Here is a 288,358-nt window from a genome sequence, read left to right as displayed (position 1 = left end):
GGCTTTGAACTTGCCACCCTCCTGCCTCAGCCTCCCAAGCCACTGGGATTACAGGTGTGCGCCACTGTGCCTGGCTCCTTCCCTCCTTTCTTATTCCTTGTTTTATTTTACAAAGCATTTGGGGAGCATCTTCATATGTTTGTTTCACTAGAACAGAATCTCCCTGAAGCTGGCAGCTGGGTCTTGTGTTTGGTATGTCATGTGGCCTAGTACCTGTCCCACGTGTTGTAGTATTCAACTGATGTTGTTAAATGATTGTCAGTCAAGTCAGAATCATGACCTCACTCAACAGCATGTAGACTCTAAGGTTTGTACATGGCTTTTGATGTCTTGTTATTTCACTTGATTCTCTCAAGATTTCTGTGTGGTAGGGGCTGGTTTATTATTTTCATTTTCCATGTGGGAAATGTGTGAAGAATCATTTCATCTATCCCACACCTGGGTGACTCTCCCAGGCTTGCTGATTATTGTGAGAGTTAAAAAGTTGGCATTTGTCCTTCATTTAGTCTGTCATTAAGAATTTCTTTTGGGGGGCTGGGGATGTGGCTCAAGCGGTAGCGCGCTCGCCTGGCATGCGTGCGGCCCGGGTTCGATCCTCAGCACCACATACCAACAAAGATGTTGTGTCCGCCGAGAACTAAAAAATAAATATTAAAAAAAAATTCTCTCTCTCTCTCTCTTAAAAAAAAAAAGAATTTCTTTTGGGGGCTGGGGATGTGGCTCAAGCGGTAGCGCGCTCGACTTGGCATGCTTGCGGCCCGGTTCGATCCCCAGCACCACATACAAAACAAAGATGTTGTGTCCGCCGATAACTAAAAAATAAATATTAAAATTCTCTCTCTCTTTAAAAAAAAAAAAAAAAGAATTTCTTTTGTTTTCTGAACTTCTACTTGGAAGCAGCAGAGGGCGCCTGACCACATAAAAGATAGGCTAAAAACATATTATACTGGAGAATCCATTGTCAAAAATGTGACTATCACTAAATTAGGGGCCTGTATTTAATCCTTTTATTATTTCAGGATTCTGATCTCACTTTAGATGTTTCATTCTATTCCTTTCTCAGTAATGAGAATTTCAATCTCACATAAGTCACCATGACGTGTAATCCAAGAGTCTTCCAATTTAGCTTCAAGATTCTTTCAATTAATAAAAGTACTAAACCCTGCATCATCCAGACCCTTATAAATCTTCAATACAGACTACACTCTTCTTTTTGCAGCTATTAAGAGGGGACCACTGTAATGCATTGCCAACAGACATGCTGTAACTGAAGGGCTAATTTGCTTCAAGTGCATTGCCTTGAGGTGACCCAGGATTAGGTGTGTTCTCCAAGTCACAGCACCCTAGAGGGCATGTACTGTTATTCCCCCAGGCAATGGTCAGGACTTAGGTCTTCGGTAGTTCATTTTAGGGATTATATCTGCGGCTGAGGTCAGGTTTTGTGAGTTCTCTGCAGCGCCCCACATCACTCGTGGAGTCTGGAAGCCTTAATCCAGCTCCCCCTTTCTTCCTATCGTTTTCCCAAATCTCACATTCCTCTTGAAGAACCGGGTTTCACCGCCCTTTCTTGGCTCTTCAGTGTTAAGTGGCCGACCGGATCCAGGGCTTGCTGAGTCCTTTGGCAGCTCACGCACAAAGGAAGAAACCAGGTAATTCCCTGATTCGCGCTTTCCCTTTGCCAACTGTCTTGCGTGTCCTTGTCCTTAAGTCGCCCCATTTCCTTGATTACAGCCCAAAGACGACACCTAGGTGGAACTCGACTCTTCCCACCGCCATTCCCGACCTCCTCGGGCTCACACCCTAGAAGGTTCCCAGCGCTGGGGGCTGATCAGCTTCTCGGCCTCGACCACCGTCCGGCCTCAGGGCGACAGCGCCAGCCCCGCGCGGCCAGCGAGACGGCCCGGTCCCCGAGGAGCGCGGCAGCCCAAGGCCCGGCCCGCGGGGCGAGGAGGGTCGCCCACTCCGGCGGCGCCAGTCTGCGGGGCCCGAGGAACCCTCGCGCAGGGTCTCGGACCCTGGCGGACGACGGCGCCCCGCCCCGAGCTCACGGTGCAGCCCCGCGCCGGAAGCGGGCGACCCACCGGAAGTGACGCCAACCGTGCGCGCGGAGCCCCGCTTCCGGCCGGCCGCGCTCCTTCCTGGTGTGCTGGTTTCCGTGGCCGCCGCGCCATGGGCAAGAAGGAGAAGAAGGGGCGCGGCGCGGAGAAGACGGCCGCCAAGATGGAGAAGAAGGCGTCCAAGCGCTCGCGGAAGGAGGAGGTGAGCGGACCGAGCCTGGGGAGCGGAGGGCCTGGGCCTCTCCTTCTCCTGAGGGGCAGGTAGTCCTGCACCAGCGCCCAAGAGCGAGCGTGTGGGGCCAAGTAACCGGAGCAGCCTCCGGAAATGTCGGGCCTCCCGCCGAGTGGACGGCCGCTCACTGCCCTGTTTCCCTGTCCTCCCTCCCCTCACCCGGGGACCGCAGTGCTGTCCGTGGGGTAGACTTGGTGCTTTCTGTTGACCTATGCTCTAGGCCTCCCTCACTGAGGTGGTGGTCACGGCCGCGGTGTGGCGCGCGTTTGTGGCATGGCAGGACTGGGTTCTCTGGGCTTTCGCCCTCACAGCTGCCTGAGTTAGGTAGCACCGCCGGCTCTTCCCCTGGACAGTTGGGAAGCCGGAGACAACAGGTCACACGCCCATGAAGTGGTGGAGAGCTGGGATTTGACCAGATACTCCCAATCCAGTCCGGAGCTCTTGGCCACTCCCTCACACCTTTCTCCTTAAGATGCTCATCTCTCCATTTGCTCATTTGTCACATAATGGGTTGGTCTTTTCCTTTCAAATGGCTTTAAGCTCTAATAACCTAAGGTTCCTGACCAATTAGGTGCACAGGCTATGCAGGTCTGGGTTGGGTCTCTCCACTGCTACTAGCTGGACAGCCTCAGAGGAGCAGGACTTTCCTGCCTAGGGTTGTGGTATAGTCAGTTCATCTGTGTGACCTCTGAAAGCAGTGCTTGGTACTCAGAACCTCATCTTTATACATTTTGCATCTCCCAGTTGTGCTGGGACTTAGATGTTGATACCAGTGTCTTCCACAGAGAGCGCTTCCCTCGGACCTTCCACGCAGTCTAGATTCATTCTCAAAACAAACCCTTGGGGTCACTGGTCAGATGATCAGGCCAACCCCACAGAGGATGATCTCCCTGTCTTCAAGTTAGTTGTGCCATATAACACCTCGTTATGGGAGTGATGTCCCATCATTTCACAGTCCTGTAGATCTTCGAGAAGGCAGGGAAGTCTTGGAGGAAGCTGGGAATTCTGCCACGGAGCCCACATGCCTGACCACCTGGCTGATAGCTTCTCTCTGTCCTGGCCTCTGACACTTCTCCAACTCCCTCCCCAGGCTAACTCCTTCAGCCATACCACCTTTATTTTGATGTCTCAATTGCACCATGTTCTTCCTGATTATGTTTTTTTTTTTTTTCCCTCACCTCTACCTGAGTCACATTCCTCGTGATTGGCTCTTTTCGTCTTACAGCTTATCATCATCACCTGGAGAGACTCACTGACTACACTATCTGTACCACCCAGCCCCTGGTGGTAACCACCCTGGTGGCTAAGAGGTGCTGCCAAAGTAGTAGGAACAAGTGCTGCTGGTGAGGGTTCAGCATGCAGGCATGTGGTGGGGCTGCTGGAGAACTGGGGATGGTGGGAGATGCCCCACCCTGTCCTTATGATTGGTGACACTGCCCCTCCCAGCTGTACACATTTTCCTATGTCTGGGAAATCCGGACAAAGCCTGACTCCCAACAAGAGGCACAGTGGGACTCCTTTGTCCCACTGTGATTGGGTTACTAACATGGGTGGCCTTGGTCTGTGGGGCACAGTGCCAGCTGCACACCAGGGCTACTCCCTATCCCACCCATTGCCCTCTTTGCAGCCCATTCCTTCTTCATCTTCCAATAGTCCCTTCTTCCTCCAGGTCTTCTATAAACTTCCATTTGTTCAGTAAAATGTCTTGAGTATAGAATACAGTATATTTTGTCAGGGACGTGGTGGTCCTTGGATGGCTGCAGATAACTGCCACATAGGAGCAGAACCATGGGTGCTTCCATGGCCTGCTGGTGGGCATAGATTGGGGTGGAGCCACCTTTGGATTCTAATTTGTATCCAGGAAAGTGAATGCTTAGCTCTCAGTCATATCTGAGAACTTCTTGTGGAAAAACTTCCTTCTCCCCAGGAAGACGGGCTTGAGAATGGTCATGGTAGTAGTACTTGTCAAAGAAAGGGTGGGGAGGATGTTATCTGAGTTGTTCTTTGCCACAAAGGTGGGCAAATAAGCTGTGACTGAATCATAATGATAGTTTTAGTGTCTCAAATGGAGACAGGGACCACCAGAGAGAGGGCAAAGGTGCAGCCGGCCTTCGATCCTGCCCTGACAGCAGGCCCAGGAGGCTTGGTGTGAGCCACCCTCCGCCAGTATCAGCTTTGCATTGTTGATGTCAGGGTGCCCTGTGTGTGTTCTCATGTCTTTAGCACAGGGCAAAAACACCTGAGTTGAGTGCGATTACCATTCCCACCCTTGCAAATCACCAGTGAAACCTCTCTTGTTCAGAGAGCCAACCTGACGTCATCTTGTTGGAGCTCAGTCTCCTCTCCTAAATGGTAGCCCCAAAATTGCCTGCAGCCCCCAGTCACCTGTGTGCTTTCCCACCTGACTCAGATTGACTTCTGGTCGTCACATCAACAGATCCCAGTTCCAGCCAGGTGTGGTGGTGCACACCTATAATCCCAGCTGCTTAGGAGGCTAAGACATGAGGATCCTGAGTTTGAGGCCAGCCTGGGCAACTTAGTAAGACTGACTTAGGAACAAATAGAAAAGCTAGGGATGTCGCTCAATGGCAGAGCTACCCTGAGTACCACGTACCTTAAAAAAAAAAAAAAAAAAAAAGGATTCCAAAAGATCCCAGTGTCTACCTCTGGGCATCATTTTGGTATCTGGTAGGACACTGTGAGAGGAACATGGAACTCCCTAATGCAATATTACTGTGACAGTGTGGCCGCCCAGGTCTTTTTTCCAGAGTAGTTGCTTTGACAGGAGATCTGCCCTCAGTTTTCCCTAGTCACTTTGTTTCTTCTTGCAGGCAGGGCTTCCCCTCCCCTCCTGATCTTGCAGGCATAGCTCTCCATCTGTTTTCTTCACTTCCCTACTCTCCCGCTTTCTCTCTTTTCTCTCTTTGTGTCTTATTCTATTTTTCAGTCCCTGTTCACATCAGGGCACAGGTGTGCAGAGGCCTCTGTGGTACTGGGAGTCAGCATCCCTGACACAGGAGGCTCTTATCAGGTCTAAACACCCTGGCAGCTGCTAACTAGAACACAGGTCTGGTCCCCCAAAGTAGTTGGCAGGCCCACGTGAAAAGGGGGGTTTGAGTCCCCTGGCATTTAGGAAGCAGGGGAGTTTGAGAGCCCTCACCTTTTCTTTCTCTAGGGAGAGGAATTCTATTTATTTTTCAAAACTGGGTGGCACCACCAGGACTAGGACCTCTTGGTCATAAACAAACTCTCAACAACCTGCTCTCACAGGTCCTTTCCCATCAAGGCTGAATTCAGGGTCCTCTGCCCTTTCTGCCCCTCTGATGCCTTCCTTCCATTGCCATCTCCTTAGTGGCACCAGTCCCCTCCTGCCCCTCCACTCCACCCTGAGAAACCAGCCCTGACCTTTCCTGGGAGACTTTATTCTTGGACAAAATTAGGACCAGCTAATGGGGTTTATACTCTGAGAGAAGTACCTAATGGAGAAGGAAGTCTCAGTGGCGAGTCTGTCCTTTTCCTAACAGATTTGGATTATGTGAGGAAAGATTCTGGGATGAATTCATAAAGCTAATTCATCTCGGCTTACCTGGCGAGATGTGATGGTAGACCTGGCTCATTGTTGCCCTGCAGGTGGGAGGCTAGAATTAGATGCTAAGGAATAGGCATGGCTGATGGGTATGTATCATCCCCCAGGTGGCAGCGTATGCAAGGCAGGCAGCGATGCCATCCTAGGTGTTACAGCTTTGCTGTCCATAGGGAGTAGACAGAGCACTCTGTCACCCGCTTTGCAGAGGGCAGGAAGCGATACACGGTTAAACCTGTGAATTGTGACGGAGTCCAGTTGCATTCTTTTTTTTTTTTTTTTTCCTTTTTAGTTGTAGATGGACACAATACTTTATTTACTTGTGTGGTGCTGAGGATTGAACCCAGTGCCTCACACATGTGAGGCAAGCACTCTGCCACTGAGCCACAACCCTCATCCTAGCTGCATTCTTAAACAGGCTGACAGAAGGTTTCAGAAAATACACTCTCCCTCTGACTCAGCAGAGAGAGAGACCCTGATAGTCATGGCTTCAATCTCTCAATCAGCCCCAGATATTAGGAGAAAATTGCAAAAATTAGAACAGGGACATCAAACTCCTGTCGCTACTCTGGTTAATGAGGCCTTGAAGGTATTTAATAATAGAGACAGGGCAGAAGCAAACTGGGGTAAGTTATTGGCTGAAAAAGAAACAAAACCCCCAGCTTTTACATGCCTTATTACAGTCCCCTCCAGGTGACCTTAAGAAACAGCCCTCTCAGAAGTTTGGAAGTCATTGATAGCCCCTGGGGCCCACTCAGTGTGCTTACTGACACCAGAAAGGCCATAGGCAGTGGGAGTTCCCTGGTCGTCCAGATGGGGCGCACCTGGGTGGCACCCCAGCTCAAGGCCTCTGTGGGCACTGCTGGAAGATGAATCTGGGGGAGTGGTGGGCCTGAGCGCTGCTGCAGCTCCGCATCGATCATGCTCACTGTGGCGGGTAGGAAAAGTAAGTCACTTGTCCACCTAGAGCTGTCTCTTCTGTCCTGCCTCAGCTTGCTGGTCGTCTTCAAGCCTGGATATTCCATGGTAGGAATAGATGGTGGACCTCAGTGGAGACACTTCACTTTTCTTCTTACTTGCAAAATGGCTCTCCAGCTGCCTCCCATTCCTATCTTTATGTTCCAGAATGTCCTGTCCTTTTGTTAGGAAAAAACCTACTAAAAAGATTAGGAGCAAGCATCTCATTAACTAGAAGCCAGATTCAGGTAGAAGAGCCCCAGTGCCAGGCATTCCTCTGGGGTGGACTCTAGTGACGGCTCACTCAGTAGAGAGACCTGTACATGAAGCATGGGAGGGAGACAGACGGAGCTTCCCACTGGGCTCCAGGTGCCAGAGGGTGTCTGACCAGGTAAAGACAGCTGGTTACACCCCTGCCTGGCCTTCCCAACTTAGAAGTCCTTTCATATGTGACATTTGTGAAAGGCTGGGTTTAGCTTTAAGGGCTCTAACCCCCAAATTGGGCCTGTAGCCTATTCTCCAAGCAGATCCAGTGATATCATCAGTACTGCAGTCAACCAGACCTAGAAGATGGCCTCTTGACAATGCTGAGGTTGAGTGGTTTGTAGATGGGAGTAGTTTTTAAAAGGGCATCAAAATGACCACCCTGCAAGTATTTGGGCTCTCTGCCAAAAATTCCCTACACTCCCTGTGTGTACTTCCCTGTGTGCTCTTCTAGTTACCACCCTCCCTGTCTCCACCATAGCCAGGCTCCCAAATAGTAGTGCACAGCGTCTTCCTGTCTTACCATCATTAGTCAGCCAGCTCTTAATTGAACTCTTAATTGGTCTCACTTTGACCTGCCTGCATCTCTCTAATAATTAGTCCTGGCAAAAAAAGTTTACCTCATCTCAAACCCAGAAGGGTGGCTTTGGTCCTCCTGTTACTTGATTCCTCTTAAATGGTGTGATCAGCTACCCACTTCTTGAAACTTTGGATTTCCTTGGTTTCTGTGACATCTGTTTCCTTTGTTTTACCTTATTCAGTAAACTTCCCTGCTTGGTATTGTGCTAGGTGTCTGGGTTGCAAAGATGTTATAGCCATAGATCGTTCAGGACTAAGAGGTTTAGGCAGATTTCTGAAATTTTCCTACCCTTTTCAGGTTGTTTTGCTGCCTTTTTGATTCTCAGCACTGTGTGGAAATGCTTTAAAGACACTGCTCAGAAAGGTGGAGGTTCAGTAAGACTAGCCTTGGAGGGGCTGGGGATGTGGCTCAAGCGGTAGCGCGCTCGCCTGGCATGCGTGCCGCCCGGGTTTGATCCTCAGCACCACATACCAACAAAGATGTTGTGTCTGCCGAGAACTAAAAAATAAATATTAAAAATTCTCTCTCTCTCTCTCCCTCCCTCCCTCTCTCTCTCACTCTCTCTTAAAAAAAAAAAAAAAAAAAAAAAAAAGACTAGCCTTGGAGACAACAGGGACTGCGCAGAAAGGAGCTCCCAGGGAGAACAGAGCTGAGAGACTGAGTGGACAGTTGACAGATGGAGGTGGCAGGAAAGACAGACCCTTGCATCAGAGCAGCCTCAGGGCCATAACTTGGAAAAATCTCTGTGCATTCCTTGACCTCAAGAACTGTCTCTAGTTTGCGCTCTGGGCAGGGCATACCTCTGAGCTACACTCCTGGTCTGAGACTGTTTCTGCTTTCAAAGATTGTGTTTTCCCTGAACAGAGAAAGCCTGCAGGTTAAGAAGGTTGAGTGAGATTGGCTTGGATTTTAAGGGATCTGTGTGACCTTCTTGGGTGCTGGAGATTGAAGACGCTCCCTAAAGTGTGCTGGGCAGGGTGGGCCTCGGCAGTGCTCACTTTCCTGGGCTGTCCCTTAGAAAGAATCTGAGCTGACGTGATCCAGAGAACAAGGCACACTTCGTTAACTAGGTCATTGATCGCTGTCCTGTGTCAGCTTCCTGTGTCCTCCTTGTGCTTAGTGGACTTTTTAAAAGTTGCTGTTTATCTGACCTGTGCTGAGGAAAGGGGTTTGGGTAACTTTTGAGGCCCATGGAGCTGTGTGCAGAGGCCAGCGTTGGGTTGGTAAGAGGGAGGTTGCTCTGAAAGTGTCTTAAGTGCTAGAAGGACATCTGAACTTCCAGCTCTGCAGAATGTGGGAACAAGGTGTGCGCGTGGGAGGAATGAAAGGGTCAGATCCCAGGTCTCAGTGCGAACAAGGTGAGGGAGTGCGTTTGAGAGGAGACTGCAGGCCGCTTTCCAGATGACTGGCCTTGCACCAGCTGTGGGGGTGGGGTGTACTTGGTGCCTACAGGGAGTGAAGGCTGGGCAGGGCGGAAGACTGGCCTCCAGAGCTGCCCAGCTATGCCAGTGCATCAGCACCTCAGCTTTAGGTCTGCGGCCACAGCTGTCAGTAGGGGTCTCTGAGCCTCTATGCAGGCCCTGTCCCAACCTGACTCTAATGCTTCTCTGTTGGAGCTCATATTTTATCATGGGGGTAGGTGGGGGTGTGAACAGGACAGACAAGATCAAGACAAAGACCAGGTACTGTTGTCAAACAGGGGGCAGGCGGGAGCACCCTGGGCCTGGGTGCTGAAGTTAAGGTGGGCAAGTGCTCCACCACTGGGCTGTGTCCCCAGCCCTGTGTTTTCTGAATGTGTTCGGCCCTGTGCATTTCAAACCCAGGGAGAGCAGGTTGTGATTCATAGATGTGACTGGACCAGTCTGATCCAGTGACCTTGGAGGAAAGCTGGCCAGGCTTTTGGCTCCATGGCAGGTTCTAGAAAGAGTCTCATGTTGGCTGCTTGTGTGCCCTAGGAAGACCTGGAAGCCCTGATAGCCCATTTCCAGACACTGGATGCCAGGAAGACCCAGGTCACCGAGACACCGTGTTCCCCGCCCTCTCCACGGTAAGCGGGCAGGCTTCCCTGCCTTCTAGTTCTGTTTCCCTCTCTTCCCTAAGTTGAAAAGTGACTTGACATGGATACATGTTCTCAGGAATGATTGAACACTCTGAACATTTCCCATGAGCACTTGCTGTGGGTCACTTGCCTCTGCAAAGCTGGGGACAGGCTGTGAGCTCTGCTGTCCTGTAGGGGCCTGGGGGTATGGCTCAACACGGCTGCTCCTCTTAGAGTGGGTTTGAAGGCACTATAGTTGGTGGCACCCATGGGTGAGTATCACCCCCCCAAGCTATTGTTTGGCTCTGAAGGTTTTTAAAAGTGTTTTAAAACATCACAGGTGTTTGTTCTGCTGCCGTTAAGTTCTCACATGAAGCTTATTAGATATACATTGCCATTTTAAGTGAGCGTATTAATGGTGAAGGAAATCTCAGGTCTCTTGCAGGACTTCAGACACCCATGGATAGAGTTGGTGTGGGCTGAAATGAGCAGGCATTGGTTTCCCTCTGGCTGCTTCCTCCTAATTTCTGAGTGCTGATTATTTTCGGCTTCTGTCTAGGACCCTCTGCTTCTCTGTTGGTTACTCACAGAGCAGAGACAGGACATTGAGTGCATCAAGCTCTTTAGTTCCTAACCTAGGGAGGCCCAGCATCCTCATGAGAAGATGATGCAGCCTTCAGAGTAGGGAAACGTGTAATTGCCAAACATGTAACCTAGGCTTGTTTTGTTCACTTGAGAAATGTTTGCTTCAGTCCTCAGAATGAGATGCAGCTTGTAGGTCCTGCCTGGTGGCGTGTCAGCCTGGGCCAGCCTTCAGGAAGTTGGCTCTGCTGTGCGGTCTTTGCCTCAGCAAAGTCAGGACTGGCTCTGTGCCTGCATCCCTGGGCCCTTGGGCTGGTGGCAGGGTGCAGTGAGCCCCTGAGCAGAGTGCTGGTGGTGGAGCAGCCCCAGGCACACGTCCTGTTATTGTTTAGTTCATTCTGCTGGGGACTGGGTTTTATTTTTCCTTTAGTTGGTATGTTTTCTTTGGTAGATGGACATTTTCATTTGAGTGGTTGAAGCAGATTGGATATTTTTAAGGCTTCTTTGTGGGTACTGGTGCTCCTGAGGAAAGCTACTTGGAACATGGGTTGTTATTATTATTAGTTTTGATGATGTATTAGAACTTTTTCTAAAGAAAAAGCTTGTCCCAAAAGTCAGATTAAATGCCAAGTATATAAAGTGCTGGCTGTCCCTGTGCCAGCTGGGCTTGCCTGCCAGGCAGAGGGAGCTGGTGTTGGATCATATGGTGAGATGAAGACCTTGTTTGGTAGCCTTCATAACTTCTGACCTCCCTCCTCTCAGCTGTGTATCATTAGGAACCCTTGACAGTTACAGGTTCCTAAGAAGCATGGCCCTGAGTGTGGCCCAGGTGTGGCCTAGGGCCAAGGACGCTGCACTCACTGGTGTCTGTGCCTCTTGCTGCCTGTGCCTAGGTGGTGCCTGGGTACAGTGGGGCCTTGTTGCTACTTTCTGCTTTAGGCCTCATACAGATTCTTGTGTTAGATACTTTGCCACAGAAAACTAAGACATGTTAAAAGAGAAAACTAAACAAAACAAAACTGGGGGTGGGTGGGAAGCATTGTTCTTTTCTAAAAACGTGTCATTGTGGTTGTGTGTGTGACAGTTTGCCGTTTTAACCTTTTCTTCAGTTCTGTGGCGTAACTCGCATTCACAGTGCTGTGCAGCCATCTGCATGGCCAAGTATCACATCCTGCCCTGTACAATATGGCTCCCTGTCCTGCTGCCCTGCTCGCGTCGTCTCCTGGGATGTGGAGGCTGTTCAGATGCTGGCACCACACCATGTTGGCATTGGGGCTTGGCCTTATCTACCTTGTGCTGGTGGATGCTTGTGAGCAGTGCTGTGGTGGACATGGCTGCAGCTGTCCCCTGGAGTTTCCACCTGGGGGGCTGCCGATTCATGACGTAGCTCTGGATTTAGCTTCTGAGGGATGCCAGACTGTTCCCTTGCAGCTGCACTGTTTTAATGCTGGTCTCTTTACTGGGAAATTTCCCAGACTGTGAAATCTTTCTGTGCATAATAAATCTCCAAGAGAAAAATAGAGGTTTCAGATTTCCCCAGTTGCTTGACTTTGAAATGGCTTTCCCTTTGAGAAGCAGCTTCTGGAATGAGTAGTGTGGACCCACCTGGGGACTCCACTGTCAAGGATGCTGAGAGCAGGGCATTCTGCCACAGCCATGGCCTCTTGTCCTGCTTTCTACTGAAGTAGTCAGAATGTGTGTGCAGCTTCCCCAATGGCTATTATTTTGTCCTGTGTATGCAGGAAATAGAGAGTTATTGACATTTTCTTGGCAGAAGGCCCCTGGGACATACTGGGCTTTAGGAGCAGCTTCGATTATGATTTAAGGGGCTAGACCCCCAACAGGGCAGGTCTGGCAGAGGCAGCGTGGTCAGAGGTCTGAGCTTCTGCCTGCCTGCTCATGTTTTCAGCCAGTTCTGAGTGAGGTGGCCCAGACCAGGGCTCTTCAGGTGCATGAACTTGGTATCTGGCTGATGGCCTCAGGATGGCCCCAGGGCCTGCTGTCTCTGGTAAAGCATGCTCATGGAAAGGAGCCTGGCCTAGCATGGCGTTGTGTGCTCATCTCTGCTTCATGTCTATTGCAGGTTAAATGCCTCCCTGTCCGCTCACCCTGAGAAAGATGAGTTAATCCTTTTTGGAGGTGAATATTTCAATGGCCAAAAAGTAAAGTATACCTTTTTTCTTTTCCTCTCAACTTTTCTTGGGTGTCATTTGAAGCATAGTTAACTGAAAGCAGTGATATGAGCGTCACCTTCACGATCCTCTCTTACATCCTACTTCCTGGGTGTCAGGCCTGGTGCATCCTTGACAGTCACCAGGGCCAGTCGGGGACTGAGTGACTGCAGGCAGAGTTCTGCAGGGTGTTTGTCCCCAGCACTGCCTGCAGAGGTGGGCCTGCTTGGTTCTCTGGTGGTTGCCGGGACTGCTCTTCCTTGTGGTGGCTTTTCACGTTCCTACCCTTCAACTTTGGTTTCCGGTGTTGGGAATGGATCCCACGGGGCTGCGCACGCCAGGCAAGCTCTCTTCCGCTGAGCTGTACATTTCCAGCCTTCAAGGTGGTTCCGAATGAAAAATAATGCTAATAAATTGTGGGGCTTTTATTTTTGAGTAGTCTAGAAAGCCCTGTGCATGAAGCAGAAAGCTGTGTTCACTTACCTCTGGCCTGCGAGGAGTTCTGTCAGTTCTTAGCCTTCTCTGCCTTTTCATGCATTCAAAAACTAGATCTGAGCTGGATGCAGTGGCATATGCCTGTAATCCCAGTGACTGGGGAGCTGAGGCAGGAGGATTGTAAGTTCAAGGCCAGCGTCAGCAACTTAGACCCTGTCTCAAAATAAAAAATAAAAAGGATTGGGAATGAAGCTTAGTGGTAGAGCCCTGGATTCAATCCCCAGTGCGCCAAATCAGTCAATCTGTCCCCAAAAAGTTAGAGTGAGGGTCTGGCTGATCAGCCAAGGCGACTGGTGCCTCAGAGCAGTAAACTGTGAGCGTTTGGCTTCTGTCTGCAGGACCTCTGACTTTGTGGGAAAGAGCACCTAAAACAGCCCTTCTGTTTTCTACTTTCAGAGCAGTGTTTAACAGTGGCATGAGATGTCGGTACTCTATTATGAGATGGGCTGTGCTTTAGATGGTTTGCTCAGCTGCGGGCAGATGTCAATATTCTGGGCACGCTTACGGCAGGCTGGCTCAGCTGTGATATGTGGTCGGTTGGGTGTGTCAAATGCCTTTTCACTCAGAGTGGCAAGCAAATTAACCTACAGAAAGTTGTGGGGTGGCTGTCCTGTTGTCCCTGTAGATCTCAGGACCAGCGCCCTACCTGCCTGTGTTGGTTTATAGTCCGTTGTTGGAAGGGACAAGCTTTCTGGGGATTTGTCATAGTGTCCTCCCCACATGCTGTCACTTTCTTGGAGCATGTCATTCATGATACTGAGGTTCCTCTTCCTTCCCACAGACTCTTCTGTATAATGAGCTCTATGTCTACAACATCAAGAAGGACACTTGGACCAAAGTTGACATCCCTGGTCCACCTCCAAGGCGCTGTGCTCACCAGGTAACCAGTACTGACCATCCTCCTTCCTCCCTCTTCCCAGGCTAGAGCCAAGGGTAGACACTTGCAGAGTCTGTGGAGGGCAGGTAACCTTGTGCTGATCTTCTTGGGCTCCGCTGTTTTCTAACCTGAACTCTTTACTAAGGTTCTTTGTGCTTGTAGTTCTTTACATGTGAGAAGGGGAGGTGGGGTGAAGATCATGTGAAATACCCACGTGTGAACAACTCATGTCTGGCCTGGCACATGATAGGCTAGTAAAAGGCTTGCTTCTCTTGTAAGTAAGAGAACCCCATAGGCCCAAGATCTGAACTAGGTGTTGCACAGGAGGAGATGGGATATCCAGGAAAAGGGCACTGGAGGAAGGAAAATAATTATTTTAGAATGAAGTGAGTCATGACAAAGAAGTAGTGTGGAGTTAGCATGTAGTTAGCCTGTTTCTGCTCTTTGCCTCTCTAGGAATGAGTTCCTGGGCTCCATGGGTATGTGGGTCTGTCCATGGTCCTCGCTGCAGCTTTGCCCTGAGAGCAGTGGGGCTCGCTCGCTATCTAGGAGGAAGGCAGGGAGTGGGTGTGAGGCACAGCTCTTCTGCCTGGACTGTGTCGGCAGATAACTGGCTGTAGTGGAGTCCTAGGAGTGAGAGAGAGTTGGTCTCCTGAGTCACTTGATGGTTGGTTCCCCCAAAGAAAACTGACCAAAACACACTGAAATGAAATTTATTTTCCATAAAGAAAGAATTTAAAAATTCCAGATGGGCCTGGCATACGAACGAACATGGTAACTTATGGGGAAGAGTCAACGTGTACACACTTTTATGAAATAAGTACAATTTCACTGTGTCCATTGAGCCACAGAAACTGTTGGCCTCCTGCTAAGCGACAGCTCCTGCCACTCATCTGTGCAGGCCTTGTAGGAGTCCACTGTGTCCTTGCTAAAGAGAGTTACTGAATGGCTTTTATCTGCCAGGCCCTACTGTGGGTGCTGGGTTGTGGCCACAAGCCTTAGCTGTGTTCCTGTTTCTTGCCTCATCTGGTCCTGAGGGTGTGGGGCATGGATGGACTTGGCTGTCCCTCAGCAGAATCCCAGGCTGGTGGTAGAACCCATTCACAGCATGCTATTTTATGTTGGAGTCTATTGGTTGCTGCTTCTGGCCTTTGGGAAGAGGGTTGTGAACTTCAGGTTTTCCATTTATTCCAGTTAAAACCACAAGGAGGTCCAAATGCCTGGGACACAGACTCATGGGATGAGGAGGAAGTGGGTGCTGAAGGGAAGGCCTTGCTCTGTGCTCTGAGTTGTTGAGGCATGTCCCAGGCGCTTGGTTCCGAGGCTGTGTTTGGCCTCCACTGGACCTGGAGAGTGGTGGTGGTTAGTCAGCTTGAGCAGAGCTTCAGGAGAGCTTCAGGACACCTATGTGCTGCGTATACATCCGGAAGGTGGTGTTTAAAAAAGCTGTTTGTTTACTTCTGACCAAGTACATAAATGGTCACACAGATGATAGCTGGGGGAGTAGACTCTTATCAGTAAGCTGGACAATGCCGAGAACAGATAGTGGTCAGGGAGCCAACTGTGGTCAGTTCCAGCCCAGGACACCTGGGTCTCTCCAGAAGGGCCAGGTTTGTCCTGAGGACTGCGTGATAGTTCCAACCAGACCTTCAAGTTATGTCCTCTAAAAGAAAAACACTGATCCTTATTTGGGAGGGATATCAGAGGAAGCAGTTTTAGTGTGCTTTTAAGTCTTTTAATCCTCAGACTTCCTTCTTCACCCTGAACCTCTTATATTTTAAGATAAATTTCTTCCTCTGGGTATCTCTTAGCAAATGATTGGTTTTTCTCCTACCTCAGCATGATTCAGAGTACTGTGTGCTGGTGGTTAGGTCAGTTTTAACTGGCAGTGAGCTTATTAAGAGGGTCCTTCTGCCAGACAGTGGTCCATTCTGTTTGTTAATAATTTCAAAATGGAAAGAACATTGAACTTGTCCTCAGTTGAAATTTTGAGGCTGCTTTGTTGTGCTGGTGATCCCAGGGCCTCACACATACTAGGCATGCGTTCTACCATGGAGCCACGTCCCCAGCCTTGAAACCTTTGGGTTTGAATTATAAGCTCCTATTGTTAGTGCCCTAGTTAGCCATTTCGTTCTTCTGTTTTTTTCTTAATCAAAAAGTTTTCCTCCATGTTTTTCCTGTTTAATGACTGACAGGTCTATATAATGGTCTTTACCCTGAGAGAGTTGGTTCAAGATATTTGAACGGGCCAGATTATTTGAAATAACTAGAATTTCAGTGTGTGTCTTGCTGAACTAGAATTAACCGTGTCCACCATGTGGCCTGTGTAATGGTTTTATTAATGAGGTTTTAGGCATAAAGTTAGCTAGATGACATCGAAATAAAACACATAGACTTAGTTACCTTATTTATATTGTCAGGTCTGAGACGGCTCCCCTCTCTGGTTTTTTCTTCTAACCGCCCAGCAGGGCAGCAAGGATTACTCAGGGCTAGCAGGAGAGAGAGAGATTGAACACGCCTGGGAGTAGCCTTTTATTGGGGAACAAGAGATTTAGGGGAGAATTTCATCCAATGAAGGTTGAGGGGGGACCGCACTCCAAGGTCAGGGTCAGTGATTGGGCCCCCGGGGTCAGTGGTCAGGCACACCCCCACACGGATGGGCTCTCTCATCAGGAAAGGGCCAGGAAAGCTCCGACACAGCCAGAGCGCCTCAGACCCTTAACGGGAGCCACCCAATCACGTGTCAGAAATGGCTTCCCACAACCGTGTGTTTTGAAAGCAGCATGGGTTCTCTGGTGTCTTTGACACGCACGCAGACTGATTTCTGTGGGAAATCTGGGCAGGTGCTTGGCTCAGGCGTCCTTGGTGCTTTTGGAAGACTCCCCTGGGTGTATGTTTCTTTTGTGAGGGGGGGGGGAGCTCTGTATTCCTCAATTCTTTTGGGATGACAAGTAGAGATTTTGTTTTATCATGCATTTCCTTAATAAGTAAAAAAGTAGTTTGGCAGAAGTACAGATTTAGTTTGTCATGGTTTATTTTTACTGTGCTCGTGGTAAGGGTCTTTCTGCAGGTGTGAGTGGAGAGTGGTCCCTGGGCTTTGCTCTTTAGTGGCCACTTGACAGCAAGCTTGGCTTCTTCAGCTCGACCGTTCTGCTTGTGTGGGTGGCCGTAGGTGACCACAGTCCTTTCTGAACCTTTAGGAGATGGTGCTGAAGTTGTGAAGTTTTGGGGACATAATGACTCTATTGCCTTTTATCTAGCAACTCTGAAAGCATTCTTTTTTTATTTTTTTTATTAGTTGTTGATGGACTTTTTATTTATTTATTTATTTATTTATTTATTTATATGTGGTGCTGAGAATAGAACCCAGTGCCTCACACATGTGAAGCAAGCGCTCTACCACTGAGCCACAACCCCAGCCCTGAAAGCATTCTTGAAAGAAAGTAGAAAGGTTCCAGGATACTTAAAAATCTCAGCATTACATCCAAACAGAAACAGTGTTTTCTTTAAGAATTTCTTCTTCTTTTTTTTAAATTCTGATTTGTTTTATATGACAAAGGAATGCATTATAATTCATATTACACATATAGAGCATACTTTTTCATATCTGGTTGTATACAAAGTATATTCAAAGTATATTCACACCATTTGTGTCTTCATACATGTACTTTGGATAATAATGTCCATCTCATTCCACCGTCTTTCCTATCCCCGTGCCCTCTCTCTTCCCCTCCCACCCCTTTGCCCTATCTAGAGTTTTATTTATTTTTATGTGGTGCTGAGGCTCAAACCCAGGGCCTCGCACGTGCTAGACAATTGCTCTACCACTGAACACAACCCCAGCCCCTGATGTTGGTTGTTTTAATCAATCATAGTAATAACCATTATTTATCAGGTGGCTAGTATGTGCCCAATACTGTTAAAACACTTCATGAACTAGATTTCTTTTTATAGTCATGTTTGTTGAGATATAATTTATATTTGGTACAATTTGTCCTATTTAGTTTTATAGTTATATGAATTTTGACAACACAAATATTAAAAGATGACAACATATATAATGGATATATAGTACTACAGTCAAGATACAGAATATGTTACCTTGTTCTCCTTTCTTTCTTTCTTTTAAATAAATAAATAATAATAAATTATTTAATATTTATTTAAATATATTTAAATAAATAAATAATAAATAAATTAACCCAATGGATTATCAATATAATTTGCAAAGAAAATAATTGTTAGATATGTCATGTTCATTTTGTTTGTCCTAATAATTCTTTGGAATGTAATGTCTATTTAACACATAGCACACCTCAATTCAGATGAGACATTTCAAATACTCAGTGGCCTCATGTAACCAGTGGCTGCCATATTCCCTCTTTTCTCCATCTTTCACTTTTGGTGAGACATATGCTATAGGCTGCATGATAAGTCCCCTGTTATGTGGTGTCTTGTTGAGTTCCTTCAGAAAGGGACACCAAAGAGATGAACTTAGAATATTCAAAAGTGGAATGAGGTGATTTATTCTTCCCTATAAGACTATTAGACTGTTAAGTTGGTTTCTTCATGCTTCAGTTAGGTCACCTCTACAAGGTTTTCATAATGGCTCTCTCTTCTTTCACCTCCTACCTCTCCAAGTCTACAGAAGGAAAGGTGCTTCACAAAATTTGTTGGTTTCCCTCAACCTTGCCCTTATCTTTATAAATACCTTATTAAACAATTTTTACCCTGATTGATCTCTTTCATCCTTGACTCTTGAATAATGGTTTTTTAATTATAAGAAAGTAAGATATACCTCATCTCATATCACAGGCAATATATATACACATACCAGATTAATTATATGTTAAAATATCATGCATAGAATGCTAAAACTTTTAAAAGAAAATATTTGGTAACTTTTGAAAGAGAAGTGGAAAATTAAAAAATACAAAATAAACAAAAACCTGAAAAATCAGATGACATTGTAGTTAAAATTTTTATGTGTAAAAATTTATCAAAAAGAGTTGAGAGACACGAATTGTGTTACCGGTCATTTTTGTTTGTTATTCAGCTTGACTTGGTTTCTGCTTTGGTGGCTTTTCCTTTACTGTAGTTCTTCCCTTTGCGCATTTTCATTGTTCTCTTCATCTCCTCCTTGTGGAATATTTTGCCAAAAATGTTCTGTACTGCAGGCTTTCTTGCTGTAAATTCTTTTAGCCTTTGTTTATCATGGAAGGTTTTTATTTCATCAAATTTGAAGCTTAATTTTGCTGGATGTAAGATTCTTGGTTGGCATTCATTATCTTTTAGAGCTTGGTGTATGTTGTTCCCGGATCTCCTGGATTTCAGGGTCTGCGTTGAAAATTCTCCTGAGATCCGAACTGGTCTTCCCTTATAAATAATCTGATTTTTCTCTCTTGTGGCCTTTAAAATTCTATCCTTAATCTGTATACTGGGCATTTTCATGTGTCTTGGTGTACATCTGTTGTAATTTTGTACACTTGGTGTCCCATAGGCCTCTTGTATTTGATTTTCTAGTTCATTCCTCATGCTTGGGCAATTTTCTGATATATTTCATTGAAGAGATTGTGCATTTCTTTGGTTTGAATCTCTGAGCCTTCCTCCATCCCAATGAATTTAAATCTGGTCTTTTGATGGTATCCCATAATTCTTGGATGTTCTGTTTGTGGTTTCTTACCATCTTCACTGTGAGGTCAACTTTATTTTCAAGATTGTATATTTTATCCTCATTGTCTGAGGTCCTGTCTTCCAGGTGGTCTAGTCTGTTGGTAATACTATCTGTTGAGTTTTTAATTGGCTTATTGTTTCTTTCATTTCAAGGATTTCTGTTTGTTTGTTTTTCCCCCCAGTAATCTTTCTTTCTTCAAGTAATCTCTTGCAGCCTGTGTTTGCTCTCTTATCTCTTTGTTCTCTTATCTCTTTGTTTTTGCCTGTATCTGCTCCCTTAGGTCATTCTTTAACTCCCAGGTCGCTTTAGTTATGTGTGTTCTGAACTCCTTCTCTGACATTTCACCTACTGCTCTATCTATGGTGTCTACTGTTGTGGTATCTCGGTTTGTTGGGGACACTTTCCTCCCTTGTTTTTTCATGATGTCTATGTGTCTTCCTCTCCTGCAGTGTAGATCCGAGGTATCACAGCTTCTGCCCTATTGTCTTATAGTGTCCCCATAGGTTACCAATACCTCACTTTTAAAGGAGAGATCAATATTACAGCACTCAGTGTGCCCAACGTGCAGCCATATATCAGTTAGCTTCTGTTTTTACATTTAGAGTTTTGTCACTATAATCAGAAATGATGAGTTTGGTTATCTTCTACCTTATAGTCAATAGGTTTGTGACATGGTTTACAGTTTCTGGTGGTGGAAGGCGGGGGGGCTAGAGGGTTGGCTGAGATGTTCATGAGGTAGGATGTGGAATATGGAGGTATTAGATTATATGACTAGTGAGAGGGTGATCATAAGAAGGTGGCTGTTAGTAGGAGAAACAAGAGAGAGGCCACCCCAAGCAAGACTCCCTGTCACCTCAGCAACAGGATAACTGTTAGCACCCCTAGTAGAGAAACCTCTGGTGCAGCCAGGCCCACAGGGACCTTGGTGACATCTTACCAGGTCCTGATTGTTGTCCCTTGACAGAAGCGGCGCTATCCCAGTTACATGGCAGTGGCAGCCTGAAGCCTATATAGGCACTTGATATTGGGCTGTGGAGCCATGCTTTGGTGAAAAAGGGACCCCAGCCCTGGTGGCTGGCTCTCCGAATCTCCAGGCTGCAAGGGTGATGGTGGTGGTTGTGGTGGGGGGCAGGCCTTTCCTCTGGATCTTCAGACTGCCATGTCGGATTTGTTGATTTCTGTTTACAATTTTTCTTTTCAATAATTCCTACACTTTGTTGTTTCCTTCCTTTCACTTTGAGTCTGATTTGTTTTTTCTAGGCTTCTAAGGTGGAGGCCTGACTTCTTTCAGATGGTTCCTAACAGCACTTAAAAGCTGTGCATGTCCCTCTGGACATTGCCTCACTGCTCCTTGTACACTGGACCTGCTGCTGTGTTTTGTGTCACTCTGATTGAAGTAAGGTGCTTTAGATGTCTTCTTTGACCCATGGTTACAGAGGTTAGAAGGGTGTTGTTTAATTTATGAATATTTGGGGATTTTTCAAGAGGCCTGTTGTTATTCGTGTCTAATTCTGTTGTGGAGAGCACCTTGTATGATTCAGTCCTTTCATGTTTGAGATTTACTTTTTGGCCTAAATCGTCCTGTCTGGGTGCCTGTCCTGTGCGGGTTGCTGAAGCACTTGTTTTCTCTAGCTGTTGTATACAGCGCCTTGTTAGGTGGGGTGGCTGGTGGTGGTTAGTTCTTCCCTGGTCTTGCTGACTCTGCCTGATGACCTTAGCTGTCCTCAGGTTCCTTTGTCTGCGGTTACAGAGCTGCCTCCTTATCGCTGGGCTGCCTCCTTATCTCAGGCTCAGGATTGCCTGCTACAACTTTTTCCTTCCTCTGACTCTTGACCTTTTTGACCCCTGACTATTTAAAGTGCACTTCTTGTGAACAGTGCTATGATTGTGTTGTGTTTCACATCAGCTCCCAACTCTGTGGTCTTTGCTTTTTAATTGGTGTGTATTCTTCTCATCTTCAGTGTAATTACTGATTCTGTCATCAGGTTCCTGCTGTTTCGTCCCAGCTGTTCTGTATTTCTATACTTTGTGTTTCTTCCTGCCTTCTTTTGCCTTTTAATATCTCATTTTAATTTTCCTCTTGGCTTATCAGCAGTTCCCCATTTGTTTTGTTTTAGTGATTGCTCTGTGGTTTCCAGTGTACTTGCTCATCTTATGGTGGTCTGTTTCAAATACTGTGCCACGTCTCATAAACTGGAAGAACTATGGTGGAGGCCCACATGTTTCCTTCTGTTCTTTGTGCTATTATTGACAAATATCTTCTGTGTATTTTATAAACCTTACAATGCAGTGTTACTCTTTTTGATTTAGACTTGTTTTTTAAAGAAATTTTAAAAGGAGAAAGAATCTTATGTTGACTTATTTACCTTTTCCAGCATCCTTCATTCCTTTGTATAAATCCAGGTTTTCTGTTGGTAATGTCCCCAGTCTGAAGAACGTCTCTAGTCATTTCTTGAACAGGTCTGCTGCAAACAAGTTTTTTTCAGCTTTGCTAGAGAAAAATGTCTTCATTTTGAAGGTTATTTTTGCTGGATATGGAATTCTGTTAACAGTATTCTTTGAGCATTTGAGAGAGGTCCTGTTTTATGATATTTTTTTCTTTTGAGAGGCTCATGGTTGTTTGTGTGTGTGTGTGTGTGTGTGTGTGTGTGTATGCGTGCGTGCTGGGTGGGCCCAAGCCTTGAGCCTGCTGTGCAGACCTCTACCTTTGACCCCCCACCCCCACCCCCACCCCAGGGCTCCAGCCTTAGCTCTCCTGTACCAGGCTGCCCATTTGGCCGTTCATTCTTAACTTGCCTGTGTGTTTCATACCTGTCTTTCCTTCCCAAGGATGCTTAAAAGATTTCTCTTCATTATTGCTTTTCCTTCAGTTCAGTTTTGCTCTATCTTTGATTTTCTTTGAGTTGCATATATGTTAGACTGTTTAATGTTATCCAGCCTGATAATCTTTCCCTCTCCCACTCTGGTTTTTTAAAAATTTCTGTTTAATTTGGTGTAGTTTCTGTTTGTCGTCTCCAGGATCAGTCTGTGCTCTGTGAACTAATGAAACGTATTTCATTCTGTAGTCTGTATTGAAAAGCCCTAGCACTTGTGTGGTTCTTGATCACAGCTTCTATTTCTCTTATGTTGTTTTCTTTTAAATCTTTGAACATAGTTTGTGTTTTAAAGTCCTTGTCTGCCAGTTCTCCCATCTTTGCCACTTTGACCACTGTGCCAACTAGCCACTTCTAGGGCAGTTCCGTGGACTGAGCTTTCTCCTTCCTGGGTTCACATTTTCCTACCACTATTCTGTGGTTAGGTGCTGGGCTTTGTAAAAGCTGCCTGTTTCCATCTTTCAGCAGAGGGTGAGTATTGTCTTGAGTGGACTGTGAGAGTGGTGGCCTGATCAGTCCATCCTGGTTTGAGTGGACTGACTGGACTGGGTGGTAACTGTAGGCAAGTAGGCGTGGCTGAGGAGGTGAGTTCTCTGCCCCGTGACCCTTCCCCCTTCTGCTTCCTGATGACCATCATGAACTTGGAGCTGTCCTCTGCTGGGCCCTTCCCCGTGATGTGCTGCCTCACCTTGGGCCCAGAGCAGTGGAATTGGCTTTCTCTGGAGACTCTACTGCCAGAGTCCCCAGAGAAGCAAGTCCTGTGGGCCTCACGCCTAGAGCCTGTGTCCTCCTTTTTGTTAGCAGTGTCTAATGACTGTTGAGGAGTGCCCCTGCTGCAGCTGTTGGAGACCTTGTGGGTTTGCCCCCTGCTATCCTCAGGTCCTTTGCACTGTTCAGCCCAGGGAACGCTTCCCATGGTAGTGGTCCAGAGACCCCAGCTTTCACTCGTCATGATCCATTTTGTGTACTGTAACACAGTATCATAGTCTGGGTAGTTGTATTAAGAACAGAGGTTTATTTCTCACAGTTCTGGGGCTGGGAAGTTCAATGCTGAGTGCCAGTCTCCGGTGAGGACTTAGGTGCTATGTTATAACATGGCAGAGGGCATTGAGCATCAAGAGAGCCCACTGTTTTGACAAAGCCCCACTGCCATCACTGATCACTGGTGAGGGTGGAGCCCTAGGACCACAGCACCAGAGAGAGCCTGTTTTCAGTCTGTCGTGTGGATGGGAGGGCCTTTCAAAGCATAGCCACTCCTACCTTTCAGTCTTCAGAAGTGAACGTCAGTGACACTCCACAGATGTTTCTGTATTACACGTGCATTTTTTAATTTCTGGGGGTAGTTTTAGGTGTGTAGTGCTAGGAAAGGGTAATGAGGATTGAAACAGCTTTATTGTAGATATTTAATAAAGAGAAAGTAGGGTTGGCTTGTGTTATAACTATTATTATGCTCCATTTTAACAGGCTATGGCATTGTGTGCCTTTAAGTGGAAGCTCATTTTGCAATCTGGGAGGGCATGAAAGTGTAGTGGAGTTCTGACTGAGGACAGTGTGCCTCGCAGAGGATTTCAGGATTCTTTCCCCAGAGGCAGGAGATGTTGGCTGGTTCCCAAGCTCTCTGGCCCTCTGGGACTGGCTAGCTTCTCTTGCCTGGCCTGACTTGTTGCCTTTCTTTTGACAGACCGTGGTGGTACCTCAGGGCGGCGGACAGCTGTGGGTCTTCGGTGGGGAGTTTGCGTCTCCCGATGGAGAGCAGTTCTACTATTACAAGGACCTCTGGGTCCTGCACTTGGCCACCAAGACCTGGGAGCAAGTCAGGTAAGGTCCTGGACAGGAGCCGAGCCCTGGACTTGCCCTTCTGTGCCAAGTTCTGCACAAGGGAGCAGGGCTGGTGGGGCCCTGGTTGTAGGCCCCAGTGGTGACTGAGCTGTGGAGGAAAGGCTCATGCTCTCTGGACCTGCACAGGGAGGCCTGGATGGGGAAGGCTGCTGGCTGCCCAGTGGTGCCCGGGCTGCACTGGCAGTGTGTTCAAGCCTGTTTCTGTGCTCCTCCCACGTCACCTCTGGTGCTCCTTGCGGTGGGCCCTCTGTCTTTTCCCAGGTGTGGGGTGGTAAGGCAATTCTGGGGCTCAAGCATGCCAGAAACAAAGCCGATCCCTTGGGTGTGCTTTCCTCAAAGGAAGTGCTCCTTCTGAGTGGGGTGCGGGTGGGAATGTGGCCCAGGGACCAGGGACCAGCCTGTACGTTCCTCCTCAGGAAGCTAGGCTGGTTCTGTGGTTTGCACAGCCCTGGCAGCTGGGCCTGGCAGCAGCCACTGAGAATGGAGGCTCTACCAGGCTCTTTTGGTAATATATCCTCTGCCTCCCCAGACAGAGAAAGGTGTGCCGCTTCTGCCTGCTTGGTACAGCCCACAGCCGTGTTGGCCAGGCTTCCAACAGGCCGACATTAGCACAGGGCTGAGGAGCCCAGTTGCACTTCCCTTTCTTGGGCGGCACTGGGAAAGGTTACTCGGGAGGCACCACAATCAGGAAATTATTTCATACTAAAAATTGTTTTTGCCACTTATATATTGAACCTTAACTCAAATTTGTGTAGACCCAGACCATGTTTATTCTCTTTTGTTTTGCTTTAATTATTCCTTTCAAAACCCAGTTGTGCTTATTTGCTTGTTGGGTCCTTTTTGAAAAACGTATTCTTGATGTTTAGTAAATTTTATCAGCCTCAGCAGTTTCCATCCATAACTGAGGCGGGCACAGGTAGCAGGTCCTCGAGAGCTTTCGCTTCACCTGGTAGCTCCCCTCAGGCCTACCGTTGACTGGCACCGCTGTGGGACGTGGCTGCGGTGACACTCTGAGCCGTTTGTGGCATGAACATTTTCTCCTGTCTGCAGGCTTTGCTGTTTCGTTTCTCTTCCAAGGACACAGGAGCACTCTTGAGGTGTGGTCACTTGGGGTGGCCCTGCCACTGTCCTTCTCACCTCAGTGTGTTCCAGCAGTTGGGCTGGATTGCATCTGCAGGATGTGGAGGCAGCTGGCTTAAGCAGGAGGTGGTACTAGCAAGTAGCTCATTACTTAGATGCTTCCTGTTGTGAAAACAGGAGAGGTTTAAAGTGTATTGCACAAAGTGGGGAAGGCTTTTTTTTTTTTTTTAAACTCAGGTGAGAGTGCAAACCTTAAATGTAGCTGCCATTTTTTGCTCCTTGGTGGCAGCCTGCAGGACGGTGGCTACTTTATGCGCTTTATTTTTTCTGTATAGATCTCTGTGTGGAGCTAGCTGGTGATGGTTTCTTGTTGAGAGCCACAGCCGAGTCGGAATGGCCCCTGGCATTTTGCCAGTAGTATTGGTTGAGAGGCGAGCCATTAAGATGATGCTGGATTGATTCAATTATATATTAGGCCTTTACTGTCCAGTAATAGGATGGCTCTTGCTGCGTCGGACGCCTGCTACGTTGGAGTTCCCGTTGAGTTCTCCCGGGGTTCCAAGAGTGAGTGTGCGCGCAGCCCGGGAGAGGGAGTTCCGGTTGGTGTGTGGTGTGTTCCTGAAGGAGCGGCGTGGGTGGCGTTCGGGAGAGTTCCCGGGGAACGTGTGTGGAGTGTGCTGGTGGAGTTCAGAAATAAAGTTTGTTCCTGCTTGAGTGGCTCGTGATTTGTGCCCAGCCAGACTGCGGCAGTTTCTGACTCTGAGTGGCTTGAGTGTTTGCTGATGAGGGAGACAGGGAAGGTGGACAGATCCAGAGATACTGGCCTTGGTAGCCAGGGTGCGATCCCTGGTCCAGGAGGGGCACATGTGAGCATCTTGGATTGGAGAGAGAGCTCATTTTGAGTATTAATTTGGAAGTCAGGAAAATGAGGCTCTCCCGTCTACTTTACTTTTGACTGTGGCCTGCCATGCTGGGTTTGTCTTGCTGGGCTCATGCATCCTCTACATGGGCTCATCAGAATACATTCTCTCACAAATGTGAATCTTGAGAGACTCTCTCTTGCATGTGGCCGGGGTCCATTCACTTGTTACAGAATAGTCCTGCATTTGACCTGTATGTTCTGAAAGCTACTGCTGCAGTACTTATAGGTGGTCCTGTCCTTTCCTTGTCTGGTGATAGACAACGGTGTACATTGCCGTGAGTCTGCTGCGGCACAGGGTGAGGCTTTGTGCTGTGGCACCCTTGTGTGATGGGCAAGCATCTTCCAGACTCCGTGCTGACTGATGTGACCAGCACCCGTTCCTGTGGCATCTCCAGCCTCTTGCTCTTTCTGTTCCAGTGGGTGTTTATTCATTACCTTGACAGTGAGTGGTCACTTGTGCTTGGGACCGTGATGGGCACTGGTGTCATACCCCCATCAGAGAACCCTAGTGCTAGTGCAGTGTCAGCTCCCGCTTCCTCTGAGGATGTCAGACACATATGACTGCTTTAGCAGCTGTTGGGAGATTTCCTTCAGGCTGTCTGGAGTTAGAAGGGCCCATGGTTGAGTCGGCAGCATAGCTTCTGTGTGCCAGCCATGTTTGTCGTCTCCAGTGAGGGGAGGGAACAGTCATCAGGGTGGGGCTTGGGCTCCTGTTTGGTGGTGGGCTGCAGAGAGAGGGCCGGGAACAAGCATGAGGCTGCGTAGAAGGTCTGTCTGTTCACCAGCAGAGCAGCTGGACCCGCAGCAACAGAAAGCCTGGCCACTGGCCTCTGCAGATGTCTCTCCACAAGATAGGTGGGCCATGGGGCCAGGGCCTGGCCCCTGGGGAGGAGGCAGGGACAGCAGGAGGCGCCTTCCCCTGCTGGCAAGTTGCTGAACAGAGGCTATCACGCAACAGCACCTGTTCAGTGGGTTTTGTGGCTGCTTTGCTGTGTGACATGCCATAAGTGACTCCTTAAAAAATGCACAGTTCAGTTGTTTTATCATGTTCGGAGTATGCAGCCAGCACTGTCATTTAGAACATTCCCATCCACCTGAAGAGAAACTCCATGCCTTTCCTCGCAGCCTCCCTCGGTCTTCCAATTCCCCACTGTCTGTCTCCGTGGGTTTGCCTGTTCTGGGAATTGTACATGAATGAGGTCCGGCAGTACACGTCTATTCTCTTGTGCTTGCTGTCACTGGGTGTCACACATCAAGGTCGCTCATATTGTAGCAGGTGTGAGATCTTTGTTCCTCCTTAGGGATGAATGACAGTCCCCTACCTGGGTGTCCATCCGTCTGTTATTGGACCCTTGGGTGGTTTCCACATGTTTATATGCATCAAATTGCTTAGTAGAGGAGCAAGAAAATTTTGTTAATATGTGTGTGTGTGTGCGCACGCGCGTGCTGTTTCTTCCTGATTTGAGGAAGGAGCCAGCATTTGGTCTGCAGCTAAATCCTCTGAGTGTCAACGTGGTAAAGCAGCTTGTTAGTGCCTAGAAAAGACTTGTTAGCAAAACGAATCGGAGGTGTTTTTCAGCCCTGTGCGGAGGGCAGCAAGGCGTCGGCTGGAGTCAGTGGTGCCACATTCCAGTGTGGAGCTGCCAGTGGCACCCAGATGCTTCCTCTGCCCAGGTGAGCTGGGTCAGCTCATGGCCTGCACGTCTCTTGGGTGTGGACTGCCTGCTACATGTCTGCAGCTGTTCTGCTGTGTAAGGAGGCTCATTGTGGCTAGAGTGTGACCAGTTTGTAGCAACACTAAGGGGGTAAAGCATGGGATATGTGAAGTTTAAAATGTGTTAGGACCGGTAGCCAGTTTTTGACACATCTGCAGGTGCTGAGGCCTGAGCTTGGTGGTGGTTGACACCACACTGTTATGGTCTAAGTTCTGGCTCTGCCATATACTGCCTGCTGGGCTTCTTAGCTTATAGGTGGGCCTCGATTTTCTCATCTGTGAAACAGGAATAAAGGTAATACGTGCACCATGAGGTATAAATGCACACAGGAGAACCGTGCCCATCCTGAATGAGCACTGTACCAGTGGTGCTTTCACTGTTAATAGTCTTGGTTTGAGCAACACAGGGACATTGTATGTCCAGGCTGCCTGAATCTGAGAGATGGCTACTGATCCTGCCTGCTGGGATTGAATACCCTCGCTTGTTTGGTGGGTGTGGTGCAGGAAAAGTAGGGCCGAGCTGCAGAGGAGTGCTTTGGGGAACAGAAGGGCCTGCTCTTGCACTGTGTCCTGCTTGGGCTGTCCTGGGCCTGTGCTTGCAGGGTGCACTACTGGACCTCGTTCCCTGTTGGATGAGCTGTGTGACCTCGAATCTCAGGGTCATGATAGGAGCTGTTCCTTTGCCCATCAAAGGCCTCGGGGCTGTACTGTGTGTTTATAGCTGTGAGTTTTATCACATGTGCTGAGTGCTCGGCTGTTTGCTTGCTGAGCCTGTGTAGCTATCTGATGCTCAGACATCTCCTGTGAATGTCATCACAGTGGCCCAGTAGGTGGCCTGGTGACAATGGCTGGCAGTATGCCCCATGGGAATGCCATTCTGTGCACATCCCCCAATGAGCTGAGTGCTCTGGCACCCACAGCATTATATTTGTACTGTATATAGACATCTGCCTGAGTGGGTCACGCTGATTCGTGAGGACTCTACATTTAGGACTGACAGCAATTGAAAAGCCTGGCCTTCTTTTCTTCTCTTGTCTTTTTTGGGAAGGGGTGGCTTTATTTTCCAAAGGGAAATAGATTATTCTTTTAGCTACACAGTGGCACTTGACTGCTGCCCTGAAACATTGGGCTGAGTCCTTCATTCCTGACAAAGCTGGAGGCTGAGACACCCAGGGGCTTTCTGTACAGGAAGCTGGCAGAAATCAGTCCCCAGTCTCATGGGCTCTTGTGGGTCAGAGGTAACCAGCTGGCCAATGGGCCTTGGCTCCCATTACTGGACGGACACTGGAAGCATCCAGGGTCTCCTCTGTGTCTGTTGTGGAGTAGACGTACCTGTGAGCACAGTGGCTTAGAGTTGAATGAAAGTCTCTTCCCTGGATCCTTCTTATAAAGTGACATATCAAAACACTTCTCAGAAAGGAATGTGGCCCTGTGCCCAGTGTGTGGAGGGCATGTGTCTGCACTGTCCTTTGCCTTGGGACAGGGGCAGCTCACTGGGAGCTGGGCCTGTGCTGTGGTGAGAGCCAGATAGTTCCCAGAAAGCCTCCTGTGGTGTTGTCATAGTATGCCCCAGACCCTCTCTTCTGAGCCCTGTCACATTTTGTATTTGTGATTGTGAATTGTGGCAAAAAACCTGGTTACTAAATTCGTGGGTGATAGAAAGCCAGGACAGAAAGCAGGTAAATTGGTTAACAACTTCAGCATCCAAATCCATCTTCAAAGAACCAAATCTTTCAACATGGAATTTACATGTAAGACTTATGTAAGTGTAAGATATAGGAGCTGGGCCTGAAAAGCCCCCTTAGAAGAGAAAGAAGGCTCTGCTACACTGTGGTCCCCCCAGGCGTCAGTAGGTGATGAGGCCCCCTGAGGGGCTGAGGCCTGTAGGATGCAGTGTTAGGAGGAGTGCTTGCCTCCGCTGACATTCTGTGGACAGCGAGGCTGTGAGATTCTGTAGGGCACATGCCATTTGTGGAATTTTACATGTCCATTTTGGGGACAGCTGTATAGCGTGCACAAAAATAAATGAGAAATAATGCATTGTAGAAATAGGTGTCAACATGTGTGATTCAGGTTGTGACTACCGCTCTGCAGCCTAGAGTTGAGCCATCTCGGGGTCAGTGGGAGGGCCAGGTGGTTGAAGCTCATCCTTTGCCACGGTCTTGGGATTGTCCCTTGGTGGCCTTGCTGGCTCTTGACAAGACCCTGCCCTGGTGTTAGCTGTTCTAGCTCTCCAGGCAAGACTCCCTGTGCTGTGCTGCAGCCTGCAGCCACGCCCTCTCTTGGTGTGAGCCAGGCTTGTGCTCACTGGAGAAGGCTCAGGAAATGCAAGAAGCTGGAGAGAAACGAAGCCCCTGGAAGCCCATTCAGAGATGTGTTGAGTCACCTGCTTTTCCATTACTGTTTTACAAGCACTTCCTGTGAGGAGAAATATCTTAATCTGAATTTTAAAACTCTTGCTCAGATGGAGGTGCATGGTCTGTCTACTTTGATCTGTAGTTCTTTAATTACAGGTTGATTATGTTTTTGGTTTCTATTATTTGTATATTCTTAAGAATTACTTATTTTTTCTGTTGCTTTTTTATTGCTGTGTATTTTCACGTTTGTTTTATTGAGGTATAGTTACCAAAAAATGCACACCTTCTGGGTATACAGGTAGGTGAGTGTCAGCTGCTGCAGCTGAGATGCAGAACATATCCACCACCCCACCAAGTCCCTTCCCAGCCCCGTCCCCTGCAGCTGCCATCAGCCCCAGGTTAATCTTGTGAAGCTCTCGTGTAAGTGGGGTCATGCATGGTCTGGAGCTCTGTCAGCACTGGCTGTGTCTGGAGATGTGTGTGTGTTGCCCAGAGTGTCCACCTTCCACTGCACCCTGTGATTGGGAGAAAGCCTCTGTGAGTGTGTGTTAGCCTTCGTGTGACCCAGTTCTTCCTGGTGTGCAGGAAGCCCTCAGAGTGACTGTAGGGCTCAGGCTCCTCCAGTGCTGATGGACACATGGCGTTTCTTCTCACGTGCTCTCATGGTGGTGGCAGGAAGCTGCGTGGCTTTAGTTTGCATTCCCTGACCACTAATGATATGTTGAGCGTTTTTGTATTTTTATTGACCATTTTTACGTCTTTCTTTTTTTTTCCACTGATACCTTATGAACTTTCTATTCATATTTTTGCCGTTTTTGTTTTATGGATTTTTTTCTCTGCCAGGGATTACACTTGCTGGGCAAGCACTCTGCCACTGAGCCACACTCCCAGCCCTTTAATTTGAGAGAAGGCCTCACTAAGTTGCTCTGGCCCCAGGCTTGGGATCCTTCTGCCTCGACCTGAGAGTTGCTGGGATCACGGGTGCATGCCCTCTGTCCAGTTGTGCCAGTGTTTTATGGGGTTATTCATTATAGCATTAAGATGGAATTGTGTGTGCGCCTGTTAGTGGTGTCAAAATGCATGCACCTGGCTCAGTGGTGCATGCATTTTGACATTCTTTATTAGATGGAACCTACTTTACTATGTTCTGCCCAATAAATCTTTATCTACTTCAAGGCCACAGAGATTTTCTTCTGTTTTATACTAGAAGTTTTATAATAGCTAGCTAGACTGTCAGGATGGTTTTAGTAGCTTGTGATCAAATTAAATGGTACTCATCAAGTACTTAGAACAAAAAAATGTAAAATGTCATTTTTTAAAAAGCAACTGGAATAACTCCCCCTCCCCTTTATTTTAGATCAGCTGGGGGTCCTTCTGGCCGGAGTGGACATCGATGGATTGGTGGATTCCATGAGAGCACAAGGTTGGTACCAACAGCAGAAGTCTTTCCTGGAGCATTTAGGGGCAGACCTTTTACCATTCTGAGTAAACATGGAAAATACTGCCCTCTGAAAGCAGGGCCAGCTCTCTGGGCACATATAGCTTGGCAACCATGCAGGGCAGCTGGGGAATGAGTTGGCAGTGCACTGATTACCTGCTGTGTGCAGGGCAAGATTAGCCAGCCCTTCCTTTTTGTTTCTAGGTTCTAAATCAAGTTTTGCAGAGGTTTTAACTTGTATCCATTTTAAAATCAGAACATTTTTAAAAACTATATGTTATCTTGTTTGAAATGATCTAAGATGTATTTCAGACCTACAGAAAGGCAGTGATGCTCTAGGAGATGTGGTTTGACTTCCAAATGCCAACCCTCTGCGTTTGCTTGGGAGCATTGCTCTTAGCTGACCTGCAGCATAGAATTCCATTACTGACAGCGCCCAGCATGAGTAGGGTAGTCTGTCCTCTGTGGGGGGCGTAAGTCTGAGTGGCAGCCAGCAGGCCGAGGCCCATCCTCACAGCTGCGGTGTGCATGGGGAGTGACCCGCCTGGCACCTGCATTCTCATGCAGGATTTGTCACTTTGCACGTGTTGTCGAGCCACCTTGCTCTTTCCATTCCAAGGAACAATGGTTACTTCTGACCAGGGTAGATCCTCTCCTTTGCCTCTTGTTGAATGCTGTGTCACGCAGAGCTGGAGAGCAATGTCCTGTTCTGTGACAGTTACCTGGTGACAGCAAGTCTCCTCATTCCCCTTCCAAGTTCTGTCTATGGGCTGTCTTTGTGCAATGTCCCTGGGCATTGAGCCAGGTGGGGCCCCAGGCTGCTCCTCGTGCCGTGCCTAGGTTGTGGACACGGACTCTGCTTCTGTCCTTCAGTTCTGGGGATGCTGTGCCCCCTCTTCACACCCCTCCCTTTCAGTCCAGGGTCTCGCCCCAGTTCTTGCCAAGCTGTGGATAGCTCCATCCTCGTGATTCAGTCAGACACCACAACTCAGTGTTGGTGTTATAGTCGCACAGAATAACCTAGTGTAATTATCTGGGAGATTGCCATTTTGTCAGTGGGTAGAGGAAATGTGGTATGACTTTCAGGTTAAGTTAATCTGCTTCTGTGGGCTGGCATCATTTCTAGTTTCCAAATGCAAACTCACAAGTTTGCAGTCCTTCATATGAGTTCACGTGTGGAGCAGACAGATAACTTAGTTCAGCTTTAATTTAAATCAAGTGCACTTCTCAGTGACCTGTGTCCTCCGTGGTCCCAATGTGATGGCCTGTGTTCCTCTGTTCCACCCAGGGATTACATCTACTACAATGACGTGCATTCCTTCAACCTGGATACCTTTGTGTGGAGCAAGCTGTCCCCGTCAGGAACCGGGCCCACGCCCAGGTCAGGCTGCCAGATGTCCATCACTCCCCAGGGCAGCATAGTCATCTATGGGGGCTACTCGAAGCAGGTGAGACCTGGTGTGCAGGAAGTAGAGGAATTTCGGTCTGCTGTGTGTCAATGTCATCAGTAATGGAAGCTTCCAAATGAGAGGACGATATTTGTTTAGTATAAACAACTCTGTTGAATTTGAAATGGATAGACATAACGTCAGTCTCTTTGTCTTACCTACATTGAGATTTGTAAGTCCTTTTGATGGTCTAGTCTGAATCGTCCTAGAACACTGCAGTGTGACTAATTCTGTTTTGAGGTCTTTCTCCCTAAGGCCTGGAGACTGACAACCATGTGGTATTCTGTCGTAGAACAGGTGGGGCTCGTTGATCTTCCTGGGGATCCCTGCTGACAGACTTTTATTCTTATATCTGTAAGCGGCACCAGCAACATGTTCCTAGGCATGTGCACTGGAGTCCTGGTCTGGGGCTGTGGGCTGCCCTCTGCCGGCCGCAGTTTCTCCTGCCCTGCTGCTTGTCTGCATGTGGCCAGCCTCAACAGGTTGTGAATCACATGGCGGTTTTGAGTCCTTTGCTTTTGGAGATTCTGAAATGCACAGTGAACTTGCAGACTGCACAGCAACTACGTGCATGCCCACACAGGCCCTGGGCTGTCTGTTCTACTCAGCTGGTTTGGCCAAGGGTCTGTTCACACTCTGTACCTACCTATCAGTCATCTTCTACATCGTTCACAGAAAAGTGCAAACTCTGATGAGTGCACACCATCAAGTAGAGATCGTTGGTGCTTTGTGACTACAAGGCCACCTGCGTGTGTGATAGATGTGTATGTGGTATGGCCCACCCTCATCCTGCCAGGCTCTCCTGTACCTCTTGCCTCCCCCAGAGGCACGTGCTGAGCTTCTTCTCATCGCTAGATGTGCCTGTTGTGCAGTGTTCAGGTCATTGCCTCCACGCCTCTGTTTCCATTGTGTCGATGGACTCCTGTGCTGTTCTCAGTCAACTGTGTGTGACATTGCATGAGCACTTTGATGCAATCTTTGTTTTTGTTTTTGTTTGTACCAGGGATTGAACCCAGGCGCGTATAAATACTGAGCCACATCACATTCCCTAGCCCTTTTTAAAAATATTTTGTGACAGGGTCTTGCTAAGTTGCTCAGTGCTGAGGCTGGCCTGAACTGGCGATCCTCCTGCTTCAGCCTCCCAAGCTGCTGGATTATAAGTGTGCGCCACCACGCCTGGCAATGTTTTAGTTTCTCTTAAGAAGTACCAGGGAGGGAACCTTCTGGGTCCCTGAGTGGAGCTGGGCTTGCAGGTTATACCCAAACCGCCTGACGGTTCTGTTGCTCTGCCTTCCTGGTGAAGCCAGATTTAAAGTTAGGTAGTCAGTGTAGTTAGGTAAATCGGGTCTAATACCGAGTGAAATCTAAAATGGAGGCCATGCTGGGAATGACTCAGGGAAAACACAGGACAATTCATGGAATGTTGATGAAGTCCTGAAAAGGCCCTAGGCCAAAGTCCACCTCAAAGAAGTGTTAATGAACAGCCCCCAGCAAACTTAAAGATAGCCCATCACAAAGAAGTGTCCCACCCCTCAGGCTCTCCAACCTACATTTCATCACCAAAACTGTAAAAAGGGGAAACATCCGCACTTCCACGGATTCCACCTCTTGGGTCCCCTTCTTCCTCCGGGAGAAGTCTTTTCTGCTGTCCTCTAATAAACTTCTAATTTCTACTCTGACCTTGCCTCGGTGTGCTTCTTTGGTGTTATTCTTCAACATCGGGGAAGCAAGGACTCGTCACCGGTCAACAGCGGTATCACTGGCACCACTTGCCTATGGGTCCTGCAGCGTCCTCTGCACTTATGGCTCTCTGTTTTGGCCGCATTCCTCTGACCCTGCTGCTGTGTGCCTCTCGCGAGCTTGTTGGTGTCCCTAAGTCTTCCCTGCAACCGGCTCCCCACCAGGGCTTCCTCTGCCCATGAAGCTTCACTGTGGTTTAAGAGGCAGGCCCTGTTCTGCCAAGGAGCAGAAGCTCTGCCTTGATAAAGTCTGGTTTGTTGTGCTTTAAGGTCTTTGCTCTCCATACCTCAGAAGACCTGTCTACCTTCAGTGAGGGAGAGCCTCTCGTGTTTCGTGAACTTGGTAGTTCAGCTGTTGTGTTTTGTTCTGCCATCGACTTGCCCCATCTATGGAGTGTGAAGGTGCTGAGTCCGCATGTGTCCTGTGGGGGTCAGCTCTTCCAGCACCAACTGTCCAGAGGGCTTTCCCTTGGGGTGCCTGGGGACCCCTGCCGTGGGCTCACCCCCTTCTCCTCCTCCATTGTTTGGTCAGCCCTGTGGGACCACCCATGCCTCCTGACTGTTCCTGCCTAGCACATCTTAGGGTGGGCAGCTGAGGTGTCTAGCCCTTGTCCTTTCAAACACGTTTTGGCTGTTCTAGGTTCTTTGTGTGTCCGCATGAATTTTAGCATCAGCTTGTCAGTTTCTACTTAAAAAGCAAGAAGGCACCCTCCTGCCCGCCTGTTAGGAATGGTGACAAGGGTCGCTCAAGTCCGGAGGCTAACATCCGGGATGCTGACATCTCGGAGTCTGCAGCTGTTGCATGTGGATGGTCTCCACGCTTATTTTGGTTTTCTTTAATTTCAGCAGCGTTTGTGGTTCTCAGTCACACATGTCTTTTGTTACTTTATCGATGCTGTTGTGATGGGGGATCTTGAAATCAGACTTCCCAATTGTTCTCTGTTAGTGCCTGAAAACATCTTATCCTCTGTGTGCTTGTTCCGTGATGTGAGAACTCACCAGACTCGCGATTTTCAGTAGTTCCAGATGCACTGAGATCATGTGAACAGTCACATAATGTGCAGGGGACAGCTGTCCTGCTCTTCCTGACTGCTAACCCGTTCTCTTGTGTCTGAAGCAGGGCCTCCGGTGGCATTAGGTGAGGTGTGTGTGGTGGCCCTCCTAGCACTGTCCTCATCTGGCAGGGACAGCACCAGAGGTCTTCACAGATGTCCTTCAGGGTCCAGCTTCTGGCCTCCTGTCTGCTGGGGCCCTTCATCGTGGTGGGTGTCTGGTTTTGTTAAGTGCACTTCCTGTGTTTTAATGGTCATGTACCTGTTCTTCTTCGTTCATTTGTCCACGGGCCACCTTGATTGACTTCCTGTTGTTAAGCTAGCCTCATATTTCTGTCATAGCCCAGTCTGGTACAAGCGTGTCTGTCCTCCCCATGTGCCTGAATTTGCTACTATCTTGTGAAGGATCTTTGTGTCTGTGTTCATGAGGGTGCGTCTCTGTCACTCTGTCTTTGTGGTGCTTTTGACAGGTGTTGGAGTCCTCTTCTTGCTGTGCAGTGAGTTAGTCAGTTGGGGTCCAGCTAATGCCTTCCTAACACGGCGGGGTCTGTCTTGACGAGAGATAAAACTTCTAAGATGATAAAGACCCAGCAGGCAGACACGTGTGCAAGCAGCAGCCATCCCACAGTGTGCCTTTGGGGTCGAGGGTCCAGAGGAGGTCTTCCTGTTAGAGACTGGGAGGGCTTCCTAAGGCTCTGCAGCCTTTGAGCCAGCCTGAAAGAGAAGGTGCCAGGGGACCCTGGACAGGGAGAGTAGCGGTGGTACCCGGAAACAGCTTTGGTACTTCGTGATCTGCCTCCATGGACACATGGACAGCCAAGGACAGGCCTGCTGAAGGCAGTGCCCTTCTTCTTGTCTAATATGGACCTCAGGTGTGTCTGCCTGGGGTTTGGGAGAAAAGGTCTCCCTCGAGAGAGCAGCAGGATACCAAAATGTCACTGGTATTGGAGCTTCTGGATGGCCGGGGGCATAAGCAGGCATTGGGGTCGTGTGACCCTAGAGGATGCCTGTGACCTCAGCCAAGAAAAGTCCTGACCTCCTGAGGCCTGTGACCCCCAGCTCTGGGTGACGGGGCTCTGCCACTCTCCCAGGAGATGCTGGCTCCCGTGCTACAGGGGACACAGGCGATCCCAATCACCTCCTGGCACACCCAGCTGCAGGGCCCTGACCTATCTGCCCTGTTCTTAGCAGCAAAGCAGGGAGTGCTTGCTGGGAAAGAGGTGGGAAGAGCATCTCTGCCTTCTGGCTCCATTGCTCATGTGGTCTCAGGTGCACTAAGGACGCCGTCCTGTGGGAAGGAAAGAGGACAAGGCCTTGTCTAGTGTGGACAGCGGGGCAGTGGGGTTCCTCAGCTGCAAGGGTTGGGACTGAGTTGCCAGGCAGGAGGCGTGGGTGCATGCTGGCTCCAGGAGTCACCCTAATGTGGTGTCCCCTGAGAGCCTGTTTGCTGGATGGGAGGACAGGTCTTTGCTCAAGCAGTATTTAAAATGGAACTGGGAGACGTAGTTCTTGGATGTTCTTTCAGTCCTGCTGACTAGACATGGAACTGTGCTTTCCAGGTTTGGGAAGAAGAAGCTGTTTTAGCAGCAGCCTTTTCAAACAGTGCACCTGCGTGGCAGTTGTCCACATGGCAGGCCACTGCTTATCATCACCCTCATCATGTGCTCCTCAGTCCCAGTCCTGTAGAGTGACCGCTCACCCACCAGCTGGGTGTCTTCCCTTGGCCCCGCTCACCCACCTCTCATTGATAAGGGGCCTCAGCCGCCTGCACATGTGTGGCACTATGAGAGAGACGTGGGGACTGGCCTGAACTGCCTAGCCTGGTGAAGGTGATTGAGCAGCCACCTTGGGTGCCCTGACAAGCAGGCCACAGTTGCAAGGGTAGCTGGGGCCCTTAGAAGGAATGGCCTCCTGTGGTTCTGTATCCATAGACATCTGTGCAGGCCGCCCAGGTTGAGGTCAAACTCGTGTCCCAGGAAACTCTGCTGTCATTGTGCCTGGTTTTTAAAAATTTCCACGGATTTTGAAAGTCCAGGGGTCAGGATAAGGTTCTGATGAGTGTCGTAGAATGGCAGTGGTGTGCAGGCCGGGGTCTGGAAGGCAGCTGCATCTCTGCCTTCAGAAAGAGCTGGGTGTTTGTGGAGTAGCTGCCCATGATGGTTGGGGTGGTTGGATGGTGGGCAAGTCGTCAGCAGTGCCACACAGCAGCCTCTGGTCCAGGCACTGGTGCCCGCTGTACTTCCCAGCTCCGCCTGTAGGTCCCGTGCTCGGCTCTTCTCCCATTGGGCCCTGAACCCTAGTGCTTTCTCAGTCTTGGACCTTGTCCTTTTCTGCTGTGGCCCGCTGGTTCTGATGTGCCTGTTGGGACTGGCTGAAGTGGCCTGTGGAAAGCAGGTTCCTCCAGGGAGCATGTCCCTTTGCCCTCCTCACATTGCTTTGCACCTCACATTTGGTGGTGGCTGCCTCTGTGGAGCCCAGGAAGCCTGCGTCACTCTGGTCCCCGGGAACGGTGTTCTGCCTGCTGTGTTGTGGCTCTTCTCCCCCTAGCAACACCCATGGTGTGATGCTCTTGATGGCTCTCCAGGGACCTGGTCCAAGGGCCCTGGGGTAGCCAGCTGAGTGAGCTGAGGCTGCAGATAAAGGTGGACAGTGGGCAGTGGAACCCTGTTAGGGAAGTGTCATGTGTAGCTACTCCTTTCCCCGACTTCCTGGTTCGGCTGATCTGAACTCTGCTGTCTTGGCCAGACTAGATGATGACAGAGATAGTGGAACTGTGTAAACTAGTATTATGGCCTCTCCCTCAGGTGCCACTGCGTCCCCTGATGCTGAGTGCACAGGGTAGGTGGCCTGTGAAACTCACTCAGGTTCCTGTTCCCTGGCTTTAGCGCCATTTCTTCCCCAGCTGCTGTGAAGGGCTGGTCTTCAAGAAAAGCAGGCCCTGCCAGAGGCTCTGTGTTTCCTGGATAGCGGTCTAGTACTTCACATGTTCCTGCAGAGCTTGGTTACTTGCTAGTACTGTGAGACTACCCTCATGGAACTAGCCACACAACTGACAGCTGCTGTGGCCAGCGTGATGGGACTGTGTGAGGTGTGCCCAGCTTGAGGGCTGTGGTGGCTGCACTCGATGCCGTAGGTGGCCTCACCCAATTCCTTTTCCTTTTACAGAGAGTCAAGAAAGATGTGGACAGAGGCACCCAGCACTCGGACATGTTCCTGCTGAAGCCCGAGGATGGGGGAGAAGGTACTGCTCTGCTTGCAGGAGCTGGCTTGGCTTCACTGTGGTTTGAGAGTCAGGCCCTGTTGGGCTACGGGCAGAGGCAAAGGCCACCTCCCTCTTGTGGATGTAGGGATGGCAGTGAGCTCCTCGCACACAGCTCAGAGCTGGGCTGGGCCACCCTGCCCCAGGAATGCTGTGGTGCCTGGTCTGACGGGGTGGGAGAGCACCTGTCAAGGGCCCAGTGCCGTTTAGTCACCCATGTCCCTTCCACGCCTGACACGTGAGGTGCTTTGAGGTAACTATGGATGGACCTTCCGGGCAGTTTTGTGTGCATACATTCTTGGGATCCCGAAGGTGCAGAGCCAGGTGTGTAGGAGGTGTGGGGTGAGAGGCCAGGGCAAAGGTGTTGTTGCTTTGCAACCGTTTCTTGGCATTTTAAGGAACTTTTGTTCTTGTTCAAGATCAAGTGAATGACAACAGGAGGTGGAGTTCTGGAATGCTCCTGAAGTATTCCCCTTCTGAGAGGCGGGGAATCCCATATCTTCCAGAAGAGATGGAGTGACCACCTTCCAGGCCGTAGCCCTGCGTCTTGGGAGAGAGCTAGGTAGGGTCTGAGGCCTGGGTTCTGGTGCCAGGGCTGCCTCCATGTGACAGTGTCCTCTGACCTCCTTGGAGGAAAAAAATGAGGGGATTGCCATGCACAGTAGCTTTACTTGTTCCTGCCCTAGAATTCTTCAGTCTCAGGACTGTCCTGCACCACATACTTCTCAGGTGGCCACAGTGTCCTGCACTTGCAGGTGAGGGTGTTTGCTCCTCCTGTGAGCTCCTTATATACCAGGGCACTTGGACCTGAAGGCTGGACTCTGTTCACTGCTCAACCCCAGCGAGAGAGACTAGAGAGTCCTGCCTGCCTGTGCGTGTGCACTGGTGGTGTAGCTCTGTACCTTCTGGTTTCTGATGAGTTGGTCGTGGCCCACGAGTAGTGGGCCCAGAATCCCACTTGCGGGGTGTGTCCACAGCCATGTCCAACACTACCCAGTGGAATGTCTGCTGTTACTTTTTAGTTCATTAGGGGAAAGTGTCTACCCTTTTTTCTGGAAGTGGTGGACTTTGCCTCACACTTTACACAGACCAGGTTTTGAGAGCTCACACCCATGAGGCACCTGCCAAGGCAATGCAAGGCAGAGGTCGCCAACAGGAAGAGCCACCAACCTGCGGTCTAGTGTGCGCCAGGCAGAGGTTCAGTGTTGTCTGGCCCCTTGTGGGACTGTGCCCCCCCCAGCCGCCCATGGGGACCTGCTGGATGTGGACTTTCTGGAGACCCTCCTAGGACCCGGGCAGCCCTCCTGAGGTCCGCTTCTGTGCCCCTACGCTTCCCGCACTGGCCACTAGGTGGCAATGTGAGGAGGGCACGTGAAGAGTCACACAGCTGGGCCTGAGGAAGGACAGAGCCCCAGGGTGGAACCGCGTCCTCTTCTGCTTCTGCAAAGGGAGCCTCACAGTGAGGCACGGCCATTTGCCTGCACCGACCATCACTGGGCGCCAGGGCTCCCCAGCCTCCTGTGTCTCTTGCCTTTCTTACCTTCTTTGTTCTCTATTGACAGGCAAATGGACATGGACCTGGATCAGCCCTTCAGGGGTCAAGCCCACTCCAAGGTCTGGCTTTTCGGTGGCCATGACCCCGAATCATCAGGTGCTACTCTTTGGGGGCGTCTGTGACAAGGAAGAGGAAGAGAGCCTGGAAGGCATGTTCTTCAACGACCTGTACTTCTAGGATGCTGCCAGGAACCGCTGGTTCCTGGGACAGCTGAAGGTGTGAGCTCTGGCATGGAGCGCCCAGGCAGGCAGGCAGGCAGGCAGGCTGCAGCTGTGGTGGCCAGAGCCCACCCTCACACCTCAGTGCCTCTTCCAACCCACAGAGCATCTGTGTACCCTCCCAATGGGAGTGTCCTGCTTCCACACGCATCCCAGCTGACCAGGCTTGGGGCTCTGGCCTGGTGCCCACTGGCACAACCTTGCTGTCCTTTAGAGCCAGAAGCTGTCCAGGCCACCGTCTGATGATGGCACTTGTGGTCCTCTGCAACAGCCTGTGTGTCAGCTGCCCAGGCTTGTCCCTGGTTTCCCATCACCCTCTCTGCTGTCCTTATCAGAGCACCTGCTTCCCAGGGCTGCCCGAGACTGGCAGAACAGTGGTGGCAGTCCCAGAAGGGGACTTGCAGGCAGCCCCACGGTCTGCGTAAGCACATCAGCATTTCACCCCACATGCCCACTGCAGTGCACCCGCCTGCCACAGAGGCACACTGCTGTCACAGGTCTGATGGAGTGAGTGGCACACGCTGTTCTGCACGTGGGGCCTCTGCTGGGTGGAGAGCTTCCTCCCCAGACCCCAGGGCTGGTTAGTCTTGTCCTCACTGTTTGGTCTTAGGCCCCCTGGTGCTCCTCGAGGTGAGACTCTCAGCAGTGTCCCTATGGTGAGCTGAGTACCTGGAGCGTGGCTTTGCCCTGGGTTGGCCTGTGGAGAGTGGTGCTGGAACTTCTGAACACGACATGGCAGCAGACATCATCTCAGGAGGATGCGTTCTCTGAGAAAATGACCACCACCCCTTAGCAAAAGGGTCCAGGCAGGCTGCAGTGAGGTCTAAGGGGCCAGCGGCAGGGCAGATGGTCGTCCTGCAGAAGGGGGCCCAAAGCAAAGCTGCATGGGAGTGTTGGGACTGCAGGTTCTGCTTCCCACATGGCACCTGTTGGTCAGCAGGTTTTGTTGACCCACTCATCACTCTGCTGGCCCTGGTGGGCTTTCCCAAGGCTACCTTCAGGGCTCTAGGAGCTAGGGCACTGCTGGGGTTCTGCCTGGCGGCCTTCTGTGAAGATACCACTCTTGCCTGCCCACTGTCTCTGCTGCCTGAGAATACAGGGATGTCTGTGGGACTTTGTCCCTACAAGTCCTTTGTGGTGTGTTGGGGGCCAGGGCCGCCCCTGCTCTGCTGCTCAGGTCAGGCACTCTGCTCTCATTCCCTTGTCAGGGCCCCAAGTCGGAGAAGAGGAAGCGGAGGCGGGCCAGAGCAGAGGACCACGAAGGTGCCAGGGAATTGGAGCGTGGGGCAGCCAGTGCCCCCGAGCCCCTGGAGGTGGTCAAAGAGGTGGTGGCCAAGGATGGGACCGTGGTCACCATTAAACAAGTGCTCACAGCCCCAGGCTCAGCAGGCTGCCAGCCCCCAGAGGAGGAGGATGGGGCTGTGGAGGCTGGCCCCAGGGTGGAGCCCTGTCCACGCTCTAGTGCCATGCTGGCCATTAAGCATGGGCTGCTGTATGTCTACGGGGGTATGTTTGAAGCCGGTGACCGCCAGGTGACTCTAAATGACCTGTATTGCCTCGACTTCCATAAGATGGAAGAGTGGAAAGTCTTGGTGGAGATGGATGCAGGTAAGCCAGAGTGGGGGGGCAGCGATCTTTACCTGGAGTGCACACGCCAGCTGTTGGGCCGGCTGTCTCCAGTGCGCCTGCCCCTGTCACCATATCTGCCCTGAGCCAGGAGCCTCATGGGGACTTGGGCTCTCGCCCCTGGCCAAGGTACCCTGAGAGCCTGCCTGGGTGTGGGCCGCAGAGGGCACTGGACACCAGCCCTGGACAAAACTTCTGTGGGTGCACCTAGTGGTTCTGCTGGAACTCAGCCGAACAGACCCTCCTGTGTCCCGGAGCTCCCAAGCATTCAGTCTGTGGCCCTGTCTCTGTTACCCAAACTGCCTTGGCCCCTTGAGTCCTCAGGTCCCCGTTTTCCCTCAGACTGCCATGGGACCCAAGTCAGTTTTATGAAGACTCGAGACAGGATGTGGGACTCCGTGTCTGGGGAGCACCAGATCACAAAGTTCAGGCCCTGCTGCTGTCTCCTGAGGACCATCTGTCACTCAGCAGGCCACGTCCGTGGAGGCAGTGGTGTCTGCTCGTCCTCTGTGTTCCCTGATCTCTCTGCTCTTGAAGTCCAGGGAGATGCTGTCTCTTCTCTGCTGGCCCTGGGTGTCCAGGACAGGGGAGTTGGGTTTCACGTCACAGTTGTGGATAAGAAAATGGAGTCCTGTGAGTTGGCCAGCTCCTGCGTGCAGTTTTTCCTGACACCCCAGGCTTCAGTGAGTCTCTGTTCTTTTTGTTTTTGAAGAAACTCAGGAATGGCTGGAAGATACGGACTCAGAGGAGGATAGCAGCTCGGCTGAGGGTGCTGAAGGGGGAGAAGAGGACCAGGACGAGGACAGCGGGGAGGAGACCGGCGAGGAGGAGGAAGGTGAGGTTCTCCCTGGGATCGGCCTTTGTTCTGTGCTCTTGAGGCAGCCTCAGGTAAACCAGCGCCCGTTGAGGGCGGTACTGCTGCAGCCTCTGCAGCCGCACGTGACGGCTGTCTTCTGCATTGCTTGCCCAGGCTCCCACAGCTGAGTGTTTCCCACCCCTTCTCCTGGATGGAGCAGTGGCATGGACCATCTACCTGGGACTGAGCAGTACTGGCTGGAACTCACCTGGGACAACCTGGGGCGTGACACTCTGGAGAAGAAAGTGCTGGAGGTTAACTGAGGGTAGCTGAGGCCCTTTAGCATCACCAGGCGTCATTTAAAATAAATTGAGTATGAACTAGGCCTACAGTCCTGTTCTTCAGCCTGGAGCGTCCCCGCAGTCTGGCCAGGCCTCTGCCTTCCTGTGGGTTCTACCAGGTGGGTGGAGTGGCTGCCTGCGTTCGGGGTGAGGCCACACAGAAAGGACCCCAGCCAGCCTGTTTCTGTTCCAATAAACCCGGACTAGGTGTTCTTTGAGGGGGTTTTCCTTCTGCACAAGGGGACACCAATGTTCTATGACCCCATGTCGTCACACTGGAGTCTTCAGTACCTGGCAGTGGATGAAGCAGCCGTGGTGTTCATGTGGTCGTAGTGCCTTCAGCATGGAGGGCCTGCTGCCAGGCCAGTCCTTCCTGCTGCGCAGCCTCTTCGTGGGTCTTGGGAGGGAGCTCCAGGTGCCGGCGGGCCCACCATCAGCCTTCTCGGGGAGCAGGCGGCAAAGGCGCCCCCCCCCCCCCCGTGCCTTTCCTCCCTGGGCGCAGGCTATTTGCAGAGTGACAGCAAGGAAGGGAAGCCAAGAGCAAGGACTCCACGCCTCTGCGGCCTGCCTGCCCAGCACCACTGCCCTGGAGCAGGTGGGGCCTCCTGGCCCGGAAGCCTGTGGGCCAGCATGGTGGCCAGTGCCTGCTCCGGGGCTGGAGACCAGGCTTCCTGTGTCTGGTTGAGTTGTGAGTTGGGCTTTGACTTCACGCTGGTGCAGTTTTTCCCTTTCATCCAAATGTCTTCACAGTGACGTGCTGGCCTGGTAGTTTCTGTGGTGCAGCGTAACCCTGTCACCCGTTTGTCACCCTAGAGTTAACCAAGAGGTAGGCTCAAGCACAGAGTTCTGATGGGAAAGGGTGGGGCCCCACTTGGCTAGAAACAGCCCCCTTTTCCATCGTCTTCTCGTGCTGAGTGTGCACCACGGAGATCAGGGTGGTCTTGGCGGGGGGCACCTCCACCCGTGAGGGGGAGCTCCAGCCAGCACGTCCACAGCAGGGTCACTGCAGCGGGTCTGTGGGGCTCCTTGTTCTCTTCTGAGGGCAGCTGAGCTGGCCACATAGGTCACGCTGTTAAGATGAGCTTGAGGGGTTGGTTGGGCTGAGTTGAATAAAACGGAAGGGAACCACCAACTAAGCTTGGAAATCTGATCATTGAAAGTTTGGTTTGGTTTTGGCTTTTTAGATGTGACAGTAGTGTTTATTCAGTTTGACATGTTTTTTCTCTCTGAATCAGTACAAGCAAGAACTTTGGGTAGTTGATCCTTAGAAATACTTCAAGGGAGCTGAGTGTGGTGGCCACATCTGTAATCCCAACCACTTGGGAGACCGAGGCAGGAGGTTTGCAAGTTTGAGGTCAGCCTCAATAATAGAAGGCCCTGTTTCAAAATAAAAGGGGATGAGGGTGCAGCTCATTGGTGGAGTGCCCAGTTCAATCCTAGTACTACAAACATTGATGAGAAAACCTTTAAGGGACCAAAGGCTGGAAGCCCCCCCTGAGGTTAATAGCTAGCTCCTGTCAGTTTCAGGTGACTAAATGAGAGCCACACGGAAAGCCTTCTCAAGTCTGCTGTCATGGGGTGTTGGGACCAGGTGATGGCTTGATGAGAGGAATTTGCCTGAGGAGGGGATGTCTCTTCTCTCCCACGGAAGGAGAGGTCAGGCGCCGGCCCCCACTGCGGTCTGCACCTGTCTGTGCCGCAGGACCTTTCCAGTCACCGCTGCTTTCCCAGGCAGCGGGAGTTGGAGGCAGAGCTGTGGGGCCCTAGCACAGCTCCACCCTGGCTCCACCCTAACTCGGCTTCACCCTAGCTCGGCTCCCGGTGCCATAGGCACTTCTGCCTCAGGTCCTCGTCCAGCTGCACCTGGTCACTGAGGTCTGACTATGTCATCCTCAAAGACACAGCAGTCACTGGGGAAAGTGGAAGCACCAGCAGTACAACAGGTGGCATGGTTGGTGCAGGGACCAGGGTGGTGGCCTCCCAAGTCCAGCTGAGCCCATCGGTCCTCTTGTCTTCACCTGAGGGCCCCTCTAAGCCCCCAAGGCTGCGGACCCCCCAGGGGCTGGCAGAGCCACAGGGGCAGGAAGCAGAAAGACCAGCTCCTGAGCTGGGAGCGCCAGGCCTCTAACTGAAGAGACACGCATGGAGGTTTGGTAATGTTAAAATAGGGTTTCAAGATACTGCCTGCCCTGGTTGGCTTTGTCCTCTGCTTACAGAGGTGGCCCATGCTGTGGCCATGTCACCTATTGGTGCTTCAGAGACCAGGGCATCCTGCATCTTGTCAGCCCACGGAGAGGTGAGCCGGGCTCGCTGCCTGGAGGACCCAGAAAATGTTAGGGTGGGCCGGTTGGTGTTCACAGCCCCAGCCCCTCCCCAGGCTTTTCCTCTCATCAAGGGCTCCTCCAAGCCACAAGGAGCACGGCTGTTGGGTAACAGAAGCACAGTCCTTGAACGGGCATTGGTGTTTGTCCAGCCTTTGGCAATAGAAGGACCTTCAGTAAAGACACCAGTTTATAAAGAAGTGAAACAAGTTTTCCACAGTTTCAAATGACATTTATTTCTAAAAGGAGCAAACTTTTCCTTTAATTTTGATAGTGCTCCTTGATTTCAGTGGTAAAATACATAGCAGTGGTATGATTTAAACAGTACATTCATTAGAGAAGGTTTGTTTCCATTTTGTAATTAACCAGGCAGTTTCCAGCTAAAAAACAAGAGGCCACTCTAACTAGCTGCTCCATGGAGAACCCAGTGCCCAGCAGACGTTACCTTTGGCTATGTGTGTGTGGGGGTGCAGTAAGCAAGGGGTTTACCTGCACCAGGGAAAGAACTGAATAAAAGAAAATGCAGATTAAGACGGTTCTAGGTCAGAGTTCACAAAGAGGCATCTACACTGCGGCCAGCAGTTTCACGTCTGCAGCAAGGGTCACTGGCCGTGCAAGGCTCACCACGCCATGTGGGTCAGGGGCAGCTCAGTAGAAAGGTGGGATAGCCTTTCAGGGTCAGGCACTCCCAGCCCCCAGGGAGCTTCTGTCTGCAGGCTGGGTGGACAGCACCTGGCCCCGATGGCTGCCCACAGCCTGTGGCATGCAGGCTGCATCTGCTGGGGTGTGGCATGCTCCAGAGGGTGGGTCTTACACAGGGACCTGCGTGCAAATAACTGGGGACTCCTGGGCACTTGGCCTCAGATGGAGGGACTGACAGAGGGTGCCCTGCACACCACCCCACCCTACTGTGCCTTCACACCTGTCTCCTCCCTCCAGCCTAAGTCCACATCTGAGGAGCTACCCTGGGCAGTGGAGATCAGCCCTCCTTGCTGACCAGCAGCCGCTAAATGGACTCAGTTGTGGAAGGGTCATTTGTGAATGAGGGGTGGATGGCATTCTAGAGAGGGAGACAACCCGTTGGTGTGAGTGACATTGGCGGGTGAGGTTGAGCACAGTGCTCTGTGGAAAGCCTCGCCTGTTACATCCCGCCACACGGAGGGCTGCAGGGCGTGCCTCCGGCCTCCGTGTGATCTGACCTTCGTCCCAGGTGAGGCAAGGTCACCAAAGCAGGCAGAACGTGGTGTGCTTCCTGCAGGGAAGATGAGCAGCATCCAGCGGAGACCCTGCCTTAGCCACCATGGGTCTAGGAGGCTTTCCTGGTTTGGGCTGCAACTGTCACCAAGCAGTGGTGGCAGCTGGAGGCGCATGTCCCCATGTGGCGGTGGGTGCAGACCTGAGGGAGCCCACTGGAGCCCGCAGCCAAGGTGGGATGTTGGTTCCTGAGCCAGGGCAGGGCAAGGGCGTGCGGGCCGGGCATGGCCAGAGTGAGGTAGTGTGACGGTACCGCCTGCCCTGCCCTCCCAGAACCCAGCACCCAGGCTCCACACGCAGCTTACCGCCCCAGTGGGCTGCTTACTCTCTGCATCTTAGGGCTCCTCTGGGCTTTCACAGAGCAGCACAGCAAGCCTTTGTACCTGGCCGGGCTGAGGTTCCCGTGTTCCAGCCTTCCTCCAGGGGCCGTACCCGTCCTGCCACACACTGCCCCCTCCTACCTGCATCTCTTCAGGTGCCATTGTCCTGCAGCTCCCCAGGAAGGGCCAGCACAGGGGCTTGGGGCTGCAGGCTGTTTTCCTGCCTTTCAGACATCTCTGTCCCCGAGTTGTACCTCAGGCATGCTGCTACGCTGGGAAAATGCAGATCAGCTTTTTTCTCCGAAACAAAGGCAACTTTACTGTTTCTTGCTTCTTTTAAGGCTGAGTTGGCGACACGTCTTGGCACTTGGGGACAGATTGTTTTCTCAGTCTGCACGACCTGCCTGGCAGGCCTGGGCAAGGGGACAGAGCTGGGTGCACACCTGAGTTCCTGGGCAGCAGAGCTCAGACTCACTCCCTCCTCTGCCTGGAGTCCAGGAGGCGGTCCTCGTCCTGCGCAAGGTGGAGGGGGACCTCCTGAGAACAGTCTGTTCACTCTGCTTTGTGAGGCGCAGGTGCGTCAACTGTGCCTTCCGGTCGGCAGGGAAGCCAGGAGCCACATAGCACGACAAGCTGTAGAGATGTAGGAGGGTCTCGTAGGTACCTTTATGCTGATTTTCTGAGACCAAAGGCAAGAAGGGTGGAAGACGAGACCTGTGAAGAGTTAAAGAAACTGAGCTTTATCTAGAAGAGAGAGGTGCACCTGGCGCTGTTGTCGTGAAGTGTTTTATTGCACAGGTGAAGTGACATGAGTAACCATCCCGTGATGTTTTGGAGCAGATCAGAGGTCCTGGCCTGTGGTGCTGTTAGCCCTGGAGGGCAGCCCTGGCTGCGCAGCCCGCAGGTCCACATGGGTACAGGCCTGCCAGAGAAGTAATACTGGTGCTGACTCAAAAGTGTTGGACAGCCCCAAACCCAAACTAAACAAGCACCCAAAGCCGAAATGTTTCTTGTGTCTCCCAGATGCTCTTCTCGGCACCCAGGTACCTCAGGCTTGGCACCTGCAGGCTCGGGACCACGTCCTTCCGTCTTCATGTGGGGTGCCCTGTAGTCTGTCTAAACTGGAGCCATTTTGCAGGTGAAGAGGAGCAGGGAGGTTGGGGCCAGGGTGTGTGGCCACCCTGTCCAAGTGCCACAGCCTGAGGGAGGTGTGGTGGGGGGAGCCAGCGCAGCCTGGCCTGAGACTTCACTGAGGAATCCTGGGCTTAGTGCATCCAGGGAGGAGTGTCTGCTCACACCTCGTGCAGCAGGGTTTCAAAAAAGAGCAGTTTATTGGCTGGGCGATGGACTGGGCTGTGCAGAAGGAGCATCAGGCTGTATCCCTGTGGGCCCCACCCCCGAAGAGTCTGGGCAGCGAGCACTGCCCTGGGGCACCATGCAGAACTTCCTGTGCCACTGTCTTCCCCTTCAGTTACATCGGGCTCTGTGCTGCAGGCTTCATCTTTATCTTTGGGGAACCTGTGTGCTAGCAGTTACAAAACCTAGAATCCAAAAGAATGGATGAGCGTTTTTCTGGAATGACCCATGCGTGTTACATGACTGACAGAAGTCCAGTGTGCAGGGAGTCCTCAAAGTCTCCATGAAGGATACTGCTCAGCTGTGGGAACACAGCGTCATTCTCACTCCTGGCAGCCCAGTAGCAGGGTCTCAGGAAAGACACGAGGTTCCTCTCTGCATCTGGTTTCCCCTCCTGGAGCAGGCAAGAAGCTGACAGGAAGAAAATGGTTCTTAGGATGTGGCTCTGTGCACTGGGAGTCAGAGTGGGACCTGGTGCTTGGCCCTGCCTGCTGCCGTGCTCAACTGGCCCCACAGTGGCCCACCAGGACCCTGTGGGGGAAGTGGGGGTTCTGGACAGGTGCAGCCACCGGTGCATGCACCAGCTGGAAACCAGCTGTCTAGACACCAGACCCAGTGGATCTTGGCCTTGCTCAGATCCTCGGACTGCACCAGGAACAGGGGAGATGGCTTCCCCTCTGCAGTTGCTGCAGACTGCAGACAAAGCTCTGGGCAGGGTCTGGTCTTGTCGGTGGTGTCATTGGCAGCAGAGAGTGCTGTGCTGGCCAAGCATCTGCGAGCATGGGTGTGGAGGCACATGTGCCCCTGCCCAGCCTCAGGTTTGTGCTCTGCTTCTCACATACCTGTGGCATGGCCTGAAGGAACCACCTACGTTTGTAGGTCCCCTTTGTGTCATGCAGTTACTGGAATGTACAAAAGAAGTCTCATTGTTTTTACAAAGAGTTGCAAACAATTACAAAACACATCCCCACATGGATGATTCTTAGAGCTGCAAAGAGCAGGAATCTTTATTTGGTTCACTTCAGGTCTGCAGCAACCACTTGATATTAAAAAAAGAGGAACGGAAAGATGTACAAAAGATGTAATATCCCTTTAGAAAGGAACATTGTCAGAAATGGATCATCTGCTGAGCATCCCTCCCTCTCCTGTGCCCCCCCAAACCAAACTGTGAGAAGGAACGGGGAGTGAATGGATAACGGAAAACAATAGAAACTGAATGTGACTGCAACATGCTCTAATCTTTAGTTTATTTCTGGTTAAAAATATAGCAATCCAGTGCAGTGTAGTAAAGAAGCTCTGCTCGAAAGGCAGCAGAGACGGCTAACGTAAGCAAAGCAAGGCAGGGTCCATGAGACGGACGAGCGCCGGCCTCCCAGGCATGCGCGCAGGCTCCTGCCTACGGACACGCCTGGGCTGCCCTTGGCCACCAGGCGGTCTGGCATCCCTCGTTTGTTTGGATAATAGAACGACCCTGATAGAGAAGGCAGAAACGTAAGGAACCTGTTTTTGTTTGACCGAAACGAGTTGAACATTGCACACTGGGGAGGTGTCAGGTATGCAACAACATCTAGGAAAGTCAAGCCACTGGGTTTCAATGACATTCCTGTCCCGGGGCCAGAACTGCGCTGGAGTAGCACTGAGGCATCTGGAAGGAATATGCATATCTGTTGGGGAAGTGGAGGCAGGCACAGTACAGAGATGTGAGAACCGTGGAGGTAACAGCAAGAGGTGACAGCTTCTGGGGCGTCACTGCCAGGGACGGAAGCCTGAATATACATCCTGCATACTAAGAGCAAAAGTGCCACATGCTCAGAGCCCAGGCATGATGTCAGACTGTCCATGGCACAGTGGGCCCCAGCCCTCACGCCTGGGGCACAGCCCCGCAGCACTTGGCCGTGCCAGCCAGATCTGGGTCACCCCGGACGCCTGCAGCACAGCCTCCCTGTGTGTGCTGAGCGGACAGCCGGCGGTGACGGTGAGTGAGTGGGGTGGGGCAGGGAGGACTCTGTGTTAATACTCGGTGTGGGGAGGTGGCCTCACAAGGAGGCCATGGGGCAGTGCCAAGAGGAGGGAGGCCGTGGTCTGGTGTGTGGGAGAAGAGAAGCGTGGTTCTCCTTCCCCTTGAGGATGCAGCACAGATTTGAAGTAGAAAAAGGCCTGGGCTGCTCCCAGCAGGACAGGACACCCTACTCCCCATGCTTGGCGCCCATGCTCAAGGCCAGCTGTTCAGACAGAGGAAAGCAAAGTCACTCGGCCTTCCGTGTTAGCCTGGCTAGCTGGGTACCCTGTGAGCGCTTCCTCGACCGCCACCTCTGTCCACACCCAGCGGGAAGGGCGAGGACCACGACTTCTCTGCCGCTGGTGTGCCGGATCCCTTCTCTTTCCACATCAAGCGGGAGGGTCGGCGTGCTGGCCTCCTTCTGCCATGCCACACAGCATAGTGTTACACAAGCAAAAAATCTGGCTAAAATCCAAAAAACATTACCCAGAAAAAAAGGCAAACTGTGAGTAATACCCAACCGTGGTGTTCTTCTGTGAAAAGACTGGAAGTCCTGGGGCTGTCCGAGCGGGCTTTCCCTTTCCAGTTCCCCTTTGCATACCGTTGCTTCTGCGAGCGGGACAGTCTCTCAGATGAAGAAGTTGATGAACAGGATGGCGACTCCAATGTTGAGCAGGATCACCATGGCCACCAGGATGGGAGCTGAGCCCTGGAAGAGAGCACAGGTGGGTCACCATGTGTGCTGGCATGGAGGGCCAGGACACTGAGAGCCCTTTTCAAAAGCCCGGGCTCCCCAAACACCCTGTGTCACAGTGGTTAGTCAACAGATGCCTCCAGCTGCTAGGACATCGAAGCATGGTTTCACAGCACCCGTCCGTCCGCGGTGGCCAGCCAGCACCAGCTGTGTTCCCACGCCGAGGGGCCCTCAAGTTCAGAGCCCTTCAGCAGTCCTCCGCGAAGTCACCTTCCCATTAATTCACTCACAATCACAAGCCACCGCCCCTGAGCAACTGCAGCAGCTGACTTCAAAGCCACCGGACTCTTCTAGGAGCCCAGCTTCCAGGCTCCATTCAGGGTGCTTGTCTCAGGTGCAGCCCAGCCCCTCCCCAGGCCCTGCGTCAGTGCCTGGCCCTGGCCCTGGCCCTTAAATTGCAGGCTGCCCCTGTTGGGCAGGGACAGGTGGAGGCAAGGCCTCTGAGGTAGACCTCAGGAGAGGATGCTGGCAGCTCTGTCCTGTGAGGCTGCTCCTCAAGACCAAGTGTCACCGCAGTGCTGAAGGCACAGTGACCTGCTGCACTGGGGAGGGGCGGGCCACCTCCTGGAGGGGGGCACAGCAGCCCAGCCCCGGGTGTGCCCATAGTGGTGGCCTGATCCCAGAAGACCTCTGCCCCCCGCCACACACACACACACACACACTGGCTACACCCAAGTAAAGAAGTGGCTGGGAGCCTCCACATCTCCTGGAGTGGAGATGACCTGCGCTAGGGTCCCAAGCTGCTTCCCTGCCCCTCTCCTCCCCTTGTGTCCAAATGTCAGAGCCAAGATGAGGTTGGCTTTCCCAGACTGAGCAGGCCCTGGTGGCATCAGGCTTGCAATACAGGCGAGGGAGGGAGCTGGAATGCCTCTCCCCAGAAAGGAAACGCCTGCTCCTCTCAGATGAGGCTGGAGGAGTCTGGCAGTTCCCCCAAGGGTTCCCTCCTAGGTGAGGACCCAAGAGAAATGAAAACAAAACGCATCCATGCAGAAGCCTCACGGCTGCTCGTGGCAACAGCACACTGGCCAGAAAGTGGCAGCACACCATGCGTCCCAGACGTGAGCAGCCATGGCAGATGTGGCTGCTGGTGCAGAGGGTATCCACAGGAAGGAGTGCAGCTGGCATGTGCCCCAACAGTGGGCCGGGTCTTGATGCTGGGTGAGGCGAGCCCAGCAAAAAGCTGCTCACCATATGATCCCATCAGTGTGAAACATCCAGCAGAGGCAAGTCCCAGAGTGGGGACAGAGGGACGGCCCAGTGGTCCTCTGCAGTGTCTTTACAGAGGATGGCAGTAGTCTAGAGTCAGACAGTTGTGATGGGTACACAACCTAAATACACCAAAACCACCAAACTGCCTGCCCTGGACAGGTGAGCCGTGTGGCGCGAGAACTCTCAACATAGCTGTCAGCTAAAACGATGGGTACCCCTTCATGGAGGAGGTGGCTCCTTCAGAGTCCTCTAGATGCAGCCTCACAGGGCCACCTGAACCCTGGGGTATCCTGGAGGCACAGCTGCAGCCCCTCCCCATGCACATGTGGGCTCCCCACACCCAGCTGCAGAGGAGCAGCCTGATCTTGCCCTCGCCTTCCTCCTATCTGGCTGCCAGCCAGCCTGTAGCTCTTTCTGTCCCCAAGTCAGGCAGTTCTCCCAGCTGCATGGCCAGCTGAGTGACATGGTTGTCCTTGTGGTCAGGGAAGGTCCATCCCTGCCCCGGCTCCCAGTGCTCACCTTTCCAAGGCCTGGTGGCCAGGCCCTCGCCCTCCCTCTCCTGGCTCACAGGGCTGGGTGTGCACTGTTATCCTGTCGAAAGGCTGCCTAATGCTGCTGGCTGTCACCCTGTGGTGACACAGCTCTTGCAGGGCCTGGGACGCTCTGTGAGGCAGGGTGCTGATGGAGAGCATGCCACCACGCCGCTCCTCACGAAGGGTCTTAGAGCTGGACAGCGGGCAGCCATCTCACCCACGATGGCAAAAGATGCCCTCAGAGCCCAGCCTCAGGTCTCCGGCCCACTTAGCTCTGGAGCTGGGCCTGCGTGGCCTCCAGATCCACTGGCCCACTGGGCTCCATCTGCATTGTAGGCAGGGGCACCCTGGTCTGGCCGCCTACCCTGCCCTGCAGCTCACAGCCTGGCATTGAGTTTGCTCATTGGACTCCGGGCAGCAGAGATTTGCTTGGGGGGGGGGGGTGTTGGGATTCAACCAGGTTGCTGAACCTTAGCTGTCCCCTGCCATGGGGGAGTCCAGAGCTGGCACCTGTGCCACAGCCTTTCTTCTACAGGGAATCAGGCCCAGAAACACTCAAGGGTCTGGTGGAGGCTGTGGAGTTCACTTGCTGGCAGAGCCGGAGGGAAAGCCTGGACATTCCTGCCCACGATAACTTCACCCTGAATTGCCAGGACCTGGGGCCTTGCATGGCCAGGTTCCTTTCCACCCCTGCTGCCCTCACAGCAAGGAACCCTGGACAGCCCCAGAGAAGCCGGTAGATCAGATGCTTTCATCAGGGCGGGGACTGCCGTTCTGCCCACTTACCCTGACTGTGGTAAGGGGTAGAGTCCCTGGATGAGGGGAATGCTGCTGGACAGGGCATCCCACCTCTGGCCCTGCTGCCAGCCCAGAGCAGCCTGAACTGTGGAGAGCTGTGCCCCAGGGAGGGGATGCAGCAGGCCTCAAGGACCTCAGCACCCACATCACCCCAACAGCCACTCACTTCCCCACCATGAATGTTGGTGGAGCAGGCCACCTCCCCTCAGACCCAGGTTGTGGGAGCAAGTGAACAAGACCCTGCCTGCTTTGGGCAGGAAGCTGGGGCCCCAGGGTGGGCCCTGGAGTCTCCATCTTGGCTCCTGGGGCTGAGGGGGAATACCAACCATGGCTGGGCTGCAGCCCCTGCCTCTGCCGGCAGCCACCCCACTCCAGAGCTGGCCGAGGCTGGCCCCACGTTGGCACGCCAACCAGAGGGGGCTTAATGTCGAAAGCACCCAAAAGAGCCAGTGGGGCTCAGTGGGCTAAATATAGCGTGGATCCGCACCTCCCACCCCTGCTCATCACTCCTCCATCCCAAAATAGCCCCGCGCAGGCACCCTGGCTGCTGCGACAGGGAGGATGAGCGTGAGTGCCAGCAGGAGCCACGGGGGCTGCTGTGGGTGTCTCAGGAGGGGAGGCGCTTTAGGGACCTGCGGAAGTGGCCTCACAGGCCACAGTACCTTTGGAGGTACCAGAGACTATCGCTCAGGAGCCCTGCTGTAGCCACAGCAACACACCTGCAGGGGGCCCCCTCCTGAGCCCACACTGTGGGTCCCACCCCCTCCTGGGTGAGCCCATCTCCTGTCTGCCCTGTGGAGCAGCAGCCTTTAGAATTTTTTTTTTTACCATTGAAGAAAGAAACCAAGAGGTCTGGGCATTGCCTGTGCCTATGGGCAGGCAAGCTGAGGTCCTGCCGAAGACCTCTGGCCTTCTCCATTTTACCTACCCTGCATCCACATGGCCCTCAGCCAAGGAAGCAGGTCCTGGCTCCCCTCTGGGTATAACCTGTGCAAGACCCTGAGACCCCCAGCCCCGTCTGGCTCTGAGGCAGGGGCTATTTCCCCCAAAATACCCACCCTCCCAGGGAACTCAGGTGGGGAAGATCTGCCCGGATGAAGCATGAGTCTCATGTGAGGTCCTCAAATGGGAGCACGCCCCGGCCTCCCACAGGGTGTGAGCAACCAAGGGTCAGGATGGGGCCCGAGAACCTATGGGGGACAACGGGCACTGCACTCTGGGACCATGCTGGGAGAATGGGGAGAGCTGTGGCTGCAGGATGAAGGAGGTCAGGAGCGAGGGGGACACCCAGGGGCTGTCCTTGGACTCTGGCTTCCTGGGAGCAGCACAGACATCTGCTTCCTCCCATGGCCCAGTGAGTGCCTGGCCCTGCATCCAGCACAGATGAAAGGTCTTCAGGGCCAGCCCACTGAGGCACTCTGTCCTGCTCCTCTGCCTTCCTCTCGCCACTGACCCAGAGCAATAGGAGACCCACCCCTGGAGAGGCGCTGGAGAGAGACCTTCAGGGGGCCACAGGTCAGAAGCTGGGGGACAACCCTGGATTCCCACCCCTGGGGCCCGGGAGGCCGCCACTTACTGTGCTGGACTTGAGGTCATCCCCGTTCTCCTCATCGGACTCCAGTGCGACAGGCAAAGACTTCTGGGGTGGGGAGAAGGTCAAGTCCCAGCGCAGCAGCCGGGGCTCAGGCCGGTCCCCCAGCCGCAGGCTCTCCAGCTTCTGCACGGTAGGCTCCATGCAGGAGGCCGGCCGCAGGTTCTCCTTGTTCTGGGACTTGGACCTCAGTCTCTGCAGCCCAAAGCCCCGGTCCTCGGAGCGCCGGTCGCCCCCCGCGTCCCGGCCGTGGCGTCTCCTCTGGGGGTGCGGCTCTGGTGTGCAGGAGTCCATCCTCAGCAGGGGCTTCATCTCCAGCTTGTAGTTGCTCAGCTGCTCCTCGTCGGGCTCCTGCAGCTTGGCACCCCCGGAGCCAGGGTTGCCCACCCGGTGGTGGGAAGTCCACGAGAATGTTGGGGGGGACTCCGTCCGCCGCTCCCGGGGCTTGGGGTTCCCGGGCTGCTTGTGGCCCGCACCCCGGGTGCGGAAGTCCTCGGTGCCTTGGCTGCTGCGCAGGGCGCTGCTGCGAACGCCCCTGCAGCCCCCTGCCTTCTCCTCACCCCAGCTGTTCCGGGTGTAGTCCCCTCCCCGGCCCTCCAGGAGCATCTGGATGTCCCCGCCTCTCTCCTCGTCCACTGAGACCTGTCGTGAGAAGTGGGCCGCCCTGCTTCTGGAGGGGGCCGGCGGAGGCGTAGCTGCAGGGCTGGCGGGGAAGCTCTGCAGCGGGCTGTCATCCGGGGTCAGGTCTGAAGGGGTGGTGCCCTTGCGGTACAGCTCGGGGCTCTCCTGTTGCAGCGGTGTGCCGGTGGACAGCACCTCGATGTCATCGCAGGAGCCCTTGTGCTTCGGCCTCTGGTACTCCAGCCCTTGGTGAGGAGAAAGAGACACAGTGGGGGTCACCCTGAGCCTGCTCCTCCAAGGCCCCGGCTCAGGAAGGTCCCGGGGCAGGGTGCTCCCTGCTCAGGGGAGGCGCAGGGGCAGAGGGAGAGACTGGTCACAGTGGCTCCCAGGGCCCTTTGGTGGGGCACGCTACCCAGTGTGCACTCTAAGGATGCTTGGGCGGCCCCAGGTCACAGCAATGGCAGTGGACAGCCCTCAGCCTGGTCCCTCATCACACACTGGCTGGCCTCCTACAGGTCCTGAGGCTTGGTGAGGCCAGGCGTGTCATGGCGTGACTACCAACCCCACCTGCCTCAGGCCTGTGCCTTCCCCTGGGATCAGGACCAGCATGGGGCCAGCATGAGGCCAGGTCCGGCCCCTCCCTGCATTGCTCAGGCCTCCATCGTGAACAGACATCTGCCTCAGTCGAGTCCCAGCCCGAGCCTGGAGGCTCAGACAACCAGGCACCCACACTTCTTTGGCCAGCAGACCTCCGCAGGGCTGGCACCCCCGCCTCTGATCGCTGTCCTCAGCCCCGCACAGGCCAGGCCCCAGTGACCGTGGCACAGTCACTTCACATATCAACACAAGACTGTCCCTGATCTCATCTCAGGTGCCCAAGCAGCAGTGAGCAGGGCAGGGTGGTGACCCTGGCATGTGGCCCTGGGCCAGGGACAGCCTCCTAAATTGGTGTCCTCGTGAGTCATGGGGATGTGGGCCAGGCAGTCTCAGAGCCCCTTCCAGTGACTGGTCCTCTGTGGTCACAGGGCTGGGGCTACCATGGTATCCACACAGAGAGCCAGGGTGGGGATGGGTCCATGCAGAACCACACTAGACCCGTGTGTCCACCTCCCAGCCTGGGTTCCCACCTCGCCTGCTTCCCTTCAGGGCCCCACGCTCAGAGCCCCCATAATCGTGCCTCACCACGCCACCCCCTTGGTTGGGGTTGGGCTTCTGAGGGCCACGATCCTTTGCCCAAACACCAGGGGTCAGGCAAGCTGGGACACTGAGCCTGCAAGTGGCCCTGTGGCCTTTCCTGTGAGCCCTGGAGGAAGGCTGGCACCCCAACTGCCAGTACTGCCGTGTGGGGAGGCGGCGCTCAGCTCAAGCTAATGGCCCAGAGCTGTGGCTCCTGGAGACGTCATGAAAGGATCGAGGCCAAACCTGGAGCATGTGCAGCTCAAGGCCAGAGCCTTCATCTTGTGTCCTGCTCTTGGGCTCTGGAGCATGGGCAGCATCACAGGAGTGTTGTGGGCACTGGACACTGCCCGGCAGAAAAGCAGGCTCCTGGTTTGGATGTCCCCACTTCCCCGGTGAAGGCTGCAGGTCCCCCAGGTGCAGGCGGCTTATACGGGGTGGCCCTCTCCCCGGCTGAAACTCTGGGATTTGCTGTCAGAGCAGGTGCAGCTCAGGGTGGGGAGTCAGGCCCTGCTCTGCCTCCTGGCTTCCGGGACCTCGGGCAAGCTACTGCTCCCAACATTGGCTTCATCTGCCAAGAGGAGATGCAGCTTCTGGTTGTGAGGAGTAGCTGCAAGATGCCCAGTGGCCTCAGTGGCCCCCAGTCCCTGGTCTGGGCTCATTTGCCTGTAGTACTCTCTACACAGAAGGCTCAGCACTAATCAGAGACGCAGGATCCAACTCCTGGCAGGAGGCACAGCCAAGAACCCCAGAGGCTCCTGGAAGCAGGACCCGGTGGACAGGTCCCTGGGCCAAGGCTGGGCAGTGTCCAGTGCCCACAGTGCTCCTGTGATGCTGCCCATGCTCCAGAGCCCAAGAGCAGGACACAAGATGAAGGCTCTGGCCTTGAGCTGCACATGCTCCAAGTCTGGCCTCGATCCTTTCATGCTGTCTGCGTGGAGCCAGGCTCAAGCTGCCTCAGCAGCCCGAGCTTCAGTTCTGTCCTGAGGAAGAGGGATGCTCTAGGAGCCAGCTTCTGGACCGAAACAGCAGCCAAGGCCTGGCCAGCCGGACCCATGGTCCTGGGCCCAGCATCCGCCTCCCAGGGCTCCACGGGGCCACACACTAGGCATAAAACAGCAGACTTCTCTCTTGGGGGTCCGAGGGGTGGGGTTCTGAAGCCAAGCTGTGGTGGGGCTCTGCCAGGACTCTAGGGGAATCTGCTCCTGGCCTCTCTGCGGCTTCTGGTGAGCACTCCTGGGCTGTGGCCACACCCTCCTGGCTTGGGTGTCTCTGGGCGGTATTTTAAGAAAACTCCAGGCTGGATTTAGAGCTTTACTGATCCAGGATGATCCCACCTCCCCATCTTGGCCTTAACTGCATCTAGGTAGCCCTTCCTCCCAACAAGCCGCAGGTGGACGATGCTCCTGGGCCATTCAGCGCACCCAGGAGCCTCAGACACTGTGGCCCTCCCTTTCCCTCACAGACGGAGAAACCGAGGCTCTGAGAGGCCAAGAACAGGCCCCAGCAGTGGAGTCAGCTCGCGACCTGTGCATGGGACCTGGGCAACCCATGGGTGGGGACTGTGCACTAAGTCCTCCAGGCTTCTTCGTGTGGCTGGTGTCACCAGGCGCCTAATGGTCTGAGCACAGGGCTGGTGGCCTGTGTCCACCTGGCTCACACACCTGGGCCCAGTGTGTCCAGAGAAGAGGCTGGGGTTGGAGGACGAGGGGTGGGCAACTCACAAGAATGCAGACCTGTCAGGACGCCACTTCCTAGCCCAAGGTCACAGCTGAGGTCCCATCAAGGACAAAGCAGAGTCCACCGACTCAGCCACAGGCAATGGGGACCAGGGGTGCTCTGTGTTCCTGACTGTACCTCTAGCTAGGAGCAGCAGGCTCAGCCAGGACCCTGGACCCACCAGGGAAGAGTGCAGAAGGATGACGGCCACATTCCAGGTCTGGGCCGGGAACACCTGGGGGAGGCGCCCTGGGGCCAGTACAGGCAGGACACCAGAGAAAACAGATAGTGAGGACCAATTTGTCTGCTGGCCCAGCACTGACCCCTGGCTCCATCCCTGCCCCAAGGCCAGGAGGCAGCTCAGGGCTACAGGGTTGGATCCATCCCCAGACGCCAGCAGCTTTCCACTCAGCCCTCCCGTGTGCTGGTCAGAGGTGCAGACAGGAGGGAGCCCTGTCCCCTGGGCTTCCCAGAGAGGCCAGGTTGGGAGCCAGTGGGCCATGACTCGGACCTCTGCCAGCACAGCCCCTCCACTACACTCCACAGCAGGCCTTCATGACCCTGGGGCCTGTCGTATGGAGTGCAGAAGAGAACACACGGTCCCCATGGGCCCCTGCAGGGAAGGCTGAGGTTCCTGAACCTGATGGGACATGGAAGGAGTTGCTGTCCAGTACTCAGAGCCTCACCTGCCAATGCAGCAGCCAGTGGCCACACAAGGCCATTTGCATCTAAAAGCAGACAAGTTAAGACTGAATAAAACTAGGGCCAGCTCCTTAGTCTCTCACCACGCAAGGCTAGTGGCTGCCACGTTACAGCAAACAGATGGAAATATCCATTATCACAGAATGTTCTAGAAAGACGGCAGCAGACAGGGAGAGGCAGCACACCTGGAAACAGACACATGGACCCTGGGGCCACCTGAAATTTTGAGGAGGCCCTGCCGGGACATGCAGCTCCAGTAAGAGCGGTGACCACCAGTAGGATGTCAGCTTCTGGGGCAGAACCCATGTGAGGCCAGCTGGCTTGTGGCACGGGGACACACCTGATGCCCTGACCACCCGGCAGGCACCCAGCCTTTGAAGCCTGGGGGGCAGCAGACTCACCGTTCTCCCTGTGCTGGAAGGAAGGAGAGAACTCTTTGGCAGTGATCCTGGCGATCCGGGCTTCCTCCTGCACTTTCTGAGCCGCGGTGAGGGCGGCCTCGGCCTTGGCCCGCGAGTGGGAGGTCCTGGGGGAATACGGGAGGAATGAGAAGGGGGACGGGAAGCAGAGGTGGTGGGGTTGAGGCCTCGTGCCCACGATCCTGCACACCCAGTAAGACCAAGAGCGGAGGCTGGTGCACTGTGGCTGCCTTCGGCCCTCCGGACCTTTCTCATTCATTCAACAAACATCACTGGTACCCATCCCCCAGCCCCGGCGTGTCAGATGTGCTGCAGAACGTGTGTGTTCTCGTTATCGACCAGCGTCCTGCATGTGTGCACAGGGAGCCCAGGCCAGGGTGGTGCCACACCCCAGGGGTGCCATGACAGGGGACACCAATGAGTCCTGCGGCAGGAGTGCCCTGATGCCCTCCTGTCAGCACCCCCCATCAACTCTGGCCCAGGACGACCCTAGGTGTGGGTGGGCGGGCTCCCCGCTGACAGAAGGAGACGCCAGTGCCCATGTGACGGCAAGCAAGCTGGGCGGCTGTGGGCTGCCCCCAGCTCTGCTCTGGTGGCCTCGTCCCACTCATTCCTGCAGGCTGGCCAAGGCACCCCGGCCCCAGTCTGGGGACTGCAGGTCTAAGATCCAGGTGCCAGCAGGGAGAACCCGCTTTCTAGCGCACGGATGACACTTTCCCACTGTGTCCTTGCATGGAGAAAGGGGCAGGGACCTCTCTGGGGCCTCCTCTTAGAAGGCGCTGATCCCATTGTGGGGTCTGCACCCTCGTGACCTGGTCACCTGCCAAAGGCCCTGCCCCTGACACCAGCATGCTCAGGACTGGGTTGGACGCCTGTTGGGGACACACTGAGTCCTCTGTAGCCCTAAGCTGCCTGATCCCTCTCCCTGCAGCACCTGTCACTAGGGGTCCACGGGCTAAGCCTGGAAACCCTCGAATCTTGGGAGGGACCGGGTTTGGTCTCTTCAAAATCCCTCGGTGCTAACAGGAACAACTTTCCCGGAGAAGGTGACTCTGTCATGGATGCAGACACAGAAATATAAACCGCCACCAGACATGCTTCCAGGAAGTGAAGCAAGGCAGAGGAGCCCGTGGCTCCCAGGCTCCTGCCCTGGCTCTGCCATACTGCTGGGAGGAAGCCCCAGAGACCCGGGAGGAAGCCCTGGGCCGGAATTTAGCGTTGGCAAGATTCTGTCCTCGCATAGTTTTATTTCTTGGAAATGGGAGAATCTGTAATTTCTCAACATAGTTATGGCTGCATGTCCCATGGAATATGAGGACCACCTTCTAGAAGATTCCTTGAGAATCTGGTGTTTGTAATCACACAAAATGGGGGCAGGGAGTCAGAGATAAACCTGTTAATAAAGCACTCATCAATACCTGACTTACTCTCTCTGACGAGCCGGTGGCAGCCGTTGCTGCAGGCCGCTGGGCGCAGATGCTCAGCTTGTGTGCTGATCCTGGGGCTCTCTGCTGCAGTCCCCACCTGGGGACTTTGTGGGACATCTACACTCACCCTAGTCTGGCAGCCTCAGGGTGGCCACCCCTGCCTGCCGCTGCTCAGTGCCTCCTCTGATGCCCAGATGGACAGCCCCACTAACCAGCAAGAGCAGCGGGGTGCCCTGAGGTCTGCAAGGTTGCAAAGTTGACAACGCATTGGTCCAACATGGCCTGCCCTTGTGGAGACACCAGGCCTGGCTGAAGCCTCAGGGAGCCTGGGTGGCCAAGGACCCAAGGCAAGCGACGCACCCCCCAGTTCACTGACCGCCCAGCCGGGCAGCCTCTCCCTGCCATGGTCCCTGGGTCTCCTTAGCCACAGTGGTTTCACTGAGAAAGAACCCACAGGCCTGCACCCGCCTCAGGGTGGCTCCCAGGCACGCAGAGCTGTGCCACCGTCCAAGGTGCTCCTGCCCCAAGGGGACCTGTGGCCTCTATCGGTCACCCCCTCCCAGCCAACAGTCCATTTTGTCTCCACTCATTCTGGAAACCTCATGCCAAACAGACTTTTTAAGGTTTTCTTTCTTTTTACTTTTCCCTCACCAAGTGGAAGTCACATGACATGGAGGGACACCACCCACTGGCCTTCAGCGCGGGTGCAGCCATCACCTCCAACATTGCATCACCCCCAAGGGAGACCCTGTGCCCTTACCTTTCCCTCCAGTCCCACCAGTGACCTGTGAGGTTCTAAGCCACCATTCAATGCGGACAAAACACCTGCCACTGTCTCAGGACCCAGCCCCTTTGCTTCGGGTGAAATGCTGGCACTGGGCCAGGGCTGACCTCAGGCTGCACCACACGGCTGCTGGGCAGCTGGGCCCAGTCCCCTCCAATCCCGGGTTCTTGCTGGGAACTCCTGCCTCACAGGGTTGTCAGTTGGTAAGGGAGACTTGAATCTGCCCAGGCGAGTGTTCCTGAGGCCTCCACCCAGAGACTGAGCGTCTCAACTTCCCCCAGGAAGCTCCCGGTCACCTTTGTCCCCGGGTCTGGGGTAGGCCCCGAGCAGGAGGCACACAGTGATCAAGAGATTGAGTCCTGGGGAGGTGAGGCTGGGGACTCCGAGCCCAGGCTGGAGAGCAGAGGAGGCCCTTCTGGAAGAGCCAGGGCTCACTGTCCTCGGGCTGCTCACCCTGCACTTGGCTCAGAAGAGGGGGCAGCCCAGGCTCTGACCTGGAGGAAGCTTCCCCCCCCCAGGACTCCGGGGCTTCCTCACTGTTACTAATGCACACTCACTGTACAAACGACGGGCTCTGGGGGTTTCTGCGAAGACCCTGATGGGGGCTGCTGCGGCCACAGAAAGTGAGTGCAGCAGAGTCCACGCAGCAGGGCCCAGTGTGGCTCACGGTGGCCCTTTCCCAGGTGGACCTGGATGGTGTGGGGCAGGTGGCGTCCAGCGTCTTCTCTGACAAGAGGCAGGGCGAGCCACTCCATGTGGCTGTGTTGACAACTCTTCCTGCTCTTCGCGCCCTGCACACAGGCTGATCATCTGCGCCCAGCAGGCCCTATGGGTGTGGCCCCCAGGACCAGCTCTGCAACCTGGAGCAGAGGTGGCCGCCAAAAACTTGGATGAGCTCCGTGACCCTGCTCTCTCTGAGCCACACTCTGGGAGGAGATGTGCCTGGGACAGGTCTCCCTGCCCAGCTGGGATGGTGTGGGCTGACGTCCACAGCCAGGAGGAGGCACTTTACTGGCAGAGGCCAGCTGGGGCCAGGCACCCAGTGGGCAAAGGCAGCTGGGTCCTCCTGCAGGGCACTGCACACACAGGCCAGAACAGGGAGTTCCCAGGCACAGGCCGGCCAGCCGGGAGGCCATGCAACCGAAGGAAGCCGAGGATGGACGATCGGAATGGTGCCCAGCTCGGACCAGAGCCAGGGGACCTGCACCCCAGGAGGAAGGCGTGTGTCCGCACAGCGGGTGTCAGTGAGTGCCAGCACGTCCTGCGCCTGCACTGGGTGCCCTGTGCACACAGGCACGAGGCGTGTGACCACGGACGCGGGCACCATGAGGAGAACCTCTCTAGGACAGTGACAGAAACAGCCATGCAGCCCCAGAAAGGTGCCAGGGCACCAACGTCCGTCAGACACAGACTCGATAAAACTGCTGCTGGAGACGCGGGTGCCCCGGCAGGTGAGGGACGGTCGACCCCAGAGCTGGGCTGCGTGCACCCGGGGTCGCCTGCCGTCTGCAGATCTTGCTTGTTCCTGAGGGGTGCCTGTTGGGAGGCTGGAAGGAAAGGAGCCCCCAAGAGGGAGCAACCCTGCCTCCACCCTGCTGATAGTCCAGAGAGACAGTTTTGACTCTTGTGCATATGGTGCTGGGGACGGAACCCAAGGCCTTGCGCCCGTGAGGCAGGCACCCTACCGTAGCTACACCCAGCCCTTTTTATTGTGGGAGTTTGCTAAGTTGCCTAGGCTCAGAGAACCCAGGATTCCCCTCCTCGGCCTCCCAAGTAGCTGGATGACAGGCTGTGCCGCTGTGCCCTACAGAACACGGGAGAACAAGTGTGAGCCCAGCCCTTGGTAAGTGGCTGTCTGTCAGCACCCAGGAAACTTGGGCGCCCGGCACCTTGGCTCTGCCTGGCTCTCCTCCTGGGGCCAGGCTCGCTGTGGAGGCTCAGGCTGGACTCCAGGACACCCGCCCAGGCCTTTAGGATGGGCAGAGGGGCTTCTGCCTCCAGTGCCTGCCAGGACGGGGAGCAGGTACTACTCGGGGGCCAGGGCAGGACCTGGGGGTCTCTGGCAGAGGAAGCCCCGGAGCCACAGCGAGGCTCCAGAGGCAGGAAGTCTGCTCCAGGTGCCTTCAGAATGCCCTTTTCACCTCCGGCCCGTCTCCTGAGCCTGCAGGGAAGGGGCTTCCTGGTGGGAGAGGAAGGCATTCTGCCATGTCTGTTTGCACCTCTGACTCTGCTGCCACGGGCAGCACCGGCAGCTGAGCCTGGGTTCAGGACACGGGCCCACTGGCTCTTTTCCACAACAGCTTTACCCCCGGGACTTTAGAGGAGGGCACACCGTGGCAGGTGTGTGGCCACGTCCTGCCTTCCTCTGACCACGGCAGGCATTGCTAGTCAACCGCAGCACTTGGGAGCCCACAGACCCCCGAGTCACGCTCCAGGGACAGATGCCTTCGTCCTCATAGATTTGGCCCAGGCCTCCCGCCGAGGGCTGGCTTTGTCACACAGCACGTGTACCCTGCAGGCCGGTGGCTCTTCCTGGACCCACTGCTCTCTCCCCCTCTCTGTCCCCCTCACCTGACCTGACTCAGCTCTCCCTAAGACCCCAGGTGCCACGGCCCCACCCCAAAGCCTTCCTGCGTGCACCTGCAGTTGAGGTGAGATCCCTGCCCAGAGCTTCGAGAAGCCTCAGATCTGCCTTGAGACAGAACCGTCCTCTCCGTCAACTGCTGGCGTGCCGAGCCGTCTCCTGCTAACCCTGAGTCCCAGGAAAGCAGGGCCACCCTGTCTGCGTCCCCATCATCTAGACAGTGGAGGGACAAAGCATCTCTGGGCAGCATAGATACGCTGGCGGGCGAGAGCCAGATCCAGGTGAGACAAGGCAGGGGCCAGTCCCTGAGCAGGGTCCTCTGCACGGCACTGGCGGAGCCACCCACCCTCTCGCGGGCTTTAGTCAACACCGAGGAGCTGCTTCCAGCTAAAGAGACTCGCGTGGCCATCGAGGGCGCTAAGTGGAGGGGGAGCAGCGCGAGGCCAGCGCCACTGCCTCCCAGACCCGCTCCACCCAGGCTCCACCCAGGCTCCCGCCGAGGCCCAAGGAAACCAGTTAACAAACACCAGCATCCCTCACTCTCCTCATGTCACTGTCCTGCTTCAACCTCCTGGCCAAGGACTGCAGGGGACACTCGGGGAACCCCCTCCCTGAGGCTGCGGGGGGGCCACCTGCCCGGCTCAGCCCCTCCCACGCAGCCCCCCATGGGCTCAGGAAGGCCCGCATTTTGCAGATGAGGTTAAGATGCTTGCTGGGGGCCCAGGAAGAGTCCAGGACACAGGGCAGGTGAGGGGCCAGAGCTGGACAGTAACGGGGCCACCTGGAGGCCAGGCAGGGAGCCTCTGACAGACCTCTGGATCCGGGTTCTCCTTCCCTCCCCATCCCCCGCATCTGTCCCCCTCATCCGCACCCATCTGGGTGAACACTTGCCGTGACATCAGAGACAGGGCTGGTGGGGGACGGCCGTGGACAGAGCATCATGGGCTGACTGGGAGCCCAGCTACGAGGGCACACCAGGAACAGGGCCACAGGGCACAGGCAGGGAGTGGAGTCCCCACAGCTCCCCGGGTGAGGAAACCGAGGCCCGTGGAAGTGAAGAGACGCAGCGGGTAGGCAGGAGGTCAGGCTGCAAGCAGAGGGACTCGTGCCCGTCACTGCAGGCCCCGCTCACCCCGGGAGGACGGGCTCCCTCGGGCTGCCTGTGGCTGCTCTCAGGTGGTACGAAGGCGGGCGAGAATCCCAGGGGTTGAACTGTGCCCTGCAACAGACACCCTGGGGCCCAAGCCCACGTCCCCACATGGGGACCTGGCTCGGGGGTCGCACGGCTATCAGGGCAGATGCTGACCCTGCGTGACTGGCGTCCTCATGGAAAGGGGGGTTTGGACCCAGGGTCAGACCTGATCGGGCAGGCAGAGGACACGGAGCCAGCCGCCACCTGGGAGGAAGGTCAGAGGTGGGGACAGGCTCTCCCCGGCCACTTATTTCCTGTTTGGTTCTGGCCGGGGATGGGCTGTGTGAGCCTGCAGGGGCTCACCAGCCGTGGCAGCAAGACTGAGGTGCTAGACACTGGCCCAAAGCAGAAATCCTGGGCAGCCCATACGAGTGGCCCCAGGCCCTTAGCACAGCAGCCAGGTCCCAGCCCTCCACAGCCAACGCCTCTCACGGGCAACCCACAGCACATGTGCCCTCACCCTGGATGGCACCTCATGGCCCACCACAGTGGGCCCTTCCCACCCCTGCCCAGCTGGTCCACAAGGACAGGCGGTGGGGGGGGGATTGTGGTGGAGGGACTGAGGATGAGGCCAGGTGCGCCTTGCACCAGACCTTTTCATGTCTATTTCGACACAGGACCAAACCAACTTGTCCTGGCTGGCCTGGAACTGCCCCTGATGCCTCAGCTCCCAGCTGGTAGGGGTCACAGGCGTGGCCACCTCATACAGTGACGGGCAGGATTTTCAGAATATTAGGAAAGTAGAACCTGTCTCAGAGAAAAAGGGGCAGAACAGAAACACAGGTCCCTGTGCCATTACTGTGACAGCATTTCCCCATGCGCATCCCGCGGCTCCTGTGTCCATCGCTGAGGGTCTCCTGTGTCCATCCCCGAGGGGCTCCTGTGTCCATCCCGAGGGGCTCCTGTGTCCATCCCTAGGGGCTCCTGTGTCCATCGCTGAGGGTCTCCTGTGTCCATCCCGAGGGGCTCCTGTGTCCATCCCCGAGGGGCTCCTGTGTCCATCCCTAGGGGCTCCTGTGTGCATCCCCGAGGGGCTCCTGTGTCCATCCCTGAGGGGCTCCTGTGTCCATCCCTAGGGGCTCCTGTGTCCATTGCTGAGGGGCTCCTGTGTCCATCGCTGAGGGGCTCTTGTGTCCATCGCTGAGGGGTCCCACTTGACACCAGCCCGAATGCTCCTGGTGCTCTGTGCCTGCCCTGGGCGAGCTGAGCTCCCAGTCTAACAACCTGGAGCCCAGAACCTGCTGTCTGAGTGCTGGCCGGCTGGTGGATCAGCACAGGGGGAATATCCACACTACACTCACGTGTCGCGTGGCTGTGACGACATGGGCTCCTAAGACTCTAGGAGACTCCCTTCAGGCCACGTGAAGGTGCGCGGGTCACAGAGGAGCTGCGTATTTCAATTGCCTTATCTCCAGAGCATCTCATTGTGCCGTGTGAATATTTAAAAATCTGACAGAATCTGAATGAGTGCGGTCAAGGACCTCGGGATGAGGAAGCTCAGCCTCCCCCACCCCAGGTCTCCCGCCCCCAAATAGCTGAGGAACTTGGGGCACGAACGCCACCCACCGTCATGTGCTCTGTCTCGGGTTTGTTTCCAGGACCTCGTGCTGTACCTTGGAGACGGTTCCATGCCAGCCATCGCAGGCCACCTCTGGGGTGCCTCAGGTCCTGGATTCTGCCCGAGCTGAGAGGGAGCAGCTCTGCCATTTCCTGCCACCTGCAGTCATGGCCTGGTAACCTCGAGGTTTGACCTTTGGCACAAATCTGTCTTCAGGATGAGTTCCCAGAAGGGCGACTGTGAGTCTGAGATGGACCGAGATGTCCCTCGGCCTGCCCTTTGCTGGAGATGCCAGTGTTCTGCTGGAGACTGTGCCCATTTCCATCCCCGGAGGGCTGTCCCCCACACTGTATCCAGTTCGGTGGACTGCGACCTTGTCTCCATCTTCCAGCGCTCCCAGGGGGACAGGAGAGTCCACCGTGGCTGCGGCTGGCCGTCCTGCGGTCCGGGTGGCTGCGGCTGGCCGTCCTGCGGTCCGGACGCGGTGGATTCCCTCCTGCTGACTTGCAGGTTTTCACAGTAAGGAGCCAGTCTGTGCCCTGCTTCCTGTTTAGGCACATGGTCTCTGGCGTCTGTTCCAGTGTGAGGCATGAGGTAGGGATCCGACGTCCTTTCCCCTCAGTGGGTCCCAGTCGGCCTGACACCACCTCCTGAATGTCACCCTCCTAGAGGGGCCTCTCCTGCTCCTCTCAGCCCCTCCTCCTGCAGTGCCCTCTCGCGCCCACACAGAGCCTTCCCTGCTCCACAGCCCCTGGTCAGGGACACCCAGGGCAGACTCGGGAGGCCACGGCAACTCTAAGAAAGCCACTTCTGCCACAGACAGATGTCACTGAGGGTCAGGCTCCCTCTGCCTGCCGGCTCTGCTCAGCATCCTGTCCCCGGACATGAGGCTCACGGCCATCCTCCCCCATGCCACAGGTGGGACGCCAGGCCTCAGGAGACAGAGCCCTTGCCGACTGCTGATCACCTCTGGCTGGGAGCCCAGCAGCCCAGAGAGGAGGCCCTATTAGGGCCAGCTGCACTCTAGGGGTTGGGAGTGGGGGAGAGGGATGCATCCCAGTCGCCATGACAACCCCAGGGCTCCTGGTGCCAACACTAGTTGGTTTTCAAACAGCCTCCACCCTCCTCCCCGGGCCTCCCCTCCCTCAGCCTGCCTGAACCTAGCACCCCACTTCTCCCTCACCCCACAGCACCCCATGCACCAGGGATTGCAGGCATACTGCAGCTGCAAGGAGCCCAGGGACCCACTCAGCAAGGGGCTGTGTCCCCACTCGCCAGGCTGGACCCAGGCCACAGGAGGGCAGGGTCAGCTGAGGTCTTGGGCTCGAAAGGGGAGGCTTCCCACTCACGGTAGAGCACAGGTTCACCTAAGACAGCCCTGTCGGCCTGCCTCTCTAACGCCCGCCTGAAGCCTGAGATTGTATGCAGGAAGAAGGGACGAGTCCCCACGGGGCCTGCAGAGGGTTCAGGGCCGTCCGGGAGGGACAGCTGTCCCACTGCCAGAACCTCTCACCAATGGCGCCCCTCAGGCACAGTCAGATCCGGGCTTCTATCCACGTCTGTGTTCCTGGGTGAGCACGTCACACCTGACAGATTGCACACATGCGCTGTGGGGAGCCATTCTGACACGTGATTGGGTGACTCCCGTTAAGGGCCTGAGGCACTCTGGCTGTGTCGGAGTTATCCCGACCCTTTCCTGATGAGAGAGCCCATCCGTGTGGGGGTGTGCGTGACCACTGACCCCGGAGACCCAATCACTGACCCTGACCTTGGAGTGCAGCCCCCCCTCAACCTTCATTGGATGGAATTCTCCCCTGAATCTCTTGTTCCCCCAAATAAAAGGCTGCTCCCTGGCGTGTTCGCTCTCTCTCTCTCCTGCTAGCCCAGAGTAATCCTCGCTGCCCTGCTGGGCGGCTGGAGGCGGGGAAACAGGGAGGCGAGCCCTCTCGGACCTAGCAATATAAAATAAGGTACTGTCTGTGTGTTTTATTTTGATCTCTTCTAACTAACTTAATGCCAGAACCTCATTAATGAAACCACTGCGCAGGCCGCGTGGTAGAACGCGCCAAGCGCGGGCCTGGCCGGGACGGCCCCACGGAGGTTTCCACCTAGGCTGCCTCCTCTGATGGCTTGAGACCAAGCCCTGAGGGGCTCAGCGTCCTGTCAGCAGTGCCGGACGCACAGTGGGACCCCAGCGGCCCTGTCTGGCCAGCCTGCGAACCAGACAAGGCTCAGAAGGAGGACCAACAAGGCTGACCTGGGAAGGGCCCCAGGTCAAGAGCCAGCTACTCCCTGGAAGGCCAGGCTGGCTGCAGGGGCCTGGGACAGCAGGGACCTGGGACAGCAGGGACAGCAGTGAGAACCTCCCTGCCAGCCTAGAACTCTGACCTGCAGTTTGCTTCTTGGAGGGTCTCAAGCCCAGGGCAAATGGAGGTCTCCAGGTGGGCATCATCCTTCATGCCAGAATGATGCTCCACCATGCTGGTGGCCTTGAGGAGTACCCCCGGCCACTTCTTGTTGCCCCACCCTGTCTGCTCTCAGAGGTCTAGGAAACAGTGCCCGAGGTAGACTCCAGGGAAAGATACCCACCACGTCTCCATGCCTGGGCGGCCAGACGCGAGGAGCAAGCCTGGGCCTGGACCCAGCCCTTGGACAGCAGGCAACACGGTGCCCACACCTGGGGCTCCAGACAGCCTGGCCTGGGCTCCACCTGCTGCTCAGACACTCGCTGCGAGGCAGGCAGGGGACGCCAGCCTGGCTGGGCCCCAGCTCCCCAGACAGAGCAGCAGGTCCCCAGGGCCCCCGCCCAGGTCACCCACAGGTGGCAGCTGACTTTGTCTCACCACTGTGCCCTGCTACTCTGCTTCCTGCCCTGAGCAGGTGGCTCTCCCACTCCTCATGCTGCCCACCACCCCTCAGTCCAGGCCTCCTCCTCCCCCTGTGGAAAAGGTACCCAGCAGAGAGCGAGCTGGGCACACTCCTCACGCCTCCACATGTGCCACCTGTGGGTCACCCTGCCTGGCAGAAGAGCTCTGGGAGGCCCAGGAGGCCAGCACTCTCCCAGGGCGCAGCCCGGGGGCCCGCAGGGGACGGGCCTCAGGCTCAAGCCCCAGGCCCTGCTCCTCCCAGCTGTGGCAGGGCTGGGCGTAAAGGTACCAAGGCCCTCTTAGGCCTGGCGTGGAGGAGAGCAGCGTGGCTCACAGCCGGGGCCCCAAGCAGCACCCTACCCCCCACCCTGCAGGCAGACACCTTGAGTCTCAAATCCCACTGACGTGACAGAAGGTCCTGCTGGAGGGGAGGGGCACCAGGGGCTGGAGACCACCCCCAGCCCATGCTGAGGGCCATTACCAAGTAGGAATGACGAATCAAAATTTCCTTGCTAGCGTACCCCATGTTAATGATTTCGCTGTTGACATTGCATGTAAGGTGACCTTGCTCAAAGACCAAGGCGGATCCGGGTTTAGAGCTGATCAGGTTTGAGGAAGTATCCCGGTCCTTGGGTTTTAGGCGTTCCCAGTGGAAGACAATAGGGGTTTTAGGGAAGTTGGAGGTTGAAGATTATTGCTGCCGGGATTAGGGCGTTTCTGCTGCCTGAGCTCCCGTTGAGCTCTCGTGAGATTCTGAAAGTATATGGGAAAAAAAGCCTCGTGGAGTAGGTGAATTGGGTGGCAGCAGAACTGGGATTGCCCGGGAGCGTGTGTGGAGGCCGGTGTGAGTTCGGGAATAAAGAATTGCTGTTTGGATCTACAAAGCTGTGTGGTGGCTCGTGATTCTGTGCCCAGCCAAGACTGCGGCAAGCCCAGACACAGCCGTCGCCAGGCCCCAGGCCACTGAGGCCCGAGACGGGAGCAGGAGCCGGGACAGCGAGGAGCAGCTGGGAGCCGTTCCCGGCCGGCCTTCAGTCCCCAGAGGCAGCATCGCAGCAGGCCTGAGGACTGAGGAGGGTTGTCACTGTCCGCAGCTCCCTGGGGACAGACCTCAGCTCGTGCCAGGAGCCAGCCAGAGCCTCGAGGGAACATCCCCGGGGCTCTGCCTCCCCTGGGGCCTAAGAGCAGGAGTAAACACCAACCGAAGCCAGCAGGAAGGGGCTCTGTCACCCAAGAGGCTGCGGCACCCGTCAGCTCAGAGGCCCCAGTGGTACCCAGAGCAGCTGTCCCCTGAGAAAGAAGGTTAGCCACTCTGCAGGACAGGCTGGGTTCGTCCCCACAGGCAGAGGCCCTGGCTCCTCCCTCCCCAAGTCAGAGGAGCGGCTGAGGCTGGGAAGGGCGTGGGCAGCTGGTGCTGGGTTCCCCATGCAGGGAGCAGCCACCAAGTGCCAGCTGTTTGCCAGGAACGAGATAGATGGGCCAGGAAGGGGATGGTTTCTGCAGGCTAGATGCCCTGGCTCTCGGCGGTGGAGGTTTGGGGCAGGGGTCACCCTGGATACACAGCAGCAGTGGCCTGGGCCCTGAGATGCTTATGCAGGCACCAAGACGGGTCCAGCTCTGTCACTAAGCCTCTGGGTAGGTCCTACATGTACCCTGCGCCTTGGCTTCCCCACATGTGGCCGCAGTACCATGAGCACAGGAGGGAGAGCCACCAGCACTCAGGGTGCCACCCAGGGCTCCCGTACACCACTGGCCGGCTGGCACAGACATCTCTCCAGTGACGGCGCGCACTGGGAGCCCCCAGGACAATCCTGTCCAGCTGCCACGATGTCCTCAGAGCATGGACCCATCCCCACTCCTCAGCCAGCCTCCAGGAAAGGATCTGTGTGGGCATGCAGAGGCCGCACCGGGCTCACACCTGGGTCAGGAGGTGGACGGCAGCCTTGGCTCTGGTGCCTGAGGCCCAAGCTGCCAGGGCACACCAGCCGTGTGGCAGGATGGCCGCGTCATGCAGGGACAGCAGGGGCAGGGTGAGGTGCCTTGAGACGGTTCTGCAGGCGCTGGAGGACACCACGGTCCACTCTCCCCAGCCTGGGGCCAGGAGAGGCTCTTCAGCAGGGCTGAGGAGAGACGGATGCGCGGGAGCCAAGGGCTGCGCCTGGGACAGGGGTCTCCACCCTGCAGCAGGAGGTGGAGGCCCTGAGTCTCCGAGTCACGGTGAGAGAGCACAGCTGACATGCAGTCCAGAACCAGGGCCCAGGGCCTCTCTGTGCCGTGGTATCGGGAGCGGGGTCCTGGAGCCCTCCTCAGGTGACTGTGAGGACGCAAGTGCCCGGGGTTACGAGAGAAACTGGTCATGTTGAGATACTAAGTACTGAAAGTCACATTTTCCAGGTGCAGTTGTGCACCCGATGACCCCAGAGACTCAGGAGGCTGAGGCAGGAGGACCACAAGCTACAGGCCAGCCTAGACGGTCAGCCAGGCAGGCCCACCCGGTCTCGGTGGCACAGCATCCCTGGGCTCAGTCCTCAGTGGGGGTAGTGTGGCATTTGTGAGTTGGACACCTGCATCCTGAGTGGCACATGAAGTAACAGCAAGGACGGGGGCTGGCAGTGTAGGACACAGCACAGAGGTGGCCCTGCCTTCCCAACAGGGAATGGCTAGCCCAGGCTCAGAGACCCTGCAGGAGGCCCAGGGAGCTGCCCAGGGTGCTGACCCCGCAGGCTCTCCTGAGCCTCTCCACCAGGAGCAGGCGCCCTGCCCTCAGCTCCTCTGCTCCCCGGCCCTCTACCCCAGTTCTGCAAGATGCAGAGAATTCTGCATCGGATGGTGACAGCTGCACGATGCATCAGACACCATGGAACTACACGCAGGTGGCTCAGGTGACGATTTCATGTCACATGGATTTACTGCAATTCCAAAAATTGGAAAAAAATTCAGACAACCAGGGCCAGAGCACATGAGAGACTCACTTTCTAGAACTTCAAATCAACAGGCTGGTCTGCTGCCCTGGGAACCGCCTGAGAGTGGCAGGATGAACACCACCAGGTGGACACACAGGGTGGACGACACGCAGCCTCTCCGGCACTCACACCCATCTATGGCCATGACAGACAGCACTGATCAATGGAGGCCTGCCCCCAGCCCAGATCGACCTCAGAATCCTTCCCAACCCAGTGCACAGGCAGCCACCACCAATCAATCTGAAATGGCCTTGAGCCGGTCGCCTGGGGCCAGGCTGCTGGGGCTGCTCCTCCCAACAAGTGCAGACACAGGGTGGGGCCGTCTGGGACCTTGCGGGGGTGCTTCAGCCAAGCTGCGCTAAGTGGTAACCGAGGTCGCTGTGACTGGCACCCCGCCAGCAGTCGCTCCCCGTTCAGCACTTCACGTAATTACTCCTCAGGCACCAGCCGGCCACCCCACCGGGCCAGTCACTGACTCTGCAAATCAAAAAGATAGAACTCAGAAGAGACCAACTCTGAGAACTTTGATCTAGGACTTGCAGCCTCCATGACTGCAAGGAAACAAAGTCTGTTCTATAAGCTGCCTAGTTTGGGACACTTGTTATGGCAGCTTGAATGAACAAATACACCCTCTCCAGTCCCCTTTACTGCACAAGAGCGGAGTTACAGAACAGAATTACCACCCACTGAACAAGTGCTTAAGGGGCTGACAATGAACCCCAGGACCATAACAGGAGAGGGCTCAACTATAGACTTCTGGCTATCCCTGACAGAGCAGGGACTCTATTTACCTGTTTGGGAGAGATATAAGGGAGACACTATGTACCTTACAACCCAAGAGGGGTAAAGGATAACAAGTGGGTCCCTGAATCTTAGAATTTTATGGGCACTTCTCATCCCAGAGGTGCTCCAACCAGGAGAGAATATTATACTATTGCAAAAGTAAGCAAACCTTTCACTTGTGATGAACCATGTAGCCATGAGCTCACTGTGAATTAAAAATGCATTTAATGCATCTAACCTGCTGAATATCCTAGCCTAGCAACATTATATTGCAGAACCCCAGTTGTTCACCTTCACAATGGTGTGACTGACTGGGAACTGCACATCAACACTACTGTTGTTGTTGCCCAATATCGTAAGAGTGGGTAGTGCTGCATATTGCTAGCAAAGGAAAAGATCCAAATTCAAATTCCATGCATGATTTTGTTATCTAGTGAGGACTTGCTCCCTGATGCTCAAAGAACAGTAGAGTTTTGCCAAAAGAAAAAGCTTTTTCTCTTTTTAAGAGGGGCAGGATGGTACACATGCTTTATTTGGAGGTGGTGGCTGCTCTGTGGGCTCCAATCTTCAGCCTTCTGGGTCTTTCCATAGTTCTTTTTTTATTTGCAGGCCAGACAAAGAAGGGCCAATGCCAACAGGTTAAGGCATTATGAGTGCATACTCACAAGAAAATGTTTATGACCTTGAGCATACTCACAAGAAAATGTTTATGACCTTGAGCACATACACTGAATCACAGTGTCTGTGACCTTAGCTAATATTAAAACATAGCCCACTGGAAGCCTCAGCAAGGGAGCCTAACTATTGCCATCTTGGGCCTGCCTTACAGGTAAGTAGGGGTATAGTGTCCCTGAGTATGTCTTAATCACATCAGGGAATCCATCAGCTGTTCTTCATGAAGAACTCCTTCCTGAAACACAGAAGATTCCCATCCCTCCTCTCTGAGGTGAGTCAGAGAGCTCCACAGGCAACCTGGGGTCTCCTTCACTATCATTTCTTTGCAGCTGTCCAATATTGCATCTTTCATTAAAATGAGCTTTTTTTTTTTTTTTTTTTTTTTGCACTGCTGACAGTCAAGGATCCCAGGACCTAGAAACTCAAATCTGATTCCTTATCAGTTGGTAACAGGGGAATTTTATAGAAAGGAAGATGAGAAATGGTGCTTTTTAGTTGGATGACAAAAAAGGTTGTGTATTTATCTTTGTATGTCTGTGCATGTTCTTGAAAGGTCAGTTTCAAAATAAAATTCATTAATAAAAGACCTTCTATGATTTCAATTTCTCCTGAATGTGAATGGCTTTCACATCATTGTCAATTCAAAAAATTATAATGTGAATCATCCTAAATCAGAGACTGCATGAATTCAGATTAGGTGAAAAAAGAGGTTCTGGATAAGAAGCCCATCATAAGGTTTGTGATATTATGGTACAGTAAGAAATTTATATTTGGTAGCTGGAAACTGGAAATTCCCTTGGGATTTCTTGTTACAGGGGGAGAGGAGTGTCTTTTATTCATGATTATCCTCTTCCCAATATACCTAAGGTTTTTGCTTTCTGATTCTGAGTATCACATTAAACTTGGCTAAAAGCCTCCAGCAATATCCATGTCACCACTTAAAGACTGTGCTTCCTTGAAAGTTCCTCCACCAGATTAATTAGTTAATTAATTAGTCCATTACATTTAAATTTAGTCTCAAAGTCTCAAGACATGCAAAATATAGACAATTTTTATTTATTTATTTTGCCAGAATGTAACATGAATGGCCTCTAGTCCAATTTCCAATAGAGTCCTCCTCTTCTTCCGAAACCTCATGAGCCCTGTCTTTATTGTCCACGGTCCTATCAGTAATTTGGTATTTTTTTTGAATTCCCAATGGTATTCACTATCAAACTCCTAAAATATTCTAAAACTTTTCCATCTTGCATCTCTAAACTTTTCAAAATTCCTCCCTTTACAACAGCTCCAAAGGCTTCTGAACATATGGTCAGGTAAATCATAGTAATTATTCAGTTTTTTGTACCTATCTCTGTTTTAGTCAATATTTTTGTCAGTGTGACCAAAAGACCTGACAATAACAACATATAGGAGGAAAAGTTTATTTGGGGTTCACAGTTTGAGAGGTTTCAGTCCATAGACGGCCAGCTTCATTGTTCTGGACTTGAGATGAGGCAGAACATCATGGTGGGAGGGAATGGTGGAAGAAAGTGGCCCAGGACACAGCAACCATAAAGCAGAGAGAGAGCTCTGCTTATCAGGGACAAAATATAAACCTCAAAGGCATGCCCCCAGTGATATATCTCTTCCAGACATACCCTACCTGCCTATTGTTATCACCTGGTTAATTCCTAGAGTATTAATCCACTGATCAGTTTACAACTCTCATAATCTAATCAATTATTTCATCCTTTAAAATTCTTGCATTTTCTGATACACAAGCTTTTGGAGGACACCTTATAACCTAAACCATAACAGGATCAGAATTGTTTTGGGTAAATACAGTTCAGAGTTGTGTTATAAAGGCATATCCTAGTAACAGGACCTTAGGGAAAATTTAGAAATAACAACAGCATTAAAAAAATACCCAAAGAAATAAAGATGGTGCTGTTTTAATTTTTATTTTGGGACTGAAGTATGAGTACAATTTTGCATTCTTCTTGAAATGTACTGTGTTTTCGTTGTGTCTTTAAGTTATAGAACTTTAAAGTGTCTATTTAAAACTTCAGGAGATTTACAGAACATGAGACGGCAACTATGTCACCTTGAACACAACCTTATGTAGGTTTTTCTGTCATCTTTTGATGATTAGCTATGTGGATACAGACCTTTGAAATTGTTTCCCATAGTTCTATAATGTAGTACATGTAGATGACAAAATCCCATAGAACTATTCAGGTTTAATATGGTTGCAACAGTCAAATGTAAACAATCCATAGACTCATATTTCATATTATCCTTCCATTCTGAATATTTGCTTAGCAATAACTTCCAGATAGCTCATGTGAAAAGAGAGCTTTCAGTTTGTCTGTAGTTTCTGCTATTTCTTGTGAAACCTATCATACTTTGGAACTATAAAACTTTATCTTAGGACTCATGAAAGTTTTATTTAAAAGTAAAAATAAAAAAGACAAACTCCATGGTAGATTGTGTTCTCATATATCTGTAATCTTCTTTGCACATACTAATCAACTTGTAGCTGGGTGTGTGGCCCAGTGATGGGGCACATTTTTTAGCCCCACCTTGCTGCTTGTGTGGTCAGTAGAATGTGAGAGGAAGGGACATATGCCATTTTCTAAGTCTTTCCCTTGATAGAACATATCATAGTCTTCCTTTATCCACAGAAGATATATTCTGAGATTCCAGTGGATGCCTGAAATTATGGACTCTACCAGACTCTCTCTGTGTGTGTGGTTAGGCACAGTAAGAGATTAACAATAGTATAAAATAGGACAATTACAATATACTGTAAGAAAAGTTAGTTAAGTGTGATCTTTCTTTCTTAAAATATCTTATTGTAAATTTCTCCTTCTTGTAATGACTTGCAATGGCAGTTAAAGCAAGCATTTTACAGTTTCTCTTTGGCATATCTGAATTGTCAACATCAATACTCTTGCAATTTGGGGTGTTACTAAGAAAATAAGGGTTACTTGAATACAAGCACTGCTATATGGTGACAGTTAATCTGATAACTGAGATGGCTACTAAGTAACTAACGGAAGGGTAGCATATGCATCATGGATACACTAGGAAAAAGAATGACTCATGTCCTGGAGGGATGGGATAGGGATGGCACAAGATTTCATCAAGCTGCTTAGAACAGCTTGTAATTTAAAACTTATGAATTCTTTATTTCTGAATTTTTTCTTTTAATATTTTAAGCTTCAGTTCACCATGAGAAGTGAAGCTGTGGATAAGGGGAGTTATTGTACTTAGCTCATCTTTTCCCCATCTTGATGGTGACAGGGAGTGTCACCTTAGACCCAGAGATGTAAATCCCATGTCTAAGACTATTCCTGGACTTTTAACAGTTCCTTGTTTGAACAGTTGCATTCATGGGTATCTTTAATATAGCTGCCCATCTTTGTGCTAACTAATATATTACTTCTTTTATTGTTCGGACAAAGTAATTTCAAAGTATGCTCTCATTTTCAAAAAGTTCATAGTTCTGCTTTATTGCTCCCATTCTATTTAGTTCAGCTATGTGTGTCTCTGCCGTTGTGGTTGGCAGTTCCCTGGTAATGGTTTCATTTTACAGGTGACATCCATGCTCTCCTTGGAAGCAGAATTGTTTAGTAATGAATGCTCTGTGGGCCAGGCTGTACTCCTGGAGCTCAGTGCTGTCACACATCAGAGATGTGACAGATCTGTTAACCAAGAGATGGATGGAGGCAAAGATCTCAATCTTATAAGGAGATGGTAAAAATCTGAATTTAGTTCAGTAGATTATCAGGTGTGATACTCTACCTCAGCCTTTCCATTCTTGCTGTTTCAAACACCCAGCCCTAGCTTTCTTTTCCAAATGGATACTCACATTTGTGCCTCATACTCTACAGTCTTTTACTAAAGAGTGGAAAGGAACCAAAGGGAATTAAATTATATTGAATGTCTTAACATTTATTAAAAGCTGTGCAAAACAATGATCAAAATCAAGGGCTTTGGGGGTCAGATATATTGGGATTTAAATTCTAGCTCCTTGGCTTCCAAGCTGTGGGCTTTGGTAAGGAACTTATTTTAAGTTTCCTTATCTATAAAAATCGGGATAATAATGCCAACTTCAAAGTTTTCTTTCTAAGACAGACTGAATAGACTGAAAAAGGAAGTTGGTAAATGGTAGCTAATAGTATCTCTTCTGTTTTCATTTCCTGGTGTCGAGTGTACTACACACTTATTAAGCAAATAAAATAGGCATAGTCATTATTATATAATGAATAAATTGAAGTTAAAGAATTCATAAGTTGAAGTAGATATTAAACTAGCTGTTCTGTAGATGAATAAATGGAAGCATGAAATATTTAAATATATCTTACTAATATCTCAAAAATTAAGTAATTGTGGGTCTGGTTTGATCTGGAATATGTTAAATTTCTGCCTTTGACAGTTCTCTATTGTTATTCTTGACAGGCTGTGATGGTCATGGTGATGTTAGTTATTTGCATTAATTTGAAGAATTTTTTTGGGGGGCTGGGGGTGGGCATAGCTCAGTGATAGAGCATGTGCCTAGCACGTGCAAGGCTCAGAGGTTGCTTGATTCCTAGTACCAATAAAATAAGATAAAATAGAATCAATTTTTGTTACAGACCTGGGATAATGACATGAGTGTTCTAAATAAGGAAAAAAATCACAAATGATAGGGAAGAGAGCCCACTGAAACACTGGTAGTCTTTCCTATTTTTCTTATATAATCCAATCAATTTATGATTATTTTTCTGTATTTGTCCTAATCAGTCACATCTGAGGTTATATTATTTTAAATAGCATTGTGCCAAGTCCTCTGTTTAACTCCTTTTTAAAAAGTCACAATCTATTGAAGAACCAACATAAAAATATCAAAACAATGAGAGACCAATACAAGTAATGAAATAATTGCAATAATTGCAATTGAGTTGTAAATAAAATTTGAGTTTCTCCTGGGTGTTGTGGTGAATGCCTATAAACTCAGTTACTTGAGGCAGGAGGATTTCAAGTTCAAGGCCAGCCTGGGCAACAAAGAGACCTCATATAAAATGTGAATATATATATTTTAGTTTTCTAGCACAGTAAATTCTAAAAATTCTTATAATTTTGCTGTTTGTCAGCCATTTTTAATGTTTAACTCTCTCATACCAGAATCGGGGCTCAGTCTCCAGTTCTCCATCTTCCAGTTTCTCCGTGTGGTAGATCTAGATATTTGCCTTATACCTTCCTGGTGACCAATTCCCTATGGTGTAGCTACACTTAGTCTCCTTACCTCTCCCCCGACTCCCATAACCCACATCGACTATGAAGATCTGCCACAGTGACCACCGTGCAGTCACAGGGTGGCCCTGGCATCTGTTTGCTATACTGGTCAATTGAAATTCTAATTGGAAACTGCTTGAATAATGCACTGGACCTGGTAAAGGCTTTAGTCCTACTCGACCCGTCTCCTCTCCTCTCTGTCTCTCTGTCTGTCTCTCTCTTTCTCATCTGCTGGTTAGCCTGAGTCCTCCAGATTTTCAGTCCAGCTCACGAGAAAGACCTCAAAACCAAATTAGAGAGAAACTATAACAATACACATCTCAACACCTAGCAAAGTGAGTATTAATTATTAGAAAAGAGGAAAGATACAAAGGAAGCCAAGTTTTTCCTTATTTTAACCGGCAAGAGAAATTCCCCATATGTCCCTTTACAAAAGGCACAGTGAAAGGTGCTCTCAATGTCATTCCTACAGAAGAGGTAACAAATTAATTCAACTGGCTTTTACCTTCTACTTTGGATAACACCTGAGCAGGTGTAACACTGAAGGAACTTGCGTTCAGGACTAAAAAACATAATGTATAAGAGTAGAATTTGTGTGGCAATAGGAATATACTCAACAGCAGCACATTTAAAAAGAGTTTTCCTAAATATAGACTTTCCAGGTTGAGATCTGATAAAAGTTAGGCAGTAGAAAATTCTCAGAAAAAGGTGCTTTGATGAGAACCTACACAAAATTGCTATCTGGAGTTTCTGGAAGAGTTGTTCTGAATTCCACCTCAGCTTATGGTTTGGCCAAACACCTTTTGTTGAGAGGTTGAACTCTTCTAAGGACCCATGTCTCCAGAAGGGTCATTCTACTTGCAGGAGATGGTGGGCTGGCTTGCTGCTCTCACCTCCTTCCCATGCACCATGGAATAAAACAACCCGCAGGTTTATCAAGCACGTTTAACCGACAGCTCTGAACCACAGGAGTAAAGCAGTACCCCGCACTGCCATGACCTGCCACACCTTCCAGCCAAATCTGAGACAGAACATTTGAATTCACTGGCGCAGCTTACTTAATGCAAAGATTCCACGGCACAGGCCACGGAGGGCAGGGAGGTAGGAAAACGATGGTTCAGAGTATGCTCCCCTCAACTAGTCCATCATTTCAGAAAACTACTTTCTCCGGGGCTGACCACCCTTTTAACCTGCAGTGAGGGAAGGAAGGTGGTGCCTGGTGGTACCTGGGGAGCTCAGTTAACGGAGCTGGGTGGGGGGAGAGAGCGAGGGGCGGGGCCTGGGCGGAGCGAGGCCGTGGAGGGGGCGGGGCCTAGCGAGAGGCTGGGGGGTGGGCCGGCCGCGAGCGCGGGCGGCGTGGGCGGGGCCAGGCCTCAGGGCCGAACGCCGCGGGCGTGCGCAGGCGCACTGGCGCTGTGTGGGGGCGGAGCGGCGGCCGCAGACCCACGCCGTAAACAGACAACATGGCGGCGGCGGCACCCGGGGCTTGGGGTGCCCTGCAGGCCGGCCGTACCCGCCTGGTGGCTGCTGGCCGCGCCTGGCTCGGCCCAGGGTGGAGGCTGTCCGGCTCGTGGGCGGGTCGGCGGGAGGGTCCGGCGGTCTGGGCCGGGGGTCCTGCCCCGAGGAGGGGATACAGCTCTGAGGCGAAGACGGAGGACGAGCTGCGGGTGCGGCACCTGGAGGAAGAGAACCGAGGTGAGCGGACGGCGGGGGCGGGCCGCGACCCGCCGAGGGGCACTCTCCGTCCCGCGTGGCGCGCCGCTGTGCACCCCCAGTGCTAGGACCTACACGTGTGCTTGGAGCCACGCACCTGCGCGGAAGACCCCGCTGCAGCCTGGGCCCTGGGCCCTGCACGAGCCAAGGTCAACCGCTGGTGTTTCGTCTTTGATTCCAGGTTTTTGTTTTTGCTGTGTCATGGCATTCTGTCAACTCGGGTATCAGTGGTAAGAGTTGGAGAAGCTGCAGTTGGAATGCCTTTTATTCCGAATGATCCTAGATTTGCAGCCGTTTTCCCTCGTGTCCATATTGTCTCAGAAAGTTAGTTTTTGGACTGCTTCAGTTAAGCAATTTTGAGCACATTTTGACTTGTTAAGCTCTGGGGGCACATTATCTGGATGATATTAATCTTCCTCTTGCAGCACCTATGTTAAGAGATGAAAGACACATTCGCAGTATATTACAGAGGGAGGGAGGCTATGGAGGAGGGAAAACATGAAGAAACACTGATAAAGTTCCTTCCTTTAATTTGCAGTGTTGGGAAAACTAAAGGGATTGTGAATATTATCTTGCCCATGTTAGACAGGACCAGCCCTTTAATTTTGACATGTTTATGGAGCACCTATAATCTGTAAAGCAGAAGTGAAAACGAGTAAGTCGTTGCTGACTTTAAGAAGCTTCTGGTATAGTCAAGGAGATCAGGTGATGCTAACTTAAAAGGCTTGGGAAGAGCACAGTGCTATAATACCTGGAGGGTTTTTGCCACTTGAAAGTGGTTCCAAGGCATTTTTTTTTTTTTAATAGGCAATGCATAGTGAGTGTTCTTGGGAAATTTTCTGTGCCTCAACTATCTCATGTGTAAAATAGGAAAAAACGATACCAACTCTGTTAAGGCTGTTGTGAAGATTAGAGGAGATTCTTAACATACACTGCCCACTAAATATTTATCCCATAGTAGGTGCTCAGGAGTATGTAGAACTACTTTATTTCTTGTTTATTATTCCAGACAGAAACAAAGGAATGATCAAAGAATTGGAGATGTGAACATGTGAGGTATATTTGGGAAATATATGTAGTTATAGTGTGGTGTAGCAGGAAGAAGAGTAACAATTTCAGCTGGAAGACTGCACTGGCCCGGGGGTCCTTAGAGCCATGAATGCAAGTCTTTGGGATAAACTTGGTTGTGTTGGGATTTCAGTTATACTTGATGTACTGACAGCTTGTTAGATACAAAGATGATTGCAAGTACAGTGTATTCTGTGTGTTTTGATAAATGCATATTGAAAATAAATTTGCACAGAACATCTGGTATGCCTTAAGTTAGGATCAAGAGTGGACAAAAAGAGAAAATATTAGCATAAAATACAATTTTTATGTTTTTAGTTTATCCAAATGTAAATGTCAACTACTAGGACACCTTGGTTTCTTGAGAAAACTGACCCAGCCTCCTTTGAGGATTGGCAAGAATGACATAGTCTTAGCTTATGTTACTTATGTTGTGCTTTGATTTACCACTGAACAGTAATAGGTAGTGCAAAGAAAACTGTGAAGTCAAAGATATTACACCCAAAGGAGTGTCCCCACAGCCTTTCTTACAGAGAGAAGTTCAAAATTTGATGCTGTTAGTGGCCTTTAATGACTGAGAATTCTCCTGGGTCAGAGAAGCCCTAAACTATCCTTGTAGACCTTTAGGTGGGGTTGGGTAGGTGCAGAATATGTGAAACTTCCTCTGTTGTCAGGGTTCCATATTTGTAATTTATTGCAGGGTTCCAGCTATCTAAGCAAGTTTCTTTAGTGATTTTTTTTAAATTTCTTTTTCTTTTTCTTTCTTTCTTTCTTTTTTCTTTGGTACCGTGGATTGAACTCAGGGCACTACATCCCCAGCCCTATTTTATATTTTATTTAGAGACAGGGTCTCACTGAGCTGCTTAGTGTCTTGTCTTGCTGAGGCTGCCTTTGAAATCCTGGTCCTTCTGACCCAGCCTCCTGAGCTGCTGGGATTACAGGCGTGCGCCTCTGCGCCTGGCTTTTTTCCAAGTTTCTTTAGTGGTTATTTCTTTGATTCTTGTTCATCCTACACAGTTTTAGAGCAGTAGTTGTGGCTTGCAGAGATTGTTCCTGGTCCTTTTTCATAGGTCTTTTGGCTTTCAGTAATTTCCCTTCCCAGTTTATTCTTCATATTGTTGTTGGGGTTGCCTTTTTTTAAAGCTAAGAATCATCCTCTGCTCAGTTAAAAACCATTAATTGCTCCCTGTTGCCTGCAAGTCCTTCTCAGCCATCGGGTCTTTACAGTCCATCTCCCTTACCTTTTAGCTTCTCCTGCTGTATTCTGTGTCGTGGTTTCTGCAAACACCTCCTGGAATGATCCTTCCTTTTTCCCTACTAATCTTCTCCCAGTGTGGCAAGCTTCTATAATTGTGACCATTTCAAAGATCTTGGTAAACCTAGTGGAATAACTTCTAGCAAAAATAGGGCAAATAAGCAAATATATAGTGCAGAGTCATTCATGATACCTACTTCTTCAGTCATGACATTTAGATTGTCATGTCTTACCAAGTGTCTGAAATATTTCATGTTCTTCTTTATCTATGCTATCTAAGCCAGCCTCATGGACTGCTACAGAGATCTGTAGTTGGTCTCCCTATGCTACAGAGGTCTGTAATTGGTTTTCCTATTTCTACTTCCTTTTCTTTTTAAATTTGTTCTAATTAGTTATACATGACAGTAGAATGCATCTCGACACATTGTACACAAATGGAGCACAACTTCTTCTTCCTGTGGCTGAATATGATGCAGAGTCACACTAGTAGTGTAATCATCCACATATATAGGGTAATAATGTCCATCTTTCCTTTTCTTTTTAACAGGTTGATTCATTTCGTGTTTTTTCTATGTTTTAAAAAATATATTTTGATATTTTTTATGTAAAAATAAAAAAGTAAAGATATATTGATATATGTATATATTTTTACTTTTTATTGAAATAATGATTCAAATAGCATACCATTTAATATTCAAAATGGATAGTTGCTTTAGTGTATTCAGTTATGTTATAACTATCAATACAATCCAATTTTAGAACTCATTTTAAATCAAAATGAAAATAAACCCTATTGTCTTTGGCAGTGACTCTTTAGTCAGCCTCTGTCTCCTAGTCCTAAAACAATGTTTATCTATTTTTTTTTTTAAAGAGAGAGTGAGAGAGGAGAGAGAGAGAGAGAGAGAGAGAGAGAGAGAGAGAGAGAATTTTTAATATTTATTTATTTATTTTAGTTCTCGGCGGACACAACATCTTTGTTGGTATGTGGTGCTGAGGATCGAACCCGGGCCGCACGCATGCCAGGTGAGCGCGCTACCGCTTGAGCCACATCCCCAGCCCCGTTTATCTATTTTTTGTCTCAGTAGGTTTGTCTACTTTTAAGTCTATTCCTAGTATTTTTTTTGATGCTATTGTAAATGAAATTGTTTTCTTAATTTCACTTTTAGATTGCTCATTGCTAGTGTATAGAAACAGTTGATTTTTGTATAATTAATCTTGTGCAATTTTGATGAACTCATTTATTCTAATAGTTTTTTAGTGAATTTCTTAATAATACCTGTATATAAGATTATGTTATTTGCAAATAAGGTAATTTTACTCCTTTCTTCTCAATGTGAGTGTTTTAAGTTTCTTTCTCTTGCCTGATTTATATGCTTGGAGCCTCCATGACTGGAATAAAAATACTGAGAGCAAACATGCTTGTCCTGTCCCTGATCTTGCTGAGGAGAGGGGAGGAAACATTGATGTTAGTGATTAGTTATGATGTTAGTAATTTTTTTTTCTTGGTATATTCCCTTTATCAGTTGGGAAACTTCCTCAAATTTGTAGTTTGTTGAGTGTTTTTATGAGTTGAATTTTGTCAAATGTTTTTTTTTCTGTCGTATTGGGATAATCATGGTTTTTCTTATTTAGCCTATTGTTGTGATAACTTCCACTAAATGATTTTCAAATACTGACCCAGACTTACATACCTGGAGTAAATTCTATTTATTTGTGTTATAAAATTCTTTTTATATATTGTTGTATTTGATTTGCTTATATTTTGTTTGAGAACTTTTATGTCTATGTTTGTGAGAGTGTATTTTGTTTGAGAGTTTTTATGTCTATGTTTATGAGAGAGTAGTCTTTAGTTTTTCCTTCTTGTAATGTCTTTCTTTGTCTTTGGTATGTGGATAATGCTAACTTGACAGAATGAGCTTGGATGTTTTCCTTTTGGAAGCGATTGTAGAGTTATGATATAATTTTCTTGATATTTTGATAGTGGGATTTACCTGCAAAACTTTCTGGCTCTGATACTTTTGTTCTAGAAGCTTATTGCTTATCGATTCAATTTCTTTAATGGATATAGGCTTTTTCAGTTCTGTTTGTCCTTGACTGTATTTATATTTTATCTTCCAAGGAGTTGGCCCATTTAATCTAAATTATCAAATTTGTGGTCATAAAATTGTTTATAACTTTCTTTTATTATGCATTTAATGGGGGGAGGTCAGTAATTTGTATTTTCTCTTTTTTATAATATGCCTGGCTAGAGGCTTATCAACTTAGTGATCTTAAAAAAACAAAACAAAACAGAACAAAAACCAAACAAACCAGCTTATGGTTTGTTCACTTTTCTGTATTGGTTTCCTATTTTCACTTTCATTGATTTCTGCTAATTGAATTTTTTTCCTGCTTATTTTATTTTCAATTTATTTTACTTCTAGCTGATTTTTGTTTTTGGTACTAGAGATTGAACTCAGGGTGTTTTACCACTGAGCTCCATCTCCAGCCCTTTTTATTTTTTATTTTGAGATGGAGGTCTCATTAAGATGCTGAGTATCTCACTCAGTTGCTGAGGCTGGCCTTGAACTTGCAATCCTTCTGCCTCTATCTCCTGAGTAGCTGGGATTACAGGTGTGCGCCATTTGGCAGACTGCTTCTCTTCTAGTTTCTTAGGGTGGAAGCTTAAATTACTGATTTTAGTTTTATTTGTCTAATGCTATAAATTTTCCTGTAAGCTCTGCTGCATGTCATTTGTTTTGATAAGTAAATTTTTGTTTACTTCTACATATTTTAAATTTTGTCTTGACACTTTTTTTCAAGATGTATGCATTATTTAGAAGTGCCTTGTTTAATCTCTAAGTATTTTGGAGCTGAGATTTCTGTTATTGATTTCTAGTTTCTTTCCATGGTGGTCTGAGAGCACACTTCGTATTATTTCTGTTCTTTTAAATTTGTAAAGGTGTGTTCTGGGCACATAATGTGGTCTTTCTTGGTGAATGTTTCTGTGAGCTTGGGAAGAACATGTATTCATTCTGCTGTTGTGGGTTATTCTATATTCAACTAGTTTTGTTATTCAGTTTCATTTAGTTGATCAGTGGTGGTATTCTGTTCAGCTGTACCCTGATTTTCTGCCTGCTCTGTCACTTAGCAGAGAGTTGATATCTGCAGCTGTAATTCTGGATTTGTCTATTTCTCCTTGCAATTCTTTCAGTTCTTTTTTTAAAAATATTTTTTAAATTGTTGATAGACCTTTATTTTTAAAAATTTATTTATATGTGGTGGCTGAGAGTTGAACCTAGTGCCTCACACATGCCAGGCAAGTGCGCTCTGCTGAGCCCCAGCCCCCTCTTTCAGTTCTTAATTGACATAATTTGATACAAATATCATAGGATCATTATATCTTTTTAGTGTGGGTTGTTACAACTTAGTGTAACATTTTCAGGGGGCTTGGATTATATATGTGGTTATCAAATGGTCTTTTGGTCAGTACTTTTCAGTGGCTTATTCCGTATAATTTATTAGTAATGATGATCGAGGTTATTGAAGTTGGCAAAATTTTTAGAAGTAAAAATATACTTTCCCATGGTGAAATATAAAAGGCAGCATTACAGAAAGGTGCCACTTCACTTTCGGTCTCTTTATCAAAATTGAAGACTTTAAAACATCTAGAGTCTCTGCTATGAACAACAGTAATTTTATTTACTGCCTTTCTGATTTGTGTTAACATACATTATTAATTTTTATAGACAATATCTGGCCTCCTTTTGATGTAAGATAAGAGACGGTTTGCTGCTCTAGTTTGTCTTCTGCCTTCCAATTTCTGGCATTGCTAACACTCATTTATATCATCAAAATTTACGACAGTTACATTTTGTTCTCTTATCATAATTGTTATGCCTTATCTACATGTTGAATATAAACAGTGCTTATAATATTACTGATAACATTTTTGTTGATAATACCTTCACTATGTCTCTGGAATCAGTCTACTTCCTATTGTGACTACTACAGATGAAATCTGTGTAATTGTCATACTTTATATAGATCTCAGCAGTAGTGTCTTGATTGGTCTCCCTAAGTATATTCACCCTCTTTTTTTTCTTTTGTAAATTGAGATGAAATTCATATACAAAATTTATCATTTTAAACTTTTTAAGTGTATAATTCAGTAGGTTTTAGTTTGTCTATCATGTTGCACAATTGCAACCATTATCTAATTCCAGAATACTTTCTTTAAACTTTTTTACAAACTTCTACATCCCTGTCTTCTGATTGCCTTCTCCTCTCTAGCCTTTGGAAACCTCTGATCTTTTTTCTGCTGGTATCGATTCACCTATACTACATGTTTTGTAGAAATGGACGGTACATGTGGGATTTTTTTTGGGGGGGGGTGGTAATCTGACTGCTTTTCAGATTAGTATTTTCAAGGTTTTTCCATGCCATAGCTTCATTCCTTTTTATGACTGAGTAATATTTCATCATATGGATACATCACATTTTGTTTCCACTATTTGGATATTATGAATGTTTTTGAATATTTGTGTATGATTATTTGTTTGAACATATGTCATGTGATAATTTTATGTTTTTTTTAAGAGGAACCATTGAACTGCTTACTGTTAACATATCAGATGTGTAGTTTGCAAATATTTTCTCCTATTCTGTGGATTTTTAATTTTTTAAATAAAGTCTTACAAGTTTTTTTTTTCTTTTGTTACTTGTTTTTTTGGTGTTTCTTAATTATGAAATTTACCTGGTAATTCAAGATTGTAAAGGTGCACACATGCACACACTCATACACACACACACAAACACACACGCTTCTAATAATTTTATAGTTTTAGTGTACATTTGTATCTTTGATCCATTTTGAGTTAATTGCTGTATATGATGTGAGGAAGGGGCTCAACTCTATGTTTTTTTTTTCCATGTCAGAATTACTTTTCCTACTACAATTGTTGATAAACTTTTTTTATTTTTATATTTTGCCATTGAATTGTCTTGGCATCCTTGTCAAAGACCAGTTGACTTGTAAGTAAAAGGGTTTATTTCTGGACTCTGAATTTGTTTCCACTGATTTATGTGTATGTCTGTCCTTATGCCAGTAACTTCACTGGTTTTTTATAGTTTTGAAAGAACTTTTGAAATCAGTAAATATAAGTCCTTGAACTTAATTCTTTTTTTAAATTATTTTTGATTCTTCTGGGTCCCTTGCTTATTATTCATTTCTGCAAAAATGGTAGTTGGAATTTTGGTAGAGATATGTATGGAGATCAGTTTGCTTGCCATTTTACCAATATTAAATCGTCCACGAACATGGGACATATTTTTATTTATTTAAGTCGTCTTTAATTTCTTTCAGTGATGTTTTGTTGTTTTCAGGATACAGTCTTGAACTTTCTTGAATTTATTCCTAAATATTGAGTTATTTGAAAATGTGTTCTTTTTTCATTATGTGGCACCCCTCCCCTTTTTACCCATGTAACTTTTCCTTGGTATGAAGCTGGCTTTTTATGAAATTAATGTAGCTGTTCCTGCTTTCTTTTGATTATTGTTATCATGGCATATCTTTCTCCTTACATTTGCTTTTACTCTTTTACTTTGCATCTTAAATATTTTAAGGAGGTGTCTTGTAGACAACGTGTAGTTTGGTATTGTTTTTCTTGGTCTGCCTGACAGTCTGTCTTTGTTCAGAGTGGTAGTGGTTTAGATCGCTAAGTTGTCATTCTAATTGATATGGTTGGATTAATATCTACCATATTTATAGTTGCTGTTTATTTGTTGCCTTGTTCTGTGTTCCTGTTTTTGTCTTGTTTCTTCTACCTTGTGTGTATGTGTTTTTTCCCACTGCTGGGAATTGAACCTAGAGTCTCATGCATGCGAAGCATGCATTCTTCCACTGAGCTACATTCCTGCCCTATGACTTTTGTGGTTTTAATTAACATTTCTGTGATTCAATTCCCCCCTTTTTGGCATATTTAGTTTTTATAGTGTTGCCAGTATTAGTTAGCTTCTTATTAGTATATCCTATAAATACATAACTTTCTAATACCCTTATTAGAAATACTCTATAAAAAGAAAGGACTTAGTTTGGCTCAGGGTTTGGAGGTCCATGATCAAGTGGTCCCGTATCTTTGGGCCTCTGGAGCGCATGGTGGAGCAAACTGCTCACCTGCTGAACTAGGGGGCAAAGAGATGGAGAGCAGGGTCCGACAGTCCCCTTGAGAGCACTGCCCCAGTGACCTCAGGCCTGCCTCTCAGAAGTTCATGACACTTCTCATAGTGCCACCCTGGGGACCAAGCCTTTGTTGATTTATTTTTGGTACCAGGATTGAACCCAGGGGTACTTACACTGAGCCACATCCCACATCCCCAGCCTCTTATTAAGTAGCTTAGGGCCTCTGCTAAGTTGCTGAGGCTGGCTTTGAATTCTCGATCCTCCTGTCTCGCTGGGATTTTAGGTATGCACCACTGTGCCTGGCCCCAGGTTTTTATTGTATGAACATTTGCAAACATTCAGCATCGCCCTACAGTTCATGATATACATTTAGAGGTAATCCAAGTCTATTTTCAGATAACACTGGTATTTCAAGATTCATGGGTATTTTGTAATAAAATATTGCTAATTCCTTTCTCCATTTTACTTATACATAAACACACATAATTGAACATGTTGCTGTTATTATTTTGAATAAATTTTTATCTTAGACCAATTAAAATAAGAAAAACAATGCTTTTAATTCTACCTTATTCCTACTCTGATGCTTTATTTTCTTATGTAAATCTAGAATACTGACTTATATAATTTTCCTTCTCTCTAAAAAATTTTTTTGTTCTATTTTTTAATTTGTTCTTTTTAGATATACATGACAGTAGAGAGTATTTGGACATATTATACAAGCATAGAATATAAGTTATTCTAATTGGGATCCCAGTCTTGTGATTGTACATAGTGTGGAGTTTCACTGGTCGTGTATTCGTGTATGAACATAGGAAAGTTATGTCTGATTCATTCTACTGTCTTTCCTATGCCCATCCCCCCCTTTGTCTTTATTTCCCTTTGTCTAATTCATTGAACTTCTATCCACTCCACCATTGTGTTTTAGCATCTGCATATCAGAGAGAACATTTGGCCTATGGTTTTTTTGGGACTGGCTTATTTCACTTAGCATGATAGTGTCCAGTTCCATCCATTTACTGGCAAATGCCATAATTTCATTCTTCTTTAAGGCTGAGTAATATTCCATTGTGTGTATATTACATTTTCTTTATCCATTCATCTGTTCAAGGGCACCTAGGTTGGTTCCGTAGCTTAGCTATTATGAATCGAGCTGCTATTGATTGATGTGACTGCATCACTGTAGTATGCTGATTTTAAGTCCTTTCTGTATAGATCGAGGAGTGGATAACTGGGTCAAATGGTGGTTCCATTCCCAGCTTTCTATGGAATCTCCATATTGCTTTCTAGAGTGTTTGCACCAATTTGTAGTTCCACTAGCAACGTTTGAATGTACCTTTTCCCCCACATCCTTGCCAACATTTATTTTTACTTATATTCTTTTTTTTAAGAGAGAGAGAGAGAGAGAGAGAGAGAGAGAGAGAGAGAGAGAGAATATGAATTTTTAATATATTTATTTTTTAGTTTTCGGTGGACACAACATCTTTGTTTGTGGTGCTGAGGATGGAACCCGGGCCGCACGCATGCCAGGCGAGCACGCTACCACTTGAGCCACATCCCCAGCCCTTTACTTATATTCTTGATAATTGCCATTCTGACTGGAGTGACTTGGAATCTCATTGTAGTTTTAATTTGCATTTCTCTAATTGCTAGAGATGTTGAACATTTTTTTTCACATATTTTTTGACCATTTTTATCTCTTCTGTGAAGTGCCTGTTCAGTTCCTTTGCCCATTTATTGCTTGAGTTTGTTTTTTGGTGTTAGGTTTTTGAGTTTTTTGTGTATCCCGGAGATTAGTGCTATATTTGAGGTGGAAGTGTCAGATTCTCTCCCATTCTGTAGGCTCTCTCTTATGTTCTTGATTGTTTCTTTGCTCTGAGGAAGTTTTTCAGTTTGATCCATCCCATGTGTTGGTTCTTGATTTTATTTCTTGTATAAATAATTTCTTCTACTAATTTTTGCAGGCAGATCTACTGGCAATATATTTCCTCAACTTTTTTTTTTCTTTTAATCTGAGAAAGGCTTACTTCTGCTTTGCTTTCAAAGGATATTTTTACAGTTTTAAGAATTCTAAGTTGGAGGTTTTTTCCCCCTCTCTCAACACTTTAACTATAGTCATATGTTGCTTAATGGAGCACGCATTTTGAGAACTATGTCATTAGGTAATTTTGTCATTGTGTGAACATCATACAGTGTACATAAACGTTGATGTAATAGCCTACATAGCCTGCTGTTTATATAGGATGTATTGGGGGTGTGTGTGTGTGTGTGTGTGTGTGTGTGTGTGTTTTGCTTGTAGCTCCTAGGGCCATGATGAACAAAATAATTTGAGATTAAATTAAGCATGAGAAAAAATGATGGAAATAATGAGATGTGTTAAACATGTGATATATCTGGTTACTGCCATTGTAACATAGTGTGCTGTTTTACAACAAAATTCTATTAGTAGAAGGAGTGCACTCTAAAATAATGATTAAAGAAATAGCATAGTAAATACATAGACCAGTAGCAGTCATTTATTACTATTATCAATAATTTATTTGCTATACATAATTATATGTGCTATACTTTCATATGACCAGTGGCACAGTAGATTTGTTTATGTCAAAATCATCAGAAATATGTGAGTTATGTATTGTGCTGCAATACTGGGATGGATTTGACATCACTAGCTGATAGGAAAGTTTAAATTAGTTATAATCTGTGGGACCACTGTTGTTTATGTGATCTGTCATTGACTGGAATGTTCTCACATGGTATAGGCATGACTGTATTTCACTCCAGTCTCCTCTTGCTTACCTCATTTCTGAGGATAAGTTGTCTATAATTTTTTTCTTTGCCCCGTTTAGTTGAAATTTTGATTCTCTGACCTCTTTCAGGATTTTTTTTCTTTGTCTTTGATGTTCTAGAATTTGAAAATGATGTGTCGGGATGTAGTGTTTTGGGTATTCATCCTCCTGATCTTCTATGCCTTTCCTGAATCAGTGGGTTAGTGTCTGTCATTAATTTGATATTATTGATCATTATAGTTTCAAATATATATGTAATTATATGTATATTTATGCATATGTATATTTATATTTTGCACTGGGGATGGAACCCAGTAAAAAGTGGACCACATCTTCAGCCCTTTTTATTTTTTATTTTGAGACAGGGTCTTGCCAAGGCTGACCTCAAATGGTATATGCCACCGCACCCAGCTTGGTTAGTTTTTTCTTTTCTCTCTTTTTCTTTCTGGAGTTCTCATTGTGTGTGTTACTGCTTTTGGTCTACAGTTCTTGGATCTGGTATCATTTTCTTTCTTTTTGTTTTCCAGTTTTGGTGATTTCTGTTGTGCTATCCTGAAGCTCAAACAATCTTTCCTTAGCTGGTGACTGGATTTCTCTGGAGTTTTTCTCTCTCATACTTGTCCATATGAAACTTCAGCAGTTTGCTCCAGTTTCCATACCTCAGCAGTAGTTCTTGTGGCGATTTATGCCTTTTTATTTTATATTATTTATATATTTATTTTTTTTAGTGGTTGATGGACCTTTGTTTTATTCATTTATTTATATGCAGTGCTGAGAATTGAACCCAGTGCTTCACACATGTGAGGCAAGTGCTCTGCCACTGAGCTACAACCCCTGCACTGAGGTTTATACCTTTGAACTTCTGCTCAGACAAGCCACAATTCTCTGTCTCATTAATTTTGGGGGGCAGCAGTTAGTCCTGGTAGGCCTCTCTTTTCTCATAGTTCTACGATAAATTATTGTTTTTTCAGTTTTTTTTTTTTTTTTTGGTTAGAATTGAGTGACAATTTCTGGCTTCTTATGCTGGACTGCAAAGTGGAATTCCAAATTCATTGTTTTTGATTTGTTGCAAATTGTGTTTACTAATTTCATTTTTGGGTTGTTCATTGTCAGTCTGTAATTATGTGAACTTTCCTGAATTCCTTTATTAGCGCTTTTTTTTTTTTTTGATCTGATTTTCTCTTTATAGGATTATGTCCTTTATGAGTGGGAATTACTTCTTTCTTGCAAATTTGTATGATACTTAGTTTCTGTTTCCTTTTCTTTCCTTTTCGCCTAATTGACTTGGCTAGAACTTCCTGTACCATGTTAACGTGGCTGTGGTGAAAATAGGCATTCTTCTCATTCCTTATCTTTGAGAAAGACTTTCACTTTCATTGCTGAATCTGGTGATGTCAGCTGTGGTTTCTCATAAATGCCCTTTATCAGGTTGAGTTAAAGTTTCTATCTCTTACTAGTTGTTGCTTTAATTATTTTATAATCATCCAAGAGAGTTAGGCTTTGTCATATGCTTTTTCTACATTAGTTAAGATGATCATATGATTTTAAGATTTTTTTCTTTATTCTATGGATGTAGTGTATTACTTTGATTTTAGTATGTTGAACTTCTCTTGCATTCTTGGAATAAATCTCACCTGATCATGATGTCTAAAGCTCTTATTATGCTTTTGGTCTACAGTTCTTGGATCTGGATTGGTTTGCTAGTACAGACTGAGCATCTGTACTCTGAAAATCTGAAATCTGAAATGCTTCAGAATTTGTAACCTTTAGAGTTTTGGGCATGTTGCTATAAATGGAAAATTCCATGCCCTACCTCATGTGACAGATGGCAGTCAAAATGCAGGCAAACTAAAAATAGTGTGTAAAATTGCCTTCAGAATACTTATAGAAGGTGTATGTGAAACATACATTAGACTTTGGTCCTGTCCTGAAGACATCTCATTATGTATATGCAAATATTTTAAAATCCTGAAAAAAAATTGAAATGTCTTCTGGCCCCAAGCATTTTGTTTTTTGTTTTCTTTTTTTGGGGGGGGAGGTGGGGTGGGAAGGTATGTCTTTATTCTATTTAAATTAATTTTTCTTATATATGACAGCAGAATGCCTTACAATTTATATTACACATATAGAGCACAATTTTTCATATCTCTGATTGTATGCAAAGTATATTCATGCCAATTCGTGTCTTCATACATGTACTTTGGATAATGATGTCCATCATATTACACCATGATTTCATCCCCCTTCCCCCCCTTCCCCTCCCACCCCTCTTTCCTATCTAGAGTTCGTCTGTTCCTCCCATGTTCCCCCTCCCTATCCTACTATGAATCAGCTCCCTATATCAGAGAAAACATTCGGCATTTTGTTTTTTGGGGATTGGCTAACTTTACTTAGCATTATCTTCTCCAACTCCATCCATTTATCTTGCTTTTTTCTGATCCATTCTTTGTATTGTGGCCTAAATGACCTTTTTTTAAAAAAAATTGTTATATATGACAGCAGAATGCATTACAATTTATATTACACATATAGAGCACGATTTTTCATATCTCTGGTTGTACACAAAGTAGAGTCACACCCTGAATGGCCTTTTTTAAAGCAAGTGTGAACTTAGAAATAAATTTTTACAACTTGTTAAAAGCCAGTAGAAGAAACCTGTAGCAAGCATAACAATTGATGAAATGGCAGAAGCATTCTCATTAAAGATGTTGATAAAATAAGGAAACTTGTTATCTTTGCAAATCGTCTGTATTCGTTTTGTAGTTTTAGTTAAAGTAAAATGGTAAGAGAAGGAAATGAGACATTTAAGTCACCACTGGAACAGAAAAATGTTGCTGCCAAATGTTACTGTTATCCTTAAGTTGAGTTGTATCTGTTTTATGTAATCATGTGCATAAATATTTACTATCATTAGACTTTGTTGGATTGTTCCCTTTGCCAGTATGAAGTGACCTTATTTGTCTCTTCTGATTAATTTTGGCTTGGAGTCTGCTTTGTCAGATATAAAAGTAGCTATTCCTGCTTGTTTTCAGGCTTCATTTGTAATATATATATATATATATATATATATATATATATATATATATATATGTCTGCCTATAAGGTGAGTCTTGCAAAGAACATGTAATTGGATCTTGTTGTTTCAGCCATTCTGCCACCCTATGCCTCCTAATTGGAAAGTTGAGACCATTTATCTTCATTGTTATTATATAGAAAGGTTTATTAATTCCTGCCATTTTGATTTATTTTTGATGTTTAATTTGGTCATGTTTCTAATTTGCTTAGATGTTTTTCAAGTGAGATTTGACTATTTGAGTGCTTTGGGGTCTGTTTTTATTTGTTTTGTTTGTAGTATGTAAGAATTTTCTGTAGTGGTGGCTTAGTAGTCGTGGATTCTTTTAATTTTGCTCAACTACTTCATCTTCAACTCTGAAGCATAGCTCTGCAGGATATAGTAATCATGGTTGATGGTTATTTTATTTCACATTCATTCCACACTCTCCTTGATTTTAGAATTTGCTGAAAAATTAGAATAATTATGATTGGCTTTCCTCTAAATGTGACATTTTCCTCTGAGGCTTTCAATATATTTTTTAAATAGTTTTTTATTTGTAGATGAACACAATACCTTTATTTTATTTGTTTTTATTTTTTGATGTGGTGCCAGAGATTGAACCCAGTGCCTCACACATGCTAGGCAACCACTGTACCACTGAGCCCCAGCCCCAGCCCCGAGGCTTTCAATATTTTATTCTTGCTCTGTATGTTAGTCATTTTAATTATAATGTGTCTTGGAGAAATTATTTTTGTGTGGGGCTGTACTGGTGATTGACCTCAGGGCACTTGACCACTAAGCCACATCCCTAGCTCTATCTTTTTTTGTTTTTTTTAGAGATAGGGTCTCTCTGAGTTGCTTAGCACCTCACCATTGCAGAGACTGACTTTGAACTCACAATCTTTTTGCCTCAGCCTACTGTATCCTCCTTGGGCTGCATAATAAATGTTTGGTTAGCAGGCATCAGCATCATTGTACATTTCCATCAGAGCTCTTGGGTGACCATGTACATTGTCAGTGAGTAGGAATCTTTTTTGTTTTTAATCCTGAGCAATAGTTCTTAACAGTAGACTGGGTTTAATGATGTTGTAGACAGATGTGTTGTCATTCAGACTTTGTTGTTCTATTTATAAAGCACAGGCAGAGATTTAATATAATTCTTCAAGGGCCCTAGGAGTTTTGAAGTGGTCAAAAGTGAGCATTGGATTCGACCACCAATTGCATTATTCCCTAACAAGAGAGTCAGCCTGTCCTTTGAATCTTTGAAGTCAGAAAATGACTTTACTTTTCTATGAAAATCCTAGATGACCTCTTCTTCCAGGAGAAGGGTGTTTCATCTGTGTTTGGAGACCTGCTGGCAGTGTAGCCACCTTTCTGAGGGGTCGGAGCTGGATCTTCTGGGTAACTTGCAGCAGCTTCTCCATCAACACTTGCTGCCTCACCCTCATGCTGTGGAGATGTATTCTTTCCTTAAACTTTATGAACCATTCTGGGCTAGTTTCAGACTTTTCTTCCAGAGCTTCCTCACCCCTCAGCTTTCAGTGGATTGAAGAGAGATAGGGCCTTGCTCTGGATTAGGATTAAGGATTGTTGTAGTTGGCTTGATTTTTTTTCCCCATCCAGACAACTAGAACTTTATCCACGTCAGTAATGAGGCTCTTTGACTTTTATATCGTTTGTTTATTCATTGGAGTAGTACTGTGAATTTCCTTTAAGAATTTTCTCTTTGCATCCACAACTTTTGTCCAAGAGACCTAACTTCTGGTTTTTCTTAGTTTTCAACATGCCTTCCTAAGCTGTGCTTCAGTGTAAGCAATGTGTGTATGATTCGTATTTTCATTTGAGTGCTTAGAGGGCATTGTAGGATTATTAATTGGCCTAATTTCAATTTGTGTCCCAGTTAAGTTTGCTTGTCTTATAAAAGCTTGTTTTGTGGTGACCCAAAATAATAACATCCGAAATCACTGATCACAGATCAGCTTAACAGATATAAGTGCTGAGAAGGTTCAAAATGTGATAATTACCAAAAGGTGGCACAGAGACACATAGTGAGCATATGCATTTGAGAAAATGGCACCGATAAGACTTTTTGGCACAAGTTGTTACAAACCTTCAATTTGGAAAAAGTGTGTTATTTATTAAATAAAACAGTGAAACAATTAAATAAGACTGTATGTAAATATATATGAATATGTAAAAACAAATACATGTATATTTTTTCCTATTTATTCATACTGTGGATCTTAGGAACCTCAGTATATGATTTTTTTTTTAATTGAGAACTTTCACCTTTCACTTAAAGGGAGTACTTTATGGCTTTTCTGTGGCATATCTGAATTGTCAGCATTACTTCTCTTATAGTTTGTGGCCATTGTTAAGTAAAATAGGGGCTACTTGAACATTAACAGCTTGTCTATAACAGTTCATCTCAAAACTGAGCCCCTAAGTGACTAATATTGTGTTGTGTATACAGTGTGGTTACTCTGGGAAAAAGGGAATGTGTTAGAACCAGATTTAGGTCTTCATGTCTGGGGTGAGATGGAACAGGACAAAGCAAGGTTTCATCATACAACTCAAGTAGTGCATAATTTAAAACTTAAGAATTCTTGTTTATTTCTGGAATTTTCTACTTAATATTTTTGGACTGTCATGACTGTGGGTAACAAACAGTGCAAAATGAAAGTGTGGATTAGGAGCTATGCACCTGCCCAGTAGTGGGATTGCTGGGCCTTGATAGTTGTTTTGAGGAACCTCCCTGTACTTCTCCATGATGTGTGTACTAATTTGCATTCTTATTCATAGAGCTCAAGAATTCCCTTTTCTTCATTTGCTATCATTTATTTTTTTTCTTTGTTTTTAAGATTTTATTTATTTATTTTTTTAGTTGTCAGCAGATACAACATCTTTGTATGTGGTGCTGAGGATCGAACCCGGGCCGCACGCATGCCAGGCGAGCGCGCTACCGCTTGAGCTACATCCCCAGCCCATCATTTATTTTTGATAATAGCCATTTTAACTGGTGTGAGGTGATACAAAATTATAATTTTGTATTTTCCCTGATGATTAGTGATACTGAAAATTTTTTCATATACTTGTTGACATTTTTTTTTTTACAAATTTTTAACATACTTTATTGACTTAGGGTCAAACAAGGCAGCATTTGGTCAATTAAGAAAGGCACCTCATTGAAGAAAATACATCACAGTGCTGTCGAGTGTCCCACTCACAGGATATGAGGATGGAAAGGGTAATCTTTGGATGATATAGCTTAGGACACTTGTTCATTTTATTATTTTTATTTACTTATTTTTCATGGTGCTGGGGACTAAACTCAGGGCCTTGTGCATGCCAGGCAAGCATTATACGACTGAGCTACATCCCCAGCCCTTGCTCATTTATTAAAAAGGGTCCTTTCACATACCACAGATGAAAGAAGGCATAAGATTGTGGCATGTGCTGAGTGGTTGCTGAGACCGTGAGCTTAGCCATGAGAGTGGTGAATCAGGGGAAGGGAAAGAGACCCACCTCCCCTTTTTTCCCCAACAATAGAAAACTTGATTTGTGGAGCCCCACCTCCAACGATATACCCCTTATCTCTTTTAGGTGTGGAGATGATTTTTTTTTTAATTGATGCTAGGGATTGAACCAGGTCCTTGCACATGCTAGGCAAGTGCTCTATTGCTGAGGTACATCCCTAGCCTATAGAGATGATTTTTTGATCTTATGGTGTAGGGCACCAGCGTTAACAATCAAACACTCTCTCTTCTAAGCTACAGAACACACAGGACCACAGTTTGATTTCCTGCATTCTTGGCCTGGCACCCCATGAGGTTCTGAGATAAAAGCTGAGGTCTAAGAACACTGGCTTTAAAATATATTGTCACCAGTTCAGAGTAAATGAAAACCCGATTGCTTAGAAATAATACTGTATCACCCTATTTGTATCCACACCCTCAATCACAGTATTTTTTTTTAATTAATTGTTTATATTTTTAAAATTCCCACCTACATGTAAAAAAAAAAAAACCCACTCACTACAACACTGCTGGTCTTCCAAATAGTCTTTCCCTCTCCATGCTTCCCCTGACACCCTTCCCCTCTGCCCAGCACCAAAGAGCAGGGATCATGCCGCGGGTTGATGAGCAGTGGTGCAGTCTCACCTGGCCTTCTTTACTAGGATGTGGCTTTGGAGAAAGCTGCTAGGATGCTTGCAAATACGACATCAGGGGTCTGGGATGCATTGATGGCAGAGTGGATCCCCCGCTTCCTGTAGTACTCCACAAGTGGGGTGGTCTGGGAGTGGTAGGCTTCCAGGCATATTTTCAAGGCCTTCTCATTATCATCTGATCGGCGGATCAAGGGTTCCCCAGTGATATCATCTTTCATGGGTTGCTTTGGGGGATTGAACTCCTCATGGTAGGACCGGCCACTTCTGGGGTGAATCAGCCTTCCAGTGATTCTCCGGATTAGCAGGGAGTCTGGAATGCGGAATTCAATCACAGAATCAAGCTTCTCTTTCCTCTTCTCCATGAGGTCATCAAGCATTTCTGCCTGTCTCACAGTCCGAGGGAAGCCGTCCAGAAGAAAGCCATTTTTGCATGACGGGGTCTCCAAATTCTTCTCAATAAGCTCCACTACCATTTCATCACTCACCAGTTTCCCAGCATCATTTGTTGAAGAGGCTATCTTTTCTCCAATGTATGTTTTTGGCAACTTTGTCTAGTATGACATAACTGCATTTATGTGGGTTCTGTGTCTTCCATTCTGTTCCATTGGCCTACCATTGGTCTATTTTGGTGCCAATACCATGTCATTTTTGTCACTATAGCTCTGTAGTATAGTTTAAGGTCTGGTATAGCAGTACCACCTGCTTCACTCTTCTTGCTAAGGATTGCTTTGGCTATTCGGGGTCTCTGATTTTTCCAGATGACTTTCATGGTTGCTCTTTCTATTTCTATAAGAAATGACATTGAGATTTTAATTGGAATCTCATTGAATCTGTAGAGCACTTTGGGTAGTGTGGCCATTTTGACAATGTTGATTCTGCTTATCCAAGAGCATGGGAGGTCTTTCCATCTTCTAAGGTCTTCTTCAATTTCTTTCTTTAGTGTCCTGTGGTTTTCATTGTAGAGGTCTTTCACTTTTTTTTGTTAAATTGATTCCCAAGGTTTTTATTTTATTTTATTTTATTTTATTTTATTTTATTTTGAGGCTATTCTGAATGGGGTAGTTTTCCTAATTTCTCTTTCAGAGGATTCGTCACTGATGGATAAAAGTGCATTTGATTTATGGATATTGATTTTATATCCTGCTACTTTGCTGAATTCATTTATTAATTCTAGAAGTTTTCTGGTGGAATTTTTTGGATCCTCTAAGTATAGAATCATGTCATCAGCAAATACTGCTAGTTTCCGTTCTTCTTTTCCTATTGGTATCCTTACAACTACTGCTCCTCTGTGACACAAGCACCAACTCAGAACCAAAGCTGAGTCACCGCCTTTGTCTAGAAGCTCTGCCTCACAGAAGCCAGCACAGTCACTTCTGGACAGGGGCTCCCACGGTCCTCTGCACATGTCCACTATGGACCCATCACACTGCTCCCTGGCTGCATGTACACATGAAGAGTCCCGGGTAGTTCCAGATGAAAGATGCTTCTTAATGAAATTGAATTCACTCATTTTATTACTCATGATTCTCCGGAGAAACAGACGAATAGGATCTGCATGAGACAGACCGAAATTGACACAGAGATGAACAGAGGATTTATTTTAAGGAAACGGCTCTCATGATGATGGAGCTGAGAAATCCAAAATCTGCAGGGCAGGCTGGAGACCCAGGAAAGTGTTGGTGCTACTGTTCACATCCAAAGGCATTCTGGAGGCAGACTTCCCTCCTTCTCAGGGTCGATCAGTCTTTTTCTTAAGCCTTCCACTGATTGGATGAGGGCCAGCCATGTTATAGAGGATAACTTGCTTCCCTCTAAGTCCCCTGACTTATATGTCGATCCACTAAAAACACCTCCATGGGTGACATCCAGACCAATGTTTGACCCCATAACAGGGAAATGCGACCTAATCGAGGTGAAAAATTAAATCATGTTCATTTTATATGCTTTGTTCAACACTTAGTAAATAGTCAATAAGTGAGGAAGGAAGAGAGAAGGAGAGGAGGAAACAGAAAAAGAAATCAGCCGGTTCTGAAAATGTCTTGGCAGATCACGAAAAAAAATTATTAAAATAAAAAATGCAGTTTTCCTAATGCCTACTTTGAACGTCAATAGCTTGATTATGTAAGTTCTGATGCAATCACCGAAAAATAGATCACATTCAGTTACTAACAGGGCTAGAAAACTAAACACAGGCAGTGGTACATGGTGCACTACGTCCGACAAAGTCCAAACTCTCCAGGAGGAATTTGGGGACCTTCACTCGCTGGGTCCCGCTCTGCTCTCTTAAGAGGCTAGACCTAGAAGGCCAGAGACAGCTAGGGAACACTTTCCCCACCCTAACACATCTGCTTTTATTTGTCTCCTACTTTATCCAGCCAGAAAAGTTTTTTAGACAATTAAAACAAAGAATACAGAAACACTAAATAGAATACTAACACCAAAGAGTAAAAATCTAAATACATAAAATCATCTCCATAGACTCAGTCCTCCTGTTCTATCCACTTAAAGGAACAGACCCAATTGTCAAAGGATCTCCAAGTGGGGATACGTAAAAGACCCACAACATAAGTAACGCTCCACCAGACTGATGTTTTAAGTCTCAGTCACGGGCTTTTAATACAGGGATTTCGACTTCTATTATTTTATACTCACTGCTAATCTTTAGTAACACATGCATATTCACGGATCTCCGTAGCTTACAAGCTAGGTCACTGCACACTAGCCAAATAAACCATTTCACCATGGAAGCACAAGCTTAAGATTTGAAAGCAAGAATGGATCCACCACCTCCCACCCAGCAAGTGAAAAGAACAAGAGTGACTGGCAGAAGGATTGGCAGAGGGGCGCCTAGCTGCATCTGGGCTTCCTCAGTGGATGGGTGTGCTAAAGTTTGTGAGAAGGCAATTGGGTTCATGGTTACCATAGTTTCAATGTATCCCCCAAAGTTCAAAGTTTGGAAACTTCATCCCTGCTGAGAGCCACAGCGAGTCAGAATGGCCCCTGGCATTTTACCAGAAGTATGGTTGAGAGGCGAGCCATTAAGATGATGTTGGATTGAAACAGGTTGTGTATTCAATTGTATATTAGAGCTTTACTGTCCGGTAATAGGATGGCTCTTGCTAAGCTACTTTAGAGTTCCTGGGGGTTCGGAGAGTGAGTGTGTGCGCAGTCTGGGGGAGGGAGTTCCGGTTGGTGTGTGGAGTGTTCCTGGAGGAGCCGCGTGGGTGGCGTTCAGGAGAGTTCCCGGGGAGTGTGCTGGTGGAGTTTGGAAATAAAGTTTGTTCCTGCTTGAGTGGCTCGTGATTTGTGCCCAGCCAGACTGCGGCACATCCCCAATGCAAAAGTGTTGGAAGATGGGACCAAATAGAGGTGTTTTGTCCTCTTGGGTGGATAGACATTATTATGGGGGAATGAACTGGTTATAAAAGTGGGTTGGCTCTCCCTTGCACTCACACTTCCTGTCTCCAGTCTCTCTGCCTGGCATGCTCTCTTGCCCTACCACCTTCTGCCAGGGGGTGACACAGCTAGGGGTCCCTTTTCAGGTGTAAACCCCTCCACCTTGCACTTCTCAGCTTCTAGAACTATAAGGAATAAATATCCGTTCTTCATAACTTGCTCAGTCATAGGAGCCAAAATGGACTAAGACAATGATCCATCTAAACTGATAGCAGCCAGTGTTAAAAAAAATTATTCATGACATGTTAAATTACAGTGTATTTGTTCATTTTCTATGGCTGTAAAAATATACCTGAGGCTGAGTACTTTGAAGAAAAGAAATTTATTATCTCATAGTTTGGGAGTCTGAAGGTCCAAACAGCATGGCACTGGCTCTGGCCAGGGCCCACCTGGCTCCATTAAACATGGCAGATGGAATCACAACAGGAGCACATGCCAGAGACACTGAGAGACATGAAGCCAGGGGGGGAGGTGTAGGGGTTCTGTATTTGGGATTGGGGTCCCTGATGACTTCATGGCTGTGACATGCTTGGTGCCTGGGAAAGTTTCTGTGCAAAGGCATAGGATGCCTGGTTGCCGTGGTAATGCCCGCCACGCTAGAGTCTTATCAGCTTCGACCTTAATCTTAGGCACATAACTCCTGGGAATAAAGGAACTTGTTTGCTTAAAAACTACAATGTTTCACCAAGATCCCTTGCTCCTGCAGCTGCCCACCTAACAGTAACTTCAGACAATGGACTTTCTTGAGAGCTGCACAAAGCTCCTGACATTGCATATTGTAACTGTGAAATGTAACTGCAGAATGAGCAACTTAACTGATACTATAAACAATAATGTGGTGATGGTACTAACGACCTAATGTGACTTATCGGTATAGATAAACGTGGCCGCTTGGACAAAGAGCCACTCTGCCACCTTCCCTGCCTCTGCACCTTGTCTCTGTGTCACCTCTTTATTATTATTTTTTTACAGGAAAGAGTTAGTCACAGTTTTTGTAGCATTCCTCTCAAGACACTAACTAGGGTCCTGCAAGAACTATATTCGTCCCTTTGAAGGGCAGGACTTAAAAAAAGGTGTCTACACAACAATAATGCTTGTCATTGAAAGCCTGAATCCCATAAAGTACTTGATTAGAAGAAATCTTTTTTTCCAAAGATGGAAAATATCACTGAGAAGAGGACATGCTTTGACTCACACCCCTCCCTGGAACACCGCAGGGAGAGGATCATGGAGTGGGGGCAGCTGGGGCTCCCTGGCCCTCAGGGTTTTGAGGCAGGAGCTCCTCATTGTCCGTACCAACGTTAGGCCCCACCCCATTAGTTCCTGCATCTGAAGAGCCTGTCTCACCTCAAGCACCAAGACGTGGAGTCCGCTGACCATGGCCTGAAAAATGCCTGAAACCGTGAGCCAAAATAAATCTTTCCTCCTTTGAGTTGATTATTTCAGGTTATTTTGGTCACAGTGATGAAAAACTGACCAATAGAAGTTTTCTCAGAAGTGCCTACATCTACACAAGGCAAATATCAAAGCCCTCAGCCACATGTTCTCCGAGAGCCGAGAGTGATAGGGGAATAAGCTAGACATAGTTGCGGGGTAAATCCAACTCACCACCTGTGATTCTAATGGCATTTCTTGCCTCACACTGGAACACATGGTCGACTGGTTCAAGCCTTGGGAGACTTATTCATGCCGTCTGCCCAGGATCTTACCAGTTTTAAAAATTAAAGGTCCATGAGCCAGGTACCCCCTCAATTCTGGTCAAACGGGAACAGTTAGCTCCCTTGCTTAAGTCCAGTGGGACTCTGATAAAAGCCAATGACTTGAGACCCTCCAAACAATACACCCTGCATGATTCTACTGGCACAGAATTTAAAAACAGGCAGAAGTATTGCTGTTAGAAGTTGGGAGAGTGTTAACTTGATGAGATTAACAACTGCAAAGTGGTCCGTGGGTCTTGGGGAGCTGGTCAAGTTCTAGTTCTTCACCTGATGCTGGCTGCATTGGAGTTTCAGTGTGTGAACATTCTCTGAGCTGCTCACACATTGAGGCAAAGGATAGATTTTATGTAGGCAGACAGAAATGGGAACCCCAGAGAAGGGGGTCCTGCCACCCCAGATTGAAACCCTAGGCTAAAATTCCTTCTTTGCTTTTGGCTGCCTAACTGAAAGTTCCACTTATGCTTGGGTTCCCAAACCCTAACCTTAGTCAACTTCAAAGAGGTATTTTTAACACAAGCGGTGCTTTTGTTTTAAGGAACAAACTCAGGTCAACAAAGATATTAAGCCATCCCATTATGGGAAGAAGAAATTAAAATCGTATGCTTTCCATTGAGACAGAGGGACCTTCTAATGAAAGACTAGTTAGTTCCTCATCAACAGAGCATGGAGCTCCTAGACAACAGACACCCGTTGGCAACCCTCTCTTGGGACCCTTTCCTCTCCTGGAGCTCCACTTTCTTTCTATCACTCTCATGAATCTTGTTATTGTGTGCTTTCTCCCTTGTTTTCCACAGATTTCATTCTAAAAATTGGCAAGACAAAATCCTCATCCATCCACGCTCCATGTTGCAATTTGAGACGTGCACTTTGCATGTCAGAATCTAAAGGGAGAAGGAAAGACTAGGCATGTACATTTGGGAATGATCAGACTGTGCAGTATTTAACATCATAAGAAGACCAAGTCTTGGTTCTATGAGAATCAAGAATGGATCCCAGGATTGGGGTATGTGAATGCTCCTCAGTGACCTAGATGAAGGCAGATTCACTGGTTCCACAGAGAACAGGAGTTAAAAAATGGAGACCACCAGGCATGGTGGTGCACACCTGTAATCCCAGCAGCTCAGGAGGCTGAGGCAGGAGGATCTCAAGTTCAAAGCCAGCCTCAGCAAAAGCAAGGTGCTAAGCAACTCAGTGAGACCCTGTCTCTAAATAAAATACAAAATAGGGCTGAGGATGTGGCTCAGTGGTTGAGTGCCCCCTGAGTTCAATCCCTAGTACCAATACATACATACATACATACATACCAGACATGGAGACCAAGCTTATAAGAGTATTTCCTATGGACTTTATAATGTGAAGCTAAGAGAGGCGCAAGGTAAGGTTGTGGCCAGAAAGGAAAGTAGAGTCAGGAAAAGGATTCAGTTGAAGAAGAGGTGAGAGGTATCTCCTCTTCTATGGGTCTGCTAATCTTTATTTGGGATCTGTTTTAAAGCTAGTGATAACGATAGATAGGTAGGTAGATGGTAGAAATAGTTAAGGTGATGTTAGATGAAAGATAGATGACTGACATGATAGGTAAATGATGGGTGATAAATACATAGAGTCTAGATAGCTGATAAGTAGATGACAGCTAGGTAGGAAGGTCAGTTAATGATAGGTAGGTAGATATGATAGGAGACGGGGTGGGGAATTTATTTAATCATTCTATTGATTAAAAATAACCTCATTAGGAGAGACTGACCAGGGTCCTTGAAGAAGTGATATGGGACATGAGACTTGAATGCTCTGAACGTAGGGAGAGGAGGGTTACCAGAAGAGGGAAAAACTCACACAAAGCCCTAGCGGGGACCTGAGGCACAAGCAGAACTGAAAGGGGCCAGTGTGGCTCAAGAGCAGAGAAAGAGAAAGTAGAGCCAAGGGATCCCAGAGAGGTCCACGGGACAAGCCAGGCAGGGCCTTGTGGATGCTGAGGGGTACAGATCTTGGTGGTAAGAGGAAGTCTCTAGAGGCTGTTGAGCAGGAAGTGATGTGGTCACTGTGAGATGTGTGGAGACAGGACAGAGATGAGCAAGAGAGGATGCAGGTTCCTGCAGGAGGCCAGTGCCCAGGTCAGCAGTTTGGGGTACCCTGGTCCAGAGCCTGTAAATGAGAGAAGGCAACTGTTTCAGGGGAGTCATGATGTGAAGGAGGGGGGATTTGCAGTCAAGGCGGTGTCAAGGGTGAGCCCTGGGATTTTGGCTTGCCCCCCCCCCCCGCCACTGAATGAGTGGCCACAGCCTGTGCTGGCAGGAGGGCACTGGAAGGGACCAGTCTGGGACGTGTGAAGTGTGGCTGCAAAATTGCAGAGAATCAGAGGTTCTGCAGATGTCAACAGACCCCATCGAATGTGAGAGATTCCTTTTCCCAGCAGAGTCATTGGGACACAGGTTTTCATCTTGTTCACCAATCCTGACCCCAAACATGACTGCCTGAACTGTGAGCTTGTGGCTTCCTACCCAATTCTTCAACCCTGTCCCATAGGCATGCTCCTTCCCATTCCTAGTGGGTGACCGAGACAGTGGGAGAGTGTGCTACCAGGCCAGGGATGCAGCAGTCAAGATCCACCTGACCCAGCCACCTGAAGCTGTAACCAACCTGTGTGCTCCTGAGGAGTGCGGAACCTGTTTTCCTAGCAACCTGTAAGTCAGCAAAACCACTGGAGTGATACATGGAGCTTCACAACCAACCAGATCCTGGTGACATCAATACCAGAAATGTGCCTGATGTTATTCGCTTAAGTTAAACCAGCTACATTCAAGTTTGGATGAAATCACTTTTGTCCTGGGTACTTTATAAGCCCTGTCCTTCTGATGCAAATTACAGGGACCCACTTGTCTTGCTCACACCCAGGACTCACTTCTTTCCATGAGTTTCCCCTTTCACCCTGGGATGATTTCACCCTGTGCAATCCTGGATCTGTCTGCCTCTCTCAGGTCTCACAGAACCTTGGGCTGGGACCAGGTCTCTTTTTTTCCAGAACCCTGGTTATCTGAGTTTCACCATGGTCACTCAGAACTGCAATATTAATCATATTCTCCTGGGAGAACTTGTAAGAACACCACCTGCTCCTTTATATTCTCAACCCTATGGAGTGGATGAAGGAATTTGCAGTGGTTAGAGTTGAGAACCTCTGCAAATGGCAAGCAGACTCGAGATAGTTTCTGCTTACTCTAGGGAGAAGTGGATTGTCCTCACAGAGAAACCAAACCCAGAAGCTTGAGCAGCACCCACCAACATGAGACCAAAGAGGAGAAATGAATAAAGAAGGTGCAGAACTTAAGGAAGCCTCCAAAAAGGTGAAGCACCCTGACCTGCATGGTGATATTAGTCACATGACCATGTGTAGCTGCAAGGGAAGCGGGGAAACAGAGTCCTCATTCTAAATAGGCATGTGTTCAGCTAAAATGATATTGCTCTGGGAGGACAGATCTTGAATGATAACAAACCACTCATAGACTATTAGTCTTACCTTGTCATTTCTGAATGCTTAAAATAGTTTACAAGATAAATTAATTGAAATTCTGGTGACAATTTAGATTATCTCCATTGATTCATTTCAACATTTTCAAAATGTTCCAATGGTTTATAATCATCTACAGTGAATTCTAAATAAATTCCTGCATTTTATCTACCTCCATCCAACATTCTCTTAAGTTTAAAAATATTATTGACTAAAATAAAACATATTGTAAACTGACTTCGCTAATTTTTATAAGATACATATCAATTAAGAATGTTTAACACAATAACTAATATACCACCATGCTGTTGGCAGTTATTCATTGTAATTCTAAATGGTAGGACTTTTTGAAATGTGTTTATTTTAGCTTTAATCCTGTTCCAAATTTCTGCACCAATAAGACACTTTCCTCTCTGTAGCTCCATCTGCTAATTGAAATTTTGTTTTAAGAAACCATGGTAACACATGTTTTGCCATAACACAGAGTGGAAGGAATTAATTCCAGGTTCTTTGGGCAAAATTGAGCCTCTTGCAAAAACACAAAGACAATGAAAATATTGGAAGAGGTATTCTGTGATTGACAGACTACCACAAAACAGCACCTAGCACATCTTTATAAAATGCATGTTTTGAACCTCCAGTAAAGTGCATTGAATTTGTCATACTCGTTAATGTGTAGGGTCTGATTAGCATCTGTTTGAAGAAGCTTCTCTTGTTCTGTGTTGCTGTCCTGCTCAGAGCTACCTGCCTGTCTGTTTCTTTCTCTATTGCCTACTGCAGACACCTCCTGAAGGAGTGTGTCTTAGGCTAAGATGTGTTGCTGTGTTATGGTACTGTGACGTGTGTGTGTTCACGTGTGTGTGTGTGTGTGTGTGTGTGTGTGTTCATTCATACAATGGTTCTGAGCTTTTCTCCTCTGGCTTTCCCTTTTGAGTACCACATTTAAAAAAATTATTCCCCATGCGTTTCAAAAGAAGCACCTTCTCCATGTTGATCATCTTTCCTGCCCAAGGTCAAAACACGGCCTCACCTGACCACGGACACCGTGAGCAGGGTTGTCCATGCCCCTGACTCAGCTTACATGCAGATCCCTCTGGGACATGCAGTCCACAGGGGTCTCAGGGACAAGGACAGCTGTGTCCTTCATCTCAGTCAATCTTACGGGTCAGAGTCCCAGCATAAAGTGGATGAGAAGTCTTCCGTGAGGGTGACCGGAAGAGGGTCTAATAAAGAGAGTGTGCAAAAATATGGCCTAGGGAATCCCCAGGGACTGGTGCAAGACACCCTGGGGTCATCACAGTGCAGCTGTGACCCCCTCTGGGCCCAAGAGGAGGGGTCTTATAAAAAGGACTGCCCTTAAAAAGAGAGAAGTGGCCAGCAGAGAGGGACCCAGCCAGGCTGTGGTGTCCTGACCCCCTCACCTGTCTCCCGTTCTCCCGGGCTCCCCATCGGTGAGCCCATTGGAGAAAGCCTGGGGGACAGTAGGAAGGTGGGGACCCAGGGGTGGCATAGGCTGTGTTCTGTGTTGTAAGCAGCAGTGAATCCAGACAGGAGGAATTTAATTCAACATGCACACAACCAAGTGGGTTCCTGGGAGGCAGCTGCCAGACTTCTGTCATTCATAGGTTTCTCCGACCAATCCATTGTGAGAAACATCTGTGAATAATATGAAACCCTGCTGCATTTGATGGGGTGTGTGCTGTGACACTCATGGTGTTGAGGGGTTTATCTGTGTGCATGCTCCATTACAAAAAAAATATTCCCCAGGACCCACTCCAATCAGTTAAATCAGAATCTGGGTCTCAGGTCTGATGTTGCTGTTTGTGTGTGAGCATGTGTGTGGGTGAGTGGATATGTGTACACACCTGTGAGCGTGTGTACATGTGTGTGTGTGTGCATGTGTGCTTGTCTGTGAGCACCCAAGTACACGTGTGCATGTATGTGTTGAGTCTTAAGTCTCCAGGGGGAAAAATGTGATTTCTAGACACAGTGTTATCAAAATGTCATCAGAGACAGTCTCAGGAGGGTGAGCCCAGAGCAAGGGAGAGCACCAGGCCAGGTCGTGAGTCCTCTTTTGTTCCCTTTCCTTCCCAGGCCAGTTATTTACAGATGAGAGCCGCAGGCCCCAGAGAGAGGAGAGAATTGCCTGGCCACAGGCCAGGGCATGGCCTGAGGTTCCAGGCATGGCTCTGCAGGCAGGTGACTCCACCTCCAATGTCACGACCACCCCATGGAGCAGTCCAGCAGGGCGTGAGGGCATTTTTCAATTGCTGTCAGCAGGGTGTCCAATGAGGGCAGTGGCACAGGGCCAGGCCTCTGTGTGGCTTCTGCCTGCAGGAACACTGGTCACCTGCAAATGTAGCAGGGTAGATTAAAACCTGAAATGCATAACTGTAAACACAGTTTTAATGAGTTTTCTAAATTGAAATCATTCACTCAATGATTTTGAGCTCACTCTCTGCTTAATGAAAATGCAGTTTAAATAAATATCCACTTGAAAATCCTAAACCCAAGTTTTTCTCTACCCATCGGGTCAGTCTAAGTTCACCATAAGCACTTGGACTTGTGTGGTGGTTGCAGCATTCAGAGAGGACTCTTGTGTGTTATTCTATGCAGGCTGAGAAGCAGTTCTGGAGGGAATCTTCAGGGCCAGGTACTGGCCAGATACCTCTAGAACTTGCTCTTTTTCATGCTCCTAAACATGCTGAGATAGATTGTAGGCCACATCATCTACGATGAAGAACAGGAGGAAGAAGGAACTGAGATCATCAGCTCACCGTTTTGGAGGTTTTACATCATGACTGATTGGTCCTGATGCTTTTGGGCTTGTTGCAAGATAGCCCATCATGGTGGGAGCACGTGGCAGAGAAAGACTGCCCAGATCCTAGGTAGAATAAAAAAAGAGAGGAAGAGGAGGGGACGGGTGTCTCAGAACCCCCTGCAACAGTATGCCCCAAAGACCTCCCATTGGACCCCACCTCGTAAAAGTTTCCATTGCTTCCCAGAAGCATTGAACTTAGGCCTTTATTACAGTGAGGTAATCATAAGTAAATATGACCTGTATCCAGAACATAATGAACATACAAAGGGATGCAAGTAAAACAAAGTGTGTATTAGTCAGCCCAAGCTGTCATAACAAAAATACTGCAACACAGGTGGATGGCTGAAATAACAACAGTACTTGTTTCTTATAGTTCTGAGGTTGGAAATCCAAGATCAAATTGCCAGCATGGGTGGGTTCCACTGAGGGCCTGCCTCCTGGCCTGCAGACAGCCACATTCTCACATGGCCTTTCCTCATGCATGGAGAGATAGAGTCAGAGACAGAAATAAGGACAGGGACAGAGCACTCTGGTTTCTCTTCCTCTTCTCATAAGCCCTATCCGATCAGGGCTCTGGCCTCATTTAATTTTTATTTCCTCCTCAAGGGTCCCATTTCCACCTATAGTCACATCCAGGGTTCAGCTTTGACATATGAATTCTGGTAAAGCACAATTCCATCCATAACAAATCCATGCTATTTTTCACTCAAAATTTGGAGAGAAAAACTCTTAATAAAATTAACTGGTGGTCTGAGCCTCAGGAAACTGACAGCTTCACACTTTGCTGAAGGGAATATAAATTAGTCCAACCATGCGGATGGTGTTTTGTCACTTGATATCAAATGCCTTCAGAGCTATTCTAATTCTGTGAGCTTATTCTAAGAAAATGACCAGGGATGTGCCTTAAGATTCAGACCCAAGAATAATCAAGAGTCAGATTTTGGAATGTTTAAAACCTGGAAATGTGATGTTCAAAATGGAGAGTCGGTTAAACAAATGGTATACAAAAAGTAAATTAAAAATTAATTAACTATGAATAATTAAGTAAATTCATATACTGAAATCCTATGTAGCCATATGTGCACGTGAAAGGAAGAAAAGCTGTAAACCAACTTCGTAATTTTATATCTTTTTAAATTTGTTCTTTTTGGATACACATGACCGTAGAGTGCATTTTGACATATTATACATACATGGAGTATAATTTATTCTAATTAGGATCCCAATCTTGTGGTTGAACATGGTGTGGAGTTTCACTGTTTGCATATGAATCAACATTTAAAGACAGGTAATGTTGATTTTCTATTTTTGCTTGCCTTTATTGTCCGAGTCTTACAGTGAGATGTACAAAAAAAATCATTTGTAGAAGCTTTTAAAGAAGAATGGAGCCTGGGCCGAGAGCTGTCCCTGACTTTGTTTCTCTTAATCTTACAAATTGTATCCCCGCTAGCTCTTTCACCAAAGTCACCAGACTGGAGGACTGAAAACTTCCTACCCCCTCCGAGTCTCTCACAACCTACCATAACAAACTTGATGCCCCAATTAATCTTAAGGAGGAACCAGCGGAGCCCTCTTCTCATCTACGCACCCTGACACTGCTGCAGGGCTCCCAGTGATGCTTGAAGCAACTCAGCTCCTCATCAGCCAGGAGGCAGGGGCTCTGCTCACATCCTGCTTTGCTGGGGTCCAGCCTTAGTGCTGTCATGGCCGCATCCACTTCCAGGCCTGCAGCCTTGACTGGGAGTCCCAGATGCTATCAGACCCACAGCCACACCCTATGGGCTCTGCTGGGTGGCACCCCAGCATCCCTGTGCTTAGCCTTGACCACACCTTTGCCACCTCCACCACTTTCACCCCAGCAAGTCCCCTCGATGCAGACAGCATTGACAAGAACAACCTGCTTAGCAGGCAGCACTTGGCTCTTCCATGTGCCAGGAGGAGAGGGCAAAGGAGGAGGAGATGAATACTCATTGACCTCCAATTAGGCTCATAGCATGAACTCTCTCCTTCAGCCCTCATAACAGCACAGCAAGTGGTATTGTATTCTTCGTTGTTTTTTTTTTTTTTTGTTAAAGTTGTTAGTATTTGGGAGTTTTGCTTGTTTTTAAATTTTCAGTTGGCATATAATTCTACATATTTGTGGGGATGCTGTGTGATATTTCAATACATGTATGTAATGCATACCCTGGTCTGATGATCAGGCCAGCTGGCTTGCCCATCACCTCAAAGGTTGATCATCTTTTGTGTTGGGAACATTCAAAATCCTCTCTGCTCAAAACATTCAATTAAGTGTTGTGAACCGTAGTTATCCTACAGTGTTATAGAACATTAGAAGTCATTCCTCCTGTCCAAGTACACCCAGACCCATTTTAAAATGAAAAAAAAATCAAGACTGAAAGAGTGTAAATGTCTTGCCCAACATATTGACAAGTGCATCTGAATCCTTGATCCTTCTGGTACTGTTACTTACAACTACCCAACTGTTTTGTTGTTGTTTGCAAGCTCCTGCCCCACATAAGTGCTGCAAAATGAAAGCAAAGACCCAGCAGAAACTACTTGCTGGAAAGAAGAGTGTGTGGAGTAAAGCCAGAAAGTAAACTAGATCAGTTCCAAAGAATCATGGGTGAAGGAGGAAATCAAACTACTACCCAATATGTGAAAGCTGACACTGGAGACGAGCCAAAGATAAATACCAGAAATCAAGACTGAGGGAGTCAGGAAAGATGTCAGCCAGAGCAGGAAGCTGAGAACAGACTAATGCCAGGTTGGATATCAGAAGGGGGAGGAATGTGTTCATAAAAGCTAAATGACTAGGAACTCAGAGAATTGTATTGGTTATATGGTCAAGCCTGGGGGGGTAAGAGAAAAGGAGGTGGAATGAGGGGGAATCAGGTAGGTAGATAGATAAATGATAGAGATAGATAGATAGATAGACTTTACTTTGCTCTTGGAGACCATGATGTAGGGAAGCTCAAGCAGCAGTGTGGAGGCCCACATGAAGAGGAACCAAAGCTCTAGACAAGTTCCAACTGAGCTACTAGCCAACAACCAGCACCACGATGCTGTTGAGTACACCCAATGAGTACACCTATCATTCTGCCTCAGTGCCGCAGCCCAGCTGGCTGGGCAAAATAGCCGGGGGGGGGGGGGGGGGGTTGACGAACAACTTGTGTACATTGATACAGCAGGAGTGGGAGCCATTTATTGTAGGACAGGAGGGGTATTTATGCATTCCACACAGCTTATCTTAATTAGCATAAACTAGATACAGCAGTCAACCAATAAGGGATCTCCACACTTAATGGCTCACTGGCCTTACTTCACAAACCACTCCCTCTGGCATTTTGCCAGGCGCCATCCTGACTTGTTTACAGACTCTAACACCTCAGCTGGCACGGTGGGAAATAGAGATGGCCAAGTTTTGTCCAATTCCCTGTCTGGGAACAAAACAAATGATTGAAAGTTTTAAAGAAAAAAGAGATGCCTTCTTATAACTTTAAGAGACGGATTCTATTCTTGAATTCACAGATAATGAAACAAAGACTTGGGATAATGAAATGCCTTTCCTAAGCAAAATTTCCATCCAGGTCTGAATGTGAAGCTCATCATTTTGGCCCCTCATGCTGAAACTGAGATTCAACACCAGCTGACGTGCCACCATCTCTCCAGATGTGCACAAGAACACTACTTTACCAGGAAAACGACTTCTCTGGGGTTACCTGTGGAGCCTTCCTGGAGACCCTTCAAGGATGTCTCAGATGAACACCTGCATACTGCCCACCCCACTTTGAAGCCTCCCTGCCCCTCTGCCCATCACCTAAAAGGTTGATCATCAAGTGCCTCCTACAAGCAGGCATGCCCTCCTACCCCTCTTTGCTTTCCATTCCCCACTAACCACCCAGTCTATCTGGAAATGCTCTGATCTTGTGGGGTTTTTTTTACAGCCAAAGTTAATATCTCCCTAATTTATTTTTGTGGTGCTCAATTCCTATAGTTTTGGTCTAGAATGTTCTGCATCTATCAGGGGCCTGATCCTCAGAGTGGCACTACTGGGAGGTGGTAGAACCTTTAAGAGGTGGGCCTAGTGAGAGGTCTTCAGATCAAGGAGATCATGAGACTCTGGTCTCTTGCACTTTTTCACATCCTGACCACAAAGACAGCAGTTGTGTTCTGCCACCTGCTCCAGCCATGAAGTGCCACCACGCACCCAAAACAACAGGACCCATCAATCATGGACAGAAACCTCCAAAACTGTAAAAACAAAACAAAACGACAACTTTCTCCTACGTTGATTATCTCAGATATTTATGATGGTGACAAAAAGCTTCTAATTTTATTAAAATGTATTTGATTCTACCTTATAAAAGTTATCTTCATTGAGAAGTAGTATTTATATAACTTATACACGAAATTTAATCTGTACTAATTGATTTGTCAAATAAATCCTCTTTTTAAAAGTAATTCTAGTTCTGGGAACGTAGCTCAGTGGTAGAGGGCTTGCTTAGTGTACACAAGACAATCCGTAATACTCCAAAAAGAAAAATAGGCAGTTCATAATATGACTACTAAAGGTCCTTGGCACCTACACAAGTGGCATAGGGTTTATTATAGATGGTGTTTACTTACTGTAGTGAATGTTTCTTGGACATCCTAACTCTTGCTCTCGGAATCTACCCTGGCTTCTCCAACCCCATGTCTATTACAATAAAAAATCCCTAAGGGCAAGGACATTGCTTTGACTACTGCTGTATCCCTATGCTCATAACGCTACTAGGTAGCCAGGAAACACTTCATAAATGTTGATCAAACTGATGATTTCCACAAGAAGTCCCCAGTAGTCAAGTGGTCTCAACCCTATGAACACTAAGTAAGTGGCCCATGAGGATAGTAATATTTCAGGCTGTGGGCAAGCTCAGTTAGAGCACTTGTTAGGTGTGCCTGAGCCCCTAGGTTTCCTCCTCGGCACTGTGAACAAACCTACCAACCTCAAAAAGGTAGCAGTATTTGGAAGTGGAACAGAAATGGTAGTTTCTTCCAATGGACTTAACCTATAATATATACCTTCCAGAGCTCCCTTTTCTGTTCTGTAGACCCAAGATGAAGAGGAAACTTATCTTTAAAGAAAGCAAGAATCGGGGCTGGAGTTGTGGCTCAGCAGTAGAATGCTTGCCTGGCACATGTGAGGCCTTGGGTTCGATCCTCAGCATCACATAAAAATTAAAAAAATAAAATAAAATTGTGTCCATCTGCAACTAAAATATAAATATTAAAAAAAGACGAAAGCAATAATTACAGGAGAAAAAAAAGTGTTTTCAACAAATGGTGTTGGGAAAGCCAGATCCTTATAAGAGAGAAGTTGAACCTTTCCTGATTTTTTGTGGGGCGGGGCAGGGCCAGATACTGTGGACTGAACTCAGAGGTGCTTTACCACTGAGCTACATCCCCAGTCCTTTTTTATTTTTTGAGACAGTATCTTGCTAAATTCCTGAGGCTGGCCTCAAAGTTGAATCCTGCTCTAGCTGTGAAGTGCCCCAGCCTCCTGAGTTGCAGGAGTTAGAGGTATGTGCCACCGTTACTGGTTATAATAGATTTTGTGGGTGGGTTTTGTAACCTGAAACATTGCGGAATTTATTTCTTAGTTCTAACATGCTCACACATTTGCGTGTGTGATCTGTAAGGTTTTCTACATATAAGATTGTGTCATTTGCAGAGTTCATTGTATTAGTCATTTCTTAGTTGGATACCTTTCATTTCCTTTTCTTGTCTAATTTCTCTATAAAGGACTTCTAGTGCTATATGGAATAGAAGTGGTAAACAGTGGGCCTTCTTGTCTTGATTCTCAACTTAAAAACAAAGCTTTCAGTTTTTCATCATTGAAAATGATGTTAGTTGTGGCTTTCCAAATATGGTCTTTATTATGTTAAGATAATTTATTTTCTATTCCTAGTTTGTTGGGTGTCTTTTTAAATCACAAAGGGTGTTGAATTTTGTGAAATGCTTCTTCTACATCCATTGAGATGACTATGTGGGGTTATTTTTCTTACATTCTGCTTATATGGTATCATATCACATTACTTACTTTTGTATGTTGAGCTATCTTTGTGTTCCAGGAATAAATCGCACTTGGTCATGGTGTATTATTCTTTAATGAGCTGTTGAATTCTGTTTGCTAGTATTTTTTTTTTTTTTTTGGACCAAGAATTGAACTCAGGGGCACTTAACCATTGAGCCACATCTCCAGCCCTTTTATTTTTTTATTTCGAGACTGTATCTTGCTAAGTTACTTGGGGCCTCACTAAGTTGCCGAGGCTGGCTTTGAACCTGTGATCTTCGTGCCTCAGCCTCCCGAGCTGCTAGGATTACAGGTGTGCAGCACCACGCCCAACTGTTTGCTAGTATTTTGTTGAGGAATTTTGCATCAGTATTCCTCAGGGATATTTACCTGTGGTTCCCTTTTTCTTTGGCTTTAAGTATTCCCTTCTCTTTAATTTTTTTGGGGGAACAGTTTAGGAGGATTGGTGCTAATTCTTTAGATTTTCTTTTTTAGAACTCACTAGTGAAGTCATCTGGTCCTCAGCTTTCCTTCGTTGGGAGGTTTTGATTATTGATTCAATCTTCTTACTAGTTCTATGTCTGCAGAAATTTTCTATTGCTTTGTGATCCAGGGTAGGTAGTTCATAGGTTTCTAGGAATTTATCATTTCCATTTAGTTGATTCAATTTGTTAGTGTATGATTATTCATAATATTTTCTCATATTCCTTTTTATTTCGCTTTTTTCAGGTCACTATTTGGATGGAATATCTTTTTATTCTTTTCACTTTCAACCCATGCCTGTCTAAAGTGAGTCTCTTGGGCTGGGGATGTAGCTAAGGGTGGAGTGTTTGCCTTTCATGAAAAAAATCCAGCATATATTTATACATAATAATGTTTTTGGATGCATAAAATAAAAGTTATAAGAAATTACAAAGGCAACCAATTATATTTTAAAAATACAAGTCACATACAACTCTAGAAGTTTATTTATTGTTTCATAAAATATCTAGATAGAGTGGTGGTAGTTATTATTGTAATTTGAGATAGTGAGAAACATAAAGGATTTTAAAAAATGTATCTAAAAACTGTACCGATCATCAACTAACGTGGCTGTTGCCTGCAGTAAATCCCAAGTTATGAGGATTCGGTTTTTTCCCCCCATTGAATTACATGGACCCCAGATTAAGAACCCTGTTTGCTTAGAAGAATATCTGTTGGTAAGGACAGATGTTCATGTTATCATTAGGTGAAAGCAAGGTGATTTTATTTATGTGCAAAACTATAGACAGAGGATGAAAGGGTGCACTGAATGTTGGCAGTGGTTATTTTCTTTTTTGCATGTCTATATTTTAAGTGCCCATGTAAATGGCGGCAGAAGCCCTGCCCTTCTCATTTCACAGTGCTCTCATGATTACCTGCTCCACATTGACCTTCTCACTAGGTCATGGGATCAGGGGAGCAGGCCCTGGGGCTCCGGAGCATGGCAGGTGACACTCTTTCATGGCAAGGGTTCTGGGCCTCTCCAGGCTCAATCCCCGACGGCACGGCTTTAGTGTTCAGCCTTCATTCATTCATTCCATCACCTGAGCATTCACTGGGTTGGTCTTTCCTGAGATGTGAAGGAGCCTGGGTCACATGATGGGCAGAGCGGAGATGCTGGGAGGCTAGTGTAGCTCCCCTCTGCTGAGCTCAGCATGGCCTTGTCACTTGCCCTGGCTGGTACAATATGAGCAATGCGGTGATTGATTTGTGTCATTTCTTGGTGGAAAATGGAGGGTCCTTGCTCCTGAATGCAGTTGTGTGCAGGGTCCCACACAGAGGCTGCTCTGTTTACTGAGTCCTTGAGAGTAGATGGCAGAGAACAGAGCCTGATCTGACCCAGGGCGAAGGTGTGGAGAGGGCAGTCAGTAAGCCACAGAGGTGTCGGGGGTCTTTTGTTATCACAGCATAACCTGGTCTCTCCTGGTAATGCCAAACCAGGCACGGGGGTCTGCATGTTCAGTCCCTCCCTAAGTCAACTGTACCATTATAGGAGGTAATACCAGGCAGTGAGTTCTGCCTGACATCAACTTACTGGCAGGTAAGTTAAGGGCTGTTTCCCCCTGCGTCACACCCCTCTTGTAAACGTCTGACTCAGGGAGGGAACTAACCACCCGGCAAAGCTAACCTGCCATCACAGCTGAATATTATCAAATGTCAGCCCTAGGCTCAGCGCAGGAAACTCTTCATGTATAGTATTTCATGTAGGATATTACAGATTCTTTTACATGATTCACTTGTAATGTTACAGATTATTATAGATCACTCTGGCATTCTTATATTATTTACATAAAGATTATCATCAGCCCTCCGATGCCCTGTGTGCTCAAAAGATCGCTCAAAAGACCCATCTCAGGTGAAGCCGTGGGCCACCGTCCTCCCCCTAAGCCCATCCTGACTCTTCAAACCCATTATTCTTTGATGACTTGATAACATTTTCCAGGAAAGCCAAACCGAACCAGGGAAATTTGCAGTTCCGAGAAGGTCGCACAAAAATCACTCAACTTTTAAAACATATTTAAAAAAACGACTTTTAATAGATTGGAGACTAACATTGGAAACCCGTTTTCATTGATTATGGTGTGAATTATTTCTCTCCACTCTGCACCTTTGTGAATATCTTCAGATGGGAGTCATTACCCCACCCACCCCTGACTAAGGTGGAGAGGTGCCCCCAAAAAGATTTTTTACAGCAGAATTGAATGTCATGGGCATTGCTTCTTCAGAGAGACCTCAAAGTATAGTATACTCCAGTTTTAAAAGGGACAATAATTTTCTCTCATTTGCTAAAATTGCAGATTCTTTATTTTGCCAGATCTTCTCCTGCCCCGTCTCAATCCATCCCACCCCACATAGCTGTTCTGTGAGCAAAGGAACAAATGGGTTCAAGGGCTCATAATAGCACTGGGAGCATCAGAATGCCCAAGCTTTTATACAAAGTGATGTCTTTCTATTTTTTATTAAAAATTAGATTTTCTGGCACTTACAAAAAAACAAACAAACAAAAAAACCAGATTTTGTTTCCAAGATTGATTGATATCAAAGAGCAATTCAATAATTTTTAGAATATTTACAGGGTACCACCATCCCCACAATCTGAACATTAAATGTTTCCACCCAAAAGTTCCTCTGTGCCATTTTTGGCCCCCCAGGCCCCAGCCCCAGGCATCCAGTGATCTCTTTTCTGTCGCTGTAGATTTGCCTCATGGGAATACTTGACACAGATGGAATCATGCTTGTGGGCTGTTGTGTCTGGCTTCCTTTCTCTGAGCATAATGTTTTAGAGGTCCATCTATGTTGTAGCATATAACAGTAGCTTGCTCCTTTTATTACCAAGTAGTATTCTATTTAGCAATTGATGGGCATTTGGGTGGACCCCACTTTGAGGCTATTATGAATAATGATGCTATGAATGTTTGGGCACAGGTCTTCTGCAGATGACATTTTTTCATGTATTGTGGGTAGAGTCCCAGGAGTAGAACTGTTGGGTGGATGAATAAATCTGTGTTTAATTTTTTTTTTTTTTTTGCCATGTTGGGAATTAAGCCCAGGGTTTCACACATGCTAAGCAAGCGCTCCACCACTGATTACATTCCAAGCCCTCAGTTTAAGAAGCTGCCAAACTGTTTTCCAAAGCGGCTGTACCATTTTGCATTCCCATTGGGTTAGGTTTTCACTGAGTGCGCTGCGTGCCCCCTTGCCCTGCTCTGAGGATGGAAGGCCTTCAACACTGCCTACAGGTGTGGCCCAAGCAGCCCACAGAACCACCAGCATCAACCGCAACAGAACCAGCCATCAGTGTTGGCAGACTCTCACCACGCAGACAGACAATCATAAGAAATTTTATCCAACAGTTCACTTACTTAGATATCTAGAAATATGTTTTGCAGCCGGTTCCTACTGGCAGGATCACAAGATACAGAACTGTTAGAATCAGAGCCTTAAGAAAGACATTTGTTCCTTTGGGATTTCTCTTAGAGCACGTGATCTATAAACCTGTGGGCTAACATTATGTGTGCAAACTGAGGATGGGTCAGTTCTATAGAGCATGTCAGGAGAAATGGCAGCCCCTGACCCTCTCTTCCTAAATCTCATGTACCAGCAACATGAGTTTCCATTACTCTTTGGTATCTGTTGATTCCTTGAAATCTACAATATCTTCTCACACCACACAGATGCACTTCCCAACTTCCCATTCTCCCCGCACATTTATAGTCATCTCTGTTTGTCTGAGGGGGATCAGTTTCAGGACCCCTACAGATACTCAAATCTGCAGATGTTCAAGGCCCTTCTACAAAATGGTGTAGCATTTCCATCCAATGCACACATCCTCCATATTCTGTAAAGCACCGAGATGACTGGTATCTAGTGCCACATTCACACACCTCTCCACCTGAGGATTCAGGGTCGTGCTTGGTGCAGAGCCGATTCAAGTTTTGTTTTTGGTAATCTTCTAGAATACAGAAATAATCATTTCACTCCAATGTTGGTTGAAGCTGTGGGTGCAGGATCCTCAGACACACTCAGTGTTCACAATTTTCTGATCATGCACATGTTACTTAGAACTTAGCCCATGGCACCCTAAGATTTTTTTTTTTTATTTTTTTGTCTTTTCTGTCCATGTCTTTATGTCCCTTGGAGCTTAAAATCTGTCTTTTTAGTCGATCACAGGCTCATCTTTGCACCTATCATGATCAGACCCCAAGCCCCTGCCAGCAGTCTAAATTGCCTCTCACTCTAGGCGGTGGACTTGGAGCACACACCCCTGGTGCATCTGCCTGCTCTGGCGGTGGCCATCTGGGGGTCTCGCTCATCCTCACCCTGGACATCCCCTCTCCCTCTTCTTGCTTGGATGCATTTCCTGGATCCCATGCCTCCTCTGTTAGGTGGACATCATATAGCTTCTGCCTGAAAAGGGATGTGTACTTAATTTGAGTGTTTAAAATGGTCTTTGTTCTTCTTTGCCCTTCAGTGATTCTGGTCAGAAATCACCTCCCTTGGGACTGGAGAGTCTGGCTCGCTAAGACCCTCAGGATCCCTGATTCTGGCTTATTTATCAGTGAGCTGCTTCTCAGTGCGTGTCCCTAGGACGAAGGCCTGCCCACATCACACAGCCTGTTTGTCCCAGGGTCCTCAAACACCTTCTCCTACCCCTAGTGAGCACCTGTAGTATTGTGCGTGACTACTTCTGTTCTGGAACATTTTGATTATTTCCCTGATGACTTCCCCCCTCCCTTTTCTCTTTTCTTCTTCTTCTTCTTTTTTTTTTTGTGTAACTCTTATAATTTGGATGATGGAATTTCTGATTGGGATTTTGGTTGTTTCCTATCTTTTTTCTACCAATTTGCACTTTTGCTTTCTTTTCTAGTTTCTCAACTTGACTTTCCAACCCTGGTATGAAATGAATTTTTTTTTTTCCTTTTGCAAAGGGTCTTGCTGAGTTGCCCACACTGGCCCCAACCCCCTGGGCTCAAGTGGGTCTCCCACCTCAGCCTCTTGAGTGGGATTATAGGCACACACTACCGTGCCTGGCTTCAAGCTGCTATTTTCCTCCTTGTTTAGGTCTCTAGATTCATGTTGCTCCTGCTGGGGGCACTACCTAGGGGGATGCATAGGGGATATTTGTCAATAATAATAGGCCTCATCATATGCCTCTCTGTCAGGCCTGGTCAGTTCCCTAGAGAAGGACCCAACTCTGTCCAGTTTGGAAGGAGCAGGCCCTGCCACATTGCTCTGAGAGCCAGTGTGGGAAGGAGCCAGCTTTATCATGTGCTCATAGTAAATATCTTGGCTAATCCCCATTTTCTTGTGGTGCCTCCATCTTTATCTGCACCTGGTATCTCCCAGTACAGATCTACCATCTACCATCTCTAGAGCACAAGTATCTGTCTCCTGGTGAAGTAAGCAAGACAGCTTGGATGTGTAGAGTGGAAAAGCAGTCAAGTTTTTTTTTTTTTTTTTTTTTTTTTTTTGAATGCTGGGGCTAGAACCTTGGGCCTGGTACTCGCTAGGCAAGTCCTCTACCACTGAACTGCAACCCCAGCCCAGTCAAACTGCTTTTTAAGCAGACTTCCCAGCAAGCCTCTTTATCATATCTACTCCTCTTCACACACTCTACCCAGGTACTGGGCATTACTAACTCAGAAGGCTGTGGAGGTCACCGGCTCCTCTTGAAGTCACAGTGATTAAAGCTGGGTCCTCCATCTGCCTCCAGCAAGCCTGTGAACTTGACCAAGTTACTTAATCCCTTTCTGCCTCAGTTTCCCCATCTATAAAACAGAGATAATGATAATCCTGGCACCATTAGGATGAAAACGTGCTTAAAGTACCTAAAGGAAGATCTGGCATGTATTTTTGTAATTATCATTGTTTTAAGGGCTTCTTGGTTTAAGTCCTGGCTTTCTTGATTAGGAAGCTCTCTGTGTGGTTCTGACGGGTGGCCAGGCTGGGAACTTTGCTGAAGATGGATTTACAGGAGAATGTTCTTCTGAGCTCCAGGAAGTGTCACCAGGACTTTGTCTCTCTAGTCCTCTCAACCTTGGCCACTGGACCCAGATCCTGGACAGGAAGACTGTGAGCAGGCTTGCCCTGTGGCTAGTGGTCAGCAGGCCTTGTCTATGTGGAGGTCAACAGAGTCATAGACTCTGAGGTGGGGCCTGTCACCTGCGTGTGATAAGCCCACCAGGGGACTCAGAAGCTCACTCAGGTTGGAGAATCAGAGAACACGGAAAGACTGCTGGCGGCTTGTCATGGACAAGGCTTGGCAGAGCCTGGCGGTCTACATTCCCCTGACATATGGAAGGTGTCTTTCTGCGTGTCCGTGTCTACTGACTGATGGATGCCCCTGTGTACCTGTTACTGACTCTCCTTATGAAAGGGAAACAGCAGATACTGTACGTGAATATCATACCAACCTAGGTCTGATGGGTACATTAGACCATGATTATGAATAAGTCGTAACATACTGCATCCACATGAAAGTGAAATAAGATGTATGATTTATAATGTCAATATTATACCCACATAGGTAGTATAAGTAGGAGTATATATAATTATATGTATTTCATAATATGAATAGGAAATAGTACATGTAATGTATAAATATTATACCAATATAGGTTTTATACATATATTAGTATTTAAAATTATGTTTAATTTATATCCACATGAAAGAAAAAGAATAGGTATAATTAACATATGTAAATACTGTACAAATATAGGCTATATATGTATACTAGTTTCTATAATTATGTACAAATCATAATATATGAAAGAAATATTTATAATAGAAAATAGTATTTATTTATAATATATAAATACTATACCAATAAAGAGTTTTTACATATATCAGTGTATATAATTATATATAAATCAAAACACATTATCTACATAGATAAAAAATAATTCATATAAGTGATACTCATAAATATTGTGCCAACATAAGTAAAATACATATATTAGTATAATTATGTGTAAATAATAATGCATAATATAGAATACATAAATACTTATATAACAATAAATACTTATATATAGTGTTATATATTGTGCATAATTGTATATATATGCTAAAATATTTATCATAAAAAAATTAAAATGATAAACGTTTGACAACAATAGGGAAAATCTACATGGAACAGGCGAAAATAATTTAGTTAAAAGTAACTAAACATTACCAGGAACCCAGTGCCGTGAGTCTGAGGTTCAACCTGGGCCGTGAGTCTGAGGTTCAACCTGGGCCCTTTTGGATGGCAAGGTGGAGGCCAAGGTCTGCAGGGTTCAGGTCCACAGCAGCCTCGGCCCCTGAGTTCCGACAGGTCTTCCCACGATGGCTTTGGAGCCCACCAGTCAGGATGCAGGCGGAAGTCCGTCCCTGCCTCCGCCCATCCAATGTCACAAATCCTTCAATAGCCATCTTACAACTACTCAACACGAGGCACACCGACAATTACAAAAACCGTAAAAGTAACAAGAACCAAAGTTGCTGAGGTGGCAGAAAATTACCAGGCTCGTGGTGATTACCGTTGGTAGTGAAAATTGATAAAACACAGCTGCTGTGATCTGGATCTGGAAAGTCCCCCAGAGCCTGTGTGTCAAAGGCTTGATCCCCGGGGGTTGCTCTTAGGAGGTGCTGGAACCTTTAAGAAATGGAGCCTCATGGAGGAGCCGTGTGTACCCTCAAAGGGGATTGTCAGACAGCCCCTTCACCTTTTCTTTTTGCTTTCTGGCTATGAAAGCAAAAGGAAAAGGGTTCTAACTCTACACATTCCCCATCATTGACATCTAGCAGGTTCACCAGAGGCCCAAGACAATGGATTTACCTGATCTTCAACTAGAACCTCCAGAACTATGAGCCCAAATAACCCTTTTCTCTTTATAAGCTAGTTATCTCAGGCATTTTGGTGTAGTGATGGAAAACTGACTAACATGGCAATCTCAATTAAGAGATACAGATATTTTCCTTCCCTTGTGACTATATTGAGAAATAATTCAATGGATACAAAGAAAGCCGGGCGTGCAAAGGCTCTTATGGCAATGTTTATGATACTGACATCTTCTAATCAACTGAAGTGTCCATTGATAGGAGGTGTTAGGGAATGCTAACGTCTCAACTCCACTGAATATCATCCAGCCATAGAACATATTTATGGAGATTGTATTGTAATATGAGAAGTCTCTATGAATGTATCTTTTAGAGAAAAGATGAGGAACGTGAAATTGTTTCTACATAAAGCTAGAGTCAAAAGATTCTAAAGGGAATACAAGACTTCATTAAAAATGCTTTAAATGAATTAATTCTTCAGGAAAAGCTATAATCTATAATTTTGTAAATGAAGTGAAGCTCTTTCATATTTGAGTCAAGAACTGTTTCTAAGCCCACAGTAGCTTCACAGATGAACTGTGGAGTACAAATCCTTGTAGTTCTCTTACCTTTTTCTGAGGGATCGCTCCCTGGGATTCTTCTATTTGAAACAGGAGTTCTTTTCTGAGTATTATACAGCACCTCTTGTTTCCAAAGTGTACGAAAGCCATCCTACCCCTTCTCATCTCCCCCAACTAGGCCAAGATGTTGATAGAGTTTCCCTGTCATTTACTTTCACCTCTTTTGGAGGGTAGAGTTGGCAGTGACCTGTTCCTCTCCCCCCAACCATAATAAAACATATCAGGTGGAATCCGTGCGCTCTCGTGGTCACCATGGCAACAGTGATAGGCTGTGGTTTTATTCTCCCTCCCTGGAGATGGAAACAGCAGTGGCAGAGCTGAGAAGGACACTCTCCACCCTCTGTCTATCTCCCTCCCCCACCCAGGAATGTCCTTGTGGGGGTGCTGAAGTCAGGCTGGCTTTGTGGGGAATGCCTGTCCTGCCACCTGTGAGCTGTGTCATGCTGGGAAGTCACTTAGCCTCTCTGGCCTCAGTGAGCAGACGCTGAGAAGCTGTGGTCCTCCTTTGCCCAGTGGGTGTGGGAAACTGCAGCACATGGAACTTGAGAGATCAAGAAACACAGCACTGTGGAGGGGCACTGAGGTTGGGGAGCCACTTTCTCTGACCCTCTCTTGGAGCTGGCCTGCCTCTGAGGACAAGGAGCCAGGACTGTTGGGCCCCACAGTTGGGTGACCTGCCCCAGAGTACTCACCACATATTCCAACACCACTTCTGCCCACCCACTCCCTATGTGGGGAATGACCACTGAGTCACCCACAGGTCCCTGCAGAGAGCAGGTCTGGCACCCGACCTCAGGTGCTGCTATAGTTTGGATACGGTTTGAGTCCACCCAAAGTTTGTGTGTGGAAAACTTGCTCCCCAGGGTGGCAGTTTCAGCAAGTGACAGTACCTGCCTGGAGGAGGTCCTTAGATCAGTGAGGGTACAGTCCTCAGAAGGGATTGTAGGACAACCCTCTGCTCCTGGGTTGAGATGTAGTCGCTTGCTGGATCCCACAGGTGCTCTGCCAGCTACCACTCACCCTGGATCCCCACCAAAGCTGAGCGGATGCCTTTGAATATTCAAAACCATGTGCTAAATAAAGCTCCTTTTCTTCATCAGTAGACCGTGTCAGATATTCCATTATAGTGATGGAGAGTTGACTAATACAGGACCTTTTCCTCCAACATCCATTCAAGGTATGACTCCTACCTCTTTCCTTATAACAAAGTGTGCTCTCATTTGCTCTTTCCCTAGTGCCTGCTCATCCTACCTCTTCCCATGTTGCTGTGGAGAGAGAGCTCCCTTCTTTCTATCCCCAGCTTCTCCCTGATGATGTCATCTCTGGCTTTAAGAAAACTGGGAACCTAACCTCAAGTCCTTTGGTGCAGTTGCTCCTTCTCCCCACCTATGCCTTGGGAGACATGGTTAGGGATCGTCAGCTTCTGTCTGTGCACCTCTCTGGATCTGCATCCCTAAGGACGAGGCTTTGAGAGCTCTGGTCCTGAATCTGCTCCTCCAGTGGCCAGGTCCTCCTCTAGCATTCTTCCTGTCCCTCACCCATTCCTGACTTCTGCTAGCCTGAGTCCTCCACACCCCCAGCCTTTATCCTGGAGGAAGCTATCTGTAACAAGGCCCTGTCTTCCAGCTCACAGCTGGGCAGATGCACAAATGCCGAAAAGACCACCTCTGCCAGGGCACCCCGAATCATGGCTAGACCTCGATGCCATGTAGCACTCCTGTTCTTTATCTCATCCAGTGGCTTTGCTCCACCCCCCTCCGAAGATTCTACATTTACCCTTAACTCAGATTCTATATTTAAATGGACCCTGTACCTTTTAAAGTAAAACCTTGCCTTTGATTCACAGAGAAAATCAGGTGTCATATTCATAAAATCTTTTTTGAGTTCCTACCAATGCTTTGATTGTACTCATCTTCAAATGTATCCACTGGAGGTGGAGGTGCTGGCTCTCGCCTGCCTTCCCAGATCCCTTCTCTGTGCCAGCTCTGTGCCTGACGACTGCCTCCCCACAGGGACCCTTCACCAGCCACCCTGCACTTCTGGCTTCCCAGGAGATGGGAGTGAGGCAAAGGCAGAGGCTGCCTATTTCTCCCTGTTCCCTGCTCTCTGTCAGCAACTTTAGTCCTCTAAAACTCCAGCAGCGTGTCCCCAAAGTTCCAGTGGAATTCCACTGGCTCCAGTGTGACTCCATCTCCTTCCCGTTCTAAAGGTGGAAATGGCTCTGGTTCCCACGAATCCCTGGTGTATCACCATCCTTGGGGGCTGACTTAACACCACCTCTCTGGGTGTCCTTTTCATGAAACTCTCTCATGGAACCATCTGGGAGGGGGGACACTCTTTTCCTACCTGGACCCTGAAAGATCTGCTCATCAATTTTTCCCTCCCTTTCAAGGAAGGAGGCGTTCCACCTTCTGCAAGAAGGCCGCAGCTCTCCGTCCCCCGAGTTCTTCATGCTCTCTCTTTCCCGTATCTTAATTTTCTACTTCGTGTTCTAGTCTCCTTCTCTAAATACTTTCTAAGCCTCCCTTCGCTGGCTCTGCTCTCTGCTGGGCCTCTCTCTGTCCCATGCTAGCTTCCCTTTTGTCCACCCATCTTCTGGAAAGTGAGATCTTCTCATTGAGTTGCCGATCATTGTCCTTGCAAAGATGTCCCATTGTCACCAAACCCAGGTCCGGAAGTTCAATCCCTGGAGAGACCAGCGTCTAAGAGATGAGTGTTGGGGGCAAAGAAAGGCTTTATCCAGTGGCCAAAGAATAAAGAAGGGAGAGTTTTGCTCTGAAATCAGCTTCTCCACTCTAGGGGTTTGAGAGGTTACGGATATGGGAGAGGAAGAGGCTAATAAAGGCCAGGGGTATTGGTGTCTTTTCTGGGAACAAGTGAAGATCTGCCAGGAACTTGGGTGTCACCTCTCACTCCTTTCATGATTGAGTGTTTCTGGTCATGGCAGCAGGTAGGAAGTCTTTAGCTTTGAAGTGTGTGTGTGTGTGTGTGTGTGTGTGTGTGTGTGTGTAGGGGAGGGAGAGACTAGCCACATCTAGGTCAAGTTAACCCTGTGTTATAGTTTGGGACAAAATATTTCTCAAGGGATCAACATTTCTACGTGCAATGCTGAGTAGACTCTGACCCAAAGTTTAAGGCCACAAAGGAGAGAGACACAATAGGAGGACAGAGATGTTAAGATTTTCATCTCATTCCAGTCACCAGACATTGGCCACCCCAAGGGAAGAGTCAGTGTTTTCAGTAAAAGCAGCCTTTACATCCCTGAAAAATAACCTAGGCAGATCATAACCCCACATGTGAGAGCTTTACCTACTGCAGAGCTAGTGGGAGGTGAATAATGTCTTGCCAGCTGTGTGACTTCCAAAATGAATGATTTTAAGTTAACTAAGAGCCAGCGAAGCTAGAGGGTTTATTTAGGTTTTTCCTTGGTGACACCAGAATGGACAGTCACCACCTGCAAAGGGGAGAGCTCTCAGCAGGTAATTTATACAGCCTCTCTGAATCAGGAAAATACAAGGTCATGAACATGGCTTTGGAGTCCGACCACCCTTCCAGTTTCTAACCTGGCATATTTTGTAACCTCTCTGACCATTGGCTTCTTTCTGTACACAATAAGATCTGAATTCTCTAATAAGTGTGCATTGCTGGTGTGTGGGGACACTCCATCAAGGTAGCCTCGGTGGTCAGCACTGCGTTTCTCCTGAAACTCATTTTTCCATGGTACCCACTGAACTTGGGTTCCATATTTATCCTCCGATTTCTGACCACTTTTTCTTAGCTCCTATCTGGAAAGCCTGGCAATTTCAAGTTTTAGCCTTTAGCCCTGACTGTCCAGCGCTGGACACCTCTATGTGGGAGGCCCCATCATTCGTATGCATGCAGCATCCCACCTTTCCCTGCCCTCTTTTTTTTTTTTATTTTATTGTTGGTTGTTCAAAACATTACATAGTTCTTAATATACCATATTTCACAGATTGATTCAAGTGGGTTATGAACTCCCATTTTTACCCCGTATACAGATTGCTGTGTCACATCAGTTACATTTCCATTGATTTACAAATTGCCTTTCTAGTGACTGATGTATTCTGCTGTCTATGCCATTCTCCACTATCCCCCCTCCCCTCCCCTCCCCTCCCCTCCCCTCCCCTCCCCTTCTCTCTCTCCACCCCCTCTACTATAAATAGTTTCTTCCACTTATATAATTTTTCTCCTACTCCTCCTTTCCTCTTATATGTAATTGTGTATAACCCTTAGGCTCACCTTCCAATTCCATGTAATTTCCCTTAACTCTCCCTTTCCCTCCCGCCTATCATCCCTGTTTAATGTTAATCTTCTTCTCCAGCTCTTCGTCTCTACCCTGTCCTTGGTTACTCCCCTTATATCAAAGAAGACATTTGGCATTTGTTTTTTAAGGATTGGCTAGCTTCACTTAGCATAATCTGCTCTAATGCCATCCATTTCCCTCCAAATTCTATGATTTTGTCATTTCTTAATGCAGAGTAATACTCCATTGTGTATAAATGCCACATTTTTTAATCCATTCATCTATTGAAGGGCTTCTAGGTTGGTTCCACAATCTTGCTATCGTGAATTGTGCTGCTATGAACATCGATGTAGCAGTGTCCCTGTAGCATGCTCTTGTTAGGTCTTTAGGGAATAGACCGAGAAGGGGAATAGCTGGGTCAAATGGTGGTTCCATTCCCAGCTTTCCAAGAAATCTCCATACTGCTTTCCAAATTGGCTGCACCATTTTGCAGTCCCACCAACAATGAACAAATGTACCCATCTCCCCGCATCCTCGCCAGCACTTGTTGTTGTTGGACTTCTTAATGGCTGCCAATCTTACTGGAGTGAGATGGTATCTTAGGGTGGTTTTGATTTGCATTTCTCTGACTGCTAGCGATGTTGAGCATTTTTTCATTCCCTGCCCTCTTCATCCTAAAGCAGGAGACTGAACTCAGCCTCGAATCCAGGTCAGAAATGTGGGCCTCACTTTTCTCTCCTCTCAGGAGAAGAAGGTGGCCTGCGGGGTACCAGGGGCTAGCCAAATCCACTGTGGGCTCCTTCAGGGGGCCTCAACAGTGAAGCCAGTTTTAAAGACAGGTAGTTAGCGTAGTTAGGTAAATCGGGTCTAATACCAAGTAAAATAAAAAAAATGAAGGCCATGTTGAGAATGGAGCCCGGGAAAGCAGAGCAGCACTTGGGAAATTGTAATGTTAAAGTTCCCCAGGCCAAGAGCCCATTCTAAAGAAATGTTAATGAAACAGCTCCCAGCAAACAGTGAGGTGCTAATCAGAAGGGGCCCTAGGCCCTTCCTGCCCAGATTACTCCTCAGGCCCATCTGCCCCTCACCTTTTGGGTCTCCCCACCTACATTCTACCTCTGCAAGGTAACAGAACAAAGGACAGGAACCTGACAGAAATGCGGGAAAGATGAAAGAAGACCTTAGCTATAAAAGGGGGAAGACCTCCCCCTTCCACGGATTCCACCTCTAGGGTCCCCTACTTCCTCCAGGGGGGAAGTCTTTTCTGCTGTCTTTTAATGAAGCTTGTACTTTCCACTCTAAACTTGCACAGTGTGCTTCTCTGGTGTTATACTTCAGCATTGGGGAGGTGAGGACTGGTCACCGGTGAACAATGGGGAACAAGGGTAACAGCAGCAGGGTGCTTCTTCTGCATTGTCAGACTGTCTTGGTCTGTTTTTGTTTCTAGTAACACAGTCCCACAGACTGGGTGAGTTATTCAAAAAGAAAGATTTATTTTGGCTCAGAATTTTGGTCCAAGGTCAAGGGCCTGCAAGTGGTGAGCTTTCTTATTGGCAAGAGTCGTGACGTGGCATAGGACATAACATGGCAAGAGACAGGTGTGTGTGTGTGTGTGTGTGTGAGAGAGAGAGAGAGAGAGAGAGAGAGAGAGAGAGAGAGAGAGAGAGATCTATCCTCTGGTCTCTCCCTCTCTTATAAATTCAAGTGAATTCAATCATGGAGGCTCTCCCCTGCTGATTTTATTTAACCCAAATCACCTCCCAAAGAGCCCACCTCTAAGCACCATGATTAATTTCAACATCAGTTTTTAGAAAGGACAAATCATAGGTAAGCCATGGCACAGACTATGAAAATTTCATCCAGATTTATCATCAGAATTCATAGCTCCCCAGTGAGGCAAGGGCTCCAGGTGTGGGTGTGGTACCTCAGCTCTCTGCATGGCTTGGACGGCTCTGTTCTGATGTTGAGACACCTTTGGCTTCTCCTTTCTTTCTCTGTGGTAGTGGGGATTGAATCCAAAAGCAATTGGCTGCTGAGATAAAACCCCAGCTCCTTAAAAATTTTTATTTTGATTCAGGTTTTCACTAAGTTGTCCAGATTGGCCTTGAACTTACAATCCTTCTGCCTTAGCCTCCAGAGTAGCTGGGATGACAGACCTATATGCCTGCCCAGAACGTTGATACCATCTGGCCTCAGTGCGGCTTTACTGCACAATTATGATCTTGTAACATTAATCATCCTCTTTGAGTATATAGCTTTTAATATGTAGCAACTTTATACTGCTATTTATGTTTTAAAATAACCCATTTCTCCCTATTGGCCTCCTCATGATAAAAGAACTCAAAGTCTCCTGTAGGCTAAAGGGTTAATTCCGTACCATTGGTTTTTTCCTTCCCTTGGAGCTGCTTAGCTTGCACGGGTGTTCTCTATTCCTTTATCAAAAATAAATAAATAAATAAATAAATAATAAATAATAAAAAGGATGGAGGGAAGGTAACCTCAGTTTTGAATGTGCGTTCAATGTACATTCATAATAAAAGCGGAACCGAACGGCACATTTATGGCTGCTCCTTGATGTAACTGAACTGGTGAATGAAAGTTTGGGGCACAGCTCACCTCCAAGAGAGTGGTCCTGTTCACACTGAGACCTGACCCGTTGATCTTGAATTTCCTTGAAAAACTCCTTTTTTTTTTCCTTTCTCCACTAACAGCCGTCCTCCTTCTCCCAGAATCTTTGTAATCGAGCTGGGTGGTATTTTTTTCTTTCTTTCCTCCTCCTTTCTTTTTTTTCCCACACTGCCGTGGGATAAAAGATCCCGCCCTTGATTGAAATGGAATCTTCCACTATTGAGCAAGCCTTTGTTGAATGAGTCATCGGCGCGGCCGCTCATTGGCTGAGGCCTCCGGAGCCCAGGGGATTGCCTGGCACCGGCTGCCAGGCCCGGCTTCATTCACAGAATCGCTGGCTCGCTCGCTAGCCCTTTCATTCACACAAACAGCATTTCATTCACATTTTGCTGTTTTTGTCTGCTTCTAATGAAGATCACGGTTTGGGGATGATAGGGCTGTTTGGCTTCAGATTTCAGGGAGACTCTGATAACCATCAAAATCACCTCTGGGGGGTGTGCATTCGCTGTTGCTAGGCGAGCCCGGGGAAGAGAAAAAATGAGTGCCGAGTGGCTGTTCTGCTAGGGCTGCGGCGCAGGAGGAGAGCTGTGGGGACACGTTTCCTGCGCCGGGACCGCGCGGCTTCTCCGCGCTCCTGCGTCCTCGGAGCCGGCCTCACCCGCGCGCCCGCCTGGAGCCGCGCTCGTTAAACCCTGCTCCGCCGAGCCCCGTGCGGAACGCGGGACCTCACATGCCACACCTGTACAGGGCCAGGCGTGGGAAGACTCAGGGTGACCCGAGAGTGAGCTAGAGGTGAATAAATTTGCTGGCACAGAAGTTGCTGGGAACTTTCCGCGTTTCACTGTGGGCCAGGTTATCTTAACGCCGGAGGCCGACTGGCAGAGGCTCCTGAGGAAGGGGGCAGTGGGTCTCAGAGTGGAGGGCAGACCTGGAGGCTGCCAACGACCTGTTCTCCTAACTGGGAGGAAGGAGGCCTGCACATTTCTTTGCAAGCCTGAGCCCGATTCCTGAAAACAAGGCTTTTTTTTTTTTTCCCTCCCCCTGTGGATTTGATGTGCAGCTGCATTTTTTTTTTTTTCCTCCTGACTGCCGGGCTGCAGGCAGCAACTGAAGGGACATTGTAATGCATTGGTAGCATTTCTCAGGCATTTTTCCAGGGCTTAAACACATTCAGTTGGAATAAAACTTGAAACGCAGCCCCCTCTTTTTTTGGAATGGATTTCTGGAGCCTGTTGCCACTCATCGAAGAAGCATTTCTTTTTTGGAAGTAGATTTTCAACTTAACCCTGGCTGAGAAAGACTGCTGTAAATGAGCAGGGAAGACCCCCCTTGAGCGCACTGTGCAGAAGTTCATATGCAGATTTTATTGGGGGAAGAACTGCATTGCCACAAAGAGGCTCATCATGGCTGCACTGTTGATTTGAAAAGAAAAAAGGAGAAAAAAAAACCCAGGAAATTGGTATTTTATGTGCACCTGGGGGTGAATATTCCTTTTTGTTTTCTATTTAAAAATTCTTAACTGCTTTCCAAGTCAGAATTCACCAGGATTCGCTGAAGACTTATTCTTAAAAAGCCTTCGTCACATTTTAACGTATCGCTGTCATACACTTTTAGGGCTCACATAGATGAGCTAAGCAGGGAAGAGAAAAACCTAACATGGAATAATGGGTTTCCGAAAGTTCATTTGATCATTTGAAGGAATTGGATTTACCTTTGGCACAATTGCGGAATGGGGGGTTGGGGAAGTGAAAAATTAAAGGTTGGAAGGAAAAATCTGGGAAGGTAGAAAAAGGAAATTTGAGAATTGATTGGCTCCAGTTGCTGTCTGCGGGTGGATGTTTTTTTTTTTTTTTTTTTTTTTTTTTTTTGCTTTTTTTCCCTTCTTCTACAGGAAGTGATTTGCAGTGCTCACCGAGCCTTTGTTGAGAAGGGTCTCCTCTCAGAGTGAGTCATGCTTTTGCTGTGAGCAGCCCCAAGCAGCTGGGCTCTCCATCACAGGCAACTATGACTTTTGCAAAGCAAACGTTCAACCCCAAGCAGCGGTCTCCCGGGCCGGGGCTGCGCGGCCGCTGCTGTGTTGGCTTTTAATGGTGGGAGTGCGTCGTCCTCTGACTCCGCTCTTCCTCTCCAGAAGGCTGTCCTGGGACCCCAGCTCTTCGTCCCGCTCCGGGGCCAGCGGCTCGCCTGCTATGCGCGGCAGCCCGCGCTGGGGCCGGCACCAGCAGCGCCCGGGCGGATGCGGCGAGCCCACGGAGGGGCATGCTTCCACGCACCAAGTACAACCGCTTCAGGAATGACTCGGTGACATCGGTCGATGACCTTCTGCACAGCCTGTCGGTGAGCGGCAGCGGCAGCGGCGGCGGCGGCGGCAAGGTCTCCGCGGCGCGCGCGACCCCGGAGGCGGCCCCTTATCTGGTGTCCGGCGAAGCCCTGCGCAAGGTGCCCGACGATGGGCCCGGCAGCCTGGGCCACCTGCTTCACAAGGTGTCCCACCTGAAACTCTCCAGCTCAGGCCTCCGCGGCCTGTCGTCTGCCGCCCGGGAGCGGGCGGGCGCGCGGCTCTCGGGCAGCTGCAGCGCGCCCAGCCTGGCCGCCCCGGACGGCAGCGCGCCCCCGGCGCCCCGCGCCCCGGCCGTGAGCATGAGCACCGCCAAGAAGGGCCGACCAGGCGACGAGCCGCTGCCCAGGCCCCCCCGGGGGGCGCCGCACGCCAACGACCAGGTGTTGGGACCCGGAGTCACCTATGTCGTCAAGGTGGGTGTCGTCAAGGTGGGTACTGGCGCGGGCCGTCCTGGTGGGGGTCCCGGAGCCCGGGCAGGAGGGCCAGCTGCGGTCAGGCCTCTTCCTGAAGCCCTAGGGTGCGGAGGGGGGGGGGGCACCCGTGGCTGTCACGTTAGAGGTGAGGAGATGCGCACTCCTTAGAAATCAGTTCCGGAGCAAACTACAAATGCGCCTTTCCCGCATCCATTGGGAAAAGCTTGAAAAAACCGCGTGACCTCACTCTGTCTTGCTTTCCCCTGGGCTCCACCCGGTTGGCATGTCTTTGCTACCTGGCCTCACCTAATGTCCGGCCGGTGCCCCTTTCACCGTGGGCGCTTATCCGTGGGACCGAGGGTCTGGCCTACTTAGCGCTGCTGAAACACACTTGTTAGACCTGGGAAGTCCCCTGCGGGGATGAGAGTTGCACCGAATGTCACTATTTCCACTGTGTCCTCGCCTGTTGGTGGGGTGGGCAAGAGGTTGCCCACCACAGCAACAATCTCCAGTTCCTGGCAGGGCGGGTCAAACGCTGTCTTGCTTTCTAGAAGACGGCTTCTACTTTTCTAGTGAGCAAGGTTTTCGTGGGTCTTTCATTCCATAACCAGTGGTTTTGGTTTACAGCAGAGAAAGGAGAATTTGGGACTATTTTCCCAGCGCCTGTAGCCTTCCATTTAAATGGGCTCAGAGGGGCTGAAGGTGCTGCTACCTGAAGCCACAGGCTGGAAAGGAGTTTTTCTTCCAACACAGAGAATTATATAAACACGATGTAGTTAATAGATTTTTTTCTTTATGCAAACATGTTGTGATGTTTAAGGAGCAAATACTCAGCTCAGTTCAATTAATCTGTCAAATGCTTATTTCCTCCTGCCTGCCAGGCAGCGGATCAGCAGCCTCCACACCTGGACAGACTTCCCCTGGCCAAGAGGGGAAGATCCAACTTACATTGGATCCAAGACATGTTTTTTTTTTTTTTTTTTTAATTGAAAAAGAACTGAGACACAAATTCTGTCCCCACCTGTGTTAATAACATTGCAAGACCAGTGGGGATATCTGGTCTGTAAATACTGGCTGCAGATCCAATCGAACAATCAGCAGAATGCATCTTCAGGTAACACGGAGTATCTTGGCAATTCTGGAACCACAATTTCCAAAGAAACAGATTATTGTAAGGGTTATCTTTACCTATATGAAAAGCACTGATAAATAATATGACTATTGGTTTTTAAGAAAGGGTCCCTTCTTGTTTGAGTCTGCATTTTAATTTGACCTGCTTCTTAGCTTCTGAATATGGATTATTATATTTTACCAAAAGGGATATAGATCAGCATAAAGTACGCACACTTGGTTGAGTTTATCTTAAAAGAAATGAATATTCTTCTTGTATTGCTTGTTTAAAGTACATAACCAGGGGCCAACCTCACCCCCCCAAAAAAAAAGCCCCCCACAAAAACCCAAAACCAAACCAAAAAACCTTGACAACTCTGAGGTTAAACTGTAACACTAGAGTGTATTAACCATCTCTAGAGTGTTAGTATAATTGCTATTTTTCAAAAAGACTTACATTTAAATTACATCAATATATCTTGACAAAGCTTATATGTTGTGTCAAACATAGAGGGTAGTCTTCCAATTGAGGATAATGTCAAACTAAGGCTTTTAAAGTTTTCCTTGAAAAAAGTATCACTCTGCTTAGGGCTTTGATTCTGTGTTAGAATGAAGGCCACTGTCCAATTCTGAAGGTCAGCTGTGGCAAAATAACGATGATCATTCTAAAATAAATCTGCTCGGCTTGGCCGTCTTTTGAGTGACCCTCAATAATGGTATTCCGAGACTCAGAGGGATGGCTGGATCTGTTCAGAGCCTGTGTCCTGTGGGTTACTGTGACCCAGGGAGTACATAGCATGACTAATGAGTGCTGGGTACTGTCCTTGGTTTGCCCCCTTGCTCATCAGCAGCTGTGAACCACAGGGTCATGTGAACATAAATGCTGGCGTTGTCCCTGTTTTCTTGGAGAAGTTCGAAATCACGCAGAAAGGAAATCAGACACTAAAGGACAATTTCATTCCTTGTGCACATGTTGATTCAAATTATCACATGGCCCTCTGTTGGTGCACATGTGCAAATTCCCACATTGCCCATGTACAGTTAAACCACCAACGTATTTTATTAAAAAATTGTGAAACTGGGGAAAAAAAAACCTTTATTTGGGTGTTCTTTACTGATTTGTAAATAGTTCTATTGATATCCTTCCTTTAAATAATTTCTGGTAGATAGAAATGGGCAATCTTTATCATGTGACTGGATATCAATTATAAAGTCTAAAGGTCTAGAGTTTGAGAAAGGACTTGTTATTCTCTTTGATATATATATTTTTCCTAAATTAAGGAAAGCCCTGGATGGTTTCAGGTTTTCTGGAAAATTCATATATCGGATCATTAGAGACTTTGGCTTCTCAGAAATACCTGATGACAGGTGCTATCAGGATGTTGCACACAGCATGATAATTAGCAAATATTTAAACTTGATTTTCTTACGTAAGAGGAGGACTGAGAAATACAGAAGTCTGATGGTTTCTGATCATCTAGGAAGCCTCAAAGCATTATATCAGTAATATTAATTAATGAAGAATCAAAATTTAACACTGTAAAAAAATTCCTGAGCAACACTAGAATCCAAATCTTGTGGCATATTTAATCTGTCCTTTCTGCTACCATTGAGCTTGCCATTTATTAACAGCAAGAGGTTATGTACCTGAGGAAGTCTCCAGGTCTGTATTCATGTCAGGGAGTCCCTACCAGCAACACCTTTTTACACATCTGAGTCTAGCTACAACTTGTTTTTTTTTTTTTTTTTTTTCATTTTGGTGACAGAGAAAGAACAAGAAAATATGCCTTGGATAGACAGAAAAGAAAAACCCAACAGCAAAGATGAATGAATATCTTCATTAAATTTCTATTTAAAACCTATTTTATATTTGGACCTAATAGATGGATAGAAATACAAAAGAATATTGATGAGGTGCTGGGCACCTTAAAATTCTATTGCCCTAAAGTCCAAGCTGGCTAGCATCCCAGTGACCTGCAGCAGCTGTAGGTTTTTGGTAGGTTTGAAGGCAATATGTTGGTTCTCAGGTTTGTGCAGGGAAAACTGAGGAAGGTAAGATAGATGTGCATAGTTTAGGGGGGGTGGAGAGGAGCTCAGTTCTTAAAGAGCCACTAAGCTGTTGCAGAAGAAGCATTCAAAGACAAGACTGAGGCTCAAGGCTAAAGACGGGAAGGTGACACTGTATGAGCTGTACCGGGTCAGCCTTTGGCCCCGTGGTAGGTCCCACAAGAAATGTGGTAGAGCATGTGCTTAGCATGTTCGAGGCCCTGAGATCAATGAGCAGCATATGTGCCTGTACACACAGTCAGAAGTGACCACATTTAGAACTGACCCAAGTGCTCCTGTCAAGAATCAGGAGGCCTAATTTAAGAGCAAGGGTTTAAGGGCACACTGCTCAGAGCTGTGATACTCTTGCCAGCATTTACTGAGCAAGCTGATGATGCCATTCATGAATTTTGGTGACGGCTCTGTCAGACTTCTACAGGTTTTGGTTGGTGGAGGGTCACTCATTAATGAAAATGATCAGCTATCTGTAGGAGATCTTAACAATCAGAAAAGGAGTGGATTACTTCCTGGTATGTGAGACTGTTTCTCATTTTGCATTTTACCGTATAATATCTACAGTATGTTCTAGATAAAGAATGTCTACAGTGGGAGGCATTTTTTGAACATGGGAGTAGCCCACTGAGTGGGTGGATGGTGTGTGTGTGTGTGTGTGTGCACGCGCGCGCGCGTGTGCCATTACACACTAGAACGGATGTTGGCCATTGGGGTATATGTATATGTAACTGCATTCCGGAGTGGATGGGGTGTGTGGGTATATAACTTTACATGGTGAAGTGTGGTGCATGTGGATGTGTAATTGCACATGAGGACGGTGGTAGTGGGCAGATGTATGAGCAGCTCTACCTTGACACTTATAATAAGCTTTTGGACCTATAAATTCATAATGACTAGCTTCTAGTTTGGGTAGAAACCAAACCGATTTGTTCCCATTGTGATTTCACTTCCTCCTCCCTTCACTGAAACAATAAGAGTGACACAATTGTCCCCTGACATGTGCAACAGATGGTGCTTCCCAGTGCCAGGACTGGTGACTTTTCTGAGAATTTCAGAACAGTTACAAATGTCACCAGTTCAGTTGGAGTAGGGGCAACTGGGCATCTCTGTTTAGACCACTTGATCCCCAACAAGATACCAGGAGCCAAGGGCCGTGATTTCATGGTTACTGGCTGTATTGCACTGCTCCATCTCCGTGAGTGGGAAGGTGCTGGGTATACTTCAAGCCTCCTGCCCCACCTGACATGCCCAGAAGGCAATCACCTACTGCCCTTGGTGAACTAGCATCTTCTCAGCTCCTGGAACGTGTCTCTGCCTTGGATCAGCCTTTTGCTCTTACCAGGGCAGACAATGGTAGCTTAGCTGGATCTGTGGCTTCTTTGATCCATTTTTAAAAATATATAGTACCGGGGATTGAACCCAGGGGCACTTAACCACAGAGCCACATTCCCAGCCCTTTTTATATTTTATTTTGAGACAGAGTCTTGCTAAGTTACTTAGGGCCTCACTAAATTGCTGAGGATGGCTTTGAACTTGTGACCTTCCTGACCCAGCCTCCTGAGTTGCTGGGATTACAGGTGTGCACCATGCTCCAGAAGTAACCTAGCAAATCCTACTACTGATGGGGAAGATTTGGGTCTTTAGCCATGATCCAGGCTCCTGGGAGGAACTGTAGTGAAACTTGGAAGCTGCAGAAAAGGAATTTCAATGAGGTTGTTTGAACTGGTGTTTCCCTTGACCATTTGAGTTCCCAGACTCCTGAAACCCTGGTGGCCATGTAAAGAAATCAGACACTCTTCAAAACTGAGGCTTCATGAGAAAAGCTGTTCAAAGAGCTCATTGTTATAATGCTGCTGAGTTTGGACTTTAAGCCATGCTGGAGTGTCATCTGAAATGTGCTTTCCCAAAGCAGAAGGCCTCCGAGGTCTTCCACCCTTCCATCCATTGAATAGGCAGAATAAGAAGCAAAAAATTTCATTCCAAATTTTAAGAACTTTGACTCATACCGACTCTTCAAACCCCACGGAACTTGGCCTTCACCCAGCCTCTCACATCGGCAGGGCTCTCTGCTGAGGTCATTCTGACAAACTCTATCTGATCAAAGTCCATTAAGCATAATTGCTTGGCAGTCTAGAGGGCCCTACGGACAGTCTGTTTAATACTATTGCTTTTTACTTTGCAAATATTAAAACTTTCTATAGCCAACAGACCAAACAGAAAAAGAAAAACAAAACTAAGAATCAAAACAGGGTTCCAGCTCTGCTGGCAAAGAAGTAGCCCCTGAGGTTGTTGTTAACAGAGGTACTGAATAATCTGAGCTCCTTATGGTTTCCAAAGGACCAAAGGAGGGATCACTGAAAGCTTTTACTCTCCAGATAAAACAAGGAAAACATAACTATTTTAAGGGCTTTATTTGGTTGGAAGAGCCAGCCCTTCACGATGACTTACTGCTCCCCTTGGAGATGGGCAAAGTGTAAGTTAGTTAGGAGGGCCTCTGTGCAACCCATCATTCCCGAGAACATGCATTTTCCTATGACTAAATAGAAAAGTGAATAGCACAGGTGTGTGTCTCCAGGCCACTGGGGACCTCCTGCCCCCTCTTGGCTCTCATGCCATGCTTCAGGCTGGCAGAAATAGACCCCGGCCCATGGCAAGCTCATGGTGTAGTTCTGGCAGAGGCCGCTAGGGTGTCCTACATCAGATCCCAAAGACCTTTGCTGCCAAGGATTTAGAACATCCCTTTTTGCTTCCTCTTCCTCCCAGAGTCTCAGTTTGGACCCCTTTAGCCTTCCCTAGCCAGAGGCCCCACAGCCAGCTCAGCAGGAGAGGTGCCTAAGAACCGGTAGTGGGAGAAAATGGGTCTTGACCCTATTTGTTCTGCCATTCCTGACCCTGGAGGAGGGATGAGGGGGGCGGACAGACATTTGCCATAGAACTCTGAATTATTTCTCTAAGGCAGGGTGTTCGCATCTGGTTCTGATGAAGGATCAGGAGGCTGCAGCCCACTGTCAGACCCCTGCTCTCCAGAACTCCAGAGGAGCTCTCCAGATCCTAAACCATCTCACACTGATCCTGACCTTTTGCTGGAGGCCCTGCGAGCCTTGTGACATTACTCGTGAGACTTGTGACTTGCCTTGTCAATCATTCTTGCACAAAATTTACAGATGGGGGTTTTAAAACATGAACACAACACGCAAAACATACAAGCAACAAATAGATTGCCCCTTTCCTTACCTGGAATTTTACTGTTTGTGGTTTTTGTTACCTCCAGTCAAACTCAGTTTGAAAATATGAATATTTGTCTTGACTCTTTCAAGAGAGAGGAAAACACATTTATATAACTTTTATTATAATTGTTTTCTTTTACTACTTATTATTGTTGTTAGTTTCTAACTATAGCTGATATAAATTAAATTTATTATAGGTTTGTACATTTCAGGGGGAAAAGAATCTAATTATATATAGATGTAGATTTCAGTACCATCCTTGACCTCAGGCATCCACAGGGGGTTCTGAACTTGTCACCCAGTGGAGACTTGGACAGACACTTTGAGGAACTTATATGTCCTACCTAGTGTCACCACACGAGGAGAAGCCAGGTCAGCAGCAGGACATGCAGTCATCACATACATTAATGATACAAAATCACTACTGGCCACACAGGAGAAGAGGCATGTTTCTGCACCAACGTGTTTGACCCCTAAAATTGAAACACCATTTTTTTTCTAATTTGCAAATAATCATAACCATAATAATTTACAGATGCATTTTTTCTCTCAATTTAAAATTTCCTCTTATGGATTTTTTTTTACAAGACAAGTATTTTGAAGGGTGTTTCTATTTGGCCTTGACCACATTGTAGAACAAATAGTAAATAAATGCTATCAGACTGGGAGGCTGAAGCAGGAGGATTGCAAGTTCAAAGCCAGCCTCAGCTATTTTAGTAACTCAGTGATACCCTGTCTCAAATAAAAAATAATAAAGGATAGGGATATGGCTCAGTGGTTAAGTGCCCCCTGGGTTTAATCCCCAGTAACAAAAGAAAAGAGAAAAGAAGAAAAAGAAAAAAATAAGTAAGTAAGGAAAGAAAGAAAGAAAGAAAGAAAGAAAGAAAGAAAGAAAGAAAGAAAGAAATTGGAACTGGGAGGGGAAATTTCAGGGAGCTGGGATGAGTTCAGAGGTGGGCAAGGGGTGTGGGGCATCATTTGACCTGGGGTCCCTCCTGCTCCTACATTCCAAGAAGTCTCTATCTACCTCTGACTGTTCGCATCTTGCAGACTGAGGGTGTTGGTGGCCCATGGCCCGTTCACTTCTGTCTAGAGCTGAGCTCTGTAGGGTCTCCTCTGGTTTCAGGGAAGGAGCAACGGCTTTCTAAATGATTATTTCTGAAGTGGTTCTGGCTGCTCTATCTAAAGAACTGAGCTGTGATTTTTTTCCCCACGGGGAGTTGCAACTCCCCTAATAGATAACAACCCTGTTTGCAAAGTGATTTATGGACTGAGCTGGGGGAATAAACCAGAACTCATCAAACAATGGCCACAGGGACGATCTTGATTTCCCAGGGTGGGCTGCAGCCGCCTCCCTTGCCCCACTCTCTCCCTCCTGCTGCCCCAGTTCACCATCTGGGTTAGAAGCCCCCAGGGCCGGGTGTGCTGGAGTGTGGTGAATGGCTGGCTCAGTGGAGAAAGCAGGGAGGATCTGTGGTGTTGCCCAATGCTGTCAGGGGGCAGTGGGAAGAGATGGGCGGTGGTACACCTGTGGAGATACCCCACATGGATCCGATGGACTCCATCTCCAGGTATGGACAAGATGCAGCGCCATATTGGGAAATGCTGGGTGTTGACCATTTATGATCTTTGTTTTTTATGTTATTAATAGACATCTTCCTTGAGTCTCTTCCACACTAAAATAGCTTTCTCTTCCTCTTGCCCCCCTTCAGCCTCCCTCCTTCCTTCTTGCACCCCTCCCTTCTGCACTTCACTTCTGTCCACATCCACGAGCAGTGATGGTGTCTCCCAACCTGTGGACAGCTTTCTGGAAAGGGCTCCCTGGAGTCCCTGGATATGGAATCTGTAGCCTCCTTCGATCTGGTCCAGCTCGACCTCCTTCCCTGCAGCTCCAGATACTGTTGACTCCCACCCTCTCTCTAAAAGACTCCCGGACTCTGCCTTGAGGTTCTTCTTTGGTTCTTGTGAAAGAAGCACCCAGTTCTCTCGGCTTTTCAGTTTTGTTTCAGGATCATTCTTGAACTGTCTTCCCCTCTCCGACTACTCTTCACCGCATTCCTCCAACAAGTCATTAATGGATTCTTTAACTCAACAGGTGTTTATTGAGCTTCTACTCCGGGAGTGGCTGTGTTAGGAGTTGGGGATAAAGTGGTGGATTAGACGTACTTCCGGTCCTCTTGGTGCTGGTGAGGGAGGCAGAGGAGAGGCAATATGAGGGACCACATGGGTCATGGTGACATGGAAATCAAAATGGCTCTCCCAGGAGATGATGTAAAACAGAGACTTAAATGTTGGGTGGAACATTCTGGAAGGTGGGCACAATATGTGTGGGTGTCAGTGCTGGGTCTGAATGGGGCCGTTCTAGGGGAGGAGATAGAAATAGAGACTGGCTGTGTGGGTGGAGAGCTAGAGGAGGAGAGAGGCCAAGCCGGCCCTGCAGCCCTCTGGACCTCCAGAGTGGAAGAAAGATGGTTCCATGTTCTATATGGAGAACCACGGGAAAGGGTGGAATGAGAGTAGAGGCCATTAGGTGATAATTAGGAGAGATGATGGCAGCTGGACCAGCGTCAAAGGCTACAGGTGCGTGTGTATGTCAGATCTCCACTGGTGACTGGTGGAGATCTGACATACAGATCTCCTGGGCCTCGTTGCCCTTCTCAATGCTTATAATTTTATTTCTCCAAGAGCCAATTTGATATATTTCTTTGCTGTTTAAATTTCCAGGGTGTGCATGCACACGCACACAAACACACACAGACACACAGACACACCCCACACAACTTCTTCTTTTCCTTTCTTTATTCCTTTCCATTATTCAAAGCAAAACATTCGACCTGTATTGTTCTATGACTTCTCTTTTCACTTAACATGCCTTGGGGAACTTTAGATGTTAGTACCTACAATTGTGTTTCCTCTTTTTTTGGTATGCAGTTCACTTTCAAATTATGGTTGGGCTAAAATTTATTCCAACAGTTCCCTATTAGACACAAAGATCATTTATCATTTCTTACCATAATACAATAGTGCACATTCTTCCGTATTCATTTCTCCACTTAGGGAAATATTTTTTGCCTGTGTGCACAATAAGTTTTAGCTAATATCAGTCCTTTCCTGCTTTTATTGCCTTGGCTGGAGTCTCGAGTACAATGATGAATTCTATTGATGGAGGTTAATTTCTTGCTTCTGGTTACAAAGTGAATCCTTCTGTATTCAACCATAAAAGAGGACATTTGCTATTATATACACTTTTTACAAATTAGAATTTTTTTTTCGGCAATTCTAGTTTTTATAATTAAAAACATCTGAAATGGTTGTGGAATTTCATCTTTTTTTTTTTCAGCATCTAGTAAGATAAACATGCGTTTTTTACCTTTTCCTGTTAATGTGGTGAATTATTTGTCTTTCTTAAGGTTCATGTCTGCCATCTCATCTTTCTCATTTAAATAAAAGCTCTCTGTTTCCTTGCTTTCAGAATTCATTCCAAATTCCTTAATAGGAGTGTGAAAACTTTCAGTTTGGCCTCATTTTGATTCTTGAACCTCAACTCTTGTCTCTTGTCGTCTCCCCCTCCCGTACTTCAACAGCATGGGGACAACTTGCTTCTTCCCAGACCTCTTGTACCTCTGGATTTAACTCTTCCCTGCTGGGCCCCTTCTCTCCATCCCACCTTGATCTAAGATAATACTCTTTAGCCTTTAAGACTCAGCCCAAATAAGCAACTGCCTTTCCTACCTCTGTCACGCAGCTTGTCAGGGGCTCCTTGTTCAGGCTCTCCACAGCTTCAAGTATTTTCTTTGTAGTCATCACATCAAAATCTACTGTAATTGAGAGTCTCTGCTAAATGCCTGGTGCCAGGGTCCTGAGAACCTAAGATGAATTAAAACGTCATGGTAAAAGACTATGAATTATATGCTATGCTGTATTCTGAGTATTTGTGTCCCCCCAAATTCCTATGTTGAAATCCTAGCCCTCAGGTGATGGTTTTAGGAGTTGGGACTTTTCGTAAGTATTTAGGCATGAGGCCTGGGAGGAATGGATGCCCTTATAAAAGGGTCTCAGGGAGCCCTCTCATTCTCTTTTTGCCATGTGAGCACAGGTATCTGCATGCTTGGAAGGGGGCCTTGACCAGACACTGGATCTGCTGGCACCTTGACTTTGGGACGCCAGCCCCCAGAACTCTGAGAAATGTTTGTTGTTAAAGCTACCAGTCTATGGTATACTTGTTATAGCAGCCTGAGCCAACTAAGACATGCTGTAAGGCCATGGATTATGGGAAAGGTGGTCAGTCAGTTTTCTTAGTATGTTTTTAGAATACCTGAGACAGGTGCTGTATAAAGAAAAGAGATTTATTTTGGCTCATGGTTCTGGAGACTAGAAAGTCCAAGCTTGAGAAACCACACCCAGTGAGGGTCTTACGCTCCTTAACTCATGGCGGAAAGCAGAAAGGCAAGAAGGTATATATGCAGGAGAGGCCAAATCCCAGGGCAGTCTTTCCAGCCATTCACTCTCATGGTACCTGTGAAGGTGAGAGCTAGCCCACTCTTCACAGATGGCATTCCTGAAGGTTCCATGTCCATGACTCCCACACCTCCCCATTGGGTGATGTGAGTGTCCAAGGGGACAACCATATTCTAACCATAACAGGAAGCTCTCCCTGACAAACAGGTCATATGTGAGGACAGAGGAATAGAGAGGTGGCTGCAGGGCCCTGGGGAATGTGACAGATCAAAAGTGATTGGTGGAGAAATTCCCCTGAGGACTTATTTGGACTGTAGAAGGCAACTCCAGAGAGCACATTTTGAACTCTGTTCTCTTTTCGGATTCCTTGACCTTATTCCTCAACGGGCATGCCTGCCTGCCCAGCCCACCCCAAGACTTTGCAGGCTGTTCCATCGGATGGGATGGGAAACGTAATTCGCAGACCCATGAATTCTGCACCCTGCCATCCTTCTTTTTAGTTAACCCCAGGAGAGTTTGAGTAAGAGGGTCAACTTTAATGAGAGCCACGAGAGATCATTATTAGGTTAAAATTCTGTACAGCCAGGATGTTTCCAAACAGGAAGCCAAACTCCTTAATGCCACCACGTAGACCCACCTCTAATTAAAGCACATGAATTTATAAAAAGGAAATGGGGGAAATAAATGGACCAACAAATCTTTTTTATGGGTTCAACTGTGTACCTTGCCTTGTGGAAGGGATGGTGGGTGGTGAAAGAGGTACAGGGTGATTTTCTAAAAAGGACTGCCATCTAATCAAACAGAAAAAGCTGCCCCATTTTAACAAGGAAACAACAACAACAACAACGAGAACCCTGTGTTCCCAAAGGGGCCAATTTCGTGGGAAGAGGTCAGTGGTGGGTGGGTGACCAGGAAAGTCCTCGCGGAGGAGGAGAGGAGGCGGGATGCACTCAGGGTCCTGAAGGACTACTCACATCAGGGCGGTGGAGGGTGGGGGGTGTCAGGGCAGGAGAGCTCATGAGGGGCTCTGGAGGCCGGAGTGAGCAGTGTCTGCTGGGGTCGCGGAAGGCCCTCTGCTGCAGACTGACTGTCCTTGGAGGGAAGCCAGCCCTCGGTGTGAGTTGTCACTTGCCCCTCACATGGACTGTGGCCTCTTAGGGCTGGAATACACCCAACCAGGGCTAGGATCTGGCTCAAATTCCTTTGATGATGTTGAAGAGAGTCACCATCTGTATTCTCAGGTCACTACGCCCCGTGCTTGCTGACCTTCCTTCATCTGGCTGAAATTGGCCCTCTGGAGCCCCGGACTGCTTCCTCACCAGAGAACCATCTTCAGTGTAGCGAAGACGTATTTTCCCTTTTCTCTTCCCCAAGCTAAACATTTCTCATTCCTTCAATAGTATTCCACTATATTTGGGATTCTCTTATCTGTTTACATTCTAGTCTGTGAATTAAATTCAAGAGACCCTACTTGGAGTAAAGAATATGGTGGAACTGCAGTTTTGGCCAGGGTTGGTGTATGTTTTATTTTAAGAACTCTGGTCCTGTCTGAAGAATATTTCTGGTCTTTAGTTCCTATGTTTGCATGACGGAGCTATAACTTCATCTTTATCTAAGATATTGCTACTCTTTTTTTTCAGGAAAGGACGATTGGATGATCAAGCTTACTTTATGGCTTTTCAAAAAATCTGCAAGCAGAGTTATTGGTGATTTCCAAAGTCATACTTTTTTTTTTTGTTGTTGTTTAATCAAAAAGCTCACTACAGACTCCCTTGTGCCCTCCTCCCTCAGCCCCATGGCCACTTCACAACTGTGAATCTCTACCCGTCAGCCCCCTATCAACTGAGAAGGCCGGTTGAATGGTGACTGGAAATTACATCACCCATCAAACAAAGCGAATGGATCACTGTAGAACAGTAGAATAAATTCAGGTGTATTTACACCTTGGGACGGTAGGCAGCCATGTAAGGAAGTGAATTAGAATCCCATTACAGTTAGTTTGAAAAGATTTCCACAAGGCAATGTTAGTTGACAGGAGCTTGATGCTGCAAAGCATGTGCAATAGGAATCCATTCTTGTCTCACAACGACAAAAATAAATGTATATTTCTACAATTATAGTTGGAGACTTCAACAGCCCACTCTCAGCACTTGCTAGGCAGAAAATCAGCAAGGACATATCAAAACTAAAAACAGAATCAACTAACAGGATCTAGCAGATATACATAGAGCATTCCATGAAACCACAGCAGAATAAACATTGTCACACGATCATGACACACTCACCAAGGAACATTCACAATGAGCAAGGTTTGTTTCCCATAAACATTCTTTGCACGTGCCCATGACACATTCATCAAAGTACACCACGTCTTTGGCTGTAAAACAAATCTAACCAAATTTAAAAGAATGAACATCCTACAGCCTATGTGCTCTGGACATAATGGAATTGCATTAAAATGGAATTAAATTAAAAATCAGTATTAGAAAGACAACAGGGAAGTCTTCAGATGCTTGGGAATTAAATAATGTGTGTAGATAATCCATGGGACAAAGGAGAAATTTCCAAGGAAATTAAAAAAATGCATAGAATTAAATGGAAAGAAAACTACAACAGATCAAAATATGGGGGGCACAGCTAGAACAGCACAAAGAAGGACATTGATAGCCCCAAATGCTTCCATCAGAAGAGAGAAAAGTTCTCCACCAATAATCTAAATGTCTCTAGAAACTCAAGAAGAGTAAAAGCAAACTGAAGGAAGGAAATAACCAAGATAAAAACATAGGTCAATGAAATTAAAAATGGGAAATGAATGGGGTCAAATAAATCAACCCCATATCGGATTCTTAAAAAAAATCAATAAAATTGAAAAACCTAGCAAGATTCACACAGATAGAAAGACCTAAGATACAAATCACTAATAGCAGGAATGATACAAATCACTAATAGCTGGAATGAAATAGAGGGTATCTCAACGGACTCTGCAACCATTAAAAAGATATTAAGGGAATACTAGGAACATCATTATGCTCATATATTCAACAACTTAAGACAAAGTGGATCAATTCCTTTAAAACCACGAACTATCCCAAATCAACCAAGATGAAAGAGACAACTAGAACAGCCCCACAATCATTAAAGACATCGAATTAGCAATTAGAAAGCTCTCCAACAAGAAATCCCCAGACCCAGAGAGTTTCACCGGAGAATTTTACTAACCATTTAAGGAACTCCTTTTACTTAATCTGTTCTAGCAAATAGAAGAGGAAACACTTCCCAATTCATTTTATGAAAGTAGTATTACTTTGATACTACAACTAGACAAGCCAGTACTAAGGGTTGGAGAATGGGGTGGCGAGAGAGAGAGAGAGAGAGAGAGAGAGAGAGAGAGAGAGACAGAGAGAAAGAAAATTATAGGGTAACATCTTTCACAAACAAATTTTTTAACAAAATATTAGCAAATAAAACCTGCAATATCTACAAACCATTAGATGTCATAACCAAGTAGGATTTATTCCAGGTATTCAAAATTTATCCAACATTTGAAAATCCAGCAATAGAATTAGTTGTCTCAATAAGAAAAATCATATGATCATATCAATTAAAGCAGAAAAAAAATTTACCAAGTACAATGCCCATTCATCATAGGAGTCCTCAGCAAACTAAGAGTAAGGGTGTGTTCCTCAACTTGATAAAAAGGACTTACCAAACCATACAGCTAAGAGTGCACTTACCAAGGAAAGACAGAATGCTTTCTGGGAACAAGGGGTATGCTCTTACCATTCTGATTCAACATGGCATTTAAAGTTTTAGCCACTGCAATAAAGCATGAAAAAGAAGTACAAGATAAACAGATTGGTTAATAAGAAACAAATGACATGATTGTCTAGTAGAAAATTCTAAAGAACCTATAAAACAATTTTTTTTTTAAAGAGGAAAGAGAGAGAGAGAGAGAGAGAGAGAGAGAGAATTTTTTAATATTATTTTTTAGTTGTCGGCAGACACAACATCTTTGTTGGTATGTGGTGCTGAGGATCGAACCCAGGCCGCACGCATGCCAGGCGAGCGCGCTACCGCTTGAGCCACATCCCCAGCCCCTAAAACAATTCTTATTTAAAATTTTATTTGTTCTTATTAGTTATATATGACAGTAGAATGTATTTTGACAGACTTATATATATATAAAATATGAGTATAACTTCCCATTCTTCTGGTTGTACATGATGTAAAATTACATTGGTCGTGTAGTCATATACGCACATAGAAAAGTAAGTTCCATTCATTTTACTATCTTTCCTATTCTCATTCCCCCTATCTTCCATTCATTCCCCTTTGTCTAATCCATAGTACTTCTAATCTTCCCTACCCACCCCCATTTTTGTATTTCAGCATCCACATATCAGAGAAAACATTTTGCCTTTAGTTCTTTGGGATTGGCTACAATTCTTTTTTTTTTTTGATCATTTTTTTATTTTATTTTTTTATTGGTTGTTCACAACATTACAAAGCTCTTGACATATCATATTTCATACATTAGATTGAAGTGGGTTATGAACCCCCAATTTTACCCCAAATGCAGATTGCAGAATCACGTTGGTTACACATCCACAATTTTACATAATGCCCTATTAGTAATTGTTGTACCTTTCCTATCCCCTACTATCCCCCCTCCCCTCCCCTCCCATCTTCTCTCTCTACCCCATCTACTGTAATTCATTTCTCTCCTTGTTTATTTTCCCATTCCCCTCACAACCTCTTATATGTAATTTTGTATAGCAATGAGGATCTCCCTTCATTTCCATGCAATTTCCCTTTTCTCTCCCTTTCCCGCCCATCTCATGTCTCTGTTTAATGTTAATCTTTTCTTCCTGCTCTTCCTCCCTACTCTGTTCATAGTTGCTCTCATTATATCAAAGAAGACATTTGGTATTTGTTTTGTAGGGATTGGCTAGCTTCACTAAGCATAATCTGCTCTAGTGCCATCCATTTCCCTGCAAATTCTATGATCTTGTCATTTTTTATTGCTGCATAGTACTCCATTGTGTATAGATGCCACATTTTTTTTATCCATTCATCTATTGAAGGGCATCTGGGTTGGTTCCACAGTCTAGCTATTGTGAATTGTGCTGCTATGAACATCAATGTGGCAGTATCCCTGTAGCATGCTCTTTTAAGGTCTTCAGGGAATAGTCCGAGAAGGGCAATAGCAGGGTCAAATGGTGGTTCCATTCCCATCTTTCCCAGGAATCTCCAAACTGCTTTCCAAATTGGCCGCACCAATTTGCAGTCCCACCAGCAATGTACAAGTGTACCCTTTTCTCCACATCCTCGCCAGCACTTGTTGTTTGACTTCATTGTGGCTGCCAATCTTACTGGAGTGAGATGGTATCTTAGGGTGGTTTTGATTTGCATTTCTCTGACTGCTAGAGATGGTGAGCTACAATTCTTAAAAGACTAATAAGTAAGTTTAGCAAAGTTATAGAATCCAAGATGCTTACACACAAGTAATCCCATTTCTGAAGGCTCAAAGTGAACATGTAGAAATTAAAATTGCTGTACACTATTTGCAGACACACTAGAAAAGAAAAATATTTATATTAAACCCAACACAACATGTAAAGGGTGTGTTTCCTGAAAAATTTTAAGCTGATGAAAGAAATAAAAAATGATGTAAGTAAGTAGAGACAAGTACCATGTTGTTAGACTATGACTCAAAATAGAAGAGATATTAATTCTCCCCAAATTAAACTATTATTTTAATTCAATTCCTATCACAATTCCCACAAGGAATTTTATAGACATGGAAAAATTTTGTTTTAAAATTTATGTGGAAGGCATAGACCCCAGAATATCTAAAACATCTTAAAATGTATGATAGGGTGGAGGGAGAGGCACAGATCAAGGGAACAGGATAAAGAATCCTAAAGTAGATCTGTGCAAATATGGACAGCTGATTGCTGACAAAGATGTGAAAGCTATTCAACAGAGAAAGGATCGCCTCTTCAACAAATTGTTCTAGAGCAAGTGACATTGATGGGCAAAAAATAAATCTTGACCTAAACCTCATGCCTTATTTGAAAATTGACTCAAAATGAATGATAGGCTTAAATGTAAAGTGCAAATTATAAAACTAGTAAAAAACACAAGAGGACATTTTTGAGATTCAGGGCTGGTTCAAGAGTCCTTTGAGTTGACATCAAAGGACAGTCCTTAAAAGGACAAAGTACCTTGATTTATACCCAAAGGATTTAAAATCAGATACAATAGTAATGTAGCCACATCAATGTTTATAGCAGCTTCAATTCACAATAGCTAAACTATGGAACCAACCTAGGTGTCCCTCAAGATGAGTGGATAAAGAAAATGTGGTATATATACTCAATGGAATATTACTCAGCTTTCAAGGAGAGTGAAATTATGGCATGTGCCAGTAAATGGTTGGAGTTGGAGAATATCATGCTAAGCAAAATAGCCAATCTTACAAAATCAAAGGCCGAATATTTGCTATAATATGCAGATGCTAATAAGGCAGGGGGACTACAGAAGAATAGTATTACCTCAGATTAGGTAGAGGGAAGTGATGGGAGGGGAGGGGAGGGGATGTGGGAATAAGAAAGATAGTAGAATGAAGCAGACATTATTACTATATGTATGTATGTGACTGCATGACCAATATGATTCTGCAACATGTACACTCAGAAAAATGAGGAGTCATATCCCATCTACATATGATATATCAAAGTGCATAAATGCATTCTACTGTCATGTATAACCAATTAAAACAAATAAAAAAATTAAATATAAAAAAAAGGACAAAGTGACAAATTGGATCTTGTCAGAAGTTAAAAACACATATGTTCTACAAAGACCCAGGTAAGTGGATGAAAAGGAAAACTACAAAGTGAGGGAAAATATTTGCAAACCACGTGTCCAACAAAGCACTAGTATCTAGAATCTATAAAACCCTCAAAAAGTCAGTAATGAAAACAATATGAAACAGTCATAAATTATAAATTAAGAGACAATAATAAGTAATAAGCAATAAAAGTAGTACTAAAGCAAAAAGAATCTGATTAGCAAATAGACAAAAGACGTGGAAGATATTTCACCACAGAGCAAATAAACTCATGAAAACATGTTTAACATCATCAGCCATAAGGGAAATGCAAATTAATGCTACAGAAAGGTATCATTCCATGCCAAGAAGAATGGTTTTTTAAAAAATAACAATAGTAGAAAATGCTGGCAAGGTGGTGGAGAAAATAGATCATGCATTACTCATGAGAACCTAAACTGGCATGGCCACCCTGGAAACAGCGTGGCCTCTTAGGGTGACACCTCGGGGCCCAATGACATCCAGAACAAAAACGGTACCGCAGTGTAGTAGTTTTCTGTTGCCGATTTAAGAAGGTACTCACAAAGCAGCTTAAAACAACAGCAGTTTATTGTCTTACAATTCTGAAAGTTTGCAGGGCTAAAATCAGGGGCTCTTTTTTTTTTCCTAGAGGCTCCAGAGGAGAATCCACGTCTTGTGTTGTTCAGCTTCTAAGGTTGCGGCTGCAAGTACTCCTTGAACTGTGACTATGTTAGGCCAGGCTTTGCTTCCACGGTCACATTGCCCTTTTCTCATCTGTGACCAAGTTTTCCTCTGCCTCCCTCTTATAAGGAGGTAACATTTATGGTTTAGCTTGATGTTCCAGAGCAATCTCTCCTTTTAGAGATCCTTGATCATGGAGTCCCTTTTGCCATAAAAAATCACATTTACAGGTTCCAGGGATTAGGACCTCAATATGTTCCTCCTACCACAGGAAATTTCTTTAAAAACTAAAAATGCAACTGCTGTATGAACCAGCAATTTCACTCTTGGGCATTTAGCTCAGAGATGGGATACTTCATGTGCATACAAAAACCTGCACATAGAAGTTCCTTGCAGCTTTATTCATAACAGCTTAAAACAAAAACAGCAGAGATGTCCTTCAAAGAGTGGATGATTAAACAAGCATACCCTGGAACACTACCCGGCTCTAAAAAGAAGTGAATTATTGATACACAGAACATTCTGGATGACTCTCCATAGAATCACACTGAATGAAGACAGCCATTACTCAAAGTTGATAGGCTGCCATTACTCCACATACTTAACTTTCTTGAAATGATAGCAATAGAAAAGAGATAAATGGTGTCAGAGGTTAAGCGCGCGCGCGCGCGCGCGCGCGCGCGCGCGTGTGTGTGTGTGTGTGTACCAGGAGGGAGGTAGGCGTGGCCACAAAGGGGCAAGGTGAGGGATCCTTGTGTCGATGGAGCTGTTCTGTATGTGATGTGTTTTACCAGTATCCTCACTGTGATACTCTGATAGAGTTTTGCAGGATGTTATCATTGGGAAAAACTGGGGATCTTTCTGAATTATTTCTCACAACTTCATGTAAATCTTCTATGATCTCAAAACCCAAAGTTTAATTTAGAAAGTGTGTGTGTGTGTGTGTGTGTGTGTGTGTGTGTGTGTACCTCCATCCTTGCAAGGTTATAGGATCATGGAGAAACAGAGAAACACACCCTATTGGGTATTTGTTGTTGCATGACAAATTAATAGTCAGTAGCTTAAAACTTTTGTTATTAAGTTCTGACTTGGAGTCTTTCATGAGGTTGTCAGATGTCAGCTGCATTTGAAGTCTTGCTGGAGTTGGAGGAGCCGTCTCAGGATGGTCCACTCGCAGGGATGTTGATAGGTACTGGCTGTATGCAGGAGGTCTCAGTCCCCTCTCAGTTCCTCCAGACCTCTTCCACAGGGCTGCTTGAATGTCCTTATGACATGGTGGATGGCCTGCCCAAAAAGTGAGCAGTGATCAAGGTAGTAATATTTTTTGTGACCTGTTCTTAGAAATGACACTTTTGCATCATTCTGTTGGACATATTGGTCATCCGCATTCATGGGTTTTAGACTGGAAAGAACTCCACAAAGACTATGGATCAGAATAAGAATCATCCCCATTGGTGAGGAAAAATGAAATTTGAAAGTTGAATAGAAAAAAAAGTTCCTGTACAAAGAGGCAGATGAGCTGGGCTGCCCAACCTGCACATGAATTAGTTTATTGTGCAGTTATATAGCGTGACCCTCAGATGCCAGTGTCGAGTTATCCAGAGCTGGGCTGACTGTCAGTAGGGATTTAGGAGGGAGAAACCTAAGGCAAGGGGTGGTGGTATGTGTGAAGGTGATCCAATGCAGAGGCAGGAAGATGATGATTTGTAAACGAGTGGTGCTTCAGGGGCCGATATGAGGAAAGAGTCTGCAGCTTTTCCAGCATAGCTATTTAGGGTGGCTCAGGGGTACCCAGAACAAGTCTAGCAAGCTGGCTGGTGGCTGCAAGACCGTGCTGACATTGTAGGAGATTTAGCATGAAGCAGTCCCATGAGATCCAGGAGACGCACAAGCTTCCTGTAAAGAGGTATTTTTAAAACCATGAGTTGGAGTGCAATGGACCAGAATGAGGGTACTGAGACCCCTAATACCATCACTGTAGCTCAGGCTTCAGAGACGACTGGCTCTATTCTTGGTCATTTCAGCCAGGTCCTGGAATGAGTGGTGGTTCATTAGAAGTGAGAAGGGAAGAAGAATGTGGTCTTAAGGGCCAGTGTCTCAGGGCACAACACAAGCCACATTTCAGACATGGTCTGATCCGGCTGGGTGCAGTGGCCTGTGCCTACCATCCTAGCTGCACTGGGGGCTGAGGCAGGAACATCACTTGAACTCAGGAGTTTGAAGCCAGACTGGGTAACATGGTGAGATCCCATCTCAAAACCAAACCAAGTATTCCGGGATAGATTCCAATTCAATGACTGGGGTCCAAGAAAAGACAACAGAAGATGGTCCCTGTAACCACAATCCGAATGGAGACACTGACTATTGGCCCTGGCTTCAGCTGCACAGAGAAGAGCTTCTCCAGCCGTACTGGGGCCCTCTTGCCTAATAACCTCTTTATTGGGAGGTTGGAGAAAACCAGTGCTCATGGGGAGAGAATGAGTTTTCTAAGACTAAGCAGTCAGGTTCAGGTCAGAGTGAGAATGGAAAGGCCATCGAATAAAACTGGCTGGTCAGCTTTACCTCCTTTGCACATTAGCTGGAATGTGGCTTTTGCTGGGTATGAATATGTATTTTTGGAATACCTCTTCACCTTTGTCCTTTGACTCTGACTAGCAGACGCAGTGTGTTGCACTGCCGGGATTCTTCAGAAGAAATCCAGCACAGAGGTTTACTTTTAACCAAACCCCAGTAACACTTCCGCTCTGAGTCGGCTTCCTTGTCGTAATGAGACCGATGACACACGCCACCAGCCAGTGTTCATAAAGGCTTCCTGGTTCTTTTGATGAACCCCTATATGGCATTTATATTAATACAATTTTCTCTGTGAAATAAAAGATCAGAGTTGTTACACTTACCGAGGAAGCAGATGTGGGAATAGGATGCAGCTAAATGACTAGTTTTCCTTCCCTGAATTAACTGGGTGGGAGTTGGGAACAGTCTGGCAGAGGAGGTAGGAAAATGGAGAGTGAGTCGGTGGGTTGGTTCTTCTTTCCACACCCAGCCCCCTTATTCCCAAAGGGCTGTCCCGGGGAAGTGCCTTTCACATGCTTCTGTTTGTGGCTATGCTAAGAAAGATCAGAAAGATTGAGAGAGCCAGCTTCACCCTCGACCACAGGTGCCCGGCTCTCTGAACCACTGGGCAACTTCACTTAATTCTCATTTTCACCTCCTGGGATGAAGATTGCTGTATGGAAATGTCCTTGAGTCTCAAGTACCTTCTTTATCAAATGGGGTCAACAATAGCCCTGTCTTTACAGGGTCATCAGGAGGAATGACGGGAGAGCCCTGTGCCTGGCCGAGTGCCTGGCATGTGGCAGACACGCTCACTCTCTGAACCATCCCTGGTCCCATTCAATCCTGAGTGTGCCCCTCGCCTCCAAAGCCCCATAAGTCAGGCCAGCCTCTGCCTGTAGTGAAGGAAGTTGGTTATTCATGACACTTTATTTAAGAGAGAGTGACTTGTCTGTCACAGGATAGTGACTCCTGCCATGTGTCAGCCTTCCAAAGTGTGTGAAATCCATTCCATACGACATGCTGAGGTGCAGAGGAGGTTGAGAGCTGACGGGGTGCCAGGTGGAAGTGGCCGCGCGTCCTTCCCGGTCTAGCTCATGGGTTCTCCTCTTCACAGATTCAGCAAGTGAGTTTTGGGGTCACGGCAGTAACAGCATGAGCCTGTCATGGAGGACAGAGGACAAAGTGATACCATGATAGTTTTGAAGTCCTTTATATGGGAGCAGCGTGGACGGTGGGACAGCCATCAGAGGTGGGTGGTGTCTGGGGGGCTTCAGCTTCCAGTGGGTTGTCAAAGTCTCTGGTATTATATAATTCCTCATTTTTCTGAGTGTACCTGTTGCAGAATCATATTGGTCATGCAGTCACATATATACATACAGATCACCAACATCTGCTACCATATAAACAGGGCTTCGGAAAACATTTATTACCATATCAAGTTATTCTGGGTGAATTTATTATGAGTGATTTCAATTTTTTGATACTGGTTTGTAGCTTCCAAAGTTTCTTACCATTTCTAGGTCTCTCTTCCAAGAAATGACCTTTCGTTGTTTTTCATTGAATACCCCGTACACGGTAGCCCATGAAACCGTAAAGATGGAGCTCTGTGAGCATATGCATCTTCACAACACATCCAAGCAAACACCATCTGCCTAGATCTAAAGCATGTTCCTAGAGTTCCCCAGAAGCTTTTTTAAAATATCTTCCAGAATATTCTGACTCTTCTGCCACCATTGATTAGTTTATGAAGATGTTTTAAATAAAAAATGAGTAACAATACTGGTGGATTGATACTATTAAGTGTGGGAAAGTACTCTAGTGCAGATAGGAACTTTTAGACAAATTCAAGGCTATTATTTAGAGGAAACCTTTAAATACATAACTGATGACACAAAATGCTATCTGATGTAGATTAGATGAATTAATTCATCAAATTCAAAGTATTTCCTTTTCTCAAAAGTTTATAAACATTCCTAACAATCTTAACTTTAGCATCACTCAGTCAAGTGGTTAGGGAACTTGATTATTTTGGTCATAACATCAGATGAACACATCCGATTATATAAGCTGAAGAATAGGCAGTGATTGACTTTGAAAGTCGTGAGAAGGTGCTGTCAGATACATGTGTTAGACCATTGTGCTGGACTCCCTAGATGGTGGGATGTGGGTGTTGGGGGTATCTGCGGTGGATACACTATGTTGTCAATCCACAACTAACTTCACCAATTCTAAAGGATTTTTTTCCAAATCTAAGTATTTGAGAACAGAATTTTGCTTGAATTTTAAAATTGCTATATGTTCTGTAAATCAATTTCATTTGATCTCTCTCTGAGTGGGTGATAGCACTGACCCACAGCCAGGCCCACTGGACATCAGTGGGAGAGGAAGAACAAACCATATGGTTTGGATAAAAGAGAGGAAATTCATGGGGCTTGTGGGTCCCCACATGCTTGTGGGATATTGATTTGCCAAGTCCGGGATAAGACTCAGGTAGGCACTTTTTGACAGTGATTGTTATACTCCAAACCTTTTGAACTCTGATTTCCTTTTAAAATTTTTTTTAAATTTTGTTTTAATTATTTAAACATGACTGTAGAGTGCATTTATGCACTTTGATATATTATACATATAGATGGGATATAATTTCTCAGTTTTCTAAGTGTACATGTTGCAGAATCATATTGGTCATGCAGTCACATATATACATTCAGTAATAATGTCTGTTTAGTTCTACTATCTTTCCTATCCCCACATTCCCTCCCTCCCCTCCCTTCACTTCCCTCTACCTAATCTAAGGCAATGCTATTCTTCTCTAGTGCCCTCAGCCTTATTGTGAATTAGCATTTACATTTTAGAGAAAACATTTGGCCTTTGGTTTTTTGGGATTGGCTTACGTCACTCAGCATGATAGTCTCCAAATCCATCCATTTACTGGCAATTGCCATAATTTCACTCTTCTTGAAAGCTAAGTAATATTCCATTGAGTATATATTTATCCATTTATCTATTGAAGGAAACCTAGGTTGGTTCCATAGTTTAGCTATTGTGAATTGAGCTGCTATAAACATTGTTGTGGCTGCATGACTGTAGTATGCTGATTTTAAGTCCTTTGTGTATACACTGAGAAAAGGGATAGCTGGGTCAAATGGTGGTTCCATTCCCAGTTTTCTGAGGAATCTCCACACTGCTTTCTATATTGGCTGCACCAATTTGCAGTCCCACCAGCAGTGTATGAGTGTGCCTTTTCCCCACATCCTCGCCAACACTTACTGTTGTCTGTATTCTTGATAGCTGTCGTTCTGACTGGAGTGAGATGAAATCTTAGAGTAGTTTTGATTGGCATTTCTCTAATTGCGAGTGATGTTGAACACTTTTTCATATATTTGTTGATCAATGTATTCCTTCTTCTGTGAAGTGTCTGTTCAGTTCCCTAGCCCATTTATTGATGGGGTTATTCGTTTTTAGTGTGAAGTTTTTTGAGTTCTTTATGTATCCTAGAGATTCATGCTTTATCAGAGGTGCATGTGGTAAAGATCTTCTCCTAGTCTGTAGGTTCTCTCCTCATGTTATTGATTGTTTCCTTTGCTGAGAAGAAGCTTTTTAATTTGAATTCATCCCATTTATTGATTCTTAATTTTACTTCTTGTGCTTTAGGAGTCTTGTTAAGGAAGTCAGGTCCTAGGCTGACGTGGTGAAGATTTGGACCTATTTTTTCTTCTCTTAGGTGCATAGTCTGTGGTATAGTGCCTAAGTCTTTGGTCCACTTTGCCTTGAATTCTGTGCATGGTGAGAGACAGAGGTTTAATTTCATTTTGCTACATATGGATTTCCAGTTTTGCCAGCACCATTTGTTGAATATGGTATCATTTCTCCAGTGAATGTTTTTGGCACCCTTGTCTAGTATGAGATAACTGTATTTATGTGGGTTTGTCTCTGTGTCCTCTATTCTGTACCATTGGTCTACAATTGGTCTATTTTGGTGCCAAAAACATTCCATTTTTGTCACTATAGCTCTGTAGTATAGTTTAAGGTCTGGTATTGTGATACCTCCTGCTTCACTTTTCTTGCTAAGGATTGCTTTGGCTATTCTGGGTCTCTTATTTTTCCAAATAAATTTTATGACTGCTTTTTTTCTATTTCTATAAAGAATGTCGTTGGGATTTTAATAGTAATTATATTAAATCTGTGTAATGCTTTTGATAGTATGGACATTTTGACAATATTAATTCTGCCTATCTATCTAGGAGCATAGGAGATCTTTCCATCTTTTGAAGTTTTTCTTCAATTTCTTTCTTTAGTGTTCTATAGTTTTCATTGTAGAAGTCTTTCACTTCTTTTATTAGACTGATTCCCAGCTATTTTACTTAATTATTTTTTTGAAGCTATTGTGAATGGAGTAATTTTCCTAATTTCTCTTTTGGTGGATTCATTGCTGTGTATAGGAATGTGTTTGATTTATGGGTGTTGATTTTATATCCTGCTACTTTGTTGAATTCATTTATTAGTTCTAGAAGTTTTCTGGTGGAGTTTTTTGGATCTTCTAGATATAGAATCATGTTATCAGCAAATAGTGGTAGTTTGAGTTCTTCTTTACCTATTTGTATCCCTTTAATTTCTTTCTTTGGTCTAATTGCTCTGGCTAGAGTTTCAAGGATGATGTTGAATATATGTGGTGAAAGAGGACATCCTTGTCTTGTTCCAGTTTTTAGAGGGAATGCTTTCCATTTTTCTCCATTTAGAATGATGCTGGCCTTGGGTCACCACTACCAACATCACTTCTGCCTCTGTTGTCTGGAGGTCTTCTTTCTGGGTGCTGCTGCCCTGGATGCAACTAAATAACTCTGATTTCTTAAAGAACAATTCATAACATGTGGCCACCTCCCCTGATAGAATGCAGCCATTTGATTCATTAGGGGTTGGCTCTACCAACAATAAAATTCTAGAGAGAGAATCATCAAACATTACTAAACATTCAAAAGTCTGTGCACAACCTGAATTAGTGGGAATACTTTTAGTTAACAATTTTTAGCTTTCTTTCATAAGGGTAAAATTGTAGAAAATAGGGAAAATTTAAAATCACCTGTAACCACAACCATCCATGATGACTTCTATTAAAAATTCCATGTTTTTTCTTAGCCCTTATTTTCATTAACGCAAAACTGAGATTGGGCTCAATGATTTCCTAAATCATTAAATATTATGGTAAGACACAGTTTTCAATGACTGAATACTATTTCATTCTATTAATGTACTACAACATACTTAAACATTTTTTCTTTATTTTTGGATGGTTAGACTGTTTTGAATATTTATCATTATAAAAATGGATTATCTGTCATTCATTCATGTATTCAGCACATTACACTGAGTTTATATTAGTGTCAAGTCCTGTACAGGTGTTGGGAATACAATTAGGGTCAAAGACAGGTGTGATTACATGCTAGAGAAAAAGTTAGAAACTAGTCAGGTAATCAGATAAACTAATTGAAGATAAACAAATAAGTAAGTAATTAATTAAACAATTTAAAAAAATGTAGCCAGGTTCTAAATATCCAAGATAATCTTGAAAAAGACATAAAAAGGAGTACAAGTCAATCTCATGACTTCAAGACAATGTGACTACAGCTTGTGATATTATGATAATATAGATTAGTAGAATAGAATTGAGAGTTCAGAAATATACCCATATATTTGTGATCAATTTATTTTTTAAAATTTCATTTGTTCTTTTTAGATATACAATGCAGTAGAGTATATTTTGACATATTTATACAAACATGGAATATATCTTATGCTAATTAGGATTCCAGTTTTGTTGTTGTACAGGATGTGGAGATTCACTGTGGTGTATTCATATATGTATGTAGGAAAGTTATGTCAGATTCACTCCGTTTTCTTTCCTATTCCTATCTCCCCTCTCTTCTCTTCATTCCCCTTTGTCTAACCCACTGAACTTCTGTTCTCCCCACACCTTGTTGTGTATTAGCATCCACGTATCAGAGAGAACATTTGACCATCATTTTTTGGGATTGGCTTATTTCACTTAACATGATAGTCTCCCGATCCATCCATTTGATATGGGTGCCAATGCCATCCAACAGAGAGCTGTCTTTTCTATTTCTACCCAGATGGTGCTGGGATATCCAGATATTTACATGCTGAAGAATGAATTGAACCCTTTCCCCATATATATGCAAAAACTAACCTAAAATGTGTCAAAGACCTAATTGTAATAGCAAAGCCTATAACACTCAGAAAAATAAAGAAGGATACATCTTTGTGATCTTAAGTTAGGCAATAGTTTCTTAGATAGTAATACATGCCTAAGAAACTTTTCTTAGATAAGCACAAACAGCATTCTTTAGATAAATTTGATTTCATCAAAGTTTTAAAATTCTGTGCTTCAAAGGACACTATCAAGAAAACAGACAACTCACAGAATGAGAAAAAGATACATGCAAATTGTATACCTGATAAGAGACTCGCATTCAGAATACATAAAGAACACTTACAACACAACAATAAAGGAAAAAGAGATGATTAACAACTGGGCAAAGAATTTAAAAAGATAGTCCTCCAAAGAAGATGTAGGTGGCTAATAATCTCATAAAAAGATGCTCAGCATCTTCAGAGAAATGCCAATCAAAAGCACAATGAGATAGTGCTATGAAGCAGTATCCTGACTTCTGGGATGGCAATAATAATAATAATAATAATAATAATAATAATAATAAGACAAGAAGAAGAAGAGAGAAGGAAGAGGAGGAAGAGGAGGAGGAGGAGGAGAAGGAGGAAGAAAGTCAGACAATAACAAGGGGTGGTGATGATATGGAGAGACTAGAACCCTCCTACATGGCCAGGGGGGAATGTAAAATTTCACAACTGCTGTGGAAAACAATCTGGTGATGCTTGGGTATATTAAACCTGAAATTTCACTCTTAGCTATTGACCAAAAAAAACTGAAAATGCTTCTCTACATAAATACTCACACTTGAATATTCACAGGATTTATAATAGCAAAAAAGTGGAAACTACCCAAATTCTATCAATTTCTGGACGGATAAACAGGGTGTGGCATGTCTAGATGATGAAATAGCAGTCAGCCATAAAAAGGAATGAAGTACAGACACACATTACAAGATGGAGAACTTGAAGCATTACGCTAAGTGAAAGAAGCCAGTGATAAAAAGAAACGTATACAAAGTTTCACTTGTACAGTCTTTGTGGAATTGGAAATCTATGTAGAGACAGGAAGGAGATTAGGGGTTGCCGGAAACTGGATGGGGAGGGATAGGAAATAATTCCTAATTGTGTCTGGAGTTTCTTTTTGGGGTGATAAAAAGTTTCTGGGATAAAACAGTGATGATGACTGTACAACATCGTGAATACACTAAAATCACTGAATTGTACACTTGAAAAGTGAATTTTTGTGGCTTGTGAATTCTGCCTCATCTGAATTTGGTTAGTGTTATTGCAACAGAATACCCGAGATTGGGTAATTTATAAAGTAAATAAGTTTATTTCTTTTAGTTTTAGAGGTAGGAAAGTCTAAGACGAGGACTGCATTTGGTGAAGGTTTTCTTGCTGCATCCTAAAACAGGTGAAGGGAATTCCATGGTGAGAGGACAGGAGTGGACAAACAGCCCTCTCGTCTTCTTATAAAGCCACTAATCCCATCACAGAGAACCAATTTCATCTAAACATAATTATCTCCCGAAGGCACCACTCCAAATAACAGGAGGCTATGAATCTGAGGGTTGTGTTTCCAACATGTGAACTTTGGAAGAACACATTCGACCCATAGCACGTGTCCAAAATAATTGCAAAGATCCAGCCATTGTTAAACCAAATGAACCAAGGGTCGGTGGGAATTGACCTCATCAAGGATCGGAGGTCTGAAGATAAATCTCAATTAACTAGATGGAGAGGGAGGAAAAAGAATCCTAGATATCCAGGGTACAGTGTGGAAAGGCCTTAGGAAGAAAGGTGGAGAAGGACCAGGTATTTTTTTTTTCTCTCATACTTATTATTTCCTTAGATTAGAGAAAAGAGATCAAGCGTTAACATTTACATTAAATTTCATTTCTAATGCAATAAAGTGTTATTCAGATACATAAACAAAATGAAAATAAATCACCCACAATTACATTCTGCAGAATTGGCCAAAAAAGAAGGCAAAAGAGTTAGTGTCTTAGTCCATTTGTGCTGTTACAAGAAAATACCAGAGACTGGATAATTTATTAATAATAGAAAACTATTGCTCACAGTTCTGGAGTTGAAGTTCAAGGCACCAAGAGATTTGGTGTCCATCCTTAGGACTGACAGCTTCTCACTGTGTCTTCATGCGGGAGGGACGTGGGAACTCTCTGGGGCTCTTTCATGTTGCATTCTCGAGGGCTTCATCCTCATGACTAAAGCCATTGGTATGAGATTGCCACCTATGAGTTTGGGTGGGATTCAAATCATTGAAACCATAGCAAAAAAGGAAATTGGAAATAGCACAGCCAAATATTACCAATGAATAATCAATGTCCAGAACGCAGTTGTGTATAACTTGCTCTGGTTATGCCCAGGGTAGGGTCCCATGTCGAAGGCCCATGACCTCTCATGGAATTCTCGCTGTAACCCATTCTGCAGATGAGGAAACAGAGACTCAACAAGGTCCAGGAATCTGTTGAAGTTCGCACCAAGAGTTAGCCGTGAGTCTTTCATTTAGGGCTATATGACCCCAAAGTCCACTCTTGTCTTCTATAAAGCAGATCACAGAAATATATGTACGTTTTATAGGACTTTTGTCATTTTCCAGTCCAGGCAAAGTGACATATGCTTTTTATAGAAAGTCTCCTACTTTAAAAAGAACAGAAGATAGAAAGAGTGGAATTTGAAGTCAGTGGCTCTTTCTTCTTCCCTTTTCTCTGAGTGCTTGGCACACGGAAACATTTAGTAAATGTCGAGTGGGATGATTTCGGGAGACTCTGTTCAAAGTTGCACGTGCCAAATTAAGATTCACCCTTAAAGATTAGGTGATTAGTGCATAGAATATACACTCGTCTTAATATTATAATCCATCGTTAGGACACTAAGCATGTGATTCAATTTGGAGAGCATCAACTTATCGATCTTCAGAAAATGTACCTGCACCCCTAATTCAACCTAGATAGGGAAAATAAGCATGTGGGTAAACGGAGAGAAAATGCTGAAATTCATACAGTAGTGCTATAGGGTACAATTTTTTTCCATTAATTGATTGATTGATTGAAGCAGTGCTGGGTATTGAATCTATAGCCTCCTGTTTGCTAGACAAGTGCTTTACCAGAGCTCCACCCCCCTGCCCAATTTTTAAAACCCTTTTATTTTATTTTAATTTATTTTTAAAATATTTATTTCTTTTAGTTGTACACAACACCTTTGTTTTTATTTATTTATTTTTATGTGGTGCTAAGAATCGAACCCAGGGTCTCGCACGTGCTAGGCAAGTGCTCTACCCTGAGCCACAACCCCAACTTGCTCTGGTTATGCCCAGTGTAGGGTCCCAGGTCGAAGGTCCATGACGTCCCCCAGAAAACCTGTTTATTTTGCCCTGGCAGAACATGACACATATGAAGCACCTTTTACCCCCTTCTTCCTTTGCTAAGCTCACCCGCCACCTGGCATTTTCCCTCATTGCTCTTTAACTGCAACGTGCCCACCCTCAGACATGATTTGGGATTAATATAGCCGAGGGGGAGATGCCTGTTTATTTTACAGTGTTACGTCTAAATCACAGAATAACTTCAGGGGAGCCCTGTCAGAGCTCAAGTCCTTTACATATCACCAACCAATACAAATGGGTGCTAATAAGAGAAATAAAAAGTTAATGAAAAAATTATGATTCACGAGATTCCTGCACTGTCAAATGAAGTGCTTTCTAGTCCTAACCACTGGGCGGGGGGGGGGGCGGGGGGGTTGTCAAAAGCATCTTAAATAACTTCATTAGCCCGTGGTGAATCTGTTCAACAAACATTGATTTTGTACCCATTCCATGCAAGGTTTTAGGAATGCAGAGAGGCACAGTTCTACAGCTTGAGCGACAAGAAGTGTGAATTGGAGTTGGAACTTGTGTTGGGCGTTCCGGAGGATGGTGCAGGGCCCTGGCTCGACATTTTGGAGCAGAGCTGGGGTGTCAGTGTATCGGCAGGGAGGAAGGAGATGGCCATGCCAGACAGCCTTAAACATTGAAGTTTTCTCTATTTTGAGTTTTGGCAGCATGGATTTCTTACATTCTCCGTGCCAAACGTGATAGTATGATAAAAAAAAAAATTGAAAAAAGGCATCTGTGCCAGCAGGCAGCCAGGTCAGTGTTCATGGAAGGCGGAGGGTCCTCTTGGGAGATGAGGAGGAGTGGGGGGCTTTGTTGGCCATGTGATATTTGATATGGATCATTAGAGACCATAAGGAAAGACCTGAGGAATGGAGAAGGGGAGGGAGGAAGGAGACAAGCAGGGGAAGGATGAGATTCCAGGCAGGAGAAATCACATATGCAGACACAGGATGTGTGAAGGGACAGGAAGGGGGTGACAGATTTGGCTCTGCAGGAGTATGGGCGAGCAGCTGGCACAAGAAGTGCCGAAGGAAGGTGAAGGCCACATGGATTATTTATTCATACTTTTGACCTACTTTCCCGACCAAGTGGATCCTCCGTAAGTAGAGGACCTTACTCATCTGGGCGCTGGTGTCCTGCCCGGTGTCTAGATGAGCATCTGGCACCAAGCGGGTCTCAGTCAACATGTGCTGAGTGAATACTGTGTGGTTGAAGAGCCTGGCTTACAGTTTGGATCCGGAATGTTCCCTGAAGCATTGGCTCTCTTCTTGGTGCTTTTGTGAGCTGGTAAGGTCATTGGGGACATGCTCTTGAAGGGAACTGTGTGACTCCAGCTTCTTCTGCTTCCTCTCTTTGTGTATCCTGGTCATGAGATGAGTAGCTTGGCTCCCCACCATGATGTGCTGCCTTACCACAAAAGCAACAGGGCCAAGGGACTGTGGACTGAAACCTCCCAAACTGTGAGCCAACATAAACTTTTTCTCTTTATAAGTTGATTATCTCAGGTATTTGTTACAGTAATGGAAAGCTGACTCACACATTCCTCTCTGTTGTCACTTACAGGGATCAACCATAGCACGTCGTTGAGGGTCTTCCATTTTCATAGCTCTGTGGTGTTAGATCACGTGAATGTGCTATGGTTTGTTTATTTATAACTGTTGGTGGATATTTGCTTCTTTTCCAGTTTGAAGTCATGATGAATCGTGCTACTGTGAATATTTGCAGACTTCTTTGGGTGGCCCTATGGGTTCATTTCTCTCAGTGTGGATTGCTGGGTCATAGGGCATGCTCATGTTCCCCTTTGGGAAAAAGTGCCAGTCAGATTTTCAAAGTGTTTTCTCCAATTTAGACTCTAGCCAGCCCGTGAGTGAGAGTCCCCATGGCTCTGTATCCACACTGTCACTCGGTGACTCGTGATCCATTTTCCTCTCTATGGTCCTGAGGGTGTGCAGTGTGCACCTTTCCTTTGTGTGTCTGCCACTTCAAATCACCTTAAATATCAATGCGCAAGTTTAAACCATTTTTTTTTCAGAACTGATGATGGGACCCAGAGTCTCACACATGCTAGGCAAGCACTTGGCCTCTGAATTATATCTATATCAATTTATAGAGAGATATAAAAATTATATATATATATATACACACATAATTTTTGTTTTGACACAGGGTCTCCTTAAATTGCCCAGGCTCCCTTTGAACTTGCTGTCCTGCCTCAGCCTCCCAAGTAGCTGGGATTACAGGTGTGCACCACCACTCCCAACAAAGCTAGGATTTTAAAATCCTGGTTCTAATATCGAAGTTAGTTAGTATTCCAGTCCAGAGAGAACCCAAGCCTCACTTCTTTCACTTCTTTTCCTGGCTCTTCTGCCTCTCCCCTGTCATGCCATCTTCCATGTTGATATGGGATGCTCCTTTCAGACTAGTGCTGTATGAAAGCACAGGTACAACACGATAATCCAACATGGCTTCTTGCTGTGTGCATGCAGGACGCCAACATCATGTGGCCCTTTTATTTGTTTGTTGGTACTAGGGATTTAGCCCAGGAGCACTTTACCACTAAGCTATATCCCCAGTCCAATTCAATTCTTTTATTTTGAGACAGGATCTCGCTAAATTGCTGAGGCTGACCCTGAACTTGTGGTCCTTCTGTCTCAGCCTCCTAAATTGCTGGGATTACAGGTATGCACCACCATGCTGGGCCTTTATTCATTTATTTTTAAACAGAAGAAAATATTTTCTCAACCATAGCATAGATGTACCTCCTTGGGTTCATCAAAGCTACTTGTCTTTTAGGATGATGCGTGCTATTTGGGTAAGAATGAGTCCTTGCCAGCCTGTATGGTGCAGAGAGGGCATCTGAGCTGCGTCTGTTACCTCCGAAACAGGAGTCACCATCTCAGGCAGACACCTCCTTGAGGCAAAGGAGGCTCATCACATATATTTTTTAAAAATTACCAGAGTCATAAATACTCAGCAAGTTTGAAAGATGCGGAAAGTATAGTTTGGGGGAATTTCCAGGGTGAATTGATTTTTATATTTAGAAATCTAAGAAATATATTTCAAAAACAACAGTCCATAAATAAATCTCCCTTAATCCTGTCACACAGAGATAGCCCTGGTCATCTAGTGGAGATCCAGATGTGATGTGACACCTTAATGTGATTGCTCCACTGCACACCCCAACACCCCTTCTCTCCTGCCTTTTAGCCTAGTAGTTAGGGACTCACTCATTCTGTCCAACTCCTTTTTACTGCTAGATGTCTCATCAGCCGTGCATAATGTGACACGTGTGGAGTGAGGTCATCTGGATTGAAATTCTAGAACCTCCAGTGACATTTTAAGCTCAGTGTTCCACCTTTCAAAGCTATCGATTGTTAGAAAATCTGCCGATAAAATCTTCCAGCAATACTGAGTCCAGAGGTCTGGGGCGGGGCCAAGCACACAGTACTTAACAAGCCTCCAGGGGATTCTAATTCATGCTCAAGTTTGAGAACCGTGGAGCTAAGCATCAGTTTCTTTTCCTTACCCTTTAGCCATGCAATTACTTGTAATTGCATAAGTAATACGCGGACATGCTTCTGTTGTAAATATTCAACATTGTATGACAGAGGGAAAAACAAAAGTCTCTCTTCTTGTAGTACAGGAGAGCCCTTCTCAGTAGTCAGCCAAGTTTCCAGTGTCTGTCCTTCCTCTTACACGTACACACACACATCTTTTATTGTGACTTACACTAGTATTTCTCAGGTTCATGGAGTTTCCAGCTATCCTTCATCCTTCCTTCAACGAGGTCCTTTGCAGAGGGATCCTCATGGTGGAAACTCATGGTTATGGTCTTAAATGTTCAGCAGGATTAACTTGGAGTCTGCAGTAGAAGCTTCACCTTGGAGCTTCTAGCTCTCCTGAGACTCATGGACATGTTGTCCTGGTCCTGTTGTCCCTAGTTCCCCATGTCCTCATGGGATCTTCTGCATTCTGGTTCCAACAATGTGTTCCCCAATCCCCCGCACCCCATGAGACTCCTGGGTGGAAGGACAGATACACTGTTACCAGCATCATTGGCCACAGCTGGGCCGCCTCTCCAAGATATTTGCAGATCTCTGAGATGGCAGCTCATGGCTTTCCAGGGTGAAGCCAGAGCCCTCGAGTCTGCAGCTCGTGACAGCTATGACTCATCTTTCCCAGCTCCCTCTTTGCTTCTATCCCTGTCCACGCGTTTTCTGCTCAGACTCAATAGTTGCAGCATATGACTCTTTTGTCAAATAATGGCTTTTGTCTTGCTATTGGTGGTTATCGCTCTTTTCTTAAGCATTGAAGGAGCAACATTTCTCATTTATTTTCCTTTTGCCCCCGATGAATTGAGTTTTCTTTGAGCGTCTTTATAAATTGAGCTCTTTTCTGATGGCTTTTATGTCTTGCCTACACATTCCCATTATTTCTTTGAATTCTTGAGCAAGCCAGCTCAGTGTATTCTATCAGTGACATTCTCCTTTCTGTTGCAGGGACTCTGTCTCCACCCCTACATGTTTTTGCTTTTAATGTTTCTCATTCAGAAAGCTAATTTTATTCTGTGCCCTTGAGTTATTATTTTTAATAACAGTGCTGTTTCACCCGATTCCATCTATTTCCCAAAGAAATCTTTCAGAAGCTTGAATGGATTTTTGATTTTTTTTAATATCGTGGTCTTGAGTTTTCACAAAGTCCATCTACCATGGTTGTGCCATCAATTTCCTAAGATTGGGAAGTTCTGGGACTTACCAACTGAGAGCTGTGTCTCCAGGCTTAGTGGAGTGTCCAGATTTAGTAGAGAAAGCAGAAGGAACTGAAAAGCCATAGGTTTGAGGACCTTCAAGGTCATCTTGGTTTCTGTTTTAGCTATTTTTGTGTTTCTGTGGCCAAAAGACCCATCAAGAGCAAAATGAAAAGTTTATTTGGATCACAGTTTCCGAGGTCAGTCCATGCCCACCCCATAGCTCTGGGCCCAAGGTGAGGCAGAATATCATGGAAGAAGGGTATGATGGAGGAAAGCTACTCAGCTCATGACCAACAGGAAGGAGAGAGAGAGCTCCATTCACCAAGGACAAAATATAAACCCCAACAGTAGACCCCCCACTGATCCACTTCCTTCAGCCATATCCTACTTGCCTACAGTTACTACTCAGTGAATCCATTCAAGTGGATTAATCCACTGATTAGGTTACAGCTCTCATAATCAAATCATTTCACCTCTGAACATTCTTGCATTTTCTCACACCTGAACTTTTTGGGGATGCCTCATATCTAAACCACAACATTCTTCTCCTGGCCCCCAAAATCTCATGCCCCATTGCACAGTGCAAATACATTTTTAGACCATTTCCAAGAGTTCTTATATTCTTAATAGTTCCAGCATTACCCAAAAGTCCAAGTCCAATCTAATTTGAGACTCAAGATAAACTCTTGGGTGATTCCCCTGTAAAGATCACAAGTGAGTTACATATATCCAACATATAATGACACAGAGTAAACATTTCCATTCACAAGGTACAAATAGGGGCAGTGGAAGAAGGAATAGGCCCAAAATGAGACCAAAATCCAGCCGGGCAAACAAGTCCTGTAGCTTCGCATCTGGTGTCTGGGGCACATGGAATTGTGATGTTCTCTCCAAAGGGTTTGTGTAGCTCTGCCCCTGTGACTTTTTTTTTTTTTTTTTTTTTTGGTTTTAGCCCACATGGTCTCTTTCTTGGCTTGTTCTTTCCCAAGTCCTGAAGCTTTCCTTGACAGAGGCTCCATCTTACAAGTATCTCTTAATCTCGGGAGGTCTATACTGGAGTTCGGCTTCCTTCTTACAGCTTCATGCATCACCCTCTCAGAGGCTGCCTGCAAGGATTTCAACCATGCTACATCTTGTATGGCTTCCCAGGACTTCCTTTGAAATCTTGGTGGAAGCCATAACCTCCCAACTTCAGCATCCTTCATTTTTGAAGAAGTAGCACCATGTGGTGGTAGATGCCAAGATCTGCTGCCATTTCAGTGGTAACCAAGCCTCTTAGGATCATCACTACAGCACTCTCTGAGTGTCTGGGCAGCTGAACATGGTCAAAGAACTTCCTGCCCCCCCCCCCCCCCCCCGCCCTCCAAGCAAGCAGGGTTCCCCTATAGTCTCTTCTCAAAAGAATTTTTACTTTCATACCCTGGAGCCTGTAATGGGTGTAGTCTTACCAATTGCTGAGATGCTCTCAAACCATCTTTCCTATTGTCTTTGTGTAAAGAACTTGGCATCTTTTTAGTAGCTGTAATCTCTTTAACAACCACACCGTTCTTGACCCAGTTTTACTTGTAATTTTCTGGCCAAACTGCTTATTTTCCTTATCTTTCTGCTCTGCTGTTCTTCTCCTGATGATCCACAGTAAACTTAACTAAAATATACCACACCAGCAATATCCATGCCACCACCTGAATATTGTTCTGTCTTGAAATTTCCTCTGCCATATTAATTAATGACATGACGGGGAGTAGGGGTACACAAGCACATGCTCTGCTCAACGTGGACAGAATATAAATCTCAAAGGCATGCCTCAATGGACCAATTCCATGTTACAGGCATGGAATCACACACTACCAGCCTATAGTTACTATCCAGTTAATCTGGTTAAGTGGATTAAATAACTGATGAATCATTTGAATTTAGCCTCATAAAAAGTCTTAAGACATGGGAAAAATGTAGACAATTTATTTTCCAGAATGTAACACAAATGGCTTTTTGTCCAATTTTCAACAGTCCTCTTTTCCCTCTGGAACCTCATGAGCCCAGTCTTTACTGTTCACAGTCCTATCAGCATTCTAATTGAGCTCCCACCAGAATCACTCATTAAGCTCCACTTATAAAATTCTAAGGTTTTCCAGCTTACATTTCTAAACTCTTCAAAATTCCTTCCACAAACCAGTTTTGAACTGCATGGTCAGGTTAGTCACAGCAACAATTTCACTTCCTGATAACAATTTCTGTTTTAGTTAGCTTTTCATTATTGTGATCAAAATACCTGTCAAGAACAACTTGGAGGAGGAAAAGTTTATTTTGGCTCATAGTTTTGGAGTTTCAGTCCACAGTTCACCGACACCAGAGCTTTGGACCTGAGGTAAGGCAGACCATCATGGCAAAAGGGTGTGGTGGAGGAAATCTGCTCAGTTCATGACATCCAGCAATCAGAGAAAGAGAGAGAGCTCTGCTCAACCAGGGACAAATTATAACCCCAATGGCGGAGCCCCATTGACCCACTTCTTCCAGACATTCCTTACGTACCTGCAGTTACCACCCAGAGAATCCACTTAAGTGGATTAATCCACTGACTAGGTTACAGCCCTCATAAATGAATCATTTTACTTCTGAATATTCTTGCATTTTCTCACACATGAGCTTTTGGGGGACACCTCATATCTAAGCTGTAAGAAATAAAACACACTGAAACTTAAACAGCTTTAGCTAAGTGTGAACTGTAGCTGAATCCTCAGATACATGGATAAAGGTGCCCCTAAGAACCTAGATTAAATGGACAAATAAAAATACCCAGGGTATCTTAAGCTACATGGTGGGCCAGGAGCTGAGTGACAAATCCAGGGAGTAGCTATTGCCATCACACTTGTCATTTAAGGATATTGAGGCTGAAGGAGACTATTTGAAAACCACTGCAAGAAATTTCCATTGTTAACCTTGGAAGAAGGTATCAGGAGGTGGAATTGTTAGTGGGACTAACCTGACCATGCAGTTCAGCAACTTTTGGAACTGGTTTGTGGAAGGAATTTTGAAAATTTTAGAGATGCAAGCCGGAAAACCTTAGAAGAACCAAGACTTGAACTTCTGTAGCCCGTAAATTGTAGGGATTCTGACCGTGGAAGTGTTCCTCTGGTGAGCAAACTCCTGGGGGGGTAACTGGCACTCTGTTTCCCCCTTAGAAGGCCCTGTAGTTTCTCCTAGGATCTAGTAAGATGTCAAATACATGTGCTACATCCAGCTGCTGTGGCAATGCTGCTAGAGTCTTATCAGCCTTGACTTTGATCTCAGGGACTCAGCTCCTTGGGAATAAAGGGACTTTCTTGTTAGACAACCACAATGTTTCACTGAGCCTAAACCTGTCCACATAACAGTAACTTTATACAATGGGCTTTCTTGAGAGTTACACAAAGCTCCTAACATGGCACATTGCAATTTAGTATGTAACTGAGGAATAAGCTGCACTATGTTGCCAAGTCTGTAACCTGCCTAGTGATACAAGGAACAATATGTACTAATGATGCCAACCACCTAAAGAAAGATATAAATAAAGCTGGCAGCTTGGCCACTCTGCCATTCTGCCACCTTTCCTGCCTCTGCATCTTGTCTCTGAATTTCTTTGTATTTTCCTTACAATAAATAATACTAATGCGACCCAGAAAACTTGGAAATGGAGATCAGGTCTTCATACAGTCAAATCTCAAACTGGAATGGTCAGTAGTATCCTCTGGAGAGCTTGTGGAATGTTTTGGATTTGCATTTCTAACAAGTTGCCAGGTGCTCCTGATGTTGCTGGCCAGGAGACTATTCCTAGAGATCAGTAGTTTTAGACTGATAGCTTATAGGTGTGGTACCCAAGGTCCCCCTTTTTGATTACCCAGCAATCTCTCTTTAATCCAGGTTAGGCACATTTTCTTTGTTTTTCCACTTGTAGCTTTCATAGGCGTGACTAGTAAACCACATAGGCATGGCTAGTAACCTCTAAGCAATAGGAGACAGATTCCATTTCTTTCTACCGGTTCATCCTCACAGATGCAGACATGTATTTATTAATTGATGACATGAGTGATGTAGAAGAGTTTTATGTGTTATTAAAAAATAAATGTGATTTTATTAACAGCTTCACTTTCATGATTGCTTAAGGATTTTAAAGTCATTTAAGAGACTTTTTTTTTGTCTTCTCAGTACCAGAGTCTAAAAGGCAAGGCACTGAATATACTAACAATAAAATATTCAAGTCATGATGATTTTTTTTAGGTCTTAGGTTAGATTCCCACTTATGAGCTGTGCTTGAGAATAACACATCATATTTCCAAATGAATGTTAGACGATGTCTCTATGTAGCCACTGAGGGTGGAAATCACCAGGATTAAATATTCACACATTCTCCTGACCTCCTGTGTCTAGGAAAGCTAGATGCTGAGCAGCAAGAGGAAGGATCACCTGTTACCATTAGTTCCACCGCTCTCAGAAGCTGGGTGTGACTTTGTCATTCCTGGACAGTTCCAGCAACACTCCCAAGACTGTGATTCGCTGGTCTGTCTGGGATCACCTACTTATACCTGACCGGTCGCTGGGACCATCAGGGTGGAATTCAGTGACTCGGTCTCCCTGGTGGCCACCAGTGGTCTAGTCCACTTGAGACTTGTCTGAGGACGAGGCTGGCTGCCTGTTCTGTCTCCATCTTCACATGGAAATGGCATGGTCACTACTAGTTGAATCTTAAGAGGACCATTGAGAGGCTGGGGATGTGGCTCAAGCCATAGCGCACTCGCCTGGCATGCGTGTGGCCCGGGTTCGATCCTCAGCACCACATACAAAGAAAGATGTTGTGTCCGCCGAAAACTAAAAAATAAATATTTAAAAAAATCCTCTCTCTCTCTTGAGGACCATTGAGCAAGGAGGCACCAGATCCCTTGTAATTTGAGTCATCTGATGTCTATTGGTCATTTTCTGATCATACCATGGGGATACAATTTTATGAAGCATGATCGTTTTCTTTTTTTGGTAGATTTTTTTTTAAAAAAGTTTTTCATTATTTTGAATTTATGCAAGTAAAAAGTGAACACATTCTTTATGAAATGGTTACGAAAAGCATTCAGAAGTAAGAGCTTCCTCCTGTTCCCTTTCCCCCTTGCTGACTCTCCTTCCTCTCCTCCAACTCTGTTTCCTCTCTCTGCACTCAAGTCTCCAGAGGGGGGTCCAGTGAACCCAGTCTCCTCGCAATCACACTCTGGGGTGGTCCCTTCCCTTGGATCTTCCGACTCTGGGACTTGCTTTAGCCAATAGAATGTGGAGGGTTTCACAGTGTTTCTTGGGGATCTTTGTGTGCATCATTTAAAACAATGGCTGCGTTGGGACCCATGGTTAATTGTGCCCGAGCTGTCTAACGGTACATGTATTGATAAACATTTCAGGAGGGAATTGAGAATCTCATTAGAAACAGGCAACAAAGTAACACCTACCTTTGCACATACAATTTCACATCTCAGATGCGAATAGAGTTCTACAAGTGAAATTAGTGCATCAAAGGGCATACCATTTTTCATACCCATAGAGACTTACAAATAGTCTCTGGAGAAGGTTTTAATCAAATTATATTTTCTCCAAGATGGTGTGACAGGATCCATTTTCCTTTGTCTTACCAACTTTGGCTATTCTTCTAGGTGAAAAATTATTTCCATGTGGTGTTAACTTCAATGTCTCTGACTAGTTGACTCTTAAGAGGACAGTGTATCAGCCAAGTGTCTTTCTCCTGTGAGTTTACCATTTGTGTTTGGCCATTTTATTTCTACTGAGTTGATGGATTGACTTAACAACTCACAGAAACTCTTTGAGTACTCCAGATGTGTGTGTGTGTGTGTGTGTGTGTGTGTGTGTGTATTTTTCAGTTAAACTTATGGAATTTTTTTCTTAGCCTTTATTTAATTTTTCAAGTTACTTATCCTAGTTTTGTTTTTTTCTGTTGTTGTTCTACAAAAATTAGTGTTTCTCATGAGTCCGCTTGCAGCTTTTCAGTGTTTGGTCTTGTAATAAAAAGGTTATTCTTTATTTTCTTGTATGCTTTTATAATTGTGTTTCTTAGCTCCTGCTCTTTAACTCTTTTAGGCTTTGTGTGTATTGGTAAGGTGGGATGTTGGAAAGGGTATACAGTTCTCACACTGCAACGTGTATAATGTGTTACAGCACCATAGACAGCAGCCCTGGGCGGAGATATCTCCAGATACTGTTTTCCTAATGTGTAGCGACTCACATTGTCACAATAATTTGCTGGCTAATCTTTTCTTCAGTGATTCTGACCAATCAATATGGATGCTTTCCTTCTGGCCCCCATCCTAATCCCTTGCATGACTTCCCTCTTCCTGGGTCCACATCATGGAATTTTCACCTATTCCTTTTCATTTTTATCTTCTTCAGAAATTTCTTTGTTCTTCAGGATTTGTTTTCATTCTATAAGCTTTAGAATTAATTCCCCAGTTCTGGGGAAGAAATCCTGTTAGGACTTTTACTATCATCACAGTAAAATTGTGCATTAATTAGGGGGGAGTGTGGGCATGTTTTTATTTAAACCTTCCAATCCAGAAAGCGTGGCATGTCTTTCCATAAATGCAGATGCTGTGGTTCACCCTTGAGTGGATTACTGTTGATCTCACGGAGTGAATTAATTCCTGCCAGAGTTAAAAAGCAAGACCTCTCCAAACCTTGGCTCCTTCCGCAGGTTCTCTTTCCTGCTTCTCTCCTATGTGACACAGCCAGGGAACTTCATCAGGACACGGGCACTGTGCTAGTTAGATCCTCCAACCCCCAGAAGCAGGAACAAAGGAAACCTCTTTTCTTTGAACATCACCCAACAGCAGAGATTCTGTTATAGAAATACAAAATGGACTAGGACGCAGGTTTTCTTTTAGTCATTCATCCTTCCTTAAGTTTTTCTTCAATTTGGTCTTACACATTGCTTGTTAGATTTATTTCATGCTTTTTTTCTTTCTTGCCCATTTGAATGAGGTGCTTCCCACATCATATTCGTTTTCTTTCACTAGCATTTGCCTAATGTAGAATGTTTATTTTTTTAATAGTTCCTTTGCGATTTTATTTAACACACATGTATTTTTAACCATGTGAAAGTCTTTGACCTTTAGTTGGCAGGTCTGATCCGTTCATGATTATTGGAATCACTGAGGTATTTGGATAAACACAGATCAACATCTATTACTGATGTTTGTATGTCCTCTATATTGCATTCAGACATTTTCTATTTTTATGCTTTATTTTTACTGAATGACACGTGTCTTTTGTTTGTTTGTTTGTTTCTTCCTTTGGTTCCATAGTGGTCTGGAAGTTGATCATTCTGTTCTTTTTACAGTGGTTTATAATCTTGTACACACAAGGAAGCATATTTTTCTACTGCTACCTACAATTAATCAGCCTGGACCCACCTTGATAAAGCACAATAGTCCTTTGAACACTTTGCTGTCCATGTTGACACCTTCTGAGATATTGGTTACTGGTTATGATTAATGAAATACACATTAAAAGCCATGCATAATTGCTAAGGCATAATGTACCTGTGACTTTTGTTGACTCTTTTCTCCTCGTCGTTTCTTGAAACCCACATGGTCCTCTTTGCTGCGTTCATTGTGTTCCTGGACTGTTTCTCTCAGAGGGTGTCTGTGGGTGGTTAACTTTCCCAGGCTTTGCTCGCCCTCCCACTTGGATGCTAGTTTGCCTCAATACTTCTTATCTTTAGATGTTTGATGGTGTTATTTGTCTTCATGTATCTGGGGCTGAAAGAGAATCTTATTTTTTTTTCAGCGTTTTCTTTCATCGTAAGTAACTTGGTTCCCCACCCCTCACTCATGAATGCTTTTCAAAATATGTATTTTTAAGATGACACATAGAAATTACACATCCTCGTGGGGGGTTCTGGTGTTTTGACACAGGTATATATGGTGTGTTGTTCAAATCAAGATAAACATCTGTCTCCTCAAACATTTATTATTTCTCTGTCATAGAAATGTTCAAAATTCAGCCAGGTGCTGTGGTGTGTACCTATAATTCCAGTGGCTTGGGAGGCTGAGACAGGAGGATCAAGAGTCCAAAGCCAATGTCAGCCAAAGTAAGGCACGAAGCAACTCAGTGAGACTCTGTCTCTAAATAAAATACAAAATAGGGCTGGGGATGTGGCTCAGTGGTTGAGTGCCCCTGAGTTTAATCCCCAGCATCCCTCCTGCCAAAAAAAATGTTCAAAATTCTTTCTTCTAACTTTCAAAAAATATATAGTACATTATTATTTATAGTCACCCAAAGACAGCAGAACACCAGAGCCTATTTCTCCAAACTGTAAGTCAGTACCCATTGACCAATCTTTCTTCTCCCTCCCTCCCCATTACTCTCCCAGCCCCTGGTAAATATTATTTGATTCTCTATTTCTGTAACATCAATATTTTTAGATTATATCAGTGAAATCACATAGTATCTTTCTGTATCTTATTCCACTTACCAGGATGTCTTCTAGTTCTTCAGTGTTGTTGCAAATGTCAGATTCCATCCTTTTTTTTATGGTGGAATAATATTCCATTTTGAATACATGCATATTTTTGTTATGCATTCATCAGATGAGGAAATCTTAGGTTGTTTCCATTTGGGGGCTAATGTGAACAGTCGCACAATAAACATGAGAGTGCAGGTATCTCTTCAGCATACTGATTTTGTTTCCTTTAGATATGTACCTAGTAGTGAGATTGCTGGATCATATAGTAGTTTTATCTTTAATTTTTTGAGGAATTTTGGCTATACTGGTTTGCATTGCCACCAACAGGATGTAGGGATTCCTTTTTCTCCACATCCTTGAGAGCTCTTTGTTGGTCTTTTTCCTCCTCCCTCCCTCCCTCCCTCCCTCCCTCTCTCTCTCTCTCTCTCTCTCTCTCTCTCTCTCTCTCTCTCTCTCTCTCTCTCTCTTTCTCTCTCTCTCTTTCTGTAATACTGTTTCCAACTGGGATGAGGTGGCATTTCACTGTTGGTTTGGTTTGCATTTCCCTGATGACTAGTGACACTGAATATTTGTTCATGTACTTGTTGTCTCTTTGTGTGTCTTCTTTTGAGAAATTTCTATTTGGGTCCACTGCCCATTTTTAAATCAGCCATTTGTGGGGGGCTATAGTTGTTTGAATATCTTACATGTTCTGGATATTAACTTCTAATCGGATGTGTAGTTTACAAATATTTTCTCTCATTTTGCAGGTTGTCTTTTCACTCCATTGATTGTATCCTTTTCTGTGCAGAATTATATTAAAATCCAATATAATCCTACTCATCTCACTTTGCTTTGGTTTCCTGGGCTTTGGGTGTTTTATCCCACAACCCTTGCCCACATCAGTAATGTCATGAGGTATTTCACCATTTTTTCCCCTAGACGTTCCAGTTTCGCGTTGTACTATGAAGTCTTTTGTCCACTTTGAGTTGACTTCTGTACTTGGGAGAGACAGAGCTTTAGCTTCCTTCTTCAGTGTGTGGACCTCCCCTTTCCCCAGCACCACTGGGTCCAGAGACTGTTCTTTCTCCAGTGTGTGTTCTTGCTTAGCGCCTGTGTTGAGGATCAGCTGGCTCTAGTTGTGTGGGGTTTCTTCTGTGCTCTCTGTTGTGTTCCTTGGATCTGTGTGTCTGTAGTCATGTCAATCCTATGCTGTGTTTTTTTTTTATTAAAACATAATAATTAGACATAACATGTGGGTTCCTTTTGACAAAATGATACATATGAGGCCTATGATTTCAGTCCCCACCCCTCCTTTCTTTCCCTCTTCCCTCCCCCTGTTCTCCCTCCTCTCCTGTACTGGTTTTCCTTTCACTCCTTTATTTGTTTATTTCTGATGGGTCCTTTCTAGGTATACACACAGGTGAAATTCCCGTTGGTCCCTTTATATGTGTATTTAACATGATTTTGTTAGATCAATTCCATCTTCCTTCCCCTTTCCCTTGCTCTCGTTCCCCTCCTTCCCCTCCACTGATCTTCCCTATCTCTTTATGATGTCTGATCCCCTCCACCACCACCTTCTTACCCTTATCTTACTCAGATAGTTTACAGATGAGAGAGAACACTGGACCCTTGATTTTCTCAGCCTGGCTTATTTCACTTAGCATGATTTTCTCCACTTCCACTCATTTCCTGATAAAGGCCACCATGTCCTTCTTCTTGATGGTGGGGTAAAAGTCCATGGGGTAGTGGCCCACATTTTCTTGGTCTGTTCATCTGTTGATGGGCATCTGGGTTGGTTCCATAATGTGACTATTGTGAACTGTGCTGCTCTAAACACTGAGGTGGCTGTGTCCCTACAGTAGGCTGCGTTGAGTTCTCTGGGTCAAACACTGACGCTGGGTCATAGGATGGTCCTGTTCCTAGGTTTTTTTTTTTTTTTTTTTTTTTTTTTTTTAAGGGTCTCCATACTGCTTTCCTGAGTGGTTCCACTTTTGATTACTAGCTTTTGTGGTATGTTCTTAAGTCAGGTAATGTGATACCTCTAGCTTTGTTTTTTGTTCATGATGGCTTTGAATATTGGACTCTTTGGGGAGGGGAATCCATATAAATTTTAGGGTTTTTTTTTTCCTATTTTTGTGAAGAATGTCATTGGCCCTTTAATAAGGATTGCATTGAGTCTGTAGGGTGATGTGGGTAGTAAAGACATCTTAAACAGTATTTATTCTTCCAAACGTTGAACAAGGGATGTTTCCCCATATTTTTTTAGTGTCCTTTTTAAACTTCTTTTACAAAAGGTTTATGCTTTATATTGCATCAATCTTTCACCTCTTTGGTTAAATATATTCCCTGCCAGTTTATTTATTCATTTTTTTCAGTCATTGTAAATGAGGTTGCTTTCTTGATTTCTTTTTCAGATAATTTGCTATTGGTGTATAGTAATGATACTGGTTTTTATAGGCTGTTTTTGTATTCTGCAACTTTACTGAATTAGTTCTAAAAATTTGTGTGTGTGTGTGTGTGTGTGTGTGTGTGTGTGTAGTATCTGGAGTTTTATGTATATAAGATCGCATCTCTGCAAACAGTGTTGATTTGACCTCCTTGTTCTCATTTGGGATGCCCTGCATTTCTTTGACTTGCCTGATTGCTTTGGCTGGGACTTCCAGTACTATGTGAATGAAAGTGGTGAAAGTAGGCATTCTTGTCTTGCCCCAGATCTCAGAAAGGAAGCTTCCAGTTTTTCTTCACTCAGTATAATGTTAATTCTGGACTAGTGGGATGCTTTCAGAATGTTTTTCTCTTGATTCTTTATTTCTGATATTAAGCTACTATGCATCCAAGAGTGGATCTTTTTCAAATTTCTTCTGGACCCTGAAAATAATCCCATTTATTGTGATAGTCAGGAGCAGAAAGCAGAGCAGAAAGATTTGAAAAACTTGGACCTGAAAAGTGGGACTAAAACTGGGACTAAGGTAGGGGCAGTCGTTAAAGACGGAGTCCCTAAAGAGATGCTAAGTTACACAGAGACACTAGGACAGAAGGCTGGAGGGCACCTCAGGAACTGGCAAGATCACACCCATCTGAGGCTCAAACATTCTTTTGAGAGGAGAGCAGGGGGGGGGGGCCCTGCTTGCACCGGCCCCCTGCTTGCACCGGGCTGCCTAGAAAGTTGTTTGATCATGCTCAGCCATTCAGGCGCTCAGAGACCTCAGCAGCCAGGGCCCCTGGATGCTTGGCTACTCTTGAGGTTGTGGCTGATCTTGGCAGCAGCCACGTAGTGCTGGTTCTGCAGGAATGCAGGATGCTGGAGTTCGGGTCAAGGAGGCTTCACTGAGATTTCCAAGGAAGGCTGGGGAGGCCAGGCAAAATGCAGCAGGGTCAGAGTCCCTGCAGGCTGCCTCTGAGAGGGCAATGCATGGAGATGTGAGAAGAATACTGAAGCTACAACGGAGGGACCTGCCTCCCCGCAAGATTAAGAAATGTCAGTACGATGGACAAAGAAAGCTGCAGGAATCAAGCAGAGACAAGCCATCAGAGAGACCGTTTGGGCTGCAACCAGCCAAGCCGTAGGGATGAAGCTACACAAGCCCTTTGGAAAGCACATCATGGTGCTGTGTGCTCAGATGCTGGCCACGGAGTCACAGAACTTGTTTGACCAGCTGGATTTTGGTCTTACTTTGATCCCGTTCCTTCTTTCTATGTCCCCATTTCTCCATTTCAGAGTGGAAATGTTTACTCTGTGCCTTTATATATTGGATATATGTCATTTGCTTTTGATTTTTACAGAGGCTCATGCTGAGAGTTTGCCTTGAGTCTCAGAGGAGGCTTTGGACTTGGACTTTTGAGCAATGCTAAAACTGTTCAGACTATGGGGACTTTTGGAAATGGACTAAGGTAGTTAGCATGGTGAGATGGGTATGAGCTTCAGGAGTCAGGGGCAGAATGTTACAGTTTAGATATGAGGTTTGCCCCAAAAGCTCATGTGTGAAACAGTGCAAGAAAGTTTAGAGGTAAAAGGATTGATGAGAGCCTTAACCTAAGGTACATTAATCCTCTGATAGGGATTAACTGGGTGGTAACTGTAGGCAGGTAGGTGGTGGCTGAAGGAAGTGGGTCATTGTGGGTGTGCCTTTGGGGTGCATATTTTGTCCCCAGAGAGTGGAACTGTCTCTCTTGGCTTCCTGATACCATGTTCTGAGCTGCCACACCCATCTGCCATGATGTTTTACCTCACCTTGGGTCCAGAGCAATGGAGTGGACATCTACGAACTGAGACCTCCAAAACTGTGAGCTCCAAATAAGTTTTGCCTCTTCTTATATTGTTGTCAGGTCTAATGGTCACAGTGGTGTAAAAGCTGTGTTGAAACAATATTCTACCATCATAAAGAAAAAAAGAAATAAGTAAAAAAAAAATGTGCATCTATGGAAAGGTGGGTCATACACTGCAACATCAGTTATGGTTTTCATATAATATTATGATGGTAGATATAGTACTTCTGAAACTCAGATTTGGTCGTATTATTCATGTCAGTACACACCTGTGATGGGGAACGTCTTCACAGACTTTGTAATGAATGTAACAAATACAGCTACATAACTGCACTGTTGTCCATCATTTCCACAGAACTCTGACATTGCTATCATAGTTACATCATTCTACAATGGTGGTGGGGCTCTCCTGCGTATTTTTGGGGTAGAGTGCCATCTCACAGTCCTGCAGTTTGGGTTGTGGTATTAACATGACCCTGGGAAGGTGGTTGTGGTATTTCGTCACCTGGGACGTTGGTGTGCATGGCATTCACATAGCTCTGTGTGGCTGGCTGTGGTGTTTTCACATAACTCTGCAGTGTGCGTGCGGTATTTGTATAATTCTGTGACTCTGAGTATGGTGGTTGTCATGTAACTGTGACATCGGCCCTGTTATGCACAGGAACTGATGCTGTCAGTTGTAACAGTCACAGCACTCTGCAGTGTCAGTAATAGTCTAATTCATATATCTTTGTGGAATTCACATAGCTGGGATGGCAAAGGTGGTATTTCAATAGCTTTGTGATATTGGTGATCATGCAGTGGCAGGAGGAACCATCCCATTTATGGGGTTTTAGGGGTTTAAGCTCTGAGAAGTGTAAAGTTTTGCTTAAACTAACATAACAAGATATGACAAAGCCAAGTCCAAACTCAGGTTTTTGGAATAATTCAAATACAGTCTTTTATGTACCATACCGTGAGGATTTTTCATAAATTCTACATCTAAAGGCATTTGTCTAAAGTAACTAAATTTAAAAGCATTTGTCTATATCATCTGCACCTTGGAACTCCTCAAGGTCTTAAGAACATAAAAATTCTATCTATTTTTTATCCAGAATTTTTGTTATGTCCCTGTATCCATCCATACATTTTCATGTGTGAAACGGATCAAAATTTATCTATACATTGAGATGGATAAATTTGAATTTCTGAAAATTTTATGGTGAATAATGCAGAAGAGGGTTTTCTGGTAAATTAAATGGCACTTTTAGTTTATTCATAGACCCCCAAAATTTATTTATTAGAAAATGAAGTTTAATGTTAATGAAAGTGTTGGTTTATATAGTGTTTTCATTCTTTTTAAAAATTTTTTTATAAACTTCTAGGAATATAAATAACAATAAATGCTGAAAGGCTGTGAGGAAGAGAATTTTTATATACTGTTGGTGGGAATGTAAATTAGTACAATGGCTCTGAAAGTCAGTATGGTTGTTCCTCAAAAGACTAGGCATGGAACCACAACATTATACAGCTATACCACTCCTTAGTATTTATCCAAAAGGATTAATCACATTGTAGAGATTCTTGCATACCCATGTTTATAGCAGCACCATTCACAATAGCCAAATTATGGAACCATCCTAGGTGTGCATCCATAGATGAATGATAAAGAAGATGTGGTGTATGTGCACAATGGAGTTTAATTTGTTCATAAAGAAAAACAAATTGTGCTATTTGCAGGAAAAATGGATGGTACTGAAGAACATCATGCTAAGTGAAATAAGCCAGACTCAGAAAGTCAAGGGTCATTTATTTTCCTCTCACATGTGAAAGCTAGAAAGAAAAAAGAAGAAGAAAAGATTTCATGAAAATAGAATGAAAAATGATTTCATGAAAATTGATGAGTAGATTCGATGAAGGAGATTTGGGGAGGGGGAGGTCTGGGGGATGAAATGATCAAATTGTTATATTGTATGTATATGTACGAAGAGCCACAATGAATTCCACTTACCTTATACGCATCATGCTCCAATAAAATTTTTTAAAGAATTAAATTTACCCTAAAGTTTTGAAAAGAACTAGAACTATAGGGTCTGATTTGCAGTTTCACGGCAAATATGTACTTAAATAATGTTGAGCTAACATTTAAGATGTCTGCCTTTTATAGCGTGAAAGTTATACCCCCATAAAAGCTTTAAAGAATGTGCATCTAAATAAAATGACAATACTAATAGGTTTTAGAAAATCACGTTTTGTGCCAATGTAAGTATTAGGATGCTTTCCTGTGGGTTTGAATGTTTGCTTTCAGAGAAACAGAACAAAGTCTTGCCACAGAATTTTGAGTTAAAATGTGATTTAAGAAATGCGTATTGCTTCCAAAAAACTCCCTTGTTGTCGTTAGAAATTATCTCTGCCTCTCAGTTCCCAGAACTCATGATTTATGTTTCTTCCTCTTGCAGTACTTGGGGTGCATTGAAGTTCTACGCTCCATGAGGTCTCTTGACTTCAGCACCAGGACACAAATTACCAGGTAAGCCCCCTTGAAGGTGGACTCCTGCACTTTGACCTCAGAAAGGAAACATCTCCGAGGTTAATAGCCTAGAAACTCTGGGAAGGAAAGACTGCCCTTTGGGGTGTCTCATGGTATCTCAAGACCTTAGTGTGCTTCTCCATGTCGATGACACACCACAAAGGACATGCTGCCTTTCCCAGGCTTAATTTTCATAATTAAGTTGTAGATGGATGGAGTGACATGTTTGTTTCTTTAACAGAAAAAATTCTGAGATAAGATTGACATTTTAAAATTTACTGAACTATGTTTTTTAAAAAATCAAATCAAATCAAGAGGTCAAGGGGTAATCTCCAACCGTACACAGAGAGAAGAAACTGCATTGAACTGGAAGGAGAACCATGCATGGGAGTAAGTCATTTAGGAAGTGGACTAATTCTGTAAGGTGTCAGTGATTGTGAATATTATTTATATATTCTACACCATCACCTAGATTTTAAACTCCTTGAGGACGAGTTTTTAAGCATTATTTTTATGAAATTTCATGGCCTTGTATTGTTCCCGGTAGAGCCTATACTGTTAGAAAAATGCCAATTTCAAGTCACCTTGTAGAGATTTACAACTATTTATGAAACAACCCCATTTCTATGGCCAAAGAATTTATGTTGTACGGAACTTGCTTAATCTAAATAGTGACCTCAGAAAATGCTTCCTGATTGCTTCATTCGATTCGCTATGTTATATATCTTTCAGTGAGCAATCCGAAGTCTAAAGATTGAAATTTGAAATAAGTTATTGTTATTAGCTGTTAAGTAATGTACACACCTCACTTCTGTTAAGTGCCATAAGAATACTTTTTCCTCACTGAAGAAGTTTATGATCAAGAGTTGGTGCTGCCCTTCTCTCTCTAAGACAACTCAAGACACATGGTGGGAATGTACTGGTATCAGTTACCTACACTGAGGAAGGAATCTGTCTATACATATTTGTAGAGAATGGTTCACAAAACTTTCAAAGGCAAAGGAATGGCATTTTGAAGCAAAACATTTAAAAGAAAAGTATAAGTGTTTCCTTGTTAAATTATTCATTTACCCTACTCATGGAAAGGTACCTTGAGAACTTTGCCAGTGTTGTGTAATATGAAAACTGGGCAGCACTGTGTACATTCTCCTGCACAGTTTTTAAAGGCCTGGCGGTTGACTGGGAGAGTACTGTTGACCATTTCTACTGAATTCCCTTCATTATAGATGCTACAATTTCTGAGATGATTTCATGCCATTTTAATTCTTCTGATGTATTCGTGAGATCTAATGTTTCCTGTGCATACACAACATGCCGGGCCACACAAGCTGTCTGCTTTGCCTAGCCTCCCGGTGTTGGGGAGAATAATATACACACAAATGATTGAGGACATCTAAGAGACCAAGTTATGCTTGGGGATAGTGATGGGATGATTTGGGGGAATAAATTCCAGTTTTCCCTTTGATGGGTTTTAGATTCTTGGGGATCTCTGGATTAGAATCCAAATGGATAGAAGTGATAATAATATCATAGAAGAAAGCAGGGGGAACAGACAGTGGTGGATTTGTAGATTGGATTTCTTTCCTCAGCCCTGTTCCATTTAGATCTGTAAAAAATAGAAGCAACATGGTAGGCAAGTGGAGAACCATTCTTGGACTTCAGAAACATGGTGTGGAATTCTGATTGCACCATATTTCCTTGGGTTTTATTAGACTTTCTGAAAAGACATATTTGCTTGTCCCTGCAATGATTATCTTTATATGACATATTCCTTACTGTAGTTAATTGCTGGAGACCACACAAAGGAAACAAGTGGACATATCAGCATCAGAAGGAAGCCCTTTGCACTCGTAGAAAGAGTACTCCACCAATGTTTTGTAGATGTGATGCAGTGTGGAGCTTTTAAGGTCTCAGTGGTAACTAAGTGTTAAAACATGCCTGTGGGGGTTAGAGTTGTGGCTCAGTGGTAGCATGCTTGCCTAGCATGTGTGAAGCACTGGGTTCAATTCTCTGCACCACATACAAATAAATAAAATAGTCTATCAACAACTAATTAAAAAAAAAAAACATGCCTGTGGTTCAACTTTAATACTAAAGATATTCCAGGAGGGTTGTAGGGAAATCTAATGTCATGATCAAATTATAGAGGCACTAGGAAAACTTGTTTCTAAAGGCCATGCCTTTTTAGCCGGGCACAGTGGCACATTCCTGTAATCCCAGTGGCTCTGGAGGCTGAGGCAGGAGGATCACCAGTTCAAAGTCAGCCTCAACAACTTAGTAAGGCTCCCGGGCAATGTAGCAAGACCCTGTCTTTAATTGAAATATAAAATGGGCTGGGATGAGGCTCAGTGGTTAAGCACCCCTGGGATCAATCCCCCCCAACCCGACCCTGTACAAAAAATAATCTACTTTTATCAGCAAGCAATCCTCACTTATTTTTGGATATAACTCAAAAATTATATCCAGATATGTTTTGGAGGCTCTAACAGCTGTATCATGTGTCTTTTTCAGGATAGGTTTATTTTCATGCTATTCCTGGCATCCAAGTTTAAATTTATTGGGGTCCTTCCAAAAACATTGGGCATGGATTACTGATATTTTTGCTAAAATATAACTTTTAAAACTACCCAGTGAAGTTGCCGTTTTTTGTGTACCTAGTGCCTTGGTGGCTATTAAAATCCTTTTGCCCCTGTAACACCATGGTCTTGGTGGCTTGGTGACTCATTCACTTGAATCATTGCCCACTCTGTCGAGGAGATGGCTGGACAGCCCAGCTCTGCTAGTGTTCAGCTGTGTAAGGTTGGCCTTGGTTTGCACACCTAGTAAGAGGCTGCCCAAATAATATCCACCTCCATGGTGGTTGTGAGAAGCAGGACAGTTTTGATAGGTCGGGGCCTGGCAAAGAGGGAATGCTGTTCTCATTGCTCAGCTTATATTTAGCACAGAGATCATGGGCCCCACAATGAGTTTCCAGAGGCAGGGCATCAGTCAAGGTTATGTTGATGGTGGCCCCTGACAGCCTTTGCTTCTCTGGAACCAGCCTCTGGGTGGGGAGCTCAGGCATAACCTGAGGAACAAATAGATTCCCTGGAAGAAAATCACTTCCTAAAGGGGTCTTGGTCTCCAGTCTCAGCAGAGGACAGATTCCCTGAATTGTTTCCTAAAAGTAGCTCTTGCCAAATACAGTTTTTTTGAAAAGTAGCTTAAAATATACTTACTGCCTACCACACCCCGACTCACCTGAACTTCTGCACATGGCCACATGCACCACAGCCTGCATGCAGCATTGCACTTTGCAAACACAAATGTGAAATTGCTGCTTCAGAGAGTGTTTTGAAAATTCTCCAGAAGCATTCACAAAATCCCCTTAGTCCAAAAACCTGTGGAAGGAATCCATCTTTCTTTTAGGGAGGGTGTTACTTTGTGTTCTTCTCCTGGGCGTTGGCTGGGATCTCAGGGGTGTTAGCACATGTTTGTTGAGGTTCAGAGGTTTTTTACCCCACTCAAGGCCTTCTCACATGACTGTCGCCTCCAGGTGCAGGTCACAGACACACACACAGCCCATCAGCCAGTGAGTAGGGCCGTAGGCTGTCAAGTTGGTGTCTTTTCTGTCTGATATTTCATGCTGGGGATTTGGGCTGGAGGCATCAGCATGTAAAATTGGTCTGAAAGCGCTAAGTGTTTGGTAGCTGGAGAGTTTTGAATTTGAACAAACAGGAAGCAATGCCAAGGGCCCAGCAGGCCCTAGTTATATGAAGATGTGTGTGACGTGGATGTTCCTGAGAATCTTAGCCTTACGTGCACCAGCGAGGTCTCCTCGATACCCAGCCTCGAGTTTCATCTTTAGCTGAAGGAGGACAAGACAGAGCTCACCTCTCGGGTTCCAACGTTGTCTAAATGCTCTCAGAAGAGAACATCCCAGGTAAACACTTTCACCAAGCCGTCCCTCTGACCCATTGAGCACCTGAGCATCCTCATTTGTATGCAGTGCCCCCCAGCTCCGTTGCATTTATCCTAGTGTACCTGAACACCTTCCCTGAGAATGAATGCTCACCCTTGCTAAGCCCCTTGCAAGAGAGGGTCTTCCAGGCTGCACTCTGGGCACCATGGGAGACGCCTTCTCCACCACCAGCATCTATCGCCAGCTTGCTGCCATCTCATACCCCGGATGTTTCCATGCGGCATGGACATTGAATCACAAGTTCGTTTGGGGAGTCTAAGCAATGCATATTGTGCAGTTTTAAGAAAGGCCCCATTTACTAACAAGAGATTTGTGTTGTTTATAGAGGATTTGCTATCCTCAGAGCATCACCCCGGCTGCAGGTGCATGGAGTGGAAGATGGAGCAGATGAAGGGCAGGTAAGACCTGTGCCCCTGGGAACCTCAGGTGTCTAGGGAATGGTGTGAAGATCTGATTACAACTGCCCCATTGAAGGGTGGGGATATCTGGGATGGTACTGCCCTTAGTGTCTTTAATTCAGATTTTGTAGCAGTATTTCCTGTTGGAAACTGGTTAGTGCAAACTACTAACTGGACAGAAATTGGCTGCAAGTGCTTTATGTTGGGCAAAGCATACATTAACTAGAACAGCATGGCATTTTCACCTTGGAAACTTGGGGAAATAATTATGAGGAGTCTCATCTTTGGAAATCCATCACATAAAGCATCTTAAGATATATATGTTCACATCTGGCCCATGGTATAGAAAAATGAAGGTAACTTTTGCTCATGGGTTTTCTTAGATCTGGAAAGGAATCTTCTGGGTAGACGGGATCTTATGGGTAGACTACTTGATGGTGATATTCTAGAATTCCTCTTTCACTACAAAATAAACAGTGGTCACGTCCAATTTCAGCTAGATGTGTCCGGGAAAAGAGTGAATCTATTTTTATAATTTCTTTGAGGCTGATTTGGTCTCTAAATTAGGAGGGAGAGCATCAGTGTGAATCGCCCCTCCCTGCCCCAGTGCATTTGAACGTGCAGATCGGCTGGCTTTGGAGTCCTGCCTTATGGGCTCATTCTCAATGTTCCTGTTCTAAACATGCTTCCAGCCCAAGCTTCCTATAGCCGTCCAGAAGGTGAGGCCAGGAGGCAAAGGGGAGAAGTCAGTGTTTTCACGGTTTTTAAAACCTCACGTGTGTGTGTGTGTGTGTGCGTGTGTGCGCGCGCGTGCATCCTGCCTTTTGAATATAACTATAATGCATCAATTTAAAAATAGATAAAAAGAAGGAAGACCAGCAGTGTAGATGAAGGGGATCAGCGGGAGGGAGGAGAAGAAGGGAGGGAGGAGTGCTGGGGTGTCAAAATGGAGAAAATGATCTCACATGCATTTATGAATATGTCAAAATGAACCCCACTGTTACGTATGACTATAATACACTTTAAAATATCCCTATTTTTGTACTCCGGTTTTAATCCGAATTTGAATAATTTTTTGCCTGTTAAGAATATACCAAACACAGAGGTACAAGGAGTACAGGTCCCCAAGAGCCCAGAGTCACAGGGCAGTGGGACATAGAGGAAGGTCCCTATGGGCTGGGGCCAGTCTGGAAGTTGCTAAACTATGGCAAAGAGCAGACCCCAAGAAAGCACAGTTTGGGGACAGTTGCTTGGCTTTGGCAGCTTCTCTAGCCAGACCCTGAGGGTGTCTCCAGTGTGGGCAGGGCCACTCCGGGAAACCCCTTTGATGGCTCCACATGGGTTCTGCTGGCCCACTTTGGGCAGTAATTCTAATGTGTGCACAAGGGTGGGGGACTGAGCCAGCTCCCTGAAGGACCCTGGGGACCGTCTGCACCTGTGGAGGGTTAGCGGGAGTGCAGCTGGTGTTAGGGCCTCAGGAGGACCTGGAAAGACAAGCCTTCTGCCTTCTGCAGGCCCCACCCTGGGCCGTTTTCCTGTTCAGTCCCTCAACTTGAGTGCACGATAATAGGTTTATTTTTACTTGTGAGGTGAAGCAAGATATTATTACCATGGAAACATCTGGTACAGCTGTGGCAGAGGGTAGGGACCCGTGAGGCATGTCCTTGGGTGAACCTGTAGATACACAACCAGTAGACCCTGAGATTTGGTAATAATAGGGAGGTTATAGGGGAGATCAGCTAGAGAGCCCCTGTGGCTAGAGAGGGCCACAGCGGCCCACTGGGGGCTCGGTTCTGTGGGGCCTTTTGAAGATCAATAGCTGGGCTATCTGCCCAGTGATGGCCTCCCCTCACTAGTGCAGAATAGCCGCTGCTCTTCAGGGATACCCAGAGCTGACCAAGAAAGTGGAGAAGTGCCATCCGAGAGGTCAGATGTGGGTGCTGGTGATGGTCTCATGCAGGGTGCGGAGAAGATGAAAGTGAAGGTGGGTTTTCTGCAGTGCTTACTGTCTGTGGGACAAAGGACCAGTCCATGGAAGGATGAAGGTCAGCCGGGGCAGTGTGGCCTCTGTGACCATGGCTCAGCCCACCTCTCCTGACCTTGTTCATCTGGGAATGACTACCACCCTCTTGCTGTGGTCCAGTAACTCTAAGTTGGATTCCCCAGATAACAGAAGGTAACAAAACAAAGTCTTCTTAACCAAACATTTGTGTTGAGTAATCAGTGGAGAGGTCAAGGCCCCACCTTTCACGAAGGCTGGAGGGTGGGATGGGGGGGGCAGGATATTTTCTCCAGGAGGCCGAGGAGAGAAGTCTTCTTATTCTCACCTTGAACTTCTGAATAAACTAGCATGACTCTTGATTTTACCCCCAACAGGGAAACCCAGGAGTCCTTCTTGTTAGGACAGAATGCTCAAAGAAATCTCTCAAGACAGAGTCTCGTGCTCAGTGAGCAAAGTTTATTGATAGGGAAGGTTGTCCAGGCCACCAGCTGAGTGGTGTCACAGCCAGAGTCATTGAATAGAGGTTTTTATATCTTTTTCTTTCTTTTTTTTTTTTTTTTTTAACAAGGAAGAGGAACAAGCTGGAAATGACCTCGGGTGCAGCTGGTTGGATAATCACAGATTTTTGTATTCAAAGGAACTTGGAAAAGTAGGGGGGCTGTGGTAGTGGGAACAGGGTATCTTAGGTTTTTTTTTCTTAGCAGTTTATAAATTTCAGTTTCAGATTAAGATCGAGTCCCAGAATCAAAATGGAGTCACTAATGTCTAGGATATTCCATTAATTCTGCTTCCTTTTTTGTTCCCTTCCATTTTAAGCTCTGGTTAAGACGCCATTCCCATAGAGCTGCTTGTCATTTTTTTTTTCTTTTTTAACTGGCTGGTTAAGAAATTCAGGTGCAAACTGTGTAGATATCTCTACTGGTGGGGAGTGTATTGCTCAAGGGCAGGAAAACTTCCCCAAGGGGGATCTGGGAAGGGAGAAGTTTGATGGTCATGTGTGTATGGATGGCAGACCAGAGTCCAGCAAGACATGGACAGCCAGGAGAGTGTAAGCTGGCAGGATGTGTGGCAAGCAAGGGCAAGTGGTTCAGATGTTACTGAAATGCAGAGAAGGGGGTTAAGCCTGACAGAGGCAGGAGGCTAGATTGACTAAGAGGTTTCTGTTTTTGTTTTTATTTTATTTTATTTTTTTTGCAGCAAGTTGAAGACTTTAAACTTCCCATGCAAAGCCTAAAGATTTTTAAAATTTATTTGTTGGGCTGGGGATGTGGCTCAAGCGGTAGCGCGCTCGCCTGGCATGCGTGCGGCCCGGGTTCGATCCTCAGCACCACATACAAAGAAAGATGTTGTGTCCGCTGAAAACTAAAAAATAAATAATAAAAATATTCTCTCTCTCTCTCTCTCTCTCTCTCTCTCTCTCTCTCTCTCTCTTAAAAAAAAAATTTATTTGTTTATCTATTTGTTGACTTCCTTGGCAACTTCTTGGCAGCCTCTGAACCAGCTCTGCCTCCTGGTGGCACTTTCTGGTTGATAAAGCGATGTCAACTTCAAGGTTGGAGAAATCGGGGGGTGTCCTTCTGTGAAGATTCTGTCAGTCAGCTTTCTGTTACTATAATGAAACACCTGAGATAATTAACTTAAAGTGAGAAAAGGTCTATTTTGGCTCATGGTTTTGGAGGTTCCGGACAATGATTGATAGCTCCATTGTTCTGAGCCTGTGGCAAAGCATCCCACCATGGTGGAAATGCATGGCAGAGCAAAACTGCTTACCTCAGGAGCCAGGGAGCCAAAGAGAGAAAGAGGAAGAGATGAAGGCCACACAGTCCCCATGCCCTCATGACCTTGGGACCTCCCATAAAGCCCTTATCCCTAAAGATCCACAGCACCTCCCAATAGGGCCTCCCTGGGAGCCAGGCCTTTACACATAGCTTTGGGGGAACATTCAAGAGCTGAACTATAGCAATGGGGTTGGGTGAAATCCTGTGCAAGCCCCAGGCCTTTCTGCTCCATATCTCCAGATGAGGACAACCGGAGCAAAAGAACTTCATCTTTTCCCTGCCACATGGTACCAGAAAGGAAGGAGTTTTTACTGAACTGGCTCCACAGTGTATAGATCCCTGGAGAATCAAGCAACCTGCTGAGACCTGGACCCCAGAAATGGTCTTGTACTATGGCCTCTCTGATTGGGACAGGGGAGCCTAAAGATTTGTCACTCACGCCTAGATCATCCCATCCTCTAGAACTCTCGTTTTCAAACTTGAGCCTGTGTTAAAATCACCTGGAGAGCTTGTCACACACAGGGTGGAGCTGAGTCCCACCCACTGAGTGTCTGATTCAGTAGGTCTGAGGAGGGCCATGATAATCTGAATTTCTAAACAAGTTTTCAAAGGCTGCGGATCCTTCCCATCCCAGTAACTCACTTGGAGAATCATTGTTCTAGGTTCTATTTTTAATTTCAGAGCCATTTGCAACTACCATCTATGAAACCACAGCTTTGAAAAACGAGTCCATTTATTTTTTTTTCAACTGATCCCACTCATCCCAAAATTTTAAAAATGGATAACAGAGATGACTTGGTGGCTGAGAATGGTTTAAATAGAATCCATACAGCGAATCCGTGGCGTTCCTTCCCATACTCTCTGTAAGGACCATCTGGCGTGGTGTGTATTTATAATCCTCGTGGTAGAAGCGCATTCTTGTCACAATTTACCTCTCTGACTGCTCCTTTTCTGTCTCTGTGTCTGAGCTCACTTATCCCCGAAATATATCATTCTATAAGGATCCCTGCACTCTTGCCAGAGGCAAGCTGTGTGGAGCAGGTTTGGGAGTCGGATTATTTGGGTTCTTGTCTGGGCTCTGTAACTTTCCAGCTGGGTGATCTTCTGCATGGGACTTAAGTCCTCTGTGTCTCTGTTTTCCCGTCTTTACAACAGGGACCATAATGGCACCTCCTTCATGGGTTTGAGAATGTATTGAGTTAATATCTGAAAAGCCCCGTGTTGCTGTCTGATACGTGAAAGGCCTCAGACGTGTTGGCTGGGGTTGACGTTTTCACTTTCATTGTATCTTCTCCATGTTGGTAATGCCACTTCCAGGTGGAAAAGCCACAAATCTGTATCTCTACTTCAGAATTTTCTCCTCTGTTCCAGGTCCATATTTCAGTAGCCAGGGGACATGTGTTCTTGGAATGGTCAGTCAGTTGCCCAGCCTGAGTCCTCTCACTGCGGTGCGGCCCATCATCTCCTCCAGCCTCACCTCCAACAGCAGAGTTGGTCCAACTTACGTCTCTGACTCTGTACTGTAAACATAATCCCCACTCAAACTTGAAACCATTCGATCTCATTTTTCTCCCTATTCCATTACTAATGCTCACTGCCTCCTTCTTGGAAGCCTCCCTTGTCATTTGTCTCCTCTCTTTTAGTTTCCTTGGTTCTTGCTGACAGGTTCATGTTCCTGAAGTCGATCACTCCCCACTCGACTTCACTATTGATCCATTACCTGCAGGACGCAGTGAAAAAGTTCTTAGTATTCAGTGTTCCACTTGATTGACTGAGCACACCATTCCAAACACATCTTCACCACTCTGTGTGATGTTTCTTTTGCATCTCTTTCCCTTCTCCTGATCCTTCATCAACCCAAGTTTGAGCCACAAATATTGCTTTTTTCCTGAGCTATAAGACCACTCGGTCTTAATTCATTGGCAGACTTTTACCTCATTGCAAATCATATTGGGCTTTTGAAGACACAGACCATTTGTCATCAACTCTAAAATACCGTCTACTGTAGGATACTTCATTATTTTATAACCACCAAGAAAGAAAAACAAAACAAAACAAAAACAAACCCATTGCCTATTACATAGGACACAATGCTTCCATATGACTTAGAATCAACTTGTGTATATTGAAAAAGCTATTGTGGATTATCCTAGACATAGATGGATATCATTATAAGGCTTGTATATCTGTTAAGACTAAGTAACCGATGTTAAAATAAAGGTGTTCCTAAAAATGTCTTCAGAGTCAGGGTCTGAATATACTGAAATGATTCTTGATTCAGAATCATTGCTGTCTCTACTTTCCCTCCCTAAATTTTATTGCTCTTTAGGCCATTATAAGCGCATTAGGAAAAAAAAAAGAAATCAATGAAATTGTACTTGGAACAAGAATATGGAAAATATATGAAACCAAAGGTGGTTTAAAAAAAGATTTTGAAAAGTGATAAACTTCTAGTTAGGTTGATCAAAAAAAGAGAAAATTAAAGTGACCAATATCAGGAGTGAAGGAAGGGACATCATCTGACATTACCCCAACACGGAAAGAATGATAAAGGAGTGTGAAGAACGACTTTACATCACATATTTGATCACCAATTCCTACAAAGATACAGCTATCAAGGTTCACTAAAGAAATATCAGATAATTTGAATAGGCTGTATCTACTAAACACATTAAATTCGTAGAAAACCAAAACCTTTCCATAGAGAAAATTCTAAGACCAGATGGTTCCAAACATTGAATGGAGAAATAACATTAATTCTGTACAATGTATACCAGAAAATAGTAAGAAACACTGTCAATTGATTTTGTGTGGCCAAGGCTATCCGGATACCAAAGCCAGACAGAGGCATTATAACAATATATAAATAAACAACTCACTCATTCATGACTGTAGGCACAAAACCCTAATGATGTATTAGCAAATTAGATCCAGCTATTAACTCATCATGTTCTGGAGGTATTTTCCAGGGACTATAAAGTTGGGTCAATATTTAAAAATATTCATCAATGTAATTCTATTAACAGACTAAAAAAGGGAAATTATATGAAAATCTCAATAGATGCAGAGAAGATTTTGAGAAAATTCAACATATATTCCCCATAAACAACTGTCAAAAAGTAGGAATAGAAGGAAACTTCAACATAATAATAAGGTATCCACAAAAACCTATAGTCAACATCATAGTTAATGGTGAAAAATGTATTTTTCCCTTGAAGATTGGGAATCAAGATAAAGATGTCCACTTTTGCTATTTTAATTTTACATTGTACTAGAGATCTTAGTTCATTAAGGGGGAAAAGTCATATGAATTGGACAAGAACTAATGAAATGTCTTTATTTGCAGTTGATAAAAGTGACAATTATCTACATAGAAAATTCTGAAGAATCTATATAAAAGCTACCAGAACTACTAGTGAACTTTACAAGATACCAGGTTAATATACAAATATCAATTGCATTTGTATATGCTAACAAAGATCAATTAAAAATGAAATCAAAAAAAGGACCATTTACAATAGCATGAAAAAAACCATAAGATGTACCAGGTTAAATTTTAACAAATGTGTGAATTTCTGTGCTAAATACTGCTGAACACTGGTGAGAGAACTTGAAGAAGACCTAAGCATATAGAGAGAGATAACCTGTGTTCGTGGATCTAGCTTCATGAAAATGTTGACTCTCTTCCAAATTGATGTACAGATTTAGCACAATTCCAATCAGAGTCCCCAGGAGCTTTTGGTAGAAATTGACAAACTGATTCTTCATGTAGAAAAATCAAGGACCTTGAATTGTCAAAATAATTTTGAAAAAGCAATATAAGTAGAATATATATTAAAAGTCACAACTATCAATACAGTTTGACATCAGCATAAGAACAGACATAGATAAATGGGACAGAATGGAGATCCTGGAAACATACCCACGTATGATAATTTATTTATGACAAAGGTGCCAAGATGTCCATTGGATAGCTATCTGGAAAAATACAGAGGAACAATAATAATAATGACAAATCTCCCATCCAAGCTGGGCACGGTGGCACACGCCTCTAAACCCAGCTACTCCAATGGGTGAGGCAGGAGGATCATAAGTTCAAGGCCAGGGTCAGCAACCTATCAAGACCCTGTCTCAGAGATAAAATTAAAAGGGCTGGGAATATACCTCAGTGGTAGAGCACTCCTGTGTTCAATCCCCAGTACTGTAAAGAACCAAAACTTTCCATCCCCACCTCCTATCGCATACAAAAGCAAACTTAAATTGGCTCATACGCCTAGATGAAAATGCTCAAACTACAGAATTCCAGAATTATAATAAGAGAATGTCTTTGTGACTTTGCATTAGGCAAACATCCATGAACTTAGGACACATAAAACCCAAATCCTAAAAGAGAAAAATTGACAAGTTGATTTCATCAAAATTTTAAAAAAATCTATCTTTGTAATATATTTAAAAGAATGAAAGGCAAATCATGGATTAGGCAACGATATTTATAAGACACATATCTGATAAGACTTGTGTCCAGAACATAGAATGAAATCATGAAAGAAACTACCAATTTAAAAATAGCAATTGTTGAACAGCACTTCACTAAAGAAAATAGCAAATGAGTGCCTGAAAAGACACTATCATTAGTCATTAGGGAAACACAAATTTAAACCATATTGAGCTACCACAGCACATATTTTGGAATGGCAGATGCAAAACAAAACCTCCCGACAACACAAAGAGTTGGCAGTGATGTGGAGCAGCTGAGACTTCCTCATCATTGCTGGGCATGGAAAGTAATTCAGTCCCCTTGGAAAACAATATAGCAATTTCTTATGAAATTTAATAGTCATTAAACATAACCCAGCAATCCCACCTCTACTTTTTTCCCCTATGATAAATCAAAGCATATATCTACACAACATTCAAAAATCTGTGTTGAATGTTAGTAGCAACTTCATTCATAGTTGCCTTAAACTGGAACAATCCAAATTATCTGTCTATTAGAGAATAGACAACCAGTTGATGTATCAACCCATCAGTATCTAGGAATACTACACAGCAAGGAAGAGGAATGAAATTTTGATCTGAGCAACAAAAACGAATAAAGCTAAAAAACACCCTGCTAAGTGAAAGAAGCTGGATATAAAATACTGCGTATTATGTGACCCTTTTATAGGACATCCTGGAAAATGTAAAACGATTGAGACAGAAACCAGGTCACCGGTTGCCAGGGTCTGGAGGTTAGAAAAGGTACTGGCTACAAAAAAAAAAAAAAAAAAAAAAAAAAAAAAAAAAGAAAGAAAGAAAGAAAAAAGGTAGTGGGGGGCTTGGGGAGAAAATGGAAATATTCCACCTCTGATTTGTACGTGCTTTTAGAAACTCCTAGAACTGAACATCTAAAGAGGGCAAATTTTACCCTCTGTAAGTTATATATCTCAGTAAACCTGACTTTGAAAAATTCTCCAATCTAGAAATTTTTTTCAAAATTAATGATACCCATTATGAGTTTTAGGCAATGGTAACAACATCATCACTGCTACCTGGCCCAGAGCAACTTCAGAAATATTAACGCTTGGAAAAACAAAGTGTATCTCATATTAATTCCACCTGGCACCTTATCAGATTCTAAACTCCTGTATGGCATCCTCTGAGTCTGTCTTTTCCTTACTTGGTATAGGCTTTTGATTAATATCCTTTGGGTCAATTAATGCATTTTACAGCAGAGAAGCTTCTTAGACCTGAACAAATAAGTGGATAGTTTTGTGCCTTGGGAAACATAGGCAATAAAATCAGGCATGAAATTTAGACAGAATAACTATTTTCTGTGGATCAGGTGGATTCTTTTTTTTTTTTTCTCTTCAATTTCAGACCTAATGCCAACAAATGATCTTGTCTTATTGGCACAACATTGGAGTGAAAGAAACAGTTTCCACAAGCCCAACCCTGTTAACTTTACAATGTCACCTTTCAAATGCAAGATGCACCTTTTTCACGTTTTATTGTGAACCTCTGAAATTACATCTGTGGTGTTATGCACCTCCTTCTTCCAGGCCGGTAGCCACTGTGTGGTTGCTGACGTTCCTGAGTGTGTGCACACTTAGTGATGCTCACGTCCGCCCAATTAAATGACTGCAGAGGGAGTGAGAGTCCTATCTCATGGAGCATTCTTTAGAAAAGCTGCTGTAGATGGCTTGGAGGATGGTACTGCACAGACAAATACAGATACACGCTGAAACCAGAAAGTGAAGAAGTTGCAAGAATACTTTAGCCTCTTTATTTCCCTTACCTATTTGTTTTTATACATGCAGAAGAGGGATGTGTAATAAAACCTCCTCATAATAAATCTAAAAGAGTTCTCTCAAAGCCTAAGAAGAGACATTCTAAATTAATAGGAAAGTATTATGCCATATTTTAATAACTGTATTTTTCCTTCATTGTGGGACATCAAAGATGTATGACCTATTTTAGAATCAATTGCATCTTTGATTTGATTAAGTATAGCTTTTTCCTTCATTCGTTCCTATGCATTTACAAATACTTGTGTGATTTTAAATTAATATAAAAGGTCTAAGATCAGGACAAAGGAATTCTGCCCAGCTCTAAATTTCTTTTGGATCATTCAAGAATAAATTATGAGCCAGGTGTGGAGGTACAGGTCTATAATCCCAGTGGCTTGGGAGGCTGAGGCAGGAGGATCATGACTTTAAAGCCAGCCTCAGCAACTTAGGGAGGCCCTAAGCAACTCAGTGAGACCTGCTGCAAATAAATAAATAAATAGTAAATCATGATATTGCTAAATAGTCATCCTAACTAGTTAAGTGTGTATTTCCTGAAAACAGTGGTGTTTTCTTATATATCCACAGTACAGTGGTCCCCAGACACCTTAACGGAGAACATTGTTACGTGAAGTAATAGTCTACACCTGTCTTTCATCAGTTGTCCCAGTAATGAGCCAGACTGTCCACTGAAGCAGATGGTCTCTCTGTTCATGCAGAATTCTGAGAGTATTTTCTCCCTGCCTCTTCCTGGTCCAATGGGAAAGGCTGGAATCTTAGGTTTTCAGGAAAATGGCTAAACATGAAGCAGCAGAAATAAGAAACTGCATGCAAAAAAAAAAAAAAGTTAGATTAAATAATTTTCCCTTCTTTTTTGCCTCCAGGGCATTTTTCAGGATAATGAGTGTGAGTCTGCCTACCCCTCCCGGGAGATGGTTTGTGACTTGTGTCTTTGAAACATTGTTTTCATTATTCATTTATTTTGTGGTGCAGGGGATCCAACCCAGGGCCCCACACATGCAAGAATGGTGCTCTGCCCTGGGGCCACATTCCCAGCTCTGACTGGTGTTCTTTTTAAGAGAATGTTCCCCTCGGCCTGCTGAGCGTCCTCTCCACCCTTGGGGTCTCTGCAGCGCCCCCCTCTGGTGAAGCATCTAACACCAGCCATCCCAAGGCCTGTCCAAAGGGCTTTAGTACCTGCTCCTAAAAGGTGGCCCCTCAGGGTAGGCTGGGGAAATCCCGTGTTCCTGTTGACATCCTGTATTCTCCAAGGTCCCTCTGTCCCTGCCTCTGTCCCTAGAACAGAAAATGGGTCCTTTCATATTATAAGAAGTGACCCATCCTGGCCCCTCCTGTTCCCACCCACATTCTTTCTCAAACCCCGCCCCCCCACCTGGGACCTTTAAGAAAAGCCTGGTGATAGGGAAGGGGTCCACGGTGACCCTGCAGCCTGGAGGTCCTGTCGTCTTCTGGGGGAGGGTGGGAGCAAGTACCCTAGAGGCTTTGGGGGCGCGCCTGTCTTCCTAGGTCACCTTCATCTTTATCTAAATAGTGCATGTTCACCTATTCACATGACAAATTCAGGCCTGAGCAGCCTGGCCTTGCAGGTGCTTGACTGGGCAGCAGGAGCCCAAGGCACTGCAGAAAGGGTGCTGGTGGGAGAATTGAAAGGCCCTTCCCTTGTGTTTCTCAGCTTGGATTAGTCTCACCTGGACCTTTGGGGACCATCTGCTCCTTGCATTTTGGGATGTTCAGCGAATCCAACATTCTGGATCTGACCTTTACCTATGAGATGACAGTAGCACCCCCACTTCCCATAATATTGTGTCCACCAAAACTGTCCAAAGACTTTGCCAAGTGTCTCCTGAGAGTTAATGTCCCCTGCTCTATGCTAACCCACATGCTTTAAAAATAAATCCTATTTCATTATAAAATACATAATATTCACCATAGAAATCTTAGGAATATCAATGTCCAGCATTGGGAGATTTGATTTTCATACTTTTGTAATCACACTTTATACAAGTCTGGTGCTCCACATTTTTCTCTTAATGTGATTCTAATTAATCACATTTTATATTAGTTAACTCTGCGTGTGTCTGCATTACCACTGCCACCCCTTTCATCTATCCATTTAGTGCTAATGAGAAATTAGCTTCCTGACCTTGGACACTTAGCGGAAGCCATGTCAAAGCAAAGAACTCACTTGGAGGCACCTTGAACGGGTCTGCTTCATGGTCTCTGGGCTTCCGGTACTGCTGGGACCCAAGCAAGGCATGATTTCCCAGTTTTCAGGGAGTCTTGAATCATGTCATGCCCACTGATTAGCAGCTAACAATTTTTACATGTTGGGGTGAATTCTTATTTTCATCTGAATATGATTCTAATCTGTATTTGATATCTGTGTGTAGTGGAGTGAAACCAGTTTCTCTGAAAAGATGTGCCTCTCTATATGTGATTTATGACTTTTTAGCTCTGGTTTGTTTACATCTGAGGCAGAGCTTCCTGACATGTGGCCAGACGCCCACGGAGCCTTTTAATAGCTGCGTAGGGCAGGCCGGGCTGAAGGATGCTGCCTGCCGAGGAGGTCCCACGAGAAGCATCTTACCATTTAGTGTTGCAAGTGCCTTAGCTGAATTATTTATAGCCTTAGGCAAGAATCCTATTACGATTGGCATAAAAATGCATCGCAAAAGGATGATGATTTTGACAAGGAAGACTGAAAGTTTATGCCCAGAATAAAGGAAGTGGGTAAAACCAATACAGAACCCAGTCTGTCTGTCCACAGCTCGTGGGTGGGTGCATGCCAGCTTTACCCCAGGCTGCAGCAAAGACCTTTGGGACTGTGCCCACAGCTCATAAATGGACCTGTTAACCATTTTAAAGTGTCCAGTTCAGTGGCATTAAATACAGTTATGTGGTTATGCAACCATCCCCAGTGTCCAGCCACAGAACCTTTCATCTTGCGGATCTGAAACTGTCCCCATTAAACAACAGCTCTTTTTTTTTTTTTTTTTTTAATTTTCTGACAACCACTATTCTCCTTTGTCTGTATGAATTTGACTCCCTGGAATATCTCCTGGAAGTAGAATCTTGCACTCATTGTTGTTCTGCATCTGCTGCTTTTACTTGTGGTATCCTTAAAGTTCATTCATGTATCAAGTGTCAGAATTCCCTTCCCTTTCAAATCCAAATGCTATGGCATTGTACAGCACATTTTGTGGTTCCTTCATCAGTTGCTGGGTATTTGAGTTGCTTCTACCTTTTAGCTGGTGTAAATAATGATGCTATGACCATGAGTGTCCAAATAGCTGTTTAGGTCTCTGATTTCAGTTCTTTGGGGTATAGACATCCAGAAGCGAGATGGCTGGGTCCTATGGTAATTCCATGTTGAAGACTTTGATAAACTGCCTGATGTTTCCTATAGCGACGGCACCATTTGACATTCCCACCAGCCATATGCAAGGTTCCAGTTTCTCCACAGTGCCACCAACAATCCCCAAGTCCTTTGCTTTATGAGTTGGCATTGAATCTTCTCCGGGTGAAGAAGATTTGCTCATGATGCTCCTCAGGGGTCCCAACCTGAACTTGTCCTCTTTTTCCAGCATACGGGCTTATCCTCCAAACTTGGTCCGTTTCCAATCCTTTACCTCCCAGCTGTGTGACCTGAGGGTGCTCTACTTATCCTGTCTGGTTCCTGGAAATCATTACTTGCTTGGGTCCCAGAAATACTGGAAGTACAAAATGAGGATCATGGTGATTCATTCTTCCAATATTGAAAGATTCATGTCTGCAAAATCATAGGTCAAGGCTAGACACCCAGTGAACACTCTATGAACACGAGTTCTGGGTATTATCATTTTTATAATCTCTCCATCTTGCTGACTCTGCTGGGACCCACCATGACGTTGCTGGGTGACCAGGCTTAAAGACATTGTCTTCTCATGTGCATGTTCTTTTGGAACTTCTTGGTAGGCTCCTGCCTTCTTGCATCCTACCTCAGGCCTTCCCAGGCCCCCATCTTCACTGCAGGGTCTGGTGGTCATGTTTTCCACCTCTTCTACCTCCACTAGGGTTCTCTAAAACCCTGTCCTGGGCTGGGAGTGTAGCTCAGTGGTAGAGCATTTCCTAGTGTGTGCAAGGCCCTGGGTTCAACCCTAGCACTGCAAAATCAAACAACCAGAGGTGGCCATTCTAAAATGACGTCCAAGGCAGTTATCATGAGCTTTTAAAACAACCATGGTTCCTTATGCCATCGCAAATGTCGACCTAATCCTCCTGGTTGGTTTTCTTGTTTTACTCTTATTTTTGGATTTAAACAATTTGTGGAGCTCTCGAGCACACCTCTTGTAGAGTGCACCCATTGTGAGGGTTAAGTTCATTGGAGTTTTCTAGAAGCATTCACTAAGCAACTTCCACTCAGATCAAACCTTTCCAGGCCTCAGAGAACCCCCTGGACCCTCCCAGCCAGCAATACCTCCATGACCACTGGGCTGACCACTCCCACAGGGACCTACTGGCCTTCCAGAGGTTTGACTGTCCTTGAACTTCTCATATTTGGGAAGACACAATGTGTCACATGTCTGCTCTTTTCTCATCGTTTGTCTGTGTCCCTCCTTCATGCTGTTGCCTGTCCCTGTACTTTGCTAGATTTCATTGCTTGGTAATATTGCAGTGTGAATAACTTCACAGGGTGGCTGTGTGGGTAGCTGCTGGTGATCCTTGCACTCATTGCTCCTGGGTGTATACCTCAGTGTGCAATTGGTGGGTCACAGGGTAGACTATGTTCCTTGTTTTATTAAAGAAACTTTGTGGCTATAATGTTTCTCTAGCTTCCTCGAGGTCTGATTTGCATATATAAAATCCTTTCATGTTAAGTGTACCATTTGATGTGTGTTAATAATTGCGTGCAATCATTTAATACCACTTCGATCAGGGCTTATCACCATACGACCTACTCCCAAATGCGCTCTTGTTCCCCTTTGCGGTCAGTAAGTTGCCTTCTCTAAACTTGCCTCTGGTGACCACAGAAGTTTCTGGAATGATAATTTTCCCTCTTGCAAAATTTCATTTTATATGAAACATTCTGCAGGATGTCTCTGGTATCTGGCTTCCTTAGCTCAGCATACTGCTTTGGAGGTCTCCTAAGTCACTGTGTGTCACACTGGTAGGAAGGCCACAGGGCCCAGGCACTAAGGAAAACAGGTTAGTTATAAAGCTGGATATAGAGTTCCCATGTGACCCAGCAATGAGAACTTACGTTCACAGTATGTCCATTCATTTTGAGCTTACAATTTGATGTGTGTTGATAATTGCATGCCATGATTTAATCACCTGCATTATTGCAACAAATATAAACTTCAACTCAATTGTCAATCAAGTGAACTGATAAACACATTTTGATATGTGCATGCTGGGATAGTACTTAGCAATAAAAAGGAATGAATTACCATGTTCTATGACATAACAGCAACATGGGAAAACTTATTTCGTTTTTAACATGGGTTTTCTTATTGCAACAAGAGATGCTCATTGAAAGTAAAGATATAGGTACTCTATATTATAAGCTAGTGGCTGTTTTTCTGCATTTTTTTAATCCATACATGTTCACAGTCACATACAAGTCCTCCTCTAATGGATAGAAACATTTGTGTCTAACTTCTTATCTTTTTTTTTTTGGATGCTGGGAATTGAACCTAGGAGTGGTTAACCACTGAGCCACATTCCCAGCCACCCCAGCCCACCCTTAAGTGACTGACTCCTCATCTTTCATAGCTGCACATTATTTCTGTACCTGTAGAGTCAACCACTCCTGTCTTGCCTGGCACAGTGGTGCTGTATGAACTCTCCTGATGTCTACGCCTCATGCTCTAGAGCTAGCTAGTTCATATTGGAAGAAGTTCACATCTTGGGCTACTGCAGGCTCCTCCTGAAATCCTTGGTGTCACCGGCAGTTTAGGAAAGAAGACTTTCTCCTACAGCTTTGCAGCCCTGAGTGTTGCTAATGTTGTCAGTTTTTGCCAGTTTTGTTGTCAAAATAGTAGTTGCTGCCCCTGCCCTTACCGCCACCCCCCACTGCTGCCAGGTGTGTTGTGTGTGTGTGTGTGTGTGTGTGTGTATGTGTGTACCAGGAAACTAAATGCCTTTTCACATGCATTTTGATGGCTGTTTTCGTTTCTTCTCTTATGAATCAGCTGTTTGCATAATTCACTCATTTCCTATTGGATTCCTCTTATTTTCTTATCAATTTGTGGGATTTTTTGCATATTTTATATATGTTGGAAATATCTTGCCATGCCTTTTAAAAATGTTTATTCAGGTTTAACTATCAACCTTCCCTTTATGACTTATAGTTTTTCTGTCTTAAGTATCTCTGTGCTGTAAAATAATATTAATAATATGATACCTTTCTTTATTTCCTTTTGATTTTTGGATTTTTAAAAAATTCAGCCATAATAAGATGACCATTGAGGCCCTTATCTCCTTACTGTATTTAAATGACATCTCATTATAGACCAAATTCCTGTACACACTTGTTTCCATTTCTGAAAGTGCTTTATTTCCATCTACTTATCTTTTTTTTTTTTTTTTTTTTTTTTTGGTGTGCCAAGATTCTATGGTTCTGATTTTTGTAGTTTATAGTCATGTTTATTCTCTGGCAGGACAATTGAGCCTTGCTTTTCTTTCTGAACACTTCTCATAATTTCTTCACGATTTTTGAAATTTCTTATGCACTCTAACCTTGTTTAGTGCAAAAAGATCTCATGACAATTATGACTGAATGAGACTGATTGATTGATTCAGGGAGCGTACTAGTCAGCTTTTGCGCTACTGTAACAAATAACGTGAGAGAATCAGCTTAGAAAGAGAAAAGGCTTATTTTGGCTCATGGTTTTGGAGGTTCCAGTTCAGGATTAGTTAGGACTGTTTTGGGGGGAGACCTGGGTTGAGGCAGGACATCATGGTGGCAGTGTATGGCATTGTGCACCTCATGGCTGGCGTGCAAAAGAGAGGCAGAGGATGGGACTGGGGTTCCAATACCTCATCAGGGGCCTGAGAGCATCCACTAATGACCAGAAGACCTCCCACTAGGCTGCACCTCCTGAAGGTCCCTGCACCTCCCAGGAGCACCAGCTGGGATTGGTCAGCTGTGGACCAATCCTGTATAGCACAAGGGCTTTGGGGATCGCTTAGGCAAACCATAGTAGGAAGAATCTGCATTGAATGTTCTGTCTTTATATCTGGGACATGGTTTCCACGTATTCAGGTTTTGCTTTCCACGTATTCAGGTCTTGCTTTGTATCTTTTGATAAAACTCGGTGCTTTTCTTCGTGCAGTCTGTGTCTGACTTGTGAGGCTTGTCCACCCAGGTCTCATGTGGTTTTGTCCTATGTGCATGAGGATCCTATCTTTCATTGCCATTACCTTCCTTTCAGAGTAAAAGTTCTTTCTTGTTCCCCTCTACATCACCAAACCCTCCTGTTAGTACCTAGTAGATTTTTTTTCCCCCTTAAATTTCTTTAGAAAGATCACCTCCTCCAGCATGTAGGATGCTACCTATGGGGTTTCTTGCCTGTTTTCTTGGGTGGCCGGTGCTGGGGCCTTCTCCCGATCACCCACTCCATTCACTGTTCCTATACCATGGTGCCCACCCACTCCATGGTCCACTGAGCCCAACCTGACCTCTCTTCCGGTTGTTCTATGTACTCGCCATGATCTCCCCTCTCTCACACCTTCTCAGCCTCTAATGCCCCATGCAGGTCTTGCTTCCCAGAGGAAGCCTCCCTAACCCTCATGTGGCAGGAAAATGGCAGGGCCAGTTGGCCACATTGACCTCAGTCCCTTCTGCCTGTGCTCTGGGTGCAAAAACACTTCCAGCTCTGGCCTCACGCTTCAAGGCCCCGAGCCGTTGCCTTTCTTTGAAGCTCTTGCCACATTGGGAGATGTTTGGCTGGATATCACCCTTGGCCACTTATCATCATTCTGTGGGTCAGTTCTGAGCCCACACAGCACAAGAGGTGGCCTGTTCCTCATGTGTCTTACCTTCCTGCAAGCCCAAGCCCTTTGCCTTCATCTGACTCCCAGGAAGGCAGGCTGAGTCCACTGGAAGGGCTGGCTGGGCACAGGCCAAACCCCGTGCAAGAACTGGCTCTGTGGTCTTGACCAGGGGGTGACCTCTCTGTGCTTCTGGAATATAGGGAAACTGGTGAAGATAAATAGGTCCCTACAGGTGGGTGGGGCAAGTCTGCACCGGATACCGGGTTCAACATTAAATGAGATGCTATCTGCAGGGCCTCACTGATCCTTGGTGCTCGTTGGTGCGAGCATTTGGACTCTGGTGTGTTGTGGGTTTGTGTGTGGACCTGAGGGTAGCTGCTAAAGTCAGGGCATGGAGGTTTAGACTTTTCCTGAGAGCTGAGGGCTTTCCAAGGGTGTGATGAACACACCCTCTTGCTGCTCATTTGCACACTGGACAAGATGGCAGGTCCCATTTGCTATGGACCTTGGGGGTGCCTGCACCCTCACTCCAGGAGGCGCTGATGGTGGTGCCACCCCCTTGGCCACTGTGTAGATGGACCTAGAGACGGTGGTCAGAGCTCTAGCTCTTTCTCTCCCCACTTCAACCAGTAGGGACTTCCTATCATTTGCATCCACATAGAATTGCACAAAGGTGAGAGACGGGGACTGGGATGGGCACACAGCTCTGCAGAGCCTTTCAGCAGAGCATCTCTGGGATGATGGACAGGTGCCGTTGAGCCGTCAGAAAAGGGAACTCTTAGAGGCAGGTTCTGCGACTGTGCCACAAGTTTGAGAGCGTTTCTGCCTGGCCAAGAGCCTGCCACAGGAAGGTTCGGAAGTGACTGATTAATACTGTGTGTGAACAATGCAGACTAAACCCGTCTCTTCTCTTTTGCCTTGCAGGCGTGCTCTGCCCTCCCAGGCTCTGGCTACCTCCACGGGGCCTCTGCTGGGTCCATCTCTAGGAGCTGTGGACTCATGGTGCACTTGGAATTTTCTTTGCACTTCTGTCCCCTGCCTGGGCTTTGATGTCTCTGCAGCCTCCCTGGGCCTCTGCCCTCTTCGGGTCCCCTTCCGCACTGGCTGCTCCATCAACATTTCCCACTCCTTAATGTACCACGCCTGGCCATTGCTGATGGTGCCTGTCGGGGAGCCTTTTTGTTGATTGCACTGTACGTCTTTCTGTTCCATTAAATATATATTTTTGAAAAAAAATATAGAACCCAGAGTGTTTATTTCTAGGATTTAATACTTTGATCGTTCGTATTCCGCATTGCTTGTCTTCTAGAGCTAGGTTGTGATAATGCTCCGGAGTTGTCATGTGATTAATAAAATTCTGACAAAGGAGGATTTTTTAAAAAAATGATTATTGATTGGGGCGTTATAATTATATATAATAGTGAGATTCATTGTGACGCGTTCATAGGTGCATATAACATAGCTTGGGCAACTTCGTCCCCTGAACCCACCTCATTCCCTTTCCCTAAGTGATGCTTCCACCTATGTCTGTGAGCGTGGATTTGGGTGCGTGTGCCCATTGGATCCAGGTGGCAGTGAGAGGGATATGACATCACCTGGCAGCCTTCACATGGTGTCTGGCTCACCACCACCATCATCGTCATCGTCATCAAACCAGGAGCACAACTCCAACAATGGACTTTACAGTAGCTCATGCTTACACATGGGGCTGCTTAATGACTCAGATTGTGCTCACTAAGAATGGGTGTGGAATCTGGGGACAGAATTAACCACCAGGTCCCTATAATTCTCTCTCTCTCTCTCTCTCTCTCTCTCTCTCTCTCTCTCTCTCTCTCTTTCTCTCTCTCTCTGTGTGTGTCTTGCAGTTCTGAATGATGACATGTACAAGCAGTTTGGACTTGGGTGTTGCTGATGACATTAATAGCTAATTAATGTTTCCTGGACCCTGTTAATGCTTATTCGTTCTGTGGATTTATAGATGAAGCCATTTGTCCTTATAGAAGGGCCAAAAGATAGGTTTGATTGTTAATCCCTCACAAACTGAGGTCTGGGGACAGAAGCAGAAGCCCCTGTCAGATGGGGCACTGTGGGCCCAGGCATCCCAGGGCCTTGCTGAGGAACACCCTTGTATCTCTGCTTCTTCCCAGGGCAGATGGGGAGGCATTTGGGGAAGCATTGCTCTAACCCCCAAGTCTTGAGAGTTAAAGCATGCTGGGTCCTGTTTTGAAAAGCCAGTGTGTGTCTCTGGGAGGTGAGCTCAGCACTCAAGCCCTTCTCTGGGTTTGTGCCCTTGAAAACACCTGTATAAAGTTGAGTTAAACAGAAACTGGATGAAACCCATTAGGCCTCATGTGGAACTATTATGGATGACATATCTTTGTAGCTGAGGTCTGCAAACAGGGCTGCATTTGGAATCCTTCTGTTGTCTGACCTATTTTTAGTGGCCTCTGAGATCCATGTCCATGGACTTACAGAATCCTGCAGGAAAAGGCTTTGTGGGAAATGCACTCTCCCTCTGGGTGTTTCAGCAGACACAGGACTGTGGCAGCCAGCCTGGCTTGTGTCTCTACTGACCTGGCTAATGGAGGCTCCCCAAAATGATTTAGCTTCCATTTTTCAAAGAAAAGTGAATCCAGAAGACTGAATGCCGGGGCCGGATATTCAGTCAGGTGGACGTGGTTCCGACAGCCTTGTGCAAAGGGTCTCATTCTCTGTGTTGGAGTCTAGCCCTGAGCACAGCAGGGTGCAGTCAGAACCCTTGGCAGACTCTTCCTCGGGCACTGTGGCAGCAGCCTCCTCTTGATCCTGCAGCCTTGTCTTGCTGCCTTTGAATTTCTAGATGCTGCCTGTGAACTTGAGGCTTCCTGCACATCAGGTCCCCACACTCTTCAGCCTGGATCCTAGGAACCCAGTGCTCTGGCTCTGACCCTCACCTGGCTATTTTCTGAAGACTCCTTCTTCATCATAAAACCTAGTAGGTCAGCCGTTCCTTCATTCTATACCATGGGGCTACATTCTCAGCCTTGCTGCAATCAACTGTCTTTACTGGAGGGAAAGGCTGATAAAATTAGTGACTGGGGAGGAGCTTAGGAATCTATGAAATACTTGACAATAGCAAAAGAACCCCATAGGCTAGAATAATCAGGGTCTCCAGCAGGAAAGAACTGAGGACATATGTTACTAGACCTGGCCCATGTTTCCTGGCATGCAGTATGTCAGTCCCTGAAATGATGAGTTTTACAAATCAGAAAGAGTGGGGCTGAGGATATAACTGAGTGGTAGAGCACTTGTCTAACACGTATAAGGGCCTTCGTTCAGTCACAGCATCACACACACACACATACACACACACACACACACACACACACTCACACAGAATTTATTTATGAGCAGGGCAAGACAAATCCACCTCTCTGAGAATAGGGTTTGGGGTAAGGTCAAGAAGGTTAATTCTAGAACTAAGAAGAGATGGTTGATACAGGCTTTCCCTCAGTTTCACAGAGAAGCGTAAACTCCTATCCCTTGGGCTACAAAGAATCCTACCCATGTACAGGGTGGGAGATATGCCCTGTAGGGGTAGAACCTCTGGGGAATTAGTTGTCTGCAAATTCTTTGTGTGTGTAAACTTGCTCACGTCAGTCATCCAAGGTGGCCGCGATAGAACCAGTGGCCAAATCTATGAAGATGCGCCCTGGGGCAGTGAATGAAGTTCTGTCCACTTCCTTTAGAATGGTCAGTGACTTTGCCCGTTTTCTGTTTCTGTATCAGAATACCCAAGGCTGGGTGGTTTATAAATAATAGAAGCTTGTTTTTGCTCTTGGTTCTGGAGGCTGGAAGTCCAAGACGGCACCAGCATCTCCTGGTGAGGGCCTTGTGCTGCCTCAACACATGGTGGAAAACAGAAGGGCCAGCAGGTGGGGGTGAAAGAGAGAAAGTGGGGCTGAGCCCCCGAGAGAGCTGACTTATTTCTTTGTGGAAGGCATTAATCCATACACAAGCGCGCCACCCCAGGACCCAAACATTCTCCCTCTGCCCCACCACTCAACAGCGCCACGCTGGGGACCAAGCCTCGGCGTGAGTTTTGGTGGGAACAAATCACCTTCAGAACATGGCAGTGGGAGTGCCTGCAGACAGGGGCAGCCAGGAAGCAGGGAACCATGATTTGTGACCCTCTGCTGTCACCCATCTGGCACTGCTCTTAGAAAAGATTTTGTAGAGGGATGAGAGCTGCCTCCAAATCTATAAAAGTAGGTCCTGGAGTGGAGGCAGGATCTGTGTGGTGCTGGACCCTGGAGTACTGTTGGCGGGAAGTGGAAGCAAGGCAGGTTTGCTCAGTGGGAGGGGATCTTCAGGGATAGAAGGTCTGAGAAGGATTCAGGGCCTCCTCATTCCTGGTCGCAGGAGGAGAGGCAGGTAGCCTGGGCTTTGAGGGGCTTTGTATAGTCACAAAGGGTTTGTGAGAGAGACAGGGGCTCTGTGTTCTGCCCCAAGATCGGAGATAAGCACTTCACTTTATTTAATCTGCAAAATTGCCGTATTTTATCTTCACTTTACATGTGGAGAGGTTTAGGCTCAGGGATGTTGAGTCATTTCCTTAAGTCCACACAGCTAGTTAGGGCCCAGGTGGATTCTGCCCTGGGCCTTTCTTTTGACCACCTCTGGGCACTTGTATTCCAGTCTCTAATTTCCTCTCTACCCAGCACAGTCTGGGAATCCCATGAGACTGTCAGTGTGTGTGGTGTTCGTTTTTTTGTTTTTAGAAAATAAAAACCAAGTAGGATTTTGTGGGACAATATCACATCACCATGACGAGGTGGTGTTTCATTTAAATTGTATTTATTTTCTGATTGAAGCATAATACTTGTACATATTAATGAAGTTCAGTGTTGTATTTTAATACATGTACTCCACATGCTCTGATCAAATCAGGTTCATTAGCATTTCTCTCTTGCGTTTCTTTGTTTGGAACCTTCGAGCTAACTAACCTCTTCCAGATCTTCATAAAATATATAATAGGTCTTGGTGGCTGTTTGGTACACAATTTCTCTTTCATCAACCATGTCATTATATTGGCTACTTGGAAATAATGAATATTAGTAAATTTATGACAGCTATTTCAGGGCCAAATATTTTATTTATATATATATATATATATTTATATTTATATTATTGTGACCTATATATAGTCGCCCCACTGTGCTTTACTGAGGTATGCATTAATCCCCCAATTTTTAAAAGATATATTTTTTTTAGTTGTAGATGGACACAATAACTTTATTTATTTATTTATTTATTTATGTGTTTTTATGTTTTGCTGAAGACTGAACCCAGTGCCTCATGCATGCGAGGCAAGCACTTTGCCACTGAGCCACAATCCCAACCTAACTCCCAATTTTTAAAATGTGCATCTGGGTAAGTGTGATGCATGTGTACACCTGTGAAACCATGGCCACACTCAAGATATAGCAAAGATCTTTAACATCCTTAAAGGTCTCTCGGAGTCCCCTGCAACCATGATTCCCCCCTTTCCACCAGCGAACCCCTGATGTGCTTTCTTGCGATGGGATGGTCTGCCCTTCCTAGACTTTTGTACATATGTGGAAGCCCACAGCATGTGCTGTTTGTCTGGTTCTAACAGGATTCCCTCATGCTGTGCCTGTTGATGGACGGTCCTCGTTGCTAAGCGCATCCCACTGTCCACCATGGTTGGAGAATCCTCTCAAGGCAGATATTCAACATCACAGCCCTGCTTTCCGGTCCCAGAGGCTCTATCACATCACGCTCATTTCTCCACTCCCTGGAGGACTTGAATTGATGCTCATGATTTTAAAGCTCCTGTGTGACTCTGGTTCTCAGGATTCTAAGTTTGCAAACCTTATGGGGGATGGCTTTGCTGGGCAATGCATGCACAAGCTCAGAGAGCACTGTCCTTCCTGGGTCCCCCACCCAGGCTGGCTGTGCAGCTCCTGGATCCGTGGCACTTGTATCACACTCCCTGGGCTCCCAATGGGCTCAGGCACTTGTTGATTGTATGACCTTGGGCTTGTCACTTACTGTCTCTGCGCCTCCACTTCCTCATCTATTAAACAGGCCTAAATGGTTCCCAGTTCCCTAGGATGGTTGAGGACTGAATGAGGCAGCACTTGGTGGCACTTAGAGCAAGGCCCAGCAATGTGAGGTCCCACAGAGGCTTTGGGGCCAGCTCACTTGCTTCTCCTGTATTACACCTTTGCAACTAGGGAAGCAGATTTTGTGGAATTGTGTTCTTTACTCTTTGGTGTTTCATCTCAGAGGATATATTTCTCCAAAAAGATAAGAAATTCTTAAAGACTGGGAATGAAAATGAGCATATGCAAGGTTTCCATTGGTCTGCAGATTCCACGCTACACTGAGTAGCCCTGTCTAGCCCTCTGCAGTCTAGACTTCAGCCTGCCATGGTCCAGTGGATGTGCTTTCCTCCCTCTCTCTCTCTCTCTCTCTCTCTCTCTCTCTCTCAAAAAATGCCATCAAGTGCTTTCCCCTTTTCACTTAAAGAAAGCACTTGATCTTTGGCATATCTGAATTGCTAACCTCACAATTCTTGTGCTGTAGGGTCAGTATTAAGTAAAATAAGTGTTATCTGAACATAAGCACCTCTATACTATGAAAGTGAATCTAATATCAAGATGGCTACTCAGTGAGTAATGGGGAGGTAGTGTATACAGCATGGATACTCTGAACAAAGGGAGGATTCATGTCTTAGGATGGAGATGGAGCAGGAGGGTGAGAAATGTCACCCAATTTAGAATGTGTGCAATTCAAAATTTAAAAACTTTCCATTTAACATTTTTGAACTGCATTTGACCTCAGACAACTTATTGAAACCATGGAAAATGAAACTGTGGATGAGGGACGACTACTGCCTTCTCCAATGGAGGAGACTTCAAAGAATCAAGCAGGTGCCTGAGAAGGGCAAAGGAGTCAGCTGAAAACTTTAGCCCTAACCAGAGAGCCCAGGGCTGTAGCAGTCCATGTCACTGCTTGAACCCTTACCTCTGTATCCATCCGCGTTGTCACCCTCCAACCCACTAAGGAGTCAGGAGCTGCAGCTAGACGCTTAGGAAACAGAATTCTTCTTTGGCCATCTGAACTTTCCAGCCACAGATGGACTTAGGGAAGGGGAGGGGCTTCTCGGCTTTTGTTGAAGTTCAGGATTTTGACTGTTCTGCCAAAGTTGGGCATGTTTTTATTGTAGCTGGGAAAAATGGAGAGGGAGGGGTTGTCCTCATAAGTGATTGAGGACTTTTTCTTTTTTGAAAAGTGAGTGGGTTGGGTTCAGGGTGTGCCTGGGGGCTTCCTCTGGGTGGGGAGCACACAGAAAGAGGAAGGGAAAGTCCTGGAGATTGAAATGTCTGAATGAACCCCACTGTTACGTATAAGTTTAATGTCATAGTAAAAATATAAAAATTAAGTAAATGCACATTTACTTTAAAAAAAGAGAAAGAAAAAAGACAAGGGCCGGTGGGAGGGGGGAGATAGTTCTGACTGGAACTGCATGTATTCATTCCACTCACTCAAGTTCCAGGGAGGAGATGGGCGAAGGGAGCCCTGGTGCTCAGAGGAGGCAAGAAACTCACATGGGAGAGAGAGAAATCCAGGAGCTCCGGGGGTGGACAAGATCAGCTGAGGACAGAAGCTGCCCACTCAATTTGTAGTATGGAAAGGGCTCGTGACTTTGCAGGAACAACTTGTGAGAACATGTATCTGATTAAAGGAGGCTAAGAGTGGGGTGAGAGTCACAGAAATAGCACTTTGGATGCCATGTGAGGGGCTGTGGCCATGTTGTGGTCTGTTTGGTGGCTGTGCCGTAGTTTAGCTAGCTGGGTTTTAGAGATAATTGCTGATTATTTCCTGACAGTCTATTAGAAACTGTGTGTGAAGTCATTTGGCCTGAGCAAGTCTAGAGCAAACCTTCTTCCAAACCAAAGGGTTTGTGCACCTTCCATTTGTCAGGGATCTGACCTTGGCCGGCTAAGGCCATGTCAAGTTCCTTATTCACCAATGCAGAAGGGCCTTTGTCCCTACAAAGTATTACCACGTATTAATCTTTGGCTATGGAAATGCAGCTTCAGTAGGGAGGTTTTAATTTGGATTTCTGTTATGCACAAAGTCGAGAACCTTTTCCTATTTTCAAAAGCCATTTGTATTTCGTTTCCTGTGAACACTCTGTCCTTACCCTTTGCTTAGTTTTCCACTGGGTTTTTGATATTTTCCTTATTGACTTGCATTAAAACAATTCTCTCTTTGACTGTGAAATGTTTCCATGGTTTTCTTTGGGCCTAAATTTTTATGCTATAACCTGTGTCAATATTTATGTTCTATGGGTTTTGTATCATCCTCCCATTCAAAGATAATTAAAAATAAATTCTTCCGAGTTTTCATTTAGTACTTTTAGGGTTTTTTTTTTTTTCACAAATGAATTCAATTTGCAATCCATCTAGGATTTTTTTTGCATTTAAGGCATGAGAGAGGAACTCAGCTTGGTTTTTTCCCTTGGGTACCTGTCCACTCTCTTAGAAGCCCCTGACTGGCTGACTTTCTACTGATGTGTATTATTATCACATAGATCACATAGATCACTCCTTTTATGTCTGTGAGTTTGTGAAATTGATTTCAATTTGCTGGAACATGTGTTTATTTGTTTTACTATTCTATTTTTTATTGTTTCAAAAAACTGTGTGTGTTTGTGTGTGTGTGTGTGCGCGCGTGCCTGCAGGCGGCTCACATGTATATCTGGGGATTGTGTGGCCAGTCATGAGACGGCAGATGAGCTGAGAGATAGTGTCACATGACTTCAAAGTTTTCAATTTTAAAATTCTGCATTTCAAAAAACAAACAACAAAACAACAAAAAACAAACTATGAGCTTTTGAAGGTCTGGCTCTAATGATGAGAATTTTAGTTTGAATGGGGGAAAATGGTAAAATCTTGGAACTGAGGGTTAGCAGGCTGGCTCCGGCTACTTTCAGATGACCACGGAGTTTGCCAAATGTTCCATTTTTGTATTAGCAGAGTTCTGAGGACAGGGTCTGGCTTACTGAAATGGTGTTGTACTGAACAGAATGTTAAGAAGCAAACTCTATTATTAAAAACAGGGCAAAATTGGTACCTGAGATTCAAATGGGGATTAAATGAAATTACACGAAGCTAAATAATTATTGCTAAATGAACAAATTGAAACGGTGTTTCTTGCTAAGATGCACTGAGCTTAAACAGCAAGGAAATTGAGAACAGTTACATTTAAAATTAGACTTTGGAGTTGAAGTTACTAATTTCAGGCATCTAAATATTGCGATTTTTAATAGTTGTGTCACATTTCTATTTCAAACAGAAATAGATACCATCAGCCGGGTTGAAATGGGGATTCGCACACACATATTAGCACATGAGCATTAGAAATGAATTTATGCCAATTATGAAGGCAGAACATTTTTCTGAAAAGCAGCTTGATTTGAAAAACTCTGGGGATTCTAAAGGCTCCCAAGGGGGATCCTTAGGACTTGTCTTGAGTGCATGAGCTCTGAGCAATTTCTGAAACTCCTTACATTTGCAAATTTTAAGGACAAAAGATTGAGTGTCTCCATGTGCCTTGAGACCCTTGTGTGCCTCTCTGTGTGACCACTGTTGGAGAGAACAGTTTATTTTCTGCAGGGCTTTGAAATCCCTTCTGAATGCTGATGTGTAGTTTCTCCAGCACATGAAGAATAGCAGCCTGTTGCAAAAGTCCTATGGCCAGAGCAGGCCAGGCCTTTGGTAGCATGTATCCTGTTGCTAAGACTGATTTTTTTCTGACTCTCTTATGTTCCATGTCAGCAAATGAAAAAAGAGATCCAGTGATTATTGGGGATATTTAAGGAATGACTTAGGGGAGATATTCTGCATATAGCATTTTTTTTTTCTAGCTTGCTGGGACCATCAGAGATTTAGCAGCTGCACTGAGCTAAATATATCAATTCACTTAATAAGCATAGTGCAGAGGGTCACGGACCTGCTTTTTAAAAAAAAATTAAAGAGATAAAATATAGATACTGAGGTTTTTATGATTCTATAAAAAGACAATGTGACCTTCTTCTAAAAGTAACAAGGAGTTTACTTTTAGACAGTATTTTGGGTGATACGTATTTGACCGTTTTGCTGGAACCAAAGTTGGGATATTATTTAAAAAATTGGAGGAAGCATAAAAGCAGCAAAATCATTGGCTTCTTTCTTCACTTTTTCCAAGTCATGATCATTCATATAGTTTTCTTGGCATCCGAACTTCTAGAAAAATATTTCCTTCCCCACTCTTTACAATGAATTGAATGGCAAATGGGAATCTTGTTGAGACAAGCTCTTGCCTAATTAGACGAGGACATATTTCTCCTAAGAGCCTTGCATTGCAATAGTGATTACTTGTCCTCCAGATGATAGATAAAAATTAAATGCAAGAAGCACTTGGTTTGCAAAGTTTGTGGGAGGTTGCTGAGGACCATTATCTTTTCTTTTCTTTTTTTTTTCATTCCTCATTTCTCCAGATCTCTGTTTATTTGTTCTCTGCTATTGAAATATTTTCTCTTTGTTTTTTGTGGGAGTTGAGAAGTCCTCGGTGCATCTCCTTGTTGGGCTCCTGATTTTGAAGCCACCTTCACCCTGTCTCCCTGACATTCCTCACCTTGGCTGAGTCATGGAGTTGAACTGTGTCTGCTTTCGGGTGTCCCCTTCCAATGCACCATAGGCTTCCACTGGCTGCATGTGCACCTCAGAAACCTTTACTCCACATTCTTCCCTGACTTCCTGCCCAAGTGTGGCCAGACCCGTCTGTGAGACCCCTGTCCTGTTGGTCCCCCTTCAGTGTCCCTCAACATTAAGCATACTCTTTGACTCCTTGAACCAGGATGGTGCTTGACACGTAGTAGCCGCTCAACCAATGCTGTTCCAAGGAGCTACCCTGCACATAGCCTCATTTCTGACTCAGTTACACACAACAGGAGCTCCTTTTCTTCTTCTAAACTCTTGATTTTATGGTGCAGCTTCTTCTGTACTTATAAATCTGTCGTAAGTTGAAAATTTTGTAAGTGGAAAATGCATCAGTTGGACTCATGGAAGATGCTAGCATAGCAACAGCACTCTGTGGAGTGGTGGTCTCTCACCCTCCATCCAGACTGGGAGCCCAGGTTCACCGCCTCTGTCCAGAGAGGATCATATGGATGGGACTGGGGGACATCATGTTAAGTGAAATAAGCCAGACACAGAAGGACAATACCTTTTTCATCTGGGAAAGCTAAAAATATTCACCTGAATGTAGGATAGCGATGACTAGCATTTGGGAAGGGGGTTTAATAAATGGAGGCTGGATTTGATCAAAGCATGCTTTATACATGTGTGGAAATATCACACTGGACACCATTAATACACATACAATTAATGCATATTAATGAAAAGCAAAGCAAAATATTTTGAAAGCCTAAAACTTAAAAAAAATAGAATTCAAGATTCAAGCATGGTTTCTACTGACTCTGTATTGCTTTCACACCCCGGTAAAGTCAGAAAATTGTAAATTGAATCACTGTAAACCAGGACTGTCTGTATTTATAGCTGCAGAAGCTGGGTATCAAACTCCAAGGAGCAAATTTATTTCAATTACTTTCTAACTCACTTCAGTAGAATGTTGATCAATAGTGGTGACTGATTGATTAATCAGGTTTGGCCCTAGTGCCCTGACCACAGTAATGAAGATAACCCTGGGAAAAGTACACTTGAGGGTGCTGATTTTAAAAAACAGACCCTGGGGGCTGGGGATGTGGCTCAAGCGGTAGCGCGCTCGCCTGGCATGCGTGCGGCCCAGGTTCAATCCTCAGCACCACATACCAACAAAGATGTTGTGTCCGCCGAGAACTAAAAAATAAATATTAAAAAATTCTCTCTCTCTTTCTCTAAATAAAATAAGATAAAATAAAAAACAGACTCTGGAAAAAAGAAAAACAAAACATGTGTCATTGGTCCTATAACACTATTAGCACCAACTATCATGATAAAAAGAGCCTGAGTGTGGCTAGTTAGAGGTTTAAGTTGACCTGTCTGTGTTTTGTTCAGTCTCACTTTTTACAGGAGGGGTGGAGAGCAGGTCTATTTTCTCTGTTGAAAGAAGCAGGCAGTTATTTTCTGTGGGCTTTTGAGTGGCGAGTTTCTGGGGTATATAATGCCGATTGACACATGATTAAATGGATCTCTCTCCCTGTCCTCCTAAGGGAAGCCATCAGCCATGTGTGCAAAGCTGTACCCGGTGCCAAAGGAGCCTTCAAGAAGAGAAAGGTACTACGTGTCTGTCTCCTCCTTTCCGTCCTCTCTCACCTCTCAGGGTCTTCAACCACACAACTGCTCCTTGTCCTCTTCCCCTGGCCTGGCTCTTGTTGTTTTTATAAGCAAAGAGAGCTGAGATTGCTCCCTCATGTGGCTGGGGACAGTGAGCTGTCACGGCTGTCCAAAAGCAGAAACCTTGGTTACTCCCTGTGGCTTAAACTCTAAGACAGCAAGGGCAGCAAACACTTGGCCAGGCTTCTGTGTCCTTAAAGCACTTTGTAGAATTTAGTTCACTCCATCCTAACTATGCTTCATGGTAGACCTCCCAGTGGTGTGCTGGAAAAAATGCTTAACAACCAGCTCTTAGGGTTGAGAGGGGGAACAAGAAGCACTGAATTTGCAGCATCTGCCAATTTCTGTGGTGTAAATACTTCCATGTGCTGAGCGCAAGCTTTTATCATGCATCTCCAGAAATGGAGTCAGGTAAGAGATGTACAGTAACACATCACTACACAGTACTTGTACCACCAAGGTACAGTAGACATAACCTGAAAGGCAGAGTTCATATTTTATGCAACAAAACCAGTAGGATATGGAGTGTTGGGCATTTATGGTCTTCTCTTGAGATGAGTTCTATTTAATTGTGAGTCTGTATAAGTTAATGTTTAAGAAATCTGTATATTAGCCAGCTCATATAAATGTCTAATTGGGTCTCATTCGCTGATACTAGCTAATCCTCATGTCACAGATGATGAGAACTGAGATGCAGAAATGAGATGAGATGCAGAGCATGAGCAGGTGGTGGAATTAGGTTGAGCCCACACCACCTGCTCCAGAGCCTGAGTGTTCAACTTCAGCACTAGAACTTTTTACCCTGAACATGGTTTCACAAGACAGGGAAAAATCCTAGTGAAGAGAAATCAGAGAAAACCCTCTTCAGTTAATCGTCTAGTGACGACATTAACTGGCACCCACAATCATGGTCTTTCTAGGACTAGACTGAATTGTGCGGAAAGCATACATTAGAGAACCCCGAATTGACTCTGGAGGCTGAGCCATTCCAGATCATTTGGGCAGTTTGTGAGCTTGGCTTTGCTATTCCCAGGGCACCAGGTTGTATCTGTCTTCAGAGATGGGGGACATTCATGTACCTCCAGGTCAACTGGAGAGAGAGAACAGGCAAAGAACGTGGGTGACATTAACAGGTATGCCAGTTTAGGTCTGGTCAATCCTCTGCAGACATTGAGGACCAAGAGAGGCTCTGAATCTTGGATTCAGGGACGGAGAAGTGTCTGAGCAGAGATAGGGAACTTCACTCCCAAAGATGGGTGGTACTAACAAGTCTTGGGTTACCCTCATAGTCCTCTTGGTGGGAGGAGGAAGAAACAGTGCCCATTTCTGGGCTTCACCTCAGGTGCACTTGACCCAGATCTCACAGGTGGGGCCTGGGCATCTCTATTTTTAAATATCTTTTTCAGGAGTGTTGACTTAAAAAAAAAAAGAAAAATCAGCACAGAGAGACAAAAGAAATAGCATTTATCTTGGAAGCAAAGTGCTGCGATTTGGGCACACTGAATCAGGGTAGCCACAAATAGTGTCCCCTAAGGCAAGCATGGAAGAGGGTTTTTTTTTTTTTCCCTTTTAGTAGGGGATTTCCATAAAAAGTTATTTTTGGAGAAAGTTCATTGGCTGGATAGAAATCCTAAAGTGTAAGCCTATTCTGATTGGCTAATTAAATGGGGTACGCCTGGTTGAGAGAGAGAAGGAGAAGGCCAGCAGATATGGACGTCAGTGATTTATCCCAGTCTGCTGGAACATTCTGTGGCTTGACCTTCAGCAGGTGGAGTGAGTCCTCACAGTTTGCCGACTCCACTTGAGAAAACCCTGGCCTTCGTCACTCCCTTTTCTTTCCCAGGATATTAAAACAGTTTGTGCCTTGTTAGAACTAACTGGCATCCGGAAAGAGAGAATACTCTACTTCAAATCGAAAAGATGGGTTGGTTGGTCCCAAAGGACAGAGAAATGAGTGTTGACAGGATTTGTCCAGGGACTGGGGCAGAAGGCACCTAACTGGAACATGCAGCCCTTTGGTTCCTGAAAGAAGGATGGGACACCAGTAATAGCCAGCCTGGGTCAATCCACCCTGGGCTGGCTCAGGCCATAGGATTCTAGCTGGACTCTCTATGTGAACCCCCACCCAGAAGGTGATTGTGTGGAAGGATTTGGGGCTCATTCCCGTAGCAACCAACACTCTCACCATCCTTGGAGATTGCATATCATCCCCCACGCTGGTCTGCTGTGGTCTTTCCTGAGAGGTAGTTTGATTCTCTTTTACAGTTTGCACAGTGCATATTCTAGACGCCACCTGTCAGCCTTGGCTCTCTCCCTCCCAGCTCACTCATTTCATCTTCATCTTCCGGTGCCTGAGGTGGGAGGAGGGGTCCGTGAGGGCTGGGGGGCTGTGTGTGGCTGATATCTGGGTCTCCACCCTTGTAGAGGAGGCCAGCACAGAGGTCCGGCAGGGTGGCCTTCTGTAAATCAAAAAATGCTCTTGGATTTCACAGCCTCCGAGCAAAATGCTGTCCAGCATCCTGGGAAAGAGCAACCTCCAGTTTGCAGGAATGAGCATCTCTCTGACCATCTCCACCGCCAGCCTGAACCTGCGGACGCCTGACTCCAAACAGGTGTGTGGTCGCTCAGGCCTCCCGGCCCTCCACGAGCCCAGCGAGGGGTCTTCCCAGGGTAGCCTCACCAGACCCCAGTTAGAACATGTTTGGGTCAAATCTGGATTAGTCTATGAACTTTGGCCACCAAGAGAATGATGGGTGGGATTGGTTCTCTTTAATTTGGCTATTAGTAACTATTTTTTGTTGTTTTTCGAAGGACAATGGAAGAAATTGTTTTTATTTGCAATGTAATAAAAAAGGTGACGTAGGTGCAAAAGTCTTCTCTTGATGTCTTATCCCTTGTATAACCGTGTTCTATTGGTTTTTATAGATGACATCTTTATTTTATCAACTTCGAAGTGTCTGGCCTGTCATGGTCTGATTGACAGAAGTGTTTCTTCCTTAGTGGTTTATGGTCTTGGAGCATCTTAGTTCATGGTTGTCGCAGGGCTGATAAGAGGTGGCATATCCATGGCCCAAACAGGATGGGTGGATTCAGAGCTGACCAATGCAGCCCAGCTGTGGTCAGTACGGCTAATTCCATTTAGGATGATTGTGTTTCTGGGCAGTGTGTGTCTTATGATTCTCTATTGTAAGTTTCTTCAGTTGGAAAAAATGGGTATATGAATGATGGTCCTGGCTCCCAACAGGAGATTCTGAAGGTCAAATAAGGCAGAGGGGAAAACTTTGGCTGGTGAAAAAGTGGATGTGGAGTGGACATTTTTATTGTATCAACTTTGAAGGGGCTGGCCTGTCGAGGTTGAATCAGTAGTCATCTTTCTGTCCTCCCCTGCTCTGCTCAGCCTACAGTGCTGGCAATGTGAGCTGGACATTGGATGTGACCTCTGCCCGACACACTCCATGACTCTGACCATGTTACCAAGGATGCCCGTGGTTGACTTCATGTTCCTACACCTATTTCTTTTTATTGGCCTCCATAGCCTCAGGTGGATGAGCAGTATCCTCAGCTTCATTTATGCCTCCAACTCCTATCCAAGAGGTAGAAATAAATTCTAGATTCTGCATAGAACTGAGAAGCCATGTCCAGGCTTTGTTTGGGCATAAGTGGATACCACTCTCGTTCCATTCTTCTGTGTTCCTGGGACCCACAGATATCCCTTGTCTTTGCATACTAACTAACTATGCCCAGGACTGGGTGATTAGCCCTTGAGGCTGTGGGGAGGCTTGTTGGGGAGGCTCGGCCTTTGCCTGCGCTGTGTCAGGTGGAGTTCCCGCTGTTTGTGGTGGCTGGTCCACTCAGCCCTGCGTCCCATCTCTGCTCATTCCCATTCTCCTTCTTTATTGCTGGGGACTTTGGATTCCAGGAATCTTCAGTCTGTAACCCTCAATTCTATGGGCTCTTCTCCCTCCTTCCCCACCTCCATAAAAGAGAAGAGGCACCCAGGACACTGCTGCTGCATTTGGCCCTGCTCCACCTGAGACCTGGGCTGGTTGGATGTGTCCAGTTCCTATCTTCTGGCCTCTGGGTTCGGTGGGTGGGCTCTGGACCCCAAGGTGCTGCCCACTCAGATGACAAAGGTACAGTCTGTGGCAGATGGAGCAGAGGTAAAGATCAGATGGCTCTGGACTCCCTTCCTGTTGACTGTAATTGTCAACTGCAGCAAATTGAGTCCTGTACAGTGAGATCCTTCCTGCTCTGTCAGAGAGAGCAGACGGGCAGCACCTCCTCCACTCCACCGAGTTCCAAGTAGAAGAATGAGACACAGCCTTTGGAGCAGAAGCACAGACTCTATCTATTAGAATCAATTAGCTCTAATTTTCTTCCTCCCCTTTTCAATTTTTCTGTTACTCAAGGGAATTAGATTCAGTCACACAGTAATGATCATGCATCATGTTGATTAAATATGACTTTCATTTTTCCCCTGCTAAATCTTACCTTCCAATTTAATTTCTAAGCCCCAGTTTTGGAGCTGTCTTAGAAGCAAAAAATTAAATACACAAAAGCTAATTATGCAAAATTCAAAACGTTATCATTATTTGTTGACATTTTATACATCTTTTTATGAGAAGTTTTTGTTAACATCCTTTGCCATTTTTTTTAGTCAGATTATTTATTCTTTCGCTATTGTTTGCGTCTCTATATATTTTGCACATTAACCCCTTACCGGTTATATAGTTTACACATATTTTTGCCCATTTTGCAGGTTGTCTCTTTACTCTTTTGATTATTTTCTTTGTTATGTAGAAGCTGTTAGTTTGAAGTAATTCCATTTGTCTATTTTTCCTTTAGGTAATATTCTTGTTTTAAAAACTTAGTAAGTGGTTATTATTCTGTGTATCTTTCTGTAAATACATGTTTCATTCAGTGGATTTATCTGTATTTATACTCTTAATTCTTTTCTTTCTTGTGTGTGTGTGTGTGTGTGTGTGTGTGTGTGTGTTGTGTGTGTGACTTTGTTGAATAACTGTTGCCTAATTTTATTTTTTCTTTTTGATGTATATTTAGATTACTTATAGTTCTTTGCTGTTCTGCATATGCTCTTTTGAATGCTATCTGAGTATTTTTTTGTTACATGATAGAGATTTTCTGTATACCTGAGAACTGATGGACTGTATGATATGTGATTTGTTAGCTCCAGTTCTCACTCCCCTGGGAAGTGGGTGAGTTCACGTGCCCCAGCTCTAGCCATACTTGATATCATATGTGGTCATAATTAATCTATAATGGATTAAAGAGAGAGTAGATAGCCACATGTATGCCTTGTATACCCCCTCATTTATGAGTCTAAGGTGGTGGTGGGAAGGTAGAATGAATGTGAGAACAAAGGTGCTGGCACCACACTGTAGTCATTTATGCTTATATGACTGCGTTTATTTGTATTTTTAGTGAATAATTACGTTCAAATTTCTTAGTTTTCCTTTCTACTAGAATAACTGCTGGTATCATCCAAACACGGTCTCTTACTTTAAGAATGTGAAGGGGTCCTGAAGCTAGAAAGCTTGAAAAGTGTTGCTTTAAACATGTAATAGCTGTACAAAAAAACCAATATTTTATTCTTGTTGAGAGTAGTCATCGGGAAGGAAAACAAAGGTAATTTAGTTCCTTTAATAGATGAAAAAATTAGCTGACTTTTAAAGTTTCGTATTAATTTTAAATAAATTTTCCATTCTTTGCCTTAAAATTTGTTTAAAACAAGATTATATTTGTAAATAAAATACTTTGCAGGTACTGATCTTAAAGAAAGAGCCAAAATGCATGCCAGTGAAGTTGGACCTTTTGTCTCCAAAATAAGAGCGGTGATTAATGACATAGGTAAGCATAATTAAATTTTCCTTTTAGCATGCCAAAGATGATCTTCAATGTCCAGACATAAATAGTTGCATATTGTCTTTATGTATAAACTTTGGTCATATATTATTACTCATGGCTAATAACTGGCTAATTTATTTGTTATTTATTTACTTTTAATGTTGATAGCAGCTTTATTCATAATTGCCAAAAATTGGAAATAAATCATTGAACAGACACACAAACTATATATCCATACTAACACAGCATCCTTAGCAGTTGAAAAGAACAAACTGATATGTGCAACAACATGGATGACTGTCAGACAGTATGTTGAGCAAAATGAGCTAGATACAAAAGACTGCATACAATATGACTATATGCATAAGAAATTCAAAGGCTTGTGAAACATTTTACTGTTAAATCAAAATGCTGGTTATATCTAAGGGAATTGGTTACTGACTGAGAAAGAAATGAGCAAAATCAGTTCTAAAAAAATCTGATTAGTGCATTATAGTTATGCATAATGGTGAGGTTCATTTTGACATATTCATATATGTCATGTTTAATTTAAAAAATTATGTGAAATATTTTATAATTAAAGATACCTCGTATGTATATCTTTTAAATAACTGCCTACACAAAAAATTTATGGATTTGTATTTTTTTGTTTTTTTATATAAATATTGTCATACTATTTCCTTAGAATTATAGTACATGTAGCAGTGTACTTTATTGTTATCAATTTTCAATTTTACTATTACATATTAATGTAGTCTTAGCTAAGATTTTAAATCATTTCTTCATTTAATGAACATTGTAGGTTTTAAAAATTTTTTCACTGTTTTTGTTATTTATACTCAATCAGTGAATGACCTTTAATGTGGGGACAAGTGCATCAAGTACTGCATACATGGCATATGTTAAGGGCATTGGAGTGGCAGGCCACTCTTCTCGTGCTGGGCATGTGAGTGGCAGACCGCTTACTCACTAGGCACATCTCTGGGTGTGAAACTGTGTTGCGGTCCCTGTGCTTGCTCCACAGCCTGCTCCTCGATTGGTTGCTGCAAGGACAGTTAGCAAAAATTGTATTGGTGGGCTGGGGATGTGGCTCAAGCGGTAGCACGCTTGCCTGGCATGCGTGCGGCCTGGGTTTGATCCTCAGCACCACATGCAAAACAAAGATGTTGTGTCCACTGAGAACTAAAAAATAAATATTAAAAATTCTCTCTCTCTCTCTCTCTCTCCCCCTCTTCTCTCTTAAAAAAAAAAAAAAAAAACTTGTATTGGTGGCTGCCTGTAATCTGCTTAGCTATTGTCTGAGTATATATACATGGTAACTGCGCAATAAAATCAGACCTGCTTCCTGCTTGGTCTCTGGAGGTCTTGATCAGGGACTTCGTAGCCACTCTCTCCTCTACCCTGTTCTGTGGACCTCCTCGCTAGACAAGAGAGAGCTTTTACATAAGAGACATTTTTGCATAGACACAGAGTCTTAAACATGAAGTTGCTATTCCGAGTATCATTTGTTCATTTTTTATTTTGTAAGTCCTATCAAATTGTATCCCACAAATATAATAATTTATTTATTACAAATTTATCGGTACATTATAATTATATATAATAGTAGGATTCATTATGCCATATTCTTACATATGCATGATTTGATCAGTCTCATCCTCCCTAATCTTCCCTTCTGTTCCACTCCTCCCGCTCCCTTCTCTTTGTCAAGAGAAAAGGTCAGCTAAACATATTAATTTGAAATTTTTCAACTAAGACATGCTTTCCCCCTCTGTAAGTTGTCTTTTCACATCCTTCATCCTTTTGTAGGATTATTTAATAAATATTTATTTTAAAGACTTTTCAGGACACGTTGCTGGGGATCAAACTGGGTCCTCTGGTGTGACAGGCAAGTGTGCTACCACTGAGTTATAACTCAAGCCCTAAAAGAATTTTGTCTGTTAATCTTTTGTTCAGTGTGTTACAGATAATGTCTTTTAATGTACCACCCTAAATTGAGTTTATTAGCTTTAAATTTTAAACTTTTAGTATGTGGACAATACAAGGTTCCCATCTTTATTCTTTTTCCTTGAAGATTTTCTTTGTTGATTCTCATACTTTAGTTCTTTCAGATGAATTTAGTACTTAAAAAAATTTTTTTAAAGCAAAGCAAAGAGGGAAAAAATACTCCGTTGGGTCTTTGATTGGAATGCCACAAAACTCGGACATTTTTATGATACTGAAACCTTTCCAAACATGGTATGCATGGCTCCTGTTTTGGAGGTTCATTCATTTGGGGTGGTGCTCTCATTCATTTTTAAATGACTTCAAGGAAGTTTAATGTTTTTTTCACATTGGTCTTGTTCTTCTCCCCCGCACCCCTAGTATTTATTTCTAGTTATTTTTTTAAGCATTTATGCCTTTAAATGTGATCTTCCTCCTACTTTTATAGCAATCTTATTATCATAGGTCCGTAGGACAGTTACTGAATTTTTATGTAGTTATTTTATATCAGTCCAGCTTAGTAATAACTTGCATTATTGTTCTTCCTTAATTTGTATTTTCCACATGAAGTGTTCATTGCCTTATCAATCATTATCAATGAATAAAGCATTTTTATCTTTTATTTTCCCACATTTTTATTAGTGCCTTATAATTATACGTAATAGTGAGAGTTATTGTTACATATTTGTACATGCACATGATCCCAATAATTTAATCTTACATATTTTAATACATATATATTTTTACATTAGCTAAGACCCTTTATAATATTCATTTGTTGCAACCTTATCTGTTTTAATTTTGGTGAGATTGTTAATGTTTTTTAGTTGAGGAAAAAATGTCAAAGTTTGCCAAATGCTTTTAAAATGTCAGTTAGTATTTATTAGAATTTAGCTCAATTAGCCAGTAATATACAGAGTTATCTTAATAATTGACTTACCAAGGCTACGCTGTCCTGGTATGACTAGAATAAGCCCTACCTGATCATTGTGATTAGGGGTGGAAGTGGTTTTTAATATGGATTCAATTTTGAATATTTCTGGTGTAATCACAAATGAGATTGTTTTAATTTTGTTTTTTTGGTTACTCTTTTCTGGTTTGTTAAAAAAGTTTATTTTGTTCATAGAGCATGGTAAAGCTTTCCATCTTTTCCTGTGTGGTGTAGAGAAGTACTTTCTTACTTAACTGGCTGGTGGAATTTGTTTCCTCTTGGGGCCCAGTGTGGTTTTATTAGTGTCGTTACTCTCTACCCCTCTTTTTTTGGCTAAAATTTAAAGTTTTTTGTGTTGATTTGCATAGTGGTCATAGACTTAATTGCCTCTTCCTCCTGATCTGTGTCCTGTGCTGGTTTGGTCTTAGGCCCCTCCCTGCTTCTCTTTCCAGCTTAAACCCCAGGTTCAGATTCTCCTGAGACAGATAATGAATTTAGTTTAATGTCGATCAGAGAGCTCAGTCTTGGAAGTAAAATTTCATGTTCCCTGTAACTTTTTAAATATTGGATTTTAAATTAAGGTTGGTCTCATTGTTTAAGTCACCCTAATGTTTTTTCCAGAATCTCCATTTATGGTTTCTGAACTTGGAACTCATCTTTGCAGCAGCATTTTTCTTTTCTGTGATATAATATAGCTTTTCTCCTCTACTTCTTGATCCAGTCTCCTTTTATTCTCCAAGAGCTCCTTAGTATTTCTTAATAATATTTCATTATTGCCACATTTTGGTAGATTTAAAAATTTTAAGGTATCTGTTGTGATGTTCAGTGAGATTTTGAAAGGCATTTAGAAACTTAAGTATCTTGCTCTAACCTTTTTTTTTTTAATATTTATTTTTTAGTTATCAGCGGACACAACATCTTTGTTTGTATGTGGTGCTGAGGATCGAACCCGGGCCGCAGGCATGCCAGGCGAGCGCGCTACCACTTGAGCCACATCCCCAGCCCCTAACCTACTTTTTTGATACTGGGAATTGAATCTAGGGGCTCTTAACTACTGAGACATATCCCTAGGGCTGCCCCCCTTCCTTTTTTCCCCCAGCCCCTTTTATATTTTATTTAGAGTCTCACTAAATTTCTTAGGGCCTTACTAAGTTGCTGAGTCTGGCTTTGAACTTGTGATCCTTCTGCCCTAGCCTCTTGAGCCGCTGGGATTACAGGCAAGTGGCCACTGTGCCCAGCCTAATATGTGAAAACTAGAGGCAGGCGAACTTTCTTAAAAGAAGTAATACGATAGGCTCTGCAGGCAATGTGATCTCTGTTGCAGCTACTCAACTTTGACATTACAATGTAAAAGGAGACTCAGATCATGTTTGAACATTTGTATAAGCAAATGTACATGGCTCTTTTTGCAGTAAAGTTTTATGCATACTGAAGTTTTAATTTCATAAAATTTTCGTGTGTCATGAAATAGTATTTAAATTTTTTGTTAGCTATTTAAAATATAAAAAGCATTTTTAGCTCATAGTGTGTACTAGAATGAAATTAAGCACTGACCACCCTCCCTTTTTAAATCTCAGTTTTCTTCTTCTTTTTTTTTTTTTTTTAAGGGAGAGGGAGAGGGAGGGAGGGAGGGAGAGAGAGAGAGAGAGAGAGAGAGAGAGAATTGTTTAATATTTATTTTTTAGTTTTTGGTGGATACAACATCTTTATTTTATTTTTATGTGGTGCTGAGGATCGAACCCAGTGCCCTGCACATGCCAGGTGAGCGCGCTACCACTTGAACCACATCCCCAGCCCAAATCTCAGTTTTCTTCTAATTTCTTTATTTTTCCTCATTTGAAATTAATTCTACCTTCCATTCTTTTAATTTGTTTAGTTTTAAAATTGACCGATTTCCAGTTCTAACTTGGACAGCTTGCTTCATGGTTAGCTCAGGAAATTTTCATTGTTATTTGGAGACTTAAGGGTTTTAAGTCCTTTATATTCTGTGGTAGGGAGCTTAAGATATTACACTTAGGGATTTGCATTCTTGGTAAGATTTAGGAACCAGAATGGAGCATAAAACTTGCTAATGAGTAGAGGGATAGAAGGAGTAGGAATAAAAACAAAACCACAAGTTCCTATAGTCTTAAAAAATGGAAGGACAGGGCTGGGGATATAGTTCAGTTGGTAGAATGTTTGCCTGCCATGACAAGGACCTGGGTTCAATCCCCAGTGCCACCAAAAAACAACAAAAAAAAAAAAAAAAAAAAAAGAGAAAAAGGAAGCATACAAATTAAGAACAAACTAAGTAAGATGCTCTTGAAATATGGCTAATGGTTACCATTAATATCAGTCAGTTAAACTTGCTATTAAAGTTAAAATCCCCAGTTATGTGTTGTTAATAATGGCAACATCTTGTGTAGCTATTTTTGTACCAGAAGATTGCTAACCAAAAGAAAGGGATAGGTAAAAAAAAAAGTCATTATTAATGAGTTACTATATATGATAAAAGGTTATTTTTCAGGAAGCATAACCCTAAGCCTGTGTATATACAGATAAAATGATACAGAAAAATTGGATAATTTATTATCATCAGTGAAATTATAATCATTGTGGATAATTTCAACTCATCTCCTTCAATTTATCATGAGGTTAAAACCACAAAGTTAATAAAGATAATGATTTAAACATGGTTGCCAAGTTTGGTTTAATGAACTCTTAACCCCAGATCAGAGAAAACTATTGTTCTCATGAATACAAAAAATGTGTTATCCGGCCCCCAAAGTTTGTTAAATTTCAGAAAATTGATACACAGAGACCACGTTTGCTGTTCACAATATAGGCAAGTTAGAAGCAAAATATGCCAACATAGAAAACCAAATATTTTTCAATTTAAAAGAAACTATTTATTAGCTCATGAGCCAGAGGAGGAACTGTAGAGGGGGGAAAAAGAATTCGAAGCATAAATCATTAGGCCGAGCATGGTAATGCATCCTGTAATCCCATTGACTCTGGAGGCAGAGGCAAGAGGGATGCAAGTTTGAGGATAGCTGTAGCATCTTAGTGATACTGTGACTCAAAATAAAAATAAAAAAGAACTGGGGTATAGTTCAGTGGCAAAGGACTCCTGGGTTAAATCCCCACTACTGAGAGAAAAAAAGAAGAAGGGGAAGAAGAGGATTGATTGTTGTATATTCAATACATGAGATTTGGCCAAAGAGTTACTTGAGGGAAATTCACAATCTTGAATTCATATGTTAGTAAGAGAAAAATCAGTGACAATAAATAACTAAGCTTTACCTTAAAAAGTTATTTTGAAAAGTTGTAAACCCAAGAAAGTTCAGGGAACTTTCAGAGGCAAGAAGACAGATATAATAGAGAGGAACAAATTCTCAGCCAAGCCCTTTCAAGGGAGTACAGTGCATTTAATAATACATACACTGCAAATTAAAAAAGACAAGATTATAGACACTGTAGAGACTGTGAAGATAAAAAGAAAATGTTTTGAGAAAATTGTGCCAGTAAACGTGAAATTTTGGTTTCAGTGGGCTGGGTATATAGCTCAGTTGGTAGAGTGTTTACCTAGCATGCACAAGTCTCTGGGTTCAACCAGCACCAGAAAACCAAACCAAAACAGAACAAAAGCAAACAACAACAACAACAAAAAAAAAAAAAAAAAAGGAAGAAATCTTGGGCTAGAATAGTTTTAAATGTTGAAGATGTACATTTCAGGCATTTTGCTGAACTTGCAAAGAACAGATCATTACAATCTTATATAAATGATTCTACAGTCAAGTCTAGTGAGAATTTACTTCTAAACTCATCTTTTCACATCATTTTATACCTGTGTACCCTTTATACCTAAGTATAAAAGAAACAGTGGGAGAAAGGAATATGAGGAACTCATCTATATGAGTATAGATGAAATCTAGCTGGTTGTCAAAAAAGACCAAGGAATGTAAGGGTGGTTTCTATTTGAAAGAATTAATTTTTATTTATGATATTTAGCAATTAAGATAAAGCATAGATTGAGAAAAAGCATTTGAGAAATATCAACATGTATTCATGAAAAAAAGCTCACAGTTAATTAGAAATAGAAGGAAACTCATTAGCCCTGTGAAAAGCATCTGTGAAATGTTAGAGGCCATTTTCTAAAATCAGTAATGAGGTAGGAGACCACTCCCATCACCATCTCTGTCCAGCTCTGTTCTGAAGTCCTGTCTGTATAGAAAGGTAAGTAAAGACTGAAAAAGAAGAAGTGACACTGTCCTGAGTCCTCTACATCAAAAAGCTAAAAGGATCAACTGGGTACAGTGGGACACACCTGCATTCTCCTTACTCAGGAAGCTTTGGCAGGAGGATTGTAAGTTTGAGGCCAGCCTAGGAGACTTAGTGAGACCCTGCCTCCAAATTTAGTTTTAAAAAAAGAACTAGGAATGTGAAGTTCTGGGTTCAATCTTTGACGTCACAAAAACAAAAACAAAAACAAAAAAAACCTGCAAATTCTCAGCATTGATTTAGTGAGGAACATGAGCAAAAAGCAATCCCAAATAGCCAACTACTTCTACTAAAGTAGGAGGAAATGAGGAGGTCTTATCTTATTAGTACTCAAGAATTATTTTAATGACATAGAAATTAAGGTGACACATTATTTGCATTGTGATAGACAGGTGGCCCACTGGAGTGGAACACTGTCTGATTGAAGCTCAGGCCCTGGGGAACAAATTTGGGATCTGTGCAGGTAAAAGAAGATGAGAGGCACAGTTGGGATTGTAGACATGCTTTATTCAGAGGCAGCAGCCACCCCCAGCCTGAGTCTTTGCATAGGCCTTTATTATATGCAGGCCAAACAAAGAAGACACAGTGCCAACAGGTTACATCTGCATGCTAATGAGCAGATGTTTGTGACCTTGGGTCCATATTGCTGAATGGAGGTGTTTATGACCTGGACTGTATACTAAAACATAGCTGGTCAGAAATCTCAGTAAAGAAGCCTAACTGTGTAGCCATCTTGGATCTGACCCACAAACATAGAACTCCAAAACAGATCCACCCAAGTAGGGAAACTTAGATATGACAGAGGTAGCGATGTGGATTGCTAGGGAATGGCAGACTTATTAAGTAATTAATGGCAAAGTTATTAAATAAATAATTAATTATGAAAAAAACACATAAAAGGAAAGATTGATAAATTCTACCAAATTAAACTTAAGTAACCTGTTCTTCAAAAATTACTGTACATAAAATAAAGTCACAAACTGGGAGAAAATACTTGAAGCAGGTGCTAAAGGATTTGTTTATATACATTTGCACAGAGGAATGGACACTCAATGAGACCACAGCCTTGTGGTCAGTAAGAGGGCACCACAGAAAGGACTTCACACTAGAGCAGGAGAAGGGGGTGAACCTGGAACGATGGTTAGCCTCATTAGTAATTGTGGAAATGCAAAGTAAGACCACAGTGGAAGGCTGTTCTGTCCATAGCATTATCCAGAAATGTTTAAACTTGGTACTGCTAAGAGCTCGTGAGGAAGCAGATCACCAGGAAGAACATTTGATACACTTCCAAAGGGAGATAAATTGGTCAAGTTGCTTAGGGAACCAGGTTGATATTGCCTTACATATTAGAATGTCCACATTTCATGAAACTTTGTAGTTTACTTTTTAGGGGGCATTTACCTAGAGGGGTGACTTTAAGCCTTTTTGCTAACCCCACAGTAAGAAAGAAATCTACAGTTTGGCCCCTTGAACACAGTGCTGGGTGAGTATCAAAACTCATGTTCTTTTCCTTGTGTACTACAGTTGATGCTACCCTATGCTATTTTTTTAAAGCCTAATTTTGATCTACTAATGAAGGCTTGGTATTTGGATTTGAAAATACATTGGTCTATAGACATTTTTGTATATGTGTCCTAGGGACGCTTACATTGTTAATAGCAGAAAGATGACAACATCCAAATCTCGATGACTGGAGAATGGGTGAATGTTTTTTGTATATTTGTACAATTAGATACTAGTCAGCATTGCATATAAATGAATAATATACCCATGTAAGAGTATGGATGAATATTTGAAGCAATATGATCTTTTTTATAAACAGCATGAAAAATTAAACAGTTTATAGTTTGTGGATGTGTAAATGAAATCACACTTGTACATAAGAAAAATTCGAAAAAGATGAACACGGGTTTGGCAAGTGTTGGTTTCCTTTGGGTTTGGGAAGGCAGGTGAAGAGAGCAAATGGACAAAAAAGTATTAGCTCTGACCTTGATGTACTTGGAGTATTAATTATATGGGAGTTGTTGTTATTATGCTTCATTATGTGTATGTGAATATATTCTTCATATGTGCCAAGTTAGATCAAACAATTTTTTAAGATTTGTATATATTGAGTCCTGAAGACATTTCTTATTTATTGAATAGTTTTATTTTTCTTTTTTCTTATATTTTTCTTATTTTCAAGGAAAGCCAAAATTCTACATTTTCAAAAATATTTTCTAGTTTTAAGGCTTTTCAAGGGAGAGAAAAAAATCCATTTTCAAGCTTAATAAAGTGGACTAACAGACCAGACATTGCAGGAAGAAAATTTGATACACTTCTTATTTCTTGGTCCTTATTTCACTAATTCTTCTCATAATATTTGTTCATTTTCTGAGAGAAGAGCTTGCTAGATTAATTTTTTCCTTGGGAGAAGGTGGTTTGGCTGGTGGATGGTCATGGATTTGGTGGCAGAAGATCCTGCCTATTCTTATGGGGCTCCTTCATATTCAGACCCAGTGGTTAAGTACCCTGAGTATGTGTTGCTGGGGCCTGCCCACTCTGCCTCAAGGTGGGTGTTAAAATTTCAGGCTGTGAAGCTATAATTTTATTTTGCAATTGTAGTATCAGTTATGGGACAAGTCAGGGTTTACCTGCCTTTTGGACGTCACTTCCCCCTCTTGTCCTGTGAAGTTTACATTTCCCACAACTGGAGACTCTCTCTGTGGCTCTGAGGGGCAAATAGCCATTGTAATTTCCTGTGCTCTGCTTGTTTTTAGTGAAAGATTCTGAGGAACTTAAAGCTGCTGAACTTACGTGAAAACTAGTTTATTAAAATACAGATCAGAAAGAAGTTCCTTATTTTCACTTACATTTTTTATGTTAGTGTTCCTAACTTCTTAGAAAGTCTATTCTTTCTAAACAGTAACTCCAAAATCCTAGAAAAAAAATTCATTTATTTTGTTTTTAAAAAGAAAAGTGATGTGGCTTTTTTGACATGCTTCATTCAGAGGAAATGGAGAGTTATCAGATTCCTAAGACATTGATTATTGTTACAAGTCACTTCCCCTCTTCAAGTATGAAGTATCTCTGTTGAAAGTAACAAATCCATTATTTTGAAGTATTAGGCATCAGCAAGGAAACACAGACATAGAATGATTAGAGTCTACAAACATTGTAGTTTCCAGGGCTTCCTGGTGTACACCTTCCTTGCAGGTTTTCCTGGTTGTGGCAGGATGTGCATCACAATGGGGACCAAAATTATGCAGATTAGCAGTATAGAGTATAGAGAGTCGACATGTTACTTGTGTGTCCACTGATGGCCATTCTTATGTATTTACTTCTTTTTTGTGGCACTCTAATCTGTGTTAGGCATGTACCCTCTATCACTGAGCTACATCCTGTCCTGGTCCTCCTTCTTATCTTTAGCAAGGATTTAGATTAGTTGACAGATCATGCAGAGCTAAGAAACATGTTTGAAATTCTGTCTTAGATACAAACTCTGAGGAGTTGGGCCCAATTCTCTCTTTTTGAGGCCTTCAACAATTAGTACTTAGTAATGAAGATATATTTAAAATAGTTTTTCACTCAAATATTACATTGTAGATTCTAATGTGAGGTAAAATGTTGTTTTTCTGAGTGATCTTGCACAGTACTCCTTCAAAATGTCAGGAATTTCCAGCTTCCTATTCCTTTCTCTGATGAAATAAAATTGCAGAAACTTTCATTTAGCTTTGTAAATGTAGGCTGAATTTGCTTTGAAATGCAGATAATTACCTTAAAAGGGACAGATTTTGAATCCTCTACCTAACTAAAGTCTTTTTTCTAAAGATTTTGGTAAAAGATTTTATAAAAAGAAATAATTTTTGAAAATTTTGTATTCTCTGGTTATATTTTCTTCATGTGATTGAAATTCTACAATTCATGTACTTTTTTTTCCTATCAGAAAAAGTTGTATTTCTTTGTCAAATACAAAAAAGATATTTTTGTGCAATAGATTAAAAAATCTGTATGAAAAATCTGATGTAAATTTTATGGGATAAATCTCAAGGAGTGCTTTTCATTTTATTTTTGTTATTGTGTTTTTGAATTTTAGAATTGGGACATATTTGAAGTTTAGAATTGAAAGGCTTAAAGTAGCATGAAGTAAGTCACTAACAACTTAAAACAAATTTACCTTAGTATAGTAGATGCACACACATATCAAACTTATCTGGGCTGCCCCTGGCAGAGATTTTTTACTGGAATCACACTCTACTTATGCCTTAGCCTAGCTGTGTTTGTGCAAGAAAAATTTCTTTAAGGTTTTATTATCTATATGATCTTTCCTCCTACTATATTTATATTAAGCTTGTAGTTACATTATATCTCACAATATAATGGGACTCTCAGGATGTCAAAAGATCCCCTGGGCTTAACATTTTTCAAGAACATGTAAGATGTTTATTTTCTTGTAGAAAAATTGCATTTTACACATTATTAAACTGAACTCCTCTGAATTGTTTTGTTATAAGTTTACAGAGGCATACTGGTTGAACAGAATCTCTTCATATGGATTCTAATCTTCTGCCATCTGGTACTTTCCATATCTCCTCCCTGTTGTAAGAAATAAGTGGACTTCATTTTTTGCAACCCTGCCTGGTAACTAGCATGGTAACCGGTACATGGTAGGCAGACCCACATACAAGGGCAAATGGGCTGGGATCCAGCTGCAGACATGGGAGCCAAAGGATAATTCTTTCTTCCTGTCTTCATATTGGACTTTCTCCTGGAGTTTCTTTCAGTTTGCCTTTAACTAATATTCTAAGAATCATGCTGAAACTTGCCTGCATCTTAATTTCTCTTTCTACCCCCGCTCCCTTTTAATCCTGTTATGTGAACGAGGATGATAGAATGAACATGGATGAAGCAGTTCTTGGATGGGGTCTGCTGTTGGAAATTGGGACAAACTGCTCCTTATCTAGATGGGGGTAGCAGGTGTAACTTAAGAGTTAAAGTTTACATCCAAGTGGAGATTTTAGACAAGTAGTCAGATTTGAGAGGCATATTTGGGAGTCATCAGAATGTTGATGCTCTGCGGAACTGTGGCACTGGTTAAGGCACTTGGGGGTTACTGTAGAAAGAGGAGAACCAGAAAGATAGTCCCACCAGAGTATGGAGGGAGGAAGAATCCATTTATTTGAAAGAAAATGTTTTCAGGGGAGTTAAATCAAATGCCCCTGAAAGGTCAAACTAGATGACTGATAAGAATTGTTGCTAGATTTTGCATCATTGTTTTCAGTGGCATTAACAAGCATTTAATTTTATTTATTTATTTATTTATTTTTGTAGAAAGTTGTTAGGAGTTTGGGACAGCTGCTTTCTTACCTGGGAAATTATAAACAAGCTGCATTTCTTGGGTAGTTTTGGGAGTGTACTCCCCTCTCCCTGACACTGTAGTTTGATAATTGTTTTTTGTTGTTGTTGTTGTTGTTGTTCTAGGTCCTATTAAGAAAAAATAAAAATCCTAGTTATTTTTAAAATATCTTGTTTTAGATGAATATTTCCCATGAAGTATTTAAGTATTATATAAATAAAATTATTTGATAAGTTTTCTCTAAAAGATATGTGTGTACATTTCTATGAAGTATAATATCTGATTTATTGTGGCTTAGAAATAATAGTTTCTGACATAAGATCCAGTATTTCAGCATGAATAAGGCATGCATAATTTTTGACTGAAGTTTCAAGTGTTGTATTTGTCACTTAACACATTTAGTAGTTGTAATCACTTTAATTATATAAAAAGTTACTAGGAAATATACTTGTAAAGTATAAATCTACTTAAAAATTTTCCTACTTATTAGCATTTAGAGGTTTATGAGTAGTGAATACTGAAGAGTGTGCACAAATTTGAGGTATATCCCTTTTAAACTGTTCATTTGATTTAGTGTATCTAATACTAAACAGAAGATATAGATATGACTGATTTTTTTTTTTTTAGATTTTGGTGATTACCACCATTTTATATAAGTCATAAGTTTTTTCAGGCATTTCGTTTTTATTTCACTTTATCTGAAATAAAGTGTAGCTTATTCTAAAAATAATTAGTACCACAGTAACTGTTGTCATATCATTTGGGAGGTTGTATTTTATATTTATATATATTATATTTTTTTCTCTAAGTGATTGACTTTTATTTTGTGTATATTTTATTAAGAATTACTTAATTTTAGAGATTTAAAAATTGACCCATCTGTAAGATAGACAGTATATTTATATTTACTGTGAATTTTGCATTTGTTTGAGGGTCAAGAAAAAGTTTTAAAATATTAAGTAATGTAGTTAAATTATGTGCAGTACAGCATATATTTTACTTCTTCATTTTCCTAATTTGAAGTAAAGACAGGAAATGCAAAGTGCTGAATTATGGTGTTTGAAAGATTGGTTAATAGAACACGCCAGCTAATTGCCTTGATTTGTTTTCCACATAGTGAGTTACAGATCTCGATTTTAGTTTTCTTTATCCTCTTGCCAAGAATGTTGGAAAATGAAAGCAAGTGTCTAGAAGTCAATTATTTTCTGAGTTGTTAACATTTCTGCCTTGTTGAATCATAGCTAAGTTTATATTTAAACTTGACAATTTATGATTTACGACAGTCCTTCCTTGTTTGCAATTTACTCACGATGTGACTTTTGCCAGTTTGGGGAAAAATTGTACTTTTTAAGTAGGAGCAATGGCTTAAGCAAGCTGTGTTGTTCCAGAATATTACTCTAGAATTGGACAAGACCAAAAAAGGAATTCACTAATTATTTTTGGTTCTTTTTCCTTTTTTCTCCTCCCTCCCTCCCTCCCCCCTCTCTCTCCCTCTCTTCCTTCCCTCTCTCCCTCTCTTCCTTCCCCTCTCTCCCTACCCCCCCTCTCCTTCCCTCCCTGCCCCCCCCCCCGTCTCTTTTTCTTTTTTTAGGTATTGGATATGGAACCCAGGGATGCCCTATCATTGAGCTACTTCCCTAACCTTGTATTTTTTTTATTTTGAGACAGGGTCTTGTCAAGTTGCCCAGGCTGACCTTGAACTTGCATCCTTTTCCTGTCTCACTCTCCTTAGTAGCTGGAGTTTCAGGCACACATCATCATGCCCAGCCTTTTTTTCTGTTGATAGTTTTTAATTCCTTAGGAATATTTGAATGTATGTTTATTATAAACATTTAAACTCTTCATTGCCGTTTCCTGCATCTTTCTCTTATACATAAGTAATCATTGCTAATGTGTGCATTTTTAGACCTTTCCTTGACTTTTGCATGAAATGTGTATATATCAGTAGATAGGAGGCTCTCTTTTCCCTCCTGTTACCCTTGTAAGGATTGGGAGTTGTTTTCTCCGTACTTGTCTGGGGTTCCATACCTGGCTGTTTCAGGGCTCTTACTTCCTTTTTGTGATGTTCTGCTTGTAGCTGGAGTTTGCTCTGTGATCTAGGTGGAGTCATTTTCTTGCTAGATGAATATAGGTCCTTCACTTGTCTAAATGGGGTGGTGTTAACCTTCCTGTCATTATGATTTTCTGTAGTTTATGATTTTGCTTACTTTACATTTTGAAAATTATTTTAATTGTGTTCTATATTTTCTGTTTATGGATTTTATTTCAATAACGTGAAAGAGTTGTATTTTTGTACTACCTTATCTTTATTTTATGAATTATACTTGATCCATTGTTTTGTTTAGAAAGTTCTCTTGACTTCCTACTCCAAGTGATGACAAAATAAGTATATTTCTATTTTTAAATTTTTTCCTCCTTTCTTTCTCCTATTATTTTTTCTTAGCTTTTCAAATAATTTTTAACTTACACATACCTCTGTTACTTGGTTTATCCGTCTGAAATTACATCTTTCCATCAACCCTTATTTACAAAAGATTATGAAATCAGTATACTTTTCTTTTGTTGGCATTAGCATTTTCTTATCAAGTAGGTCAATTAATTTTTAAAAATATTTATTTAGATATAATTGACATGCCATGAGTTATACATTGACTTATGAAAAAAATATATCCATTCTCTGCAGAAATTTTATCACCCTTTGTAATCCCTTTCTCTTGCTCCTCTCTACCTTTATCCACGTGTCCCCAGATGTCTAAAAGAATTTGCTTTGTCTCTATCAATTAATTTCCATATTTTAAGATTTTATAAAAATGGAAGATAGTGTTAATTTCTATATGTCTTTTTCACTAGCAGAGAGGTTTTTTTTTTTTTTTTTTTTGGTTAAATTCATTGATTTTGTAGCATGTCGATAGTTTCTTTACTGAGTAGTGTTTCATGGTACAGATAGACATTTAGGTAGTGACCAATTCTGGGCTGTTATATAGACATTTGTGCCTAAGTGTTCATCATCTTTATATTTATGAGTCATACCCCAAGAATTAGTGCGCTTCTGGCTTCCTCCTGTTATTGGTGTTAATCTGAGTGAAGACAGTATGTTATCCTGTGGGATTATGGGACTGTTCAGTTCTCTGCATAGTCACCCAGAGCTCCTTAAATTTTAATCCACTTAAAAGTCACCTGAGGGTCTTGTTAAAATGCAGATCATGGTTCAGCAGGTCTGAAGTGGGACTGAGTTCTACATTTCTAAGAACTGTACAGGAGTTGCCAGTGCCACTCTTTGTGTAGCAAGGGAAAATAGAACTCAAGAGGTACTGAAGCAGAAGTTAGTGCATATGTATTTTTTCTGGCTAGGTCAAAGTTAACTACGTACAGTGTTTTTATTTATTTATGTGTGTGTGTGTGTGTGTGTGTGTGAGTGTGTGTGTGTGTATGTATGTATGTATATGTATATATTTTATCAGAAATAGATATAACTACATTTGCCATGTCAAGAAACATTTTAAAAAATGCTAGGAGTTGGAACCACAGGTAAAGTTATTATATTACTCAGTTACATTACTGAATAATAACTGTCAAGATAAGTGGAAATGTGTGGTGACTTAACCCCACCCTGGCCTCTCATCTCTGCATTTACCCCAGAGAGGCTTTACTTTTTGGGAATTTTGGTAGGGGAGAGATGCTCTGGCCTTGACCTTTCCTACTTTGGAGGCCTATACTGGGGCACTGACACAGTTCTCTTGTTGGGGATACCCAGAGAAAACTCAAGGCAGAACTCAGCTGACTAGCCAGTTTCCCGTGTTCCCCAGTTGGACCCGGTGAACAGAGATTTTGGTCTTAGTACCTACAGAGCCAGTGTACTGGTCACTTCCCACAGCCTCAGCATTTCCCTGTTCTCAGGGCAGAGGTCCTTAGAGGAGGGCGGAAAGATGGCATATGATGTGGATGCTTTTCAGGGGCTCTGGGTCTGGGCTGTGAGAGGTAGTGACAGGCAGTAATGGGGAAGAGCTGCACTATCTGTGCTCAAATTTTAGGCTCCTCTCAGAAACCCAGCTCCTTTGTAAGTAGAACAGACCCCACATGAGTCACTCTCCTGTGAGTGTCACACTTGGAAAACAGCACAGGCATAAATTTCGCCCTGGTGGTCTCTGCTTGTAGAAGACCTGAGAGAGGAGGCAGGGCTTCTTTGCTGGAGAAGGATTGGTTTCTTAGTAGGGGAGGGGAGCTCGTTTTTTTCCTATCTTGATGAGAGCCTGGCACTTGGAGTGTGTCACTGCACCCCAAATGTGAGAGACGCTTGGTGTTGTGGGGGCTCAGAGCACTGTGCCTGGGGGATAGGCAGGAAGAGGAGACGGGGAGCTTCTCCGAGCATTCACAATGGCAAGTCATTCTGCCTTCCTCACTTCATAAAGAGTGAGACCTGAGAGTCAGTCAGGTAGACAGTGTCTTACCTGTGGTGACCCACAACCCCAGTGCCCTCTCTGTCTGTCACAACAGAGGTCTTGGTGGACTCGTGCCCTTTCCCTGTATAGAGGGAAGTTGCCCTGCGTTCCCAAGTGATTTCTGATCTGGCCCTGGCTTGTCTGCACAGCAGCCCGGGTTGTGTGGAGAGCTCTGGGACAGGGAGCGGCATCCCTTTCTGCTGAAGGAAACAAAGCGCTCGTGTGTTGGATTGGCACAGTTGGCTGCCCACAGTCTGATAGAGGCTTGTTTTGGGGATGACTCTCCATATCTCACCAAAAGATGGAAGATATCAGTGATTCATTAGATAGTGGAAAGTTGAAATTTTCTTCTATTTAATGAATTTTAAAACCAGGGTGCTGTTTTTCAGAGAGAAGAAAATATAATATTTCCTCAGCATTTTTTTTTTTTAGAAAAGCTTTTAGTTAGCTGCTTTAGCATTCGAGTAAGATACCAAATTGCCACAGATATTTAGCACTGACAAAAATACTCCCTTCTGATTTAGGATCACTTAGTTACTAGCAAAAAATATAGGTTAAGCTGCTGACTGGCAGCTCCCTCGGTATACTGGTGGCTTACCTGTGGATGTGGAAACTGCAGGGCCCAAGCTCTGTCCTGACTTATCTCACACAGCACCTTCGGTGGCCAAGGGCCCTGTAACACACCATACGTACATACTGTGTTTGCTGACTGATATAGTAGCTGTGGGACTCGGCACAGAATGGTTTGATTTGACTGTGACATTAAAACAAATTTCCAGAGAAGTGAAAAAATATCTGTATCCAGCAGCAAAGCAGATGGATACATCCTGAGGAGTGGGTGAGGCAAGATGCATGTGAGGAAGGGTCCCTTTGAGCTGGAGTAGCCACATAGCTGGGAGTTCCTGTCTCTAGTCCTGCCCTGGAGTAGCAGGAGAGGTGGCCCCTTGACAACAGCGTGCGTCTGTGCCCTTCCATGTTGGGCAATTTTAAAATTTCTTTTTTCTTTCTAAAAGAAGAGGTTAGTAGAGAATATACTTTTAAGAAACCCCTAAATTTTTGAAAAGTCTTTTTAAATTTGTTTAAAATTAAACCGAGGTTGATAAACACATTTTGAACATGGAGCTGAAGTGTGCTTTTATTTGTGATATTTATAAGCATGAGCAAAGATGTTGAGAATATCTGAGCATTAAGTAGCATTTTAATATCTCTATTACATTGCTGATCTTATGTTACTAGTACATACACATACAAAAAAAAATCTGAAGAAACAGCTGTGTAGTTAGCTGAGAGGACAGCCACAGGGGTTGGGTTACAGGAAAAGGAGCTTGACAAGATGAACTGTAAGGTACTCGTGCTTAGTTGTATCAGAGCCCCTGTGGCTCTAGCATTCCCAGAGCTGCCGCCTGCTGAACTCTAGGTCCGCATTCAGAAATAACGGATTCTATGCTTATTACTGTTTTCTGTTTAGTCATTTACATGGGGCTCTGTACTGTAGACATAGAAGCTTCATCACACTGTTGTTCATGAGCAAAACATGCCATTGTGCTCGCCAGTTAATAATAACGTGTATGTGTATATAACTGAATTTGAGTGTGGAACAGTGAGGACAAAAACTAGTATTATAAAGTCAAAGATGCTAAAAGCATGCGACTTACCTTCCAGGTATTTAAACTTCTGTTTCCTACCTAGAGCCATGTATACAACCTAGACTTCCTTTCCACTCCCATCTTTTGCAGGCTTCCTTTGTATCATGTGTTTTGACCCTCAGCATTCTTGGGTAGTTTTATTTTTATTTTCCCTTTGTTATATTTCTGATAATTGTAGGCATTTTTTTGGAAGAGAAACTAGTACCTCATTTTGAGATATTTTGCACCAGAAAGACAAAATAATAACTACTTAAAAATGAGGCCTGATGCAAAGGCAGTTCACTGAGGAAAGAATAGGCCTTTCATCTATTGGTCATCCATATGCAAAAGAATGAAACTTCAATTCATATCACTAGCCATAGGTAAAAATTAACAAAAATAGATTGAAGACTTAAATATAATAACTAAAAATAGAAACTCGTACAACAAAGGAAAAAATCCTTCTAATCTCAAGTTAGAAATCTAAGATCTGTTCTATAAGACACCAAAATCATGATCCATTCAAGAACAAAATGTATACACAGCTAGTCCTCTGATTCTGAGAGTTCCATATCCACACATTAAACCAACTTCAGATTGAAAGTATTTGGAAAATATTGATTCTTATTCTGAACATGTGCAGACATTTTTCTTGCCAAAAATATTATAGCATAACAACTCTCTTTACAAACATTTACATTGTATTGGTTAATAAGTAATGTGGAGATGATTTGTAAGTATATCAGAGTATATGCTTAGGCTATATGCAAATACCATGCTCTTTTACATTAAGAACGTGAGTATCTGTGGGTACCAAAATCTGTGGATCCTGGAACCAATTCCTTAGGACATAGAGGGACAACTGTATGGCGGGTTTTATCTAAATTAAGAATGTCTGTGTTCAAAAGTCAGTGTGAGGAGATTGAAAAGACAGGCCCCAGATTGGAAGAAATGTGTACATCCTATATCTTACTTGTGTCTAAAATATTGTAAAGAACTCTCCAATCTCCATATTGAGAAAAGTAAACAACCTAGTTAAAAAATACTCAATAGATTTGAGCAGATTTCCCTAGAGAAGACTTAAAGATGGCAAATAAATAGATAAAAAAAAAGATATTGAGCAGCATTGGTTGTTAGGAAAATACAAGTTGAAACCACAATGAGACACTACTAAACATCTATTAGAATGTCTAACGTTAAAAAGGCTGCATTGTTGGCAGTGAAGCATGCATCTGGAACTTTCATACACTGCACATAAAATGTAAAATGGTACAACCTAGGAATTAGTTGGCATTTTCTTAAAAAGTTAAACATACACCTACCATATGAGCCATATGGTAAGCATATGGTAAGATATGATAGCAGTTTCGTATTTGTAACATTTATTTTTACAGGCGCTTAGAAGTCTTCCTTGTTTTTTCTTCTCCATTGTGTAGATGTTCTGTAGTCTATTCAACCTGTTCACTACTGGTGGACCTTTGACTTGTTTTCCTTCTTTTGTTATTAAAATAATGTCATAATGGAAATCCTCTTGCATATGTCACTTCACATTTTTACCAGTCTCTCTGTGAGTAGATTTCTAGGAGTGAAAAAGCCATGTATTTCAAGGGTGGGTACTCCAGGGTATCACCAGACATTCCCTCCTAGGAGATAACACATTGCCTTCATAGCAGACCATCCAACCTTGGAATATTTCCTGGTCAGACTGATGAGCTGTGTAAATTGCATTTCTCTTAATTAGCAGAGTTGGTGGTTTTCATGTTTAAGGGTCATGTGAATTTTTAATTGTCTCTTTGTAGCATTTTCTCCTTTTCCTTTTTTAGTGAACTAGTGCCAGTTTTTAGGAGTTTGTTATATTAAGAATTAATTCTTTTATCTTTTTTCCAGTTGTAAATATTTTTCTTCTTGTTTACCATTCTGTTTTGGCTTTGCTTAGAGTTTTTCTTTTTTATATTCTTTTGCTTTATAAGCATTTTGAGTTCTTTTTTGTTTATTTGTTTTTGGCACCAGGGATTGAACTCAGGGTCTCTTTAATATTGAGCTGTATCCCCATCCCCATCTTTTTTATTTTGAGACAGGGTCTTGGTAAGTTACTTAGGACCTTGCTAAGATTCTGAGGCTGGCCTTGAACCTGCAATCCTCCTGCCCAAGCCTCTTGAGTTTCTGTAATTGCAGGCCTGTGCCACTATTCTCAGCTACAAGTGTTTTTTTTTTTTTTTTTTTTTTGGAATGAATAGGAATTTGTTACTCTCTTTGAGGACCTACAGGCAGGTGTGGATCTGCTGGGTGACTCATATGCCCGTTTGTTGGCCAGTGTGGCTGGTGCACAGTAGACTCTAGGGACAGCCAAGCATCTCACATTTAGCCCACATGTCTTCTTTTCTCCTGCAGGCTGGTTCAGGCTTGTGCTCAGCACAGGGGCAAAAGCATCTACCCTTCAGGTGGACACCTGATACTGCTGGTGATGCCCTGCTTTCTGCATCCAGACCTGACTTAGGCCGGAGGCTGGTGCAGGCTCCTTGTGCTGTCAGTCAGCTCCACTCCTATGGCACACGGTCATTTTTAAACAGCAGCTTTTTGCTTATTTTTTTGTAACTTTTTTCTTTGCATTTTTTTTTCCTTTTTCTTCTGCCCTTCTTCCTTCCTCAGATCTCAGGCACACAGAATTAAGTGTTCCCAGCTTTTTTCCTCCTCTTTTTTTTCCTTCATCTTCCTTACAATCCAGTATTTCACAGAACTGGTGTATTACCTAGCTATTTCAAAGGTGCAGGTCTTCCTGAAAGTGTTGTTTGCATCTATCCCTGAACTTGAAAAGAAGAAGATAGTAGCTCAAAGTTGCGTATCATTCATTTAAAGCTGCTCATGTTTCTTGCCTAACAGTATATATGCTGTGGAGGCAGGTCAGGGAGGCAGCATCCCAGGGGCCCCGAGCTCTCGTGGGTTACCAGCACAGGACCCAGCAGACTGCAACCAGCCAGGGCAGCAGCTGCCAGCTCTTGTTTTACCCAGATGTGCCTAATTGAAAGATCTCTTTTACACCATTCTTGGTTTTATACAAACTGCTGTTTTTATCATTCCCTGCTTTGAGAGAATACTTTTCAGGATTACTTGAGAAACATAAGTTAAAAATAAAAAACAGAGAAAAATAGCTATTTTCTATCCAGTATTTCCCCTCTCCAAACAGATGCCTTTTTCAACCTCAAGTGTCTCATGTGTCTCAGTGTCATGACAGATCACTTGCCAAAGTCAAAATAATAAGACTCAGAAATTCAGTGTTTATGAAATCAGTTCACTTGAATGTGAATGTGTGATGATGCTGCCAGATAGGTGGGCAGAGAGCATTCTTGAGGTACTGATTTGTATCATTATGCTTTTGCCTGTCAGGCTTCCTGTGAAACGCTAAGGAACAGTGATGTGACTTTTTGCTGGAAAGGTGGGGGCTGTGATTAGGGCCATGGAAAGCAACCAGTAGGAGGAGCTGAGACAACAGTGCGGAGATAGTCACGTCATGAGCTGGGGACTTGGGTCCTGGAAGACACAACAGGATTCATTTGAAACTGAAGAAGGGATTCCCCTCCCTTTGAGCCAGTGGCATCTGAGGTGAGGAAGAGGCAGGAGAAGACATGGAAAGGATTGTAAGCCGTGTAAGAGCAAGACAGATGGGCCAAGGTGGGGGGATGGAGAGACGCCTGCTGCATGGAGGTGTGTTGGGCTGAGGGAGGAGCCAGGGTGCACACCTGAGACTGGGAAAACCTGAGGAGCCTCGGAGTGAGAGTCAGCTGCCCACCAGGCCGCTCCTGAACCCAGGAGCACCGATGGGTGGAGTTGGTGATTTTCTGCAGCAGCATTGTGCTGCCCACAGGTACAACCAGAGGAGATAACAGGGCAGTGCAGTGTGTGGGTGGGAATTTGCCAGAGTTCACAGTGAAAGGTGAGAGAGAGCAAGGGGAAGGCACCTTTTGTCGTTTTGTTTTTATTCTTTGCAATACTAAGGGTAGAACCCATAAAACTACATCCCCAGCCCTTTTTATTTTTTGAGACGGCATCTTGCTAAGTTGCACAGGCTGGTTTTAAACTTGTGATCCTCCAGCCTCAGGCTTCCAAGTGGCTGGGATTGCAGTTTGCACCACATGCCCTGCTAAGGGTGGGAAGGTTTAAGACCAAGGATGAGGACTCCAATGAGAATGTGATAAAAGTCTTGCAGCAGTGGGAAGGACAGGCTGATGGAAGGTGAGAGCTTGAGTGGGCCGAGTGCTTGTTGGGAGTGGGTGACAAACTCAGCCAACAGAGGCCTGCCCAAGGGGCTGGGCATCTTTGTGTGCTAGGAGTCTGGGGAAGGAAGGCAGAGCTGGCGGGGTGCGGCTGCCTTGGTGCCGTCAGATCCCCTGCAGCCTGCGCTCTCGCCGTCCTCCTCGACGGGCAGCATTCCCTCCTCAGCTTCTGTCTTGTCTCACAGTTCTAAGGCAAGCTGTTTCCGTGTTAAATGGCTGTTTATCTCCCACATCTGTTCTCTCATGTTTATTTGCTTAGCTTCTGACTTCTTCATGTGTATACATTACTTCTGTTGCAAGTATTTTGCCTTTATCGTGATTTCTGTCTTCAGTATTTTGTCTTTTTTGATGCTATTTCTAATGTATTTATTACTTCTCTAAGAGTGTTATTTTGGTTTTCAGTGTGTTTCATGGCTCTTTAATTTCCTTTTTTTAATTAAAGCATTTTAGTTATATATAGTAATGTTGGGTTTATTTTGACAGAATCATATGTGCATGGAATTTTATTTCAATCCCCTTTCTCCCCCGTACACTTTCCCTCCCCTCCTCTCCACCCCACTCTCTTTCCGCTACTCTACACATCCTCCTTTTGCTCATTTATTTACTTTTGGTTAGTGCTTTCTACATATACATAAAGGTGAAATCCCCTGTGGTATATTCATATATGCATGTAACATGATTTTGCTAAGTTTATTCTATACTTCCTTCCCTTTAGCATCCTTCTTCCCTCCCTCTCGGTTCTTCTACACCACTAATCTTCCCTATATCTTTCTGATATCTGATTTTGCTGTAGTCTCCACATGTAAGAGAAAACTTTTGACCCTTGACTTTGTGACTCTGGCTTCTTTCACTTAGTATGGTATTCTCCAGTTCCATTCATTTACCAGCAAATGCCATGATTTCATTCTTCTTTATGACTGTGTTAAGCTCCCATTGTATATGTAGACAACATTTTCTTGATCCACTTGTCAACTGATAGAAATCTGAGCTGATTCCATAATTTGGCTATTGTGAATTGTGCTGCTATAAACATTGAAGTGACTGTATTACCATAGTCTGCTGATTTTAGTTGTTTTGAATAAATACTAAGGAGTGGGATAGCTGGGTCATATGGTGGTTCCATGCCTAGGGTTTTTTTGTTTTGTTTGTTTGTTTGTTAATCTTGCTGCTTTCCAGGATGGTTGTACTGATTTGCAGCCCCACCAACAGTGTATGAGAGTACCTTTTCCCCCATCTCCTTGCCAGCATTTATTATGTTTTTTGTGTTATTGATGATTGCTAATCTGACTGAAGTGAGATGAAATCTTGGTGTAGTTTTGATTTGCTTTTCCCTGAATGCTAAAGATGTTGAACATTTTTTCATGTATTTCTTGGCCATTTGTGTTTCTTCTTTTGAGAAAGTTTAGTTTAGTTCTTTTGCTCAGTAATTGACTGGGTTGTTTGTTTTTCTGGTGTTTTTTTTTAACTTTTTTTTGTAGTTGTAGATGGACAGAATAGTTTTATATTATTTATTTATTTTTATGTGGTGCTAAGAATCAGTAATTGACTGGGTTGTTTGTTTTTCTGGTGTTTTTTTTTTTAACTTTTTTTTGTAGTTGTAGATGGACAGAATAGTTTTATATTATTTATTTATTTTTATGTGGTGCTAAGAATCAAACCCAGTGCCTCACACATGCTAGGCAAGCTGTTTGCCACTGAGCTACAGCCCCCGTCCAAGTTATTTTGAGTTCTTTATATATTCTGGATATTAATCCTTTGTCAGAGGAGCAGTTGGCAACATTTTTATTTCCCATTCCGAGACTCTCTCTTCACACTCTGAATCATTTTCCATGCTGTGAAAAAGTGTTTTAATTTGATGGCATCCCATTTATTGATTCTTAGTTAAATTTCTTGATCTTTAAGAGTCTGTTGAAGTCAGTGCCTGAACCTGTATCATGGGGTGTTGACCGTATGTTTTCTTCTAGTAGTTGTAATATTTCTGGTCTAATTTTTAAGTCTTTGATTCATTTTGATTCGACTTTTGTGCAGGGTAAGAGAGAGGGACCTAGTTTTATTCTTCTATATTGCTATCCAGTTTGCCAGCACCATTTGTTAAAAATGTTGTCTTTTCTCCAACATATATTGGCACCTTTATGAAGTGTCAGATAGCTATAAGTATGTGGATTTGTCTTTGTCTTCGGTTCCATTGGTCTTTGTGTCTATTTTGATGCCAGCACCATGCTGTTTTGGTTACTGTAGCTCTGTAGTATAAATTGAGATCAGGTATTGTGATGCCTCTTGTATCGCTGTTTTTGCTTAGATTGCTTTGGCTATTCTGGGTCTCTTATTCTTCCAAATGAATTTAAAGGTTCCCTACAAAATCAGGAACAAGACAAGGATATCCGTTCTCATCACCTCCATTCAAAATAGTTTTTGAAACTGTAGCCAGAGCAAACAAACAAGAGAAGGAAATTAAAGAGATACACATAGAAAAAGAAGAAGTCAAACTATCTGTTTGCTGATGACATGATCTTGTGTCTAGAAGACCCCAAAATCTCCACCAGAAGACTTCTGGACCTGATAAGTTAATTCAGCAAAGTAGCTAGATACAAGATGAGCACTTCTAAGTCAATAGCTTTCCTAAACTTAACAGTGATTCTGTTGAGAAAGAAATTAGGAAATCATTCCTTTCATAATAACCTCAGAAGAAAATTTGAGGAATTAACCTTGCTGTGGCCCTCTCATCTCTCTCCGAGCCACAGCCCTTAATTAAGGAGATACCATACGAGAGGCAATGGGGGATGAATAAAAAAGAGTCTAACAGACACACAGGGAGAGAAAATGGTGGGGCCGGGTGGGCACTGCTCTCTGCTAGAGATGTAGTGACCCTAAACTAGCTCAGCACATTTATTATATAAGTTTCATAAAAAGCTTATCTGTGGGAAAATAGGCTATCTGAAGGATTCTCTCATCTCTGGGACTTGGTGCCTGAGCTCAAGGACTCAACTGCTAACTGCTCTGTGCCTTTGCATGTAACTTCCGCAGGCCAGCATCACTATAACAACTGGGCTGGTTCCCAGCACAGCACAGCCATGATTCAAGTCACCATTCTCCACATAACCTAGCCAAGAGGTTAAAGATCTCTAAAAGGAAAATTATAGAGCACTGAAGAAAAACTGAAGAGGGCCCCATAAGATGGGAAAGATCGCTCCATGTCCTTGGGTAGGCAGAATTGATATTGTCAGAAGGGCCATACTACCAAATGCAGTATACACAGTCAATGCAGTCCCCATCAAAATGCCAATGACATTCTTCACAGAACTAGAAAAAGCAGCCCTTAAATTAGGAGCTCTTCACTTCATCCTCATGGAATATTTTGTTGAGGATGCTCTGTAATGTAGGCTTTCTAGTTGAGAATTCTTTTCATTTTTGTTTATCATGGAAGGTTTTTATCATTTCTCTTCGGTGCTACTGAACTTCATCTTCAAATCTGAAACTTAATTTTGCTGGATATAAAATTCTTGGTTGGCATCCATTTTCTTTCAGAGCTTGAAATATATTATTTCAGGGCCTCCTAGCTGTGATGGTCTGGGCTGAGATCTGAATTGGTTTCCCCCTCTATGTAATTTGATTTTTTCCCCTCTCACAGCCTTTAAGATTTTATCTTTATTCTTTGTGTTAGTCATTTTCATTATAATGTGTCTTTGTGTGGGTCTGCTGTAATTTTGTACATTTGGGGTTCTATAAGCTTCTTGTATTTGATTTACAATGTTGTTTGGTTTACAATGTTGAGGTATGTTCCTACTGTCCCTAGTTTTTCTAGTGTTTTGAACATGAAGTTGTGCTTTATTTTGTCAAATGCTTTTTATGCGTCTATTGAGATGATCGTGTGATTCCTGTTTTGATCTATTAATATGATGAATTTTGTTTATTGATTTTCGTATCCTTATGAGGGATCCCCAACTAGAACAGTTGTGACAGTATACTGTATTGTAATGGAAGTTATGTGACTCTGATCTTTCTGTCACAGGACAGGTAGTATGTGTGTGTGTGTGTGTGTGTGTGTGTGTGTATACATATATATAAAACGTGCATACACTAGACAAAGAGATGCTTCACACCCTGGGCAGGACAGAATGGGATGGCATGAGATTTCACAAGACACTCAGAAAAGCAGTTTTGAAATCGTGAAGTAATTATTTCTGAAATTTTCCATTAATATTTTTGGATTTCAGTTGATCATGGATAACTGAAACCCCAGAAAGCAAAACTAAGGATAAGCTGGGTATCGTGGCACATGCCTGTAATTTCAGTGGCTTGAGAGGCTGAGGTAGGAGGATCACCAGTTCAAAGCCAGCCCCAGTAAGTGAGGCACTAACCAATTGAGTAAGAGCCTGTCTCTAAATAAAATATAAAATAGGGCTGGGGATGTGCTCAGTGGTTGAGTGCCCCTGAGTTCAGTCCCCAGTAACTGAATCTAAAAAGGCAATAGGTGTGGGTGCATATATTCTTGTTGTTATATTTTGTGAATTTTTTTTTGCTGGCATAGATAAAGATTTTAATTGTTTTGTGGTATGATTTATTTTTATTTTAGGTTAAAGTGGGAAGGAAGGTTATTTGTCATGTTTTTCTTTCTTTTTTTTTTGAGATATGGTTTAGAGTTCTGAAAATCTGACTAGATATCAGATACATTTCATTACAAAAATAATTTGTTTCCAGTAACTTAGAGTTGCTTCATCTTGCTTGGCCATGCTTTGCAGAAAGGCTCCTTCACTTTCCTACTATCAAACAGTTATTATCAAAATTTTCTTGTACTGGCATTTAACAAAATGAAATACTTGGTTGTTTTCTCAGAGAGAAATAATTTTAATTAGTCTGTTCACAGTAGTTTTAGTCACTGTGCAGTATCATTTGTGTTTTAATTTGTTCATTTTGCTGTTTGTTTTCTGTTTAAAGTTTTTTGTTTGTTGGTTGGTCTGTTTAATTAGACTTCTCCACGCAGGCAGATCCCAAGCAGGAAATCTCGGAAAGTGTTTGGTGGGAGCATGGCTCATGGTCGTGTCACCTCTGCCTAGGTTTTGTGATTAGTGATCAGTGCCAGGTCTTTCATGGCTCTAACCTCCTCCTGCAGTGCCAGCCCTCAGGACTCTGGAAGAGGGTGGAGGTGGGCTCAAGGCAGAGAGTGGGGTGAGGAACAGGAGGCGACCTGCAGGTGCCCTGGAGAGGAGGCCCAGGTGTCAGCGTCTTTCTGTCTGGCAGGCCTTGTGGTGCCATCCATTTCTCTTCAATGCCACTTACTTAGTGGGAGCTGAACTGTGCAATTTTATCTTGAAGGTTTCTGCCATTGTCATTGCCTTTGATATCAGAGGTGGGTAGTGATTTATTGTCTCTTTTGTTCTACTTATCATTTATAGTCTTCTCCCCCTCCAGGACTTGTCCCCTCAAAGGGGAGCTACATATGTAAGGAGCTGTGCGGCTCTGGTCCCTTCTAGTAGATGTGGCTTGCCTTTAGGGAAAACAGGCGAGCTGCAGAACCAGGCAGTCACATGGGTGGGTTGGTTCCCTCACCTCTCTGAGTCACTTGGTTTTCTCATTTGTCAAATGAGGATAACAGTGGCTTCCGAATTCTTGGAGATATTATAAGAAATGATGTGTTAAATTACATAGTACATAATCATTTCTCAATAAATGACCATTATTTATCTATTCATAATGCACTTGCTCTGCCAGAATCTTTAAATTTTCATATTGTGACCTTCTTTTGATAAGGAACGTTAAAAGTATTCATGCCTTCATCTGCGTGCCTTGTTTGTTTACATTTTTTTATCAGGAACCTTTTCCTATGTTATAACATCTGAAAAACTGTGAGAATATATAAATGTTTTATGTTTATAGCAGAGAGAAGACATCTAGATACTAAGGATTTTCCACTGTATCTTGAACCCTTTATTATAATCCTCATTTAATGAAAACCTCAAGGTCCCTTTTCCCCCTCCTCAAAAAATGCTGGGCATTGAGCAGGGGCCTGTGTGTGTTAGGCAAGCACTGTGTCTTTGAGCCTATACCCCCAGTGTCCCCAAGGTTCAACTTTTATTTAATACAGTGTGACAGAATTCATTGCTACAATTGCTTTGTTATATTTTAGAAAGGAAAGAATAACCATTGGTGTATGGTTGTCACTTTCCTTTACTTTTTATGGGTAGTGGGCAAGTAGTGTGTGTTTTCCATGTGATGGAAATACAAAGAAGTCTAAAAAGCAGTGACTTCCACATTATTCTTTTTACTTTTCTTCCTTTATTATTTTTTTGAAAATAAGTGGTTAACATATTCTCTTCATCTCTTCCTTAAGTTTGAAAGAATGGAGATGATTTTGAACTTTTGGGAAATACCCTTGGAATGTTCTCTTGGGAAAACATTCCTTTGGGGTAAAAGAGAGATGTTAGTAGAAGAGATGCCCCTTATAGTGTGTGTTGCTTAATCAACCATTGTTCTTGCAGTAGCAGCCCCTCAAGTGATGACCTGGTATTCACAAACCCAGAGTCATCCACACTGCAGTGGGGGCTAGATGTGTTGACTCCGAAGTCATGGGATGTCATCTCTTAGGTTGTTAGAAGACTGTGGCTTCCCTCTTGTACCTGGTCTCTTGAATTGCTCAATTTGCGCATACTGTATCAAGAGGCAAACCTATGACCTGGCTCACTGGTGCAGGACAAGAAGGGAAAGACCCTGGAAGCAGAGGGCTGGGGTTCCCTGAGAGACTCAGAGCCAGAAGAACAAGCCAGACTCTTTGTGGATTCCTGACCTGCAGAATCCATGAAAGAAGTAAATGTTTATTGTTTTAAACCACTAAATTTTGGAGTAATTTGCATTGCACCATATATGACTAATCTTATTCTTATCATGTAATTGTTAAGCATGATGAAACCATATCTTCTGAAGAACTTTGTAAAGACTACATGGTTTTTATTCTTTATCATCTTCTTGATTGCGTGATTGGTTTTCAGCATTTAAGATATTTTCTTTAAAAATGCAAAGTAGTGTAAACAACTCATAAAGACAGATAACATCCGCAGATACCAAAGTATTAAATTTGATTTCTCATATCTGTAATCAAATGGTTTATCTTGTAAGTATGAAATGCATTTCTAACAAAATCACCCTATCAAAATAATCAAGTGTTTTCTTTCAGACTGCCTTATGTATTTAATATTTATTTAACCCCACAATTATATCCATATTATACATACATAATACCTATTATATAATACCACAAAAGGTAGTAATCTCAAAAAGAAATATCCAGCTTTGTCATAATTTTGTGATGTACTTAGAGATTCTAATGACATTAAATCAATCATATATGAATAATGTAACATAATTTGTAATATTTTATAAAAATTATTAAAATGAAAAAATGAAAAAAATACATGTGTAGGAGACATGGTTGCAGAGGCACTTTTATGACCCAGTGTACTCAGTGTGGGAGGAGGTTTGTGTGGAAGGCTGTTAGGAAGATCTTGGCTTTGGTCAAGTTTACTGATTCCACTTTTCTTGTAAGATGATCATTTGGTGTCTAGATGTTCTCCTTTGTGTGACAAAAGTCGCCTACATTGTAGAACACCTCTCTGCCTCTAAACATCTGCTGGCTCTTTTCCCCTTGTACTAAGCAGCATCCTTACCCAGACAAAAGAATTGTGGGGATGTGGAAACCTTTCATCTTGGATGCATCATTGAAACACTAGGCACATTGAAATGAACTGTCGGTCCTGTCCAAGCTTTGCTTTTTCAGGAGAAGCCAACATTGCCACCAGTAGGGAAGTCATGAGAGCCTGAGAGGTTACCAGACTCTCAGGGCAGGAGACTCTGCACCTGTGCTGTTTAGTATTGTGCCAACTGGCCACAAGAGGCTGTTTAAGTTTAAATTAATTAAAATGAATTGAAATTAAAGCTTGGATCACACATGTCACATTTCAGGTGCTCATTGCCACATATGCCTAGTGACTTCCACATCAAGCAGTATAGACAGACCATTTCACCATTACCTTCACTTGACTGTTAAACCGAGCCATTCCTTCTGTTGCTTCATTTAAGGTGGAAGTTATAAATAAGTTGACTGGTCTGGATTCAGTCACTTGCCTGCCCACTGGCTGTACTGAAGTATGAGAGAGGGTTGGTCAGGAGCAGCCTCCAGAAGACCCTTGAAGCTACCAGGGTAGCACTTGAGTTCTCAGCCTCCTAATTGCTGTATGGTGGAGGGGCAGGCAGTGCTGGTAGTAGATCTGGGTGGACCAAAAGGGATAGATGCACACCCTACAGTCTTTAAAATAGTTTTAAAGGTAAAATTTGGTTCATCATGTATATAACAGCAAATGAACAGTTTTTCAAAAGTTAAAAAAAGACAACCTTGCCTGTGGGGATAGCATAGTCGCCTTGCTTTCATAAAGCCCCAGGTTTGATCCCCAGCACTTGGGGGTAGGGGGTATAACAGTGTTTCATTAAATGTTTGTTGTAAAAATGTACATATATCATTTAAATATTAAAGATAGTCTGTAATAAATAAAATTAACACTTGAATGAGGTAATGGTTCAAAGGGCTTTTGGTAAATAAGTATTGTAACTAAAAAGCTATATCAAAGGTTTTAATTTTTTTTTTTTTTTTTTTGCCAGACTGCTTAACTTGCTCTGGAAAAAAAATGTTGATGTCCACCTTATCTTCCCCTGCCTTGATTCTTAAAAAAAAATTTTAAAGTTTTTCCTAAATGCTACTTTAGCATAAGCCTAGTAGATGGAGCTCAGACTGCTAAATTTTCAGGTAGTTTCTACACAGTGTGGCCACTTAGGGTTTTCTCCTCACATATTCCAATCCCATCTGATCCAATTCAAATTTTTCTTCTTTTTCTTCTCCCTCCCCTGCCTGCTGGCCTGCTCCCCTGCTCGCTCTATTTCATTGCTTTACAACATACTAAAAGTCTGAGGGAATAGCAAGTATTGCAACACTTGAAACTATGGTCACAAATTAAAGGTTAAATATTTTTAGGGTTTTTGTATAATCATGACAGTGTCTTATAAGACTGGAAAACATGCCTTGTTAGCTCTCATAGCTCACTCCTCTTTGACCCTGATGCTTTCATCGTAAATGTGAGAGGAACTCGGTTTTCTGAGCACTGAGCCCTGACCTACCCAGAAGGCTCTTTGCTAAAGTGCTCTGACAGAGTCCCACAGGAGTCAGTCACAAAGGGCATCAGACTCCAAAGCTGGCATTTTACTGAGGTTTCCTCCACAGTTCAAGGAAAAAATAACCTCAACTGGGGCTTCCTATTTATTTATGAGAGGCAATTCATAAGTAATTCAAAAGTGATGTTTACTTATAGAAGTCAGAGGTCACTTCTAATCATATCAATAAGTACCCTTAATGCAGTGTCTGTACCTTTCAGCTTGAAATAGTTGTTATAAGTGTCCCCCTTTGTTATTAGTGCCTCTTTTCCCATGAAGTCATAAGGGAAGGGAAAAGGTGATGAATAAAAAAAGAAACAAGTGCGGCATATTCCACCTTTGAATTTACCAAAACATACTTTATCACCCTAAATTGTGTTCCATTACTTACATATTTTTATTGTGAAAAGTAAAGCTTACTTTAGATCATTTTAATGTGTAAATTCAACAAAGGGAAAGTAGTATCTGAATTTGGTATTGTTTTATACTTCTTGTTGAGGGCTTTGGTCTGGGAGGAGGAGTGCTGAAGTCTTAGATTGCTGCTAGCTTTCCCATGGCATTGAAGGTCTGCATGCCCAAGAGGCAGCAGAGAATACAGAAGGTATTCTGTTTTCTGTAAAACATTGTCTTTCTTGCCCTCTCTGGCAAAAGCTTGCTGTGGTAAAGCCTCTGCAGATAGATATTGCTACTTAAAAATGTTTGTTTCGAGTAGTATAATCTCAGGTGACCATTAGGTAGGGAAAATTTTTTTAATGCCCTCTCAAGATATTTGATTAACTCCTGAAAAATTATTAACAGTTATATGCCATTTCAAGTATATTTGCATTCTTCCAAACAATACACTAGTGTGGAAGCATTTGTTATATGATTACATTAGTTCTGCCATTTGTGACAGTGCTTGCTAGTTGCCTACCCATTTTCATTTTCCTTGAGTAATACAGCCCCAGCTGAATTCTCAATGCTGTGGCAAACAGTCAGCAAGGAGACTACATTTGCAACCCCTCACAGCTACCTGTGGCCAAGTTCTAGAAAGTGAGATAGATGGAAGTAGATGTTGGCTGGGGCTTCGTCACTGGAGCACTCTCCTGCCCTTATCCCTTTTTTTCATTCTTGGTACTTGATTACAGACTTAATAGCAAGACTTCAGCAGCCTTTTTGTATCATGAGCTAGCAGGGAGGTTAGAGGGTGCAGTGTGAGAAGAGCAAAGAAGAAACATTGAGCTCAGAAACCTATTTTCTGACTTCATAGAGTAGCCACACATGATCTTTGTGTAGCCTTACAAAAACTGATCCCCAAATTTTGATTTGCAAAGTCCAAGTTTCAATAAAGTAGTTAAAGCAAAGTAGTGAAATTGTAGATCTTGCTAAAGAGTCTGGATTTAGTGATGTGGACAGCAAAGGAACTGAAGACCTGGTGACATGATGTGGTGAAGTGCTGACTACCCAGAAGCTTGTTCCCTATGTTCATCCTCGGTGCTCATCATTGCTGGGAAATAGAAGCTTTGAAATTCAATATTAAACTTAAAAGAATATGCAGAAAGTGCCATGAAATTGTAGCTATTGTAAGCAATCTTGATTGCCATTAAGCAGAAGTGTTATATTTTAAAATACAGCTCCACTGAAAGGAACCAGGGTCTGGGGAGGAAATGTACAACAGGAGCTTGGTACATTGAGCACTACCATAACAGGAAATTATCAGAGACTATTTGAGTTTTGTCAGAAAGACTTAAGAGCCAACCTGAGTAATTTACCACTGGCTGAAGATGGGGTGGTTTAAGCTTCAGGGAAGGTAATGGCTTGGAATTGTCATGTATCAAATAGGTTAAAATCCTTAAGCTAATGATACTCAGCAGTTAAAAACTGGTCACCTTTGGAGGATGGTAGGGAGACACCCTTTAATTTTGAAAAGTAGAAAATAAAGGAAAACAGCTTTTCAAAGACTAATTACAAACCCATTTTTGTATTTTTGGTATATCACAAACAAAAGACATAGATACCCATTTGGAGTATTTTCTTTTTTTTTTTTTTTTTTTTTTTACCTTGTCTGTGGTTCAAAGTTGTCTACTTTGAGAATCTTAGTACCAAACAAAGAATTTGCTTTGAGTTTGAATAGTTAGCAGATAATTGACAGTTCTGTTTACCCTGCACTGCATGTAGCTGCTTCCCGTTACCCCAACTCCAGGGAGCAGCAGTGACTCCCACCTCCCTCCCTCCTTGTATGGTGAGGCTTTTGTTTGTTTGTTTTTTCCATTTAATAAGTGATCAGTTTAGAAATTCTGCGTTTATTGTGCTTAGAATTACTGGCATTCATCATTTATCTTTAATACAACTTTTTGTTTATTTTAATTATATTATCTGTTTAGTGCCACATAAAAGGAAACAGTTTGTACCTGATATTTTTGTTTTCTCTGCACACACATACTCCCTGATGAATTCATTTAAGTATTAAATATTTAGGTAATTGATGTTTAAAATGCTAAATACTCTGCAGGAATCATGGTATACTATTATGTAGTAGTTTAATGTAGTATCTGAATTTGGTGTTGTTTTATACTTCTTGTTTATACTTTTGCCCAACTATTTTATCAGTATTTGGGAAGATTGATTGGAACTTTTGGATAGGCTAAGAATACAATATTATTTTTCTCATTTAGAATGATAGGTTCTCAATATCCATACCTATCCAAATAGTTTATAATTGGTAGGTCTGAAAATATACACACAAAAATTACTCTAGGAAATGGGAAAAGCACTTTCTGTACATTATTTCACAAGATCTACAGAAGTGGGTTCCAGCAATCTGTGATTGTACTCACAAAGGTCTCTTCCTCCTTCCTGTTTTAGCTCAGTCCCTCCATAACTTTGGTTTCAGTCACAGCTGCTCCATTCAGAAGCTAGATTTTCTGCCTCACACACCTCGTTGGATCATCAGGTCCATGGATACTCACCCTCTCAGTCATCTCTCCTTTCTTACAAATCCAGCTTAAGATTCCATGGTACTTTGAGATCATTATTTCCTTGTGAAGGACCTTAGCTAGCTTCCCACCAATTTTGTAGGGAAATTAGAGGGATTAAATTGGTTAATACCCATGAAGCACTCAGGATAGTTTATGCATAATTATTACATAGCATCTGCTCAATAAATGTCAACTTCTGCTCTCACCCACCCCCCACTCTTTTGTACTTATCTAAGTAAAGTTTTAGCTTATTTGCTTAGGCTGGGCTGACCCCAAATACCTAGCAATTGCTGGGGGTGGGGGAGATAAAATTAGTTAATTCATCCTCTGATAATGTATCTCAAATGTCATTTTGCCCTGCATTTCTGCCATATTTTCCTAGTAAGTATAACTTTCCCACTTTCTAAGAAATGTGTTCAGATCTTTCCTCATTTCATGTATGCTTCAGATGTTCTTGGGTTCACATAACAGGAAACACCTTGAAATATCACAAAAGTCGCAAAGTGGGGCACCTTCATGGTTGGTGAGTTTAGCAGCATGGTGACGTCTTTCTGGTGCGCCATCTTCAGTGTGACACTTTGCTCTTGTAAGCTGCTGTCATGGTCACCATGTGGCTGGCTACCATCGCTCAAAACATCTCATGTAGATATGACAGCATTCTGGATGAGGGCCTGGTTATTCCTGTGTTCTTTATTTCAGTGGAAACCCAGTTTGCTGAACGACCCCTGCAGACTTACCTTCACTGGCGGACCAGTGTGGCGAAGGGTGCTGGGGAAGGAGGCGTATGAAGCCCGGTTGGCCTTAACTGAGTAGCGCGTCCTCTCTGTTGCTGCCACTTTACACCTGCCTCACTGAGCACTTCTCATGGTCCTGCTGACCTCTCTGCTTTTCTCTCTCCACTGTCTACCTGCTGGTCTAGTCCAGGCCCCTTGCTTTGAATGCCCTTTGTATGACACTGTTCATTAAGAAACATTAGCTAATCCACATCCAGTCCCACACTTCACCACTCCATTTACATGTGTCAAAGACATCTTAATCTAATTTGATCAGCATACCCCTCCTTTTTCCCTGTTTTTCCAGTGTCAGTAATGTGGGACGCTCTCACACTTGAACCAAATATTTTGGCTTTAGATTTTGACTTTCCTTTCTCCCTACATTCTTTAACTATTTCAAAAAGCACTTATCCCAAGCCCCTCTGCATCAACCTCCCTAAACTGCCCAGTCTCAGCCCAAGCCACCATATTGCACCCTCCTATTCAGCACTTTGCTTTGACTGCCCCCATAATGTGTTCTCTCTCAAGCTTACAATGACTCTTTTTAAAATGCAAATTGAATTATGTCACTTACTGCCCAAAACCCTTTACTGCCCTTGTATCACTTTGCTAAAGTAAAATATAAACTTTTGCCCAACATATCTAAGCTCACTTCCTACCACATCCTCACCCATTCCTGTGAGCCTCTTTTAAATGCTCCGTGTTCAGCCTCACCCTCAGGCCTTCACACCAGCTGAGGTCACACTGATATTCTTTATGGTCTTTCTGTGGCTGCCTGGTTGTCATTCAGAATCAGCCTCGTTTTCCAACAGGCCTTCTTAGCTGATCCAGTCTAAATCAGCCAGCCAGTGTATTATCCCAGAACTTGGCCCTACATGAAATGGTATCTGTAATACTTCTCACAGTCTCCTGTTCTTTGTTCATGTGCTTGTTTCTTGCCCTTCTCCTTCCTTTGCTGCCTGTAGGATGATAAGTTCCATAAGATTAGTGATGGTCTATCTCATTTACTACTATGTGTTCAGCACCTAGGACAGTACCTGGCAGGTGTTAAGTTACTCAACCAGAAAGTTGTTGATTGAACAAATCGCTTTTATTTGCAAAATATAAAACGGATAAGCTCCTATTCAACTTCATCTATTTGTAAGTTAAAGAGGAACTACTAACCCTGTTATTGCATCATTCATGGTTTTAGAGAGCAAGCAATAGAAATTCTTTGGCTATCATAAATGAACAGAACATTTATTATAAGGCTTCTGGAATTGATAGATGAATGGAGAAGTCAGCTTGGAGTCCCTAGTGGAACCCAGGAGCCTTGGAAGTAGATAACATGCACATCACTGTCCTTGCATTGCCTGAGAGTTGGGAAGTCGCCACTCTGCAGAGTCACCCATACAGACTGTCAGTTCTGGGAAATAATACCCACCTGGCCAGACCTGGCTTAGGTGCCTACCCAGCTGTGCCAGAGGAGTGTCTGACTCCATTGGCTTCATTTAAGGAAGTCTCTGCTAACTGAACTGTGCTCAGTGGAGGGAGAGGGGCCTGGAATCTCCATAAGAAAGACCAAGATTTTATCAGGGGAAAGCTGCCAAAATATGGCCAATGTTCAGAACATTCAGGTAACTCATTTTAAAGTTTCTCTCCGAGCTTGTTGATGTCCTGCCACAAAGTGAACACACCTACCTCCTTCATCCTCTGGGCTAATATGACCTTAACTTCCTCAGACTCAAATCTGCATTAGAAAATGACAGTTCCCCACCTTTAGTCAGGAACTGCTCCCAGGTGTTCCGAGCCTTCTTATCCACATCAGAGTAAACCCCAGGTCCTCATGGGCCCACAAGACCCTTAAGATTTTTCTTTGTACCTCAGCCATACTAGCTTCCCTGTGGCCCACAGGATCTGTGCGCCACATGCGTCTCCTGGAGACACATTACCTAGACCCAAGCTGGACACCCTTCTTCCTCCTGGTGTGGTTCCCAGGTTGCCTGCTCAGAACCCTCCCTGGCTGCACAGACTGTGTGCACCCCACTCTAGTCACTCTCCTCTTATTGTCTGGTGGCACGTATGTGCTAACTGTGGGGCCCTCACTGCGGTGTAGGGCTCCAGGGCAGGAGCTGCCTTCCCACAGCTGTATATGTTTCCCTGTATCCAGAACAGGCTCCTCCACACTGAAGCTTCAGTGTGCATGCTTGTTAAATGAATGGACAAAGGTGTTGTTTTCTTTGAAATTAGTTCCAAAAGAGGATTTCCAAAATTGTTGTGGATAACAGGCATACAGAATTTGAGGTAATGATGATTGTGACTACTCATTTGGCCATATAAATTCTGCTTCTTTATTTTGAAAGAATCCTCTCCTACCTCGTGTTTTTTGGCAGTGGATTGGGAGTGCTCTTATGTCTTCAGCTGATTTGGGGGGCCCTTAGACATGCAGATACACAGGTCCTGCCCTAGACTGTGTGTTGACAGAGCCAAGGCAGGAGCCTTCAATGCATCTGGCATTTTAGAGTGTCCACAAGTCAGAAGAGGGAGGATTAGTTTCCAAGATCCTTCTGTCCTTCACACGAGTGGTGCTGGTGTGGAGCGCAGTCTCTGCTGCCAGTCAGGACATGTGTGAGTCACACACCACATGAAGGCCTTTGGGAGATGATGAAGGGACTATGAAACAGTTGCTTTTTTGTGAGAGAAGAACATGCTATAAATTCACTACCCCTAGAAATATTTGAGATGGTTGTAATTGTTTATATTTGTTTTTATTAAGAGAATTTTTTAATATTTTTTTTTAGTTTTCAGTGGACACAACATCTTTATTTTTATGTGGTGCTGAGGATAGAACCCAGCACCCCGTGCATGCCAGGCAAGCGTGCTACCACTTGAGCCACATCCCCAGCCCTTATATTTGTTTTTAATGTGGAAAATGATTTTGTATATTTATGGGGTGCAGTGTGATATTATTATCTGTGTATACATTGTACAAGGACTCAGCAAAGCTAATTAACAAATCCATTACCTCACTAACTTTTTTCTTACTGTTGTGAAAATGTTAAAAATTGGTCGTTCACAAATTTTGAAGTAGACAATTTATTATCCCTGTAGTCACCAAGAGGTGCTTGCTTTTTAGCAGAAACCACGTGAGCTCCTTGGAGCTCTCAGGTCAGGTTCATGTTGCTCCTTGGGTTCAGGAGTACCATGGAGTTGCCTGCAGGAATGTCCTGGGAGCATGTTACCTGGCAGATGTTGTGATTCCCAAGTATGTGGTTGCAGCCGGGCAGCCTCAGAGCAGGGCTCTGTGTTAATGTTGCTGGGATGGACAGTGGATGAATTAGTATGTCAAGACTGCTGTCAGATTGGGACGATTTTAATTCCATTGGAGGCAGACTGACTTGTACTCCATTTGGTTAATTTCCTCAGTCACCCACTGTATTAAAAAATGACACTTTAGGGACCCTGAAATTAATGTGCCTAAGGCTGTATAATCTTGGGAAGCAACAACGGCATAAGAAAGTCTGAGGACAGAAATATGACACACTGTCTTCCTTTTTACCCTTATTAGAATTTAATATTCATAATTAATAATGGGTGAGTGGAAATAAGTTTTCTCTGTATTCTTCTTTGTCTTTAGAAATTATGCTCCAGTGTGTCATGCACAGTGGCACATGCCTATATTCCTAGTGGCTCAGGAGGCTGAGGCAGGAGGATTGTGAGTTCAAAGCCAGCCTCAGCAAAAGTGAGGCACTAAGCAACTCAGTGAGACCCTGTCTCTAAATAAAATACAAAATAAGTTGGGGTGTGGCTCAGTGGTTGAGTGCCCCTGAGTTCAGTACCTGGCAAACCCCCTGCCAAAAAAAAAAAAAAAGAAATTATGCTCCAGTGTTTTTGTCCCCACCAAGGTGGCACATCTTGTCTTTCAACTTAGGATACATTGCTTCACTGAACCTTGACTCCTTTATTTAGCAGGAGTGTTGAGTTTCATTTAATTTCATAATGGAAAATAGTTTCCAAACTAGAACAGAATATTGGCATGAATTCTTTTTTTCTATTTAGGATATCTGTTCTTGAGATTATTTGTAAAAAATCTGAGCTTTCATATCAGTCACATTTAGTTTTTTGTGTGACACTGAACTGTAACTTCCATTTGTAAAGCTTTCTGCTCATACTGTCATTATTAATTGAGAAGGGTGAACTAAACAGATCATATCGGTTTTATAAAGTTTGAAATCACAGTTTTAAATGCCTGAGGGTATTAAGGAGCATTCACCTTCAGTTCCATAAATGTAAAAATATAATTCAGGCCATCAGTCTTTTGCTTCTGGAAACTGATCCCAGTAAAGGAAAGTAGGGAAGAAAATTTTTCACCCAGCAAGTTTTATACAGGTAAAATTTCAGTAGAAATGGGTGATTCAAATCTTGTATTTGTATTGCTATTTAAGGAAACCCCTTTAAACAAATGGTTTCTGGAGTACTTTATACAATGTACAAAGTAGATCAAAGACCTTAGAACTATAAGACTCTTAGAAGGAAACACAGGCAGAGACCTTTTTGATACTGGATTTGGCAATGATTTCTGGGCTGTGACACCAAAAGCACAACCAAAGAAAAACTAGGTAAATGGGACTTCATCAAAAGTATCAAAGACTTTTATGTCTCAGACACTGTCAGCAGAGCAACAGGCAACCATGGAATGTGAGAAAAGATTTGCAAATCCTATATCTGATAGATTATTAATGTTCAGAATATATAAAGGATTCCTCCAACTCAGCAAACAGAACTCAACACAAAAGTGGACAAATAACTTTAAATATTTCTTCAAAGAAGATATACAGATGATCAATAAGCACATGAAAAGATGTTCGACATCACTTTCAATGAGGCACTGCTTGACACACGTTAGGATGGCTATTATCAGAATATATGGAAAGCAGCAGCAGAGTGAGATGGCAGCTGAGTAAGATCCTTCAGTGATTGTCTTCCTCCAGACACTTCAATCTCAGCAGCTATTTGCTCATCAGACAATCTTCACAAGAGCCCGAGGAAGCCAGGTGAGAGAGCACACTGCCCCACTGTAGTATAATAATAAGCAAAGATATATTTTAAAAGGCAGGAATGAAAGAGTTGCCAGCATTGCCCCTCCCTCAACTCCTGGCAGCATGGAGATTCCTCCAGACTAGAGCTGGAGGTGGGGAGAGGAATTAAACCCAGGTCTTAGATGTGAAATGGGTTCCAGGCCTGTTCCAGTGAAACCCAGTGATGGTCAAAGCCTCACAATCCCTGCCCTGAACTATGCTTGTGGATTGAGTTCCTGCTAGCCAGGGATCCACTCCCTCCACCACCCCTTCCCTTAGGCAGCAGAGATGGGAACAAGGTGTCACCTGCTGGAGAGCAGGATATGCAAACTAGCACAGGCCTGCCTTGGAGCTCAGTGGTAGGGCTGCGTTAGTGAGACCCAGGACTGAGCATAAACCAGAGGTCCCCCAGACCAGAGCTCACAGACCTCTAGACCTGCCCCAGCATCAAGCAAGAGATGTGCATGCTGCTAGGACAGACACAAGTTTTTCCCTGCATCATTGCCATCTTTGAAGTGGGGTAGGGACCCACTTCTACTCATAACTGTGTAGATCCCTACAGTTGTGAAAATCAGTTGCAACTTAGCATTAGCCTTTGTAGCTAATAAAATGTCTGTCCCACCCCTTTCCCAACTTTGGGCAGCATAGCTATATTCAGACCAGTGCTTACAGGTGAAACTGGAGACCTGCCCCAGAGTTCCCCTTTCCAGAAGGCTTTCGTCACCCAGCATGTGATAACCTCTTGGTCCTGCCCCACTCTGCTACGCTCATCCCCAGAGTTGCCACACAGGGCCACACTTCAGGTGTTGATGGTCCCTCTTAATCAGCTTGTAGCCTATCGGCCGTCTCAGGAAAGAGCTCTTCTCTAACTTAGTCCCTGTGTGAGGTAACACAGAGCCTTTTACTCAGTAGAGGCTAGGTGCTTGTTAAATTGATGGAGAGAGAGCAAATAAAGAGATTTTACTGCTGTTAAAAAGAGACTTTCATTATAACCTTGGTATTTCCCCCAAATATTAGGGAATTATCTGCCTAAAGACAGATTAAAGGTATAGTGTCAGGGAAAATAATTGTTTAAATATTGGTTTAATGACTTTCCTGGGCTTGAAATCTTATGACCAAGGTATATTTGAATTGAAATCGAGGGGTGTATCCAGATTCTGAGTATCCATGGCACTGCACGACCTGATATGTGGCTCTCTGCTCCGGAGCTACATGGAGGAGGCTCTTGAACTCCTTGGTTTCCAGCTTGCCTTTTCTCCTGTGAGCCTCCTTGCAGTTAATGCCCTTCACTGTCCACATCCACCTGCCTGAGCACGGGTGGCACCCTCTGCCTCCCTCTCTGCCTCAGCTGATCTGACAGTGAGCTGCCTTTATTCCTGCGGAAGCCAGAGTTCCATTACTACCTCAGGCAGGATTCTTCACCTTCCCTCAGAAGGACACTCTTCCAAGAACTTAAGTGGTTAAAAGTAGATTTTCTCCAAGTTAAACAGATGTATAAGGGGATATTGAATGACTTTGTGATGTGGAAACTATGTATATAATTTACCAAACGAGTTCCAATGCAGTGATCTTTATTGTGTTTGTTACGTTGTTATTGAATGATCACTCTCCAAATAATGAAAAAGCTTCTATGATTAGTATTTCTGGAGAATTTAGATGGGTCAAATTGATATTAGAAACCCCTAGAAAAGAATAAATGGCAATTTTTATGCATTTGTCCATTCACTCCTTAGAGTTCTTTTGTTGCACCTGTTTTTTGGAGCCTACTTTGCATTTTAATTCAGAAGACCATTCAATTCAAAATAAGCTACAAATTCACATTTATTACCTGTAAATAAATTAGAATATTTTAGAAATTCAAAATGAAATTGAAGAACTGAATTCCATCTGGGGAGTACGCTTTTCATAGGATAGTTTGGTAAGAGTTTGGCTTCCAGAAAACACAAGTCATGGTGTCCTTCTCACAGAAGGTGCCCACCAGCTCCTTCCAGTGTGACCCAGGCACACCCATGCAAGGTGAGAGTCCTGCTCAGAGCATGTGTGTGTGTGTTCACCCACCATCACCACAGTTTAGTTATCCGTGCTAAGGGAGAAGAGATACACACGTCCAAAGGGCATTATATCAACCCTATCCTTACTGGCAGCAGGCTGGTTGCCAGCCCTAATTTCAGTCATAACTGCTAGTTAGTGTGATATTAAGCCAAAGACTTCCTTTTTCTTTCCCCTACTTAACCTCTAGGGAGAATATTGAAGAACACTAAGCCTTCAGCTGGACATCACTGCCTGCTGCCTTCAGGGATCTAAAGTTTGCCGTAACAGAATACTGTGGCCTCTAAATAACTTGCTGATGCAACACAGTTGTTATAGTTGCTGTTTAATTAAGACCTTGCAAAGCTCAGAAAAGAAATTTTCCATCTAGTAGCTCATAACTGTTGTTGGCCATGCCATGTATCTATCAATGGGAATTTCTGAATTTTACTTAAGGTGTACAACATGATTTGCATAAATAGTAAGTAAAATTTGTTTAATTTGAATTTTAGGGACCTGTTGCAATGAGAGTGGCAAAACTAAGCAATTAATCAAGGGATGGAGGTAAGTTCCTTAATGCTCAAGTTTGTTGTTAGAATGAATAGTGAAGATTAATCTAAATGAACATGTTTAGACTTTTAGAGGGTTCTTTTTTTGTTTTCGTGTTTTGGTTCTAAGGATTGAACCCAGAGACACTCAACCACTGAGCTGTGCCTTAGCCCTTTTGTATTTTTACTTTGAGACAGGGTCTTGCTAAATTGCCCAGCCTGGCCTTGAACTTGTGATCCTCATGCCTCAGCCTCTCTGGGATTACAGGTATGTGCCATTGCACCCAACTTCGATACTATTGTTTAATATTCCAAAATATAGCTGTTTGAACACTACTATTACTGAAAGATTCTAAGGTTCCTTTAGGCTACATCATTGATTTTATTTTGCTGTGATTATTGTTGAGTTCATATTATAATCACAGAATTCAGAATTTCACCGATGCTGTGCAACTTATGATATGTCAGTTATTTTTGCCATTGCATTAATTAGACAGATTCACTAACTAGTATTTCGTAGAAAACCAAAGGAAAAAGACATTCCGTATACTCTGAGCATCAGTATCACATTATGAAAAACATTCCCAGCTCTAAGCTCTTTTCCACGTTTGACTTGTCAATGTGTCTTCTGTAGGGTACGCTGGGCATGCCCCAGGGACATGACTCCAGAGTGGGGTCCCTGAGCTGTGGGGAGTGGGCGGGAGGAGTAGTGCAGGTACTCATGTACTTCAGACTTTTAATGACAGATATTGTAGTTTGGCTAACATACAGGAATTTTGCAAAAAGGTGTTTCTTCCTTGTAGGCACAGGAGGCACTATATCTTCTTTGGCTTTATGTCAGTATAAAAAGATGGAATTTGTAATAATTTGCAGTAAATGCAGCTTCACAAATTTGCAAGTATTTGATTGGATTATCCAGGTGCTTTCACCATGGTCACAATACTAAAGCAAACACCTTACATATCCCTTACCGTGTGACAGGCTTTCTTGTATCTATTAGGTGCTTTATGAAGGCTTCACTTAGGTTAACTCATTTAATCCTTACAGTATGCCACCCCCAACCCAATTTGGTGAGTACTATGATTAGCCCCTTGAAGCATGGAGATGTTCAGTAACTTTTCTAAGTTATACAGCTCCCAAGTGGTAGTGTCAGGATATGAACCTAGGAAGCCTGGTCTCAGGTCTCTCATAGTGGCCATATACTGATTGGTGGCACTATATCAAAAGATTCTGTTTTGGGGGGATAGGGTTATTTAATTTGAATTTATATTGACTATACCATATTTTGCAAAGTTACTTCTATTGAAATGAATTATGTTTTTATCCTCAGGTTGACTTAGTAACAGGATTAGCCATAGAAGAAGCATGTTATGCTCAGGTATGTAATATAATCACAAATTCAGTAAGGATGCACCCTTCCCAATTATTTATTTTCTGGGTATTTCAAATGAAGTATATATCACTCAGTAAGATTTCCTTTATTCTCATTTCAAAATCACACAAATGGGTTGAAGTTAGTTGTTTCTACTCTTTGACTGTTACCAAGTTCTACTACTGCTTCTGCTGAACAGACTTGAAGACTCTGCATAATTCAGAAAACCCATACAGTAACCAGTTAGTGCTGCTCAGGCTGTGGCCGTCTCACGAGGCTTGCCCTGTCTCCTGTGCATGTGGCCTTTGCCTCTCACTGTAGTCCAGAGAGGCAGCAGATGGCCATGGGCTTGTGCCTCCCATGCAGCAGTGGTGTGGAAGACTCATGAGCTTTTCTGAAGTCTGAGCCTTCTTTCCTGCCCACTGACAGTTCACTAATGAAATTACAGGGTTCTTTTTTTATATACAGATTAGTAGTTCTGTCCAAGAAGGAAATGTTTTTATTTCTTTCTTTTCCCTAAGAGATATAACTTTAAGGGCATCTAAAAAGCAATAGCATTTTGTTGTACCTTTCCTGAGAGTTGGGCACTACATCAGATCCTATTAAAGCATGGTAGAGTTATTAATAGGAGCAGTATTTAGAGTGTTGCTCTGTGTCTGGTCTGAATATATAAATTAGCTGTCATTGGTGAGTAATTCCCGGGAGTGAAGTAAATCCTCAGTCTCATATATACATGTATATGTGTATGTACGTGTATATAAAGCACATTTGACCATTTAAAGAAGAAATACCACTTTCATAATCTCTTCCAGAAAATAGATGCAAACGATACACTGCTGACTTGTTCAGTGAGGGCAGAGTTACCCTGATACCTAAATCAGAGGAAGACATAGCATGAAAGGAGAAGGATCCACAAATGTCTCTCATATGAGTATGGCCAAAACAAATGAAAAGTTCCTTAATGATAGTAAATTGAAAAAAGAATTATACTCTGACCAAATGGGATTTATTCATATATACAAATCTTGTTCAACATAAGAAAAAAAATCAGTGTCATCCATCATGTCAGTAGACTAAAGAAGGAATTTATATGATTATTATCAATTAGATGCTCAAAAAACATTTGACAGAATTCACTACCCATTTATGATAAAAACTCTCAGCAAACTATGAGCAGAGTGAAACTTTTTCAACTTGGTAAGAACATCTACAGAATGCTGACATCCTACTTAATGATCAAGAACAAGGCAAGCATGACCCCCCATTGTGCCTTTTCAGCATCTTATTGGGGGTCTTAGCCAATGCAGAAAAAGAAGAAAAAGAATAAAAAATGTACATATTGAAAAGTAAAAAATAAAACTTCACAGATGACATGATTGTCTAAGTGGGAAATCCCCAAAAATCATCTAAATAAGTTCCTCATAAGCAGTTAACAGCAAAATATCACAAAATATCACAGCAAAATATCACAGAGTTAATATCAAAAAATCAATTGTTTCCTTATATAGCAGCAGAAGAAATGGAATTCAAAATTTAAAATGCAAAACCATTTACATCAGCACTCAAAAAGTGAAGAGCTTAGGTACAAATCTAACAAAATAACATACAAGAGGTATAGGAATAAAACCAAAAACCCTGCTGAAAGAGACCAAGATCCAAATAAATAGAAGAACAAGCCATGTTCACAGTTAGGAAGATTCAGTTGTTGTCAAAATGTTAGTTCTTCCCAATTTAATCTATACGTTTAACACAATCCCAATAAAATTCCCAGCAAATTATGTTATGGATCTTGACAAAGTGTTCTAGAGTTCATTTGTGAAGTCCAAACATGCAAAATAACCAGGACAGTATTGCCAAAGAACAAAGCCGGAAGACTGCATTCCCTGAATTCAAGACATTGTGGTAATGGTGACAGAACAAACAGGGAGACAAGGAACAGAATTGAGACCCACAAATGTAGCCAATTGATGGTTTGACAGAGGAGCAAAAGCAGTTCAGTAGAGAGGAATTCTTGAAGACAAATGGTCCAGAAACATCTGTATGTTCACAGGACAAGAACAGGTCTAGACAGTGACCTTGCACTTCTCACAAAATGAATTGGAACCCTCGACATAAAATGAGAAACTCTCACACTTGCAGAAGGTAATTTAATTTTATGCTCTATGGGTTTGTAGAGGTGAGGCCTAGTGGTAGAGGGCTGGGTCCCTGGAGGCAGCCCCTAGAGAGGGGTTAAGGAACTGAGTGTGTTCTTGAAGAGCAGATTATAAGATCAAACCTGTCACATCTTTCTGAATGAGCCCTCAGGTCTGTGTACCTGCCATGATGCCATCCACCACGAGGCAATGCAGACAGGGATCCCTCACTCCACCTGCACCCTCCTGTTTAGACTTTCAGCCTTTAAAACAGTCACCTAAATAAACCCATAAAATATTGAAATATTAAAACACCCAATCTTAGGTATTTTGCTGTAGCAAAACTACTACAGGTGAGTTGAATGTGTTGTCACCGTAGGGAATACGTCAGCCACTTCACGTATTCCATGAGGAGTGTGTGTACCTGTTTCTCTGGGAGCCTGGCATCACAGGGGGGACCTCAGGGCACTTCAGTTATTGCTGTGTCACAAACCGTCCCCCAATTTGATGCTTAAACCACACAATGTTTCCTTTCTGACGAGGTGGTGGATGAAATTTGAACAGGGCTCAGCTGGGCAGTTGTTGTCCCTTGGAGTCAGTTGGGGTTGCTCTGTGGCCACATTCAGCCCAGAGCTCACCCTGGCCAGAGTGTCCCAGACAGCCTCCCTTCCTCTAGGGTATCCTGCCATGTGGCCTGGATGTCCTTGCAATATGGTGGCTGAGTTTGAATCAAGAGAATGGAGAAACTCATGGCCTCTGAAGGTTTGGGCTCAAAACAGCCAGAAGTTCACATCTGCCATGTTCTGTTGGTCGAAGGGCAGAGAAAGCAGGTGCTAGGCTTCAGGGGACGGAATGGGACAGGCATGGACAAAGCGTAGCTCATGCCTGACGTTTAATAAACATCCCTCACAAGTTGCTGGCACACTGGGTCCCTTTTTGTCATTTGATGTACCCACCCTGTCCAGGGAAGCAGGTACTAGCCCCAGGTGGCCAAGACGAGGAAGGAAGAGCCATGCAGGAAGTGGACAGTGGGCGTAGCCAGACATAGGCAGCCCCACCCCACACGCAGAAGAGGGCAGGAGCCCAGCCTAGAGCGCTGCAAAGCCGTTCCTGGCCCCCTGATCCCTGGACAGGCAGTCTGCATGGGCCTGTGCTGCCTGGTGTGGCCCTGGGTCAAGCAGCCCAGCCTGGGCCCCGTGGTCCCTGGGGCTTTGTCGACTGGGGTTCCGTGGACGTCCTGAGCCTGTCTGGACTACAGAGAAGGCAGCGGTCCCAGAGTTCAGGGACTTGTCATGCAGGTGCCCTGGTGCTCATGGGGCCTCGCACCTGCTCCTGAGCACCTGAGGCTTCTGTCCTCTGGGCCCTTTCCATCCCCAGATGCCTCTCATTCTGGGCAAAATAGTTACTTTCTCCTCCTTTTGGTTGCCTGAAGACTTGAAAGAGTCCACCGCCACCCGGCCTGGGGAGCCCCCTGGGACTTCCCCTCCTTCTTAGGGTTTATTCAGGCACTTCCTGAATAAAGGCCATTCTTCCCTGAGGGCCCTTGGTGGCTACCTGGTGATGTCATATGCTGTTCAACCAGGTGCTGGGGTGGAGGGCATCCCCAGGACCCCTCACCCCAGCCAGTGGCTCCCTGGAAGAAGCGGATCTGCTTTGGTAGCAGGAACTGAACCCAGAGACACTTAACCACGGCACTACATCCCTAGTCCTTTTTATTCTTAATTTATTTATTTATTTATTTTGGTACCAGGGATTGAACTCAGGGACACTAGACCCTAAGCCACATCCCTAGCCCTATTTTGTATTTTCTTTAGAGACAGAGTCTCATCGAGTTGCTTAGCGCCTTGCCGTTGCTGAAGCTGACTTTGAAGTCCGTCATCCTCCTGTCTCAGCCTCCCAAGGAGCTGGGATTACAGGCGTGTAAAACCACACCAGGTGTATGGGTATATTTTAAAATTTCCCATTATTGTCATGGTTCAGCCATTGACCATGACATGGCAAGAGTCATTGATTTCGTGAATGAAAACGTGTTTGAATTTCCATCAACTAACACTTTTAAACTTCACAAAAAGTTCAAAGTGCTACGTTCGGTTCCCAGAGCATGAACGTCCCATCTCTAGCCTGTAACAAAGGAGCCAGGTTCCCTAGGGTGGGAAAAATATGCATCTAGATGGGCGAGCAGCCATAGTCCCAGCTCCTCGGGAGGCTGAGGCCAGGGCCTCACTGAAGTCCAGGAGTTCAAGGCCAACCTGGGCTCCATAGCAAGACCCCGGCTCAAAAATAAATAGATCAAATAAATACAATTTTTTCTGTATCTGAGACAAACATTTTAGACTTCTCTAATTATCTAGTGAACAATTTGAGACTAAAAGCCTGGACAGGAGGATGTTGTGTTCTAACCTCGGACACCGCGGACTTGCGGGGGAGCATGAGAGTCGGAGCTGTCTGCGCCCACTGTACTTGAATTTGGCTGCGGTACAAGTAGTAGCACTTTGGCATTCATCGTGTATTGTGGGAATCATGCAGAATGTATTTGCATTCTTATTTTGGTAGCAGAAGAGAAAATAGAAGACCAAACGCTGGGTGGGGGATGGGGCCAGGGCACAGGTGAATGGAATTCTCAGAGCTTCGTGTTCCAGGTGGAAAACTGAAGTCAGGAAAGCAGACAGATCTCTCTTTTTTTCCCCCTGATTAATTGCAGGTTGTAACTTCAGGGTGTGGGCTGGGTGTAGGCCTTTTATTTTTTTATTTTATTTATTTATTTTTTTATTGGTTGTTCACAACATTACAAAGCTCTTGACATATCATATTTCATACATTAGAATCAAGTGGGTTATGAACTCCCATTTTTACCCCAAATACAGATTGCAGAATCACATCAGTTACACATCACATTTTTACATACTGCCATATTAGTGACTGTTGTATTCTGCTACCTTTCCTATCCTCTACTATCCCCCCTCCCCTCCCCTCCCATCTTCTCTCTCTACCCCATCTACTGTAATTCATTTCCCTCAATGTTTGTTATCCCATTCCCCTCATAACCTCATATATGTAATTTTGTATAACAATGAGGGTCTCCCTCCATTTCCATGTGATTTCCCTTTTTTTCTCCTTTTCCCTCCCACCTCATGTCTCTGTTTAATGTTAATCTTTTCTTCCTGCTCTTCCTCCCTGTTCTGTTCTTAGTTGCTCTCATTATATCAAAGAAGACATTTGGTATTTGTTTTTTAGGGATTGGCTAGCTTCACTAAGCATAATCTGCTCTAGTGCCATCCATTTCCCTGCAAATTCCATGATTTTGTCATTTTTTAGTGCTGCGTAATACTCCATGGTGTATAAATGCCACATTTTTTTATCCATTCATCTATTGAAGGGCATCTGAGTTGATTCCACAGTCTAGCAATTGTGAATTGTGCTGCTATGAACATCGATGTGGCAGTATGCCTGTAGTGTGCTCTTTTAAGGTCTTCAGGAAATAGTCCGAGAAGGGCAATAGCAGGGTCAAATGGTGGTTCCATTCCCAGCTTTCCCAGGAATCTCCATACTGCTTTCCAAATTGGCCGCCCCGTTTGCAGTCCCACCAGCAGTGTACAAGAGTACCCTTTTCCCCACATCCTCGCCAGCACTCATTATTGTTTGACTTCATTATTTTTTATGTTTGACAATTCTGGACCCCCCGGGGTTTCGTCAGGATCTCAGGTGCGCGCTGTAATCCTGTGAAAGAAACACACCAGGTTGTGTAACTCCGTGTTGTCACACAGGCTGCGCCTCCCACCCAGCCCACTCGAACCATCCCATCAGGGAGGAGAAATCCCACAGCACCATCTCATCCTTGAGGTAAAGTAATAACCTTAAAGTAAAAGACAGACTCACACAAAAGAAAGTAACCTCCCCCCCCCACCACACACACCACTACCACCACAGTGTCCCTTCACTTAGAATGCCTAGTGGCCTGTCTTGCCACCTTTTGTAGTTTGGACACCAAGACAGAGCAGAATGGTCTGGCGGTGGGTTTGGGGCACAGCTGTTTGGCTGCAGAATTCATCTTAGCTGCTTCACTTGGTCTCTCCATGCCTCAGTTTTATGATCTATGAAATGGATAAACAATGGTAAGCCACTTGACGGGATTGTTACAGGGATTAAAAACCTTTATATATGTATAGTGCTTAGAACGACCCAGCTGGACATGTGTCTGTCATCCCAGCTACTCCAGAGGCTGAGGCAGGGAGAATCCCAAGTTCAAGGCCAGCCTGGTCAATTTGGTGAGAACCTGTCTCAAAGTAAAAAGGCTGTGGCTGTTAGCTCAGTGGCAGAAAGCTTGCCTACTATGCTTGAGGCCTGGGTTCAATCCCAGCTCCACAAAACACTTACCTACATACATGAATGTACACATTGAACTGCTCAGGTGCAGCTCAGTTCTGCTAGTTATCGCCATGACCATGACTATTCCTGACTTCTTCCCATGTTTATAAAAGCAGATGCATGTGAACACACATACTCTGACAAGTCCTTACATATTTACACACACATACATGCACACATGTGTGCATACAAACACACACACATGCTTGTGACACACACACTTTTTTCCTCACAATGGTGTTTGTGATATGATGTCATCACATTCTGCAGAGAGGTCTACCCTTGGGCCTGGGTCTCATGACATGTCAGGAACATTTTCCCTCAGTGACCACACACCTTCCCATGGGACTATCTTTGTTACAGGCTCTTCGTTCGTTGGACATTGATGTTGTTCTGAGGTGTGGCTGCTGCACTCTTTCTGCTGTGGACTTGTGCTGGGTTGGGGATACACAGCCCTGACTCTCTCAGATACCATCAAATTCCTCTCCAGAATTCATGCCAACTTGCAATCCTGCTGAGGGCGCCCCCCTCCCCACAGCCCCGGCTGTGGAAGTCTACCCATCTGATCACTGAGACAGACTCTCTCGTTTCAATTTGGGTTTTGGTAATTATCATTTAGTAAAGCCTTCTTGTTTATCTTGCGCATTGTACAAGCTCCACTGTGAACAAATGTCAATGCATTTCTCGGCCTTCGCAGTTTGTTTCATAGCTGAATCTCTTTTGTACAAACCAAAAACGTGTGAAGACAACCCACAGAGTACTTAGACCCATGATTTACCAAATTAGCACTCTTAGATAAACAAGAGGTTTTAGCATTGTCATCCTTAATATTGTTCTAAGTTACAATTCTCTTTGGATGCTCAGGATCAAAATCAGGGTCTTCCGCTGCTAGTCACGGGGTCTAGTGCTGGGCTACACTGTGAACTCCTCAAATTGTAATATTTTCAGTGTTCATCCAACAAACCAAATAATTAAACATGAACACAATTATTCCAAAACTGTTTACAGAGTACTTATCTGTGTCAGGTTCAAAATGTTTTCAGGCAGTGAACCAAGCTTCCTACAGGGGAAGCTGAACTCTGGGCCCATTGAGACCAGCCCTACACCTACACTAGGACTGTCTCTCGTGTCTCTGCTTCTTATACAAGTTGGTGAGGGGCTGGCCCTTATTTTCTCAGTCCCTATTTGAAATATACCAAGAAAGTACTTTGGTGGCTCCTCCTTGGCTGAGACTCTTCCCTCTGAGCCAAGCAGCTGGACAAGGCAGGTGGCAGCTGCCACTGGGCCAGGGCATGAACTAGCCATTGCTGGCATGGTTGGGCCAGTACCTGGCAGTTCTGCTGAACAGCATGGCCGGATAAGGTTCGTAGGTCCCCAGATCCTCAGGGGACTTCCACTGAAAACAGTCCCAAGCCAGGGGTGTTCACAGCCCCCAGCACTGCCATGGTCATCTAGAGGCTTCCGGCCTGGCCCTGGAAGCTGTCCACACCTGTGCTGCCTGTTGATTTTCTGCCCTGCTGTGTGGCTTCTCTTAGCCTGGCCGAGCTACACCCTTGCAGCGTGACCCTGTCATAGCTAGAGTTCTGTTACCTCCTTTCCCAAATCCACCCAACTCATAGATTTCTCTTGCCAAACCACAGACAAGATACACAGCTCCTTCCCTAGAAAACACTCATGACTTCCAAGCCAGACTTGACTGGCCACAGGCTGAGCTTATCATGACATCAAACATGTCCTTGAAAGGCACAGGTGTTTTGAATGTGCAACAGTGAGGGAGAGTAGGGTTTGGTGCATTTCGGAGCCAGGTAGGCAGTTGGCAGGCTGTGTTTGTGGTAGAGCACAACCTCTGTGGAAATAGAAAGATTAACCCATCTCCAGCAAGTTGGTGATCCCAGGACACTGGGGTGCCCGCCAGCTTGCTGTAGAGATTGCAAAAGAGAAAGAGCACATCATTTCCAGTTTGCATCTGTAAATAACCACATGTTAAGCTTGGAGCTGACTCACAAAAACAAAGAAAATTTCAAGCGCTCTTGTAAGATCTGAGCTGAGATGAATCTTTGCACTCAGCATGGCTGCCTGCCAAAGCAGTGATGCCGGTGAGCCCCATGGCAGGCAACATTGGTTGCTGTGAGGAGTTCTCTACTCAGCAGGAAAATTAAAACCCAGCCTTTGTGTGGTCGGAGCTTCCTTCCTCCTTGATCCTCTTCCTGCCTCTTCCTTGGTCCACAAATGATCTCACCTGTGGAGCTGATGGTCCTGATACAACCCTGATTTTGTCATCTCCTGGCACAATGACCCAACACCCAACGGAAGGTGAGAGCAAACCTATTTTCACTTCAACTGAGAAGTTGATACTGTTCAATATCACTGATGACCACGGCTGGGTGTGGTGGTGGGCACCTGTAGTCTCAGCCACTTGGGGGACTGAGGCAGGAGGACCACTTGAGCTCAGCATGGCCAGCCTCGGCAACACAGATTGATCCTGTATCAAAAAATAGAAAATAGCCAGCAGCTCAGGAGGCAGAGACAGGAGATGAGCCTCTGCAAAAGTGAGGTGTTGAGTAACTCAGTGAGACCCTGTCTCTAAATAAAATACAAAATAGGGCTGGGGAGGTGCCTTAGTGGTCGAGTGCTCCTGAATTCAGTCCCCAGTGGCCCCCCCAAAAAAGAACAATAATGAAAAATAACCACTCATGGAATCAGCAACCTTTGGAGTTGCTATTCTAGAACTGTGTGTCACAATCAATCTTTGTCTTTTTTTGCTCAAATTGTTGGAGATGGAACCCAGGGTCTCACACATGCTAGGCAAGTGCTCTGCCACTAAGCCACACCCCCAGCCCCCAACGCCCATTCTTAATCATTAGATGAAGAGGTTCTCACATCACTATCGCAGATATTCTGAGAAGGAAGGTCCCTTCGCTCTGCGGTGGAAACCACATTAAGAGCCTCTGCCAAAATAGAAACTGCAGGGCCTACTTCAAAGAATTCCCATGCACACATTTATAAAATTCTGCAGAGCACACAGTTAAAAGGAGCGTGGGACCATTTTCCTCCTTGCTGCTTTTCTCTATCATTCTGCTCCGAATCCCTTCCCACCACATGCAGCTTCTCAAATGTTCTAGTTACTACGTTTGAATTTCTATTAAGCCAATAATTTGGTTTTCTATGTTCCCTCGCCCATATTTTTTTTTCTTAAAAAAAATAAAAGCAATGCATTACCAAATATGACAAGTTCCTAAAATACACCATGGAATGCAGTTTAACGAGATTCAGTCACTGACATCCGCGAGTCGTTTCTGTGATGATGGAGCTGGCATAGACATTGAGACTCTCATGAGACCGTGAACTTGTTCATTTTAATGCTTTGGCCAAGATCTCTCTTTTTCTCTGGTAATGTTCTGTAATGTTTTGGAGTGAGGTTAGGCCTGTCCCATAAAACACTGGGAGGTGTTCCCTCCTCTGTTTCCTGGAACAGTTTGTATACCATCAGTTTTATCATTTCTTTTAACATTTGATGAAAATCTTGCGAAACCATCTGGGCCCAGAGTTTCCCTTGGAGGGGAAGGTTTATGACAACAAGCTCAATTTATTTCATGAATACAGGGCTCTTCAGATTTTCCTCTTCATCTCGTGTAAACTTTGGCCAATATACTTGTCAGGGAATTTCTTGATTTCATCCTTTTGCCAAAATGATTGGCATCCAATTACAAAATTACCTTGTGATTCTTTTAATATCTACGATCTCTGAAGCAATAACCAGTCTTTCATTGCAGATACTTGTGATTTGTCTTTTGTTTCCATTTTTCTTGATTAGTTAGTTTTGAATTTATCTATTATCTTGTTTTTAAAACACTGGGTTTAGCTTTGTCTTTTTTTTTCTAATGTTTGTTTTCTATTTTGTTGGTTTGTATTCTTCCATTTTGGTTTTAGTTTGTGTTTAGCCTCTTGAGGTGGAGTCTTAGGTTTTGATCTTAGACATTTCCTCTTTTCTACTGTAAGTCTCTGAAAGCGTAAATTTCCCTCCTCATACTGCTTTACGTGATTCCCATACATTTCTCTGTGTTTTGTTTCTGTTCTTAGTCAATTTGAAATAGTATCTAAATTCTTTGTGATTGATTTTTTGAAACATGGGTTATTTGGCAGCACGCTACTTTACTGTCCTACATGGGGGTGGGGGGAGTTCCTGGATATGTTATTGATTTCTAATTTAATTCTGTTGTGGTCAGAGAACCGATTTTGTGTGATTTCAGATATTTTTAAAAAGTTCGAGGAGTCATACTAAGTCCCAGCACATAATTTGTCTTAGTGAATTTTCTACGTGGACTTGGAAAGGAATAGCAGTTAGATTCAGATAGGCGGTGCTGATACTCAGCTCCTGTGTCTCCTGACATTTTTTCTAATTAATCGATATGTGGTTGAGAGAGAAGGGTTAAATCTCACTATGACTGAGGAACTGTTTCTTTCTCCAATAAACTAAACAAAGAACGAGATTTCTTCCACGTGATAAATGGCATCTGTGAAAAACCTAGAGCCAACCTGGTACTTACTCTCGAAACATCAAGTACTTTCTACGATCAAGAAAAAGATAAGGATTCTCGCCCCCCCCCTCTCCATTCTGAGAACCTCACTGGGGCAATAAAACAAGAAAAAGATGTAAAAGGGATAAATATTGATGGGGAAAAAAGTAAAATTCTATTAGAACATGACATGATTGGTTCCATATAAAATCTCAAGACGCCTACAAAACTAGTAGAATAAGAGACAACATTTGGCTTTTGGATTTTGGCATGGACTTACTTCACTTAGCATGATATTCTCTACCTCCGTCCATTCTCTCTGATAAATGGATGCTGATCCAAAACGGGAGGGGGAGGCATGGGAAAAAATGGAGGAACTTTGGGCAAAGGGAAGGGAGGTTGGGGAGGGTGCCTGGGGCCAGGAAAGATGGTGGAATGAGATGGACATCATTACCCTAGGTACATGTAAGACTGAACATATGGTGTGATGCTACATCATGGACAACCAGAGAAATGAAAAGCTGTGCTGCAGTTGTGTACAATGAATCAAAATGCATTCTGCTGTTATAAGTTGCAGGATATTAAAAAAAAAAAAAAACAAGAAAACAATTATGCTAGACATGGTGGTGCATGCCTGTAATCCCAGTGACTCAGGAGGTTGAGGCAGGAGGATCATGGGTTCAAAGCCAGACTCAGCAACTTAGTAAGGCCCTAGGCAACTCAGCAAGACCCTGTCTCAAAAAATAATAAAGGGCTGGGGATATGACTCAGTGGTTAAGCAACCCTGGGTTCAATCTCTAGTACCAAAACCAAAAACAAAAACAATTGCATAGGTACATACTAGGAGTGAAGAATTAGAAAATGAAAAAATTTAAAACTCCACTTATAACAACCTTAATAAAATATTTTAACATATATGTAAGAAATATGTAAGTCCTCTAGTCCTCTTCAAAGAAAATTACAGAATATCGCTAAAGAGACACTTTAAAAGGCCCGAATCCATGAAGGGACAGCATCCAGATCTCATTTGGATTGGAAGCTAAATAACATTAAGACAGAAGAAATCCTTTCTCTTCAAACTGATCTATAGATTGAATGTAGTCCCAAGGAGAATATCAGCAAGGTTTTCTGTAGAAATTGAGAAGATGATTCTAAAAGTTACTTGGAAATGCAAAGGACCTAGATCAGTCAAAGCACTTTATGCAAAGTTGGAGGGCTGGCACTTCTTCATTGCAAGCTTCCTATAGATCTGCAGTGCTCAGGTGGTGTGATACTGCTCAAAGGACAGACGCACGATTCCCTGAGCACATCAGAGACAGGCGGATCAATGCCCATGGATTGAGATGTGCATTCAATTCAATAAGGAAAGAAAAGTCTTTGCAACAACTGAATAACTATATGTGAGGAAAATAAGCATCATCCCTTATTTTGTTCATGTACAAATTCACTTATAACTATTGTGTTATAAAACTCCTAGGAGCTGGGCATAATAGCCCAGTTGGCAGAGTGCCTGCTTCACATGCACAAGGCCCTGGGTTCAATCCCCAGCACCACAAAACAAAACAAAAATGACAACAACAACAACAAAAAAACCTCCTAGAAATATGGGGAAAAAATCTTTGTGACCTTGAGTAGGCAAACTTTTTTTTTTTTTTTTTACACACAGGATACAGAAAGCACAAACCATAAAAAATTGATAAATTGCATTTTATCAAAGATTTAAAATGTTTGCTCCTCAAAAGTTACCATGAGGTAAGCAAAGGGCAAGTCAGAGAATAAGAGAACATGTTAGCAATATTGGGTCTGACGTACGATTCATAGCCGTAATATATAAATAGCAATTAAATCCAACATTAAAAAGGCAAATTATTTAAAAAGACATTTCATCAAAGAAGATGTGAATGGCCAAAGTTAAATAAAAAAACACATGAAAAGATTTTCAACATCATTATTTTTCCTGGGTAAAGCAAACCAAATTGCAATGAAACATCCTTACACAGTCACTGGATGAAAATCATGAACCAACAATACCAAATCAGTCTTGGTGGGATTGTAAGGGATACAAATACTTCAGAAAATTATTGAACAGATTCTTAAAGTTGAGTATAAACTTGTTATATGATCCAGTTTCTACACTTCTAGGTATTTGTGTGTGTGTCCACACAAAGACCTATATATAGTGAATGGTTTGTTTGGTACCAGGGATTAAACTCAGGGGCACTTAACCACTGAGCCACATACCTCGTCTCTTTTTTGTATTTTATTTAGACACCGGGTCTCACTGAGTTGCTTAGTGCCTCACTAAGTTGCTGAAACTGGCTTTGAACTCAATCCTCTTGAGCTGCTGGGATTATAGGCGTGCACCACTACACCTAGCTATAGTGAATGTTTTTGCACAACACCTCCAAATAGGAAAATCCCTAATGTCTCTCTACAGGTGAGTGGATAATTACTCTGTAGTATGTCCACTACAGAAGAATACCAGGCAACAATAAAAAGAAATGAGCTATTGACACTCCTTCTGCAGAAAGGAATCTCAGAATGTACAATTTCACACCGCAAAAACAGAAGGAAAATGTTCTTGTGACCTATTGGAAATAATGTATGACTCACCATTTCAAGCGGAAGACAATTCCTAGAAGTTTAACAAAAAAGGTTTATTCTTTCCGTAAAGACTTATTTTCTTTCGAATTGGACTGTCACACATTGGATTTGCTCAAAATGGTACAATTCAATTCATATCTTACATTTTCATTGAGTGTATATGGAAGTGTTAGCATTAAGTCACCTCTAGCTTTTTTTGGTAAAGTTTGTCCTCCAGGAAATTGGTGCTAGAGGATGAAAATGAGGCTGAATCTTAATTAATCATTTTTCTAAGAAGCATCATCTTAGTTTGTTGCAGAAGTGAAAGATTATGATTTTTTGATGTCTCTGTGAAGATGAGTATGTTTTAAAGAGAGAGAGAGAGAAGAGAGAGAGAATTTTTAATATTTATTTTTCAGTTTTCTTTGGACACAACATCTTTATTTTATTTTATGTGGTGCTGAGGATCGAACCCAGCGCCCCGCGCATGCCAGGCAAGCGTGCTACCACTTGAGCCATATCCCCAGCCCAAGATGAGTGTTTTTAAGAGAACAGAAAAAAATGTATCTAGATGTTCTTCTTCTTCTTTATGACTAGTATATTCTAGAGACAATGCAAATTAAACTTGGGTTTTTAGTTTGGTTTGCTTATTTGAGAGACCCGGGCTGGGGCTGGGGCTCAGTGGTAGAGCACTTGTCTAGCATGTATGAGGCACTGGGTTCAATTTTCAGCACCACATATAAGTAAATAAATAAAAGTCAATCAACAACTAAAAGAGAGAGAGAAAGAGAGACCCTTATGTTTTCTTGACCCCTGTTCATAAATCCTGCTGAGTGGGAAATTGATCTTGGATTCTTTCTGATTACGCAATTAAAGATCACCCACTTTAGTTGTTTGATGGTGTTTGCATTCACATTGGGCAGTCACCCAAGGCACCCATTTCCAGCTCCAGGCAGGTAACATCCTAAGGTGCCCCCACCCACCCACCCCCACACAGTGTAGCTTCCCCTGCGGAACTGAGAGCCTCCTCCTGTGACTCCCAGGATGATTCCTTTGAATGAGGGAACTTTGCAGATAATTAAGGTCATTCACCAGTTGACTTAAAAATGGGGAGATTATCTGGATGAGACTAAACTCATCGTCAGTCCTTTGAAAGCCAAGTTTTCTTTGGCTGATAACAGGAAGGGAAATTAGAGAGATTGACAGTGGATCTCTATGGCTGGCTTTGAGATGAGGAGGCTGTGGGACAAGGACGTGGGGGAGAGATCTGAAGGAGCCAAGAACACCCAAGGCTTACAGCCAGCAGGACATGGGGACTCCAGAAGTGGCAAGGATCTGAATATGGCTGGATTTTTTTTCCCCCTGAGCTTCTAGACAACAGACCTGGACTTTGACCTTCTGCAACTTTGAGCAGAGAACCTAGTTGGGCCAGCTTGGGTTTCTGATGTAAAGAACTGGGAGATAATAAATGGGTGTTGTTTTAAGCTGTAAAGTTTGTTAGGCAGTCCTAGAAATTTATTATTTCTTATGCAATAATAGAAAACGAATACACAGCTATCGTGCAATCTCAGTAATAAACTATTTGATTTGTTCCCAGTTTTTTTTCTGTTTCCTGGAATAATGAATGCCATTCATTTTTTTAAAAAAATTTATTTTTTTAGTTATGGACCAAAGTATTTTGTCTGTTTTCTAAACCTTGGTGAGAATTCAGGCAAACTGCGGCCTACCTTCTTGGGATGGCTTCTGTTCGTTCTTGCCACTCAGTGTGTGATCTGTGGACCAACAGCATGAGCAACACGAGGGAGCTTGTTAGA

General features: G+C 44.6%; 3 protein-coding genes and 1 pseudogene across 4 annotated transcripts; 2 read left to right on the top strand and 2 right to left on the bottom strand.

The window, feature by feature from the left end:
* The first annotated feature begins 2,152 nt into the window (after positions 1-2,152).
* On the top strand, positions 2,153-44,079 carry LOC308631682 (kelch domain-containing protein 4-like; annotated as a pseudogene). The gene is made up of 12 exons (XR_014024314.1): positions 2,153-2,259; positions 9,629-9,720; positions 12,377-12,455; positions 13,741-13,839; positions 24,065-24,201; positions 31,653-31,718; positions 33,022-33,181; positions 39,138-39,213; positions 40,794-41,002; positions 42,213-42,612; positions 43,343-43,465; positions 43,601-44,079. The product of XR_014024314.1 is annotated as a kelch domain-containing protein 4-like (transcript).
* A 7,512-nt stretch (positions 44,080-51,591) lies between these two features.
* LOC308631611 (junctophilin-3-like) lies at positions 51,592-68,165 on the bottom strand (the record flags this gene model as incomplete). Its single annotated transcript, XM_081262995.1, has 4 exons — positions 51,592-51,726; positions 55,888-56,768; positions 60,522-60,646; positions 68,140-68,165. The coding sequence occupies 4 exons, from the start codon at positions 68,163-68,165 to the stop codon at positions 51,646-51,648; spliced, it is 1,113 nt and encodes a 370-aa protein (XP_081119121.1). The 3' UTR covers positions 51,592-51,645.
* A 13,835-nt stretch (positions 68,166-82,000) lies between these two features.
* LOC308631924 (methylglutaconyl-CoA hydratase, mitochondrial-like) lies at positions 82,001-264,146 on the top strand. Its single transcript, XM_081263480.1, has 3 exons — positions 82,001-82,326; positions 228,093-228,179; positions 263,869-264,146. Exons 1-3 carry the CDS (start codon positions 82,095-82,097, stop codon positions 263,955-263,957), a joined length of 408 nt encoding a protein of 135 aa, XP_081119606.1. The 5' UTR covers positions 82,001-82,094; the 3' UTR covers positions 263,958-264,146.
* Positions 100,717-105,675, bottom strand: LOC308632037 (adenylate kinase 2, mitochondrial-like; the record flags this gene model as incomplete). Its single annotated transcript, XM_081263692.1, has 2 exons — positions 100,717-101,390; positions 105,643-105,675. The coding sequence occupies 2 exons, from the start codon at positions 105,673-105,675 to the stop codon at positions 100,845-100,847; spliced, it is 579 nt and encodes a 192-aa protein (XP_081119818.1). The 3' UTR covers positions 100,717-100,844.
* Positions 264,147-288,358: the final 24,212 nt, after the last annotated feature.

Source organism: Spermophilus citellus (genome assembly GCF_964194105.1).
Source record: "Spermophilus citellus genome assembly, chromosome: 12".
Taxonomy (NCBI): Eukaryota; Metazoa; Chordata; class Mammalia; order Rodentia; family Sciuridae; genus Spermophilus; species Spermophilus citellus.
Note: the sequence above shows the minus strand (reverse complement) of the source record. Positions and strands in the feature narration are given on the sequence as shown.

Coding starts and splice junctions, on each gene's coding strand:
- LOC308631924 (XM_081263480.1), top strand. CDS start 82,095: ATGGCGGCGGCGGCACCCGGGGCTTGGGGTGCCCTGCAGGCCGGCCGT. Junction 82,327..228,092: donor CCTGGAGGAAGAGAACCGAG/GTGAGCGGACGG, acceptor AATACTTTGCAG/GTACTGATCTTAAAGAAAGA. Junction 228,180..263,868: donor AGCGGTGATTAATGACATAG/GTAAGCATAATT, acceptor TCTTTATTTCAG/TGGAAACCCAGTTTGCTGAA.